Source organism: Myotis myotis, unplaced genomic scaffold, assembly GCF_014108235.1.
Source record: "Myotis myotis isolate mMyoMyo1 unplaced genomic scaffold, mMyoMyo1.p scaffold_m19_p_19, whole genome shotgun sequence".
In the NCBI taxonomy this organism is placed as follows: Eukaryota; Metazoa; Chordata; class Mammalia; order Chiroptera; family Vespertilionidae; genus Myotis; species Myotis myotis.
Window position 1 is genome coordinate 27,011,239 of NW_023416323.1, and position 234,463 is coordinate 27,245,701.

Below are 234,463 nucleotides of genomic sequence, written 5' to 3' on the forward strand. Positions count from 1 at the left end.
AAAGTTACAAAAAAGAATAAATAGTTTTGGTATAGCCTATATTAAAGATATCCAACACAACTTAATATTTCCTGAAAATAAATCTACCACACAGAACATCTGGAACTTGGGAGTTCTTCTGACTGAAAGTAAATATATTTAACTTCTGGAAATGCCATTTCAGAAGTGGGTTTCATGATGGTTCCATTAAGGGTGGATAACAAAGAGAAGACAAGAAGGTTCACAGATAAAGGACAATTTTTAAGAGACTATACTATTAAAGTGGTATATTCCCAAAACAACTTTCTCTTCTAGACAACATCACTATTCTATAACTCAGAGCTTCTGCTGTCTGGGTAGAAAGATGTTTTACGTCACCCATCACTATTATCTTGGGTGTTTCCTTCATTTTCACTTTCCCTTCACTTTTTTTTTCATTTCCCTATATAAAAATAAGGCAGCAACACACTATTGTTCCCATCTTTCTAACAGCACCTAAACTTTGTATGAACTACTATGTTCCCCACTTCACATCAAGACCTGAGTTCTAAAATTCTGCAGTAGCTGACCAGTAGTTTGACACAGGGAAGTCAAGTATTCCTGAAAATTTGGGGACCCAAATTCAGATTCTTGAGGGGTTGAACTTAGTCACTGAAGTGGTATGGAATCCCCCAAGAGTGTATGTACCCCCCGATACATAATGACCAACCATTTGTGGACAGGACCCTACTTATGTATATTTCAACCCTATCTTTAACATTATTGCTCATGAAACAAATTAAAAATGGTTCCACTCTGCTTTCTTTTTAATTGTGAAAGTATTCTAGAAATCATTCAAAGCATAGTCCTCATTGGGTAAAATCAAGCAGTGTCAAAATTTTGTAGGAATAAATAGAAATTCATTTTCCTAAGTAAATCTTCTAATGGAAAAGGCAACAGAACAGAAATATGGAAGGAACTGCATTTTGCTAGGGTTACATGGAATGTGCCAAAAATATAGTAAACCAGGTTTTCTGTGAGCTTAGGATTTTTAAATTCTTTCTTATATTAGTAATTAAACCCAGTATTCTCAAACCATGTGACGTGGATAAGCAGTTTTCAGTACTCTGTTAAACACTAAAGAGGTGAACTCTCCACTCACCTGCAACATTTTAGAAAACCATCCCTAAGCTAGAGTAAGAGAAGGAACCTAACACCTGAGCTCCACCCATCCTCTGTTCCGGGTCATCTGCTGTAACTCACGGTTACTTGGATGTGAGCAGCATCAGCCTTGGCCCTACACACTGGAGGCTGACTGCCACTCCATCAGGTGTTATGAAAGAGGCCAATCCCCAAGTGCCCCTCTTGTGACCTGCTGGGAAACTCCTAGCAGGTGTCACATTCGTCAATAGCTTTTCTCTTTTTTTGTGATTTGGGGGAAGTAGTCTTAGTCTTCACTTCTTTCCCACCTTCATCCCCACAAGCTTCTCAGGAGTTTTCACAGTCTGACATCCAACAATTAAATCAATTTCCCAGGACCCTGCCTAGTACCCTCATGCAAGGCTCCAACACCTGATGCTCATTCTACCTATGGAGAAGAAGGTGCTGGGCTGCCTCTAAGAAGATTGGCTCGAGTGCAGATTCGAAAATAAAAAGTTCACAGTCAATGAAAAGTGCTCTCGTTACATTACATACATAAATTATCTGTTTGATTGGTTCTACATTTCCAATAAACATCATTTTGATAGGCTGTATTCTCGTAGAGAAGAATGAAAAGTCATGTGACTAGTCACATCCCATCCCATCAGTTAGGTTGAGATATAAGGTGATTCCTCTGTCATAGAGATCCATCAGCAGCAATCAGTAAAGGGAATCATCTTCAGTTATTTTCCTCCACAGAAATAGTCCCTTTCCTACCCAGGCAGGCAAATTCTCAAAATTATCCTAGGAGAGAAAGGGTTAATGGCAGGTGGCAGGACTGATACAGAGCAACATCTGCTTTCTTCCCAGTAGCTCTGGGAATCCCAGTGCAGGTTAAATGTGAAACTTAACACTGATGGTGTTTACTAGCTTATCCAGAGAAGACCCTGATAGCTCTCACCATTTTTGGCTCCAAATTCTACCCCCCTCATCTATGGTTTAGAAATGCAGAGGCAAAATGCCTCTGGAAGGGCCCCCGACCCCGACCCCACACAGCCTTCCCTAACACTGAGCTGCTGGGGAGGATTACAGTGCTGTGTCAAACTCCTCAGGGAGCTCGGTCCGATCCTCTTCAATCAGCTCAGGCTCGGGCCTGCTTTCCTGGTGTTGCTTCATTTGCTCCTTCACTTCTTCTTCCAGGTCACGAGGCACAACAAACTGATCCTCTGGCTCCAGCTGAGTGGGGGCAGCAAAATAGCCCGTTTTCTTCTTGGGTGCTTCTGTGGCCACTTCAATGAGGTTCAGGCTGTCTTCCAGGGGTACAATCGAGCCATTGGAGAGTTTCTTCCCATAGAGACAGGAGGTGGAGGGAGACTTCTGTAGCTCCATCTTGTCCTTGCTCATTGGTAGAAGTATGCCACTGTTCACACTGTTCTGTCTTCGGATCCCAAAAAACAATCCTCTCCCATGCTCCTCAGGACGTGGGGCCGGAGAATTCTTTGGGAGCGTGGGCGAGTTCTCCCTCCCCCGACAGCAGTGGATATCCACTTCCACCTCTACTTTGCTGCCATTGGTTATGACCCCTTCAACGGGCTGGTCGTCGTCACTGTCCAGGCCATTGTCAGACTGGTTACTCGAGAAAGTCGCACATGAAGGCTGGCGCTGAAACACCGCAGAGGTGGGGGTGGGATGGAGGCTGCAGCGCCTCTCTGGCCGTGGGAGCAAGCTGGCATCCAGGCCAGCAGTGTTATGTTCATCAGAAGCAGTGGATCCCACCTCACTGCTCACCTCTGACGTGGACATCTCACTGCTGAACTCAGAGGCGATCCCACTGCTGGAGGAAGGAGTGGTTGGCTTGAGAGGGTCCTTGATGGTGGTGGTCGGAGCAAATCCCACAGGACCTGGGAGGCTGAGCCCATTCATCTCACAAGTGCAGCCTTCCTCCCCAATGTTCAAATAAACCACTATTGCCCCCACATTGTCCTGACAACCGTAGCTCTGGGCTAATGTGCACAGCTTCTTGGCAGCTGCTAATGGGTCTTGTACGTGACGCACTGCACTGACAGCTTCTGTATATGACAAGTGTTCCCACAATGCTTTGTTTCCCAGAATCAGCAACTCGTCCTGAATGGTAAGTGTAGTGGAAGAGATGTAGGGCTTGGGGAGGATCCAAGGGTAGAGGTATGTACAGCCCAGCATCCGGGTGCAGCAGGTTACCCCATTCACTTTGTTATCCTAGAGGCAGCAGAATGCAAATTTTGAAAAACAAGCAACAATGACATACAATTCATATCTTTCTATCTCACAATGCTTAGGGCTCTACAAAAAACAAACAAACAAATACAGAACTGACATCTATTATGGTTTTTCCTAAGATCTGTGTAATTTTAAATGGCCTTACAAAAATAAATGTATAAAATTCTAAAAGAACAAAATATCAGATGGTTATACTGAATAGTTCAGAGGACTAAAGATAAAACCAATTAAAATGTGAAGTGGCTAAAAGGCACCTCAATCTCAAAAGGTATTTGCTTTAACATGAAGTAAAGGCCTCAGCATGTCCTTAAATAGAAAGACACCTGTTAGAAAAACAAGGATCAGAGCTATCATTAATTCTCCATCACTAGTATTCTCACAGAGGCCAGAACTCAGATGGGTCACTAAAAATGATTTCTCATTCAAAGGCACAGTTAGGAATGAAAAGATTCAGGAAGATATTAAATGACTAAGGCAATCTTTGTGGCTAAAGCATTAAGTAATCTCCAAAATTATTTAGCCTAGAAAAGGAAAGTCTGCAATCTGTAGTAAATTTACCTACTCTGTAAGGATTTTAACAAAAAATGAGTAACAGATCAAGTCACAACTGGTATAATTCCAAACTTAAAGGAAAAGGAAAAACCTTAGTTACAGATGGGAACGTTCATCTGCCAGATACTTGATACTTATTTCTTTTCATGATAAAACCAAGCAAAACCTCTAAAGCCATCAATATATTTACTTCATAGTTGCAGTCATTATCTGGATGAAAATCCTGGCTCTCTATTTACCAGAACTTATCACAAACACTAAATTTTATTTTCCTCAACTGTAAAATGGAAATAAAAGCCATTCTTTCATGGGTGTTATTATGAAGATTAAACAAAATAATGAAAGCACAGTGCTTAGCAAATAAGCAAACAATAAATATCTGTGGTTAAAATAACATTTATAAAAATATTTCCTACTTGTCTAGCACCTCTTCCCCCCCAAATCGAAACAACATTACTAAATTCTGTAAAAATAGACTAATCAAACAAAACATTCTTTTATCTTTCATTTTTGTTTTGACTGAAAGACCTTCCTAAGACTATAATGCCTCAGAGTTCCAGAATCTTCATGATATCAACCACATTGTGATATACTTTTTTTGGTTTTGTGCTTCCTTGGATAAAATCTAACATGGATAGTCCTGACAGAATTCTGACAGAACAAACAGCCCAGAAATGGACCCACAAATACACCCCACTGATCTTTGACAAAGGAGCAAAGGCAACTCCATGGAGAAAGGGCAGTCTATTCAACGAATGCTGCTGGAACAACTGGACATTCACATGCAAAAAAGAAAGAAAAATAACCTAGACATGGAGCTTACACCTTTCCAAAAATTAATTCAAAACCGATCAGACTTACTGAACTTCCAAAACTTCCAAAAGATAAGACAGAAAGAAATCTAGGTGACCTTAGGTTTGGCAATGAGATTTTAGATACAACACCAAAACATGAACCATGAAAGAAAAATAAGTAGGACTTCATTAAAATTAAAAACTTCTCTGCAAAAGACATTGATTAAAAGAATGAGAAGACAAGCCACAGACTGGGAGAAAGTATTTGCAAAACACACATCTGATAAGGACTTGTATCCAAAATTCACACAGAGTTCTTAAAGTTCAGCCATAAAGAAACAAACAATTCAATTAAAAATGGGCAAAAGATCCGAATAGAATTCTGCTTTGCAGTAAACAATGCTCACATGAACTGCTAAGGTCTCTTTGAAAGCAGAAATGTTATGCTAATTTCTAAAACAAGAAAAACTGCAAAATTGTGGAGATACTGATGCTTCATTATTTAAAAAAGAAAATATAACCAAAGCATATGAGCCAAATACAATTGTATTATGAACAGAAAAAAATATTTTGAAACTTTGCATTTCAGACTAGGATGTCAAACTATAGGAGTGTTTCTCTTCTGTTTGGAAATTAACCAAAGGGAACATTTACCTTCATTTTACATGCTAGCTATACATCTACAGCAGTGATTTTCAACAGGTGTGCTGACACAATTTTTAAATCATGCAATGCTTTACTATTTAGTCAGGGGCACTGACCTCTTTTCCCTTAGATTATCAAATTAAAAAATGACAACACAACAATAGGTGGCTGGTGTGAATGAATCAAAATTATACCGTTCTTTGTCAGATCAGCAAAAAGAAAACTTTTTGGTGTGCTGCAGAATTTTAGTAATCAGTTTATGTATGCCATGAAATGAAAAAGACTGAAAATCACTGATCTAAAGCATCGAATTCAGATTTTTCCTTCTAATTAATTTGACTTTTCTTTTTGCTAGTCATTAGCTGGTCATTAGCTTTTCTTCTAGTACTATTATCTGAGCTGGTCATTAGCTTTTCTTCTAGTACTATTATCTGAGTTGGATACAGTTTACAAGGCTTGATAGAAGGAAAGTGGGCCTCCACTGCCATTATGCAAACAGCATTCACTGGATTTGGGGAGTAGAGGTGACTGATGGAGAGCGAGACTCACCTCTGTTATGATGGCTTTTTGGTCCTTCACTCTTTGGGCCTCGTCTGCATCCTGTTCCAGGCTGAAGACTTTAGAGAGGGGAACTGGTTTCCCACCTCGACACAAGACTGCTTGGCACGTGCCCACGTTGGCCACCGTCAAGCTAAAACTACTTGTTGACTCGGCAGTGTCAGGACGGATGTAACAAAGAAGAGCAGAGGAGCCCAGCTTCTGACCAGCCATCCCTAATTTCCTGTTTAGAAAGAACATGAAGACCTGGTAGCTAGAGTAAGAAGAAAATGGCAGTCCTTCATGGCCACCATTTCCTTGTTTTCCTGCCAGGTGGCTGGACCAGCCCCACCCTCATCCACCTGAAGGCAGTCTCTGGCTATACTAGGAGGTGATAATGGTGAGCAGAGTTCTGCCTTCCACTCTTAACTCACTGAGAAAAGGAATTTTACACAACGGTGAGCTCAAAGGAGAGAGTAAGGTGGTCGTTCTCTGCTCCTTCTACTTGTGTCTAATCATTGACCACAATGGTGTAACCCAGTGGTTTCAACTTTAGAGCATCAAAATCACTTAGAGGGTTTGTGAAAACACAGATTACAGGGCTCACCCCCAGACTGTCTGATTCAGTAGATAAGGGGCAGCCCAACAGTTTGCATTTCTAAAAAGTTTCCAGTGATGTTGAAGCTCCCGAGGCTGTTGTCCTGGAACAACACATTGAGAACCACACATTTAGGTTTTAAGTTCCTTGAAGGAAGGATCATAATTTCCCCTGTATTTCTCCCATGCACATGGCATCCATCCCCCAGCATGTGGTACACAATGCTAAGCATAGAGCAGGTGCTATAAAAAAGACCTGGTTCTAAATTTGGCTTTTTCATTTACTGGCTATAGATCCTCAGCAAGTTATTTCTCTGAGAAATTTTTTTAATAAAATACCCACTTCTTTGGCTTGTTTTGAAAATTAAAGATATGGTATAAGAAATGCTTGGTACAGTACCCTGCTCTCAGGAGGTACTTCATAAGCAGAGTTCTCTCTCCCAAACCCTTTTTTTGCCAAGTTAAATTCCTTTCCCAGCCTATTTGCTTTGTATTATAATGAGAGAGAAAACTAGCTTGGACTCCAGGCTGCTCCATTTCAACACTGATTATCTCTATAACTATATATATAAAAGCCCAGCAACCGTTATGGCAAAATAACCAGAACGACCAGTTGCTATGATGTGCACTGACCACCAGGAGGCAGATGCTCAATCCAGGAGCTACACCCTGGTGGTCAGTGCGCTCCCACAGTGGGAGTGCTGCTCAGCCAGAAGCCGAGCTCATGGCTGGCGAGCGCAGCGGCAGTGGTGGGAGCCTCTCCTGCCTCTGTGGCAGCACTAAGGAGCAGCGAGCCAAGCAGTAAGGAGCGGCAAGCCAAGAGGTAAGGAGTGAGCAGGCGGGCAGTTAGGAGTGAGCAGGTGGGCAGTTAGGAGCGAGGTGTCCTGGGTTGTGAGAGGGCACAGGCCCAGCTGAGGTAATCCCCCCACCCCCTGTGCACGAATTTCGTGCATCGGGCCTCTAGTACAAGATAACAACCTCTCAGTTGTCAGTATCCTTTTTGCAGCCCACCTTATGGGTAAAATGCTCCATTAGCTACTAAGAGATTTTCAATGGTTTAGCTATATAGGGTTTTTACCGTTAAGTGGCTTAGAAGATTAGTTGATAAATCCCAATAAGTATTCTAAACACATGAATTGATCAGTGCTTAACGTTCTGTAGGTCATCGACTCTTTGGAGAATCTTATGAAAGCTTACCACGCTCCTTCCCCCAAATGCATACACACACAACCTTTCCCACATCAATTCTGGGCTTTCCAGATCTTTCCAAATCTTGGGTTCAACAGAGAAAACACAGATGGTTCCACAGGCTCTTTAAAGCACCAAAATCCCCCACATTCCACGCTGATATAGAGAGAAGGGCTAGGGCAGAAGGAGCAAGATCTCATCTTGATCCTGTGCCTGTAATTTAGACTCTGGCCTTCTGGCTTAGATTTTCCAAAAGTAGAACTGAGTTAGGGATTATTCAACCCACCTGCTTACCTGTGAGATACCAAGAAGGTGTGAGCCATGGAAACGGTGTCACTGGATGACTGCTGGACCTCCTCCAGAAGCACGTCCGCCATCGTGCACTGCAGGAGGCGGGGAAGCTCTTCATTCCGGTCCCCATCAAACATGCCGTATACCGCTCCCACGCCCTCCACAAAGGTATCCACAGCTAGCGAAGATACACACAGCCTATCACAGAAAGACAAGAAAGACAAACATCAAAGAAAGTTATTGGTAAAAGGATTATTCTCTGAGGAGCCTTCTTTAAAAAACTAAGTGTTAATTGAGGGTGGAGAAGAACAGGAGTAAATCCTAACCTACAAATGAAAAGTGCTACATAATTAGGCAGCATTTGAAAGAGTTGCTGACGTAACAGGGGAATTCAGCCACATTCAGAAGCTGTACATATTTTAACTTTGCAATGCTGTCAAAGCTGGAAAGATGAAATGTTTTCTCTTAGTAGTTATCAAAGACTAGTATTGTTAACACCCTTCAGCCAGAGGCCCCCAGGAGCACAACTGTGGTTGAATGAGTTGAGTGTTATATGCCCCGAGCAAGGCAGAATGCACATCATGGAACTCTGGGGAGTGTAGGTAAGACCTAGCATAGGATTTGGTCTTTGATTGGGTCACTTTGGAGAAGGTCTAATGAAGGGGTGATCATACTAGATTGGGGGCTGCGAGAAAGCGGGGCCATTCTATGGTTGGGTATCTCCATCAATCTTATCTATAGGAAAAGATTAGCATAAGGATAAAGCTGTAATTGGTACAGAAAATGGTAGTCGCCCATTTTATAGTAGGGATGAGAGAATTTGGTATTTTGGGGCCTGCACATTCATCTTGTTTTTGTCCTACTGGATCATGGTTTCAAAGGGATCTTATCTGATGTCGACATTCTGTGATTTGTTTACACCCAACAAGAGAATATGGCCTGGCATTTACCATCAGATCAGTTCCCAGATGTCAGAGGCTACCTTTCTTCTTTCTCAGTCTCCATGGCCAAGATACTCACTTGTTCCTCTGCCCTGCCATCTCAGCCAGTCCATGGCTCCAGAAAGTTGATGTAACTGTAGGATCCGTGGTTGGCAAAGGTTTCTGATCAATTTTCAGGGTTGTGATATGGCTGTGGGAAGTGGAGGAAGGAAAGATTAAACCGTAAATGCTTCTGTATTTTACAAAAACTATCCTAACAATAATATGTATTTTTATAAAATAGTCCGTTGACAGACTAAGATTCATCTCCAGAGAGACTGAAAGTAGTATGCTGACCCACTGGCCAAGGTGGAGAAAGGAAAAAGTAGGAGGAAGAAATAGGGGCCAAATATTGTTACAATTGATGCTGTCTCTATGAAAACTAGGCACAACAAAGACTTCAACATTTCAGCCAACTGTCCACTTATTTTAAGTATTTTAATACAATTAACTCTTGGTACAATGAATGAGCTTGCACTGTCTCTTACATGTTGTGATGTAATGTGATCTGTGCCACCTCAACCATCTATGCCTGCCATGTAAAGATAGTCAGTATGTGGCTGAGCCTGGATGCCGAGTCCTAATATAAATGGGTGAGAACATTTCTGTGGATGGACAGAACACCCACCCATAACTGAATCAAAGTTGGGGCCCAAGGGGTTTTATGCTTCATCCATTCTACTCCTTCAAATAATCAAGACCTTGAGAAGCCCCCACATGGCTGGTGGGACTAAGAGCACATGGGGGTTCGTTTTCACAAGTTTTCTTACCTAAATGTGTCCAGCGTCTTGTGTTCCAGAACCAGGTTTGTATTTCCAGTCAGGTCAAGGTCCTGTAAGGTAGCAGGCAGGGCCTCTGGGATCAGGATTTCTGTCAAGTCATTGCAACTTAGGTCTACAAACTGAGAAGGAAGTGGAAAAAATCAAAAGAAAATACATCATAGGTAGTTAATTCTTAACTCTCTAACAGCCAATCTACTATTATATCCTCCAAGGGAACTTAATTTCTCCCCAAGAACCCACTGAATACACTGTGATCCCTAATTGCCTCGTCCTTCTTCCTTACGAGGTCAACCTCATTCACACTCCTGCCACTTCCCCCCGAGGGACAGCATTCCAGCACATGACAGTACCTGGATCTGAGGCAACTGCAGTATTTCTGGGAAAATGCTGATGTTGTTGGAGTGTGCGACAAGGGTGTGCAGCCTTTTGCAGTTCGCTATGGTCGTGGGAATGGTTTTAAGCTTGTTGCCACTTAGGTTCAGTTCCTCCAATTGTTCCAATTTATTTAGTTTGCTGAAAAAGAAATAACAAAATACCACACTGCACCCAAAAGGAGCTGCCAAGCAAGTGTTAGAGTAGCCGAAGCACAGAGGCAACTGGCCCACTGCCCGATGCCAGGCCATATGAAATGATCAGAGACACCAGGAAGGGAAGGGCTCCCCAAGGTAACTGCGCCTGCTACACTTCAGTCTGGTCTGCCTCTCAGTGTGTTTGCAGGAGCTGAAGCATCTCTGGCTTCTCTGACAGCTGTTGGATCTTGTGGCATGAACGGCTTCCTATTATGTGACTTACAGGGAGAGGCTGAATCAGCATCGGCCTAGTGTTGGTAGATTAGTTGCTTCGCCACTAACTAGTTGCAGAATACTGCATAAGTTAATGTCGGTTTATATCAATATCCTCAGCTAAAAAAGAAGCTGTACTAAATCATCACTAAGAGTCTTTTCAGTTTTAAATATCTACCGTTACCTATACATAACACAATCCATCTTCACTAAACATTGTATTGAGTGGTTATTACACATACAGTGCTATGCTAAGAATGTTAATGCAATGCGATTCACTGTTCCGCTGGATTGAGCAAAGCTTTCTCCACAATAAGCAAAATATCTTAAGATGGCCTAACACCTTTATCTAGAATTCTAGATTATTACAAGTTGCTCTAATATAACATACCATAATTTCTATTGCTAGGAAAGCCATAAATATTTTTTTAATAATTAAGCTCAGTAAAATAAAACTGCTTTTTAATTACAATAGTAATCTATATTCACTGAAAAAAATTGGAAAAAGGGACACGGAAAACAGAGTGGAAAAAAAATCATACTACCAGAGAATTCTGATGACGTTTTGGTGGAGGGTATTCTCGTCCTTTGTCATGCATGAAACTATATTTTAAATTAAAAAACAATGCTACGTTATATTTCATAACTTGCTGTTTTGTTGTTGTTGTTTTTACTTTACTTAATATGTTTTAAACATGTTCCATGTCCAAATCTCATGCTATTCTCTCACACTACTCCCTGCTTGGATCTATTACTACTTTCTGACTTGTAGACAGAAACACAGTGAGTGCCCCTCTCTCAATCAGTCTCTTACGGAGCCCAGAGCTGTGCTAGCCTTTGAAAATAGTGCAAAAGAAACAGAAAATTTGGATTATGCCTGTGCAATTATAACATTGTTTAAGAGATGACCTGACAGTGGATATATTATTCAGTATAGAACATACATGTTCTTTAATGTACTGCTCCTAAATTCCATTCAGTTTTACTATCTATACCAGAGTACTCTAATTTTATATGATCTGTTCCTGTTCTTGTCTTTACTTCTAACTTCTTATTTTCGTATTTTTAATGTTTTACATTTAATATTAGCCTGCTTTTGACCCCTCCCACAATATGAATGTCACCAAATTAGATGGAATTCATGAGTTTCAGAGTATTCATCTGGTATCTCCCAACAGCTTCAAAAACTAATATAACTTGTCAGTGGTCTGTCATTTCCACTTTATATGACTGTGTGTGGGGCCAACTGAATTAATCTCATCAGATTTCAAGGGATCACATTCTGAAATTAAGATTCTGCTTTCACTTTAAAAGCCACAGTTTAAATATATTTGTATTGATTTCAGAGAAGGGAGAGGGAGAAAGAAAAAGAAATATCAATGATGAGAGAGAATCACTGATTGGCTGCCTCCTGCATACTCCCCACTGAGGATTGAACCCACAACCTGGGCATGTGCCTATCCACTGAGCCAAACCAGCCAGGGCTAAAAGCCACTGTTTAAATTCTTTTAGGAAGCAATCGTGTTTATCCTGCTTGTCTTTTATGAGCTCTAAATATCTTCTTTCATAAATATTTAAAAAAATTATAATCCCTATCAGTTTTTCTGAGTTTATTATATTTCTAAGAACATTTATAAAATAAAATTAGAGTCAAAATAGTTTTATTGTTTTCATTCAAATAATACCAAACATCATTTCCCTATTGTTTCTTTTAAAACATGAGTTTTAGCCGAAACCAGTTTGGCTCAGTGGATAGAGCGTCGGCCTGCGGACTGAAAGGTCCCAGGTTCGATTCCGGTCAAGGGCATGTACCTGGGTTGCGGGCACATTCCCAGTGGGAGATGTGCAGGAGGCAGCTGATCGATGTTTCTCTCTCATCGATGTTTCTAACTTTCTATCTCTCTCCCTTCCTCTCTGTGAAAAATCAATAAAATATATTTTAAAAAATAAATAAATAAATAAAACATGAGTTTTAATATTACCTTCATGGTATAGATGTGCTTTTCAGGTATCATATTTTATCAAATGTACTTTGAAAGATATTTATTTTTCTACTGACACTGTTTAAAACTTTGATCACATTAAATGTCTCGCTTATGTCTTCGTATAGGTGAAGCCTAGATATTATTCATCTCTTCCTCCTGGAAGGCCAACACCCCCAGGCTCTGTGCAGTGCAATGAGCTAATACATGTATCTTTAACATCCTGCATTTATTATGCTGCATTGCAATTGCCTATATACTCATCTATTCCCCCAATTTGACTGTAAGTAACTTGAGGACAGAGGCTGTAACTTAATCGGCACTGCTTCCCCAGTGCTTACACAGCACTTGACATAGAGTAGGCATTCAATATAGACAGCTGACTGAACAAAATGGGCTTGAACGGTGCTCGTCCACTTATACACTGATTTTTTTCAATAAATACACTTGGCCCTTTATGCCCACAGGTTTCCACCCATGGATTCAACCAACTGTGGATGGGATACAGCATTTTCACATTCCCAACCACGGTCTCCCAGCTGCAGATCAAACATATTGTTTTGCATTCACAGTTAGTGGAATCCACATATGCAAAAGGCCAACTGTAGAGTGAAAAGTTACATGTGGATTATCGATTGTATGGGGGTTGGCTCCCCCTAGCACCCAGCTTGTTCAAGGATCCACTGTATATAATGAATAAATTAATGGACTCAACAGTACTTTTATGAAGCAGTGCTGAATGAAAAAAAAACACACACAATTGTCTCCGGAATTTCTTTAATTTATTTCATAAGCCTGTACTTTTCTAGGCTGAAAATTCTCAGACCATTCATTATCAGCTAACTACAACTAAGAATTTAACACATTTTAACCACAACTTCTCTGGTTATTGATACGTAACAACTAGGTACAAACACTTTCCCATTCAACTAGTGGAATCGTAAGTCACTCCACATAAAGCAAGAGTACCTAGTGAGATAGCGGCAATGTGGTCTAACAAATGCAGAATGCGTGTTATTTGTCTGAAATGGCCAAGGTGTGCATTTGTTTACCTTGCGGGAAAAGTTTGTAGCTGGTTGTTTGCAAGATGCAAGATTCGCAGGTGTGGGTGCCCGACCAGGACAGGCACACACTGATCTGTCAGGAGGTTGTTGGTCAGATAGAGCAGCTGCAGGGCACTCAGGCTCTCCTCCCCTGCAGAAGCAGATGGCAAGGACTCCAGACTATTTGCGGATGCATTCAAGTACCTGAGGCTGACAGAGCACACACACACCGTTTCCTGCATGGTTATTTATTGCCTTAGGTAGAAAACATCATGCCATCTCAGTAGGGAACACTGCCATTACATGCTCCAAAACTCATGACAAATGAAACTTCCTCCAGGTAGTTTTCTCTAATTGATTCTAACAACCAAATTTCCTTTTACTCAACTCATGCAAGCCAGACAGACAGGAAATCATTCAGGCTTGGTAGTAGTCCCGGGCTTCTGTAGTGGCCTGAAGTCTACCTTAGCTTCATTTTTTACTGTCTTTATGTCCCCCCGAAAGAGTGCTGTTGAGTATCATGTTCACAAATATTCAAACTGTGAAGACACCCTTCAGAAAAATTTTTTGTCAGATTTCAACATCATCATATTTATTTAGCCAAGCCCCTTATAATCTCCTAATAATGGGCACAGCGCTGTTTCCAACTGTTTGCTATTACAGACATTATAATGAGCACCTTTGTATCCTTATCCAATTATTTATTTATACTACATTCCCAGAAGCAAAATTGGTTGGGGTCAAAAGATAGATATATCTTTAAATTTTTCATATATATTGCCAAACTGAGCTCCAGAAAGGGCAACCAATTATACTTACAATATGTATTATATATACAAACACTGTTTTTTTCTTTTTATATACAAACATTTTTTAGAATTTCCAAAGATTTTATTTTTTGGAAAGTCCAACCAAGTGTATTGAGTGAGATATATAAGCTGCCACACAAAGAACAAGCCAGACACTTGTAGGCTAAATGCTTTTTGTATGTTTCCTGTAGCCGGCAATTTTCAACCTTTGCATCTCATGGCACATATAAACTACTGAAATTCTGTGCACACCAAAAAAGATATTATATTTCTTGCTGATCTGACAAAAAAAGGTATAATTTTGATTCACTCACATCAGAGGGCTTGTGTTGGCTGTTGTCATTATTTTATGTGACAATCTAAGAGAAAAGCGATCAGTGCCCCTGACTAAACAGTCAGGTATCACATGTTTTAAAAATTCTTGCAGCACACCAGTTGAAAATCACTGCTATAGCCTATGTTAAATTACTAGTGCTTATCTCTATTTTCTCCATTTCTAAACTGAAGATAATATTGTCTTCTCCATATTGCAGAAGGCTATAATTAAAAACGAATCTTCATTGAATGGTGGGTGACATACACATTAGATATACCTGATTATGGATGTTAAAGTAAAAAAACATTATTTATTGCTAATTTACAATGAGAAAGCAAGTAACACCTTCTGAAACAGTGTTACCTTTAAATGCACAGTTTCAAAGTAGGTAGTAAAAGAGTGATGCAAATAAGAATAAAACTCAATGATAGCTTGGTAAAGCTAGAAGCAAAATTAACTTTAGTGGTATGTCCTTTTCTCCTAATGAAAAAGCTAAAAATGCCAAGAAAGAGGCATAAGAGCACTGCAATTTCTCTTTAAAGGTCATAATTGTATTTGTTTTCTGAGATGAAAGCCACCTGTTTGAAACTGTTTACACCACCAAAACTTCTTACGTATTTGATGGTTATTTCAGTCCTAGAGTCGAAGATTACCACTTCATAAAAAAGTGTCATATTTTATTTCATAGAAAGTACAAATGACTCCACCCATAGCTGGACTATGAGGTAAACTATAAATCTAGTTCCAAAGGTCACCCCAATGACAAGCAGTGCAGTACTTACTTTAAGGCCTTGGAGAAGAGGGTGTCCGGCAGCCTGGTGAGCAGGTTATGCTGGATGTCCAATACCTCCAGAGGGATGTGCTCCATGAGCACTGGGAGGTTCTGCACGTGATTGTGTCCCACCATCAGTTTCCTAAGACTCAAGCTGCTAAGAATTCTGGAAGTGGGCGGGGAGGGGGGGACAGTACAAAGAAACAAAAAACTTACTTAAGTCTTTCTTTCTGAGTCTGCCCTTGGCTGTTTAATTAAATGAGTAAAATGAATAGAAACATACTCTTCGAGACAGTATAATCCCTGACAAGTGCCTGAGCCAAGAAAGCAGCCATGGCCATATGTTTACCCACCTCCACCAGGAAGTCCTTACGGTCATCCTGGAAAAGGTGAGTTAATGAAAGCAACCAGCATAGAACAGATCTAAACAAAAAATTTCTAAAATAAATCGATTTATTCTAGAATTGAGTGAATCTATTAATATAGGTAACTATAATAAATAACAAAATTCATTATAACAAAGCCACTATTCTGTGCTTAAAATGTGCTAGGCCAGTGATGGCGAACCTATGACACGCATACTCATTTTTTTGGTTGATTTTTCTTTGTTAATGGCATTTAAATATATAAAATAAATATCAAAAATATAAATCTTTGTTTTACTATGGTTGCAAATATCAAAAAAGTTCTATATGTGACACGGCACCAGAGTTAAGTTAGGGTTTTTCAAAATGCTGACACGCCAAGCTCAAAAGGTTTGCCATCACTGTGCTAGGCCACTTAAATATGAGGTTCAGAAGAAATAGTGACTGATTTGCCAAATATCTCACATTGAACGTAGTCAATGGCATAGTAGTATTTGAACTAAGGCCTGATTCCCAAGGTTGTATTCATACCTACTATGCTACGAAAGCCTCTAGTTTAATTTAAAACACTCCACTAGATGATAACATTTTATACCTTCTATAAACGGTGTATTCAATGCTTGTAAATATACCACTTACCCCCTCTCCCAAGCACCTCTCTCTTCCCCCCCTCCCCACATGCAGAAGTCCCACCATCTTGTATCTTATAATTATTAAAGTTCTGAATTTCTACAACATTTTATTTATACAGTGCAGTGATGAAAAGTGAAGGCAAGAATGACAACATTCAGCACTTGCCGGCGTGGCTCAGTGCTTGGAGCGTCAGCCTGCATACCGAAGGTCTCGGACTTGGTTCCTGGTGTGACCGGGGGCACATACCTGGGTTGCTGGTTCGGGGCACGTGTGGGAGGCAACCAATGAAGTGTCTCTTTCACATTGGTATTTCTCTCTCCCTGCCCCTCCACTCTCTCTAAAAATCAATGGAAAAAATATCCTCACTCCTCGGGTAAAGATTTAATAAAAAAGAAATGACAACATTGCAATGTCAGCACTCACGACTTCCTAGGTAAGTGTGACCTTGGGCAAGTTACCGAGCCACTCCAAGCCTGAGTTTCCTCATCTGTAAGGTGAGGATAACAGCACCTATATAATAACGCTGTCAAAGGACTATGTAAAAGTAAAGTTCTCAGAACTTTGCCCAGCTCACAATAACTCATCTAATAAAAAGTATCTATTCTAAGTATCATATCACCAACCTACGCCTGCAACCTGTTACGTTTTATCAGTTATCTGTGCACAAGTCCCCTCAACTACCTGCTTATTACTAAGTTGCTTACAGGCCAGCCTATGCATTAGCTGTTACTATATCCCTCACAGCACTTCACACTGCCCTGCACTCAGCAGGTACTGAATAATTATTGAACAAATAAATGAAAGTACCTATACAAAGTAACCCAATCTAGGAGAATAATTAAATACATGCATACACACACAGATATCATTATATACATACATAATATATATTAACACACACATACCTCATAGGAACCTCTGTCAGAAGATTATAGCTCACATCTAATACTTCTATCTTCTTTGCTTCACAGGCCCAGTCAGGGACACATTCCAGCTGGTTTCTATCAAAAATGAATCAACACAAGCCATCATTTACGATGATGAGTGGAACTCATTTCATTAGTCTGTAATATATCTATTAATTGGCCCATGAGCCCCTTGAGGGCAGGAGCACTATACCTAAGCATTCTTGGTCCACCACTGGAATGCACGAGGTGCTCAATGAATGTCGCTGATAGAGAGGTGGACAGAGATAAGCACTCAAACATGTATACTCCTGGATCGATTATACTGCATGCTCAAAGAAGATACAAAGGCTCTCAACAGCAGGAAAGCATACATATGATGGGATGACTGAAGGAGAGATGTGGAAAGACTTAATGGAAGAAGTGGCATTTTAAACAAACCTTTGAAGATGGCTACAGGTAATAACTGGGGAAGAAGAATAGCAAATTCTGGGGAAAATGAACAAAATGAATAAAAGTGAGGAAGAAGGGGCACAAGATAACTAGTGGGGGGCTTCAAAACATTTAAAATGTGAAAGCAAATATTTGGTAGAGCACTGAGCAGACACCTAGTAAAAATACTTTTATTTTCAGATATTACTCAGTCTCTCTTGGCCTCAATGTACCTACTGATCAGTCGATTGAGACGACGAGGCAGAATGAAGTGAGGGCTGTAAGAGAAATGAAGATACAGCTACGATGGCTGAGTGAAAGAAGCACTTTGTCTGGAATGGATCAAGGCGAGCTCCCCAAGAAATAGGACATCTGGGTTAGAATTTGAAGAATGTGGGACAATGACCTGAAGAGAGGAGGACATTCTAAGAAAGAGGGGACAACATGAGTGAGAACACAAAGGCAAGGAAAGAAATGGCATGGAACATGTGGGAATTATAACAAGCAGTTTGGGGAAACGGAGCAGAGAGTGGTAAGAAACAGGCTGGAGAAAACGAAATCATGTCCAGAAGACTGTGACTTTACCCTGCAGGTATAGGGGGATCACTGAAGAATTAGTAAGTAAGTACAATGTCAGTTTTGTAATTTAAAAAGTTCACTCTGTGGCTACACTGAGGTCTGGTTGAGATGATTATATTAGTAAAAGGAAGACTATTCAGGAAGCTGTTACAGAATTCCAGACAAGAGATGATATAGGCCTAAGTGAGTGGTGATACATGTGGAAGGGAGGGAGGGACTTCAGAAGTATTTAGATTTCTTGTGCCTCAAAACTGCCAAATTATCCACGTATGTCTTTTAAATATTGGGAATCAAACAAGCACCACCTTTATGAAGCACACTCACCTGGAAAGTTCTAAAGATGTGAGAAGACTGGGTACTGGATAGACATTCACTGCTGTCAGCCCTAATTGAAAAACAAAAGGGTGTCAGTAACGTTGTCTAAAGAAGAAAGTAACTGAAAGTAAATAAGGAAAAAGTGACAGCGTCAGAAAGAAAACAGGCCACCTACTGACATGAACTAAAGACAAAAGCCACTGGGTAACGCACATGAATGGCGTGGTCCCAGTCTGAAGACCAAATACAACGAATGAAGGATCGTGTGTACTGCACTGGACTCACGCCAGACAAGGCAGTTGTTAACAGTATCTACTTAATTTTTTAAAAATTGATAATTGGATTTTCACTGGCAATATTTTAACTTTCAACTACAGTACAACATAGATACAGAAAAGGGCAACAATCTTACGCGCACAGATCGCTACATTTTTACACACAGAACACACCAGTGTAGCCAGTGCCCACTTAGAAAGCGGACCATTACCAGCTCCCAGGAGCTTCCTCTCATTCGCCTTCCAGTCTCCGCCCCTCGCTGCCCTTGCTCCCTATACCACAGGCTACTTTTGCTTATTTACATAAATTACACATACAGTCTGTAAAGTTTCTGATCTGGCTTCGTTCACTCCTTATTGCACTTGTGGGATCTGTTCACATTACTGCATGTGGGTGTAGTTCATTCATTCTCCCGGCAATACGAAACTGTTTATATGACTGTACCACAATTTGTTTATTCATTTTAGGGTTACAACACTGAAGTCTTTTCGAGTTGGGGTGACTACAAATAGTGCTTCTATGAATATTTTTTCCATATCTTTTGTGGACTAATATAAGCATTTATGTTGAGTACTAGAGGCCCGATGCACAAAAATTTGTGCACTTGGAGGGGGGTCCCTCAGCCCGGCCTGTGCCCTCTTGTAGTCTGGGATCCCTCGGGGGATGACCACCTGCTGGCTTAGGCCCGCTCCCTGGGGTGATTGGGCCCAAGCTGGCAGTCAGACATCCCTCTGGCAGGACAAGAGCCCTCGCGGGATGTCCACTCACCAGCAGGGAGCAGACCTAAGCTGCAGTCGGACAGCCTTAGTGCTGCTGAGGAGGCGGGAGAGGCTCCCACCACCACCGCTGTGCTGGCAGCCATCAGCCTGGCTTGTGGCTGAGCAGAGCTCCCCCTGTGGGAGCGCACTGACCACCAGGGGACAACTCCTGCATTGAGCATCTGCCCCCTCGTGGTCAGTGTGTGTCATAGTAACCAGTCATTCCCAGTCGTTCTGCTGTTAGGGCCAATTTGCATATTACCCTTTTTTATATTGGATAGAAGCCTGGTGCATGGGTGGGGGCCAGCTGGTTTGCCCTGAAGGGTGTCCCGGATCAGGGTGGGGGTCCCGCTGGGGTGCCTGGCCAGCCTGGGTGAAGGGCTGATAGGTGTTTGCAGACTGGTCATACCCCCTTCAAGGTGGGGGTCCCCACTGGGGTACCTAGCCAGCCTGGGTTAGGGGCTGATGACTGTTTGCAGCTGGTCACACCCCCTTCAGGGTGGGGGTCTCCACTGGGGTGCCTGGCCCGTCTGGGTGAGGGGCTGAGGGCCGTTTTCAGGTTGGCCAAGCCCCCCAGCGAAGAAAGCTCCCAGCCTCTACATTTTTTCTTTTATTCTGGGATTTATTTACCTTCTATAATTGAAACTTTGTAGCCTTGAGTGAAGCTCAGAGCCAGCCAGGGCAGGCAGGAAGCTTGGCTTCCCCCATCGCCAGGGGCAACCCAAGCCTCCTGCTCGCTCCAGCTCCGTGGCCACGGCCGGCTGAAAGCAGGTATCTGGGGTTTATTATCTTCTATAACTGAAACTTTGTTGGCTTGAGTGGAGCTCAGAGCCAGCCACAGCAGGCAGGAAGCTTGGCTTCCTCCATCACTAGGGCAACCAAGCCTCCTGCTTGCTCCAGCTCCGTGGCTGCCGGCCGCCATCTTGGTTGGGTTAATTTGCATATAGTCGCTCTGATTGGCTGGTGGGTGTTGCTTAAGGCATAGTGAAGGTACAGTCAATTTGCATGTTTGTCTTTTATTAGTGTAGATAAGCTTAGGAGAGAACTGTTGATTATAGGGGGTGCATATACTGAACAGTTTTCCGGGGTGGTTGTACCAGTTTACACTCCCAACAACTGACACTGGTATTTTCAGTCTCTCATTCTAGTCCCTATGGTATGTGTGCAGTGGTATCACTCTGGTATGTGTGCAGGGGTCAGTTTGCATATCCCCAATGACCTGTGAAGTTGACTGCCTTTTCCTATAGTAGCTGATCATTGGATAACTTCTTTTGCGAAGCTGAGTCCTTTACTATTGAGGCGTCAAAACTGCAAGTGTTGATATGAATTCTTCCAGCTTGCTGAATTTAAGGATTCTGTAAACTGAATAGCTAAGTTCGATAAGGCCCCATTTAGTACAGTACTGTGACAGAACCTTGGTTACTAAGAAGGACTGCATCTATGTCAATAAGGTCTTTTCCAAAGGAGCCAGTTATTCAGATCTTTAGATACATTAAGAATAGAAAATGGTCCTGATAATATTTCCATGACAAAAGACCTACTATCCTCTCACAATATCTATAAACAGCACAACACTCATCAGCAGTGACACTATTCTGACCTAATCACAGCTATAATTTGAAGTTTCTGTAACATGGTTAAAGGCATCAAAAGAATTCCTTAACTATTTTTTATCCTAATAACGCATTTTAGAGATACAGAAAAGACAACAAAATAATGAACACTCTCTTCTACGTATCATGTAGCTTTTAACAAATTTTGACATTCTGCCTAATATGCTCCACTTTTTAAATTAAGAATTGAAACACTGCACATACCAGGTAAACATCATCCTGAATATGATTTTTATCATTCCCATGGATTCTTTCATAGTGTTATGGCATACTTATAGCTAAGAAAAAAACATTTTTATGTGTTTTAAAATTTGATAACTATCCTAGTACATATAATTATGCACTTCCTTTTTTTACACAAAAGTGCTTCTGAGATTTATCCATATTAACACACAAAGCTTTAGTACCTTGATTTCCATTGCTGTGCAATATTCTATCATACAAATATGTCATGGCTTAGTTTCCCTATTAATAGTCATATTTTTAATTTTTTTCACTATAACAAATACAATGCTATGATAAGCATTCTTGTACACATCTCCTTCTACACATTAGTGTCTCTGGGAGATATTCCAAGCAGGGCCCTGTGTGTCTTCACCTTCTCCAACACCGCACACTGCTCTCCAAGGGGGTTTTATCAACCACACTCAGACTAGCAGTGTATAAGGCACTGCCTCTCCCTATCTTCAATAGCACTTAGCATTATTTTTTTTTATTTGATGAGTATAAAATGGTATTATTTAAATTTTAATCCCTCTGACACTTAGTGAAACTGAACATTTTTTCCTTTCCTTCTTGAAACACAGAAAAAGTAACTATAACCTCTTTGGTAAAGATGAACTCTCCATTAAAAAATGACCTCAACAAATAACAGGCCTTTTACATTGGAAAATATTCCTGGAGCAAATCACTATCAAAACGAGGGGTTTCTCTTTCTAGAACTGAGGCAGCAGCACAAGGTTTTAGATTAGAAGTTGGCAAAGGGTTAAATATTTAGTAAATATTTGGCACTTAGTGAAGCTCAAAGCATCTTGTAATGTCTTTTGTATGCATATTTCAACCACTTCAGTTTTGAAAGCAAACTGAAAAGACAAGGCTAGGTCTCAATAAACCTCAAATTCTATTTTACAGAGAGCGTGAGGACCACCAGAGATGCCATTGTTCTTAGAAAGCTCTGATGAGAGCTGTAAGAGAAGAAAAAGGAAGCTGGGCAGAGAACTCACTGTTGGAATTGGCGTAGAGAGTCCGCAGGGAGAAGCCACTGAGTGTCAGCTCCCTCAGCTGGTTCCGCTCACAATGCAGCTGCTCCAAGCTACAGAAGGAGCTAAGATCTAAGTCAGTCAGTTGGTTGTCCCGCAAATCCATGTGGGTGATGTATTTATTTCCCTCCAGATTTTCAATTACCACGGTTTTCAAATGGTTCATCCTTAATATTCAAAAATAAGGAAATCATTAGAAATAAAATCTACCAAATATGCTTATCAAAAGAAAAATAGGAGAGGTATGATGTCTTTCTCTCTTTCTAAACAACTTAAGAATTTCACTACTTGCCTCATTTTGCAAGGTACTAAGTTAAGCTTCTGTCACATGATTAAAGGCAGTCAAAAGAGAAGTCCTTCTGATTCTAGAACTGAGGCAGCACGAGGTTTTAGATTAGAAACTGGCAAAGGACTAAATATTTAGTAAATATCTGAAGTTCAAAGTATCTTGCAGATAGCTGTACCTTAAGTTCTTTATTTTAAATCAGATAATCCAGACTGGCAAATACATAACAAGTTAAATAAGGAGAAAGGAAAAAAGAACCATGATCCCACAAAGTTAGTTAACTTCCACCCAGATATCTAATAAAGTGAGGTAGGGACGAAGGGATAGAACCAAGGACCAGAAGACGGACATAACTTCTGGGTTAGTGAGCAGCAAAGCAGGAAAGGAGGCCACAGAAAAAGCCAGAGGAAGCAGCCCACACTGCCTCCCTCCCCTTGCTCTGCCTGTTCTCTCTAGTGCTAAGATTCACATTACATTAATTAATGGGGAGGAAAATAATTGGCATCTACATGGAATAGTTCAAGGGAAAATTATAGAAAATGGCTTCTTGGTTCTCTTATATACAAGTATATTACTTAAGGCACGCAGGCCTGTTTTCATTTTCTTGTAGTCCAATACATTTTTCTATTACTATATCTTTAGAAGGATAGCAAAGGCTTAGTGTAAATGACAGAACATCTCGTGTGTGTCTTTTACAGCTTCCCTTAGGAAAATATAACTAAAAAATAGAATTCTTAAAAAATAATTAGTAGTAAAACCTTTTAACATTTTAATTATAATAAATGGATATCAAGAAGAAACCCAATGATTCAACAGAAAAATGGTCAAGTTTATAGAAAAACACAAACTGCCAATCAATAAGCATTAAGAAGATGCTCAACCTCAATCATAAAAATTGATGAACACAAAGAAATACTATTCCTATCTACTGCACTGACAATAAGGAGAAAGACTGCTAAAATCCAACATTGACAAGGATGGGAGGAAATAGGAATTCTCATAAAATGTTGCTGGGAGGTGAGTTAAATAACCTTTGTCAAAGGCAATTTGTCAACGTCTTACCATGTGGAACATCTATATACCTCATTAATAATCTCTATTGATTGAAAGGTGAAGCTTTGTTACATCTTTGAAACCACAGCTTTAAAAGCCTGATGTTTTAAAAAAGCCTTTATAAAGAGAAAGCCTAAAGATCCACGAGAGGTCCATCTAAAGGAGATATGGTAACAAGTGACCTTACCTCAAGTCTACGTGCTTGATATGGCTCATCCTGCTCAGCACCCCTAGGTTTAGGACTTCCAGTCGATTTCCTGCCATAACCACTTTGTCTAACACGGTGAGTCTCTCATACACCTCGGGAATGTGACTGAAGTTGTTGAAGGAAATTCCAAGGGAGGAAAGCTGTTGCAGATTTCCCAATTCTTCAGGCAAAGTAGTCAGAAAGTTGCCATCAAGACAGAGAGTTTGAAGACTATAGGAAGAAAACAAAACAAGTCTACTTTATGAAATGTTTTAACTGGAATGGACAGAACTAGAATTATGGATTCTAATTTATGTCACTAATTTTTATGAATCCAATAAATGATAAAATGTCCTAAGTATCTATAGAAACTTAGTAAGATGGCTTAAACATAGTTGACATTGATGGTCCCTCCAACATCAAAAATAGCCAGAGCCTCTGCTATTGAAATGAGGGACACTAGTCACTGCTGTAGGCAAGTAACTGCTGCTGACAGAATGCTCATAATTACAGGACTTATTTCACTGGGAGAGCACATGGTACTACTTTCAGTCCAAATGCCAGACCAGTAACTTATTCTGCCAGGGATACGAAGAAACTAGTGACAAGTCATGATACTTACTTTAGGAGATTGCCAATCTGACTTGGCAGGTCGTGAAATCCATTACAGGAAAGATTTAGCTCAGTCAGTGTAGAAATCTCACATAACAATACAGGAAACAACCCAAGTTTGTTATGGGACAAGTTCAGGCCCTTCAGATGAGAAAATCTAAAAAGCAAAAGCACAAATTATTTACATATATACTACTGAATGAGAAAGCAATCTATTTAAATGCTCATCATAGAATTTGTTCCACAAATATTCACTGAGCTCTCACTATGTGCCACATTTGGCACAGCACAGATGCTAAAATGACCAATGCTCAGTCCAGGCTACAAGGGAACCAGTTCTAGTGTGATGGGAGGTCTCTCTTTTCCTTAAAAAGGCAAAAAATCTTGAAGACAAGCTTATGTTGGTATAATTAAGTCACACTGATATACTTGAAATCTTTTCCTTTATTAAATTTCTACATGCAATACAACAAAGACCTAGCAACAATTAATCAACTCATAGACCAGTGATGGCGAACCTATGACACACATGTCAGAGGTGACATGCAAACTCATTTTTTTTTATTGATTTTTCTTTGTTAAATGGCATTTAAATATATAAAATAAGTATCAAGAGTGACCACCAAAGCCCCATTGAAGCAAGTCTTGCCCCAGAGGGGTGTCTCTAGCACAGAAGTTCTCCCACTGCAGACACAGCTGATTCTCACGGCCAATTGGCCTGGAGGTCAATCCCTCCCAGTATTACCTACAACAATCAAGGCTTAACTACAACAAGACTGTGCACAAAGCCCACAAGGGGGTGCACCAAGAGTGTTTACCTCAGGTAATTGGGGAGGCTGAGCCACTGGGCCCTATAGGACACCTAGCACAGAAAGCCACTCTATCAACACAGCAAAGCATAAAAAATGCGGAGACAAAGAAACAGGACACAAATGACAGAAATGGAGGAAAGCAAACTACTGGATATAGAGTTCAAAACCACACTTTTAAGGTTTTTCAAGAATTTTCTAGAAACCACCAATAAACTTAATGAGACCCTCAAGAAATCTAATGAGACCCTCGAGGTTCTGATAAAGGACCAACTAGAAATTAAGCATACACTGACTGAAATAAAGAATATTATACAGACCCCCAACAGCAGACTAGAGGACCGCAAGAATCAAGTCAAAGATTTGAAATATGAAGAAGCAAAAAACACCCAACTGGAAAAGCAAAATGAAAAAAAGAATCCAAAAATATGAAGAGAGTGTAAGAAGCCTCTGGGACAGCTTCAAGCATACCAACATCTGAAGTATAGGGGTACCAGAAGAAGAGAGAGAGAGCAAGATATTGAAAACCTATTTGAAGAAATAATGACAGAAAACTTCCCCTACCTGGTGAAAGAAATAGACTTACAAGTCCAGGAAGCGAAGAGAACCCCAAACAAAAGGAATCCAAAGAGGACCACACCAAGGCACATCATAATTAAAATGCCAAGAGCAAAAGACAAAGAGAGAATCTTAAAAGCAGCAAGAGAAAGAAACTCAGTTACTTACAAGGGAGTACCCATACGACTCTCAGCTGATTTCTCAACAGAAGCTATGCAGGCCAGAAGACAGTGGCAAGAAATATTCAAAGTGATGAATAGCAAGAACCTACAACCTAGATTACTTTATCCAGCAAAGCTATCATTCAGAATTGAAGGTCAGATAAAGAGCTTCACAGATAAGAAAAAGCTAAAGGAGTTCATCACCACTAAACCAGTATTATATGAAATGCTGAAAGGTATCCTTTAAGAAGAGGAAGAAGAAGAAAAAGGTAAAGATACAAACTATGAACAACAAGTACACATCTATCAACAAGTGAATCTTAAAAAATCAAGTGAATAAATAATCTGATGAACAGAATGAGCTGGTGAATATAACAGAAACAGGGGCATAGAAAGGGAGTGGACTGACTATTCTTGGGGGGGAAAGGGTGTGGGGGATATGGGAAGAGACTGAACAAAAATTGTGCACCTAAGGATGAGGACAGTGGGGGTTGGGGGGTGAGGGCGGAGGGTGGGGTGGGAAACGGGTGGAGGGGCGCTATGGGGGGGGAAAGAGGAACAACTGTAATAATCTGAACAATAAAGATTTAATTAAATAAATAAATAAATATCAAAAATGTAAGTCTTTGTTTTACTATGGCTGCAAATATCAAAAAATTTCTATATGTGACACGGCACCAGAGTCAAGTTAGGGTTTTTCAAAATGCTGACACGCCGAGCTCAAAAGGTTCGCCATCACTGTCATAGACACAGGAATAGCTAACATGTAGACCAAATCCCTTTATAAGCAACTTTTCTTCATATTGAAATTATATTGGTTCAAATGTCACTTGAAATGAATGGGCCACTTATATGAAGCTTAAGACATGTATATAATATGGAGTTTTACTGTAATATGATCTATAATATGACAACACAAAATAGTAATTACTAGTGATTCTATTTTGTTGGTACAAGTGAAAGTATCTCTACTGTCTTAGCCAGAGATAGTATTAATCTAAATTGGACCCGCAGAAGTCACTATGGTAATGAATGCTCCTTTGGAGTATTGTACTTCACTATACACTGGTGCAAGATGGTAAGGCTGAGGCGGTGTTCTCCACGGTGAAGCTCTGTATCACCTGCTTCCAGATTTGAATCCTTGTACCTCACACTAATACTCCTCTTCCAAATTTTCAACTCTTGATTTCTGTTTTTGTTTTGTTAATCCTCACCCGAGGATATTTTCTCCATTGATTTTTTTAGAGAGAATGAAAGGAAGGGGGAAAGACAGAGAGAGATAAACATCAATGTGAGAGAGACTCATCAGCTGGTTGCCTCTCACATGTGCCCCATCTGGGGCTGGGATCAAGCCTGCAATCGAGGTATGTGCCCTTGACCGGAATTGAACCCCCGACTCTTCAGTCCATGGGCTGATGCTCTAACCACTGAGAAAAACAGGCCAGGGCTCAACTCTTGATTTCTAATTATACTGACATTGAATACTGATTGTGGCCTTGGTGCCTTAACTTCTGATTTCCTAATCCAACCCTCAAACTAGATTTACAGTATTTTCACAGCAACTCAGAAGGTAATGTTAAAAAAAACACTTCCTTAAAATTATAGCTTGTTTTTATTTTTTAAATACCAATATTATTAAAACAATGATCTCATTACTAATCATAGGCTTAAAGTTGAAAAACTTTGTAAAATGTGAGATAAAAATCATACAGCTTTCTGTAATTTATTCTAGAAATATCAGTTACTAAGGAAGTACATAAAATGTCACTTCAATGTGTACTATTTTTTTAATCACCATGTAATTTGACTGCTTTAATTTCCAATTTCTCCCCTCCCCATAAGAAGCCCAGATAATTACTTATACCATATATTTATTCACTGCCATCCATTTTCAAAGGGAAGAGGGAGGTGACATGAGTGCAGACTGGGAATAGGAAATATATTTTAACAAAGGAAATGGAAAATATATGGGTCATACCTTAGTCCCTTAGGAATGAAATAGTTCACTATTAGAAGAGGGAAGTTTCATAGCTAGTAAAAGGTTAGAGTTGGCAGTAGCACATTCAAAGGAAAAATAAAAGCCCTAACCTGGGAGTGGAATTCTTTCAATTAGGCCTATTCCCTTTAAGTCACTTATGTTTGATACTTTTGATTCGAAAACTTCCATAAACTGAATCTCTCAATTTACCCTGGCTACATCACTATCAGTAAATTCAGAAGATAATCTAGATCAATGACAGTTCAATGTTGCCTCCGTAACAGAAATTTTGCATCTATTTTCTGTTTTATAGAGGGGGAAGGAAAATGGGAAAACTGTATAAAAAATTTTACTTCCTCTTCAAAAATGGAAAATACGTAGATGATGATAAGCATACTCACGCCTAAGTAAAACCACTAAAGTACTGATTATGATTCATTTTTTAAAAAATATATTTTATTGATTTTTTTTACAGAGAGGAAGGGAGAGGGATAGTTAGGAACATCGATGAGAGAGTAACATCGATTCAGCTGCCTCCTGCAACACTCCCTACTAGGGATGTGCCCGCAACCTAGGTACATGCCCTTGACCAGAATCGAGCCTGGGACCCTCAGTCCGCAGGCCAACACTCTATCCACTGAGCCAAACCGATTAGGGCTATGATTCATTTTTAATGTTAGTCCGAAAACCTATTCTCCACATACTTGTAAAGAGTGTCAAGGCCCCCTGGCCTTTCTAGTTGCATGAAGTTATGTCGCAAGTTGAGGTAGGTGATATCTTGACTGTAGAAGAGATGCTCAGGAACCTCCTCGAGGCTGTAACATGAGAGGTCGACAGTACTGATTCGCTGGGACACCACCTGAATAAGGTCAAAGAGAAGAGCATCTGAGCTAGTACTGCATGCTCTCGCCCAGCACAGCATGGAACGGCATTTACACAAAAAGGCCCGGGTTAAAAAGAGGAGAAGAAAAAAAGGCAATGAGACCTAATTATTCATTTATAAAAACCAGCTAATATTTACTTTTCCTAAAACCATAAGCTGTTAGGAATACACAAAGGCATGCTGTAAAATGTCTATAAGCAAAAGATTAAGAAATATAAATCATAAAGATGGAAAAGTAACATTTCATGCAAGAAGTAAAGTTAAGATGATTCAAACTAACCACGAAACTTTGGGAGGCAGTGAGATATTGAAAGACATGGCCTTCTGTAGCCACATGAACTGTGCTACTCACTAGTACAGTTTCTACATCTGCACAAGTGAAGATAAAATTAAATAATCAAGCACACAGCACACTGCTTAGCATTCAAAAGATGCTCAAAAAATATTAACTTCTCAGGGCAAAAGAATGCAATAGCTACTAAAAATTGAAACTAGATTTATACCGAGCAGATTTTATTACACAATATAAGTACAGAAAATCCAATAAGACAAAAATGAGGTTTATATTTCTACAATAGTATGCTAGTAAAACATGGGTTCTAAAAAATGGGTCTAAAAAAAAACCAAAACAAACAAAATACCACTGGAGAAGTCATTCATGTTTTGATGACAGGTCATTATATTGACACAACCCTTTATGCAATTACTTAGTTCCACAAAGAAAAATGTGTTAAAATTCTGCAAACAGGAGGACTTAGAAATTGCAATACAACTTTAGAGCACTTGTCATTACGGGCTAAAAAAGTAGAAATTACGCTGAAAAGCTAATTATCCTCAGCATACAGGAATAATGGTTTGTGGCAGGATCACAGGTCATGTCCCATCTTAAGTTCAAATCTGAAGTGGTTCATCAAAGCTGTGCTAAATGGAAACAGACCAAGGAAACTAGGCTACCAGTTAGGGAATAATTCCATCCATCACCAACTACTACGGTCCACGGAAAATCATTTGAATCTCATTCCTTCAAGGCCTTACCCTCCACACAGAAGTGGCATAAAAGGTAAATGCACCTTAAAATACTTCTGAAAGCATTTTGTACTATCCAAATATAAATAAGTTAAAGACCTGTCAATAATTCCTTTATTTCATTCATTATATACTCAAAAAAAAGGCCTAGAATAAAATGTGTACTAGTAAGAATTATAATTCACTCTCTTGGAATTAAGTTTAGTTTCAAAATACATTTCTATTGGGCTTCTACATTCTTATCGCCACATCATGCCATTTGACAGCTTATCACCTTGGATGCTTGCCGTTGCCATCTCTGGTACTCAGCCAAAGTCTCAAAGCTGACATGATAGGTCTGAGCCTGGGCTCCAGCTGAGCTGAATGCAAGGGAGTACTGCCTTCGCTTCACTTCTTCTACCTGAAGAAGAGTAGGAAAGAAAACCAGAATCCATTTTTTAAAAATCCTAGTCAAAAAGCAAAGGACAATAACAAGATAATAACTCAATTTTTTAAAAGATGGCAAAGGATCTGAATAGACATTTCTCGAAAAACTATGGTCAATAAACACACGAAATGATGTCAATTTCATTAGTTATTAAATACAAATCAAAACCACGAGATACCACATCACATCCACTAGGATGGCTATAAAATTAAAAAAAACAAACAGGTAATAAATGTTGGGTAACAAGTACAGAAGGTTGTGGAGACACTGGAACCATCATACACAGCTGGTGAGAATATAAAATGGTTCAGCTACCTTGGGAAACAATGTGGTAGTCCTCAAAAGATTAAACACAGAGTAAATATATAACCCAGCAATGCCACTTCTAAGTATAGACCCAAGAGAACTGAAAACATACATCCATACAAAAACTTATAAATTATAGCAGTATTATTCATAAAAGTGGGAACAACCTAAATGTCCAATAGGTGAAAGTACAAAAATGTGGTATAGCCGTAGTGAAATATTATTCAGCAATAAACAGGAATAAAATATTGATATATACTACAACATGTATAAACCTTGAAAACATTATGCTAAGTAAAAGAAACCAGTCATAAAGAACCATACATTGTATGATTCCATTTATCTGAAGTGTCCAGAATCAGCATATCTGTAGAGACAGAAAGGAGATTAGACGAGATCGGGCGCGTTCAGGGTGGTGTGGCCGTAGACCAGAAAGGAGATTAGTAGGTGACTAGGGCTGGGAAAATTATGGCTAAGGAGGGTCGGTTTCCTTTTCAAAGTCATGAAAATATTCTAAAATTGATTGTGATAATGGTTGTATGACTCTTCAAGTACATTAAAAGACATTAAATTGTACACTTTAATTTTTTTTAATGTGTTGAGAGAGAGAGAGAGACATCAATTTGTTGTTCCACTTATGCTTTTATTGGTTGATTCATATATATATATATATATATATACACACACACATATTTATTATAATTGATGTTTACTCTTTTTAGATATTTTTATTGATTTCAGAGAGGAAGGGAGAGGGAGAGATAGAAACATCAATGATAATAGAGAATCATTGATCGGCTGCCTCCTGCACCCCCACCCCCACTGGGGACTGAGCCCACAACCCAGGCATGTGCCCTTGACCAGAATCGAACCCGGGATCCTTCAGTCCGCAGGCTGATACTCTATCCACTGAGCCAAACCAGCTAAGGCTATATTTTTTTGTATTGATTTCAGAGAGGAAGGGAGAGGGAGAGATATCAAACATCAATTATGAGAATCATCAATTGGCTGCTTCCTGCATGCCCCGTACTAAGGATCGAGCCCACAATCCGGGCATGTGCCCTGACTGGGAAATGAACTGTGACCTCCTGAGTCATGGGTTGATGCTCAATCACTGAACCACACCAGCCAAGTGATGGGTTGATTCTTGTATGTGCCCTTACAGCAGAGGTTCTCAACCTGTGGGTCGCGACCCCTTTGGCGGTCAAACGACCCTTTCACAGGGGTCACCTAAGACCATCCTGCATATCAGATATTTACATTACGATTCATAACAGTAGCAACACTACAGTTATGAAGTAACAATGAAAATAATTTTTTTTTAAAGTTCACTATAAATTTTAATCCACGATATAAATGTAACCTAAAGACACACTGAACATCTTGTATTAGAAAATGACACATAATGATCAAGTTCGGTTTTGTAAGTCCTTCTGTGGCACAGACTTCCCTCGCGCCCAGCTCTGTAGCTGCTGAACCACACCGTCCGTCATGACACACTGTGCAGAGACGACAAGTGAAGTCTGTTCAAATGATGGTCACAGGTGTACTGTTTACTAATCCAAAACACACAGTCCACTTACTCATGAATGAATTCCCTGATGTAGAATGAATTATATGTCTCCCTGCTTATCATGAAATAGTGGATTCTTCTTCCAGTCTAACCAGGGAACTAACAATTACCTAGTACAGGAGGAAACTTCCATTTTACTTATCTCAACATAGTTACTTCTTGGGTCTGGCGCCACCAATGCAGAAAAAAAGCACTTTTTCTGGAGGCAAGAGCAAGTGATCAGCACTGACATGAAATTTGGCAAATCTGGTGGTTGTCAGCACTGCTTTAGGAATTCTGAGGTGTTCAGGTGAATGAAACTATAGTTACAAGTACAAGAAAGGGAGTTATTAATGTCCTCTTTTCAGAAGACTGACAAGTTCTTAAGGTTTCTTGATATTCTGTAGAATAGCAAGAACATCTAAGCTTTCTTCAAATGTTTTAAGGTTGAAAATTACAGTTACATTATTCAGATTTTAGCCTCATTAAATGACACTTCAAATGTATTTAAGTAACTGAGAAAAGGCTGTCAAATTTGGGTTAGGGCTTATACATGTTTAAAATACAATTTTCAGAACATGCCTTAGACAACATCATGTAAAATTCATTTTTACATCTTTCTTGATAATGCCTGGCAGCCCACGCCTCACTTTCCAGGGGGCTCACAGAGAGAAATATGTGAGTAGCGAAAATAGAAGTTTTCCTGGGCAAAGATGGGGCTGCCTCTTCCCCTTTTCAAACTCATCAGGCTCTCATGTGCCCAAAATGTTAAAGACCACACCCACCCACCCACAGCCTCGTCCCAGAGGGACACAGCCTCCAGCGCTCTCACGCCTCTGGAGACGCAGGGGATGGAGAATGTGAACGTTCCCTTCTCGCCAGGAGACAGTCACTACCTCTGTATGTATGACACGCAGGCTCACTTCATGAGCATGAAGATAAAATAAACGGCTAGGTTTTCATCTTCTATGACAGTGGTCGGCACACTGGTTGTGTCACAACATGAGGAACTGTATTTAAAGGGCCAGAAGGTTGAGAACCACTGCCTTACAGGGATCAAACCCGCAACCTTGGTGTTTCAGGACAACGCTCTAACCAGCTTAGCTACCAGGCCAGGACTTAAATAGTACACTTTAAATGGATGAATTGTATGGTTTGTTAATTGTATCTCAATAAAACTAGTTATGAAAAGCAAAAGAATACTTATTTAACAAGTATGTTGAAAGAGAACTCAGTGCATAATCATGAGTAAATTTATTTATGATTCTTTAAATCACAAAATAGTCTTAATTTGATAATTAAATATTTGTTGAATAAATACATTGTTATTCTGGATGTTGGAGACACAACAGGGGGAAAATAGCAAAGCCCCTCCGTGCTCTCAATGGAGTTTATATTTGAAAGGGGACAAACACTCTAACACCAAAACTGTGACATGCTATATAATGAGTAATATGAAGAAAAATAGAGCAGGGTAAGGGCTTGGAGGGGAACAGGGTGGGTGGTCCGAATAATGAGTAGGAAGTCAAGGAAGGACTCACTGAGGAAGTAACATGTGAACAATGACCCTAAGGGGGGCAAGGAGCAAGGCAAGGACACCTGAGGGAGAAGCAGCAACAGCAAGTACAAGTCCCTGTGATGCAAGAATTTTGCTGATTCAGGACAAGAATCTCCAGAACAGGCCTACATGGTAAGAGGCAAAGTTTCCATTCAAATGTTAGACTGCTCCAACCCTTTCCCCTAACACTTGAGCACAGTGGAGGTAGCTGCCTGCCTGCAAGGGGTGCCCTGGCCTGCTTTGTGGACTCACCTCTTCCCTTACTCACTAGGTGCCGGGCTAGATGCCATTTCTGACTCCCTCCAGGGCTGAAGTGGAAGGGGAGGAAGGACAGAGAAACTAAGCCCAAAGGTTCTGACTAGGCGAGCAGCATAACCTCACTCCACACTCTGGGCCCAGCAGACTTTAAAGGGAATTTAAAAGCCAATTTCAATGGGTCCTTCAGAGGGTTCTTTGGATTATCCCCACCAACCCCAACCCAACCAACGATGGCTTCTCCCAGGTCCCTTGACCTGGCTAATGAATGTTATTCCAGCAACTAACCACTCCCTCCTCATACCCAAAGGAATCTGATGGTCCATTTACAGCCTGTCCTCTGGTAAAGCCTGTTTGCCCCTTCAGGTGGCCCTACTGGACATGTTCTAAGAGAATCCACCCACTCAACCAATGACTCTCGCTTTCTCTCTCAATCCATCTGAGTCACAAACTGACCAACGCAAGGAGTACACAAAATCCTAACGCATGAGCTATCACCAAAGCAGTCAGATAGCCTATCTCTTATCCTCAGGACTTCCTGGTCAGAAGTCAGGACACCGGTCCATTATGCCCCCTTTACTGCAGGAGACCTCCATCAAGCTCTCTCGCATCCTGCTGAAACCTCTTTCACCAAGCTTGAGGAAAGAGGCAAACTCCGTTCCCATCTGGGATGGCAGTGGGGATTCACAGCATAACAGCTATCTTCAAAGAAAAATTTCCAAGTCCAAAAGTCCAACCTAAAAAGCTTTGATGAGGATGAAATCTTTTTATAGTAACTATATTTACATCTTTGTCTGACATCTAGCTTTGGTATATCATAGCTACTAAATCTTAGTGAGTTGGCTGGAAATTTCCGAGTGCTACTCATAAATCACTAGGTTTCTGGTGCCAAGTAAACACTGAATCAAGTGGCAGAAACATAAAATAGTTTCAGCAAAAAAGAACCATATTAAAAAGATCAATAAAATTAAATAATATTTATAACTTTCTATTGTGATGCTCACAGCATGAACATTTTTCTTAGCAATAGAACATTGCAGTTGAATGAGTCTGTGTCAAAATAAAGAATCTTATTGAAATGAATAACAGATACTGATTGTTTTACAATAATTTTCCCTTTTAAATATTCATTATGGGATGTTGACACAGAAAAATATAATCATACAATGTCTAATACTGAAAAAAGTTTGTAAATCTCCCACTAGAAGTTAATTTGTCAGCCCTGGCCTGTGTGTCTTGAGTAGTTAGAGAACAGCCCATGCATGGAAGGGTTGTGGGTTCAATTCCTGGTAAAGGGCACGTGCCTGGGTTGCAGGTTTGATACCAGGCCCATCGGGGCGCATGCAGGAGGCAACTAATCAATGTGTCTCTCTCACACTGATGTTTCTCTCTCCCTCTCTCCCCACCCCCCCCACTCTCTTTTTTCTTTTTCTATTTTTTAAAATGCATTTTTCTTTTTTTTTTAATTAAATCTTTATTGTTCAGATTATTACATTTGTTCCTCTTTTTCCCCCCATAACTCCCCTCCTCCCAGTTCCCTCCCCACCCTCCGCCTTCACTCCCCACCCACTTTCCTCATCCATAGGTGCACGATTTTTGTCCAGTCTCTTCCCGCATCTCCCACACCTCTTTCCCCCGCAAGAATAGTCAGTCCATTCCCTTTCTATGTCCCTGATTCTATTATAATCACCAGTTCATTCTGTTCATCAGATTATTTATTCACTTGATTTTTTAAGATTCACTTGTTGATAGATGCATATTTGTTGTTCATAATTTGTATCTTTACCTTTTTCTTCTTCTTCCTCTTCTTAAAGGATACCTTTCAGCATTTCATATAATCCTGGTTTGGTGGTGATGAACTCCTTTAGCTTTTCCTTATCTGTGAAGCTCTTTATCTGACCTTCAATTCTGAATGATAGCTTTGCTGGATAAAGTAATCTTGGTTGTAGGTTCTTGGTATTCATCACTTTGAATATTTCTTGCCACTCCCTTCTGGCCTGCAAAGTTTCTGTTGAGAAATCAGCTGACAGTCGTATGGGTATTCCCTTGTAGGTAACTGAGTTTCTTTCTCTTGCTGCTTTTAAGATTCTCTCTTTGTCTTTTGCTCTTGGCATTTTAATTATGATGTGTCTTGGTGTGGTCCTCTTTGGATTCCTTTTGTTTGGGGTTCTCCGCGCTTCTTGGACCTGTAAGTCCATTTCTTTCACCAGGTGGGGGAAGTTTTCTGTCATGATTTCTTCAAATAGGTTTTCAATATCTTGCTCGCTCTCATCTTCTGGCACCCCTATAATTCTGATGTTGGTACGCTTGAAGCTGTCCCAGAGGCTCCTTACACTATCCTCGCATTTTTGGATTCTTTTTTCATTCCGCCCCTCCGGTTGGGTGTTTTTTGCTTCCTCGCATTTCAAATCATTGACTTGATTCTTGCGCTCCTCTGGTCTGCTATCGGGAGTCTGTATAATATTCGTTATTTCAGTCCGTGTATGCTTAATTTCTAGTTGGTTCCCCATCATAACATCGAGGGTCTCATTAGTTTTCTTGTAGATCTCATTAAGTTTATCAGCGGCTTCTAAACAGTTCTTGAGAGACCTTAAAAGTGTGGTTCTGAACTCTATATCTTCCATTGCCAATTTTGTCCTGTTTCTTTGTCTCCGCATTTTGTTATGCTTTCTTGGTGCACCCCCTAGTGGTCTTTGTGCGCAGTCTTGTAGTTAAGCCTTGATTGTTGTAGCTAATACCAGGGAGGGTTTGACCTCCAGGCCAAGTGGCTGTGAGAATCAGCTGTCTTTAAAATGCATTTTTATTGATTTCAGAGAGGAAGGGAGAGAGAGATAGAAACATCAATAATGAGAGAGAATCACTGATCGGCTGCCTCCTGCACACCTCCAACTAGGGATTGAGCCCGCAACCTGGGCATGTGCCCTTGACTGGAATTGAACCTGGGACCCTTTAGTCCGCACGCCAACACTCTATCCACTGAGCCAAACCAGCTAGGGCTCTCACTTTCTTTACAAAAAGGCAATGGGAAAAATTCCTTAAGTGAGGATTTACACACACAAGAAAAGTTAACTTGTCAACTTCTCTGGGTAATTGTTAATTTTTGTATTATATATGTTCGGACTACATTGTAAAATGTGCAACCTCAGAATTATTAAATATTCATGGTGAAATATTGCTCTCATCAATTTGTAGTGAACCTCTTTTTCCCTGTAATGCTTCTGCATTAGTCTTTTTTGGGAGGTAAGTTTTATTGAGGCACAATTTACATAAAATTTGTAGATTTTCTTTTTTAATTCACTGGTTCTAAGTGAACAATTTGGTAGGTTCTTATAAATGAATATAGTTGTATAACCCCATCACCCCCCAAATTTCCCTTGTGCCCTTTGGCAGTCAATCCCCTTCCCTCCATAACCTGATAACCAGTCATTTGTTTCCTTTCATTATAGTTTTCTTGTCTTTTTTAAATTATACAAATGGAATCATACAGTAAAAAGAATTTTTTATACCTGGCCTCTTTCACTTAGATTAATGCTTTTGAGATTCATCCTTGTTCTTATATGTATCAGTTCGTTCCTTTTTATTGCTTAGCAGTATTCCACCGTATGGATATACAAGATGTTCATTCACTAGTCAATGAATATTAGGGGCGGCTTGTAGTTTCAGGGAATTATTCACTTAAAGTCGTTATAAAGATATATGTTCATTTCCCAATACCTAGAAGAGCTGGCGGATCATCTAATAAGCATGTGTTTAACTTTCTAAGAAACAAATAAACAAAAAAAAGGTTTCCAAAGTGACTGCATTCCAACCAATGATGTATGTGTTTCAGTTGCTCCCCATCTTTGATAACGAGGTATTCATCAGTCTTTTTATTTTAGTCATTCTAGTGTAGTATCTAACTGTGATTTTAATCAGCATTTCTCTAATAACTAATGATGATGAGAATCTTTTCATGTGTTTATCTGCCATCAGTATATCCTCTTTTGTAAAGGGTCTGTTCAAATCTTTAGCTCTGTTTTTTACTAAGTTACTTGTCTATCACTGTGTTGTTAAAGTTCTTTATATATTCTGGATACAAGTCCTTTGTTGTATATAGATATTCGTGTAAATGTTTTGTATGTTACTATAACTATAGCAATTTTATTTTGGTTGCTATTTGATTAGTGCAATTTTTACATCACTTCATGTTCAACCTTCTAAGTTTTAGGTGTCTCTTCTGAATAGCAAGTAGTAAGATTTAAATAATAATCTGATATTTGCAATTATTGTGATTACTGATATATTTGGATTTATTTCTATTACAACTTGTGATAACTTACCATGCAATTTATTTTGCTTTTTTCCAACTCTTCTCCTGTCTTCTTTTAGCATTACAGGTATTTTATATTCTCTTTCTCCCCTCTACTTTTAGTAGTTATCCTTAAAATTTTTAAATGCATACTTAATTTTTCGAATAACGATGAAAGCTACTTGGTGTTTCTATTCTCTTATCCCAAGACTGCATCACACTTTATTATGGAACGTACCACCACATCCTGAATATTTTTCAGGGTAGTTTGTACTCTAGTAGTTTAATTTCATAATTAAAATATGTAAGTTTTTTTTTAAATGTATTTCTTTATTGATTTCAGAGAGGAAAAGAGAAGGAGAGAGAGATAGAAACATCAATGATGAGAGAGAATCATTGATCGTTGCCTCCTGCACACCCCCTACTGGGGATCGAGCCCACAACCCAGGCATGTGCCCTTGGCCAGAATTGAACCTGGGACCCTTCAGTCCGCAGGCTGATGCTCTATCCACTGAGCCAAGCCGGCTAGGGCAAAATATATAAGTTTTTTAAAAATTTCATAATAAATATGTTTACCACATTTTATCAATTTCTGCATTTATCATTTCTTATATAAAATATCTTCCCTCTGAATTTACTTTCCTTTGTTGTTCTATTTTTTCTTTTACTTTCTTTTCTTTAGGAGGGGGTTGTTTTTTAGAGGTACATCCTTCATTAGTTCTTTCGGTGAGAATGTCAGTCTTTGTCCTAAAATGTCCTATTTTGCCTTGACTCTCCTAAGATAACTCAGCTGGCTATAAAACACAGGTTGACATTTATTTTCTTTCAGCAATTGTGTAGTCTTCTAGCACATACTTTGATGAAAAGAAGACTATTGTTGGCCTGTCAATTCTTTGTAGGTAATCTTTTTCTCTCTGGAAGCTTTTATTATTTGCTCTTTGTCCTTCATGTTCTGCAATGTGTCTAGATGTAGATTTATTTTTATTTATCCTACTTGGTACACTATATATTTTTTATCTGAACACTCAAGTTTGTCTTTACTTCCAGAAAAATTTCAACCATTATTTCAACCATTATTGCTTTCCATTCTCCTCTACTCTCTTCTCTAGAACTCCTATTAATGTATACCAGCACCTCCTTTAAGGGCTCTTTTGTATTTTTTTTTTAAAATATATTTTATTGATTTCTTATAGAGAGGAAGGGAGACAGAGAGCCAGAAACACCAATGAGAGAGAAACATCGACCAGCCGCCTCCTGCACACCCCCTGGGGATGTGCCCGCAACCCAGGCACACGCCCCCAACCGGAACCGAACCCGGGACCCCTCAGTCCGCAGGCCGACGCTCCATCCACTGAACCAAACCGGCTTCGGCTCTTTTGTATTTTTATATGTGAAATTCTTCAGCACATCAATTAATTTATTAAGCTGTCAAACAGTGGCTTAAATACAGAGTCAGTCCATAACTGGTACAGCAGCTCCACAATGCCACCAGAGACCCAAATGCTTTCTACTTTCCAAATGATCACACTCCGCATATGCTTGCCATTCTCCATCACCATATGACTGCTCCACCTCCAACACTGGGCGACTGTGTTGGGAAGACAAAGTAGGGTAAAGAGTCAAGCCATTCATGCCTGCCCCATTTTGAAGGGTTTTCCCAAAAGTCCCACCTGGAAACTTTTTTAAACTTTTGTTTATACTTGCAAGGGAGGTTGGGAGGTTTTTTTATCTTGGTATACTGCTACCCTAAACAAAATTCTGTTCTATTATGAGGAAAGAGAAAGAATGGGCAAGAATTACTTGAATGTAAGTTTCTTTTTTTTTTCTTTCTTGCTCTGTCTCACGTTTCTTCCCCACCAATCCCCAACCTTGCCCTCACTCATTTTCTCCCTTTGGAGAAATTTTACTTACTTTCTTCATTCATTCCTTCAGCCCCCCCAAGGCCAGAACCAGGTCTCATACTGGTGGTGCTGGGTTCCTGCCCCATGGTTGATATGGGAATTACATACATTCATTCATTAAGCCAGTTGGAGCTTGATCATTTCCTGCTCACAAGCCATATAATTGGGTCCTCTCACTTCTTTGGGACCATAGATAGAAATCAGCCTTGGTTCCAGTGACTGGTTAACAGTTTTGGTTTTTTGGTTTTGGTGTGTTTTTTCCAGCTTTCTTTCAGGAACAAAGACTACTACTCATCTCCTGGCTTTAAGCAATAAGACGGTGCCAAGTCCCTCATCATGAGCAGAGCACTTTTAGACCCAAATACTTACAACAGCTGAACTCCTGGGTGGCCGCAACCTTTGAGACCCAGAGCCCAGAAGGTCCTCAGTTTCAGACCTACTCACCACTTACATTTTTATTCTATATTCTTAAGCCCAGCTATATCTTTTTTATATATTTATCTTTATATTATGCATATTTTATCTACACTGCTGTATAGACATGCAGATTGGATGTTTCAAAGCATGAATTTACAGCCATTTTGTCTGGAGGCTCTCTTAAATTCAGATTGCCTTTGATGGGAAATTCTCTAGTACAGATGCAAAAAATGACGTCTCCATGGCTGCTGGCTGGAGACTTTTGACGCCCCGCAGTCTGAATTTTAGTCTAACAAGGGAGAGAGGAGAAACTAGAAAGAATCTATATTGGTGATGGATAATGGCAGCTACTTCTAGTCTCCAAAAGCAGCTTCTAGTGTTAGAATCTTCTGTCTGCTCTTGGTGTTACCAGTGACTACCAATGGAGACATGAGTATCTTCCAAAGGACTCCACAGCAGAACTTGGGGCATGGATACCATTTGGCTCTCCCATAAAGTCTGTAATGTAAACAAAGCTGCTTGATGCTTAAATTAGCCTGAGTCAGTTTTTTCATTTAAACCTAAGAACTCTTAAAGACCAGTTTTGTGATGTAAGCATTAACAATGCTCATATTGTTTTCTTTTAAAAGATGTGAAAAAGCTATAAAAAGCATATGATTTTTTAAAATTAAGATGATCAAATGAAGAATAATTCATCTTTGTGAGTCTTACCTTTCCCCCAACAAGAGGCAAAATGTGCATCTTTCCAGTTTGACAGTCCTTCACTGAGGAAACGATGAGGCAGGTGCCACAGAGAACAACTAGGCGTTCAGCCCACTTATGCAGCTGAGTCTTCCCCTTGCGTACATTATAGATGCCAGAGAGAAGGATTCGATCCAGTTGATCCATCTGGCATGGTTTCTCTGAAAAAAAAGAAAAAGAAAAAAAACAACAACAGTACTTAGAAGCCACACTTTAAGTAGAAGAAAAACACTAAAAGGAAAAAAGGAAGTATTATGTGTCAACATACAGCAACCTGGTTTAGAGATGTAAGCAACCAAGCAATATAAGTATTACAAAATAAGATCTTAGCCCTGACTGGTTTGGCTCAGTGGACAGAGCGTCGGCCTGCGGACTGAAGGGTCCCAGGTTTGATTCCGGTCAAGGGCATGTACCTTGGCTGTGGGCACATCCCCAGTAGGGGGTGTGCAGGAGGCAGCTGATCGATGTTTCTCTTTCACCGATGTTTCTAACTCTCTATCCCTCTCCCTTCCTCTCTGTAAAAAAATCAATAAAATATATATTTTTTAAAAATCTTAGTACTAAAATGTCATCTATCACTGAAGTTATATAATGGGAGTATATGAATTTTGGTTTAGAGAGCATACATAAGGGAGGCAACTGATCATTGTTTCTTTCTCATTGATGTTTCTCTCTCTCCCCTACTTCCTCACTCTCTAAAAATCAGTAAAAACATATCTGCAGGTGAGGATTAAAGAAAAAAATTAAAAAGCACTGAATTGTGTACTTTTAAAGGGTGAATTTTACGATATGTGAGCTATCCTATATAATAAAAGGCTAATATGCAAATCGGCCAAATGGTGAAATGACTGGTCGCTATGACATGCACTGACCACAAGGGGGCAGACGCTCAATGCAGGAGCTGCCCCCTAGTGCTCAGTGTGTTCCCACAGGGGAAGCATCGCTCAGCCAGAAGCTGGGCTCATGGCTGGTGAGCGCAGCGGGGGTGGCGGGAGCTCTCCCACCTCCACAGCAGTCGGACATCCCCCAAGGGCTTCCGGACTGCAAGAGGGCACAGGCCTGGCTGAGGGACCGGGACCCCCGCCCCCCATCGCCCAGTACACAAATTTCATGCACCGGGGCTCTAGCATCTCAATAAAGTTCTTTGATTTTTTTACCTCATTATTTTCCCCAAACCTGACATTGCTTTTATATTCCCCAACTTGGTTAACAGCATCATTTATTACAAAGTTCTACTAAATATAAAAATGGGACTTCATTATAGTTTATCATGCTTCTAAATTGCTTACCAATCTCTTTTAAAGTTTACATGAAACAGATGTTGCAATTGATGCATAACTTTTTGTCTCTTTTTTTTCTTGGTTTTATTTCTCTATATATTTTCTTACAGAGGAAACTTCTAAATCTATCTACCACCACTCTCAGAAGGGAACATTAAATTCTGGTGGGGTTTTTTTTTTCTCATTGAATTCAATATGTTTGAATTAATTAAATTCAATCAATTTGAATATTTTAGAAATAAAACCTTTAATACTTTTTTATTTTTCAGTTACAGTTGACATTCAACCTTATTTCATATTAGCATCAGGTGTACAGCATAGCGGTTAGATATATATATAATTTACAAAGTGATCCCTCCAACAAACATGCTATTTTATTATTAATTTTGGAGACTTTGTAAACATCCAGAGTGCCTCAAGTCTCTAACCTTCTGAAAGTGATAAAAATAAAAAAATTAAAAAAACACAAAATGAGGAGGTTCAAATAAGAATTTAGAATATCTGATAGTTCTAATTTTTTTTTTTTTGATAGTTCTAATTTTAAAAACTAGTTTCCCAGTCTCAAAAGCCAAAATTCTAAGTGGAAAATAAGGAATAATTTTAATACCCTTATATACCTATACTTTCAAATGTTCTAGAGAAAATGGATTGCTTTTATAATTTAAAAAACATTTCCAAAAAGAGAATTAAGGGCAACCCTGTAGCAATGAGTATCTCCACTGCCTATAGCATAACATCTAAATATCATTTTTCATTAAAATGAACCCTAAGTCCTTAAAAAATGTTCTATTCCTACTCTGAGTCAGACAATGAAAAGAATAGCTTAGGACATTTTGTTGTGTAAGAACTTAATGGAAAATCCAGAATGCTACCAAAGACTTTTGGAGTCATGTTGGAAGGACATAGGAGCCAACTGAAAAGAGCTCCCACTAGCAGAGATGGGACAAGCTGAGCCTAAAGGGAATGGCTGTAATGCGTTGAAATAAATATATACAAGCCCAGGAGATCATAATGATACTCAAAACAAACAAAGAATAAAAAATGAAGTCATCCAGATAGACTATGAATATAAACTGAAAGGCAAAACAATAAATTTTTAGTGTTAAATTGCACTATTATGCAAATGAAGTACTTCCTGGTTCTGATAACATGGAGAAAGCACACTCCCCTGTCTCCCGCACTGAATGCACCTATAAATCCTGGACAGAAAACACATGCAGCAGCTGGATGAGGACCCCGAAAACTAAATAGTAGTGGTAGGTTAGGGAAGAAGAACAGAATTTGAAATACCACATAACCGGTGGTGAGCTTACACTTTTTCTTCCTCTGACATCCTCCAGCCAGGACTCAAGAAAAGCCCAAAACCCAGAAGTGGGCATTGGTGTAGACAGAGAGCTCTCGGAGAAGCCCTCAGCTCTACCTTGAGGAGTGAGAAAAAGGTCTAACACTCAGAGAAAGTGGGGGAAATTCCTCATTTTTTTTCTTGTTATGCCCCCTTTTGTTCATTTTCTCAAGTCTCATCGCCCTGAATGGCTGCAATGGTGGGGGACCCGGGCACCTACAAAACTCTCAGGGGGCCCTAACCGGTTTGGCTCAGTGGATAGAGCGTCAGCCTGCGGACTGAAGGGTCCCAGGTTCGATTCTGGTAAAGGGCATGTACCTGGGTTGCGGGCACATCCCCAGTAGGGGGTGTGCGGGAGGCAGCTGATAGATGTTTCTCTTTCACCGATGTTTCTAACTCTCTATCCCTCTCCCTTCCTCTCTGTAAAAAAAAACAGTAAAATATATTTTAAAATAAACAACTCTCAGGGGGGTGAAACCTATTGCACTGTCTGTCTCCTGCTGCTGAGCCCTGGAGTGTGGATGCAATTGTGGGAAGTACCCAACAGAGCGGATTAAAGCACCAGGACATCTCGAACAGAAAGGAGCTCTGGAAAACAGATCCTATGTAGTTGTCAATAAAGTGGGCTCACCCTTGATGTACCTAAGAGTCAATGTGATCCTAAACAGCATGCCAAAAACTGAAAAGTGAACTAAGGGACAGAATCAGAGGGAGAGAAGAAAGTACAATGCTTGAAAATTATTTGAAGAAAAAAAAATTATCTCAAGAAATAATAGATGAGCCCTGGCTGGTGCGGCTCAATTGGTTAAACATAGCCCCGTGCACCAAAAGGTTGCTGGTTTGATTCCCAGTCAGACACATGCCCAGGTTTTGGGCTAGATCCCCAGTAGGAAGCACACAGGAGGCAGCCAATCAATGATTCTCTCTCATCATTAATGTTTCTCTCTTCCTTTCCCTTCCTCGCTCTTTAAAAGCAATAAAAAAATAATAATAGGTGAGAACTTCACAAGTGAAAGACATAACTTATAGATTCAAGTTCAGTGAGCCCTAGCCAGGTTAGCTCAGTGTATAGGCCCGCAGACTGAAGGATCCTGGGTTAGAGTCCAGTCAATGACACATCCCTCAGTTGCAGGTTCCCCAGCCCTGGTCAGGGTGCATGCAGGAGACAACCAATTGCCAATTGATGTGTCTCTTTCACATCGATGTTTCTCTCTCTGTCTCTTCCTTTTCTTTCCTCTCTCTCTATAAAAATCAATGAAAAAATATCCTTGGGTGAGGATTAATAAAACAATTTAAAGAAGTTCAATGAACCCCAAATAGGATAAACCCAAAGGAATTCAAGCCCAGACGCTTAATAATCAAACTGTAGAAAATTAAAAACAAAAAAAAAAAATTTGAAAGAAGCTAGAGAAAAGCTGAAGCACTACTGAACAATTCAATGGCTGCATGAAGGTAGAGTGTGCAGGAGCTCTCTGTATTATCTTTCCAGCTGCTCTGAAAATCTAAAGCTAGCTCAAAATAAAAAGATAAAGACAAGTAAATAAATATTGGCTGATATGTTGGGTGTAAAAATGAAATATTTGCTTACATTTAAAGAATAAAACAGGAAACCTCAAAACAAATTTCAAATTTGCAATAGGCTCCCCATACAACACAAAAAAATTCTGCTCTTCGAAGTATTTCAGCAAAAAACTCTGAGAAGCAGTGATGGCTAAACAGTTCCACCATCTAGTTTCATAATCCCAAACCAGTCTTCATATATCCTTAGGTCTTAGTTTCTCAAGTTTAAGACAAAGGAGTTGGATTAGATGATCCCTAGTCCTTCCCAGTTCTCACATTTTATGGATTTCTCATACTTCTCTAAACTATTTCTCCAACAACTAAATGGTGGAGTATCTTAGAAGTTAAAAGATTGAAATCTGGAACCAGGCAGATTTACGTACTTCCTAATAACTATGCTATTTGACTGGGGCAAGTTATAACCTCTCTGGAATAATAACATCTACTTATAGGGGTGTGAGGATTATATGAAAGGCACATTAGAAAGTGCTCAGCACATACAAGGGTATAAAACGAATATCGGTTATTATAATGAAAGTTCTGCCTTAAGCCAACTTCTTTCCTAATAAGTATTTTTTCAAGATATCTGAACTTCCACAACTTTAACATCCCCATGTACCTGACTCCCAGATCTGTATTTCTTCAGCTCTAGTTCCACATTTCTAACTTTCTGGCAGACATCTTCAACTGGATACTTACTACACTTAAAAGGAAACACGGACCAAAACCTCTGAAAATCGGAGAAACCAAGATGGCGGCATAGGTAAACACCGGAAATTGCTGCCTTGCACAACCACTTCAAAAATACAACTAAAAGACAAAACGGACATCATCCAGAACCACAGGAAGGCTGGCTGAGTGGAAATTCTACAACTAGAAGGATAGAGAAAAGCATAATGAGACTCAGAGGAGGTGGGGAAGTAAAGTGCCGAGGTACGGAGGCACACATGGAAAGGGCTGGGAACAGAGGATGCGGTTGTCTTTTTCAATCGGGAGGGAGTCTCAAGCTCCTGACTGCTCTGAACTCCAGTTCTGGGCAAGTCTCTGGGGACCCAGACTCATACGGGAAGAAACTGGACTGTCTGGCATCAGTAGGAATTTGAGGGCGGCTTTCTCTCAGAGGTGCTTGCAGCGATTACCGTGGGACACTGAGACATGGGACCTCTTAGGATAGGACTGAGGATCTTCCATAGCTGTTTACTCCGCCCTGTTGATTCCCTGAGACCCCGCGCCACCCAAGCTGTGTGCAGAGGCTTTTGCATATGAAAGGCCTGGACCTTTGCAATCTGAAAATTACCTAACAAACTGCAGCTTGGTCAGAGAGACCCAGAACTTCCAAAAGAAGACTCAAGGTTTCACAGCAGCTTGCACTGCTTCACAGCTGGGCCTCATCTAGGCACCTCCAAATCCCAAACAAAGAAGAGGAATCTGCAGATCTCTCCATAGCTCGTTCTGGGTAGCCTCAGGCAGAGGCTAAATTAGCACCTCCTTAGAGATCCAAGAGCCAGTGTATCCAGTGGTCAGATTGGGACATCCAGATTACAACTCCTCAGATCCATAAGGGGCACAATCAGGGGGAAGACTCAGTGAGCACCAAAGCCCCACTGAAGCAAATCTTGCCCCAGAAGGGTGTCTCCAGCACAGAAGTTCCCCCACTGTAGACACAGCTGATTCTCACAGCCAATTGGCCTGGAGGTAAATTCCTCCCAGTGATATCTACAACAATCAAGGCTTAACTACAACAAGACTGTGCACAAAGCCCACAAGGGGGTGCACCAAGAGTGTTTACCTCAGGTAATTGGGGAGGCTGAGCCACTGGGCCCTATAGGACACCTAGCACAGAAAGCCACTCTATCAACACAGCAAAGCATAAAAAGTGCAGAGATAATGAAACAGGTCACAAATGACAGAAATGGAGGAAAGCAAACTACTGGATATAGAGTTCAAAACCACACTTTTAAGGTTTTTCAAGAATTTTCTAGAAACCACCGATAAACTTAATGAGACCCTCAAGAAATCTAATGAGACCCTCGAGGTTGTGATAAAGGACCAACTAGAAATTAAGCATACACTGACTGAAATAAAGAATATTATACAGACCCCCAACAGCAGACTAGAGGACTGCAAGAATCAAGTCAAAGATTTGAAATACGAAGAAGCAAAAAACACCCAACCGGAAAAGCAAAATGAAAAAAAGAATCCAAAAATATGAAGAGAGTATAAGGAGCCTCTGGGACAGCTTCAAGCGTACCAACATCAGAATTATCGGGGTGCCAGAAGATGAGAGAGAGCAAGATACTTAAAACCTATTTGAAGAAATAATGCCAGAAAACTTCCCCTACCTGGTGAAAGAAATAGACTTACAAGTCCAGGAAGCGAAGAGAACCCCAAGCAAAAGGAATCCAAAGAGGACCACACCAAGGCACATCATAATTAAAATGCCAAGAGCAAAAGACAAAGAGAGAATCTTAAAAGCAGCAAGAGAAAGAAACTCAGTTACTTACAAGGGAGTACCCATACGACTCTCAGCTGATTTCTCAACAGAAACTATGCAGGCCAGAAGGGAGTGGCAAGAAATATTCAAAGTGATGAATAGCAAGAACCTACAACCTAGATTACTTTATCCAGCAAAGCTATCATTCAGAATTGAAGGTCAGATAAAGAGCTTCACAGATAAGAAAAAGCTAAAGGAGTTCATCACCACTAAACCAGTATTATATGAAATGCTGAAAGGTATCCTTTAAGAAGAGGAAGAAGAAGAAAAAGGTAAAGATACAAACTATGAACAACAAGTACACATCTATCAACAAGTGAATCTTAAAAAATCAAGTGAATAAATAATCTGATGAACAGAATGAGCTGGTGAATATAACAGAAACAGGGGCATAGAAAGGGAGTGGACTGACTATTCTCAGGGGGGAAGGGGGTGTGGGGGGTGCGGGAAGAGACTGAACAAAAATCGTACACCTATGGATGAGGACAGTGGGGGGGGGCAAATGGGTGGAGGGGAGCTCTGGCGGGGCAAAGAGGAACAACTGGAATAATCTGAATAATAAAGATTTAATTTTTTTTTTTTATTGCTTAAAGTATTACAAAGAGTATTACATATGTCTCCTTTTTTTCCCCCCGCCCTTGACAATCCCCTGGCCTCCCCTACCCCCCAGTGTCTTATGTCCATTGGTTATGCTTATATGCATGCATACAAGTCCTTTGGTTGATCTCTTACCCACCCCCCTCCTGCCCTTCCACCCTCCCCGGCCTTCCTGCTGTAGTTTGACAATCTGTTCGAGGCAGCTCTGCCTCTATAACAGATTTAATTTAAAAAAAAAAAAAAGAAAGAAAGAAATTGGGTGTCACCACAACATGAAGAACTGTATTAAAGGGTCGCGGCATTAAGAAGGTTGAGAACCACTGCTCAAGAGGCAGCTTCATCTCTGATGTTCTCTTCCCCAACTCCCTTTTTCAAACAACCATCAATTCTTACTGATTATTCCTTCAAAAAGTCTCGTATGTGAACGATTTCTTCCCATTACCCAGTTCAGACCCCTATTAGTGCACATCTGAATTATTATCACACTGCAGCCTGATTCATCTTTCTCTGGCTCACTTGGATCCCATCACTTCCTGCTACTTTCTGCCAAATGAAGGCAACATTCTGATATTGCTCTTAAAGCCCAAAATAATCTGGACTCAAATTATCTGTGATTCACAGAACATACCTTGAGATGTCTAGTCTCTCATCCCATGTCCTCCTTTTCCTTTCTGCTTACAGAAATTCTGTCAATTTTTTAAAGAACCAACCTAAATTCTACTTCTTCATAAACACTTCTCTGATTCTAGAGATCTTCCTCACTTTTCAGAGAATAATGATAGGGAACTTGTCTATCAACTATCAAAATATATCGTAAGGGCATATTAAGAACAGTTTTGGTATTAACATAAGACAAATAGATCAACGTTAACTGGATAGAGTCCAAATATAAACCCTGCCTGTATGGGAATCCATCTAAATATATATAAGCCTAAGCAACTGATCAACCGTTTGACCATTCGACCAGTAGCTGTGACACGCACTGACAACCAAAGGGCAGATGCTCAACGCACAGGCATGGAAACATGGAACAGACTGATAAATCTCAGAGGGAAGCGGGAAGGATGGGAAAGTCTTAAGATCTTATAAGCATACTAGAGACCCAGTACACAGATTCATGCACCAGTCGGGTCCCTTGGCCTGGCTTGTGAAAATCAGCTGAAACCGGCAGTCCAACATCCCCCAAGGGGTCCCAGATTGCAAGAGAAAGCAGGCCAGGCTGAGGAACCCCACCAGTGCACGAATCGTGCACTGGGCCTCAAGTTTAATAATAATAATAAGGTGATATTTCAAATCAGTAGGAAAAGGGTGACCTATTCTATAAATGTTAGGACAACTGGCAATCTATTCATAGAGAAAAAAGGAAATTTAAATCCCTACTCATATTTAACACTTTAAAAGTACTGGAAAAAATATAGAATATGTTTATGACCTATTATAGAATAGGGAAGAGATATAAATGCATAAAGGAAAAGACTGATTAAAATTTCCATACAATAAAAAACAGTAAACAAAATTAAAAGACAAGTTATAGGCTGGGGGAAAAGTTTGCCTCAGACATGGTATCCAAAGGATGCATATTCAGAATATATACACAAGTCCTTTAGATCAACATAAAAAATGACAACAGAAATTTGCACAGAAGTATCAAAGGAGAAGAAATGCAAAGATCCAATGAAAATATAAAACAACATTCAACTATGCCAGTAACCAGGGAAAATAAAAATTGAAAAAACACTGAGACCATTTTTTATTAGGTTAGTAAAAAATTTAAATGCTAATAATATTAAAAAGAGATATTGTGGGCAAAGGTGTAATTTGACATACTGATGGCATATAGGTTTGTTCTGCTGTACTAACAATTACTGTGTGTTTTTTTGTTTGTTTTTGGTTTTTGTGTGTGTGTGTGTGTTTATCAATTAATTGTAGGCGCCACTGCACTCGGACCAGCCAACAATTAATGTTTTAAATGCAACTATCTTATGACCCAATAATTTCATGTTCCTTGAAGAAACAAGGTGCACAAAAAGGCAATTGTGCTACAAAAAAAGCAATGTTACTACAATGATGTAATAGTAAAAAACTGGAAACAATGTAAACGTCCATCACTAAGGAAATGGTTATAATACATACAATATTCAATACTATGAAACTTAAAGAAATGAATATAGAAGACAGCTAAGGAAAAATCTCTAAAACATATTGTTGCCTGCATCACTAAGACCAATACCAAATGATAATATTTATGTAAATAAAATATATTTCTAAGAATACACATTCATAGGAATAAAATTTAAAAAATTCTGAACAGGTATATACCAAATTGGTAGTAGTGATTATCTATTAAGCAGTGAATGGGCTTGGGAGGTGATTATAAGAAATTAAAACACTATTTATAATAATAAAAGTGTAATATGCTAATTAGACCAGATGACCATCTGGGACCACACTATGACACCCACTGGCGCCAGGCCAGCCAAAGCAAGTGCGATGCAACTGGTCGGGGGCTCGGCCATCGCCCCATCACCAGGCCTCTACTGAGATAATAAATATTTATTATCATTTTAAGTCACTAAGCTTTGAGGCAATTTGCTACATAGCCAATTACACTTTATCTATAGATATATGTTTACCTTTTGTAAATACATATATTGCCTTTTAACAAATAATGTGTTTTTAAAACCTCTTGCCCAAACATAATTTACTCATTCAAATTATATTAAAGCATGGTTTCATCAAGATTCTGACAAAGGTAAAAAATAATTATTAAGTCAGCAAAACACGTTTTGTTTAAAAGAGCAAAAATAAAAAGGAAATATATTTTTGGCTAATTCTTCTAAGTCTTCCGTTAACCACCACCCCTTGTTGATGTCGTTTAACTACATTAGTTCATTGGCTTAAAAACAGATTTTAATGAAATACTTTTTTAAAAAATATATTTTATTGATTTTTTACAGAGAGAAGGGAGAGAGATAGAGAGTTAGAAACATCGATGAGAGAGAAACATCGATCAGCTGCCTCCTGCACATCCCCCACTGGGGAAGTGCCCGCAACCCAGGTACATGCCCTCGACCGGAATCGAACCTGGGACCCCCAAGTCCACAGGCCGACGCTCTATCCACTGAGCCAAACCGGTTTCGGCTGAAATACTTTTTAAAAGCTGAAGACAGACAGAGGCATAAATGATCCACTGAAAAGCAGTTAGCATAGTCACAAAGCCACTGATAAGTTCTTACCACCATAAAAGCGAAGCATGCAGCCGAGGTCGGGATTTGCTGCCTCCTCCTGTACGCGCACAGGGTCGTCATAGCCCAGCCTGGATAAGTAATCATAAACTATCTGAAGAGGTCGTTCGGTGGGTTCCAGTCTCCTGCTTGCACAATTCAAAAGAAAAATATTTAGTAACTAATAAAAATGCTTCATCTCATTTTTTAAATCTTTTATTATGTTTTAGATGTTCAGTTCTATATCAAGATCTTCTTTAATATCATATAATCTAAGTAAGCGGTACTGAAAGTTTTTGGTCCCATTATCCCTCTGTGGTCTTTGAGGACCCCAAAGAGCTTTTGTTTACATAGGGGTTGATATCTACTGAATTAAAAACTAAAATTAAGAATTTCCAAACTTTTGTTTATTCGTTTCCTGATTTTTTGTTTATTCTTTTTTTTTTTTAATGCTACCATGCAACAAAACTTTTATTAACATTTTGAACAGATTCAGTTATTACTGAACTGGTAATTTCTAAACTTAAATTGGGGCAAATGGCTAGAATGCAGAGTAGTGCCATCACTGGCACTATGAATGCAAAACTGAAGAATTAGCAGCCACCCCATTTATTCATTTTTAAGCAACAATAATAAACCAATGATGTTAACATAAATAATATTCTTTGAAAAATATCTTTTCCAAAATGAATCAACTCTGGAGAAAAGAATAGCACTGTTTCACATTTTTGTAAATTGCTAATTAAATAGAAAGCAGCTAGATTCTCAGATCTGCTTCTAAAGTCAATCTGCTATGGTAACATGCTATTTACCCTCTCTAGAACTCTTCTGTACATGCATGAGAGACTGAAAGTAAAAAAAGAAAATCAATGTCTTATTATTATTATGAAATAGTTTTGACCTCACAGATCTCTTCAAAGAGTCTCAGGGACCCCTACAAGGTCCATTAAGAACCTCTGGTCCAAACTTAAAGGCGGCAAATTTACGAGATATAAAAGATTATACATGGTCATATCTGATTTCACATAAGCTACACACACAATTAGAGCTGCAGACTTTGGATTGCCTACTATTTTCCAGGAACTTTGTATTTCCATTGGCTTCATAGTCACTTCTTCCAAAAAAATTAGGAATAAAATGGCCCAATAAGTCCCCAGAAATCATTATACTGCATGATCCTGACTGAAAGCTAAAATAAAATCAGAATGTCGAGTAACCATTCGTGGCTCCTGGTGACACAGCATATTTTAAATCACATAGACTTAAAATACTTAAAAATATTTAAAAAACAAAATTATCAATATGTATTTTTATGGCCAGGGCTACAACAGTAATAAAAACAAACAACTCTTTTACAATTCTTTTATAAGAAAACAAAAAGTCAGAAATACAGTGGCTAAGAGTATAGGCTCCAAAAGTCAGTTCTGCCACTTAACTACATGCCCTTAGACAAGCTGTTTAATCTCATTGTCTTAAATTCTTCATCAGTCTAATGGAAATAACAACAGTACCTAACTCATGCAGTTGTTTTTAAATTTATTTACTTACAACAAGATATTACACAGTATGTAAAGTACAGTACTTAGAAAAATATCTTGTATGTAGTAGTGTTCAATAGCATATCAACAATTAATATTTAAAAAATCTTTGGACTGGAACCAAATTTTACTTAGAATAAAAACAGAATATTCCCCACCTGAAAGAAACAAAAAACAGGTGTAGGAAAGTCTATGTATACTCAAACGGTTTTGAAGAACCTTAGTCTTTATGTCTTAAAAGGATTCTGTTTAGAAAACTTAAGAATTGTATTAATTAGAAGCAACACAATACACCTCCCCAATCATGGCAAAAATATATGAAGGACAACTGTTTTGTGGTTAAAGAACTAGGAAATACTGTTGCCAGTAAGATTTAAGTAACAACATGAATGCTACAAAGCTGAAGGTGAAGAAATGCATCAAAATGACAACTGAGGAAGGAGCCCAGCCACAGGGGCGCAGTGGCTGAGCATTGACCTTTGACCCAGGAGGTCACTGTTCCGTTCTCTGTCAGGGCACATGCCCAGGTTGTGGGCTCAATTTCTAGCAGGGAGTGTGCAGGAGGCAGCCAATCAATGATTCTCTCTCATCATTGATGTTTCTATCTCTCTCTCCTTCTCTTCCCCTCTGAAATCAATAAAAACATACTTTTTAGAAAATGATAATTGAGTAGTGGAAATCATACTGATGAGCACAAGAAAATAAACTAAACTAAGGCTAAAATAAATAAGATAAAATAAAACAATCACCTGGCCCCTCTGACTGCTCAGTTCAGACTTTTATTTTCTATAAACTCGGAACTACTACATGGAGAATGACCAAAGAATTAAAAGCCTACGAAGACCAATAAATGTTGAATTTAATCGAAACAAAAAATAATCTTTTCAGGATAAACACATCAATTACAATTAATCTCTAGTCAGATGAAATAAAAATTCACCAAGGGCTATGACAGTAGTAGGCATTTTCTCCACACAGTGGTAGAATTCTTCTAAGAAAGATGCATTTTAAGAGGGACTTCTAATAAACTGTCTCCTGGAAAAGTCAATTAGCCATGTAATATGAAAACCGACTGAAGGATTAACTTGAAGACAAAGAATCCAAGGGCGTAAAGAGCTATCTATATCTTCCAGTGTCAAAAGGAATTAGATTTACTCTGTATTGCTCCAAAGAATGGAACTAGGAAGAATGAGAAGTTGTTGCACAGGTAAACGAGTTAAAAATGAGGAAGAATATTGGAGCTGTCCATAATGAAACAGACTGCCTCTCAAAATAGCTCACAGAGCTAGGAAGCCATCTGTCACCAATATTTTAAAAGACTCCTTAAGAATCACATTGGGCCAGCTCATCTTTAAGGTCTTTTAGAACTCAAGCGTCTATTCCATTCCCAGGATATCTTCCTAATATAACCCTGCTATTATTTTTGGATACAGAGTTTCATGTACTTAAATATCAAAATTCCATATAATGATCACATATTCAGGACCAAGAAATAATACTTTCAGGTTAAATCTCACTAGCTCAATTTTTCAACTTCTCTCTAGAAAATCCAAGGGAAATGGAAACATCCTAATTCTAATATTCAAATGATCAAATTTCCTTTCCTAAAAAGGCTCTGTAGATTGATGTATTATAGAACTATACATCTGAAACCTATAATTTTATTAACCAATGTCACCCAATAAATTCAGTAAAAAATAAAATTTAAAAAAAGGCTCTGTTGATTTTGAAACCTCTCTATATTATAATTTCCACCTAAAGAAAGTATTTTCTTTGGTGGGAGAAAAAAAAATCAAAAGGATCTCCACATCTGCTCTTACTAATTTAGCATAAATGAGTAAACAAGAAATATTTCAAGAACAGCAAAAACAAGTAAAATGAGGGACTAATTCCATTTACTTATTAAACTCATCTGCTTAAAAGAGTAGAGAGTAAGGGGGAGGGAAATGCTGTAATATGCTTACAGATCAATTTTGTGTTTCAAAGTTCCAAAAGTTTAACAGGCTGGTAATCAGCTATTGTTAAAACTCTCACATATCAAAGGAAAATTATACACGGTACTGTTAAACAGGTGTAGGAGAGAGTAATGTTGGCAATGAAAGGATCACAACACTCAGCATTTGAAATATTCTAACTTGCTTTAAAGAAAGACAGTAAGACTACTGAAATAGTCTTAGTTTGCTTCTAAGGTTTCTAGGAGCTACCATGTCCTTGTGAATCTGAATATATATGCATATGGTTATTTCTCAACCAATACAGTAATGCTATCAACACTGGTTTATAGTTCTTAACTAATAGTAGCCAACAGTTATTTTAAATAGTAGTATCCACAATTAAGAGAGGAATAAATTTCATTCCAACTAACATTTCACAAGAATTTTTAGTTAAGACCCTAGCCCAGTGGTCGGCCCCTTGAGTGTGGCTCTTCCACAAAATACCACGTGCGGACATGCACGTACAGTGCAATTGAAACTTCGTGGCCACACTCAAGGGGCCAAAGAGCCACATGTGGCTTGCGAGCCGCAGTTTGCTGACCACTGACCTAGCCAGTTTGGCTCAGTGATTGGAATGTTAGCCTGAGGTGTGAAGGGTCTCGGGTTTCATTCTGGTTAAGGGCACATACCTCGGTTGCAGGCTTGATCCCTGACCCCAACCAGGCCGAGTGTGGGAAGGCAACCAATCAATGTGTCTCTCTAGCACAGTGATAGCGAACCTTTTTGGGCTCAGCGTGTCAGCATTTTGAAAAACCCTAACTTAACTCTGGTGCCGTGTCACATATAGAAATTTTTTGATATTTGCAACCATAGTAAAACAAAGACTTATATTTTTGATATTTATTTTATACATTTAAATGCCATTTAACAAAGAAAAATCAACCAAAAAAATGAGTTCGCGTGTCACCTCTGACACGCGTGTCATAGGTTCGCCATCACTGCTCTAGCATAAGTGTTTCTCTCTCTTTCTCTCCTACCCTTCCCCTCTCTCTAAGAAATCAATGGGAAAAATAACCTCAGGTGAGGGTTAACAAGAACAAAAAACTGTTATTAATAATAGTGAGAGGCAAAAGTTCATATTATTGAAATCCAAGAAAGGGAATAATACAGTATATCAATGACCCTAACAAAACAGTGCAGTGCTCTCAACATCAAATTCAGACTAAAACTCAATCCCTGGCCACCTATAAAGTAAAATCTGCAAATGTTAAGATCAGCAATATAGATTAATAAGACAAACAGCAACAATAAGGATACTTCAATGTCTACTCCATGACTGACAATAGGCTAGAAGTGTTTTACATTTTACAAGGCTATGCCTATTTTGCAAAAAAGAAAAATGTGGCTGAGAGAGTCACATAATTACTACATAATGGTATCAAGGCTTCCACCTGTGCTGGTTTCATTACAAAACCTACCTTCTTTTAGGCAAACCACATTATTTTACATAGTTAAAATAATTTACACAGAAGAGAATGCAAAGCACTTCATATGTTAACTTATACCAAAGAACCTAAAAACTTGTTTTAAATTACTGTGTTCCATTAAGTCTAATACACTATTATTTGAAAAATACGCTGTTTTTGTCCTGGCTTGTATAGTTCAGTGGGTTGGAGGATCGTCCCATATACCAAAAGGTTTTGGGTTTGATTTCCAGTCAGGGCACATACTTAGGTCACAGGTTCAATACCCGGTCGGGGCATATAGGAAAGGCAACCAATTGATGTTCTCTCTTACATTGATGTTTTTATCTTTTTTTCTCTCTCCCTAAAATCAGTAAGTATATCCTCGGGTGAGGATTATATATATGCTATTTTTTATGCATCACTGTTGTACAATAAAGAATCTTAGTAGTGTTTGTCCCTGGTACCTGGGAGGTAGATTCTAAATCCTTGGAATTTCCTGAGTAATGGGAGTGTTTTATTCATGAGCCCCTTGCATCACCCCTGAGTTTACGCTAAGAGATATGATGACTCAGGACAGGGGCTGGTCACCAGAAAGAGGATTTGGTTGGAACTAGGAGCCAGCCTGTCTTGGGGGAGGAGTGAGGGCTGGAAGGTGAGTTCCAAGTACATGATCATTCAAGTTTACCCAATAAAAACTGTATCAAAGTTCCATGGAGATTCCTGGTGAGTGAACACATTAATGTCCTAGGGATGGTGACATGGGAGTTGGGAAATAAGTTCTACCTTCAGGGCGCTTATGTGTCTGTCTCTTCATTTGGCTGGATGGGTCCTGATTTGTATCCTTTCTACTAAAACTGTAATTGTAAGTGTATGCTGTCTTGCGTTCTGAGTCGTTCTAGTGAATTACTGAACTTGAAGGGACCAAGGTAACCTCCTAACTTGTATCCAGTAGGTCAGAAATGTGGCCAGCATGTGCAGTAAGGGCAATCTTTTTGGGGACTATGCCCTTTAACTTATGAAGTCTTTGAAAACTCTGGTAGTTAGTGTCAGAATTGTATTGTAGTAAACTAGATGGTACTGTAATAATCATTAATAAAATAAAAACGCTGCCAATTAAATTATGACCCACCAACAACTCTAAAACATAAGCTGATTTCATAAGTATTAAAATATAAAAACAAAAAGAATTTAAATAAAAACAAATTAATGTATAACACATTCTTTTGTTGTTGTTGTTAATCCTCACCCCAGGATATGTTTACTACGGACATTTTAGAGAGTGGAAGGGAGCAACGGGATGAGAAAAAGAGAGAGGGTGGGGGTGGGGGGAGAGAAACATCAATGTCAGGGAGACACATCCATTTGTTGCTTCCAACACATACCCTGACCAGGGCCAGGGATCGAACCTACAACTGAAATATGTGCTCTTGACTGGGAATCAAACCCGAGACCCTCCGATACCCCGGCTGATGCTCTAACCACTGACCAATGCTGGTTAGAACTATAAGACATTCCTTGAAAGTTTTAAAACAGTATAGAAATATGAAGCACAAAACAAAAATAATCTTTTTCCTTCTTCAGTGATAATTCATTCAGAACCTACTCTTTTTTTTTTTTTTAATCCTCACCAGAGAATATTTTCCCATTGATTTTTAGAGAGTGGAAGGGAGAGGAAAAGATAGAAATATCAATGTGAGAGAAACACATCCATTGGTTGCCTCCTGCACGCACCCCGACCAGGGCCCCGGCCGGGAGAAGCCTGTAACCGAGGTACATGCCCTTGATCTGAATCGAATCCAGGACCCTTGGTCCACAGTCTGATGCTCTATCTGCTGAGCCAAACCAGCTAGGGCAGTATATATTCTTGATATAGTAGGCAGTTAGACATAAGCAGATTAAGAAGGATAGGTCAGGTACTGAAGGTCACCAGGAAGGAAAGCCCCAAATGCCTAGTAACTGGGAAAACAAGTATTGTTGATGGGACCTCTCCCCCAGGTGACCTTTCCTCCCTAGCAAATCGCTGGTCATGCAGTTTAAACCTCTGACCTTTCATATCACTGGTCATGCATTTGGGACTCTCCCTTAACCTTTCCTCCCCAGCACATTGCTCATCATTTGGTAGACTCCCTGAGAGGAGGAACAAGTGGCCGGAGAATAGTCTCATATGATTCCCATACAAGCCCTTACACCACTACTCCCTTAAGCCCTCAGGACAATGAGGCTCTGACCTGCAACAAATAATCCGAGAAACAAAGCCTTGGGACTGTTTGTGGTAGGCAGCTAGACAGATGTGAGAAGAGTAAGGAAGATGGGCCAGGTACGGAAAGCCCTGGGTGCCTAACAACTGGGAAAACAAGCTCTAGCTGGTTTGGCTCAGTGGATAGAGCATCAGCCTGCAGACTGAAGGGTCAGGGCACATGCCTGGGTTGTAGGCTCGATTCCCAGTGCGGGCGTGCAGGAGGCAGCCGATCAATGATTCTCTCATCATTGGTATTTCTCTCTCTCTCCTCCTTCCTCTCTGAAATCAATAAAAATAAAAATTAAAAATAAAAAACTGGGAAACCAAGAACTGGCCCCCCAGGGTGACCTTTCCTTCCCTAGCATCTCCCTGGTCATGCAGTTAGGACCCTCCCCTGACCTTTCCTCCCCTGGCATGTTGCTAGTCATGCTGGTTAGCCCCCTTAGAGGGGGCTGGAGAATAGCCCTTAAGCATTAAGCCCCCAGGACTTACTAGGTTCTGACCTGCATCAAATACATGTAAGCCTCAGTTGTGTTTTAGCTCCAGGCCCAGAAAAGCACCAAAATCAAACAAGCAATACCATGACTGACATCATGACCAATATATACATAATCAGAGGCCCGTTGCACGAAGTGATTCGTGCAATAGGCCTTCCCTTCCCCTGGCTGCCAGCACCGGTTTTCCTCCAGCACCCGGGACCCAGGCCTTTGCTCCAGACGAAGCCTTCAGTCTTCACTCCACCACTTCGCCCCTGCGTATGCAAATTAACCACCATCTTTGTTGGGTTAATTTGCATACTCTCCTGATTGGCTAGTGAGTGTAGCACGGAGGGATGGTTAATTTACATGTTTGTCTATTATTAGGTAAGCCTAGAGGCCCAGTGCACGAAATTCATGCACTGGGGTGTGGGGGTGGGGTGGAGCGGTCCCTCAGCCTGGCCTGCGCTCTCTTGTAGTCTGGGAGCCCTTGGAGAATGTCCAACTGCCATGGAGGCGGGAGAGGCTCCCTCCACCTCCCTCACCAGCCGTGAGCCCAGCTTCTGGCTGAGTGGCGCTCCCCCTGTGGGAGTGCACTGACCACCAGGGGGCAGCTCCTGCATTGAGCATCTGCCCTCTGGTGGTCAGTGTGCATCATAGCGACTGGTTGTTCTGCTGTCGAGCCAAAACCGGTTCTCAGACATCCCTCGAGGGGTCCTGGATTGTGAGAGGGGACAGGGCAGGCTGAGGGACCCCACCAGTGCACGATCAGGGTCCGGGAGGGATGGGAGGTTGGCCAGCCGGGGAGGGACTGTAGGAGAGCTCCTGGTGGTCAGTGCACGTCATAGTGAGGGGTTGAGCAGCCTTAGCATATCATTAGCATATTATGCTTTGATTGGCTGAACAACTGACCAGACGACTGGACACTTAGCATATTAGGCTTTTATTATATAGGATACCAGAAGCCAGATACATGAAATTCGTGCATGGTTGCAGTCCCTAGGCCTTGCCGGCAATTGAAGCGCAAGCTTATGCTGTGGAAGGGCAGGTCTCAGCTGACCTCTGGGCCCTGGGCAGCACCTGGGCCCCCAGGCTCCTGCGCACCCCCCTCTGCCTGAGTCAAGGCGCCCGAGTCCACACGTGGGGATGTGGTAAGCATGGTCGGATGCCAAGGGCCAGGGCACAGCATGGACCTCTGGGCTGCCCAGCAGCGCCAAATGAAAGCCAGGCAGGCAGCGTGTTCTCTCCCAGCCGGCCGGGCTCGCAAACTGGCTCCCGAGCAAACCAATGGGGAGCCCAATCAGCTCACCAGTGAGAGACTACGCGGGTGCGGGGTGGGCTCCTCATAGGCGCCCAGTACCTGAGCACGGGGCTTCCCCAGCACACGAGCCCTGGTGTCCTGGGGGAGGGTAGCAGGGGAAGTGAGAGCAAGCTCGGGAAACATCCTGCATTCTCACCACACCTCCGTCCCCATCACCCCTGCCCCTGGGTAGCCGGTAAGAGGTCGCAGCCCCCCGCCCAGGCGCCACATCACTGACACCCGCCATGTTCTGTGCCGCCCTCTGGTGGTCAGCGCACGTCATAGCAAGCGGTCAAAATCCTGGTCTCCCAGTCGAACTCCCGATCGACCAACCACCCGAGGGGGCAATTCACATATTAGGCTTTTATTGTACAGGATAGTAAACAAAATTTCAGTGACTTGTAAGAGGTCACCCAGCAAGTCACTGACATAAAAGGAAATAGAACTCAGGATCCCAAATTCCTAGGGCATTGTTTTCTGATACACATATTATTGTTTCTTAGGTTATCTTCAAAGGTAGTCTATCAAATACAGAAATCTTCGTCATTTTGATGACTAAGAATTAAAGCAAATATATCATCGTGAGCCAAAGGGCATTCCATTTTATCACATATGATCTTGTTACAACTTCCTAGACAGAAGGCAATGATTACACTAAGCTCCACTCGTGAGTCATTTTTCACTGAGGCAGTTCAATAAAAAAGACTGACCAACTATTACCATGTAAAAAGCAATGGACTGCGAGACAAGACACTGTGTTCCAACACAGCACCAGCACCAGGAAACTGCAGGAACGTGCTTACAGCCTGCCTCTCCGGGACTCTGTTTCACATCATAAAACGAAAGGACATGGTCTCAGTGATTACCCCTTGGGAAAATCACTGGCCTTCTGGTCAAGGCAAGTCTTTGTTGTATAAGACAGTCCCACACATTGAGGACATGAAGGCTCTTTGGCCCTTGTCCCCCAAATGCTGGTAACTCTCCCCAGTAGTTGTGACAACCAAAAAACCCTACCCCCATACATATTTCAAAATGTTAGAAAGGGTGGAGGGTGGAAGGGCTATTAGGTTAGGATAGACTTCCTTTCCCTAGAAAATGATGTCTCTCGGGCTCTCTCTTCAAGTGCTAAAATTCTACAAATTAGTAATCCTTCAATTTTACTCAGGTGACAAGTCCATGACTAAAAATGAGTACCAAAAGAAGGAAGTCATGGTTGATTTGGAAAACATATGATGCAACTTTAGTCCCAGTAATCTCATTTCTAGGACCAAGCCCAGGAAAATCAACAATGTAAACATTTATGGGCAAAGGTTTAGTTATCACAACACTAGTTCTAAGAGTCGAATAATTTGAAACAACCCAAATAGGTAACATTTATTGAGCACCTATTTGATGCCAGGCATCATTCTAAGTACTTTACTTCCTTGCTCCTCTAAGTGTAGCACATCACTAAAGAGCCTAATACAAAATTTCTGGCCCCACCCCAGACCTACTGAATCAGAATCTGTATGTTAGCAAGCTCCCCAGGTGACACTGGAGTTTAAGAAATACTACTCGCCCTAGCCAGTTTGGCTCAGTGGATAGAGCGTCGGCCTGTGGACTGAAGGGTCCCAGGTTCGATTCCAGTCAAAGGCATGTACCTGGGTTGCGGGCACATCCCCGGTGGGTTGCAGGAGGCAGCTGATCCATGTTTCTCTCTCATCGATGTTTCTAACTCTCTATTCCTCTCTGTGAAAAATCAATAAAATGTATTTTAAAAAGAAAAAAAAAAACACTACTTGATAAGTATTAATTCATTTAATCTTCATAACATGTATAATTTATCCTTAAGACAACTCTATAATGTAAATAATATCATTCTTCCTTTTACAGATTAGTAAACTAAGGCACAGAGCATTATGTAACTTACATAGTAACTCTCAGAGCCAGGATCTAAACCCATGCACTCTCATTCCAAAATCCAAGCTCAACCATTATTGCATATTATTTCTCAATTTTAAAACAGTATCTTCATAAAATGGAATATTCTGTAGCAATTAAAACTGCTTGGCCAGAAACTGCATTTGGTTAGAGCACTGTTCCAAAATGCCAAGGTTGTGGGTTCTATCCCCAGTCAAGGCACATATAAGAATCAACCAATGAAAGCATAAATAAGTAGAACAAAAAAAATCAATGTTTCTCTCTGTCTCTCTCTCCCTTCCTCTCTAAAATCAATAAATAAATTTTAAAATTTTTAAAACAACAAAAAACTGGTATCTAAGGAATTTTTAATGACACAAGAAAATTAATTGAAGCAGTAAATAAAATTAAATATATGGTATGGCCCTAAATATGTAATTTTTTAAAAAAAAATTTAATTGATTTCAAAGAGGAAGGGGAAGAAAGAAACATCAATGATGAAAGAGAATCATTGATTGGCTGCCTCCTGCACACTCCCCACAACCTGGAATCTAACCGTGACCTCCTGGTTTATAGGTTGATGCCAACCACTGAATTACACTGGCCAGGCTCAAATACAGTATGTAATTTTTAAAAGTTATACACACCCTCACTTTCAAAAAAATCTGGGGAAAAAATGTTACCATGGGTAGGCAATATATGGGATCTGGTGTCAGAATGCCAGAGTTCAAATTCCAGCTCTACCACTTATATATAGCCCAGTGATCTTAGGTGACCTTTCTAAACCTCATTTTCCTCATCTATAAAATGTGAATTTAAAAAATATATATATATATATAATATTTTTATTGATTTTTTACAGAGAGGAAGGGAGAGGGATAGTTAGAAACATCAATGAAAGAGAAACATCGATCAGTTGCCTCCTGCACACCCTCTATGGGGATGTGCCCACAACCGAGGTACATGCCCTTGACCAGAATCGAACCTGGGACTCTCCACTGAGAGAGATTTACCTCTCTCGCTCTATCCACTGAGCCAAAATGTGTATTATATTTACCTCACGAGACTGTTGTAAGGATTAAATGACATTATCTACAATCATTAACCATTAAAAATTATTTCTCTTTACACTTTTTCATTTTTTCTAAAATTTCTACAATGAATACCTATTACACTTCAGGAAGCAACAAAAAATGGTCCATTATGAAGAAAGTACCTTTTCCTCTAATTAGATAATGTAAGACTGAACTCAAGCAATTAACCGTTGAATAAGGCAGTTAAAAGTGATCTTTACTTTTTTTATATATTTTTATTGATTTTTTACAGAGAGGAAGGGAGAGGGATAGAAAGTTAGAAACATCGATGAGAGAGAAACATCCATCAGCTGCCTCCTGCACACCCCCTACTGGGGATGTGCCCACAACCAAGGTACATGCCCTTGACTGGAATCGAACCCGGGACCCTTCGGTTGCTCTATCCACTGAGCCAAACCAGTCAAGGCTAAAAGTGATCTTTAAATAAGTATGATTAAATAGTGAAACTGAGTAAGGGACACCATGCCAGTTTCTCCCTGGGAGGGCCTCTACTCAGAACAAAGTCCACCATCAATCTTGAATGATTTAGGCCAGGGGTCCTCAAACTACGGCCCACGGGCCACATGCAAATACAAATATTGTATTTGTTCCCGTTTTGTTTTTTTACTTCAAAATAAGATATGTGCAGTGTGCATAGGAATTTGTTCATAGTTTTTTTTAAACTATAGTCCGGCTCTCCAATGGTCTGAGGGACAGTGAACTGGCCCCCTGTTTAAAAAGTTTGAGGACCCCTGATTTAGGCCATTCCAACTGCCTGCAGTACCTCCCTGACCTTGAACAGGTTGCCTGACCTCTCATAAAGCCTCAATTTTCCTCATTTGAAAGGAATGATATATTACCTCCCTTGGAGTTGTGAGGATTTAATGAAAAAATGTGTAAAGTAAACACACTGACAGCAAAAGAAAGCACTTAATGTCAGCTAAAATCTATCATCATCATCATTCTTTGGCTGAATGAGACATCTTGAGCTTCTACTTCAGCAATGAAAATACATTCATTTTTTTCAAACCACAGTTCAATAGTGTTTTCATTATTTTCCAATCAATTATATCTTCAATAATTATAAAATTATCAAGGCCACAAGGCTAAAAAGGGGCAAACTCTCCACTGTAAGTAGTTTAGATTCACAAAAGTAAATTACATCACATTTGGATTCCTCTTTTTCCTACTTTTTTCTTTTCTTTATTGATTAAGATATTACATATGTGTCCTTATCCCTCATTGTCCCCTCACCCCCACCCCCGCTCATGCCCTCACCCCGCTGTTGTCTGTATCCATTGGTTAGGCTTATATGCACGAATACAAGTCCTTTGGTTGATCTCTCCCCCTTACCCTCACCCTTTCCTGCCTTCCCTCTGAGGTTTATAATGAACAACATAAACTGATGAACAAAAACAAATCCAGAGATAGAGAAGCATCCATCAGACCGTCACATTTGGATTCTTAATTAACTAGTAAGCCAATTCAAGTGGGGTTTCCTCTACATTGTTAATATCTTTGTATGCATACACACTAGTATACAAAAGAGTAAGTCTTACGTTTAAATATACCAACTCCATCAACCACTACCAGCAATATGTAGGTCAAGGCTTTCCACCTGATAAAATTAGATCAGAATCAGTATTAAGATTTAGAAGAGCCTAAGGATCACCCTGTCTGATCCTGTCATTTTACGAATGGATTTAGGAAATGTAGTTAACTGGTGAACAAGGAAAACATTCAGATGCTAATCTTTTTCAGGAATTAGTCCAAATCCTAAAAGGAACACATACTAAACCTGTTTAGATTTTTAAAAATGACATCAATTTTTAGCTCAGTTAAAGGTGTTACTATCATTACCACATTTAAGGTGTAAGTGGAAGCTTCCTTTCTCACTTTCAAGCTGAATCCACAGTTTTTAATTATTTTAAGATATTTATTTATTACAGAGAAGGGGAGGAGAAAATCATGGGTCAGGCTGACAGGCCAGTGAGCCAGGACAAGTGGAACAGGGAAACTGAGACAGAGAGCTGAACAAACTGGCAGAGCAATTTACAGCAGATACAGACGGTCACCTCCCTAGAAATAACATCTAGGACTCAGCTGTATGTCAGCTCCAGACCCACAAAAGCAGCAAAACCAGATGGATGGCACTAGGACCAGCTGCAATGATAATGATCCCCTGCCCTGACACTGACCAATCAGTGGAGACCCCACCCTGAAGGAGCACTCCTAGGAAATGGATGCATGCTCTACTGAGACCCTCCCCTCCTGAGACCTCCCCTAAGACTCCCTCCTGCAGGAGAGGTAAAGACGGAGGACCCAGGGCGCTCTCTCCCGCTGGGGAGCAGCACCTGACACCCCCTCTCCCTTCTCCTTCCCCCACAGGCATGTACCTCCTAAACTCCAAAGGACCCAACAAGCCTTGCAATCAGGGGAGCGATGGGCAGGGGCAGCTCCTTGCAGGCTGGTCCCCTGAACCTGTCCCCAGGGCCCTCTTTTCTCTGACTACCCAGAGAGCTAAGGCAGCGCAGCCCAGGCGCCCCTGTGGCTTCTGCTGTGCTAAGCCCTTTACTGTCCCCAGCTCTAGTAAATGTTCCCTCACAGTTACCTGGAATTGTATTGTGAAATTTTTCCTGCATGAAGTCAAGAAGCCACACACTACCAACTGACCCTAGGCAGACCCACCAAGGGCCAGTTCCCCTTTCCGGTAACAAGATACAAAGAGCCATTTGACATCTAATCCAAAGAATAGTAATTTGTTAAATAAATAAATAGAATCAAAGATTGCATATGCACAGTATAAGACTATTAGGAGAAAAAAAAAGACTATTATGAGAATACTTTTCTTCTTCATATAAAGATTTTTAAAGAAAACATAAATAGCCAGTCTGGTGTAGCTCAGTGGTTGAGCATCAATCTATGAACCAGGAGGTTACGGTTAGATTGCTGGTCAGGGCACATGCCCAGGTTGTAGGCTAGATCCCCAGTGTAGGTCGTGCAGCAGGCAGCCAACCAATGATTCTCTCTCATTATTGATGTTTCTATCGCTCTCTCCCTCTCCCTTCCTCTCTGAAATCAATAAAAATGTATTTTTTAAAAAAACAACATAAATGGCTTAAAAACCTATGAAAATATGCTCACCTTCACTCATTAAAATAAATAAAAATTAAAGCAACAGAATAACAAAATTCCCATAAAATTTGCAAGAATTTAAGTCATTAGGGTTGAAAAAAGATTTTTCCTTGGAATGTTGACTTTATGATTATCTAATTTAAAAACTGCTGACAATCATTTCTATTCACAGCAAGGATGTGTTCATACATGACTATGAGTCTACATTTATATAAAAATAAGAGGGAGATAGATATATTTTTACGTTATTCATCAACATATAACTTGTATAAGGAGGAATGTGACTATCCATATCAAAATTATAAGTGCACATATCCTTTGATCCAGCAATTCAACTTCCAGGAACTTATCCTACAGCTGACTCCCACATAGGAGAAATATTATAGGTACAAGGATATTCACTGCAGCTCTGATTGTAGAAGTAAAAAAATAGTAACAATCTGAATGCCCATTAATAGGAGATTGGCTATAATCATTTTATGGTAAACTCATAAAATGATAGACTCATAAACTTATGGTAGACCATGCAGCCATTAAATAAATGAAAACTATATAAATACTAATATGGAAAGATCTCTAAATAATATTAAATCAACAACATGTTATGTAAAGCACCATTAGTTTTAAAATGTATATGTAAACAGCAACATATTCATGCATGAGCATATATACTATTCACTCTATTTCCTTTTATGTATTTCAATTTCATTCTATTTACATGTATTTTTTTTACATTTTTATTTATTGACTAGAGGCCCGGTGCACAAATATTTGTGCACTCGGGGGGATGGGGGTCCCTCAGCCCAGCCTGTGCCCTCTCACAGTCTGGGACCCCCTCGAGAGATAACGACCTGCTGGCTTAGGCCTGCTCCTGGGTGGCAGAGGGCAGGCCCAATCCTTAGGTGCAGCCCCTGGTCCGGCTCAGAGCAGGGCTGATTGGGGAGTTGGGGCGCTGCCCCCTGTCATGCACAGAGCAGGGTCCATGGGGAGGTTGCTGCGCCACTCCGTCACGCACAGAGTAGGGCCAATCAGGGGGTTGGGGCACTGCCCCCTGTCACTCCCAGAGCAGGGCCCATCAGGGGGGTTGGGGCTCTGTACCCTGTCACACACAGAACAGTGCCAATCAGGGGGTTGGGGCTCTGTACCCTGTCACGCACAGAGCAGGGCCAATCAGGGGGTTGGGGCACAGCCCCCTGTCATGCACAGAGCAGGGCCCATCAGGGGGTTGGGGCACCGCCCTCTATCACCCACAGAGAAGGGCCGATCAGGGGGTTGGGGTGCAGCCACTCTCACACTCAGGGCAGGGCCGATGGGGAGGTTATGGCTCTACCCTGTCACACACAGAGCAGGGCCCGCGGGGGGGGGGGGGGGGGGTTGGGGCGCCGCACCCTGTCATACACAGAGTGGCAGGGCAATCAGGGGTTGGGGAGCTCCCCCCTATCAGGCACAGAGCAGGGCTGATCAGGGGGTTGGGGCGCCTTCCCCTGTCACGTACAGAGCAGGGTGGATAGGGAGGTTGTGGCCCCGCCCCCTGTCACACACAGAGCCGCAGAGCGATCAGGGGGTTTGGGTGCTGCCCCCTGTCACACTGACCCAGGTGTTAGGAGGCCTCGCGGCTCCACTGATCCCGGTGCTGGGAGGCATATTACCCTTTTACTATGTAGGGTAGAGGCCTGGTGCACGGGTGGGTGCGGCTGGTTTGCCCTGAAGGGTGTCCTGGATCAGGGTGGGGGTCCCCACTGGGGTGCCTGGCCAGCCTGGGTGAGGGGATGATGGCTGTTTGCAGCTGGTCACACATCCTTCAGGGTGGGGGTCCCCACTGGGGTGCCTGGCCAGTCTGGGTGAGGGGCTGAGGGCTGTTTTCAGGCTGGGGGTGACTGAAGCTCCCAACCACTCCTTTTTTTCTTTTTTTTTTGTTTTTTATTCTGGGCCAGCTTTAGCTTTTAGGCTTGGCTCCAGCTCTTAGGCCTCCGCTGCTGAAAGTAGGTATCTGGCCTTTGCTTACAATGTAGCGATCCTGCTGGCTGAAGCCTGTCGGACTAAAACAGGTTTCTGGGGTTTTGTTTAGCTTCTATATTTGTTACATAGTTGCTTAGAGTTGCAGCTCGGAGGCCTGCAGCGGCAGGCAGGGAACATTGGAGTCCTCCGTCACTGAAGCAAGCAAGCCTCATGTTAGTTTCAAGCTGCCTGGCTGCCGGCCGCCATCTTGGCTGGCAGTTAATTTGCATATTGCCCTGATTAGCCAATGGGAAGGGTAGCGGTCGTATGCCAATTACCATGTTTCTCTTTTATTAGATAGGATTTGAGAGAGAAACTGATTTTGTTTCACTTACTTATGCATCCATTGGTTGATTCTTATTGCATGTGCCCTGACCAGGGATCAAATCCGCAACCTTGGCTTGTTAGGATGATACTCTAACCAACTGAGATACTGGGCCAGGGCTAAAAAAACTCTTAAAATATTTATTTTAAATTTAGATGTCTGACTTATTGTTTAATCCAAATGAGGTAACTTCAAATTTTCCTTCACTGACAGTTTTTAAATTTAAGAATGATAACATCAGCATTCCAAGGAAAAACCTCTTTCAAGCCTAGTGACAGCATAATCAACATCAGTTCCAGCACAATTAAAGTCCTAAAGCGCACTTCAAGCAGAAACGTGGACTGCTTACACTGCAGTAGAATCAGTGGTAAGACTCAGACCTTACCTGACCAGGTCTCCATGCAGCTGTAAATAAAGACTTTCCCTTCCCTCTCCAGCACATATTTCTGATGCTGGAGTCTCTACTGTGCAAAGGACAAGATGTAAGTCAGAGGATGAGGAGGAGGCGGAGGAGGAGGAGGCAGAGGAGGTGGCGGTTGTAGTGGCAGTGGTCGTGTCTGCTCCATAAAGGTAAACACAGCCTCTCTTCACATCTTCTCTCAGCCAGTCTCTTTCTCGAGAACCAAACCTACTTCTCCTATTCAAACAATTTCTGCTCCCATTGTGTTTCATATTTCTCTAAAATAAGAAAAAAAAATCATGAGAAAAAACATCAGCTAAAATGAGTTAGACATGTTCAGTTCTCACCCCACTTTCCACTCTATAGTCACCAATACTCTACTCCAGTGGTCGGCAAACTCATTAGTCAACAGCCAAATATCAACAGTATGACGATTGAAATTTCTTTTGAGAGCCAAATTGTTTAAACTTAAACTACATAGGTAGGTACATTGTTATTAACTTAATTAGGCTACTCCTAAGCTGGCCTTTGCTAAAAATATCCTCAATCTGATTGAGGTACGTTCGCTGAGGTCGACTCCTTCCAACTCTCCCATCCATACTCGTCTTGTATACTTGTTTCAGATAGACGAGTGTGGATGGGAGAGTTGGAAGGGGTCGACCTCAGCGAACGCACCTCAAAACAATGTACCTCCCCCACTCTGCGTATCCCACCGCCCGCCTGCGCCGTCTCCCATTGCCCAACCAACCGACACCTCCCACTTCTAACGCCACTTCTTCAAAATAGACTTGCCCAGGCCAAAAACCAACTTCTGCGCATGGGCCATGAAGTTTCAATCGCACGGTATGTGCACACCCACACGTGGTATTTTGTGGAAGAGCCACACTCAAGGAGCCAAGGAGCCGCATGTGGCTCGCAAGCCGCGGTTTGCCGACCACTGCTCTACTCAATCAAATATTATCTCCTCTCACCTCACACAGCCTTCAGCATCTGCCATGCTCATTCTTAACCTGGCAAACTTAGTTTTCTTTTTTTAATATTTATTTAAAGCTATTGTTATTTATTTTTTTTATTTGATTTTTAGACAGAGGAAGGGAGAAAGGGAGGGAGGGGAAAACACCAGTTGCCTCCCGCACTCGCCCGGACCAGAAATTGAACCCACAACCTGGGTATGTGTCCTGACTGGGAATTGAACCTGCCACCATTTGGTGTATGGGATGACACTCCAACCAAGGAGCCACACTGGCCAGGGCCAACCTTAGCTTTCTTTATTGTTATAGCTGTTCATGTCTGTCCATCAACTTTTCTAACTCTTCTTTTTCTTATGTTTCCAGAAAAATGTCAAGAATAAAACATCTGCGTACCTACTACCCAACTTTCACAAATTTTTAATATTTTGTCTTATTTAGTTCCAGGCATTATTCTAAAGAATCTATAATAAAAATGTAATATGCTAATTAGACCAGACGTCCTTCCAGACGAAGCCAGGGCTGCAGCCCCAGGATCAAGGCAGCCATGGCTGTGAGGGAGGGATGGAGGCAGCCGCCGCAGCTGGGAAAGCCTACTCTTGCACGAATTTTGTGCACCGGGCCTCGTGTGTGTGTGTGTGTGTGTGTGTGTGTGTGTGTGTGTACACACACACACAATATATATATATTCTTACGTATACAGCTGAAGCCACCTGGTACCCTATCCCAGTGATGGCGAACCTTTTGAGCTCGGCATGTCAGCATTTTGAAAAACCCTAACTTAACTCTGGTGCCGTGTCACATATAGAAATTTTTTGATATTTGCAACCATAGTAAAACAAAGACTTATGGGAGAACCAAGATGGCGACATAGGTTAACACCGGAGTTTGCTGCCTTGAACAACTACTTCAAAAGTGAAACTAAAAAACGGAACGGACATCACCCAGAACCACAGGAACGCTGGCTGAGTGGAAGTCCTACAACTAGGAGGAAAGAGAAACGCATACGGACACTCAGAGGAGGCGCAGTGCTGAAGTCAAATTCTGAGGTGCGGAGTGTGCGGAGCGGGCTGGCGGCGGAGGGCGCGGTTGGCGTTTTCAATCGGGAGGGAGTCGCAGACTCTGAGCTCCAGATACAGGCGAGTCTTCAGGGACCCAGACTCAAACGGGAGAAGCGAGACTGTCTGGCTTCGGTCAGAGCGAGTGCAGCTTTCTCTCCGAGGTTTGCAGCGGGTGCTGGGACTCGGAGAGGCAGAGCCCCTGGGGACAGGACTGAGAGCCGCCATAACTGCTCTCTCCGGCCCACCCTGTTGATCCTGTGCGACCCGCCCCGCCCAAGCCCTGCACAGAGGCATTTGCCGGATAGCCTCAGGCAAACGCCAGATTAGCACCTCCCTAGAAGACAGAAGTTCTCTCACTGCAGACACAGCTGATTCTCATAGCCACTTGGCCTGGAGGTCAAACCCTCCCTGGTATTAGCTACAACAATCAAGGTTTAACTATAAGACTGCACACAAAGACCACTAGGGGGTGCACCAAGAAAGCATAACAAAATGCGGAGACAAAGAAACAGGACAAAATTGTCAATGGAAGATACAGAGTTCAGAACCACACTTTTAAGGTCTCTCAAGAACTGTTTAGAAGCCGCCGATAAACTTAATGAGATCTACAAGAAAACTAATGAGACCCTCGATCTTATATTGGGGAACCAACTAGAAATTAAGCATACACGGACTGAAATAACGAATATTATACAGACTCCCGACAGCAGACCAGAGGAGCGCAAGAATCAAGTCAATGATTTGAAATGCGAGGAAGCAAAAAACACCCAACCGGAAAAGCAAAATGAAAAAAGAATCCAAAAATGCAAGGATAGTGTAAGGAGCCTCTGGGACAGCTTCAAGCGTACCAACATCAGAATTATAGGGGTGCCAGAAGATGAGAGAGAGCAAGATATTGAAAACCTATTTGAAGAAATAATGACAGAAAACTTCCCCCACCTGGTGAAAGAAATGGACTTACAGGTCCAAGAAGCACGGAGAATCCCAAACAAAAGGAATCCAAAGAGGACCACACCAAGACACATCATAATTAAAATGCCAAGAGCAAAAGATAAAGAGAGAATCTTAAAAGCAGCAAGAGAAAGAAACTCAGTTACCTACAAGGGAATACCCATACGACTGTCAGCTGATTTCTCAACAAAAACTTTGCAGGCCAGAAGGGAGTGGCAAGAAATATTCAAAGTGATGAACACCAAGAACCTACAACCAAGATTACTTTATCCAGCAAAGCTATCATTCAGAATTGAAGGTCAGATAAAGAGCTTCACAGATAAGGAAAAGCTAAAGGAGTTCATCACCACAAAACCAGGATTATATGAAATGCTGAAAGGTATCCTTTAAGAAGAGGAAGAGGAAGAAAAAGGTAAAGATACAAATTATGAACAACAAATATGCATCTATCAACAAGTGAATCTAAGAATCAAGTGAATAAATAATCTGATGAACAGAAAAAAAAACACAAAAAACAAAGACTTATATTTTTGATATTTATTTTATATATTTAAATGCCATTTAACAAAGAAAAATCAACCAAAAAAATGAGTTCACGTGTCACCTCTGACACACGTCATAGGTTCGCCATCACTGCCCTATCCCAATCCCATGCTCCTCTCTCTCTCTCCCAGAAACATTCTACTCTGTATTTGGTATTTATCATTGCGTTCATTGTCACAGATGTTTGCCATATATGTATATCCTATAAACTATATATCGTTCATTTTACATAATTTAAAACTTTAAATCCTAGCTTGCTTATGTTTTGCCCTGAAATATTTTTATTAGGTTCAATGTTGGTTTATATGTATCCATGCTAATACACCCAGCTCATTCATTTGAATAATATACCATTTTTTAATACACTGCAATTTATCCATTCTCTTGCTAATGGCATTTAGTTTGTTTCTAATTTTTCACTGTTGGAAACAAATGCTGTAATAAACATTTTTTCAAACTGCAAGTTTCTCTAGGGTCCTAACCCTCTGTCTTATATCCCAAATAATCAAGTACAGAATCAACAAAATACTTCAAAAGTATTCTTTCCTTTCTCATGTTACAAAAAAAACTACTGTTGCGTTAATTCAGGCATGTGAAATTCATACACATTGTGGAGCTACTGTTATCTCAAGGCAAAAACAATTGCTACAGCAATATAACAGGATTCTAAAGACCAACATTTACTGCTCTATTTTTATGATCGCCCTTTCTGTTCCCTTTAAAAGAAATTTCCACTAACTACACTGACATACCTCTCCAGTGTCAAGCCTTTCATTCTGCTTCAGGAATATTCAACAACCTGTAACTCCCCAAACACACCAACTAATCCACAATTTTATGACTTGTCTGAAATGTTTGCTTCATCTTGTCCACCTGATTAGCCATTCATTAAAATTCTATGCAAATGTCACCCTCTCTACATTCTTTTGAAACCTTCCATGTCTCCCATCTCCATTCTTCTTCTCCCAGGTAGGATTTCCTAGTAGAAGGAAATAATGACTACTCTCTACTCGGCAGAACTTCACCTGGAACATACTTCCATTTCTATGGAGATTACAATGGGTTTTAGTATTTATTTGATATTTCTTCTTTTCTTTTACACTGATAATCTATTAATAGTGCCTTAACACCTGAGTGGCACAGAAATGCATGCAAAACTCAGCTGACATCACAGAAATTTATTTGCAGTTTGCACATTAGCCCAATCAGCTCTGGCAAGAAGTTAAACAAACATGGAAGGAAACATCTCCATTTTTACAGAGAAACTTATAATCTTTTCTTTCTATCAGCCAAAAAGTAAATAAAATACTTTTACTACTATTCCTCACTGGAAAACAGCAATACCTACAAATAAAGCAAAATTTATTTTATTTTAGAGAGAGGAAGGGAGAGGAGAGAGGTGAGAGAAACATCAATAGGTTGCCTCCACCTCCCGTAAGCACATGGACTGGGGATAGAACCCGCAACCTAGGTATGTGCCCTGACTGGGAATCGAATGCACCACCTTTTGGCATACAGGAAGATGCTCCAACCAAATGAGCCACACTGGCCAGGACAAAACAAATATTATTTTTGTGATTACTGAGATTAATATTTTAGGATAACTGTAGCGCCTAAAATTCAATTTCTAAAGACGGTGGATAAAGAGGAATGAAAAGTTAGAAGGTATTCCCATGTGGGAAGAAAATAAAACGAGAGTGAGAATGGCTTCATTGTTTAAGTTTAGGAAAACACAGGGAAATCGGTTATTTTGCATAACTTAGAGATTTAAGTATAGCTATTCAAAACCATAAAGATTATTACTGATTCTAACTTTAGATAAGTAGGATAAACCTCTGCAACAAGTGGAAACTAGATCTCTCTTCTCATCAAGAGCATTTTCTGAAAGCTGAATATCTCAGAATTGATATCTCAAGTATTTATTTTATAGACACAGGGGCCATCATATTTGAACCACTAAATAATGTTAACCACTGAATAATTCACAGGTTAATTTGAAATGTTCTTTATTTTTTAATCTTTGGGAAAGATCAACTGGTCCATCTGAAAACAGTATTCTATATGGTACATTTATACAAAGAAGTTCTGCACTCAGTGGAAATTTTGCTCATTGCTATTAAGAGAGAGCAAATAGACACTATTTCACACAAGCAACAAAAGGCTTATTTTAAAAGAAATTTTTTTAAGCCCAATGATAGCCCACCAACCTTCTGTCTTAGGAAAGTCAAGAAAGACCCCAGGCAGTATTATTATATTAGTTCACCCATGATTTTTCTTCTGTGAGGATTTTTTATGTGTATATATATTTCTTTTAAGACTATAAATTCCTTAAGGAACTTTACTTTTTTTTTAATATATATTTTATTGATTTTTTACAGAAAGGAAGGGAGATAGTTAGAAACATCGACGAGAGAGAAACATCGATCAGCTGCCTCCTGCACATCTCCCACCGGGGATGTGCCCGCAACCCAGGCACACGCCCCCGACCAGAATCGAACCTGGGACCCGCCAGTCCACAGGCCGACGCTCCATCCACTGAGCCAAACCGGCCTTGGCAAGGAACTTTACTTTTAAGAGGATTTTTAAAAAATGGATTTCAGAGAGGAAGGAAGAGATAGTAACATTAATGATAAGAGAAAATCACTGATCGGCTGCCACTTGCCCACCCCATACTAGGGATTGAGCCCACAACCCGGGCATGTGCCCTTAACTGGAACCGAACCTGGGACTCTTCAGTCCGCAGGAAGATGCTCTATCCACTGAGCCAAACCGGCTAGGGCTTTAAGAGGATATTTTAAATTAATTCCTTATTTTATTATTATTACTAGAGGCCCAGTGCACAAAAATGTATGCACTTGGGTCCCTCAGACGGGCCTGTGCCCTCTCGCAGTATGGGACCCCTTGGGGGATGACCACCTGCTAGCTTAGGCCCGCTCCCCAGGGGATCAGGCCTAAGCTGGCAGTCAGACATCCCTCTGGCAGCCCAGGAGCCCTCGGGGAATGTCCACTTGCCAGCAGGGAGCAGGCCTAAGCTGCAGTGGGACATCCTTAGTGCTGCTGAGGAGGCGGGAGAGGCTCCCACGACCACCACTGTACTGGCAGCCATCAGCCTGGCTTGTGACTGAGCAGAGCTCCCCCTGTGGGAGCGCACTGACCACCAGAGGGCAGCTCCTGCATTGAGCATCTGCCCCCTGGTGGTCAGTGTGTGTCATAGTGACCAGTCATTTCCAGTCGTTGTGCTGTAAGGGTCAATTTGCATATTACCCTTTTATTATATAGGATAGAGGCCTGGTGCATGGGTGGTGGCCAGCTGGTTTGCCCTGAAGGGTGTCCCAGATCAGGGTGGGGGGTCCCCAGTGGGGTGCCTGGCCAGCCTGGGTGAGGGGCTGAGGGCCATTTTCAGGCTGGCCACACCCTTCGAGGGGGGGAGGGGGGTCCTGCTGAGGTGCCTGGCCAGTCTGAGTGAGGGGCTGATGGCTGTTTGCAGGCTGGCCACAACCCCCAGCCACCCAAGCTCCCAGTGGAGGCTGGCTGGAAGCAGGTATCTGGGATTTATTTATCTTCTATAATTGAAACTTTGTTGCCTTGAGCCAAGGCCACAGCCGGCCAGGGCAGGCGGGAAGCTTGGCTTCCTCCACTGCCGGGGCAACCAAGCCTCCTGCTTGCTCCAGCTCCGTGGCTGGTGGCCGCCATCTTGGTTGGGTTAATTTGCATATAGCCACTCTGACTGGCTGGTGGGTGTGGCTTGGGGTGTAGCAGAGGTGAGGTCAATTTGCATGTTTCTCTTTTATTAGATTAAATTATTATTTTTAATTTCAGAGAGGAATAGAGAGGGAGAGATAGAAACTTCAATGACAGAAAAACATCATCATCGACAGCTGCCTCCTGCACATCCCCCACCAGAGATTGAGTCCAAAACCATGGCATGTGCCCTGACTGGGAATTGAACTGATGACCTCTTGTTTCCTAGGTTGATGCTAAACCATTGAGCCACACAGGGCCAGCAGGTACTTTACACTATTGAAATATGTGTGTTATTGGTCAAAGAATCTACCTCCTGGCTATATGATAATTCCACTCAACGAAGACAAACTGCTGAGTTAGAACTTTAATAGATATTAATGGGCATTTAAAAGACCTAGATACTAAGAAAGCACAGGCCTTCTAGCACCAATCTAGATCACAGGTGGGGAACGTCCAGCCTGCGGGCCATATAAGGCCCAAAAAATCATTTGGTCTGGCCCTGCCAAGGCATGAGGGGTGAGTTAATTAAATGTTTAATATAGCAGGCTAATTTTTAAGTTGACAATTTTGTATGGCCTTCAAATGATGTTATAAACATCCAAATGGTCTTTCGCAGAAAAAAGGTTCCCCACCCATGGCCTAAAGCATCAGGTAACTGCTGGAAAGGCCAGTACTGTCCTCTGAGATGCTTTCAGCTTTTACAATCACTACTCCACTGGAATTGCTAGACTGAGAACACTTTATTTCCTCCCTCCCTCACTCTTATATAAGAACTGTTGACAAACTTATCTATAAAAGAACACAACTATAATCACCTCTCACATCAAAAAAAATGTATAAAAAGCACATTTAAGATTTAAAGATATTTCTAGAAAGCAAAGTCTTTAGAGTAGGCCATGAATTAAGCACTCACTTCAGTACTTAATTCAAAACACTATTATTCAAAACACTAATCTCATCATAGTCACTGGCTAGATTAGTTATAACTTCATATCTTCTACAGAGTAAAAAAAAAAAAAAAAAAAAAAAAAATCCCCAAACTGGAGGAAACATCTAGAAAAATGTACGCTTCAAAGGTACTCCCAATAACCTTAAGAGTGTTAAAAATATTACGCTAGGTTGTGGGTTCAATCCCCAGTCAGGGCACATACAAGATTCAACCAGTGAATGCATAAATAAGTGAAACAACAAATCGATGTTTCTCTCTCCCCTCTCTCTCTTCTAAAAAAGAATCAATAAAATTCAAAATAATAATATCATACTATATCTCAACTACAACTATAAAGGGGTACATCCTAAATAGCAGTTTGCTAAATAAATCGGGGGCAGATTGTGAATCAAATTTTCCAAAACTCGATACAAATGGACCTAGATCTAATCTGGCTAAAGGACACCAGCTTAGTTATATTAGACTTTTTATGAAGACGTGTATTTTCTGACAATTATGTTCATAATTTGGTGTTAAGTATAAAATAGTTACAAAAAAGGCTGTCTTTTCTAAAGGGGCTTCAGAGAATAATATGTTGCAGAGTATGACTTTCCTCCCAATTCAGCAAGTCTTCTACTTACATATTCTTTTCCAGTTTCCCTTGGCACACACTTCAACCACTCAGCTATTTAAGGGAACTTCTGTATGTAGAATGCATAGCTCCTATTTTCCATAGTCAATCCCATTTATTGGCAAGGATTATTTAAAGCATTAACCATATGCAATAAGCCAAGAGATTCAAGGGCCTTGGACACTGTCAGCCAGCCACACCACCAGCTGAGCACTGGAATCAAGATCAATTTCTGGAATCTTTCTAAAGGTCCCCAGAGTGGAACTCCAGGGAACCAGTGGTGGGTTGAACCACTTCCGGGCAGTGTAGGAAGGTAGGACCCTGCAATAAAGAGGATCATTTCTCAATTCCTTCTCTCATAACTCTCTCCCCACACACACACACAAAAAAGATTTTATATATATATACTAAAGTTGTTTACCTTCTAGACCAGAGGGCATTACCTATCTCTCAGGCCTGCCATTTCCTGATAAATTCAGCTGGCTTTTTTGTTGTTCATTCAGTTTACATTTTTGTGACCTTATGGTTTTAAATAAATATCCAAAAGCATTTGGGTAATTATATTTGCAGCTTATGGTTAAGTAAGTTACAGCAAATATGTACAAGGTTTATGCAGAAGTGGAGATCACCTATGAAAAGTTATTTCTTTAAATCCCTGGATTACGACTGGAAGGTAGTAGCAAGAACACTTCAGTATTTTAGAGTCCTGTTTTATGTGGTTTCATGGATTCACGAGGTGTTTCAAATCTATATTTTTTTCAGTGTTCCCATCTTTGTGACGTCCTGCTAATAATCTTAATGACAACTATATTGTGCTCACCCTCATTCCCAATGAACAACTATTAATGTGTTTTTTAACATCATAGATTTTCATTGTTTTTGCAAAGTATTTTTGATTTTGAAACCCATCTAATCTTCTAAAAAAAAAAAATTATTCTCTCTCTTCCTTCTCCCTGGAAAGTTTTAAATCCTGCCGACTCCTCTTCTAGAACTCCAGAAGGAATTCCATTCCCTCTCCAGAAAACACCCCGTTTACCTATTTGACCTACAGGAAAAAAAAAAAAAAAAATTCTGCCCAAGTATTCCGAGGGCTGGTAGAAAACGCCATCCAGCTAAGTCTCCCACAACCACGCCTCTTCACCATCTTCACGGTCCCCTCCCCATCCCGCATTCCTGGTGCGTCTGAACTTCTTGTCATCACCTTCCAGGCTCCACGGCCCCCACTTGCCGGCATCTGCTCTCATTTCCTCCTCCTCCCCCCCAAGTCCTGCCCGCAGCCCCGAACGCTGCCTGTTGCATAACGGCTCCCCCATTAGCGTCTCCCCGGAGCGGAGCGTCAGGCCGGCTCCGCGAGCAGGGATGCCCCTTTCCGTCCAGCCCCTCCTCCTCCTCCTGCAACACGCCCAGCGACTCCCAGAGACGGGGCTCCTCCGGGGATTCTCTCGCCGGGCGGGGCGGGACGAGCTGCCGGGCGGGCGCCCCGCGTCGGCGCGGGAAGCGGGTCTGAACTTCGGTAGGAAAGCCCGCGGGCAGAGTCGGCCCGCTCCCCCCTACCGCGCCCCGCGGCGCACCCCGCAGCGCTGGGCCAATCGCCGCCGCCATCCTCCCGCTGGGGTGATGTCTTCAGGTGTCCGGGAGCACCCTGCGTACTTCCAGCCCGGCCCCCGGTGCGGCGCCCGGCCGCGGGAGACAGGGCGGGCCCCCGGGCCCCGGAGGAGCCGGCTGGCGGCAGCGGCCCGGAGGACGCTGGACCCCAGGCGTGGGCCTGCGAAGCGGGTGGCTCGCGGCCAGGGATGGGCAGCGGAGGGGACGCAGGCGGCCTCGGCCTCGGCGGGGCCAGGCGCGGAGGCCCCGGGCGGGAGCCGCGGCCCCCCGAGCGGGGCTGCGGGGCGGCCGAGCAGCCCAGCGGACTGACTGACGCGGGGCGGGGGTCGCCGGCCGCCTCGGCCGACGCTCGAGGCAAGGGCGGCCGCTCCCCGCCTTCGCCCCTTCTCCAACCCGCGTGTCCGCCCGCCCGCCTCACCTTCAGGACCCGAATCCCGCCCGGCCGGCGGCTCGCGGGCGCTTCGGGCGGCTCCGGGGGCTCGAGCGGGCCCGCGGGCCCCGGCTCCACCTCCCCCATCGGCGGCAGAGGCTGCACAGGGACGCCCGGCCGGCGCGACGGCGCGCGGAGCCTCGGGGGCGCGCGCGAGCGGCCCGAGGCCCCGCCCCCGCGCCCGCAGCCCCGCCCCGGCCCCGCCCCCCGCAGCCCTTCGGACCTGCGTAGCTGCGGGCGAGTTGCGTCCGGGGCGCCGCGAGCCGCCTGCAGGCGGGTTGGATGTGCGGAGCCCGCGGGCGGAGCCGGGCGCCACCGCAGGGCTGGGCCTCGGCGGCCGGCAGCCTCGGAGGACCGGCGCCGGGAGAGTGATTGGCTGCTGTCCCCGCCTCCCGAGTGCCGGCTGGACAAAGGGCAGGTGTCAGTGGTGACAGGACGCTGCTCTCCACAGAGGTGGCTCTTGGAACTTGTGTCCTCTCTTTCCAATTGAACGAATTGTTGAGAAGACTCACCTCGGCGAGGACCTTTCTTTTCCTTATCGGAGATGCTCGCGACATTCAACACATTCGATCCAACCCTGTGTCCAAAATATTAACTCACCTCCCAGTCACATTGTAATTCCCTTTCTCCTTATGTAGTAACATCAGAATTCGGTTCTCAGTCTCAAGCTGTCATATATCTGGGAGCCACTTAATTGTTGGCAAAGATGGTTCAGAAAATCTTTAAAAGTTTATTTTCTTCTTGTTCCCGCATTTGGTGGTAGTTTTGTGGCCGGCCAGTGGGCCAAATTTGGAATCAGAAAGCTTGATTCCAAGTCTCCACTCTACCTCCTATTAGGCGTATACCCTTGTGCAAGTTACTTGATCTCAGACTTTCGTTATGAAGCAGTGAAACAGAAATACCTGCCTAGCAGTTATTATGAAGATTTTGTGAATGATGCAGCCATGCTTATTAGCACATAGTAAGGGTTCATAGTAGCCATTATAAATGTGAATTTCCAAATTTAAGATTCACTCCGTTCCTTGGAGTATTCTTGTTAATTATTCCAAATTTTCCTAGGAAACCGAGACTTCTGGGTTTTTAGGTATTCCCCTTACAAAGGTATTGATGAATCTCCAAGCAACTTGCAAAAAAATAATTTCTTGAGCTTCGAATAATCAGTAAAGATGGTATCACCTATTATTCATTGCTTCAGCTTGCTTAGTCCAGACCAACTATGCTTTAATTGCAGGCTTAGAACAAAAGAGTCTGTGACCTACAATAGTACTGTGATAGGTATGCACTTGGAGATACTTTAAATTCCCAAAATTTGACTCTTGCAAAGATTCTGACGTGTACAGATTGTTTCTTCTGTAAATTTAGTCACTACATGAGTTACCTTGTATATACAAAAACTCAGTCTCCAGTCATCTTCATTTCTTTGTCTCATAATGAAAAACTCTTTGTCTCTGTGTCTTGGTGTAAGGTGAATAAAGCTCTTAGGTTGTCTACCTCTGGGGTTTTCCTGCTACTTTGAAAATTAGTTTGAAGAAAGCTACTCAAAGTAGTTGGATTTCTATTTCAGTGCTTACTGGGTAACTTCTAGCAAGAACACTCGGTAGTAAGAATAGGCACCAATATGGAGACAAAAATGGACCTGACCAAGGACAAACAAGCAGTAGAAAGAATAAAAATGTGGCTCAGGATCAATATGTCTAAAAGCTGTTTCTTGGTGTATTATGCATTACCTTTTCCAGATCTCATGAGCAGGCCACCTACCGGAAGGGGAAGGAAATCTTAAGGACCAGCATTTGCATTCAGGCTGGGCAAGATCAGGGGTAGATGATTGTTGTTTTTTTAATTAATGGGATGACAATGGGCTAAAGCATCAATTCAAAATACAAGCATATGCCTAAGTTATATATTTAGTACTTTTTTTAACAATAGTAGTACTTCTGTCAAAAGGGGGGGGGGATTAAAGCTACCAGCCCAGATACTGCATGGGGATAATTTATGATGCAGCTCCCTTTAAAGGTCTCCATGATTTAAGATCCAGTTCAGTAAGTAGCGACAACCAGTTGATTCTGTCTTCAAATCATATACTGCCATTAATGTTTTATACTGTTTCAAAGGTCACATATACATGTTCTCCCCAGTTCAAGGCCGTGTGCATTATGTATGCCAAGGGTTATGGAACTACAATTCCTGGAAATGGTCAACAGCTAAGACTAACCCTAAGAATAAATTCCTCTGGGATTTTTTGGTGCAAAAATCCATCTGCCCTCACTGCGGGTTCATTGTTACAAAAATCACTGGATCAAACCAAGGGACAGAAGTCATTAGACTCTTTCCTCTCTGTATCCTATCCTTCCTATAAGCAGCTGTGCATACCTCTCTCTCCACCTGGGGACACACCTACAACACTTTAATCTCAGGGGCTTTTCCTAATCCTCACTACCAAATGGAAAGAATATCTAAAGGGGAAAGTTCATATCTATCAGATTTTCATAGAAGAACCATAAGCCAATTACATTGGCTTATTCATAGGTTGTCCCCACTCTTTCAATGATTACAAAGTCACCTTTAGGCCTAAAACCCTTGTTATTCTATCACAGGTTGAGCAGACTTAGATATTCCTTTTTCTTTTTTTAGAGAGAGAAACATCAATTTGTTGTTCCACTTATTTGTGCATTCATTGGTTGATTCTTGTATATGCCCTGACGGGGATCAAACCCACAACCATGGCATTATTAAGACGACGCTCTAAGCAACTGAGCAACCTGGCCAGGGCTAGATATTCCTTACTTTAGTTCCAAATAAACAAGCAGACAGTATTTACCTGGCTTTAAGGTTTGAAGAAATTTCTTCCTTGAGCATTTTTATACTTTTGGAACATGGGAAAATTGAACTAGGGGAGAAAATAGCATGGAAAACCCTTGAAAGTGGTAAAAATTAATGTGGTCTTTCTAGACTGAAGTTCAAACTGGAACACAACTCATTACATTTTTGTTTTTTTCTTTTTCAACTCATTATATTTTTAAGTAAATATCTAGAATCTATTATTTGCTAAACTTTTCTATTGTAGCTTTTATATTTTCATTTAATTACATGTAGATGAAGTTGTTAACAAAATCTAATATTGGGAACAAAGATGTTAAGCCACATAGTAAAGATTATAGAAATGTCCCTTATCAAACAGTGCCAAAGGGCACTTCTGCATAAACTAGATAATTGACAAGGACTACATCTTTCTCCTCAATCAGAGGACTGTTAGGAATCATCTGAGTAATAGAAAAGCTAAAGCTTTGAATCCAACCACTCTCACTTTTATGGAAAAGTGTGTATAAAATAGATCAGGAAGTAAAATTCATTTTGGCTAGTTAAGCCTTCCTCTTCCCAGTCACAGGTATACTTGAACAATTCACAAATTGTAACCAAAGCCCTATGACTACCCCTCATATATATTTCACCTTAATATGATTTCTTTGCTTTGTGTGAGAATTCTCCTTTGTATAGAAGATAAGCATGGATGTAATCATCTAGTTAAAATTTCCAATTACACTTTTCACTGTCTACAACTAGAAGTATGTTTTGTTTTGTTTTAATTGTTCAAATTCCTCTCTCGGTGAGATTTATGTATAAAAGGAACATCAACAGGTCAACAAGTTTAGCTCAAAGTTCTGGAATAGGAATTCATCCAAGGCTTCTCTAATCTACTTGTAAGAAGCGAGAAAGCAAATTTTAAATCATTGAGTATTGACTTTTTTATTATTAGTCACTGTTCATAATTTGTTTCAACCAAAAGACAATACACACAGCAGAATTCTAATGCATCCCATGTAAATGTTTACATCCATTTTATTCCTCACTCGCCTCTAAGGCTTATCATTTAATTTTAAATTTTTTTTACATCTCAAAAATATGTCTGCAATAATTAGAACTTCATTAGCTGTCCCACTTGGAAACAGCCTTTAATATTTTTACAGTAAAGAAGATGTGATGGGGCTTAATGAAAATGTAACTTACAATATTTTGAAAGAAAAGGGACTTTACAGGGACACAGTGGGAGTTCACAGAGGAAAGAGTTCAGAAGCTCTTTCCCATGAGGCCCCCAAATAGAAAACAAAAACAAAACACACAAAGCGCAACAGCAGGTTCCAAAAACAAAAACAAATAAACTCCAATGCTCCATCCCGAAGCCAGAACCGGCCTCGTGGAAGTTCATGAAGCAACTGTATAAGCTGCTTCAGCATTTTCTTCTGTTTAAATGTTCCCGGTCCAAGAACCCGTAGGTGGGACCCACTCACTGCTATTGCTTGAAAAAGTTATTCGCTTCCAGTTCTACAAGCAGCCCCACCCTCCTGAGCCAAAGCTGGTCAGAGTGTTTTAAACGTCAACACGTTCTGAGCAGTCTTCCCTTCAGTGATCCTTCCCGCTCCCCAGCGCATGAGAACATGTACCACCTCTCCACCATCCAGTTTTTGAATATCCACTTTTTACTCTCCAGCTCTCAGTTTAGGACAATGTGGATAAAATACATTCACTAGAAAACAATATATACACATTCAACCGCTTTCCCTTAGTTCTCATGGCCCCGAAATTTTCCAATGCAGAAGATAATGATGTTGAATCTCAAAAACAGTATCCCCTAACTGCCAACTTCTAGAAGAACATAAAAATAGAAGGTATGTTATATAGATAGAAATACTCAAACCGTTAGTGCTGGACAGTTTTCAAAGTCTATTTTTTTTATATGAAGGGGACAAACAAGAGGTATGGACATCTTTAACCTAGCAAGAGGAAAGAATCCCTTCCCAAGTGTTACACTGAGGAATGTTTCTTTAAATGAGAAAGACCTTAAAATGAATAGATGGTCACCATACACAGCGTAAAACATTCCATGACTGTCCAAGTCACCTCAAGATAACAGCACCGGAGCATTATGGGAGAAGTTTCTCGGGCAGAGCACCCTCCCTACTGTTTTTTAAGATAACTTAGATGAGTTCTCCCTTAGTATTACTGGGGAGGCGGGGGAGGGTTGGGAGGGGTTAGGACACAAACTACTCTAGAAGAGGAAAATATGAGGTAAAAGTGCATGTGAAATTGTCCAAGTAAGTGTGTGTAGGCTCACTGCTATCACCCTGAAGTTATTAAAACAGCCACGGAAATCACTCTTTCCTCACAATGGCTCTAAAGTTGTAAATCTATCCAAATTTGCTCCCCCTTGAATGGTTATACTAGGGAAAGAAATTACTGAAATGTTTAAGTATTCATAGCAATTAAGAGATTTCTCCTTTGAGCAGCAAGGCCAAGTGAGGGAGAACTAGTTCCGATCCTAGAAACTAAGGCACGCTGAAGCTTTCAAAGATCCGATCATTTGAAACAGTCTTCACAACCATCAGTATCCTAGGCAGTCATCTGACCTCTAGTCCTTCAGTCCGGTGCTCGGTTCGCTCTCTGAAATCACTTCATATGCTACACAGCACCCTCTGTGTTAAGGCCATGATTTTCATTCCTCCTAGACAAAGCTATGGATGATCATACAACGCTCTACCTTAAAACTGTGATCACCCAAGGAGATGCTGTTACAAGAGCAGACCCTTTCCAGCTCCTTAGCTAGCACTGCCTTAGAACATGGTCTTCAGCAGAGTTCTGAAATTCAACTCCATTCAACCAAAGAAGCTTGAGCTGGTTAACGATAAACATGACAGAGAAAATAAAGCCTCTACCACAAAGAGGAATGTTAGACAAATTCTAGTCAAGAAATCCACCAACTTTGTGTTAATCCTATCGTGTTTCACAGCATTAAGTGTCCATCCAATGAAATCAGTCTGCAAAGAAACCTTTAAAGGCTATTTTTCATTGCACAGGCAGAGCAGTTGTCTAAAATACATACTAGTCCACACTTACTTTACTGAAAACTACGCACAATATCCTGTTCTTGACTCAGTCAACCATTTACCCAGGGGAGTTAAGTTTTAGCAAATCTTGCTCTTATATATTAGTAAAACCTCCAAGTTTCCCCTTTGGAGCCTTTATTTCAACTCCAGTTTGTCAAATATAAGATATACTCTAGCATCTGATACAGAGCTAGATTTGACAAGACACTGAAGATCTGAAGTAAAGGCTTGGTGAAATGGAGGGGAAATGGACATTTGTACCCAGGATTAAGACCGATGCCAAGGTAGTCATTATACTGTACTCAATACAGTAATGATTACCAACATTTTAAGAGCAAGGTGGGCCTGACTTTTCCTTTCTTCTTTAGTATATCAGACATGGCACCTGTGCACCTGAACGTACACAGTACATTCAACATGGGCCACAGGAGAATCACCCTACCTTATTCCCACAACTGAGTGTTAAGGTTTGAAATCGCAAGGGTCCTTTCTAAAAAGCATTCGGCACTCTTCCTAGTTTTTAAAAAGCTCCAGATCTCAAGTCTTTGATGCAGATGTTCATGAGACTGGCCTCTCTCAAGAGACCAACTTTTCAGACTCAGGAAAGGATATCCCTACCCTATGGTGTCCATTCCTCTGACATAGGGGACAAGGAAGCTACAAGGCTTCATTCCAACACCATAAAGTACAATATAGGAAAGATTTCTTTAACCGTGTGGTCTTTATTTCAGTGCCAGTGTTACAGATACAACACAAATGTTCCAGTTAGAAGAAGGAATTCAAACGGAATGCCAAGGTCCAAGCCAGGCTCAGGAAATAAAAAGGGACGTTTGGAGTAATGGAGGATGACTCCAATATGCTCTAGGATGAGTCTGATACTCAACTCTTCCTATGGGCAAAGGTGCTTTTGGTAGAGAGTCTAATCTTTAAAAGTGGTAAACTCCTCTTTCCACCCATTTACCATAGTTCATCAGGCAAGTTATAGGCTTAAGAGAAATTTAAAATTTGTGGTGGGAATAGGGGCATTAATAACTACTTATATATAATATCTTTTAGAAGTTGTCCACCTTGCACTTTAAGGGGAATCAATTTTGAAAATCATGGAGAGTATTCATCACTACAGCTCAAGAAGGGAGAAAGAAAGGGGAGCTGGAAGAGCCTTGGAAGTTTCTATTACAAATAGAGCACCATATCCTTCATGCCAAATCTCAACAAAAGCTCTTTTTAACTGCATCTGTCCAGTGTTTACAAATAACCTTTCAAAGTCTGACCAGTTCTTGGTAACAAGCATACATACATGTGTGTGTCTGTGTGAATACAGCAAAGCACAGAAAAGGCTACCAGGAGCCTATTGCCTTTCAAACATTGGGGGAACCAGTAGAAAAGGCAGGTCTCCCTAATGTCCATGGTGACATTTCCATTCTGAATGCCGGATGTAAAAAGCGCCTGATGATGGTGACCAGCTAGTGAGGAATAAATCCCCACCTTGCCGTCCACAGAGAAACACAGTAGAAAGAAGGGGCAACTCTGCTGCAGAGACAGTGTGAGTGTTTTCTTGCCATGGATTCCAGTCCTCTCCTCCAGACCAGCTGCTTTTTCCTCAGGGGCCCAGGGAATGTTGATTCTGGCTGTTAATGTGGGAGGGGTAGAGAAGTGCAGAAAAAGGGAAGAGGAGGAAGAGTGCAAACTAGCCTCCAGAAGCAGCCGGCCTCAACGGTGGAGGAGAGGAGATTAGTCTTTAACAATGCCTCAAGGTCAGCAATTACTTTAGGAAAATCCTCCTCAACAGTTCTCTTCAGCTCCTCGTGCCCATGGTACAGTTGGGGGGAACTTGCCAGCAATCACAACCTCCTTCCCAGAGTTCCTTTGATTGAGTGGGGTAAGAATGAGAATGGTGCCGGACCCTCATTGCCAGGACTGAGGGGGAAAGTTATTCACTTCTGCTAGATCTTGCATTGCTGAGCCCTTGTGATTATATGTGAGCTTGATCCGCATTCGTAGCTGTTGCTATAAGAAAAGAGAATCACAAATTATGCAATGAAATGAAATCTCTAGAATCTTTCCAGTCCATAAATACACTTTTTTTAAAAATGTATATTTTATTGTTTTATAGAGAGGAAGAAAGATAGTTAGAAACATCGATCAACTGCTTCCTGCACACACACACACACACACCCCGACTGGGGATGTGTCTGCAACCAAGGTACATGCCCTTGACCGGAATCAAACCTGAGACCCTTTAGTCTGTAGGCTGACGCTCTATCCACTGAGCCAAACCGGTTAGGGCCACAAATACACTTTCAATCTTAGAGAAAACAAAATTATTTTAAAGCAAAGTTGTCTCTTAAAAATGACACACAGGCACCCAGATGGTGTGGTTCAGTTGGTTGAACATTATCTCATGCAACAGGAGGATCACAGGTTCAATTCCCAGTCAGGGCACATGCCTGGATTGCAGGCTCAATCCCCAGAAGGGGGTGTGCAGGAGGCAGCTAATGGATATTTCTCATCACTGATGTCTGTCTGCTTCTCTCTCTCTCTCCCTCTCCCCCTTCTTCTCTCTCCAAAATCAATAAAAATATATTTTTAAAAAATTAAAAATTACATACTATAGGCAAAGAGCAGCAGCAAAAACCACCTAGTACTCTAGCTATCAGCCACAGAAGCAACCTCATGCAGTCAGGAGTCTCCAGAACACATCGCTGGCTTTGATCCTAGAACTGCGGTAACAGGACAGAACCACGCAAGAGCATTTTCACGGTAACATTTGCTGAGTGCTTTTCAAAAAGATTCAACTCTTATATGTAAGTTTCTAGAAAAACGATGCAAACATATACTCATCTTATGCTCTACATTCAGACATACTATAAAACCTATAGTAAATGTGAACATAAACTTGTTTCATTCCCAAGGCATAAAGAAGGGGGAAAAAACAGAAAGAGTTAACTTATAGGTAACAGCAGTAGTTTTAAGAGAACTCTATTATAAGTACTTTTCACTTTATGTGGCAGGTTTCAAATATTAGTGCATTAAGAAAATTTTTATTCTATGTATCAGATTGTCAAAGGAATTTCTAATTGTGCTACAGGTAGATACTCAAAATACAGTGACTAGCAGAGAAAAGACAAGTGTTACAAGAGGATGAAATCATACTGGTATTTATGAGGCACTACCAGAAATCTTTCAAAGGAAGGAATTCCCTGAATCATTTCTAAAAACTGAAAACTAGTCAATTGATTAGTATTAAGTGGAGGCAATCTACTTCTTTGAAAAGATATAATAAAAGTATTGCTTTATTTTAGTTTCAGAAGCTATTTTTCCATTTGGCTGCTTAATTAAAATGTCTCCACTTTTGCTATGTATCCTTAACAATTACATGACATATGGATTTTTGGTTCAACAAATGCTCTTACCCCCGACTGCAACTTGTGTAAAGGTTAGAATATCTAAGCTCCCCCACTCCTGCAAAAACTAGACCTTTAAACCTCTAAATAGAGAATTTTTTTAAAGCTGCATTTTATAAGATGCCACTAAATCATCTAATGTGTCTAGGCTCTGTTTATTATCTTCGAAAGAACAAGGTTAGATGAGACATTTTCACAGATTTCTTATGACTGTGAGTCAAAAAACTCCAGAGAAACAAAGCAGAATTTTATTTCAAGAAATATGCTTACACCTTTCTCAGATATTGTCTTCAAATGTGCTACTCACCTTCTGTGGGTTCAGAACTTTAATGACTTGTGTGATGGTCCCCGTATTAAATGCTGGGACAACGCTGCTGCTAGGAGACAGAAGCTGCAGCTGGAATGTCTGGGGAGAACAAAGGGCATCTTCAGAAAGAATAATACACTTAATATGATGTCAGAGAAGGCAACAAATAAAAAAGTCAGTGCTAGCTGGTTTGGCTTAACTGATAGAGAAATGGCCTTTGGACTGAAGGGTCCTGGGTCCAATTCCGGTCAAGGGCACTTGCCCAGGTTTTGGGCTTGATCCCCATAGGGCAGTGGTTCTCAACCTTCTGGCCCTTTAAAGACAGTTCCTCATGTTGTGACCCAACCATAAAATTATTTTCGTTGCTACTTCATAACTGTAATGTTGCTACTGTTATGAATTGTAATGTAAATATCTGATATGCAGGATGGTCTTAGGCGACCCCTGTGAAAGGGTCGTTCAACCACCAAAGGGGTCACGACCCACAGGTTGAGAACCGCTGCCACAGGGGATGTGCAGGAAGCAGCCGATCAATGATTCTCTCTCATCACTAACGTTTCTATCTTTCTCTCCCTCTCCCTTCCTCTGTGAAACCAATAAAAATGTATTTTTTTAAAAAGTCAGACACCCAGATGATGGTTCAAGTAACAGATTTACTTATTACTACTTTCTACTTGTTTTCCAGAAATCCATAATTCAGAGTATGTGGGTAGACTATCACTTCCTGGTATTTATAAAATTCCAGGAAGTCTTTGATCATGAAAACTAGCAATGAGCCATTCTTCCTTCCCTTTCTGGCAGAAAGAACCTTATCCTACTAGTTTTCAAAAGGTGACCAATTCTTGGTCTGGCAACCTCACTTAACAGTAACTGATCAACTATTCAGGTTAAAAACAGGTGTCTGTGGCTAAAAAAGAAGCTAAAAAGAAATGAAAAGAAAAGCTTTCTAAAAATAACAAACCAGCATACCAGTCACTAACTACAGGCTGGGACGCGGAGACTTGAACTTTTGCTTTCTAAAGCAAAATTGGACTGTGTCAAGGCTTACTCCTATATGACAGAGGTGAAGGAAAGGCTGGCAGAGCCAGTTTGTTAATGGGTCGCTCCATTGGACACACAAGGTCCTAACAGAAAAATCACATGCAGAACTAGTCCATAGAGCAAAAGACCTGGAAAACCAAAGCCATCATCTGTTGCATGCTGATGTGTTTTGTTTGTTTACAGGTAACAAAGGTGGAAGTGCTATGAGCAACACAAGTAAACCATAGAATTTAAAAATATCTTTCCTGAAAGTTCAGTCTTCTAAAATATTAAGGAGGGAGTAGAGAGAGGGAAAGAGAAGGAGAGAAAAAGAGAGAAGTGAGAGAGAGAAGGGATGAGGAAAGAGAAAAAGGGGAGGAGGGAGAGAAGGAAGTCTATTCAGTCTTCTCTGAAGCCAAAAATTTTAAGAGTAGAGATTTAATCTCAATACACAGGTTTATTATTTTGTGTCATATTCATAATTCTATTGTCAAGATAAATTATGTAAGCTAAAATATCATTCACTTATTTATATTTATTTAATATAAGATGCCATCAATAATAATTCACACCATTATTTTATATACCACTGAGGGGAAAAAAACATACTGCCAATTAAACTATGCCAAGGTATCAATTTTAAAATGTACCTCAATTTCAGAGATAATAAAAAGTAAAAATTAGTCATAGAATCTATGTATTATGCATGACATTTTGAAATTCAAGATATATCACTGTTATGCAAACAGGCATAGTTTATTTATTTATTTACAATATATTTTATTGATTTTTACAGAGAGGAAGAGAGAGGGATAGAGAGTTAGAAACATCGATGAGAGAGAAACATCAATCAGCTGACTCCTGCACACCCCCTACTGGGGATCAAGCCCGCAACCAAGGTACATGCCCTTGACCAGAATTGAACCTAGGACCCTTCAGTCCCCAGGCCAACACTCTATCTACTGGGCCAAACGGGTGAGGGCCCAAGTGAGTTTTTAAAAAATAAGCCAGTCAATCTTTATTCAAAAGAAAAAGGCAAAGAAGACATTGTAGTACCTTTGGTACCGCAGCCTGGAAAACAAAGTCCGTCATGTCCAGCTCTGTGCTGTTAGAGGCCTGTATCGTTATCACCGTGACACTGGGGTTGGTGTTTGACCGTTCAAAGGTGAATTCTATCTTCAAGCCATTCTTACTGTATGCTGTGATGGAGGGGATGCCTGGGAAAGTACAGGAAGCTTAGCCTAATTGTAGTCAGCCTATACTTATAAAATTATTATTTTGCTTTCTTCAATAACTTTAATAACATCAGTAATTGTACCTGTAGTGATGTCATTGAAGAGAGGCTGTGATGAAAGCCCATCCAACAAGAAGGGGGGCTGGGATATCTGAGGGGCTGAGGCAGGGGCAGGAGCAGAAGTTGGAGCACCTACAGGAAACAGTCCAATGTTAAGTCAATATTACCCAGCATGACAAAACTCACCAAGAAAATATAGGAGAAAAATATTTTGACCTCAGGTTAAGAGAAAGATTCCTTAAATAAGATGAATAATGCATAAACCATAAGTGGAAAGAACTTAAAATTCAAACACTTTAAAATGAGCAATGTCTGTTCATTAGAAAATACTATAAAAAAATAGACCACATGCAAAAGAAAATGCTGCTACAAGACAACAAATGGATGAGTATCCAGAACTATAAATATCTTCCTACAAGTCAGTAAGAAAAAAATAACCCAATTTAAAAGTGATAAGAGATAGGAACTAGCTATTCCCAGAAGAAGGAATCTGAATGAAAAGGACATCTTATGAAAAAAGACGCTTAGTAATTAGGGAAATGGAATTTAAAGCCACACTGAGATACTACTTCACATCTAGTTCAGTGGTGAAAATTTCAATGTGATAATACCAGATACCAGCAAGAACGTGTAGCAAGGGGGACTTCTAACCTGACACAACCAAACTAGAGACAATTTAGCAACAATAGAGCTGAACATGAGCATATACCTAAAGTTCCTCAACCTCAAAATTCATAACATTTGGAGCTAGATGATTCTTTGTTGTGGGAGGCTGCCTTGTGCATTGCAGCATGTTTATCAGCACCCCTGGCTTCTACTCATTAAATGACAGTAACATTCTGCAGTTGTGACAACTGAAAACATCTGCTAAGCCCTGGTGGGCAAAATCTCCCCGTTGAGAACCAGGGCCTTTTTCACAAATTCTTACATATGTACACAGGAAAAATTGTATAAAAGTGTGCATAGCAAGGTAGTTTCTAACAGGGAAATGCTGGATACAACCAAATATCCATCATCAAGATAATGGGCAAGTAAACTGTGGTACATTGATCAAAGTAAACACTACACATACACAACAGTAATACTGTTAATGCACTAGAAGTACAGTTGAACCTTGAATAATGTGGAAGTTAGGAACACTGCCATTCCACGCAGTCGAAAATCTATGTATAACTACAGTCAGATCTCCACGTGAGGATTCCCAACGAAGGAGTTGACCTTTGGACAACTCGAGTTTGAACTGTGAGGATCAACTGCACGCGTCAATTGAAAATAATCCACTTATAAGTGGGCCAATGCAGTTCAAACCCACGTTGTTCAAGGGTTAATTGTACATTTAACATGAATTATTCATAGATTATTCTCACAGATACAATGTTCAGCAAAAAAGCAAGGTGCAAAAGAACACTCAGTTGGATATCATTTCTATAAAGGTAAAAATTGGCAAAACAATATTACACACTATTATAAAGAAATATACAGAAATGGTAAACACCAAAGCTAAACACTGCTTCAGGACAGACAACAGTTACCTCTGGGACTAAGAGGGAAGGAATTGAGGTGGAGGTACAAAGGGAATGTCAACTTCCATAATAATATTTTATTTTACAAGCTAAGTAGATCAAGGCATTTACTGAATTTTATAGATGTTAAATATTGCATAATAAAAATTTAACATACACACACCCTGGGAAGGTTAGTATGAAGGAGGGGGGTGGGAGGGGATTACCAGATTACCATTTTTATTTGATATTTCCCAATAAGAACAAGAAGGATCATACAACTGAGGGTAAATGATAGAATAATGGCCATGAACTGAGAGAAATCAGAATTCTAAGAAGAGGTATAAGAAAATTCTGCAAAATAAAGAGAATGCATTTTATATTTAAACAGATTTCAAATTACTTATAAAATTAACTGAAAATATACCAATAAAAAAACTAAAAAATAAAGGAAGGGTGAAATATCCTTTTAAAAAATACCCAACTACACTAAGAGAAAAAACAACAAGCATGCTAAAAATTAGCAAGGAAGGTAGAAAAACAGATGACTAAGCAAAGCACAAGAAGTTAAAAACAAATATGACACTGCAGAACGTGCAGTCAAGCAGATTGCCTATGAAGTATACAAAGAAATATTCATATAGTTCTAAGAGTTTATATAAATCTAAACTACTAATTTTCCCACAATTACCATTTTCAAAACAATTTCAGAAATGTGTTCCCATGGAAAATCAGAGGCTACCAAAATATATAGATAACATATGGGTCCCTAGGTCCCTTAGATTTTGGCTTTTTTCTCTTCCAAGGGTACAATAGGTAGTACCTTTTGTACTACCTATTAGGGAAACCACAGAAACTTACTGTACCAATTCCTCTAAGAGCACACACTAAATTTATTTACAGATTTCCACTGATTTATATTACTGTGCTTTAGGATACAACTAATGATGGCTTAAGAATCTGTAACTCAAAAATGGGAAAATGTGTTTAAAACTCGAGACTTTTTGACACGTTATCATTTTGCTTTTTCATGTAACACTGGGAAAACAAGAAAGTAAGAACAAAAACAAAACATTAAGACTTCATGATAAATGAGTTAAGGACTCAAAAGGAATGTGGAAAAATAAAATTCATGTATAATGCAAAAATGTTGATATATATATGAAACATGCCCTGTGAATGAAAAACTTGAAATTAACAAAATATTAGGGCCAATCTTTAATCTGCTAGGGCTTGTAAAAAATGATAGCACACAATACTTACGATTTTATAGTGAAACTGGTAGCAATATACATGGAGGTTAAGGTAAATAATATTTATCATGCACCTACCATGAGTCATACATGCACTAACAAAGTCACCATTCCTCATAAATACTGAGGTTAAGTATTTGTCATCTTTATTTTAAACAGATTCAGAAAGGCTAAGAAACTTAGTCAAAGAAAGTAATCCAAAATAAGGACAAATTTTTGTAACTATGTTGTTGAAGCATTAGTTATAAGAAAAATCTGAAACAACAGTAAGGAATTGAATAAATAATGGTACAAAGTTCTAGATGAAATATTAGACAACCATTTAAAATTGTAAGTGTAATTGTAAAGACTACGTACTATTATGGAAATGCTAATATGTTAACAAATAAACTATACCGCTTACACACTATGTTTAAACTATGAAATTGTTTTTACTTTTCCATATTCCAGTATAGATTTGGCTTTTGAGGACCTCAAAAGTACATAAGAAGTAACAGTTTAAAATTTTGTTTAAGAGCCCAGCCAGTGTGGCTCAGTGGTTGAATGTCAACCCATGAATGTAAAGGTAATGGATTCGATTCCTGGTCAGGACACATGCCCAAGTTTCAGGCTCCAGTCCCTGTAGGGGACATGCTCTCTATCCCACTCCCTTCCTCTCTCTCTAAAAAAATCAATAAAAACATTTAAAAAATAATAAAAATAAAAAAATTTAAGACACATATATAAGCTCCGGGAGGCTGTTGTATTAGAAAAAAATAACTTAGCCTGTAATAGGCAGTCTACAGGATCATCCAACATCCTTATTCTATGGCCAGTTTCTACTTGAGGTTAAAGTATAACTCTCCATTATACTTTTAAAGAGGTTATGTAAGCCAAAAACTATATACTACAGTGATACTCTCAGACTTAGGGATTCATAACATTACTGAACACATCAACTACAAAAGTCTACTACTAAAACAAAAATAAGAGCCCTAACCGGTTTGGCTCAGTGGATAGCGTCGGCCTGCGGACTAAAGGGTCCCAGGTTTGATTCCGGTCAAGGGCATGTACCTTGGTTGCGGGCACATCCCCAGTAGGGGGTGTGCAGGAGGCAGCTGATTGATGTTTCTCTCTCATCGATGTTTCTAACTCTCTATCCTTCTCCCTTCTTGTCTGTAAAAAATCAATAAAATATATTTTTTTTAAAAATAAGAAAAAAATTCCCAAATGAAAGTTGTATTTGAATAATATTAGTATAATTATTAGTGATTGCCTCTTTCCATTGCTTTAATAATAGGAAAGAAGGGAGCTCTTTTTTTTTTTTAAATATATTTTATTGATTTTTTTTTTTTTTAAATATATTTTATTGATTTTTTACAGAGAGGAAGGGAGATAGAGAGTTAGAAACATCGATGAGAGAGAGACATCGATCAGCTGCCTCCTGCACATCTCCCACTGGGGATGTGCCCGTAACCCAGGTACATGCCCTTGACCGGAATCGAACCTGGGACCTTTCAGTCCGCAAGCCGACGCTCTATCCACTGAGCCAAACCGGTTACGGCAGAAGGGAGCTCTTAAAAACTAACCATGAGTAGAAAGAAACCTAGAGAAAGTGATGCCTTTGGACACTAATTAAAAGCAAAGGTGACTTGGGATTTTTTTTTTTCCAGCCTGAAAGTTTTAAAATACAAGTAATTCTCACCAAATTAAAAAGAAAAAGGACTTTAAGGAATCCCTAGTCTCTAGAGTGTTAGCATGGCACCTTATATCCCAGATGTTGTGAAGATTCTAGTCTTGCTTCTGACTTAACTTCGCCCATCTTCAACTGATTGATGTGCTAGAAAGTCCATGTTCAGCGTAGTTTTTCCCCAAACCCTTATCCCTATCTCAGCATTAAATAATTCCACTCAGGCCTCACCTGTAAGGTTGATGTCTCCCAGCAAATCAAGAAGCTCGCCACCAGCAGAAGCTGGTTTGCTTGTAGGTACAGTTGGAATGACAGGTGTTATGTCATTTCCTCCCAACAAATCCAATAAATCATTGGCCTAAACAAGAAAATAATATCTCAATTTATTAATCATTTGCCTAGTCTACTTCTAATGCAAAGCTCTTTCAACACTTAAAAATGAAAGAATCATCAGTCAATCTAGGAACACTGAAGGGAATCAGCTAAGAGATTACAAGGAACTATTGATCATCAGTGTCCCCAGATAAGCCGGTAAAAAGCTACCTGGCTGGTAGGCTGTGGCCCAGAGGGTGGTGGTTTGGTCTCTAGCGGAGCTGGTTCTGTCTCTCCATTTGTCTGCACAATCTCCGTAGGACCATTTGTGGTCACTTTTTCCATGACAGGCATTCTCTCAAGCAGGGCAGACCTGAAAAAAATATCTGAAGTGGTTAAATTCCAGGCAGTTAATCTAGATTCCCTACCCAAAACAATCACTGTAACTACATTGGGGCCAAACATGAAAAGCCATCTCCCCTCCCCACGCAACACATACATTAAAATAGAAGGTGGATTATAACAATACATGACCTAAATTCCTGGCTGGATTGAGGGCAGGCAAGAAACCTTGAATGGACAAACTATCCACCTAAAACCCAAGAAGTTGAGATTTCACAGTGGTAGAGAAATTGGAATGAAATCAAGGTAAATCAGTAGATATTAACAGGTTCCAATTAAAATACTGTATAACAGAAGGGGGCGGTGACACCAAAATGTTCATAGTAATATCAGATGAGATTCTTTAGAGAAAAATACAGCTCTCACTTCTTAAACCAAAAAAAAATGGAAAATGAAGCTAAATTTCTGTATCAAAAGAAAGGGGAGACAAGGAATGAAAGACCAGTTAACTTCTTTCTTTAGAGATTAGGCAGAATAGGAAATGAACAAAACAGAAGCAGTCAAGCAATTAGAACTGAACAGGGTAGTGAAGTCCAGTTAGTAAGACATGAGGGATGAGTCTCCTTTATGGATTATGACAAATAGTTTGGGATGCTAAGAGGCACATGCATTGCTTAGTTTCTTTTACTTACCTCATATGGTCATATTTCTTAAAAAGTGCATTATATTCTACTGCCCTCTGCTGGAGTTCCACATCAATGCTGCTTCCATAGATGGAAACCACTTTCTTTATTCGGCTTTGGGATAAAATGACAAATGAATTCAAATACCCAAAAGAAAGTTCATAGACAAACAGAAAGAATAATGTTTAAACCAGAGTTTTCTGGTTAAAATTTTGAAATACCTTTTCTTAATTTACATAATCTTTCAAAAACAAAACATCTTTCCTTCATCTTCATTCATCCAACATATACACAACATATACTGAAGTGAAAACCGTCACAATCCAAGTTCCTCAGAAGAACTCATAAAGAACCACACTGGCTTCCTTACTTATCCAGTGACTGGGCGTTCCACAGAATCAACAACAAAAGCAAGAAAAGTGACCCCTACACCCAAAAAGTCTCAAAAGAAAGTCTCTCACACAATCTCTTGGATCAACAAAGGCCCAGAATTTGAATTCCTTTTGGGTGGGGATGGGGTGAAGAGGTTATAGTTTTTCAGAAATAGCCTAGAATGTCTCATCCCATCTGTCTGATACCCTTTTGTAACCTGCCTTTTAGGGGGAAGGAAAGCCTTTGTTTACAGCTGTGCTAACACTGAGGCCACAGCTAGCACCTTGTTTTGTATTCTGGGCTAAAACTCATTAAAAACAGTGCTACTCTTAAAAAACAAAAAACATATACATATATACCTCAACACCACCATCATCTCTCTCCCTCTCCCTTCCTCTCTGAAATCAATAAAAATATTTTTTTAAAAACTAAAAAACAAAATAGTAAACAGAATTTAAAGACTTGAACACCACAACCCTATGATTTTCTTACTATCCATACATCTCAAAATATTGTAAAACAGAACCTTTATATGGGGAAATAACTTCTCAATTTGATATCAAGTCACAGTTAAAAATGAAAATGGACATTAGAAATCTGATTTTAAAAACATCACAAGCTCAAAATAATCTACGATGGGGTGTGCAAAGTATAGATGAAATAAGGATTAACCACAAAATGATGATTGTTATTGTGGTGTAATAGGTATATGCAATTCATTTTATTATTCTCTCTACTTTTGCCTTTGGTTGAAATTTTCCATAATAAAATGTTTTTCAAGATTTCAAACAATCTGTTCATCCTATTTTTCTCCATACTCACTTTACAGTACAGGTGAATCGAGTAGAAAGCTTCATAATGGCAGTGAGGGCATAACCTCGTGTCACAGAGACGGACATATTAGAGATTAAGACACTTTCTAAAATATCCAACACTTCATCTTCTGTTACCTGAAGAGAAGAGAAAAAGAAAGACAATGTACAATGAAATGTAAAAGTAAATATCTAAATTTGATATCAAGTCACAGGATGCCACCAGAAAGACAATCCTACCATCACTACCAAAGCTTATAACACAATCTGTTCTTTGGCAGGATAACTGTCCAAACTGATCCATCAACCAGAAGCAGGTGAAAGGTATGTTTTAAAAAAAAAAAAAGTGGAAAATACCCATTGGGGGCTGAGAAGCATATTTAGCTGCAAGAGGCCGAAGTAGAGGAAGGGAAAAAAGTTACATAAGAGTTCAAGTACTATTGCCATAACTACTCCTAAAAGCCAGTCCTTTAATGAGCAAATGGAAATATGGCTATAGGTCTCATTTCTTCTTGTTTAAATCAACCAGAGAGTAAGAGAAACAATATAATTCCCTCTGACAAAGTGGGGAGTGGATCCCAAGGTGGTTTTTAAAGTCTCAAAATGGCTCAATAAGTTCCACTTCAAAAACTGACAGGTTTCCCAATATAATTCCGGTATTATTTCTTTAAAAGGTTTTGCCGAAACCGGTTTGGCTCAGTGGATAGAGCGTCGGCCTGCGGACTGAGAGGTACCAGGTTCGATTCCGGTCAAGGGCATGTACTTGGGTTGCGGGCATATCCCCAGTAGGAGATGTGCAGGAGGCAGCTGATCGATGATTCTCTCTCATCGATGTTTCTGGCTCTCTATCTCTCTCCCTTCCTCTCTGTAAAAAATCAATAAAATATATTAAAAAAAAAAAAGGTTTTTAAGAAATCAACCACAACTCCTCACTAAACACGGCCCACTTATGACCGAAATCACTCCTTCCCCCATCTTTGACCAAGAGGAATAAGGGTTACCTGAATAGGCTCTTCCTCTTCACATTGGCCAGATATGAGAAGATCTCCATATTCACCTATACACCATGCAGCTACTTGTACCAAAGGTTGCTGTCAAAACAAAGTCACTGTTTGTCAAAGATTTTAATCCTGACAAAGAGTAATGCAAATCATAGGTCATCTCATCATAAACGTCAAAACTGAGATACATCTAAGTGTTAGTAATAAGCACATACAAGAAAAATAAAGTGTAATTTCCTCCCAAAGCAGAAAAAGAAAAGGCAAATGAAGTACTTACTTGAGAATAATCACCAAGAATTGCTTTGTATAAGCGCTGGACAGTATAGGCATGCATCTCCACACTATTGGTTATTAACTGGATCAAGTTGGGGACTGCATCATCACGAACATAACTTCCTGCCTAAAAGGAAATGCAGACAGTTACCCCTAGAAACACACAATGATGATAAACGTCAGCTATTATTATCGCTGTTAAAAGGAGACTACTAAAAAAAACAAACCCTTCAAAGATAAAGTTGATTCCAATTCTCGGGTTCATAAGCAGCTCAAACTTCAAAGTCTTACTTATTTAAATGAATATTCCAATTTTTTTAATTTTATAAAAAAATAAAATCTCCTCTTTGTCCAAAGTAAAAGAAAAATATAAAGACTTAAAAATTTCAAGAAGTTACTAGCTACATAAAGAATAGGTAAATTTTACATAGTAGCCTTCATTGTTATAATTCAGTTCCTTTTTGATACTGGTACTTTAGCCTCTGAGCCTATATCAAATATAGTAAAAAATAAATCCATGAAGAATTTTTTAAAAAATTTCAAGAAGACCTTTTCTACACAAAGCAGGTAAGGTACAGGGGTGGACAAAAATAGGTAAATTATCAGCCATAATTACCTAAAAGATAAATCATAAGCAAGGATACAAAATAATAATAATAATAATAAGACAAATAATAAAAATAAATAATGAATAAATAATATAAGAATAAACTCTCTGTTTTGTGTGCTCAGAACTGTAAACCTACGTTTGCCCACCCCATTTGGTATTTCAAAATTTAAGAAATACATTCACTGGGAACTGAGTTACAACAAACTCTCCCATCCCACAACTCCCCGAAAAATGTTAAAATTATATGGACTAGCTAAAGTAGTCATGTTATATTGGAGGATGGCAAGAGAAGTGTACATGAATAGCTCAAATGGGGCATATTAAAAGTAACTTTTATAAAACTTGAGTTTATTTAAAACCTTGCACTGTTCTTTTAAGACTAGAATTTATAAATATTACAGAACTAACCATTAGTCCCAGGAGTAGGAATTATTCTGTATTTTATTATCCACCCTTTTTTATTACTTGGAGTTTTTAATAGTATCTCTGGAAGTCTGAGGTACTGTTTGAATCTATGGAACAAAGTAAAGCTATTTAACCTATGAGGAACTAAATCTTGGCCTTGTCCAGGCATTATGACAGCCAGGCTCACAAGACATAAAACTGTGCCTAATATCAAGCGATCTTCATCAATCTCCAATTACTGGACAGAAGAGCGGATATGATTTACAACACTGAGCCAAGCCAAACCATATGTTGTTGGAAAGCACAAAAGAAAAGGGGAAAAAAATTCTCAGGTGATTGAGATACCCCACTTTTATTTTAAGAAATACAAAAACTACCCTAATCGGTTTGGCTCAGTGGATAGAGCATCGGCCTGCGGACTGAAGGGTCCCAGGTTCGATTCTGGTCAAGGGCATGTACCTTGGTTGTGGGCACATCCCAGTAGGTGGTGTGCAGGAGGCAGCTGATCGATGTTTCTCTCTCATCGATGTTTCTAACGCTCTCTCCCTCTCCCTTCCTCTCTGTAAAAAATCAATAAAATATATTTTAAAAAAAAAGAAATACAAAAACAGAAGGAGAAGTTTGGGAAAATGGTGAAAAAGAAAAGGTGAGAAGTTAAAAAGCAGAAAATTTGTGGTATAACTTAAATATTTGCATTCTTATGGAAGAAAACAGAGTGTTTGAAATAAAAGGATGCATCAACAGGATATAATTGACACTTATAGACTAATTCATCCAACAACAGCAGAATACAATTTCTCAAGTTCACCTGCAACCTTCACCAAGACAGAATACATTGTGAGCCATAAAAAATACCTTAAATTTAAAAGGATAGAAATCATATAAAATTACACTAGAAAGCAGTAACACAAAGATAGCTGAGAAATCTCCAAATAGTTTGAGATTAAACAATATGGTACTAAATAACACATGGGTCAAAGAAAACATCGGAAAAATTAAAAACACCAGTTATCTCTCATGAACATAGATGAAAATATCCTTTAAAGATATTAGCAAATCAAATACCATAATGTATAGAAAGAATTATATACCATAATCAGTGGGATTTATGGTTCAACAACCATAAACTGATTATAATAATCCCACACATCAACAAGCTAAAGAAAAATCATATGATCATAATAAGAGAATATAGGTCAATAGGAAAAATGAAAAGTAGGAGCATTTTTTAAAATGGTTTTGAGTTCTGATAAACATTTTTCTTAAACTAATCAAATTTGTGAATGTTTACCTTCATGGTATCTACCTCTGGTAACATAATTACACACAGATAGTTATATTTCCTTTATATGCCACTACACTTTCATTTTTACTCTGACATCTCTAATCCCTATTAATTGAACAATAGAAAATCTCCAAAATTCTGGACAACAAAGAAAAAATACCTTATAAAACTGTAATCTTAAATCCAGAACAAATGTAGTCATTCAAAACCTTCCAATGGCTTCCTAACACATTCACAATAAAACCCAAACTCCTGTGAGGCCCTAAATAATCTCACCCTGTGTTAATGTCACCAATCTCTGCCTTCACTTACCTTCTTGCTCTTCAAGCAGGCCAAGCTTATTGCTACCTAATGTCTTTGCAACCCCTGCTGTTCTCTCAGATTAGTATAGTCCTTTCCCAAATCTTTGCATGGCTAATTTCACTAAGTTCTCTACTCAAACATTAGCTCCTCTGAGTGACCTGCCCTGAATACTCCACCTAAAATACTTGGCCCATTGCCCCATATTCCATCCTCCTCGGCCTTCATCGTAGTCCGTCATGCTATTTTAGTGTTTCTTGTAGCATTTTCCCTTGCCTGACAGTATAGTACATATTTCCCCATGAATTTCCTATCTCCCCCACTAGAACGTAAGCTTCATGAGCATAAGGGCTTTCTCTGCCTTAATCAGCACATTCAGCAGTTAGTATATGTTGACTTAAAAAAGCTACTTACCGTTGTCAGAACACGCATAATTGTGTCTATATGCCACCGTTTGGAAGGTGCATACCTAAAAAAATAATGGCACCAGGTGAAGAAATTGGAACCTGTAAATTATACTGTGCTCAGTGACTTTCAAAGATCCTGCCTATTATCATAAGTGATTATATTTAGGGACATTTCACCTTCAAATCTAGCAGCAATATCCATTTCCCAGGGTGATGAAATGGCACACTGTCAAACTCAGATGGTCTACATAGTATTGCAATAGGAGTTGCTGAGCTAAGAAAAGAGACTGTCTGAGAAAAAGTCAGATCAAGAGAGGATAGAGAAGAAAGAAAAGGGACTATCCCCAGACCCAGACAACACCAGGATTAGGAACTTGGTCCCTTAAATTCACAGTGGAAAGTATAGAAATAACCATACAACCAAAATCTTTAGGTACCTCTTCCTAAAAGTTTTACACTCAACCACAATTTAGATGCTGAAACATCTATATCCTCATAAAGAGGGCATCATGGATGAGAGGTTAAAGAACAGATTATAGGAGGATTATAAATCCCAGGTTTTATAAAAGAGGGATTTTTGGAGGGGGGAGGGGTCTTAGTATACTTAAATGCTGGCTATCATGGCCTCCTCAAAGCTAATTTCTAATTGGGAGCTTGAAATAAATGTTACATGTTTTAAACATGTTTACAACATTCTCATCTTTTAAAAATGCTTTTTAAAATTCCAAGTATCTTTTACTAATAAAGGTAAAAATCAAATCTTACTTTTCTGCAGCAAGAAAGATTCCAGATGCACAGTCTGCTTTAAATTCTGGCTCACAGGAATCCAGAAAATAAAGTAACTCCTTCATCATGCCTCGGATATTATTCCCATTTACCAGGGCAAAACTCAATTCCATTGCACGCCTTGCAGGGGAGAAATTACAAAACAAAACAAAAAAGAAACCAGTTATAGTTACTGTGGGAATGAAACAAAGACCCAGGGGTTTTCTCTCCGAACACCAAGCACTGGCGGATGTGCTCATGTTCTTGCATGACCCTGTGATCCAATCTTTGCACACAAGATAACAAAAGTTATCAAAGTTAGTTTTTCTATTTTGAATCTTCGTCCAACACTTTCTTCAACACTAAGAGAGACACAACTGATCAAAAATGTAGTTTGGGTTCAATATTCTATTCTATGAAGCTGAAATTTAGAATACTTAAAAGGCTCAAAAAGAGTCAACAAAATTATTACCCAAAGATATCTCTCTGCATTTATTCCTTAAAAATGTAATATATAAAGTCATCATACTCTTTTATTACACTCACTTCTGTCCAAAGATGATGTAACACAGTTATATCAAGGTATGTGGGAAATTTTCATAAACACAAACCTTGAGGGTATTACACTAAGGGCAGTAAGTCAGACCGAGAAAGATAAATACTGCAGGATATCGCTTAAATGTGGAAGCAAAAAACACACAGAAATAGAGACTAGAACAGTATTTACCAGGGCCAAGGGGGTGGGGAGTAGAAGAGATGTTGGTCAGAGGGTACAACTTCCAGTTATAAGATGATTAAGTTCTAGGGATCTAATTGTACAGCAGAGTGGTTAAAGTTAGTAACACTGTATTATATACCTGAAATCTGCTAAGAGAATAGATCTTAAATGTTCTTACCACACACAAAATATACAGTAATTATGTAATACTAGAGGCCCAGTGCACAGATATTGGCACCAGTGGGGTCTCTTGGCTTGGCCTGCAGAAATCAGGCCAAAACCGGCTCTCCGATATCCCGAGGGGTCCTGGATTTCGAGAGGGTGCAGGCCAGGCTGAGGGACCCCACCGGTGCACAATCAGGGCCATGAAGGGACCAGGGGAGGGCTCCAGGGCATGTCTGGCCCATCTCGCCCAGTCCCCATCGGCCAGACCTCAGCAGCAAGCTAACCTACTGGTTGGAGCATCTGCTCCCTGGTGGTCAGTGAGCATCAGAGCAACTGGTGGAATGGTTGAACGAATGAATGGTCGGATACTTAGCATACTAGGCTTTTATTATATAGGATGATGCACTGTGTTAGCTAATGCTATGATGATAACTGTTTTGCAATATATGACTGTGTTAAATCAATGCACTGCGCACCTTAAATTTACAGAATGTTTTATGTCAATTATATCTCAATAAAGCTGAGGGGAAAAACTGAGAGAGAGAATGAGGGCCATGAAAAGGAAAAAAGGGCATGTGCTATGAGGGCAAATAAAAGTTTTTATAACTGCCTATCAAATTTGCTAACCAAGGCAAAATGGAAATGTTTAACATAAAAGTTATAAGGTTACTATATACACCTTTTCATATTTGGTCAATAACATCAAACATGGTATATAGATTGACTTTCAAAAATATTCATTTACTAAGTAGAAAGTACTGTCATCTTAACTAATTTATAAGCAATAAAAAAATCAATCCTTATAGAAATACAGTAACATATAATTCTCATATAATGCTTAGATACTTTATTTATATTAATCCAGTTAATCCTGCATAATCCTAGAAAATGGGTTCTATTGTATGGGCATTTTACATATGGGACAACTGAAGCACTAAAAGGTTAAGTAACTAGACCACATCTATTACGGGCAGAGGCAAGATTCAAAATAAGGCAGTCTGGTAAACAAGAAGATACAGATTTTACTTTTGAAATGCACAGGCCAGTAACAAGCTAGAGAAAAACAAAACAAAATAGGAGTCAGAAGGCCTGATTTCTATTCCCAGGTCTGCCTCTGTATAAGCAGTACAGTTTAGAGTAAGTCATTTGATTCCTTTGGGGACTGTATTTTCACTAATCTGTTAATTGAGAATAGAAGTAATTGCCTTGTCTCACTGGCTTGCTCAGAGAACTGAGAGGGCGTTCATAGATTGTTTACTTTGCAAGGCACTATGTGAAAGTTGTTATAGCTGAGTCAAGATCTTATCTTTAAATTGTCCAAGCATTTAGTACGTGTTCTCCACAAACAAAAGGAACTCAATAGCAATAAATGATTGTTAAAAAAAAAAAAATGTTTGTTATGTGAATGGTTTCAGAGATCATCTCAAATCTAATTTGTCCTGGATTTGAACATACAACCACAACTAAGCTAGGTTTTACAAACATCTATAATCCTTATAAGAGGAGAACCAGTAGAGCTACTCCATGGAGAAAAAAATGTAAGCCGTTAGAAAGTGCTATCTACCTGCTTCCGAACATCATTCCTAGATGCACTGTTCTAAAAAACACAGCTGCCTCTAGTATCTTGGGGCGTAAGTACTGTGAGAAAAAGTGTGCTGTCAGCAATTTGAGTTTCAGCATCGTGATAAAACACTTAGCCGATGGATCACTCTGTATTTTCATCCTCCAACACACCAAAGCACAGTACTTCTGTTAAGTAACCTTTTGTCAAGCTTATCTCTTTATTGGTTTTATTTATCAGAGAAACAAGGACAACTTCATTGTGCACTGAAGTCTTCCTTTTTGGCCTCCTTCATTGACCTAACCCCTTCTCCCTGCCAATCCTTTCTAAAAAAGGATTTACTCTGCAGAAAATTCATCTATGAAAATGAGGACAATACATAAAGGTCAACACTCTCACTTCCAAAACTATTACAAAGTTAGCAGGTGGGGTGGAGGCAAAGAACTATCAATAATCTGTTACCGTTTTATTGAGACATCCAAATCTTTTAGACAGTCCACAATGGTGCTTCTGTGCCTCTGCACTGCATTATGATCTGTCTGCACAGTCTTCAACAAGGATGTCAGAGCTACATATCTGCATGAAACAAAGTTGCAGAAGAACAGAATTAAAATGTAAAATTCAGGGTGGTTTTTTTCTGCCTAAAATAATGACAAAAAATGTCTAAAGACTAAGGGAATGTACATATTTTAAACATTTAAAAGAAAGACAATAACTATAATGGTAACATTTTAAAGGCATAGAAGACACATTAAGGTAATGACAACCAGAAGAAGCTTTGGATTTAGAATATTTGCATTCATGGTCAAGTCTAAAAGTGATTGACTCAATTATTTCAAGTTCTTCCAAACAGTACAACAAAATAAGCATATAGTATGCCTTTTCGGGCCTTAACCCCAAAATGCAAAAGGAAATTATTTCAATTTTACCATTTGTATTTACTCTGCTTTTGAGACTCGTACCAAATTTTGAGTATAACATCCTAGTATTAAAAATTATTCTGGAAGGAGGAGATAATTCAGGATACCACAATAATTATTTCCACATTTTTTTTCAAGCTTAACATGGTAAGAAAAATTTTTTTCTCCTGATTAAAAGAGGGAAAAAGGCAAACTACAAATAAAAGATAGTACTAATAAATTCATCTACTTTAAGTCGTCAGCCTGGCCAGTGTGGCTCAGTTGGTTGGGTGTTATCCTGTGTACCAAAAGACTGCTGGCTCAATCCCCAGTCATGGCACATGCTCAGGTTGCATCCCCGGAAGGGGGCATGCAGGAGGCAGCTGACCAATGTTTCACTCTCACATTGATGTTTTTCTCTCTCTCCCTCTCCTTTCCTCTCTCTAAAAATCAATTTAAAAATCTTAAAAACAAAACAAAACAAAAAAACACACCACACAAACTAAATGGAATGGCCAAACACATTCCATATTAGGTCAGTAAACTACAGACTACCTGCAAATATCCAGCCCTCTGCTGTCTGGTTTTGTAAATAAATTTTTATCAGAACAGCAACATTCATCATTTATATGATCTATGACTGTTTTCATGCCAACAGGCAGAGCTGGGTAATTGCCACAGAGACCAAAGGCCCACAGAGCCTAAAAGATTGACCATTTGGTCCTTCACAGAAAAAGGTCATGACTCCTGATTTATAGTATAAAGAGATATGTAAAAATTAAACCAGAGGCAAATCCTCAAATTCTTTACAAAACAGTAGTTTTAAGACTAGACTAAAACAGAAATCCCGAGTTTCCTCAGCTGAAGTTCTAGATAAGTCACTTAATACATGTGTGATCTTGAGCAAAGTTACTCTTGAAAACAGACTTTATAATAACAAAATATAAGACATTTTTCAATTGCTTTACCTAATATTCTTGTCATTGTTCAATAAGAAACGACCCAGGATATTTATGGCTAGGACCTAAAGAAAGATAGCATAGGTTAAAAATCTAGAAAAATTAAAGATTTCTATTGTTTAAGGATCACTTCTGGCCTCTGTTGAGTGAAACTACTTATAGGCGGTAGTTGGTATTTTATGGCCTGGAAAGACCAGAAAGTTCAGAAGATAAATGATGGTGTTTGTTGCACAACAATGTGAATGTACTTAATGCCACTGAACTACAGACTTAAAAATTGTTAAAATGGTAAATTTTATGCTATATTCTAGCATTAATTTTTTTTAATGAAGATGATCTCTATACATGAATATGGACTAGTTTCAATATAACATTAAGTGAAAAAAGTAAAGTGCAGAACGATATACATAATATGCTACCATTTTGTTTGAAAGGTGGGAAGAGGAAAAGAACTAACCTAAGTTATTTTGGTTAATGTAATCTAAGAAGAACTATACACAAATATTGTATTATAGTAAGTTTATTTCTTATAAGACTATGGACAAGTTATTCTTATATTAATAAATGATTGAAAGAATGAATAAAATCATGAGGGAAAATTCTTCCTTACAGAAGAATTCTAATTATCTAATGAGGACAAAATGAGGGAAAACAGGAAAGTATCATTAGATTCACCACCCTAACAACTGCTGCAGACAAGATCTTCTGACGAATAAAATTGATAGGCAAAAGTCTGAGGAGAACAAGATATCTGCATAATCTTAAAGCATCTAACCCCAAAATATTACAAAGGGAAAAATTACAAAGGGAAAAATAACTTTATAGTGGAGAGACACAGCAGACACCACCTTAACCAATGATCAAGTTAATATCACCAGTAGCGAGACAAATAGAAATAGCATGTACCTCCTGATATGATATTAAGAAAGGCACATCACTTCTATGATAGTCTTGCCAAAAAAACATAACCTCAATCTGATTACGATAAAGTATCAGAGAGAGCCAAATTGGAGGATGTTCTAAAAAGTAACTGATCAGCCCAGCCAGCGTAGCTCAGTAGTTGAGCATTGACCTATGAACCAGGAGGTCAGGGTTCGATTCCCAGTCAGGGCACAAGCCTGGGTTGCAGGCTCGATCCCCAGTGGGGGGCATGCAAGAGGCAGCTGATCAATGATTCTCTCTTATCACTGATGTTTCTACCTCTCTCTCCCTGTCCCTTCCTCCCTGAAATCAATAAAAATATATTTTAAAAATAAAAATAAAAAGTGATCAGTGCTCTTCAAAGTGTCAAAGTCATGAAAGAAAAGGAGAGATAGAGGAACTGTCACAGATTGGCGGAGACTAAGGAGCTGTGACAATGAAATGCAAAGTGGAATCATAGATTAGCTCCTGGAACAGGAAAAGGATATTAGTAAGAAAATTGGTGAAATCTAAATAAAGTCTATAATTTAGTTAATGGCATGGTACCGATATTAATTTCTTAGTTTTGATAACTACATATAGTTATGCAAGATGTTACAGTACAGAAAGCTAAGTGAAGGGTGTACAGAAACTCAACTGTTTCTGTAAGACTAAATTATTTCAAGTAAAAAGATTTTAAAAGTGGGGAAGAGAAGAAATACACATATACAAACACATTTAAATAAAAACATCTCTAAAAAAATACATTATAAAATGGTAACAGTACTTCCCACTAGAATTTAGAGTCAACACGTGAAAGCTACAGGCAGATGTTTTCTTCCCTACATATCTTCTGTAATGTTTGAATTGTTTTACTTTATGTGTTTATTTCTATATAAAAGCAAATATTTAAGACATTCTTTCCAATAGTTAATTTTCAAATGGAATTCATTTCCAAAGTGCTAAATCCAAATCAATTATTCTAAATGAAATGTTTAGGGAGAAGAAAATATTTTAAAAGACTTACTCGCAGTCCACTCTCTGACTTAATATCCATGATAGTCAAAACCGTTTCATAAAGAATAGCATTTCCTACATTTTTACTAGTCTCTGTATTAGTGGCAACCTGGAAAGACACAGAGGGCAGTACACAATGATAAAACAATGCTTCCAAAAAATATCCAGAAGTAACAAGAGACATTTTGTGATTGATTATAGTCACCAATGAGGAAACACAAATAAAAACTGCTCCCTATAAACACAATCATTCCACTCCCTGCTATACTAAGATGAACATTTAATATAAATATAATGCAAGTTTGGTCTACTCACCTGTGCTAATATATCATTCATAGCTTCACTTGAGTCATCATCATTTCGTCCTAAAATTCTTAATAACCGTAAAATTCGTACCTAATGTGCAAAATATGAGAAATGTCAACTAATTATGTCTGGAACAAAGGAACTTTTTGCTTGGTATGAAATTCAAGTATCTTAAATTAAGTCTAAGATCTCCTTAGAAATGGTCAAAATTCAAAGAGATGAATTTTAAACATTATCTCTAGAGACATGACATGTGTTTCTGTGTCTTAATGAAGTTATTAGACAACCACACTGTGCCACTCCACAGCTAAAGGCTGCCACCACCTGCAGAGCTGCATTACAGGCTTACCACGGAGACACTGAGGTTCAGTTCCAGACCACAGCAATAAAGTGAGTATTGCAATAAAGTGAGTGGTAGCCTTTTTGCTGGTGGAGGGTCCTATTTTTCAATTTGTAAAAAATAAAATGCCACATCTGCAAAGTGCAATAAAGCAAAGCACAATAAAACAAGTATGCCTGTATACTGATAAGTCTCTATGTAGTACATAATTTTGATTATTACAACTATAATTTCATTCTATTAATCTAATAAAATACAGACTTGTGTAACTATTCATTTATTAACTATCAAATTTCTTCCTGACACAAACTTAAAAGGGAGGAAATGCTCTATTCAAAACTATTAAACTCAAACCATATATTCAAAGCTTTCTTTCAAGCTCACCTGCAAAAAGGGGTCACTGATACCAGAAACATCATGTTCTGGTGAATATCCGGACATGATGAGGTTCTTTAGAATACGAACTAATTGGGGCACAAGCTGCAGGGAAGAAAGATGCATCAAAAAACAGTGAACATCAAAGACTTTCTCATGAATAGGCAGGTAATTTGGCTTAGAAAAAGGGTACAAGGGTCTGAGTCCAAGCAAATTCTATTGATACAATATACTAGTATATTGTTAGTGTTGGTTAAATACAACTTAGGAGGCTCTAGCCAGTTTGGCTCAGTGGATAGACCGTCGGCCTGCGGACTGAAGGGTCCCAGGTTCGATTCCAGTCAAGGGCACATGCCGGGGTTGCGGGCTCAGTCCCCAGTAGGAGGCGTGCAGGAGGCAGCCAATCAATGATTCTCTCTCATCATTGATGCTTCTATCCCTCTCCCTTCCTCTCTGAAATCAATAAAATTTTATATATATATATATATACATATATATGTATATGTGTGTGTGTGTGTGTGTGTATTATATCTTAGGAGTATTTTTACCAAGAACAATTTAAATTCAGATAAAATTAGACTTTTTAACTCCAGAGTTATATATGCAAAGATACTACAATAACAGCCAGTCAGAAAGCCTATGGGAACTAAGTAAAACAGATGCCTATGAAGCATATTGCATTTCTGCTTCTATAGATTGACATACTTAGGTGTGGCACAAACATGCTCAGTTTTTATCCGTTCACAACATTTGGATATAGTGCTCGCTTCACATATACAAACATCTGAATATAAAATGGTATCATATCCCAAATACTGGTGACCTTATTAAAATTATAGTTTTAAAAGATACTACCTCAAATTGAGAAAAAAAAAAATTTCTCTTCTTGAGATAGGACTAGTTATGTCTTTTTCCAACCAACAACAGAGAATACAAAAGCCTCCAATATTGACCAAGTGTTCAACATTGACCACACAAAAAATTGTATCTTTTACCTTAAGATGATGCCAAAACCATGAATAATTTCCTTTCCCTATTCTCAATTCATATGACACCATTTTCAGTAAAATTTAATTTCAGCACCTAATTGTACAGACTGATCTGTCACCTGTTTTCTTGTCTAATCTTACTAAGGAAAACTCTACATTCCTTATGGTCAAAATTCCCTTCTTGTCCTTCCTATACTTTGTTCATTTAGTCATAACACAAGAAGAGGCAATTTTATTACCAAGCTGAACTTAAATATGCTTTAGATGTTATTATTCATTTCGTTCTGTTGATCAATCATTTAATGTTAAAACCCTAATCCAAAATGTTTGCCACAATAAGAACTTTTCCAGTCTCCAACTAAAAACTCAATTTAGCTACACAAACAACTCTAAATACCTAAAAATTAACAAGTGTCCACAGTGAACTGAATCACCTTTCTTTCTGAGGCAATCAGAACAGCCCCAACTTTGCTACATATAATTATTTTTTCTCATTGTGTTTGGACTCTGTCTCCTCCCTACTCCCCAACTCTAAAAGGGAATCAAGATCACAACAAAAGTCAAGAATGCCCAAGGTATACACTCAAAACATTTTCACAATCCTAAGACCACTTCTAAATATAAGAGAGCTGTGTACATTTAAATAAGTTTGGCCATAACACTTTAGAATTAAGTGATTCATAAAGGTACCCACACAAAAATCTAATTTGGATGACTTCAAAATTAAAACAAATCTAAGCCACGGAGAGAAGCCACATTAAATCTGTCAACTGTGGGCAGATTTATATTAGAGGTAAAAGTAATTTTATACAGTTTTAAAATTAACGTAATAAATTCAGGATTATCTAGTTAACAAGCTCTGTACAAAAAGTCTCGCCTTGCATACTTTCCAATGGCCTACTTTTTTGTACTACATGTAACCCTAATTATTTTTTAATCTGGTTTAAATCTTGAAGAAGCCCTTTCTCCTTGTTTTATTCACTGCCAAAAGGCCAGTACACCACATCAGATCACCCTGGGACAAAAGCACAAATGCCTAAATGTTCAGCATAGTAATTCTTGGAACCCAGCTTTATTATTCAGACAAAAACACAAGTTGCTAAAACTGATGACAGGACAAACAAAAAGTAAGATGACAAAGGGAAAGGCTGCAGCCATGAAAATCAGTTGATGCCCACCTGCTCCACCTCAAAAATCCTTTTTATATTCCAACACTTCTAGAAAAGATAAGTGCAGGTAAGGGGGAAATAAAAGCTCTAAGTCTGAAGTGAAAGCTCAGAAGTACACATGAAGCTTTTTAAAGTCTGAGGTTACCCACATATGGTTCTAAAATATCTACTTCAAAAAGAAGTAGTGTTTGTGTCAAGGCTCCAAACTGATCTGGAATTGCCATCACAAAAACTACTGGGAAACTGCTCAAGGTTTCTCAAGCAAAGATAAAGGCAGAGAAGGAGGCTTACAATGCAGGAAAGGCTACAACTGAAATCCAAGGCTGACTTTGGAATCGAGTTTAAGTGACAAGACAAAAAACTGGACTAGGGAGTTAGCCAAAAATGCTAGAACAAATAACTCACAGTGTTAAGCATAGCTTCAGCATTAGTATATTTTTAACAGCCACATATGTGGATGGATACACAAAAGCTACTAAGAACCTAATGCCAGCATGCACCATCTAAAAGAGGGTTAATTCTTACCTTTTCATTCTAACATACAGCAGGATTCCAAACAGACAACAGGAACAAAACATACAAAGCAAGCATTAGGGACAGATACGGGTCTCATACTATTTTACAATAATTTAATCAAGACATAAACATCTAAGGGGATGAAAAAGCAAAAAAAAAAAAAAAAACTGCTATTAGAACCTCATCAGATCTAAAGTACAAAGTAAGCCCCACTTATGGAGTGGTCAGTGCCTTAATAAAAAAAAAAAGTAAATGCATGTAACTCAAAGAACAGTCTTTCTCCGAGTCCTCCTTACTACTGCCTTCTAAAAGTAAGTGGAGAAAACAAAAATTTCCACTTTAGAATGCTGTAAGAAAAGGAGGAAAAGAGAGAATTAACAAAGCTAGAGACTTCCATCACCGAAGTCAACAACCTAAAATGAACAGTGGGGGACCCTGTATTCGGTAAAAGTTAATGTCAGTCTGCAGTTTTCACCTTTAAAAAAAAAAAAATGAAATCACCTGCCTAAAAGTAATAAATAAACCACACAAACACATTCCTGTTTATAATCTGACCGCAGGTTACATTTTCTGACTGTAATGTGAAAACAGCAGATAAAGCACATGAGAAATTGGTGTGTCTGCCGACAATGAGTGAAGAATTCTATTATAAAAGGTAAAAAACACTGTACTATTGCCCAGTTCTTATATGCCTAAACCTGGCTTCCAGCCCTAAACACAGTGGGGCTGGTTAAGTCCTTTATCCAGCTCCATAGCTTCCTTTCAAGAAGAAAGATGTAAGTGAGAACATCATGTACTTTTCAGGAAAGTCTTTTTCAGAAAAGACATAAGCATATCGAATGGCACCTACCTTTCTGAAATGTGCAAGCATGTCTGGGCTTCGCTCACACATTTCTGTGAGGAGGACTACAGACGTGTGAAGGACACCTGAAAGAAAAGAGCAAATGAAAACTAAAAATGAGGCTGTATTTATCAGTCAACTTTGTAGAACAGGACTTTGAGATCTGACGGTCACTTTCAAAAGGATAGTTGCTACTTTTATTTTCTAATCTTCCAAAGAATCTAAGCATTAAGGTGAATACAAAGGAGGTATTTAATAGATGCTTAATAGTTAAGTCAGTCAAATTATAATATTTTAAACAATTATCTGACCAAAATAATTGCTTTCTAAAATATGACAACCAGTCCTGCCCTAACTGGTTTGGCTCAGTGGATAGAGCGTTGGCCTGCGGACTGAAGGGTCCCAGGTTCGATTCCGGCCAAGGGCATGTGCGTTGGTTGCGGGCACATCCCCAGTGGGAGGTGTGCAGGAGGCAGCTGATCGATGTTTCTCTCTCAACAATGTTTCTGACTCTCTATCCCTCTCCCTTCCTCTCTGTGAAAAATCAATAAAATATTTAAAAAAATAAAAATAAAATAAAATATGACAACCAGTCCAGACAGCCAGCATGGCTCAGGGGTTGAGTGTCGACCTATGAACCAGAAGGTCACAGTTCAACTCCAGTCAGGGCACATGCCCAGGTTGCGGGCTCGATCCCCAGTGCGGGGCATGCAGGAGGCAGCTGATCAATGATTTTCTCTCATCATTGATGTTTCTCTCTCTCTCTCCCCCCCCTCTCTCCTTCCTCCATGAAATTAATAAAAATATATTTTAAAAATTAAATAAAAAAGACAACCAGTACATGTGTCTCTCCATCTGAGAATACACATAAAGACATGCTCACAGTCAATATAAGCTAGGTATCATCTGCTCCATACTTAATATGCTCTTAGCTGAGTTCTGACAGACAATTCAAGAAGCAAACATCTTAATGAGAAGTTAAATTTCCAGATAAAATAAATCAGAACTTCAAGGTACAGTCATTGTGGATGACAAAATGAACTTGCTAGGTCCAGAATGAGTGAAAAGAATCACACAATAGTTTCCACTAATAATAAGTGCCCTAAACATTCATTTGTTCAACAAATATTTTTTGAGCCTTCTAGTTTTAGGATTGAATTAATCAAATTAAATACACCCTACCATTTTTTTCTCTTTGCATTCAGGACACATGCATTTTCTTTACTCAAAACTTGCTTCACTGACTTCCAAATAACAATAAAATGTTTGGGAAAGAATAGTTACATATTAATTCCTCTTAACTTTTATATAAACATATCTGAGTACGCATTACAAATTCCTGTTACAAGCATCCTAAAAGAATTTTCACAAATCTTATACTCTTACCACAAAGCAATAAAGAAATAGTTTTTTTCTCTAATATAAAATAGCCAGGAAATCAAAGAATTTTACACATGAAAATTGAGGGTAGGATCATTTGTATATTACAACGAATATTAGTAACTTAATACAGTACTTTTAGTATAATAAAAGAGTACCAGAAATGAAAAACAAATTTACTATGAAGAAATTAATCTCTAATTGTAAAACTAGGAAATGAGAGTGGAAGAGAGATTGTGCTGATCAGCCCTTCCTGGAAAAGTGTCCAGCACAGCAGAAAGGCAACTCCACTGCACTGAGACAGAAGGCCAACACTGCCCAAAGCTTTTCTCTCTCCCCTTCTCCAGCAGTACTTTACCAAATGCACCCAAATCACATTACCATGGTTCTTTTCATTCAGTAAGTTTTTTGTTGCTGGTAAAAACATCTCCATAAGTTCAGGAACCTTCCTGATGACATGAACAGCACACAGTGCTGCCTATAAAAAAAATTAAAAAGACAAAAGATTTATTTCAATTAAGACAGGGCAACCAATCTTATAAAGAACAACGACAAAAAAACCCTTATCAACTAGTTCACCTACTAGAAAAATAAAGAAGAAAAAAGGTATCAGATTTATTAACAGGTTAGGGCTTTCTAATTTATATGTACTATTGCATCAATGAGAACTTCTAGCTTACCTGTCCCTCTATTCATATATTGCAAAATAAGTAGATAAAAACTTTCTAAACTAGACCATGGTTAACATGAATTTACCAAGCAAGTTAAACGTAACTTATGTGGACTTTCAAAGTAAAAAATAAAGTCTTCCGTCTATGATAATCATTCCTGAGTAAGATGAACGAACAAGGATTTTATAAAAACATCATGCAACTGAAAGATATCTACTGCAGAGTCTTGAAATCTGCTGTTACTTCTCATAATACCTATATCTTCCTCAAGTCACTCTCTCCTGACTGACATCAAGAAAATCATTTGAAAGATATTTAGCTAATCTCTCCTGCAGAAAAGATGGTCATAGCTTGCTCACTGGAAAGAAAGGTACTTTCAGAGACTGATTTTGGTTACCCTATAAAGTTAAACTAACCATATTTGTTGAAGTAGAATACTATATAAGTTTAGATATAGTAACAAGAACAGGTTTTAACTAATTTTTCCCATGAGAAAAAAGATTTCCACCCCTAATTTGCAGGAATGTACTATTTAAGGAAATAATGTACTTTCTGAACAAGAGCAGGCCACACATTCTTTAAGAGAAAGGACTGGATTTAGTTTGCAGCCATCGTTTATAGTGTATGATCCTGGAAAACAGTTTAGGCCTTTCAACACTTCTGCCTCACACCATTAATACAGAAAGGCACAGTAGTGTGTCTTCACTTCTTGGAGTTCTACATTTTATAACCTTTATTTATGAAGGTTTTAGGGTTCGAACACAAAAAGTAACAATAAAATGTTTACATCAACAAATAAAAGCAGAGAGCATTGTTATCCATTACTACTCCATTTAGACATACCAATTTTAGAAAGTGTGATCTTTATCATTCTCTAATAATTATCTAGGTCCTAATGGAAGTGCACTTCCACAGATTGAAAGGCACTAGGACAAAGGCATGGGCACTAATTATTAGGATGGAAGTGAATTTATAAATATTGATTCATTATCACTTTAATACTGTTTAGAATCAGGTAATTTGGGAAGCAAATATGCCATCTAGGATATCCAGTTACGGTTGGTTTATAAATCATTTCCCTGAAAAAGAGGAATTAAAAGAATTAAAGTGTTCACAATCACTTATCAACTGGAGAGTTAATTAGTAACAAAAAAAACCCAATCCAAAATCAATATAAAAATAGATTTTGATTTATAAACACCTGATTCATATATAATCATTTAAAATACATCTATTGCACAGAGAAAGACATGTTACATATTAACATCAGAGGTTTTAAAATGAATAATCTGCTTTCTCATCTCCATAATACTCCCCAACATTAACACAGACATTTGGTTTTATTAACAGTTACCTTTTTTCTTAAGTAAGAGTTGGAGGTTTTCAGGAGTTTCTCTACCTCTCCTGCAAGATCTCTGCACATTTCTGAGGAGCCCATACAGCCGAGGGTACAAAGTGCTAGCCCCTGTACATACTGCGTGCTATGATTAAGATCACTGCAAACGAAAGAAAAAGGTAGAAATGAACGTGTTGTGTCTGGTGCTCCCCATGAAGAAACTTCACAGACTAGCCCTGGCCAATGTGGCTCAATGATTAGAACGTCGGCCCTCATACCAAAGAGTCTCGGGTTCCAGTCCCGGTCAAGGGCACATATCTGGGTTGCAGGTTCACTCCCTGCCCCCTTTGGGGTGTATGCGGGAGGCAACCAATCAATGTGTGATGTCTCTCTCACATCAATGTTTCTCTCTCTCTTCCTCCCTCCCTCCCTTCTACACTCTCTGAAAAAGCAATGGAAAAAATATCCTCAGGTGGGAAGTAACAACAAAAAGAAGCTTCACAAGCTAAAGAGGTAGCTCTGAATAATTCATAATTTCTCCAATAAGGAAAATGATTAATAGGGTTATATCTTGGGAAAAATATTTATTCTAACTTTATTACAAATTACCAATACTGCAACCCTAGTCGGTTTGGCTCAGTGGATGAGCACTGACCTGCGGACCAAAGAGTCCTGGGTGCGATTCTGGTCTGTACCTTGGTTGCTCAGATTACTCTCCAGCCCAGGTCCTGGTCAGGGCTCTTGCAGGAGGCAACCAATCAATGTGTTTCTCTCACATAGATTTTTCTCTCTGTCTTTCCCTCTCTCTTCCACTCTCCCTAAAAATCAATGTAAAAATATCCTCAGGTGAGGATTAACAACAACAACAACAACAAAAAATTACCAACACTGAAAACTGACTGATAGTCCCTCCTACAAGCTTACAACTTGATGTTTCCAAATACCAAAGCAACAAAAATTAGACATTATCTCTTGGATATTAAAGGCAACCCACTTTAGAAAACTCAGCAACCCACTGACAATAAAAACTGGTAATGATAGAAATATGAAGCACAACTGTATCTTTGAAAGATGTTTTAATATGCTCTACAACTAACAAAAATAGTTCAATATATATATATATTAACCAAAACCTTTCCTCCCCAAAAGAGTCAGAAAACACAGGTAAGCCTACCACTTACGAGCAACAACTGATGGTATTTGTTACCAATAACCGAGTTTGGAAAATTTGTATTACCACTATGAAGTTGACTTGTCTATCTACCAGTACCTTAACTAGGTGAACCAACTTTTTTCCAAATGCCTTGGGCATGATTAAAAATACCAAACTTTATTGATAGGTTTCAGATTTTACATTGTAACTAACCCTTAAGAAACTACCACTTGTGTAGTTTTGGTATAGTATAAAAGACTATCCATAGTTATTTGCAAGATTATTAAAGTCATCTTCCTTTTTCTAACTACATTATCTGTAAAAGGCTGAATCTTCATATACTTCAATTAAAACATAGCACAAGAGCCCTTGGCTCAGCGGATAAAGCATCGGCCCGCCGACTGAAGGATCGCAGGTTCAATTCCAGTCAAGGGCACATACCTGGGTTGCAGGTTTGATCCCCAGCCCCAACTGGGGCACATGCAGGGGGCAACCAATCGATGTGTTTCTACCATTGATGTTTCTCTCTGTCTCTCCCCTTCCCTTCCACTCTCTAAAAAAACACACACACACAAAAAAAAAAAAAAACATGGAAAAAATATTCTCGGGTGAGAATTAACGAAAACAAAAAACATATAAGAAATTGAAAACAGGAGAATCTATTAGGCCAGATACTACAGAGATTTTTAAAAACGTAAAATAATGCCATTCTTCTCAGTGAATTGTTTTTGTTATGAAAAATATTTGTTTTTTATTTTAAAATATTGTTTATTTTAACACATAATGGGTTCATAACTGGTCATTTTAAATAAACTAATAAATGGTTTCAGTCTTTACTGAAGAACAAAGGAAGGAAAAGAAGGCCAAACTGTTCTTTCCACCAATTTGAATACTTTAAGTTAAAATTACTGGTGAAATGAAGCTTACTAACCATGGCTTTACCATTTAAGCTTCCAGTTGCTAAGAATATTTAGTTGACTTTTCATTCTTTTTACAATAATTAATTTGCATAATGCAAGTTCTTAAAATATATCCAATTTTTAAGGATTTAATGTCTTAGGAGTTTTCTAGGCCAATGAACAATGGGGTAAACATCCATTAAGAAACATAAAAACTGCTGGTACACTATGATGTCCTATAATACAAAGAGGGGGAAAAGGCACACAAAAGCAAACAGAAAAATCCCATTCATTATCATGTTAAAAAATAAACAAATGACCGAAGTCCTTCAAGAGAGCTTAGACTGAAAGTGCCATATCAATTTCCAACTATTAGTAACTCTCTCCTAAATTCGCTTGGTTTGGCTGGGTCTCATTATAATTAAACACAAAGATTTCTTGTTTGCCTATGTGCCTCATTCTTCAATTTTTACCAAGCTATACTTGAGTTTGGTATTAACTCTCTAATATGAACTTGCTGCAAGGCAGAACTGCCAAATTATCAGCATGTGATTGAAGGCTTGGGTAATAAGGGCAACAGAGCATGAAAGAACAAAAATTTGCTGTCCAGAGTAAATGTATAAAAGAGTCATGCTGAATATCTAGAATGTAACCTCCATGACACCAAGAATCTGTTCCATTTTTTAAATTCTCCATCCCCATAGCTTACAGCAGCTCCTGTCATGCAACAGGTATGCAATAAATACTGGTTGAATAAACGAATCAACTTAGTATTTTCATTATTAATATTTATTTCAAGACCAAAAAACTAGATTCTCCCAAAATTAAGTTCACAGACTCAATATATTTACATGATAAATGCAATATTTACAACCAAATCATAATTCTTAGTTTGGAATTTTTCATTGTCCATTGGGAAATTGTTTTTTAATACATTTTTATTGATTTCAGAGAGGAAGGGAGAGAGAGAGAGATATGGAGAGAGAGAAACATCAGTGATGAGAAAGAATCATTGATCAGTGGCTTCTTGCATGCACCACACTGGGGATTGAGCCCACAACCCAGGCATGTGCCCTGACTGGGAATCGAACCGTGACCTCATAGGTCGGCGCTTAACCACTGAGCTACGCCAGCCAGGTGTCCATTGGGAAATTTTAAAGTAGAACATTATTTTTCACAGAAAATTATGAGCTCAGTCTCTATAAATTTGATCACCTATATCCCCCCAATTCTATTTTATGTCAAATACACAAATACTGCAAATGAAATAGAAATCTAAAAAAGGAGATTAAACAAATGAAAACAATCCAAAAAGTACCTTTAACCAATAGGCCATCAGAACTTCTATGCCTTTCTAACACAACTTTGTTATAAGAGAAATGCTGGAAAGAACTGCTTGGGTCCTCTAATTTCTCCATAATGGCAAGCATTCCTCAGTTTGTAAGTTAAACAAACATGACTGGACTAGTAGATCAGTAAAGCACCCATTAAAAAAAAAATGACTTATACACAAATATTCATAGGGCTACATATAATCCCACACAATGGATATCTTGAATTAGATCACAGACAAGATTTCTCTTTTTATTTTTAAGTAGTGTTTATTCAGAATATACACTGGTAATTCTTTAATAAATTTAACATTTCATTATTCATGTTATTCAAAGTCCTGGAACTATAACATAAAGCTCAGATCAGGCCCTGTTGTCTTTCCGACAACCTGGACTCCAGTGATGATGGCTGTCCTGCATTCCAACTGTATCCTTTCTAATTACACTCCTTCCTGGTGAACACCGAGAACGCCCCCCCTTCCTGTAGTCTTGACTTCTGGCAGGAGGGAAAACCCTGAACAGTGACCCTGTCCCCACAGCCGTGGCCAGAGCCTAGAGCCTGCACCATGGGGGTCCTCACTGACCAGCCCAGCTCCTTTTGGGCGCTCTCCCAGGGCACTGGTGTGTCAGGACTCCTGGTACCTGACTGGCTGCTGGTTCTGTTAGTCCCTGTGTCTCTAGCCTGGGTACAGGCCTGTGCTTCCTGCCCTACTTTGTGTACCAGGTGTTCACAGCCCCTTATCCTGGGAGCCTATGGATCTATTTGGTCTTCCCCTTTCCCTGCCCCACTAGTCAGTGGGGACTGGGGGAAGGGCTTGTACTGTGAATCAAGTGTACACATTCACACTTCATGAATTCCTTGGCATCAATCATGTATTTCACCTCTGCACTTTTTGTATTTCAATAAAAATGGAGATGGAAACTGCCCATCTGACTATTAAAAAAAAAAAAAAAAAAGAAAGCTCAGATTTACCAATGCCTTTTCTAGTCTATGAAGGCCCAAATGTTATTTCATTGCTAAATTGTGTTCTTATGCCTGAAGATATATAGCAATACCTTTATTTAATTAAATTATCCCCTACAGAAGTTTTAAGCCTCTTTAGAGGCTTAAATTATCCTCTACAGAAGTGCTAAGTCTCTTTACATATAAGCTACAGAACCAAAAGCAATTGAAATATATTCTAGAAAGTAAATATAAAACCAGTAAATAGAAGATTTACTGATATCATATTATAGGAAAGACCTAAAATCACAAAGTAGTTCTTAGAAGGAAAGGTTAAGACTTACTTCTTACTCATGAACACAGATGACAGTGTGGTGATTTTGGGGAAAGAGAGTGGGGGAGGAAGAGAATATAGGGGGGATAAATGGTGATGAAAAAAAAAAAGAAAAAAAATCCTACATAATAAAAGCCCAGCAACCGAATGGCAGAACGACCAGTCTCTACGAAGCACACTGACCACCGGGGGGCAGATGCTCAGTGTAGGAGCTGCCCCCTGGTGGTCAGTGTGCTCCCACAAGTAGGAGCGCCACTTGGCTGACCAGGATGAGCGACTGCTCCTGCAGCGGGCTGATCCCTGCAAGCTATGCCCCCAACCAATGCACAAATCCGTGCACCGGGCATCTAGTATATATATATATAAAGAGACAATGAAACATGACAAAGCAAAGTAAGATTTAATACCAAATAAATTAATTACATGACTTTAAAAAAAAAAACTTGGGGGGGAAAAAAGAAGACATATGTAATACTCTTTGTAATACTTTAAGCAATAAAACAAAAAAAAACAAAAAAAACTTACTTTTTGATACAGTTGGTCATGAGAAGATGGACATCTTGTCTTTCATCTAATAACAGCATTGCCCCTAAGTAGCCAATGCGTTTGTCTGTGAATTTTTGAGAGGCAATAAGCTTGAGGCACTCCAACTGCAAATAAAAAAAGAAAGAAATTAAGAAATTGCTGCCACAATCAGGAAATGTTTTTAACCCAGATTAAAGTAAATAGATATAACTTGTATCATCAAACCATTAAATGACAAAGATGTAGGATCTTTCGGTAGCTTGACAGTAATCAAGTCTTGAAACAGATCATCTTGTCAAAGTTCTATGATATTTGCCATCCAAATAATCTGTGAAGCTTAGCTTAGTTCTACAGATTCATACAAAAGTATTATAAGATATTAACACATTGCGGACCAATTTTATTGCTAGCTTTACCCAGTGGCCAGATAAGTTTCTATTGAACAACTACAAAAAATGTTTTACATAAATGTTAAAGGCACGCTTTAAAATTAAATACCCATTGCATTTTGAAGTTATTTATTACATGTTCTTACAAGCTAATATCTTTTTAAAGTATGATATTTTGTAAAACACTGTGTAATGTGAAGCAAGAATTCTCATGACCCATCCACAATGTGTTAACAAACCTAACTCCTAATTTAATCCCCAGGTTACTAAACGAGTACTTAACTCATTTAAAGTCTGGTTCCTATTTTGAATATCAAAAAACTCAAAAACTGGAAATACATCAAAGTGCCAAAAATTGCTGCCCTGCACATCAGGAATGTACAACTGCAGAAGAGACAGACAATAACTAAATTTAATATAATGTTGAAAGTGCTACAGCCCTAGCCTGTTTGGCTTAGTGGATAGAACATCAGCCTGTGGACTGAAGGGTCCCGGGTTCAATTCCTGTCAAGGGCACATGCCCAGGTTGCAGGCTCAATCCCCAGTGAGGGACATGCAGGAGGCAATCAATCGATATACTCTCTCGTCATTGATGTTTCTATCTCTCCCTCTCTCTTCCTCTCTGAAGTCAATAAAAATATTTTTTTTTAAAAAAAAGAAAGTGCTACATTTAGAGCTTAAACCAATACTATGGGAGAAGTAAGGGTTTAAGAATCAAATATAGAGAAGGAAAAAAAAACAGAGGAAAACTCAGTAGTGGAATTAACCTAAAATTTTTATATGCTTTTTTTCTTTATATAATTGTTAGAAATACTCAGAGCTTAAGAGTCTTTGTAGTTAAACAGTTTGTCTCTCCTTAGTTTCTCTCTCTTTTTTTTAAAATACGTTTTATTGATTTTACAGAGAAGAAGGGAGAGGGATAGAGAGTGAGAAACATCTATCAGCTGCCTCCTGCACGCCCCCTGCTGGGGATGTGCCCGCAACCAAGGTACATGCCCTTGACCGGAATCGAACCTGTCACCCTTCAGTCCACAGGTCAACGCTCTATCCACTGAGCCAAACCGGTTAGGGCATCTCCTTAGTTTCTCTTGAATGTCACAATCACTATGCTGTATTTTACCATTTCATCTTGACTAACATGGAAAAGGTCAAACATACCGTCTAGAGGAGTGATTTTCAAAGGCTGTACACAGTTAAGACTCTCCAAGAGTTTTTCCAACTATGCTCCCATTTACAATCACCACATTCCCAAAGGAAGGGGCTCAAATGCAGACCCATGTACACAGGAATCTAAGATCTTGTGAGACTACTTCCTGCCTGAATTTGCCTATAAGTTCAAAGGTAAAACTGAGAAAAGAGTTTACAAATAAAATTGTCTCAAGCTGTTTAAAAATTGTTCTCTTAATGTACCTGCATTAAAAAACACCTAAAGACAGCAGAAACTATCATGAGCAAGTCAAAGAAGGGGGGAACCATCAGGATCCAAGACGAAAACTAAAATGTCTTCTGAGATTGACAAAAATTAGGTAATAACCATTTCCTTGCCGTAACTGGTTTGGCTCAGTGGATAGCATCGGCCTGCGGACTGAAGGGTCCCAGGTTCAATTCCGGTCAAGGGCATGTACCTTGTGCGGGCACATCCCCAGTAGGGGTTGTGCATGAGGCAGCTGATCGATGTTTCTCTCTCATCGATGTTTCTAACTATCTATCCCTCTCCTTTCCTCTCTGTAAAATATCAATAAAACATATTTTAAAAATAAATAATCATTTCCTTTCTCCTATACATTCAAGTTAAATTTTTAAAAAATTTCTGAAATAGATGAAAAGTCATTTTTACAATGTCAGCAGAAAAATTACTGAAGTGAATGAGAAAAATCAAAAGCTAAAACATTATTAGAAAAATCTTACTCTTTCAAACTGAAGGTCTTTAAATCTTCCCATTTAGTAAGTCTGAATAAATATTTTAGAAGTGAAAGGAAATGTCCTTAGAATCAGGTATCACTGAAATTTTTATCATCTTTACTGAATCATGCTTCTGGCAAAAAACAGGCATTACACAAATAAATTATCCAAAAATATCTTATTAAGATAAACTAATGAGAAGGGCATTAACATTCCTTTGTATTTTTTAGGACCAAGTTTTAAGTTAGTCACATTAAAAGTCATCAGTGACTGGTGAGTAGAATTTGTTACTTTTGTGATATTTATTTAAAACTTACCTAAAAACTAAACAGCAAAAAGATAAACTAAAATTTAAAGGAATACTAAATTAATTCTTTTTAATGTTCCCAGTGGTACAATGATTTTGCTTTAAGAATAAGAATTTGCTTTTTAGCCGAAACCAGTTTGGCTCAGTGGATAGAGCGTCGGCCTGCGACTGAAAGGTCTCAGGTTCGATTCTGGTCAAGGGCATGTACCTGGGTTGCGGGCATATCCCCAGTAGGAGATGTGCAGGAGGCAGCTGATCGATGTTTCTCTCTCATCGATGTTTCTAACTCTCTATCTCTCTCCCTCCCTCTCTGTAAAAAAATCAATAAAATATATTTTTTTTAAAAAAGAATTTGTTTTTTAAAGGTGACAATTTTTAGGGGAAACAAAAGATTATACAGCTGGAAATGGCACTTGAAATACATCCTCTCATGAAAGATTAATCCTGATTACACTTTACACTTAGGCGGAGGTAGCCAGCAATAGTGCTGAGAATGTACCATGTTTTATCAGGAATGCTATCAAAGTTTTCATATGTTGAAAAAGAAAAAGTTTGGAGGGTGGTGCAATGGAATGTGAAAGGAAGGATATCCACTTTGGGGCCACAATCACTAAAACACAACTCAACATTCTGTGTGAGCTACACAAGAAAAATAGTAACCAGGTAAATGTATCCACTCCTTAGGTAACAATCTCAAATTCATCCAGTACTATTACTCCTCACTGAAGGCTCCTTGAAATCCCAGGTGAAACACTGCTAAACCACAAATCTAGCAAATGCTTTAAGACCCCAGTAAACAGCCCAGCTTTTATATTCACACCAGAAAACTTTTGCTTTTAAACCTGTGAGCAAAGTCAAAAGACAAATAACAAACTTTGAAAAAATATTAATTCACAGTCATGAAATCCTATGTAACAAAATCCTACAAATTAATTTTTTTTAAAAGACCAATAACTCAAAATAAAAATGGACCAAAAATATGAACAATTCAAAGAAAACAAAAATAATTCAAACATAAAATGGAGTTCAATCTTTTCATAAAACAAATGCAAACCCAACTAGGGTTTTACTAAAAGAAAAAAAAAATCATTGACTTGTACACTTAATAAAAGTGATTATATGATATACAAAAATGCCTTAGTGGGCCCTAGCCAGTTTGGCTTAGTGGATAGAGCATCAGTCTGCAGACTGGAAGGTCCCAGTTCAATTCTACCCAAGGGCACATACCTGAGTTATGAGCTACATCCTCAGTAGGGGGTGTGCAGGAGGCAGCCGATCAATGATTCTCTCTTATCATTGACGTTTCTATCTCTCTCCCTCTTCCTTCCTCTCTGAAATCAATAAAGAAATATATATATATATATATATACACATACATACATATATATATATATACACACACATATGTTTTAAAATGCCTTAGTGGGCTGGCTAGCATAGCTCAGTGATTGAGCATCAACCTATGAACCAAGAAGTCACAGTATGATTCCCGGTCAGGCCATATGTGTAGGTTGTGCACTCAATCCCCAGTGTGGGGCATGCAGGAGGCAGCTAATCAATGATTCTCTCTCATCATTTATGTTTCTCTCTCTCCCCCTCTCCCTTCCTCTCTGAAATCAATTAAAAAAAAATATTTTAAATGCCTTAGTGAAATTATTACAAAAAAAGAAATGCAAATTAAATCCATACTGAGATACTTTTAACCTACTGTATTAACAACGATAAAAAATTGTCACAATAGTGCAAGGGCATTAATGACAAGAGTATAAACTGACCCAAACTATAATAAAAAGATCTGGCCTATCTAAACACACATACCCTTTGACGCAACAACTGCACTTTTAGAAACTTATACTACAATTCATTCACACATGTGTAAAATAATGGATATTATTCAACTGTAGTATCTACACTAATAAAAGAGAAACATGGTAATTGGCGTACGACCGCTACCCTTTTCATTGGCTAATCAGCGAGATATGCAAATTAACTGTCAGCCAAGATGGCGGCCGGCAGCCAGGCAGCTTGAAACTAACATGAGGCTTGCTTGCCTCAGTGAAGGAGGATCGTTGGAGGAAACCAATGTTCCCCGCCTGCGGCTGCAGGCCTCTGAGTGGGCAGTTTAAGAAACATTGTAGCCCTAACCTGTTTGGCTCAGTGGATAGAGCGTCGGCCTGCGGACTGAAGGGTCCCAGGATCGATTCCGGTCAAGGGCATGTACCTTGGTTGCAGGCACATCCCCAGCAGGGGGCGTGCAGGAGGCAGCTGATCGATGTTTCTGACTCTCTATTCCTCTCCCTTCCCTCTCCCTTCTTCTCTGTAAAATAATCAATAAAATATATTTTTTAAAAAATAAGCTTATAAAGAAACTTGGGTAAATAGTGACTCAGGACATTCCTTATAAAAAAAAAAAAAAAAAAAAAAAAAACAAACATTGTAACAAATACCGCAGGACTTCAGCCAGCAGATTCGCAACATTGTAAGCAAAGGCCAGAAACCTACTTTCAGCCGGAGGCCTAAGAGCTAGAGTCAAGCCTCAAGGTAAAGCTGGCCCAGAATAAAAAAAAAAAAAGAAAAAAAGGAGCGGTCGGGAACTTCAGTCACTCCCAGCCTGAAAACAGCCCTCAGCCCCTCACCCAGACTGGCCAGGTACCCCAGTGGGGACCCCCACCCTGATCCAGGACACCCTTCAGGGCAAACCAGCCGGCACCCACCCATGCACCAGGCCTCTACCCTATATAGTAAAAGGGTAATATGCCTCCCGGCACCGGGATCAGCATGACAGGGGGCAGCGCCCAAACCCCCTGATCGCCCTGCGGCTCTGTGTGTGACAGGGGGCGGGGCCCCAACCCCGAGCAGCCCTGCTCTGTGCCTGATAGGGGGGAGCTCCCCAACCCCCCCCCCCCCCCACGGGCCCTGCTCTGTGTGTGATGGGGTAGAGCCATAACCTCCCCATCGGCCCTGCCCTGAGTGTGAGAGTGGCGGCGCCCCAACCACCTGATCGGCCCTGCTCTGTGCGTGACGGGGTGGCGCCGCAAACTCCCCATCGACCCTGTCTTGAATGTGACAGGGGACGGTGCCCCAACCCCCCAATTGGCCCTACCCTGAGCGTGACTGAGGGTGGCATCACAACCTCCCAATCTGCCCTGCTCTGTGCATGACGGGGTGGCGCCCCAACTCCCCAGTCAGCCCTGCTCTGAGCCCGACCAGGGGCTGCACCTAGGGATTGGGCCTGCCCTCTGCCACCCGGGAGCAGGCCTAAGCCAGCAGGGCATTATCTCCCAAGGGGTCCCAGACTGCAAGAGGGCACAGGCCCGGCTGAGGGACCCCCCTCGCCCCCAAGTGCACAAATTTTTGTGCACCGGGCCTCTAGTTATTTTAAACAGTAAAATCTACACTAATAAAAGAGAAAAATGGTAATTGGCGTATGGCGCTACCCTTTTCATTGGCTAATCAGGGCTATATGCAAATTAACTGCCAACTAAGATGGCAGTTAACTGCCAACAAAGATGGCGGCTAATTTGCATATGTAGGCACAATGCAGGGAGGCAAAAGGGAAAGCAGGAAGAAGCCCCCTGCCACTGACAGTGATCGGAAACCCAGGGGGGAGCTAAGAGGTGGGGGGCAGGGCAAAGGCGGCCCTGGGGCCGCCTTTGCCCTGCCCCCCAGCCATGATCGGAGAATCAGGCGCCTTTGCCGCCCTGGCCAGTGATAGCAGGAAGTAGGGGTGGAGCCAGCGATGGGAGCTGGGCACAGTCGAAGCTGGCAGTCCCGGGAGCTAGGGGTCCCTTGCCTGGGCCTAAAGCGGAGCCCACGATCGCGGGGCCGCTGCAGCTGCGGGTCCCCACTGCCCAAGTCGGACACCTCAGCCAGAGGCGTTAGGCCTGGGCAGGGGCGGAGCCTGCAACCGCGGGGAGCTGGGGGTCCCCTGCCCAGGCCTGACACCTCTGCCGGAGGCCTCAGGCCTGGTCAAGGGGCCGATCCGGTGATTGGTGATCGGAGGGTGATGAGGGTCAACTCCTCTGGCCGAGGCATCAGGCCTGGGCAGGGGGCGGAGCCGGGGATTGGGGGGATATGATGGTCCCCTTGCCCAGGCCTGAAGCCTGGGTCAGAGGCGTCAGGCTTGGACGGGAGGTGGAGCAAGCGATCAGAGGGAGATGGGGGTCCCCTGCCCAGGCATGATTCCTGGGCCAGAGGCCTCAGGCCTGGGCGGGGGTCAGAGCCAGTGATCGGGGGAAGATGGGGGTCCCCTGTCCAAGCCTGACACCTCTGGCGGAGGCGTCAGGCCTGGGCAAGGGGCCGATCAGGCGATCAGAGGGTGATGGGGGTCTACGCCTCTGGCCGAGGCACCAGGCCTGATCAAGGGGCAGAGCCAGCAATCAGAGGGTTCTGGAGGTCCCCTGCCCAGGCCTGACGCCTGGGCCAGAGGCATCAAGACTGGGCTGGGGTTAGAACCAGTGATGGGGGGAAATGAGGGTCGATCCTGCGATTGGAGGGTGATGGGGGTCAACGCCTGAGGGCTCCCAGTATGTGAGAGGGGGCAGGCTGGGCTGAGGGACACTCCCCACCACACACACCCAGTGCACGAATTTCGTGCACCAGGCCCCTAGTTAGAAATAAATGTCCATTAATAAGGCATCCATTTAACAAATTATGACTCATACATATAATGAAATACTAAGCTGGATATACTATCACAGGCATGTCAAAAAACAACTGGAAAAAGGAAATGAGGAAGCTTCTTATATGGTGACTAGAGGCCTGGTGCATGAAATTCGTGCGGGGGGGGGGGCTGGGGGGAGAAGTGGGGGAAGTCCCTCAGCGAGAGGGCACAGGCCAGGACCCCTCGGGGGATGTCTGACTGCTGGTTTATAGGCCTAAACCAGCAGTCGGACATCCCTCTCGCAATCCAGGACACTGCATGCACCAGTGACCATACTTTTCATACAGGTGAAAGGCATCTTGCTGTTGTGTGTGCAGCTACATTTTTTTGCCCTGATTATAAAAAGTAGTACATAACATGATCCTTCTGAGGCAGTAGTAACATTTCCCCCATCTTATGGGTGGGAAAACTGAAGCAGAGAGAAGTTAAGTAATTGGCTTTGCCACACAGTTATAACTGTCAGAATCAAGGCTGACCACAAAATGTGCAAGCCAGAGTCCATGCATGTCATTGCCGCATCATCCTGTTTTTTCAGTGTTAGAGTAGCCTTGCCAGGTTTTAATTTTTAAATCTAAGCGACTGTTCCCAATATATAGGGTAGGGTCCCTAGGCCTAGCCCGCAATCAGGGCCATCTGTGGGGCAACCAGCGGGCGGGGCAATCGGGGGGCCCCCACTGGCACCTGCCTTGGCTGGGGGTCTGGCACTGCCCACTGACCAGGCCTGCTCCCTGATCACCTCCGCCGGTCGCCTCCCTCTGCGGGGGGCGGTGCAGATGCTCAATGCAGGAGCTGCCCCCGGTGGTCAGTGCACATCATAGTGACCAGTCATTCCGCTGTTCGGTCAATTTGTATATTAGGGTTTTATTATATAGGATGTGGGCTAATCTTCATGACAGATTAATAAAACAGTGCAAACAGTGTGTGACAATATTTATTTTAAACGGGAGGGGGCGAGAACATATATATCCATTTTATACATCCCTGAAGATGTATAAAATATCTCTGGAAGGGGAGCCAAGAAATAAATGCCAACAAATGCCTATAAAGAGGGAAACTGGCCTTAGCTGGTGTTCCTAGATGGTTAGGGCATCGGCTTTGTCAAGGGCATATACTTGGCTTGCAGGTTCCATCCTCGGCCCGGTGGGGGGAGGGGGGAGGAGTGCATTCGGGAGGCAGCTTCTCTCTCTCTCTCTCTCTCTCTCTCCCTCCCTCCCTCCCACTCTATCTAAAAATCAATGGAAAAAATATCCTCAGGTGAGGCTTAACAAAAAAAAAAAAAAAAGAGGGAAACTAAGTGATTAGAAGAGAGTAGAAAGCAGTTTTCATCATCAGTGAACTATCATTATCTATTCCAAAGAGATAAATAAAATTGGACTGGGAGGGAAAAAATTGAAACTGCAGGATAAAGTGAACTTATATCTAACTTACGGTTAGAAAAATTCATATTATAATTTCAAAGGGAAAAATAAAACAACTTAGGGAAATCATGTGTACCCCTTCCAAATTTGAACAACATATATTTCAAAAAATAACAAAAAGGCATTTGTGTCTTGGAATCTTTTTGAAAAAGACTTTGAAAGTTTAAGACCAGAATCTTATAAAAATACAACTCAGTAAATGGAAACAATCAGTTTTTTTAAGATAACTTATGTTCATAATGAACAATTGTGCTATCCTATTATACTTGTGATACTCTAACAGCTTAAGAAGGATGTTCATTCCTTATCTCTAATCCCCAGGATGGCTATGCTTTTCTTGTTGACGTTTGTTTTGTATTCTTCTCCTACTATCAATTTCTCCCTGTCAACAACACTCTAATACACTTGCTTTTCCACAGCAACCTTCTCCCTCTACCCCACCTTTCATCCCAAAGGGCTGACTGTAATAATTCTTTGCTACTCACTGATTTTTTTAATATTTACTTTTCAATTGTTTTGGAACGCTGTGGTTTTGCTTTAATTTAGTAAACTCCTGTTGTGCATACACCAGTATGTTCAACATTGTCACTGATACTCAGAAGGGCACAAGACGAATAGTTGGATATGTATCATAAAATATGACATAATATACTATGACAGTTATGCACAAGTTACTGTGAAAATGATTGGGGAAGGGCACCCAATTCAGGTTAAAAACAGTAAGAAAACATCAGAGAAAGATTCCTTTCTCTGTATTTAATACATAGTGGAATAGAAAAGAAACTAATCTAAGTTAAGGGCTGTGCCGCCCTAATCCTATTTCTAGCTAAATTATTTCAACAAGCCTCAGGTTTCCTCATCACTAAGATAAGGAAGCCACACTGTGGAAAACAGCCCTAACATTCTCCACTCCTTGCCTAATTCTCTCCAGCTGATCCTCCAAGTGGCCTCAAATTTTTTCCCCCAGAAGCATTCCAGGCAGCCTTAGCAACAAACCGAAAAAACTGAAGTTATCAGCCCCCTTTGTAACAAATACAGTGCCTTAAGAAGTGGTTCCCAAAACTGATTGATCAAAATTACCTGGGAGAGTTTTGAAATGTAAGTCACCCCCAGGATAATCTGGTGTAGATTTGAGGTAGAGTCTGACAATTTAATGTTTACCAAGTTATTCTATATGACTCAATGTTCCAATTTTCTTTGAATGTCAAAGCAATTTTTAAAAAGAGAACTTACAAAAAAAAAAAGAGAGAGAGAACTTTACCAGGTTTCTGGCCTTGTTCCATTTTTCTTAAGAAAGTACAAACATTGACTTTTACCAACATTTAATCTGTTTACCCTTAAGAAAAAAGCTAAACCCATTTTGTTAGCTTCTAGGACAATTTCCCACAAGGTCAATGCACATATACATTTGCTTTTCAATGTAACACTTGGGGGTTTTATGATGTGAACAATCATCTTGATGAAAAGATGCAATTAAAATACTATACACATTAATGGATCTGCAACTAATAGGTCTTTTTTAAAGTTACCTTTATTTCATTTTAATACTCAGAAATAACTTTCTAATTCACACACACACACACACACACACACACCCTTTTGAAGAACAAGCTATAACCTGGCAACATAAACTCTATATAGACTAAGAACCTGTTTTTTCACCCTTATGACAGAAGAAAAGAAAAAACAAAACAAAAAACAAATTCAAATCACATAACACTCATTGACCCACCAACAACCTTTACCAAATCTTTATGCCCTATTTATTTAATTTAAAATATTTTAATATTACAAATTTAATTGAAACCCTCAATCCCATTTCTCTTCTCTCCACACCAGAACTAATCAAAACTCAAAAGTTTTGTTCATCTTTGCCATGCTGCATGTCCTTACTATACATGTACAGTAAAGACAATTGTTTTTTAATATTTTAAACTTTATGTAACTATCAGATCATATTCTTGTTGCTTTCACTCAACAGCTTTGAGTATTACATCCAGACAAGAAGCTCCAATTCACTCATATTAGTATTCACTGTTCCACTTACGAATACACCACAACTTAACATATTCTTTTTGTGGATATATAGATTGTTCCCAATGTATCCCTATAAGAAACAATGCTGCAAGGAATCCTCCTATCTAATAGTAGAGAAACATGGTAATTAACCGTAACTTCATTACCCTTCCCATTGGCTAATCAGCGAGATATGCAAATTAACTACCAACCAAGATGGCGGCCGGCAGACATGCAGCTGAAGTGAACATGAGGCTTGCTTGCTCCAGTGACGGAGGAAGCCAAGGTTCCCCGCCTGCCGCAGCCCAGCTCTGAGCTCCAGATGCAACAATGTTGCAATTATAGAAGCTAAACAAACCCAGAAACCTGCTTTCAGCCATCAGCGGGCTCAGAGCTTAGAGCACCAGTGATGGCAACAGAGTTTCAATTATAGAAGCGAAACAAACCCAATACCTGCTTTCAGCCAGCCACAGCCTCAGAGCTGGAGCCGGTTCTCAGCTCCAGTGACAGCTATAGAAGGTAAATAAAACCCAGAATAAAAAAAGAGAAAAAAAAAAGAGGCTGGGAGCTTCAGTCACCCGCCAGCCTGAAAACGGCCCTCAGCCCCTCACCCAGACTGGCCAGGCACCCCAGTAGAGACCCCCACCCTGAAGGGGGTGTGACCAGCTGCAAACAGCCATCAGCCCATCATCCAGGCTGGCCAGGAACCCAAGTGGGACCCCCACCCTGATCCAGATCACCCTTCAGGGCAAACCAGCCAGCCCCCACCCATGCACCAGGCCTCTATCCTATATAGTAAAAGGGTTATATGCAAACTGACCCTAACAGCAGAAAAACTGGGAATGACTGGTTACTATGGCACACACTGACCACCAGGGGGCAGACGCTCAATGCAGGAGCTACCCTCTGGTGGTCAGTTGCTTCTCACAGCAGGGAGCTCTGCTCAGTCACAAGCCAGGCTGATGGCTGCCAGTACAGCAGTGGTGGTGGGAGCCTCTCCTGCCTCCTCAGCAGCACTAAGGATGTCCGACTGCAGCTTAGGTCTGCTCCCTGCTGGCAACTGGGCATCCCCCAAGGGCTTCCGGGCTGCCAGAGGGATGTCCGATTGCCAGCTTAGGCCCAATCCCCCCGGGGAGCAGGCCTAAGCCAACAAGTGGTCACCCCCGAGGGGTCCCAGACTGCGAGAGGGCACAGGCCGGGCTGAAGGACCTCCTACCCCCGAGTGCACAAATTTTTGTGCACCGGGCCTCTAGTCCTATCTAATAATAGACAAACATGGTATTGACCGTACCTTCGCTACACCTCCCATTGGCTAATCAGCACGATATGCAAATTAACCATCAATAAAGATGGTGGCTAATTTGCATACTGCAGGCAGGGCGGGACAGCGCCATCCCGCCTGCCCCGCTGCCATCTGGGCCTGCTATTTGCGACCCGGGGCGGTGGGGTGGGACAGCGCCATCCCGCCTGCCCTGCCACCATCCGGGCCTGCTATCTGCGACCCAGGGCAGCAGGCGTCCATGTGCGACCCGACCCGGGGTGGCCGGGCGGGGCAGCAGCGATCGGCCGGCCTGCCCAGGCGTCCCGTGTGCGACCCGACCCAGGGCAGCGCCCCAACCCCTGGATCGGCCCTGCCGTGTGCTCAACCCAGGGTGGCTCCCCAACCCCCAGATCAGCTCTGCTGTGTGCGCGACCCGGGGAGGTGGGGCAGGCACCAAGGGATCGGGCCTGCCATCTGCTACCTGGGGAGCGGGCCTAAGCCAGCAGGTGGTTATCTCCCGAGGGGTCCCCGACTGTAAGAGGGCACAAGTGGGACTGAGGGACACCCCCTCACCTCCACCAGTGCACAAATTTTTGTGTACCAAGCCTCTAGTACTCTTATAAATGTCTCTTTAAAACAGACAAGGAGGCATGATCAGACTCAAGTTTTTCAGTTTTTGTTTTGACTTAGCAAATACACTTCATAAGTGGTGGTATGAACTTTCATCAGAAGGCATATAATTATTTCTGGTGGTTGTCTCTCTTTTGAGACAGTAGCAACAGTGATATCATCAGGGATTACAAAATGGCAGTATAATTCTTTCATTCTTTCTTCATTTATCAGCTAGACTAGTCCTTTAAGAAGCAACTTCTCTACATATACCATTGGTTTACCAATAGCTCCTTCAGGAGGAATACTGGTAAGGAAAAGCAGGATCAATGTTTGTTTCTTTCCTTTTATTTATCAGTTTTCAAAAATAATGAGTGGATTTCCTACTATCTTCCAAAGATGACCTATTAAATTTTTTTCAAAATGTATCCTTTTTTAAAATATATATTTTTATTGCTTTCTTAGAGGAAGGGAGAGGAGGTAGAGATAGAAACATCAATGATGAGAGAGAATCTTTGACTGGCTGCCTCCTGCACGCCCCACACTGGGGATAGAGCCCCGCGGCACAGGCATGTGCTGCGACCAGAAATCAAACCATAACCTCTTGGTTCATAGGCATGGCTAATTATCTGTTAATTATTATGAACTCACTGATATAAACTTACTTGGTTTCAATAGCAATCATTATTCCTAATACTAAAATTTTCGCATTTTGGGGCATGACAGCCTCTTCTGGTGGCTACTGAATACTTCTAACATAATCTCTGTAGTCTTTCTTGCTTTATGGCATAGTAATATGGTTCAAGCTTATTTTGTACATTTCCTGCCCCAGGTTTGGGATCAGCCATCTTTCCAATGGCATTAGCCTTTTTAGAGTAAAATGGTATTATTTCGAGACTAAAATCTGGGCTTAAGTGTGCTCAAGACAAGAATGCCTATTATTGCTGCTTCTTTTCAATATTGTACCACATGTACATACAGTAAGAACATAAGAAAAAATAAAATGTTTAAAGATGAAAAAGGAAGGGAACTGCCATTGTTATGTTGTTAAGTAGATGAAAATCAACCCTAACTTTTGGCTCAGTGGACAGAGCATCAGCCTGCGGACTGAAGGGTCACAGGTTTGATTCCAGTCAAGGGCATATACCTCGTTTTCAGGTTCGCAGGAGGCAACCAATGGATAATGGATGTGTCTCTCTCATAAATGTATTTCTCTATCTCTCCCCCTCCCTTCCACTCTTGCTAAAAATCAATGGAAAAATATCCTCAGGAAAGGATTAATGAAACAAACAGAAAAATCAATTCTACTTCTATATACCTACATCAATAATTAATGTTTAAGGATGCTATCTGCAATAGAAGAGTTCCAAGGAACCTATGAATAAATTTCACCATAGAGGTGTATGAAGAACTTTAGAGAACCTAAGGCTGTGGAGTGCTATGGTATATTGACAGAAGGGAAGACTACTGTAGACAGGCAATTGGGTATAGCAGGCCAGGTATGAACTGGGAAATAACAGAGAATGCATGCCCAGCATGGAGAAGAAGGTCACCAGCCTACTACTGCCATGTGCAAATATGGATCCAGCATTGTCAAATCCTCTGATTTTCTAAGAGAAACTAGAAATCCAGATTTCTATGGGAAGTTCCTTTATTTTTATACTAGAGGCCCGGTGCATGAAATTCGTGCACAGGTAGGGTCCCTAAGCCTGGCTGGCGATCAGGGCTTTTCTGTGGGGCGACCGGCAGGGTGATTGGGGCCCCTGTTCACACCCACCTTGGCTGCCCTGGCGCCGCCCGCTCATAGGCCCTGCTCCCCGCTGCCGCCAGTTGGGGCCTGCAGGCTGAGGGCAGCTCCTGCATTGAGCGTCTGCCCCCTGGGGGGTCAGTGCGTGTCCTAGCAACCCACCATTCTGCTGGTTGTTCCACCCTTCAGTCTATTTGCATTTTAGGCTTTTATTATACAGAATATTGGCAGAAAATTCAAAACAATTTTAAGTATTTTGCAAAACAAACAAAATACATTTATGAAAGAATATGGCCCCTGAGCCACTGTTTTTACTCCTGAAATCTACCAACTTCCTTACTCAACTTTATTTCTGGGTTGTGTTTAAGCCAGCATGAAAGGTTACAAACCCTATAAGAAATCTATCACTGCTTTTATTGTAAAAATGTTGAGAATACTGTCTCTCACATTTCTAAGAGACTACTGAACAAAAGACACACGTAAGAAAATCTCTACTAGAATTCAGTGCTTTTTCAAAAAATTTTGCTGTCCTTGAGGAAATGGTAAACTGAATAATATTTGACTCTTTATGTATAAAACATACATATTTAACACTTTTTTACTTAATCTTCATAATAACCATACAATGTAGTTTTTAGGATTGTTCCCATTTTACAGATGAGGCAACTGACACAGGAAAGGTTAAGGATCTTGCTAAAAATAACACAGTAAAGTAATAAAGCCAGAACTCACATCCAGGCAGTCTGGTTCCTGCAGCTGAGCTCTTAAATTCTGGTAAATCACACATAACTGAATGATTTTGTTTCTTGCCTTAGCTGACTTGCCAACAGCAACTACACTGGCCTTGTGCTCTGCATTCTTCCTTCTCCCAACTCTTACTTTCTACTACTCTTTTTCTACTTTAAATAGATGCTGGTAACATATGCCATCTCAAATCCTTTGTATAGCAAGGCAGAACTAAAATAATTCAATAAATAACTCATTAATAAACTTGATGCAAATAGCTATTTATAGATTTAAATTAAACCAAAGACTGAATAGGTTTTAAAGTTATACAAGGTTGAATTCTAATCCCCTCCCTAATATTTACTAGCTCTGTGAATTTAAACAAGTCATGTAAACTGAATTTCACTTTCCCTCACCTATAATATGAAGATATTACCTACTTCATAGATTTTGTTGTAAATTTTAAATAAGACTTTTTAAAATGTGGCTACTAGGAATTTTTAAATTACATGTTGGGTCATATTTTATTTCTATTGGACAGCATCATTCTAAATACTGCAGTAAAAAGTAAAAAGAAACAGGTAAATTAGTGTTAATCATATTTTATTTAACCCAATATAGCTAAAATATTTCAACATATAATCAACATAAAAATGATTTCAACATAAAATCAACATAAAAATTATTAAGATATTTTACATCTTTTGTATTAAGGCTTCAATTACAGTATGCATTTTACACTAATAGTATACCTCAATTTGTACACTACATATCTATCAAAAATGTTTGAGCCATATTTCATAAAATTTACAATTGATGAAGTAAGGTTCACATGCCCAAGTTGTCTACAACATATTTTAAACCTTTCCAATAACTGCATCAAGTACCCTCCCCCCAAAATTTATTTTCCTTTAACGTTTGCCTCAGTTGAACTAGCCACATTTCAAAACACCAATGGCTACACAGCTAGTGGCTATCGTAATAATGAACAGCAGGTTCATTATGAAGTTCTAACAAATAAAATGCAGTTAAAAAGTGACTCATGTTACACATAATTAAATGAAAATGACACTGTGATTCATACATGCAAGTGAGAGACTCCAGATAGGAACCTTTTTATGGGTACTTTATAAAGGAAATTCCTGTGGGTGGGGTACCGAATTACTGATATGCAAAAGGCCATAATTTATTCAAATAAAGGAAACAGAATAAGGGATTTAAAATTATGATTTGTATTCCCACTCAGAAAAATCTTTATTTTTTGTACCAAAATTTAGTACAATTACCCTTGAACATCATTAACTCTACCTAAGAAGTAAATGTTTTATCAAACAATTAAGTTCCAAAACACCCAAAATGCCACCTAAAGAGCATATACCATGTTACTAGTATAGAAGTAAATTCTAGAAATATATATAGAGAGAGCTCTTTTACAAAATAAAATATCATCTACGTCTTAAATCTATCCTATGATTTTAAGAGTCTATCTTCCAAGAACTCCCTTGGGAGTATGTAAATCTACTGTATCCAAGATGTTAACAGTGGTTATCACTGAGTGGAGGACTTTTATAGTACAGCATATCAGATTTCTGTAAATCTAACCTAATGTGTCTACTTAAAATAAACTACAAAGAATATATGAACATGTTTGCTTTATATTAACTGTCATATGGATAACTACCGAATCAATTTTTGATGTGGTAAAAGCATGTAACATTTTTGTTCATAGAAGAACACTGTTCCTTCTGCCTGTCTAATATCTGGTCCTCCTTTCCTCTGCTATTAACACCTCAATTTTCCTTTAGTGAAGTAATGCTCTTCCACTCTCAATCATGTATTTCTAGAGAGGCTGATCTCATTCCATGCCCCAAGATGAGCATAAAACTAACCCAAGTCACTCTAATAAGATTCAATCCCATTACTATTTTTTGTTTTAACTCAGGATTGGGGGAAACTGCTCCTATTGAAGTTATAAAGCTGAATAGGAGATACTAGTAAACTGATGGTTGCGTTTCCTAATACATTACACATATCAAAACAATAATAGTTATCTTTGAATAATGGAAATATGGAAAGTATTTTTCTCCTTCTAGTTAGTGTTGCACATTCTCTTTTAATTTTGCATTCTTTTCCTTAAAAAGACTACGTAGCGTCCTAGCCGGTTTGTCTCAATGGATAGAGTGTCAGCCTGCGAACTAAAAGGTCCCAGGTTCGATTCTGATCAAGGGCACATGCCTGGGTTGTAGGCTCGATCCCCAGTGGGGGACTTGTAGGAGGCAGCCGGTCCATGATTCTCTCTCATCATGGATGTTTCTCTCTCTCTCTCCCTCTTCCTTCCTCTCTGAAATCAATAAAAATAAAAAAAATTAAAAGAAGACATTCTAAGATGCTTTAAAAAAAAAAAAAGACTACATAGCATAAAATAAAATCCTTAAATTAAGTGAAATAAAATTTAATAGCACTGCCCTGGCCAGTGTGATTCAATGGTTAGAACGTCAGCCCGCACACTGGAGGGTCACAGGTTCGATTCCCAGCCAAGGTCACATACCTCATTTGCAGGTTCCCCAGTCCCAGTAGGGGCCCGTTCAGGAAGTAACCAATCAATGAGTCTCTCTCACATCAATGTTTCTCTCTCTCTGACTTTTTCTCGCCCCCTTATCTACTTCCACTCTCTCAAAAAAAAAAAATCAATGGAAAAATATCCTCAGGTGAGAATTAACAAAACAAAAATTTAATAGCACTAATAAGAATTCCAAAGCAACCCACTGTATCCTTCTCTGGAAAGAAGACAGCAGTTATAATGAAGAATATCATGCTCAAAGCTGAGACTGGCTATATCAATATGCATTTGTGTGTGAGAGAGGCTCAGGAGGCAGACCTGCATAGTGGTTATAGCAATCAAAGAAAGCATGAGGTAATTAGGACAAAATCTTTAATGCCATTATTTGGTAACCACCTAATTTCTTTTACTTAAAAACATCTGTCATGGGAGTTCCTTTTCATAATATGGTTCAGAGAGAAAATAATTAAGGACACATTTAGCAAATTTTTCTTAAATATTCATCATAGTTCAGGCCCTCTCACAGAACAATCACAATCTACTGGTTAATCCTGGTCAATTTTTAGGAAGCTAGCTGATACCATCAAAACATATTCTAACCCACATTAGAATATGAGAGATTCCCAATGGAAAGGACAACCGATGGCAGTATCACACCGTTCTAGGTCTGCAGTTTTCTCTCTCAATTCCACCCTCAGTTCCACAGTGATCATACTAGAGACTTCCAAAAGTGTCCTATCCTCCCTGGTAGGAAAAGACTGAGTCTCTGAGTTACTGTCATTCAAACAAGAGCACCCTTGCTAGGTGTGATCTCAGCCCAGCCTACCTGTCCAAAGTGAGCAGGATAGCCCAGCATGTGCATATATAGTAATTTTGCCACATTCCGACACCGGTATGTATTGTCTTCTTCTCTAAAAGATGACCGGATTGCAGCACATTCTTTCTGGATCATTTCTCGTTCTTCAGCTTGGGTCCGTGCTGTCCGGATGGTCCGGATCAGCTCCCGCAATCTGATGGGGGCTGGCATCCTCTGGATATGAAAAGACATTAAAGATGTTCACATATTTTTACTACTAAAACCATTCACACAACTTTCCAAATAAATTTCTGATTTTTAAGAATTCAAGTCTCGGCTCTCCCTCCCCGGAGCAAGCCGAACTTTTCCCTTTCTCTTCCCCCTCTCTGCCCCAGACACATTACATTAGCTTCCTCACTTCCAAGCTCCAAGGGCCCTTCCTTTACCTCTATCACTTGTTTCCTAAGCCCATTTCTTCTAGGAATTACTTCTTCTACCTCTATGATTTACCAAATAAATGTTCTCTTACAAAAAAATAAAAATAAATTTAAAAATTCAAGCCTTGCTAGTCCAGTGATACAAAGCAACTATTATATACAAACCCCTCAACTCAGTTAATTCCTGGAAAAAATACAAACTGAAGATGTTAAAGACATAGGATACACTAATATGTAAAGTCCATCACTAATATCAAAATATCTTAGGAACTCAACCCAAATCTTTACTCAATCATTAAAGTAATAAAGAACAGTTTATGACCTAATCTTAGAGAAGACAGATATTTTCTGCTCAGTTGTTGTTAAACTCAACATAGTTCAACAAAGTATCAGATGAGTACTGAATAAAATCATAATCAAAGCACAACTCAACAAAATAAGACATTTTGTTAACTTGAAAAGACCAATTGTCAAGTTAAATCACCTTTCCAAGAAATGGTAATCTTCTCAGAACACTTGGATACTCCTTGAAAATGTGTTGAGAGCCCTAACCGGTTTGGCTCAGTGGATAGAGCGTCGGCCTGCGGACTGAAAGGTCCCAGTTCGATTCCGGTCAAGGGCATGTACCTTGGTTGCGGGCACATCCCAAGCAGGAGGTGTTTAGGAGGCAGCTGATAGATGTTTCTCTCTATCCCTCTCCCTTCCTCTCTGTAAAAAAATCAATAAAATATATTTTTTAAAAAAAGAAGAAAATGTGTTGAGAAGAAAAATAATAAAACAATCTCAGAAGACTATTAGTGTCATATTCTCATGAGTATTTTTTAAAGTAAAAAATTTGAGAAAGAATCTATAATAGCCAAAACAATCATTTGAAAAAAAGAAGTTGGAAAACTTAACTACGCTACCTAATTTCAAGAAATACTACATAGCTACAGCAATCAGGACACTGTGTAACTAAATTTAAAGATAGAATTAGAGCCTAGCCAGAGTGGCTCCGTGATTGAGTGTCGACCTATGAACCAGAAGGTCATGGTTTCAATTCCCAGTCAGGGCATATGCTCGGTTACGGGCTCAATCCTCAGTAGGGGTCATGCAGCAGACAGCCAATCAATGATTCTCTCTCATTGATGTTTCTACCTCTCTTTCCCTCTCCCTTCTTCTCTGAAATCAATAAAAATATTTTAAAAGTAAAAAATAGAGACTAATGAAGCAAAACAGAAAGTCTGGGAATAAACCCACACAAGTATGCTAAATGGTTTTCAACAAAGGGGCCCCAAGGTTATTCATTAGGAGAAAGGTAGTCTTTGAACAAATGGTGCTAGCACAGATGGATATCTATATGGAGGGAGGGGGAATTAACCCTGGACCCTAATCTCACATAATACAAAAAAATTAATTTAGGACTTCCAGTCAGATGGGTGTAGATAAATGCTGTACTTAATTCCTCCCAGGAGCACTTCAAAATTACAACCAAACTACAAAACCACCATCATTGAAAACTGTCCGAAGTGCACATGAAGAGAAGTCCTATCACTAAGGATATACAGAAGAAGCTGCACTGAGACTGATAGGAGGGGCACAGGTACAGATTAGTTTGGTCCCACCCCTACATATGGCCGTTACAAATTGGGAGAGTTGTCTCTGCTTCAGAAATCCTCCCTGAGGGGTGAGGTGTCCCAACCTCATGTTAGGCTCCCCAGCCCAGGCATCCAGTGCTGGGAAGAGAAGTTCTCATAACTTCTGGCTGTGAAAACCAGCAGAGATTACGGCTGACTAAAACAGAGGGCTGCTGGAATCCCAAGTGTTCCTGTTAGAGCCAACACTCTCACATGCTGACAAACTCACTCACTCTCTCAACAGGAGCTCGAACAGTCTGGCTTCAGGGCAAGGGATGGAGGGACAGCTTTCTCCTAGACAGAAATGTTGGCAGAAGCCATTGTTCCTTTGATGAGCCCTCCCCCTGCAGGCACAGGCTGGCACCATATCCCAGTTTCCTTCAAAGTAGCTAACACTCTTTTGCCTGCCCTGGTGATTCCCTGAGACCTGACCAACCCAACTGGAAGGCCCACCTAGCCCTTTTCCAGTGGCTTTTCCATACAAATAGCCTGTCTTGGCTCATGCTATGGGCTTTCCTAAAATCTCTCAAAGGTTCACAATCCCCAAACAAGCAGCATCCTGCCTCAGTTCACAGCTTAGCCTCTCCCAGGCACCTCCAAGCCCAGGACAAGTGGCAACCATCTACAGATCGCTTTGTAGCTCATACCAGGTGGCAATGGGCAGGATAAGGCAGTAGCTGACCTTGGCCTGCACCTCCCAAGAGGCCCCAGAACCAACGTCCCTGGTGGCCAGCTTCAGACAATACCAGAGCAATTCCCAAGGACCCCACAAATGACACACTCAAAAGGCAGGCTCAGCAAGCATCAGAGCAGCTAAAGCAAATCCTGCTACCTAGGATCAGGCCCCACACAATAGTTCCTCCACTGCAGTCACAGCTAATCCTTACAACCAATCAGCCTGAGAGTCAATCCCTTCATATAGCCATCAAGGTTCAACTACAACAGGAGGGCACACACAACCTACAAAAGGGATACAACTGGAGCATCCAGTTCAAGTGACTAAGGAGACTGCACCCTGGGCCCCACAGGGCACCTACTACATAAGGCCACTCTACCAGACCAGGAGAGGTAACAGCTCTGCTTATTACATAGAAACAAGCACAGGGAAGCAGCCCAAATGGGGAGACAAAGAAACATACCCCAAATTAAAAACAAAACAAACGGCCCTAACCAATTTGGCTCAGTGGATAGAGCGTCGGCCTGCAGACTGAAGGGTCCCAGGTTCAATTCCAGTCAAGGGCCTGTACCTTGGTTGCGGGCACATCCCCAGTGGGGAGTGTGCAGGAGGCAGCTGATCGATGTTTCTCTCTCATCGATGTTTCTAACTCTCTATCCCTCTCCCTTCCACTCTGTAAAAAATCAATAAAATATATTTTAAAAAATAAAAATAAAAACAAAACAAACAAACAAAATCCAGGAGAAATCTCCAGGAAAAGAATTAAGTGAAATGGAGGCAAGCAACCTACCTGATACCAAGTTCAAAACAATAGTCATAAGGATGCTCAAGGAACTAAGAGAGAACTTCAACAGCGTAAAAAATATATAGAAATCATAAAAAGAATCAGTGAGAAAGGAAGACTACAATTTAACTGAAATGAAGAATACATTAGAGAGAATCAACAGTATATTAGATGAAGCAGAGGGCTGAATAAGTGATTTAGAATATAAGGTAGCAGAAAACACCCAATCAGAACAACAAAAAGAAAAAATAATCCAAGGGGGCTTGAGGGGGGGTGGGGGGGGATGAGGACAGCGTAAGGAGGCTCTGCTCTGGTACAACTTCAAGCGTATCAACATTCCCATCATGGAGTGCCAGGAGAAGAGAAAGAGCAAGAAATTGAAAACCTATTTGAAAAAATAATGATGGAAAACTTCCCTAACCTAGTGAAGGAAACAGACATACAAGTCCAGGAAGCTCAGAGTCCCAAACAAGATAAACCCAAAGAGGTCCACACCAAGACACATCAGAATTAAAATGCTAAAGATTAAAGACAAAAAGAGAATCTTACCCATTTGTACACCATAAGCATCTATAGATGCAAACGGCGGATCTTTTTCACTTAAATTCAAAATATTGTGGCAGTTAACTGGTTAAAAGCAGAAAGAGAAAAACAGTTACCTACCAGGGAGCTTCAGGAAACTTTCAGCTGATTTCTAAACAAAAATGTTGTTGCAGGCCAGAAGGGATTGGCATGAAATATTCAAAGGACCTATACACAAGATTACTCTCACAGCAAAGTATACAGCGGTCGCCAACCGATGGTGGTCCACAGACCACTGGTGGTCTGTGAGGTCCGAAAGGTTGGTGACCGCTGGTTTAAGCAACCTTTGGAGCAGCAGTCACCAACCGGTGGTCCATGAAGTCTGAAAGGTTGGCGACTGCTGATTTAGAATAAAAGGACAGATAAAGAACTTCCCAGACAAGAAAAAGCTAGTAGTCCATCACCACCAAACCAGTATTATAAGAAATGTCACAGGGTTTAAGGAGAAAGAAAAAAAAGATTAAATATATGAGTGAAAAAATGGTAATAACTACATATCTATTAATAGTTACCTTAAATGTAAATGGGCTAAATGCTTCAATCAAAAGATATGCAGTGGCTGAATGGATAACAAAGCAAGACCCTTACATATGCTGTCTACAAGAAACTCACAAGATAGAAAGACACACCAACTAAAAGTAAAGGAATGGAAAAAGATATTTCATAAAGATGTAAAAAAAAAAAAGGCTGGGATAGCAATATTTATACCAGACAAAATAGACTTTAAAACAAAGGCTATAACAAGAGACAAAGAAGGACCCAGCAATTCTACTTCTGGGTGTTTATCTGAAGAAACCCAAAACACTAATTCAAAAAATCATCTGTATCCATATGTTCATTGCAACTTTAATTATAATAGCCAAGATATGGAAGTGAGACAGGCCGTAAGGCAGGACAAGTGGAATAAGGAAACTGAGACAGATAGCTGAACAAACTGGCAGAGCAATTTACAGCAAATACAGAAGGTCACCTTCCTAGAAATAACATCTAGGCCTCAATTGTATTTCAGCTTCAGACCCAGAAAAGCAGCAGGACCAGTTGTAATGACTAACAACCCCTGCTCTAACAGACCAATTAATTCCCCACGAGGCTTGCAACCAGGGGAGCAATGTGCAGGGGCAGCTCATCCCAAGCTAATTCCCTGAACCTGTCCCCAAGGCCCCCTTTTCTCTGACTTCCCAGAGAGCCAAGGCAGCCCAGCCTAGGCTCTCCTGTTGCTTCTTCTAAGCCCTTTCTTGTTTTACTGAAGCCAGTTTTAATAAATGTTCCCTCATTGTCACGTGGACTTGTGTTGTAAAATTTTTCCTACACAAAGTCAAGAACCCACACACTACTGGCTAGCCCTAGGTAGACCCACTCTGGGCCAGGTCCCCTTTCCAGTAACAGAAGCAACCTAAGTGTCCATCAATGAATGAATGGATAAAGAAGTGGTGTATATATACAATGGAATATGACTCAGCCATAATAAAAAAGAATAAAATCTTGCCATCTACAACAACATGAGTGAACATAGAGGGTAATTTGCTGAATGAGATAAGTCACAAAGAGAAAGACAAATGCCATATATAATTCCCTTATATGTAGAATCTAAAAAAACAAAAAATAAACAAGCAGAACAGAAACAGACTCACAGATACAGAGAACATTTTGACAGTAGCCAGATTGGGGGTTGGGCAGGGGGAGGCTGGATGAAAAAGGCAAAAGGATTAAGACAAATTGGTAGTTATAGAATACTCATGGGGATATAAAGTACACCATAGGGAATATAGTCAATAATATTGTAATAACTATGTAGGGTGTCAGATGGGTACTAGATCTATTGGGAGTGACCACTTCGTAAGTTATACAAGTGTCTAATCACTATGTTGTACACCTGAAACTAATATAATACTTGTATGTCAACTGTAAACTAAAAAATACAATTTTTTTAGTAAGAAAATAGGATACAAAAAAATTTTGAGTTTTTTTATGGTTTAAATATATTTTTTATTGCTTTCAGAGAGGAAGAGAGATAGAAACATCAATGATGAGAGAAAATCATTGATTGGCTACCTCCTACACACCCATTACTGGGGATGAAGCCCGCAACCCGGGCATGGGCCATAGACTAGAATTGAACCAGGGACCTTTCAGTCCACAGACTGACTCTCTATCCACTGAGCTAAACCAACTAGGGCTACGTTGTTGTTTTTTTAATCCTCACACAAGGATATCTTTTTGTGGGTTTTTAGAGAGAGAAGAAGAGATAAATATCAATCAGCTGCCTCCTGTACATGCCCTAAGTAGGGATTGAACTCACAACCTGGGTATGTGTCCTAACAGAGAATGGAAGGCATGACCTTTCGGTGCATGGGACAACGCTCCACCCAACTGAGCCATACCGGCCATAGCGGGATAATAAAATTTTTTTAATTAATTCAAAATGGGTTACAGCCCTAAAGATCAGCAAGGATTTCTATCCCAAATATAAAAGAAACTCTCAAAACACAAATTTTTTTAATGGACAAAAGACTAAAACAGACACTTCACCAAAGGGGCATAAGAATGATAAGTAAGCATATTTGAAAAGGTGCACTACTAATGTGGAGAAATGTACATTAAACCATAATAAGATACCTCTGCACACCTATTAGGATGGCAAAAATAACAAGCACTGGGGAGGACAGAGCAACTGGAACTCTCATATATTGCTAGTGGGGATGAAAAATGGTTCTGCTACTCTGGAACACAATTTGGCAATTTCTTATGAATTTAAAACATATGCTTACCATATTACCTAGTAATCTCACACTTAGGAATTTATCCTAGAAAACTTGTTCACAAAAATCCTATTCATGAATGTGTAAAGCACCTCTGTTCATAATTGCCAAAAAATGGGGAGAAAAGGTAGTAAATAAAATGGAACAAAATATTTCTACACACAAGCACAGCTCTAAGGCATTATGCCCAGTGAAAGAAAATGTCTCAAAAAGTTACATATTGCCCTAGCCAGTTTGGCTCAGTGGATAGAGCGTCGGCCTGCGCACTGAGGGGTCCCAGGTTCGATTCCAGTCAAGGGCACATGCCCGGGTTGTGGGCTCAGTCCCCGATGGGGGACTTGCAGGAGGCAGCCAATCCACGATTCTCTCTCATCATGGATGTTTCTATCTCTCCCTCTTCCTTCCTCTCTGAAATCAATAAAAATATTTTTTTTAAAAAGTTACATATTGAATAATTCCACTTATATTTTTTCAAAAAGACAAAATTATAGTGATGGAGAAAAGATTAAATGGTTGCCAGTAGTTAAAGTTGGGGGTATTAAAAAGGGACAGCATGATATGTAAGAAAGTCCATTCTGAAAATTCCAGCCATTTCAAATCCTGCAGAAGAGAGCAAGAAATTTTTGTCTATATTTTGGCCAAAGCACTGAAAGGAAGAAGGCACACTACAGAAACTATGCATTGGAAGATGCAGCGATTAACGTAAAACAATTACAAGCAAAAGGAAAAACTACTAGGGTATAGAATCAGGCCTAGTAAGTTTGCCTTTCCTCCTGTTCCTTCACAAAGTCTTCTTACATTAATAAAACCTGGAGATCGTCCTAGCCAGTTTGGCTCAGTGGATAAAGCGTCAGCCTGTGGACTGAAAGGTCCCAGATTCGATTTTGGTCAAGGGCACATACCTTGGTTGCAGGCACAACCCCAGTAGGAGGTGTGCAGGAGGCAGCTGATCGATGTGTCTCTCTTATCGATGTTTCTAACTCTCTATCCCTCTCCCTTCCTCTCTGTAAAAAATCAATTAAAAATAAAAAACCCTGGAAATTATGGTTTTATATATATACACTCTAGTGCATGAACTCATGCACAGGTGGGTTCGGCTGGCCCACCTGCCCCACCCCCAATCGGCCCCTTGGTTGAATGCCTGAACTCACAGTGGAGGGCATAATTTGCACATTAGCCTTTTATTATATAGGATATTTTGAAAATATATTTCTTTACTGATTTCATAGAGGAATGGAGAGGGAGAGAAAGAGAGAAACATCAATGATAAGAGAGAACCACTGATCGGCTGCTCTCCACTGGGGATTAAGACTGCAACCCGGGCATGTGCCCTTGGCCAGACTCAAACCCAGGACCCTGCAGTCCGCAGGCTGATGCTCTATCCATTGAGTCAAACCAGCCAGGGCTGGTTTTATATTTTGAATATAGAGTGTGTGTTTTTAAAATCCTCACTCAAGGACGTACTTACTGACTTTAGAGCAGCGGTTCTCAATCTGTGAGTCACGACCCCTTTGGCAGTCGAATGACCCTTTCACAGGGGTTGCCTAAGACCATCCTGCATATCAGATATTTACATTACGATTCATAACAATAGCAACATTACAGTTATGAAGTAGCAACAAAAATAATTTTATGGTTGAGTCACAACATGAGGGACTGTATTTAAAGGGCCAGAAGGTTGAGAACCACTGCTTTAGAGAGAGGGGAAGAGAGAGAAAAAGAAACATCAATGTGAGAGAGAAACATCAATCAGTTGCGTTCTCATAGTTGGGATGAACCACAACCTAGGTATGTGCCCTGATCAGGAATGGAACCCACAACCTTTCTGTATACAGGACGATGCTTTAACCAAGCCATTCTGGCCAAGGCTTGAATGAAGATTTTTGAATGGTAGGTCAAAGTTCTTATCTTTCCAATACATCATCTTAGTATCATGATGTATTCCTCAGACAGTTTCTATAAATCATGGAAATCTCATTAAAGAAAAGAACATACTTAAAATAAATATTAGAGCCAAAACAATAAAAGAAAGATCCTAATAATCAACTATCCTTGTCATCCAAGCAACTCAGGGAAAACCATCTGACTTCTCTAAGCCATCAACTAAAAAATAAGGGCATAGAATTACCTTTAAAAAGCCATTCGAACAAATATTTGATGAACACCTTACATATCACCCTACTTTTAGTTTGTTAATTTTAAAAGTATCATTCTCTATAAATCAAGTGTAGTCTCCCTCACAGATGAATACTGTCAAGCAGATCTCTACAAGGAATCAACAAAATGAACTTTAATAAGGAATAAATGTATCATATACTTTACTTAAGGGAAATGCAGTTTAAGGCAGAATTCAAGGTTTTCTGAATTTTAGAAAGTGTATACACTATATGTCATAACTGGTCCACCATGTCTGGGGCAGCAGTTTCATTATCAAACAATCATTCTACAACACATATGAATATTCACAGCAAAAGAGAGAAATAAATATTAACAGCCTTATGTCTGGTCACATCTGAATTCAACACCAAGAGAATTATAAAGAACTCTTGGTTTTCAGAGTTTTTTGGATTTCAGAACTGAAATAAAGGATTGTGAACCTTTATCCTTATTCAATGACCCTTATTATTGTTTAAAATTATGACCCTGGAGTAAAATTACCTGGATTTGAATTCCAGCTCTATCACTTATTAACTGTGTCCTTGAGTAAATGGCTTAACCTCTCAGAACTTCCATTTTCTCATCTGAGAATACATGTGAAATTCTTAGCACAGTGCCTGGTACATAATAAGCACTAAACAAATGTTGGCCATAATGTTGGCTATATAAACTACCCTTATATAAATTAATCTTGCACAAAAACAAGTTGCAGAAAGATATACAGCAACATTTATAAAGCTTTTTAAAACATGTAAAAGAACCTATTCTTTAGAAATATAAAAATGCAGCAAGAGAATACGAATATGGATGTGAAAGATAAAGATCAAATCCAACACAGTGGCACCTCTGGGAGGGAGGGGAATATGATCAGGGACAAAGTGATACAGAAGAGCCCTAACGGCTTGGCTCAGCGGTTGAGCGTTGACCTATGAACCAGGAGGTCATGGTTCAATTCCTGGTCAGGGCACATGCCCCGGTTGTGGGCTTGATTACCAGTGGGGGCCGTACAGGAGGCAACCAATCAATGATTCTCTCTCATCCTATATAATAAAAAGCTAATATGCAAATTGTCCCCTAGGGATTTCGACCAACCAGGTTTTTGACCACTCGCTATGATGTGCACTGACCACCAGGGGGCGGCGCGGAATGAAGGAAGGCCCCGGCCAGCAGCCAGCAGCCGGGGTAAGGAAGGCCCCAATCAGTCCTGATCACCAGCCAGGCCTAGGGAACCTACCCATGCACAATTTTGTGCATCGGCCCTGTAGTCATTGATATTTCTCTCCCTTCCTCTCTGAAAACAATAAAAATATATTTAAAAAAAGAAAAGGAAAAGAAGTGATATAGAAGATGCTTCAGCTATACTGGAGATATTTTATTTCTTAGACTAGGTTGCAGTTAAGTGAATGTTTACTATTATTCTTAACATGTTTTATCTCTGATATATTTCATATTAAAAATTTAATTCAAACACATCTAATTTATGTAGACCATATAATCTAAAAAACATAATCTACTTGCTTTTGTTACAATGTTGAAGATTTCCTTATTTTTTGAAAGTTTTTACTTGCTTTTAAAAAATACTCAAAAACCACAAGATTCCTTGAAATACAACAGCTTAAACACCTGTTATAAATAACAATAACGTTTATCTTCTTAAAGAAAATAAGGTATGAATGGAATGTAATGCCTCAGCTTTACAGAACATAGCTGAGAATCCAAATCATTTTTATAATCTTGTGCAACCAGTACATAAAGAGACATACGAAACATCAACACACTAAAACATCTACTTGACAAAGGTTCTCAAGGTCCTTGTTCAGCCTGTTCCAGACCAGAATAAATTAGAAAGCTGAAGGGGAAAGAGAGAAGGGTGGGGGGCCAGGAGATAAAAGCTGTTTTAGAAAAGGACACTGATGATAGTTTAAAATGTAACCTAACAGCAACAGAAGAAACTAAAACAGCAAAACAAAAAACAAACAAATAAATAAAACCTATATATAGCAGAAATAAGCATTCAAATAGCATAATAGCAAGATTAATAAATTCTAGAGCTATACTATACAACATTGTGCCTAGTTAACAATACTATACTGTAAAATAGAAAATTCGTTATGAGGCTAGATTTCAGGTTGTTTTCTTACAATTAAAAAAATAAACGTTTGTGCCCTTACATTATAAATTTCTATCCTATAAAAAATTTTAAATAAGCCCTAGCCAGTGTGACTTTGTGGTTAGAGCATCAGCCCACTCACCAAATGGCTCAATTCCTGGTCAAGGTCTCTTGCTTGGGTTGCGGGTTTGATCCCCACACTGGTCACTTTGGTTGCCCTGATTGGGACCTGTGCAGGAGGCAACCAATCGATGTTTCTCTTTCTTCCCTTCCACTGTCTCTAAATAAATCAATGTGGCTCAGTGGTTGAGGGTCGACCTATGTAACCAGGAGATCTCCATTTGATTCGTGGGTTGTGGCCTCAATTCCCAGTAGGGGGAGTGCAGGAGGCAGCCTATCGATGATTCTCTCTCATCACTGATGTCTCTCTCTCTCTCTCTTTCTCTCTGAAACAATCCTATATAATTAAACCCTAATATGCAAATCGACCAAACGGCAGAACAACCAGTAGCTACAACACGCACTGACCACCAGGGGGAAGACGCTCAACGTAGGAGCTGCCCCCTGGTGGTCAGTGTTCTCCCACAGGAGGAGCACTGCTCAGGCAGAAGCCCGGATCCCACCCCCGCTGCAGATGGGCGGTAAGGAGCAAGGGGTCCCGACTGTGAGAGGAATGTCTGACTGCCGGCTTAATCCCCACGGGGAGAGGGCCTAAGCTGGCAGGCCAACATCCCTCAAGGGGTCCTGGATTGCAAGAGGGTGCAAGCCGGGCTGAGGGACCCGCCCCTACCCTGTGCACAATTTTTGTGCACCGGGTCTCTAGTAAAAACATATTTAAGCACTAGCAGGTTTGGCTCAGTGGATAGAGTGTCGGCCCACAGACCGAAGGGTCCCAGGTTTGATTCTGACCAAGGCACATACTTTGGTTGCAGGCTCCTCCCTGGCCGGGACCCTGGTCAGGGCTCATGCAGGAGGCAACCAATTGGTGTTGTTTCTCTCACATCAATGTTTCCCTCTCTCTTCTACCTCCCTAAAAACCAAATGGGAAAATACCCTCAGGTGAGGATTAACAAAAACATAATAATAATTAAAAAAAATTTTAAAAGATGACAACTTTATCTGTGGAATAACCCATTTCTAAAAATTTTATAGTTTAGATACTGTCTGCTCATATTAACTGAACTACCTGATCCATCAAAAACTGAGAAAGATATGTTAAGTCTAACATTATGACTGTGTTTCTATTAATCTCTCCTTTTATATCTAAACATTTATATTTAGTAATTCAATAATTTTTTTCAATGCCTAACTGTCCATACGTTTTATATTCACACTAGAAGTCCGTTGCACGAAGATTCGCGCAACAGGCCTTCCTTCCCCTGGCTGCTGGCACCAGTTTTCCTCCAGCACCTGGGACCCAGGCCTTTAGTCCGGCCACAGCGGAGAAGCCAAGCCTCGAGGCTAGGCTTCTTGCCTCCGGCTGCAGTGAGGCTTCGAGGCTAGGATTTTCCGCTGTGGTCGCAGGGGAGAAACCAAGCTTCTTCAATCTTCACTCTTCACTCTGGCTGGAGTCTTCAGTCTTCGCTCCGCACCTGCATATGCAAATTAACCACCATCTTTGTTGGGTTGATTTGCATAATCACCCTGATTGGCTGGTGGGCATAGTGGAGTGACACCAATTTGCATGTTTCTCTTTTATTAGTGTAGATGGCTTGTACACTGCATCAAATTAAAATGTCCCTCTCGCCCTAACCGGTTTGGCTCAGCGGATAGAGCGTCAGCCTGCAGACTGAAAGGTCCCAGGTTCAATTCCAGTCGAGAGCATGTACCTTGGTTGCAAGCACATCCCCAGTAGGAGGTGTGCAGGAGGCGGCTGATCAATGTTTCTCTCTCATCAATGTTTCTGACTATCCCTCTAACTTCCTCTCTGTAAAAAAATCAATAAAATATATTTTTAAAAATGTCTCTCTTTAGGACAAGGATGAACAGAGAACACAGAAAAATTAAAAGTCTGACTTATTAAGGTATAGGGATTATAGATGACTAGAGGCCTGGTACATGAAATTCATGCACTGGGGGGGGGGGGGGCGCGAGGGAGGTCCCTCAGCCCGGCCTGCACCCTCTTGCAGTCTAGAACCCCTCGCTCCTTACCACCTGCCTGCAGCAGAGACAGGAGAGGTTCCCACCACTGCAGCTGCGCTCACCAGCTGTGAGCTGTGAGCCGTGAGCTGGCTTCTGGCTGAGTGGCGCTCCCCCTGTGGGAATGCACGACCACCAGGAGGCAGCTTCTGCAGTGAGCGTCTGCCCCTGGTGGTCAGTGCGCATCATAGCGACCGGTCATTCCGCCAGTCTTTCCGCCGTCTGGTCGCTTTGCATATTGGGGTTTTATTATATAGGACTGTATTTCTATTTTATTAGTGATTATTTGGCAGATAATGGTGACAATACAGAGGAACTTTTTGAAAAATTTCTATGCAAAACAGTTCAACAAAATGAGGTGTTGGAGCTTTAACTAAATTAGATTACCCAAAGAATAATCAAAATGATAAATGATTACAGGAAATAAAATTTTAAACAGAAGAGACAAAAACAATCACCAAGTCTTCAGCTGTGAGAAAGGCATCAGAACTCAACCCTGGTCAGTTAAAATTCTTCCTACTTCTGAGCTCACTCTACTGGGCTGTGTGAGCGACTGACAGCCAAAAGTCAAGAACATATTAAGAATATTGATCAAGAACATATAACCAAAAAAAAATTGGCTCCTGCTGCTATGTGGTCCTTCTTTCCCTAAACCTAAAGTGATTTGAGCTCTAAATCTAAAGAGAATTCTAAATTAAAAGCAAATTTTCAAGATTAAAATTACCTCCTTTTCTACCCAACACAAAAACTATACTTGAATTCTTTCTTACTAAACTGTAAGAATTAAGAAATTAGATTTCAATTAATTTTGCCAATGTTACTGTATAACATCTAGTCACAGATTTATAAGTATGGCTGAGAATGCTGAAGGGACCTAAGTTAACACTAAGCAAAATGCTCCAAAAAAAGGTTCCATGCTTTCTTTCTCACATTCTCCATACAGACTATTATTTTTATATTATGCTCCATATAGAAGCCCTATTTCAGATATTTATTCCATACATACACACACACACACTTTAACGGCTGATAGCTCAATTTTGAAAATGAAATGTACTTTAATAAACACTGCCTTTATAATTATTCAAAGTATGTATATACATTTTGGAGAAATATATATACATACATATGTGTGTGTGTGTGTGTGTATTCCTTTAATGCATTTACAACTCGCAAAATCTATGACCAAATTAATAAGAACACTTAATAGTTAGGAAAGCTATTAAGCTTACACCAATTAATCAATAGTGTTATGCTTTAATCAGACTTTTACTTTCTAATATTATCTTTTAGGTACCAACTGTCATTAATTAACTTAGCAAGTTTTTTTCACTGTCTTTGTGTTTTTCTTTCTGGGCGTGGGAGAGTAGTAGTACATACAGATCTATTTTCCCTGTATGAAGAAATGTATTTATAGAAGGGAAATGTTCTACAGAATGAAGAAATGGGGAGACTGGAGTTAGTACATCACTAATGAATGAGAGATTAAATCTGGAGATAAGTATTTTGGTCGCTGAGAGGCAAACTCCATGTGGGACAGGGATAGTTCTTTCATCAGGTTTTAACTACGGCCTGAAGGATGAAACACTCAAGACCACCCAACTTTATACGCTTTGGTCTCAGGCTCACAACGTAACTTTCTGAGTATTAACAGCCTTCTCAAGCACGTACTTGCCTCCCAAGTACCTCCCTACAAGGAACAGGGTGCCCTGGAAAGCTGATACAGGTAATTCAGTAGAAATGCCTAGCCCCTTGTGAATCACAACACTGTCATTCTAACTTACACATCAGTGAGTTTGCTTAGGCTGAATCATCCCTAAGTGAAATACTGAAATTTCTGGATCTTCAAGGCTAAGGAGTAGGCTGTGAAATGTTCCACCACATTGAGATACCACCACACTGTCTAGGCAACCAGCTGGCATCCCTCTAAAACATCGGTTCTCAACCTGTGGGTCGCGACCCCTTTGGGGGTCAAACAACCCTTTCACAGGGGTCACCTAAGACCATCGGAAAACATACATAATTACATATTGTTTTTGTGATTAATCACTATGCTTTAATTATGTTCAATTTGTAACAATGAAATTGGGGGTCAGCACAACATGAGGAACTGTATTATAGGGTCACGGCATTAGGAAGGTTGAGAACCACTGCTCTAAAAGGTCTTAAGCTCTATTCTCCCTAAAATACCACAGTAATTAATATGCTTAATTATCCATTCACCAAACCTGAGATTTTATTTATTTATTTTTAATATGTTTTATTGATTTTTTTACAGAGAGGAAGGGAGAGGGATAGAGAGCTAGAAACATTAATGAGAGAGAAACATCAATCAGCTGCCTCCTGCAAACCCCCTACTGGGGATGTGCCAGCAACCAAGGTACATGCCCTTGACTGGAATCGAACCTGGGATCCTTCAGTCTGCAGGCCGATGCTATCCACTGAGCCAAACCAGTCAGGGCCAAACCTGAGATTTTAAAAGTAGGTGTATGTAAATGCAAATACACCTAGTGAACAATTCAATTGCATTAAGCTGCATGAAAAGCAGTAAAGGCCAAGCAGTCTATATCATAAAAGGCTGTGGTCTTGATGCCTTAAAGCGTTACAACCAAACGAGCAGCAGCTCTCACGGTTGGTGGGGCGCGAGCTACTAGCAGCAGAGAGCTATGAGCAGCTGAGGGCATCACATTTATCTGCCTATTTTTCTACAGGATGGCATTAAAAAGTTTATTAATAAGTGATTTAATACTAAGATAAATTTTCCCTTGCATATTCTTCATGAATCCAAGTTCTGTTAATTCAGGATACCAAGAAAGGGCTAGGGAAGGCAGGGGGAGGTTATAGGAAATTAAAGAACCTTTTTTAACCCACGTTTCTGACATTAGTTAGGAAGGGGGAAAGTCCCTTGACAACAGTGTCAAAAACTATAAAATATCTAGGAATAAATTTAGCATTAAAGGTATAGGAACTAGGTGAAGAAAACTATTAAATCAATGAAACCTTTACTGAGGGACCTAAAGCTAAAACCAGACATGAACAAATGGGAATTCATCAAAATAAAGAAAAATTATCATCATTAAAAAATGTCACACCTCCCAAAATTAATATGAATATACTGTAATCCAAACAGTGGACCTTTTGAGGTTTTCTGAACTCAACAAAATTATTTTCAGTCAACATAGATATAAGGATAAATGTTTAAGAATAGTCATCCACAGCCTCTGCCTTGGTTGCATAAAATGTCTATGTACTCAAGCAATAAAATTGTTTTAACTAGGAAAAAAAATAATTGAGAAATTTTAAAAGTACAGTGATGGGAGCTTTTCTTAATAGAGTGTAACTTTCTATAAATTTGATACATTCAAAATAGTAAAATAATACCACAGGTAGAGAAAAACAGAACATCCAGAAATAAAATAAATATATATGGGAACTTGATATATGATATCGTGGTATTTAGTTCATTGAGGAAAGAATGGTTTACTTAGCCCGGCCGGTGTGGCTCAGTGGTTGAGCGTTATCCCCTGACACCAAGAGGCTGCCAGTTGGCTTCCCGGGCAGGGCAAATACGCAGGGTTGCCAGTTCCATCCCCAGTACGAGGAGTGCAGGAGGCAGCCGATCAATGGTTCTCTCTCATCAATGTTTCTCTCTCTCTCTTTCTCTCTCTCCCCCTCCCTTCCTCTTTCTCTAAAGTCAACAAAACATTTTTAAAAAAAAATTAACGGGTTTTTTTAAAGAATGGTTTATTTAGGCCTGACACAGTTGGCTCTCTATACAAAGAAAAACCCTAAGACCCCCCACACACTCTTCATACCGTATAAAGTTAATTCCAGATGAATAAATACATGTGTCATAGAACAAAGAATTTATATACGATAAGGTGTTCCTACAAGATAAGGAGAAAAACTTAAAAATGAACCAAGAACATAAATAGACAATTCTCAATAAAGGAAATCCGAATTTTAAAAAAAAATCAAAAAAAGCTAGCTCTTGTCCTAGCTGGTTTGGCTTGGTGGATAAAGCATCGGCCTGTGGACCGAAGGGTCCCAGGTTCGATTCCAATCAAAGGCACATACCTCGGCTATAGGCTCAGTCCCCAGCCCTGGTCAGGGTGCACGTGGGAGGCAACCAATCAATATGTCTCTCTCACATCGATGTTTCTCTCTCGCTGTCTCTCCCCCTCCCTTCTTTCTCTCTAAAAATCACTGGGAAAATATCCTCAGGTGGGGATTAACAACAACCAAAAAAGCTAGCTCTTGCCCTGGCTGGTGTGCTCATTGGTTAGAGCATTGGCCTTAGCACAGAAGGGTCGGGTTGAAGGTCGAGGATTGGATTCCTGGTCAAGGGCACATACCTGGGTAGCAGGCTGGATCCCCAGCCCTGCTGGCCTTGTGTGTGCAGGAGGCAACCAATCAATGTGCATCTCCTTCAACTCAATGTTTCTCTCCCGCAGCCCCTCCCCACTCTAAAAATATCAATGGGAAAATAGTCTCAACTGAGGATTAAGGGGGGGAAAAAAAGCTAGCTCCAGTAACAGTCAGGGAAATTAAATTTAAAATAAAACTGAGAAACCATTTATCACATAGCAGTCCAGTAAAAATTAAATAATTACATCTAACGATGTGACAATATGGAAAACCCACTGCCTGTAGGGGTGGAAATTATGACATCCTATTTAGAAAGTAATCTGACAATAACATGTAAAATATAATTCCTTTAGCCCAGAAATCCCATCTTGGAGATCCTATTTGCAGAAATAAAAGCATCAGCAAATAAGGTAATACAGTATGTACAAGGATATTCACTGTAACACTGTGGTAGCAAAATCTAAAAAAGAACCTGAATGTCCACATAAAAATAGCTGAATAAATTATATATAGTACATCTATACTGTGAGATATAACAGCAGTGTTTAAAAGAACAAAATAGAATTATATTTACTGACCATGATGTGTTAAGAAAAGCCTAGTACAGAGTAATATAAAAACAAAGAAGCACTACATATGTACACTTATGTAAGTATCTACAGTAACTGACCAAAGCATGGAGAGAAATAATGAGGTATACCTATAAACTGGTAAAATGGCTAGGAAGTAATAATAAAGGGGTTGAGGGAAATGAATAGCTTTCTTTTTTAAAAAATATTTTTACTGATTTCAGAGAGGAAGGTAGTGGGAGAGAGAGATAGAAACATCAATGATGAGAGAGAATCATTGATTGGCTGCTTCCTGCATGCTCCCCACTGGAGACTCAGCCTGCAATCTGGGCATGTGCCCTTGACCAGAATCGAACCCAGGACCCTTTAGACCGCAGGCCAACACTCTACCCACTGAGCCAAACCAGCTAGGATGGAAATTAATAGCTTTCTTAAAAGTATGTCTTTAGCCCAGCCAACTTGGCTCAGTGGTTGAGCATCAACCTATGAACCGGGAGGTCACGGTTCGATTCCCAGTCAGGGCAAATGCCCAGCTTGTGGGGTCAATTCCCAGTGTGGCCAAAAACATATTAAAAAAAGTTTGCCCTGGCTGGTTTGGTTCAGTGGATAGAGCATCGGCCTGCGGACTGAAGGGCTCCAGGTTCGATTCCGGTCAAGGGCACGTGCCTTGGTTGCGGGCACATACCCAGTGGGGAGCGTGCAGGAGGCAGCTGATCGACGTTTCTCTCTCATCGATGTTTCTAGCTCTCTGTCCCTCTCCCTTCCTCTCTGTAAAAAATCAATAAAATATATTTAAAAAAAAAAAAAAAGCTAGATCTTGCAGGAGGCAGCCAATCAAGGATTCTCTCATCACTGATTTTGTTTTCTCTCTCTCCCCCTTCTTCTCTGAAATCAATAAAAATATTTTTAAAGTGTGTCTTTAAAATTTTTTTTCACTAATTACAATGGATACCTATTATTTTGTAAGTTAAGATGATAGATGAAAAACCAAAAAACCCTCAGCACTATAAAAGTAGATTATTCAAACACTAAGGGAGCGTCAGTAACAAATCAATGAACTATCAACATATTTCCATTTCAGGGTGGGGGGAAAGTCTGAAGTTCTCAATTCACTATTAGTTTCCTTAGCATAATAAATTACATAATAGACATTCAAAAGAAAAAAAGGTGGCAGGAAGAGAAGATTTCTTTGCTGTCTGCTGGAAGCTTTAGCATAAGAAAAAGTCTGAGTCTGAGTAAATCAAAAAAAGTAAAGGATAATATTTCAGAATTAAATAATTTTTCAAAGACGTGAAGATAAAGTTTTGTATGTATTTTCTACACCTGAAAATCAACTGCAATGACATCAACTCTATCAGTCACAAGTAAATGACCTGCAGTAGATTCGCATAATTAACTCAGCACCCTGACAGCTTTTGGCTCTAGCACCGACCAATTACCATATGGCGGAGCACCTGAACAATTTTTTTCATATTATTTTCATTCATATAATCTATTCCACAGAGTAGCTACTGAGTATCAGGCACTGTGCTATGTACTAGGGATACTACAAATTAGATGGTTCTTATCTTCTGAAGATATAGGGAAAGTAGACAATAAGTACTAAAAAAGGCCTGTACCTCTTTGCCTAGGGGTATAGAGAGAAGGAAGAACAGGTTCACTGGTGGAGGGAGAGATTCCAGGTATAGGAAGAACAGGTATAAGGAGAATGAAAGAACATGGAGTATTCAAGGAACAGTAAAAACTTCGGTATATGTAAATAAAAATAATACCACTAGATGCTAATAAAATCAGGTTGTAAGCTACTTCCTCATTCTACTTTCTAAAATAATCATCATTTATTAAGCTTTCATCATGGAAAGTTTCTAAAAAAAATACAGAGGCCAAGCATTAACTGGAAGAGATAGACATTTATAAAACACCACATACATTGGGTACTATCAGAAAAAAAGGTTCTTTCCTCTTACAATACTTTCCTTCAATGATCATACAAAAAAGCCTAATATCAGCAAAGATTCAATTACTCTACACAATGTGCCTAATTATTTTCAGTTAGTTTCAGCATTTATCCAAACCAGTATTTTGACCATATTTTTAAAGTATCATGTTTTCAAATTTTTCATAAAGTGAGAAAGGAACCAAATCTTTTGTGCAGACTTCTAAAAAGAAATAAAAAATTATCTTCCCTTCCTTTTCTTCAGCTTAAAACTGAACAATTTCCCAATAGTGAGGTTTAGTAAATAGTTTCACTAAATTGAGCTGTAAAGACACTAATGGAACTTCTTTTACTTCGAGGTGTACAACTGTGTGGTCATTTACAAGTTAGATCTTATAACCAAATACTGTACATCTATTCTATGGCAGTCTTTATTTTAACCCAAAGGCTTGTGAAAAGGGATGTGCAAAAATTTTACAGTTCCAAAGATTTAAGTTCATGTCTTTCTCATATTTACTCTTCCCAAGAATCCATAACATTAACCTCAAAGCCAGATAAGCTGAAAAGCCAAGGATGGTTGGTACAATGAAAATATAGTCAGCTACAACAAGCAAGCTGGAGTGAGCAAAGCAACTTTATATCAGGTTACACAGTGACTGTCACTCTGTAACAACAGAGAAAGGGGGGTAAAAACTACTTGCCTTTAAGATGTCTTTAAATATTCATAAAGTACAAAAGTCACAAATATCTTCTCCACCTTTTAAAAAACGAATTTCTTTCCTTCTAAGTCTATTTTTCACTGACATAACTTATTAATAATCCTCTCATTCCAGTGGTTTAAGTGGGCAAAAAAAAACACCAAAAAAAAACACACAAACACACACACAAAACTTCTAAGTACCTTGTGATAAAAAAGCATTTCTCGTTTCAATCACATTATCCTAAACCTTGCACTTTTACACAAATGTTAGTTGATGCTGACTCAAGTTTGGCAAGTATGTTTATTTATTTATTTACTTACTTACTTCAGGGCCCTTCAAACATGGATATGACTGTTCTAGTAACCAGAATTCATACCAAATTTAGTGTGTTGTGCTACTCCTTCAGTGAAGAAAAAATCTTACACTACAAATATTTTAAAGACAGAAATGACTGCCTTTACAAAAAAATAATATTTTCTATGCAAAAAGGCAAATGAAAATATTCTGCTGTTTGACAAAGATGATTTTCAAATCCTATAAGCCAAGAAATATAAGAGCTTAGATAAATCCACATATTCTCCTAATTTTAAAATTGCTTACTACTTTAAATATTAACCTGAATGAAAGAAACTGAATAAACTTAACAAAGGGATGAAAGAAAGCAAATAAAGATTGAATCACAAACACCAAAAACAGCTAAACAAGTTGTTGGAGTTTGAAGAAAAGTTATTGTTGTAGATTTTCTGACACTAAACCCAATAATAATTAAAAATTTTTGATATCAATTAAGTCCCTCTGTATACACAAAACTTTTAAATCCTCATCAAATAGGAATTAAGCCTTTCAAAAATCTGTTTTGGTAAGTAGTTTCCCAATTCAATTTTTTAATTAAAAATAATCTTTTGAGCCCTAGCCAATTTTCTCAGTGGATAGAGCACAAGTACTGAAGGATCCGATCAGTTCTTAAAATTAGGAGAACATGTAGATTTATCTATGCTCTTATATTCAATCCTAGGCAAAGGTATATCCTTGGTTTCAGGCTCAATCCCCCCCCTGATTAGCAGGAGAGGGGGCATGTGGGAGGCAACCAATTGTTTCTCTCTGAGTCTTCCCCCTCCCTTCAGATCTCTCTAAAAAAATCAATGGGAAAATATCCTCAGGTAAGAATTAACAAAAAAAACAAACCTTTTGAAAAACACTTGTTCAACTTTTTCAATTGGTATAAAAAGTTTTCATAAATCACAAAAACCCGGGTTTTTGTTTCAGTACACTATTGATTTCATTCAAGACTACTTTAAAAAATAAACAGAAGGTCACCAAAGGTTTTGCTGGCTATTTTTATACTTTATAGTTTCACTCTCAAATCTAGAGCTTGCTGTCAATGAAACAGACCAAAGAACTGCTCCTAAAAGAAAATGAATTAAGGTTTCCTGAACAATAATTTAAAGTATAAACCCGACACGGTTAGACAAAGCAGACATTCAAGTCTGTCTGTTCTGATCAATCAACAGTGCACTAAACACCATTTTGCTTATAATTTGTAAGACAAAAAGATACTTTCTCCAATTGAGTGCAAAACATTTAAATAACAGTACAGTGTGCCACAAAATGAACTGAGTTAAATAACACCTATCTAATAGCTCTTCCAATACCTTGTTTTAAACCTATAACTCAGAGATGAAACATTTCAGTAGCAACTACAAGGACATATTCAGTAAATGAGTGAGTATTCCACAATGTTTGGTATTTGACAGTTGCTTTAAATCAGAGGTGGGGAACCTTTTTTCTGCCAAGGGCCATTTGGATATTTATAACATCTTTCGCTTTAATTTAATTAATTTAATATAAATTTATATTGCTATGAAAAAAGCTCCTCGTTTTATTGCATTTCAAGCCCTGCCTGCGGTTGCCTTGGCAAGGACAGACCAAATGAAGGGCCAGAAGTTCCCCACCCCTGCTTCAAACCAAAAATAAATAAATAAATAACTCCATAGCTTCAGAGTAAATACACAAATAGTAACTAAGATTTTTTTTTAAAGTCTCCTTAAAACAATAAGAACACTGACTATTTACAATGAAAACATTCAGTCTTCTACTGAGACATCATATGACCAGTACAGGAATGTACTACCTGATAACCTGACGATAAGAAAAATGCATTTGTACATGAATTGGAAGAATTAAAAGATTTGCCCCAGTTCAAGTTATACATTTTAGTTTCAGCAGTCACTGGACTGTAATTTCAAATAAATTATTTCTCTTTTGAAAATGTAAAAACTCAGGCTAAGATGACATAGAGGTGATTCAATTACACATACTAACTTGAAATGTGGGAAACCATCAGAGAATTACTGTGAAATGCTTTTTATTCAAGCATGCTATACTGCAAACCTACTTCAGCGTAGAATAAAAGTGGTGATGCCCGGCCGGTGAGGCTCAACAGCTGAGCGTCCACCCAGGAACCAGGAGGTCGCGGGTTTGATTCCTGGTCGGGGCAGGAGCCCTGACCCCCAGTGGGGATGCGTGCAGGATTCAGCCACCGATGTTTCTACCACCCCGTCCCTCTCCCTTCCTCTCTCTCTCTCTCTCTCTCTCTCAAAATAAATAAAAACATTTTTTAAAGTGGTGAGATTACGGGCACCTGGAGAATCTATATTTTTAAACTGAAGGTTAACGTGTATATATATAATAGTCTGGCAAATATTACCGGGAGCCAAGGACGTGAATATTTAAAATCCAACTATTCCCAGGAAAACCCAAGTATATTTTAGAACCGGTCAGCAAAGATCATTACAGGGCAAAGCACCTGAAAGTGAAGATCACTAAGAAATCTTCATTCACTCCTCCCTCAGTTCTCTGAACTAATCCCTACAGCAGCCAAAAAAAAAAAAAGTTACATTCCTTTCTACCTTTATCAGATTAAGATTCTTCTTCACAGGCATATCTTCACGCCCAAGGACATATAACACCAAGGAAAATACATTAAGTGTCCATAGGCACCAAAAAGCTAAACGTTCGGCACAAGAAGGGATTCCACACATGAGAAAACACCTGACAGCCTCCTCCCTACCTATCCCCCCCCCCCACACACACACACACAAAAAAAAAAAAGCTATTTAATCAGCTTTATAAACATTTACTGCACAAGTACACTCCGAGCGAGCGCTTCGACGGATCTCCTACCTACACCAAAGCCGAACAGGGAAACAGAATCAACCGCCCCGACGCTTTCAGGCGGTCGGGAAGATCGGGAGAATTATTAGAAACGGACGTCCGCAGGATCGGGAGAGAGAGAGGGGTAAGCAGTACACTGGAAGGTGAGTTTACACACGCACGCACGCACGCACAACGGAAAATTAGGAAAGAAGTTGGTCGCAAGATTAGGAGGAGGCGAGGCCGACGTCCGCTTCTGAGAAGACTCCTGGCACTGCAGGTGCAGACAGCAATTAACTTGGCATGTGGAGATGCCGAAGAGTTCTACGGAAGACCTGACTCGGGTGCAAGATACAAAAATGTGGATACGTGGCTCCCCGAATGAACCCTCAAAGAAGGGTCGCAGCCCGAACCAGTCAATGGGTCCAAGGAGGCGGGCACCGGCCGGGCAACTCCACCGCGCGGAACGCAGTCGTGCGCACAGCCTCCCGGTCCGGGGCCTCGGGGTCCGCAAGCAAGAAGTCGGAGCAGCCCCTGGGGCTCCGGGCCCCCTCCTGGCCCAGCCTCTCTGTCCTCGCTTCTCACCCCCTACAGCCTGGGACCGGAGCCCTGGGAAGCTTCCGGCCGAGCGCTCCCGGCAGGCGTGAGGCAAAAGCAGCAAAATGCTCTTAGCGCTGTGAGTGACACTCACCGGCCCGAAACCTCGAATGAAACCAGCAGCTCCGGGGGCGGCGGCAGCAGTGGCAGCAGGAACCGAACATCCAAAATGGCGGCTCCCTCGGCCACACCACCGCTACGGCGGGCGGAGGGATCCTTAGGAGGAAGAGAGTGTTTCACTAAGTTCGCACCCTACCGCAAAACCCTCGGTCCCTATCTTCCTCTCCCTGTCGACTCCGCGTCCTCTGACGGCAACTTCTCGGGTCCCCCCTCTCCTCTTCTCCAAGAAAACTCGGACCCTGCCGAGGACTATTTGCCAAGGAGGAGGTGACTGCTCCTGGCAGAGCGACGCAGAGCGTAGCAAGGGTCGGGGCTGTCACTGATGACGCGAGACGCTGCTGCCGAGTCACGGCTGCGAAGAGTCTGAGCGAGAAAGATCCGGCTGACCCTGGAGCCGACGGACATTGGTTCCGCTTGGGTGGGGCGGGGCGGGGCCACCAGGAAGCGACCCGGCCACCTGAAGGGGGCGGGGCTAGCAAGGTAGCCTGGGAAGTGGGAGAAGCGGAGCAGGTGGCGCCCCGGAGCGCTGAGCCGGGCTGAGCCGGTCCTAATGCACGAGATCCCCAAACTCTTTCCTCTCACCTTTGAAACCTTTCTCTTGAGGTTCAAGTCAGGAACGTGCTCCAAGGGGTCTTGGATTCTGTGGTTTTATGGTATCCTTGCAACATTTTATTTTTAAAAATCAGAGGGTGACAGAGGAATGGCTTCCAAGCCCAGTTATCATCGCAACCTGCATGGGACGAGTTGTTTAAACTCTTAGGGCCTCAATTTCCTCGTATATAAAAAGAGCTAAAATCCTTGCAGAATGGGCTTTCGGACTGACTTCATGAACTAATGACCTGAGCCAAAGGCAATCTAACTAACCAGACGGTTTACTGGCTTGATAAATAATTACTAACACCTGATAACAAATATTTTCCGTGTGAACGGCAAGACAACCATGATGTCTTGGCCCATTTAAAGGAAAGGTGACCTACCTAAACGAAAATCCTTCAGGTGTATTGGCAATGAAGTACCCGCCAAAGCAAATAAAGTACAGTACCTGGTTAGATGCCAGCGAGAACGACATAAGCGCCAATCTGGGGTTTAGGACCTGTCATAGCCAGGAGTGTGCGCCTCTTTCCTTAGCCGCGCTCATTCAGGAATGGCAAAAGGTTTTACAGAAATTGAACTGAGTACAATTTTGTTCTTGCACTTGCTGGGGCATGCCAAGTGGCTGGGGGCGGGGGGGGGGGAGGCCAAGGACATAATAATAGTAATTATTTTTTATTATTAAATATTGATATCACACACTGCTTATAAAAGCGTTTTCATATGTATAATATAACTTGACCTCCCAACAATCTGAGTCAGACTAGATGAGCATATATAACTTAGTTTTACAAACAAGACTGAGGCTCAGAGAAACTGACACGCTGACTCTCCCTCTCCCTCCCCCGTCCCCCGTGGGGTTCTGTATACCGTGCCACCTTGCAAGTTAGAAAAGGGTACCTGCTCCCGCTGCTGGGGTTGGGTGTCATCCTGTGGACCAAAAGGTTGCTGGTTCGATTTCTAGTCAGGGCACATACCCAGGTAGGGGGCGTGCAGGAGGCTGCCGATCCATGTTTCTCTCTATCTCTCCCTCTCCTCTCCTCTCTAAAAATCAATTTTTAAAAAAATCTTTTCTTTTTAAAGCTACACACCCACCCACACCCACAGGCAGGGTAGAATCCACCAAGGGCAATGGTTTGGGGAGCAGAATGCTTATGGAATTCAGTCGCCTCATACCCACTCCATGCACTAATATACAGTGCAACTCTGGATCACAAAGCTAGTAAATATGTACAGTTGTACAGCTGACCGTCGGTACCCTTCGGTTCCTCACAGGAGGATTCAACCAACCACGGCTGGAAAATAGGTGGGAATAAAAATGTTACGTTGTTGCTGATGTGTACTCTGTAGTCAGGACTACAATGGTTGACTCTGTAACTAAATATGTACAACTTTTTGTCATTATTCCCTAAACAATCCATCATGACAGCTGGTTATATAGCATTTACATGGTATTAGGTATTATAAGTAATCTAGAGATGATTTAAACCATAAGGAAGGATATGCATAGATTATAGGCAATTACTATGCTATTTTATATAAGGGATTTTAGCATCCTTGGATTTTGGTATCCATGGGGGCCCTGGGACCAATCCCCCACAGATACTGAGGGCTGACTGGTATTAGTGTAAAATTAGAAGACAATAATTATGTCTTGACGTGGTTTCCTCTGAGGTATAGCTATGCATGAACACATGCTAAAATACTACAGTTTGAGACTCCCATAAAAGTAAGGAGTTTGCAGGTTGCAAAGCAGTTAAAGTATTCCATTTGCAAGGTCACAAAAATTTGCTTAGAAGTCAAATTTAAATGTTTACCATTGGGAACCACCAAAGAACAGTTAAACCATCTTATTAAGAAAGAGGAAGGAGCTTTTTTCTACCATTCCAAATGGAAGATAATTAAAGAGAAAGGGCAGACATTATAAAATGTAAACCTCTTCATGTATCTTCATGTATTTTTTAACATATTTATCTTTATAATTACCAAATTCCTCCTTTAATGCAGCTGAAACTGAAAGCAATTGACCAAATATATAGCATAGTCATCATTATCCTAGGATCTTTAGTTTCTGAGGTTAGCAGTTGAAATTTTGGAAGATTTACTCCCCACCCACTCAAACATAATTCCTAATTTCAGGTAAATTTCAAATAAATTACAGCACATCAATGAAATGGAATACTATGCAGCCAATAAAAATGAAGCTATAGCCCTAACTGGTTTGGCTCAGTGGATAGAGCATCGGCCGGCAGACTGAAGTGTCCCAGGTTCGATTCCAGTCAAGGGCATGTACCTTGGTTGCGGGCACATCCCCAGTGGGGAGTGTGCAGGAGGCAGCTGATCGATGTTTCTCTCTCATCGATGTTTCTAACTCTCTATCCCTCTCCCCTCCTCTCTGTAAAAAATCAATAAAATATATTTTTTTAAAAAATGAAGCTATAGCTCTAACTTTATCATGAACTGACAGATACAGATTTTTTAAAACATATTACAAAATGGAATAAATGAGCTTGTAAAAAAGTGCCTACTACTGTATATACATAGGAAGAATAAAACTAAAATATAAAAATGGTCATCTTTGGAGAATAGGATTTAGAGGATTTTTACTTTATTATGTTTTGTTGTTGCAAAGAGCATACTGTGTTTTTATTTTTTAAAATAAGACTTTTTACATTTTGGGGGGAAAGTCCTTGTAAGATAATGCAGTTTTACAGGTCTAAATGCTTAAGGAGATTTTTGTTTTTTAAACAGCAACAGCCTAAAAAAAAAACAAAAAAAATTTTTAAACAAACAAACAAAAATAAATAAGAAACAACAGCCTGAAAGAATGAAACAAATTTCCAGGAAGAGATCATGGTTAGGAGAAAAAAAATCAGTATTTTTTATGGTTTTGTTTATTATTGATAACCTGCGCATTACCATTTAACAAATAATAACAAGCAACAAAAACAAAACTTTAGTTTTTGGCCAAGAGTCAGACCACTTGAATGCCAATCCTGGCTGAGCGTAACTCACTTTGTGCCCTGAGTAAGGTGCCTACCATCTCTGGGCTTATTTCCGCAGCTGGCCAATATTTATTTATGACTAGTCCTATAGCATAGTGATTAAAAGTGTTGGTTTCTGGTGTAGATTTTTAGGGTTTAAAACTCTGCTCTTCTTCTCTTTATTGTGTGACTTACAGCAAGTTACTTAACATATCTGAGCCCTTCTGAACCTCTGTGTACCCACCTGTAAATGGAGTTAATAGTAGCATTGGCATCTTAAGGCTGTTGTGATCATTAAATGAGCTGATACACTTGAATTACTTAGAAGGGCTCAATAAATACTCGCTCTCTTTAGGATAAATATTATCATCCCCAGTTTAGACATGAGAAAACAGAAGCTCAGAGAAATGAAATGACTTGTCACACCTACATGCAGCAGAGACCAGACTCCAGTCTAGACCTTTCAACTTTGAATATACCTTTTGGCCTATCTAGTAATCATTCAGCAAACATGCTACCTTGACTCTTTCCACTACACCACATGCTCTGTGGGTACAGAGTCTATAATGGACATTTCAAAAGAGACTGTCCCTACTCTCCAGATAATGATGATCTCATTGAAGAAAACTAGATTTTTTTAAAATCCTCAAATACAAAACAAAGTCAATGATATTATTACTCAGTAGATAAATCCTAGTTCCAAAAAAAAAAAAAAAAAGCAGAAAGGTGAGAGATCAATGACTAGGAGCCAGAGCAGTGGAAAAGGACTTTTGAGAGACATGACATGCAGTTGGAATAGGCGGTACTGGAGGGGGGAGGGGGGACCCTTAAATGGCTGAGTATCATCACGGAAGCCATTTGACCTTTACAGCTGATGAGGAAAGCCCTCCCTGCAGAAATATGGTCTTTCACAGGGAACTCCTCCTATTCTCCATGTGCCAGAAACCTCAGCCAAGAAAGGAGAGTGAAGAGGCGACACAACCCTGTAGGAAATACAGGGGCATAAGTCCAAGAGGCAGTTCCACTGGCCTGTTTTGTTATGGTCTGAATCGCCTGAAGCTCTAAATAAGCCTGAAAGTCAGAGAGAAATGAGTCGCTCTGTTGTGTATGTAATGCTCTTGCAAATGGGATTTTTACAGTTATTTTTAGCATGGTGCCTAATCGCAATTTATCCTGGCCTGAGAAAAGGGTTGAGGAATTAATCCTTCAGTTATGACAAAAGCCAGAAGTGAAGTAAAAAATTAAAATGCCGCCCTGGCCGGTTTTGCTCAGTGGATAGAGCGTCGGCCTGCAGACTGAAGAGTTCCAGGTTCGATTCCAGTCAAGGGCATGTACCTTGGTTGCTGGCACATCCCCAGGAGGGGGTGTGCAGAAGGCAGCTGATCGATGTTTCTCTCTTATCGATGTTTCAAACTCTCTATCCCTCTCCTTTCCTCTCTAAAAAAAATCAATAAAATACAAAAAAAAATTCTAAAAATTAAAATGCCATACACTCTTTGACCTCCTACCAAGAAAGAACATTAGGAGATCTACTACATGTTCCTTCAGAGTAAAGGCCAAAACCCAGAGGATATCAGGCTCAACCAGTCACTTTCTTTGCTTCAAAGATATTTTAAAAGAGGCAGCCCAAAGTGCCACCTGAGATGTTTTGCATGATATGCATGTTATATTTGCATGTGGAGTAGTTAGACTTTGTTTGTAAACGAGGCTGTAAATGAGTCTGTATGATCCTGAAAGGGTCATAAATTGCTTTTGTTCTCCTCTTTAAAAATTTTTATTGATTGATTTTAAAGATAAAGAGAGGAAGGAAGAGAGAGAAACATTAATTTGTTGTTCCACTTATTTACACATTCATTGGTTCATTCTTGTATATGCTCTGACCAGGGATTGAACCCTTAACCTTGGGGTATCAGGGAAAACGCTCTAACCAACTGAGCTACCCGGCCAGGGCCAGTTTTGTTTTCCTTTAGGTGCAGAGCCCCATCCTTGTTTCTTTAAAATAGTCAGTCCAGCAAGTTGCTTTAAAATTAGCCTGGGAAGTCCAAAAAGTGTCAGGACAGGTTACTAACTGGGGCAGCCAATTCCTGGTACCCAGTTCAGACAACAACAAACTGCTTCTCCATCAAGCCCCTCACCTGTGCCAGGGGATGATCTATATGATTCCAACCGGTGCCAGGGTGAGGCGTTCACTCCTAGGCGTTTACTAGGAGAGGCAGCCAGCTTGCGGTGCAGGTCAGTCCCTGGCCTTGGATTTCAAAGATCCTTCCAAGCCGGTCAGGGCTGACCCAGTACTCTTTGAATAAACTTGTTTTTTATCAGAGAGGAAAATCCTAGAATGAAACATTCAAGACAAAACTGATTTTTTAAAAGAGAGAATATGTATTCAGGTATCGCTCCTTTCGCATGCAAAAGGGGCAATGTAAACTCTCCTGGGCATATAACCTAGGATCCTGAAATGAAGATTCTGCATCACCAATAATCGCATTTAAAAATTAATTTATCTTTTTTCTTCTTTTTCTTTTGAGATTTGGTGATTGTTCTTATGTATTTGCTCCTCTTAGAAAAGTCTCATTTTTTTATTGGAATCGGACTTAGAGGTAGAAGCTCTCAGAGAGGACTCGGAGCAAATCTTTTCTTTGGCCTCCTTCATTCTCTTCAGCCTTTCTGCGGTCTCTTCCTTCTTTTTCTTAGGATGTTGTTTCTGCAGAGCAACACGCTGACATTTGTGTTGCAGGACACTGGGAGTCACAAGACACTGAATCTTGGGTGCTTTGATCTGAGGTTTCTTTCCTCCTCCTCCTCCTTCTTCTTCTTCTTCAATATGTTTTTTAATTGATTTTTTTAGAAAGAGAAGAAAGGGAGAGGGAAAGAGAGAAACATCCATGAAAGAGAACCATCGATTGGCTGCCTCCTGCACGCCCTCCACTGAGGATCGAGCCCACAACCCAGGAATGTGCTCTGACCAGAATGGAACCCTCCACCTCTCAGTGCATGGGTCGATGTTCCACCAACTGAGCCACACTGGCCCGGGCCTTACCCTCTTTGTTTAGGGGCTGTCTCTCAACATATAGGCGGACATCATCTTCTTTAGAGATTGAAAAGTTTCCGGATTCTTATGGTATCGCTCATGAGATACCATAAGATCAGGAACATCTTTCTCCCCTTTTTAAAACAATGACCAAGTTGAGAACACTTGAGTTTGGCATCTGCAACGTAGCCCTGAACAGATCTGCACTTTCTCTCTCCAGTCCTCCTGGGTCTGTAACAGGAACACCCCTTAGCAGCAGACAGACACAGCCGTGGGTCAAGACACCCTGCTTCCTGGGGAAACCTGGTTTGTCATTCCCACCACTGCTTTGAATCACATAACCCTTTCATTTTTCACCCAGAGCATCAGCAGCAACTTCTTTCTTTTTATTTTAATTTTTAAATATTTTTTACTGATTTCAGAGAGGAAGAGAGAGGGAGAGAGAGGGAGAGAGAGAGACAGAAACATCAATAATGAGAGAGAATCATGGATCGGCTGCCTCCTGCACACCCCACACTGGGGATTGAGCCCACCACCCAGGCATGTGCCCTGACCCAGAATTGAACTGTGACCTCCTGGTTCATAGGTCAACACTCAACCATCAAGCCACTCCAGCCGGGCAGCAGCAACCTCTGTGGCCATACGCTTCTCATAAAAGGTACGAAGTTTGCATTCACCGTCCACTTCCATGAGTTTCTGGCCACCAGTGGCTGGAAAGAGAGAGATGTTCAGCTTCTTCCTGAAGCAGCCAACCTTGGCATTTTTCTAAGAACCTAAAACTGCTCTAGCCGAAACCGGTTTGGCTCGGTGGATAGAGCGTCGGCCTGCGGACTGAAAGGTCCCAGATTCGATTCCGGTCAAGGGCATGTACCTGGGTTGTGGGCACATCCCCAGTGGGAGATGTGCAGGAGGCAACTGATCGATGTTTCTCTCTCATCGATGTTTCTAACTCTCTATCTCTCTCCCTTCCTCTCTGTAAAAAATCAATAAAATATTTAAAAAAAAAAAAACTGCTCTAAAAAACAGTCTCTTGCAGAAACCTGTTTGGCTCAGTGGATGGAGCATCGGCCTGCGGACTGAAGGGTCCCAGGTTTGATTCCGGTCAAGGGCATGTACCTGGGTTGTGGGCACATCCCCAGTAGGGAGTGTGCAGGAGGCAGCTGAATTGATGTTTCTCTCTCATTGATGTTTCTAACTCTCTGTCTCTCTCCCCTCCTCTCTGTGGAAAATCAATAAAATATATTATAAATAAATAAATAACAGTCTCTTGAAAAGAAAAACAAATGAACAAAAAATACCAGTTACACAAGAAACAAACAAAAATATAATTAATTTTGCCATCTTGTTTTCTCAGCTTCTCCTTTACCCAGTCTCATAGAATCATTAATATATAGTCCAATAGAACTTAGCAGGGAATAAAAACTAGAAAGAAAATTAATGTTTATTGAGAACCAACTGAGTGCTTAAAAGCTTTACATACGTTATTTCTTTTAATCTTCATTATTTCCCCCATTTCATAGATGAGGAAAAGAAAGCTTACAGCTAGTAAGTGTCAGATTCAAAATTTTAACCGAGGCATACAGGATTTCACTGATTTCCAGAAAACCCTTTTCTAATTCACTCTTAGTGTTTGCACATTCCTTAGGATACTCATTTAAAAAAAAAAAAAAAAAAGACACGCATTCCTCTAGTTCTTTAGCTCTCTCATGCACATCTGACAAGAGAAGGTATCATTTACCAAAAGTCTTGTTTATAGCTAGTAAGTACAGGGATGAGATTTAAATACACACCCTTCTGCCTCCCTGGGAAAAACAATAATTACGTGAGAAATAAGAATCTCAGAGAAAATGAAAGTTTATTGGCTATAATTAATAAAATTCTGTAGGTCAGGAATCTTCATCTAAGAATTACAGAATTTTAAGGAACGGAATTACAAAATCTTAGAATTCCATAGAATTTTGGAATTTTAAGAAACAGGAATAATTATATGATTATATGTATATGCACACAGAGACATATACACACATTATTACAGACAGAGAACCATAGAATTTAAGGAACAGAAGAAATTGTAAATGAGAAAACTTCAGACCCACACATCGGTGGCCCTATTAAAATTTGTGCCCAACGGTTCTAATTCCCAGGCAAGCACTCAATCCAGGATTAAGGAATTATGTGGTTTTCTTCAGCATTTCAAGTCTCCGGTCAAGATCCTCAAAGTCAATTTCCTCAGAGTCATAAGGGTCAATGGAAAGACTTGCTTGAGGTTTTACATCAGGCAAATCAGGCAGCATAAAGTTATCAAAACCAATCTCGGTTCTTGATGCTGGCTTTGGGGAAGTTTGAGGGTTGAATCCCGGACCTGTTCATTTCAAAAAATGTAATTAAAAGTCACAACAATATGTCCCCCAGAATGAAATCCCAGCCTCAAAGACAGTAGGCTATTAATGTTTTTGAAAAAACAGCATATAATAGGCTGGAAAACTAGACAATTCTCCCAACATGGAAATGGTGGTAATGGTTATACTGTGTTGGCAATCTTCTTCAAAAGCAATTGGATTTTTTTTTTTAAAGGCACAATTTTTCAAAACATGTGACAAGATGATCTAGTACAGTAGCGGTTTTAAAACTTTATCTGTATTAAAGATCTGTTTGAGATCCATATCCACTTTGAAAATTGTTAACTATTATCAGGGAACATTCTGTACTCCGGGTAAATCACTAATAAACTTCTCTCACCAATGGAGGAATGACAGTCTTATAACAACTGAAATAGCTTCCATGACTATCAAGCAATTCCAACTACTACCAGGATTCCTTATACTTACCAGGAACCAGTATAGGATGCAAATCATTCTTAAAGGAGTCATTCTGAAAGAAAAGAAAGATCACTGGGAAGCAACTGGTTTGAGTTCCAAACACATATTTTGTTCATAGTAAGCCTTCAATAACTATTCCTTAAAATTAACTTGAGTGAACTTTATCACAATCACGCTGCCTTCTTGTGTGAGGCAAAGTGTACGGATGCCTTCTGGAAATCAGCCTTAGGAGTGACTATGGTTTTTGCTCCTTCTGTCACCTGTGGCCTCATACAAGAACGGGGAAGTCTTTTATCTTCCAGTCTAGAAATGCTGCTTGTGAAGAATGATTCAGTTTAATAAAATCAGAGGATTCTTTCTCCAACAAATAAATAGCACCAAAAAAAAAAGTAGAGGTGGGGAAAAGGAAGTATTAGAGATTAAAGAATTAAAGAGACATATCAACTGAACATAATGTGTGGATGTTTTTAGGTCTTGATTTCAACAAAATAACTGTAAAAATGCATTTTTGAGGCAATCGGAGAAATTTAAGATGGGTTGAGTATTATATGATATTAAGGAATTGTTTTTCAATGTGTTAGCTTTCATAATGACATTGTTTTATATTATAAAAACAAAGGGTTCATGTTAGAAATATATATTGAAGTATTTACAGGTAAAATTATGTAATGCCTAGTATTTGCTTTAAATTCCTTCTCTCTTAGGAAGAAATAGGTAGATGAAATGAGAGCAGCGGAATGTTGATAACTGTGGAAAATGAGTGATGAGTACGCAAAAGTTCAGTATATTGTTCTCTCTAATTATGAATATGTTTAAATTTTCCATAAAGTTTTCTTCTTCCTTTTTTTTTTTTTTTTTTTTTTTTGCTTAAAGTATTACAAAGGGTATTACATATGTCTCCTTTTTTCCCCCCGCTCTTGACAATCCCCTGGCCAGAAATGTTATTCTTAAAAATACAGCTAAAGAGGACAGAGCTGCCCTAGCCGGTTTGGCTCACTGGATAGAGCGTTGGCCTGGGGACAAAGAGTCCCAGGTTTGATTCCGGGCAAGGGCATGGACCTTGGTTGCAGACACATCCCCAGTAGGAGGTGTGCGGGAAGTAGCTGGTCCATGCTTCTCTCTCATCGATGTGTCTAGCTCTCTATCCCTCTCCCTTCCTCTCTGTAAAAAAGCAATAAAATATATTTTTTAAAAAAGAGAACAGAGCTGCGTTTAATTTGTAATAAGATTTCAATACATGCACTTATTATTTTAGGCTAATTTTCCCAACCCCCCAACTTTTGTGATACTGTCTTATTACCACACAGCGCCAAAAGTCAAATAAACACATTAGTACAATATTTAGAATCATTATTAGCAGTATCTGGCAGTTACACTGTCCTGGGATAGAATGAACCACCTCAGTACCTTCTGAGGCTGATACATTTCTACCACCACAATTACTTTAGCAAACCTGGTTGCCTTCATTTCTGCAACATCATGCAGAGTTAGTGATTCTCCTTTTTATTCTTAAATCAGAGGACTTGTGCCCTGGGTGGTGTTGCCAAGTGGTTAGGCCCACAAACCGAAGGGTTGCAGGTTCGATCCCCAGTTGAGGCTTGTGTGAGAGGCAACCAATCCATGTGTCTCTCTCACGTGGATGTTTCTCTCTCTTTCTCTCTCTCTCTCCCCTCCCCCCTCCCTCCCTCCCTCCCTCCCTCCCACTCTTTCTAAAACTAAAAGGAAAAAATATTCTTGGGTGAGATTTAACACACACACACACACACACACACAACCAGAGGACTTGCACTCCAAAAGTAGAAGCTGAACAATACACAAGGTGTTAATTCAGACAAATAATTTCAACAAGGAGTTTATGCCTAAAATATAAAATCTCAAAAACAGCTCCATGGGGCCAGATATGAATAATTAAACACTTTCTTTTTACTTCACCCTGAAGGAACAAAGAGGGACGAAAATTAATGCCTGTGGCTCTTTACTTTTTAGGTATTTGACTTCTCTAAATTTGTATAAACACCCAGTTATGAGATTTTTATCCTATTTTCATGAGAGTAAACTGTTTTCACTACATATAAATTGAATACATCTGAAATTCGAGTCTAAATCACTGTACATGAAAGACTCACATTTGTCGAGCTCGTACAAATGTTCTTTGCAGTCTATACTGTGCTATTGTCCAGAGGTTGATGAAAGGCTGTATGTGGCCCTATTTTCTCATGAATTTCAGCACAAAAGCACATTAAATATAAGCTAAATAATTGCCTTAAAAAAAACTCACAAAGATCATTTTACCACTCAAAAGGCCCATTTAGAAATATACGCTAGCAGTACTGACAGTCTCATTTCAGATTCAACTTCCTTAGCCGTACTGACCTGTCTTCCAGGAGGAAGGGACGAGAAACAAGGGACCGGGGACCGCACAGGTAAAGGCTCTGGCGCAGATATCGGTGATGCCCAAACTGGATCACCAGGTCCTGCTACAGTTCCCCCTCCGCCGTCAAGGGTGCCTTTCTTGTCCTCCTCGGTAAATCCAACACTAACCAGGTCTGCCGGGGCTTCCGCCTGAAGCAAGGGGGCGAGAATGATATCGGATCCTCGATTTATTACACATTCGTTTATTGCATCCCTACTACAGGCTAAACTCCTTGGAAAAGACTGGGGAAGAAACAGTGAGCAAAGAGACATGGCTCCTGCCCTCAGGAAACAGAATCTAGTGTAAGGCAGGGACAGTGAACAGCAACCTTGGGCTTTCTGGCAGACACGCTTCTCCTTTCCCTCTGTTTCAATGACTGTGTTCGGAGTACCTATGAGGTCAGACACTGTGGTCCACCAGTGATGCAGAGCTAAGCATAAACATGCATCCTGATGTCTACGAGAAAGTGCAGCAAATCTTATCAGGGGTAAACTCTTATCAACCAGGCACAGTTCTGGGGATGCCACGATGAACGCAGCAGACGAACGTCCCTGCCCTCCTGGAGCTGATGATATTCCAGTGGGAGAGACAGATAATAAACAAGATCACTAAGTGTGTTAGATAAAGACAGGAGTGATAGAGAAAAAATATAAAGCAGGGGAGAGGGAAGAGGTGGACATTTTAGAGAAGGTAGCTAATAAGGGCCTCACACTGAGAGTGGGTGTGGGCAGCCTCTTCAGTCCTAGGAAAGCCATTGTTTATTATTCTAAGTGAAAGAAAAAGCCACTGGGTGGGGAAGGGGGGGGGGAGGATTTAAAAAGCAGAGGCGTGACATCATCTGACTTGGGTACTAACCAGATCTCTGAAGGCTGTATTGAACATCCATTAATGAGGAAGAGGAGTAGAGAAACAGGAAAATCAGTTAAGAGCCTCTTGCAATCATCCAGGCAGGGAATAGGTTAGTGCAGGTTAGCCCAGGATACTGTCAGTGGAGATGGTGAGAAGGGGCAGGATGCTGCCTATATTTAGAAGGTAGAATAACCAGGACTTGCCGAAGATTGGTTGGGGGCTAGCAGTGGAGAGAAAGAGGGGAGTCAAGAGATATCGAGATTTTTTTGCCCTAGCCTAGAATCCCCATGCACTGTAGAATGAATGGGTTCTTGGAAGGGGTAAGTCTTACCCGGTAAGAACACATGTTAAGTTTGAGATGCCTCTGAAATATTCAAGTAAAGGTATTTATATCAAGAAAGTGGGTGGATATATGGGGATGGAGTTCATACCAGCCTAGAGGCCTTAGCTAGTGATATACCAGTATGACTAGAAGTCCTCACCGTTAAGATGGTATTGAAAACCAGGATGTTAGATAAAATCACCCAGAGAGTAGGGGAGAGAGAGAAGAGGTCCAAGGCTGAGCCCTCGGGCACATCTCTACTACCATTTCATGTAGCGTTTACTTCTTCACAGTCCCTTTTGGTATTATCTATATTTTTAAAATGTGTCATTTTTAAAAAAAAAAAAAACAACAACAACCACATAACTCTTTGAAAGAGAAAAAAAAATGGGTAAAAGAGTCCCTGTCAGGAAACCCTCAGGAGCAAAGCATCAGAAAAGACAAGCGTGCCCTTTAACCACACCCCAACATGATGCATGCTGCTCATCCGTTGGAAGGCAGCACGGTGGGAACACAGAGGCCGGAACAGACTTCCCTTGTGGCTTCATGCCTGCACTAAGCACACGTTTAGTACTTGAGGACAAGGTTATCCTTTACAACAGGGGTCCTCAAACTTTTTAAACAGGGGCCAGTTCACTGTCCCTCAGACCGTTGGAGGGCCGGACTATAATTTTAAAAAAAAACTATGAACAAATTCCTATGCACACTGCACATATCTTATTTTGAAGTAAAGAAACAAAACGGGAACAAATACAATATTTGTATTTGCATGTGGCCCACGGGCTGTAGTTTGAGGACCCCTGCTTTATAAAGTTACCACAGACAATTTTATCAATGGCTAAAATAAGTCACTTCCCATATGAGGTGATTTGAGAGGCATTAGGGAGAAATCCCTCTGGCCTTAAAACAGTCCATGACCACCTTGTGGAAGCTTAAGCCACTTTCTGTGATAAGAATGATGATGATAAAAAGCAAAATTTGATTACATCTGTGATGGTCGAGGCATTGCATTTAAATCCCTTGTATGTATTAGCGCATTTGATCATCTCGACAAGCTTATGAGATTTGTTAATAACTATTAACTATTATTACCTCTCTTCTATTGTTAACAACTTAGAAGGGTCATCTGACGGTTACCAGAAGTCAAACTCTGTTAGGAAAAGTATGTGGGCGGAGAAAAGGTAAAAATTTCACCTGATTTACAATCCTGACAGCTACCCCGAGAGCCACATTCATAAGTAGAAAAAAAAAATCTTCCAGTGCACAATAAAAACCTCAGCTTTAAATCAATCCTCCCTTCTTGAAAGTACTCACCATGATGGTTGCCTTGGATTTATATGGCACATTATAGTTCTTAGCAATTTCTATCAGATACTGTTCCACTAAAACCTGGGGTAGGCTGTTCACATTTAATTTACACATTAGCTGCAAAATAAAGAACATAACAAGAGTTGATCACACACACACACACACACACACGCACACGCACACGCACACGCACCTACAAAATAAGAAACAAAAAAAGTTTAGGTGATTTTTCACCTCTGCATCATTGCTCTTCATCTTTCTGGTCACTGTTATTTAAGATGTATGATTTTAAAAAGAAATATAACTTAGCACCCTGGCCGAAGTGGCTCAATTGGCTAGAGCATCTTCCCATGCAAAGAAGAGTCTAGGGTTTGATTCCCGGTCAGGGCATGTACCCAGGTTGTGGGTTCAATCCCCTGTCGGAGCGCATATGGGAAGCAACTGGTAGATGTTTCTCTCTCACATCAATGTCAGTGTTTCTGTCTCACATCTCTCTCCCTCTCCCTTCCTCCTTCTCTATAATCATTGAAAACCATATCCTCGGGTGAGGATTTTTTTAAAAAAAGATATATAATTTAGCAACAACAAGGAGGGGCCCTCCTTATAAGACAGCCCTTTCCTGGGGTGAAGGAACCTCAAACCAAGTAGAATAAGAGAAAAAAAATAGACATAAAAATATTGTGAATCAAGAATTCTGATTTTATGACAAGTATTTGAATTATGTCAGAGGTAATATTCACCATACACAACAACCAGTACAGCAAGATACTAAGGAATCAGAATGGATATCCTGAGTGATGAGAATGTCCAACAGCCTGAAACAACTACTTCAGCCAGGTGCCTGTGTCCAGCTGAATGTCAGTCCTGAATTATGTAAGATGTTCAAAATTTGAAACTTCGAAGTTTCAATAACTTCTTTTGTATTATTAGGCCAGTTGCATTTAGGAAAATGAATGTTTTCTTAATAAAGATTCAGCCCAGGTGGTATAGCTCAGTGGTTGAGCATCGACCTATGAACTAGGAAGTCATGGGTTCAATTCCTGGTCAGGGCACATGCCCAGATTTCAGGGCTCCATCCCCCCTAGGGAGCATGCAGGAGGCAGCCGATCAATGATACTCTCATCATTGATGTTTCTATCTCTCTCCTCCCGTCTCTGAAGTCAATAAAAATATATTTTAAAAAATAAAGAATCATCTCAGTTTTATTGACTCTAGTTTTTGTTTTGTTTTTCATCCTCACCTGAGGAGGGAGGATATTTTTTCCATTAATTTTTAGAGAGAGTGGAAGGAAAGGGGAAGGAGGGAAGAGAGCGAGAAACATTGAAGTGAGAGAGACACATCGATTATTTGCCTGCCTCACGCTCCCTGGGGATTGAATATGCAACTGAGGTACGTGCCCTTAACTGGGAATTGAACCCGAGATACTTCGGTATGCAGGTCGACACTCCAACCACTGAGTCAAACTGGCCAGGGCTACTCTAATTTTTCTTAATTGAGGTAACATTGGTTACTAACATTATATAAGTTTCAGGTGTAGAACATTATAAATCAACTAGAAGCCCGGTGCACGAAATTTGTGCGGGGGGGGGGGGTGAGGAGGGGGTCCCTCAGCCCGGCCTGCACCCTTTCCAATCTGGAACCCCTCGGGGTATGTCCAACTGCCAGTTTAGGCCCCAGAGATCAGGCCTAAACGGGCAGATGGACATCCCTCTCCCAATCTGGGACTGCTGGCTCCTAACCCCTCTGCCTGCCTGCCTGATCGCTCCTAACCCCTCTGCCTGCCTGCCTGCCAGCCTGATCTCCCCTAACTGCCTCTGCCTGCCAGCCTGATCGCCCCTACCTTGCCCCCCTGCTGGCCTGATTGCCCTCTAACCACTTCTGCCTCGGCCCCCAGCCTAAGCCGCAGTCTGGCCTCCCTCTGCTGGAGGCGACCTGGCTAATCAGGGGAAGGCGCCACCCCCATTACCTCACTGCTGCTGCCACTGGTGGCCACCATGGCTGCCTGAGCCTCAGGCCAGCCCTAGGCAGCGGCAGCCACCATTCGCAGCTTGCCTGAGCCTCAGGCAGCCGCTGAGGCTTTGTCTGGAAGGACGCCCACCCTAATTAGCAATCACCCTTTTATTAGTATGGATATCTGTATACATTATAGGGTGCTGACCACCAAAAATCTAGTTCCTATCTATTACCATATATTTGACCGCATTTAAAAGATCTGAGTCCCGTCCCCCCAAAAAAAATCCGAGTTCCCTAATCCAAGATCTTTATCCAAGTTCCTCTGCCTCCAATGCAAAAAATACTTCTACACATCTTTCACTCTACACAAAATTATGTGTTCTGAGTTTGCTCAGCTTTTCCCAGATTTCTTGGTCTAGAAAAATGTGCCTCTGGAAGTGGTACTACCCGAGAGCTGACAGTTCCAATCTCAGTGGTTCGACACAGCTGACCATACTCCTGGCTGTACTTTGCACACAGCTGATCAGATACCTGCAGCAAACCATCACCAAGAAAGAAAGAAAGGCAAAATGCGTCAAGTTATGGCAGATTTGCTTCAGATAAAGAACAACCAAAAGAGCAAAAACAACTTTCATGTTACCTCCCTGGAATGATGTTCTTTTAGCATCAAACAGCAATAGCAAAATAAGCACTTTGCGTCCTAACCGGTTTGGATAGAGCATCAGCCTGCGGACCAAAGGGTCCCAAGTTCGATTTCGGTTAAGGGTGCAGGAGGCAACCAATCGATGTATTTCTGTCACATAATATTTCTCTCTGTCTTTCCCTCTCTCTGAAAATCAATGAAAAAAATACCCTCAGGTGAGGATTTAAAAAAATAACAAAGGCAAATAAGCACTTTGTTTTGTTTTTAAGTATCTGATAAACCTCTAATTCTAAACACCGTATAAATTATGACACCCTTTCCCCCATAAAAGAAACTTAATCTCAAGTTTTATTTTTTTAGGCAAGGTTTTCCCCCCTACATTGTCATTAAAAACAGTATTTATTTTTCACTTGAAGACTAACAGAAGAAAATACTTTTGGATGGGGTTATTCTTTAAGAGAAGATAGGATTCCCCAAGTCTAAATGAGTAACATTAGTGATACTCTCACTTACAATCACGGCACATGTAGTTAAAACTCATCAAACTTACTATTTTCAGCTCAGGCACCTCTGACTGGAGTCGAGGAGCTGCCCAGATTAGTGTAGACACAGATTCAGCCAGACCAGAATCCAGTTCCCTAAGCAAAGCACAAAATCATGAAACTCGGGGCTTTCTGCATCCCTCTTTCACTGCTCCAAAGGTAGTCCATGGACAAAGTTCAAAATATAATGTTATAATAAAATTTTTAAACTGAAATTAGAATATGGACTTCTATGTACATATATGTATGTAAAAGTATATAACACACATACTTGTGTTTATACACACATACATACATATAAGTATACATATATAAACTGAAAGGAAATATACCAAAATCAAATCCTCATTCCAGATTTGGTGATCATGGATTCTTTTTGGCTGTATTTTCCAACTTTTCTACTACAAGTTTATATTATATTTTTACAGCCTCGGGGGGTGGGGGGGAAGGACATCTATTCGGTTTATTTTTAAATGGCTCTTTGGACTGACATGTGCTTTTCAAGCAAAGACAAAGTCCCAAAAAGTTAGAGCCATAGGGGACAGGGAGGCCTTATCACTCCTTTGAGCCTGAGAAACAATGCCAGTTCAGTAGGTCTCACTTTGTGGCCTGGATCAAGCCAAACCGGGCCAGCAGCAGGTTACAATACAGCTCCAGGATCTCCATGGCCTCCACGAGGTAGTCTTCCCGTATAATGTGCTCCACTCGGATCCGAGCTCGCTCATCTTTCCCAGCAGCCAGATGGTCAGCGACCTCCTTCCTTGCTTTCTGGGCCTGCTCGGCTGCAGCATAAAGCACACACTTAGAAAAATGAATGTGGAGAGAGAGAGAGAGAGAGAGAGAGAGAAATGGATTTGAGAGAGAAACATCAATCGGTTGCCTCCCGTGTGCACCCTGACTGGGTGGGGATCAAACCCACAATCTGGCCCTAACCGGTTTGGCTCAGTGGATAGAGTGTCGGCCTGCGGACTGAAGGGTCCCGGGTTCGATTCCAGTCAAGGGCATGTACCTTGGTTGTGGGCACATCCCCAGTAGGGGGTGTGCAGGAGGCAGCTAATCAATGTTTCTCTCTCATCGATGTTTCTAACTCTCTATCCCTCTCCCTTCCTCTCTGTAAAAAAACAAAACAAAAAAAAACAACAAAAAAAAACAAAACAAAAAAAAAAAAAAAAAAAAAGAAAAATGAATGTGTTTCAGATAAATGCTAAGCTGCTGTTACACCCACCCTAATATCAACAAACATTTATTGTGTGTCCAGGTTATAGTTTGTGTTACAAATAGAACCCTGGAAGGTCAAAATTATTATCTCCTTTTAAAAAAAGCTCAGTGGTTGAGCTTTCATGGTTGGATTCCTGGTCAGGGCACATGCCCGGGTTGCGGGCTCGATCCCCGGTGGGAGGCGTGCCAGGAAACAGCCGATCAATGATTCTCTCTCATCATTGATGTTTCTATCTCTCTCTCCTTCTCCCTTCCTCTCTGGAAATCAATAAAAATATTTTTTAAAAAGAAATCAACTTAGATAGACAAGGCTAATTTGCTTTATTTATCTCAAATCACTCAGGTACTTCTTGTTTAAATTTCTTCATTTGTAAGAAGAATATAAAACTTATCTGGATAATAATATGTATCACTGGATTATCAGGATCAAATAAAAGAATATGTGAGCATGCATTTTAAAATTCACAAGTTCTGTGGATGTCACCAATGTCATCTTCATTGTTCATGGTAACAAAAGGAGAACCACTGGATTTGGCTAAATTTCATTTATTTGGGATACTTTCCTTAGGCCCCTATTACCTAAATAATGCCCAAACACCTGCTGCCAAGATTTGGCTAAGTAATGCCTAAAAATCAATTTGAAAGTTTGAGTAGCTACTGCCTCTCTACCAATAAATTATACAGGGTGCTCTAAAAAATGTATATACACTTTGACAGCTGATAGCTCAATTTTGAAATGAAATGTATTTTAATAAACACCGTCCTTATACTTATTCAATACATTTTTTGGGACACCCTAGATTTGTGGGGGCACTCAGAAAACTGCATTTATATGCAATACTTATTTCACCGGAATCCGCCTCATAATCAGAGATCATCAGTTTTTCTATTTATCGAGGGGTTAACCACTCATGTGACCCACTGGAATGAGGAGAGAGCAAAAGGCAACAGAAAATAGTAGTAAGTTGGACTTAAAGTAGAAGACTTTTTTTTAAAAAAGATGATAACACGTATTGCATGAGTGTAATGCTACTTGAGCTATCACCTGATAGAAGAAAATGCATGGGTGGTGGTGTGTGGGGTGATATTTGAAAAAGGATAAGGAATCCTTTCCAGAAAAATGTGCCTTGGAGTTCAAATTTCATAGCTACTGCACATTTGAAAAAGTTTGACTAGATAAAGTTCTCTGCCTTGGTGGAGAGAAGTCCAGTAATCGGGATATTGTTTTACATTTTAAACCTTTGGAAACATATTTTAAAAATTAAACTTTTTTTCCAGAGGCATGGATGCATAGAACAGACTGACAGATCTCAGAGGGGAGGGGAGGGAAGAGATTAACCAAAGAACATACATGCATAGCCCATGGACACAGGCAATATTGTGGTGAAGACCTGGGGAGGGGGGAGGGACTGGGTAAAGGGGAAAAAGGGGGAGGGAGGGAGACATCTGTAATACTGTCAACAATAAATTTTAAAAATGTAAACTTTTCATTTTGAGATCATTGTAGAGTCACTTGAAGTTTGTAAGAAGTAATACGGAGAGACCCCGGGTACACGTGACTGAGTTTTCCCCAGTGATAACATCTTGCAAAACCAAGACAGCGATATTGATACAGTCAAGATACAGAGCTGACACTGGAAATTTTTAAATGATTTGATCACTGTAATAATCATTCCCACATTCACCCCAGTCAGAAACATTATTTTAATTCCAAAGTTGGTGTTTCCCTTTCTCCTAAGCTACAAGGGCCCTTCCTTTGCCTCTGTAACATGTTTCCTGAGTCCATTTCTTCTACACTTCTACAGCTCACTTCTACCTCTGTGACTTTCTAAATAAACTTTCTCTTACAGTTTGAAAACAAATAAATTCCAAAGTCGGATAGTAAGGTCTAGGAGGTATATCAGCCGGCACACTGGAGTTGAGGGGAGATTGCACAGTGATCGGAGAGGCAGCTGGCTGCTGGCCTGCCTGGAGTATTACTCACTTTTCTTTCTTTCCAGGAGTTTTAGGCGATTGACAACCAGTTGCAAGTTGACCCGAAGGCGATCAGCTTTGAAGACAGAGCCGAACATGATTTCACCACAAGGCACAGCAACTCTGAGCAAGTTTCCCAGAGAAAGAGAGAGTTTATCAGTGTCATGGGAGCTCCAGTTTCTCAACATCCACTTTATTCATTCAACAAGCCCCATGGAATGAATTCCTGACTGCTCGGTAATGGCCTGGCTACACTTGCTTCTCCGTGGACCCATTCCACACACATGACTCTTGCCATTCAAATAGGGGTTACGTTTCCTCCAATTTATTCCAGTCGTCAATGTTTTTGCTGAAACTTTTGAGAGTTCTGCAGGAAGTTTCTGACAAACATGAAAGTCTTTGGCAAGTGTCTAAGGAAGCAGACAACAAAGTGTGATTCCCCTCCCCATAGGACATATTACTCACTTATGGAGAAATTGTAACTTCTCCTTCTAAATAAAATATTAATGAATTTGAAAGGGAAATCCCCATAGGAAGAGATCACATAGCATTAAAAGCACATGGGAATGAGGACATAGAATTGTTCAGAGAAGTAGATAAAACACAAGCTTAAACATTGCACGTTTCCATATTTGGACATCTAATGCCAGGCACCAACATGTTCCTAGGGAAAGCTAAAATCCGCTCAGTATCTCAATAATTTCAATACATGCTTCAGGCTAGTTGTTGTTTTCTGCCACTGGCATGCAAAGTGGAAGCTCCTTCCCTAACATGACACCTGTACATGCTGAAGCATACAAGCAGGAAGATGCGACAGTATGGAAAATGCCACCTCCTTCCCTTGTTATGACAACACATGGTTTCCCAAGTTACAAGTACTTCTCTCTGGTTTGACCCCTTAACGTCAAAAAACAAAACACAAAACACCAAAAATAAAACCAAACTGGGATAATGGTCTGAGCTTTCCATGCCTGTGGTACAGGTCTAGAAAAACCACAAAGAGGAAACAGGCAACACGGAGAGCTGGTTTGAAACTCCTGCCTGCTCAGGGAGAAGAACCAGCCTGGCAGGGTTTTGTCGTTATTTTCGTACCAACAGGGTAGCTTAGCCTCTCCCATCACACAAATTCAATCTGCACACATCGCAGGAATTCAATGTGAATCTAGGGGAAGCGAAGAGGTGGAAAAAACATCGCAGTTTAATTCTCCAGTCCCCAGATATCCCAAATACCTTTAAAAATCTCCTTTCAGTTCATCAGTTCTTTAAACTCTGTGGGGGAAGAAAAAAAAAACTTGGTGAAATAAAACGAAAAAGACTCTCAGATGAGATTGAGAACGGATAGCAAACAGGTTAACTAGGTAAGAGTACAAATGAGGAAATGGGAGCAAAGGAACTAGCAAGGAAGTTCTCCCGGTGTGGGATATCTTTGCGAAATTTCATTCAACATGAGCCAGTTACAGTGTTTAAGACACCAGGTTTACTTAATAGAAATAACTTACATAAAGAATTATCCAGATATCAGAGAATAATACAGATTTTTAGAGAGATAAGGTAACTTTTGGTTATTTGGTTATTTCAGTTGTCTTAAGTCTAAAAACTATGTTAGTTTACTTATCACTACTATTCCTGTTAAACGGACACTATGGAGCTTCCTACCATCAATATGTACGACCAAAGAAATCAGGATTGCTTGGAGTAAAGAATTCTAAAACAGGATACAGCAGAGAGATGACCCACCCTTTTGCGACTGCAGCACCAAACCAGGAAATCACCTGTGTTTCACCAATCAGAACATCCTGTTTTTTTAACCAGACATGCCTTTGCACCACGTAATTGTAATTAATGGCTGGTAGTCAAAAACATTTTTTTTGCTTGCGTCTACCCGTGTCTGCTCTTTCAACTTGTCTGAAAAACAGACCTCGGAGTGTGTATCTTGATCTGGGAAAAATGAGTTACCCTTGAATACACCTGGATGGTTCAAGGAGGTCTGTTTTATAATCTTAATGCCAGTTTAGTGAGCTAAGCAATGAACCTAGAAACCAGAATGCCAGCTAGTGCTAAAACGGAATCACTGAGTGACCACAGGACTTCCTTCTTGGCCAAACTGAGGGAGATGACTATCATGAATAATATTAATATTCATGAAGCAAAGCCCTCTGATTTAGATGGCTACACATCAGTAGCTTCACTATGTTTTACCCATGGGTGCAAGGTGTGTGTGTGTGTGTGTATGTGTGTGTGTGTGTTTGTGTGTGCAGTTCAATAATTTTGATGATTCTTTGTCCCCATCAAGGTGAGAAAATATTGAAATTGAGATCTAAGGATTCCCTTGAAAGAATCTTAAAGGTCATACACTTATTTGTATTTATTTTTATTTTAACTTATTTTAATATTTGTAAGGTAATATTTTCATTAAAAATCCAAAGAATAACATAAGTTCCTTTTGTTCCTTTCGGCCACCATCCAATTCCACTTTCCTCTCCCAAAATAACCAGCTTAGCTAGTTGTTACACATCCTTCCACTCCTTTTCTATACAGATACCTATGCAACTATAATGTTAAGTCTTTTAACATTAAATACATAATATTGCACTGTACATGTTTGCCTATTTTTTTAACTTAAAATTTTTAGAGCTCTTCTATTTACATTTTACTCCCACCCCTTCATTTAATTTAAGCTTCTCATTTTGCAGAAGTGCAAACCCAAGTCAAGTAGTAAAATGACTTTCCTAAGGCCAGATAGCTACACAGTAGGGGCCAGGGCACAGTCAGTACTTTTTAAATCAGCCAAAAAGCAATGATTATTTATTGAACAAAGTTTGCAGAAACTGCAGGGTGAAAAATCAACTCAGAATCCAATGTCTCTCCAACAGGTAAACGTATTTTTTTCTCAGTTTAGTTTGTTGTTGTCTGTATGCAGAAGCACTTTTTTTCCCCATAGATATATTGTAATTGAAGCACAAATTCAAATGGTGTCCATTTTATTTTAGTTAAGTTAATCAGAAGTTCATGTTACTATGAAGTTGACTAGTAGTTAATTGGCAATTGAAGGATGACCTAACATTGCATCACATAGTCAAGCCCTCTTCCATTAAACTAAGCTGCTCCCCATTGTACTAAACCCCTTCCTCTCATTTCTCACAAATCTCCCACTGCTTGTTTCACTTTCCCCCTAGATCCCCTCAGAGAGGTTTCTGAATTCTTTTTTTCTTAATATAATTTTATTGATTTCAGAGAGGAAGGGAAAGGGAGAGAGAAATAGAAATATCAATGATGAGAGAGAATCATTGATGGTGCCACCTCCTGCACGCTCCCTACTGGGGATCGAGCCTGCAACCCTGACATGTGCCCTTGACCAGAAAGGAACCCAGGACCCTTCAGTCCGCAGGCCCAGGACCCTTCAGTCCGCAGGCCCAGGCTGAGGCTCTATCTATCCACTAGGGCCCTTTCTAAATATATTTTATTGATTTTTTTACAGAGAGGAAAGGAGAGGGATAGAGAGCCAGAAACATCGATGAGAGAGAAACATCGATCAGCTGCTTCTTGCACATCTCCTACTAGGGATGTGCCCACAACCCAGGTACATGCCCCTGACCGGAATCGAACCCGGGACCTTTCAGTCCACAGGCCGACGCTCTATCCACTGAGCCAAACCAGTTTCGGCCCTTTCTGAATTCTTAAAGAGCTCCCATCTCCACCCTGGGTCTCCAGGGGGATGTCTTTATTCTCCTGGGCCTGGTGGCCTCTGGGGTTTCAGAAATCAGGCCCAGGCGCTGGTTTGGCTCAGTGGGTCCTGGGTTCGATTCTGGCCAAGGGCACAAGCAGGGGTTGCAGGCTCCATCCCCAGTGGGGGGCGTGCAGGAGGCAGCCGATCAATGATTGTCTCTCATCATTGATGTTTCTCTCTCTCTCCTTCTCCCTTCCTCTCTCTCCTTCTCCCTTCCTCTCTGAAATCAATAAAAATATATTTAAAGAAAGGAGAAAGAAAAGAAAGAAAGGAAGGAAGGAAGGAAGGAAGGCAGGAAGGAAGGAAGGAAGGAAGGAAGGAAGGAAGGAAGGAAGGAAGGAAGGAAGAAGGAAAGGAAGGAAGAAAGGAAGGAAGGAAGGAAGGAAGGAAGGAAGGAAGGAAGGAAGGAAGAAAGAAAGGAAAGAAAGAAAGAAAGAAAGAAAGAAAGAAAGAAAGAAAGAAAGAAAGAGAGAAAGAAGACAGAAAGAAAGAAAGAAAGAAAGAAAGAAAGAAAGAAAGAAAGAAAGAAAGAAAGAAAGAAAGAAAGAAAGAAAATCAGGCCCAGAAAGCCCGGGATCGCCAATGGCCACACCCCAGGGTTCAGCTCAGGAACCCCTAGAATTTCCTGGAGTAGCAAGACTGCGGGGTCATTGTGGGGTCAAGCTGCGGGCCCGACCCAGCCCCATTCACGTGACCCCGCCCCCTGGGGAAGATTTCATTTTCCCATCGGAGCGGGTGTGGAGGTGACAGGCAGATGGCCAGCCCCCTCCCGTCTGGGGTAGTGGGGGATGTGGGAGGGGGGGCGGACTCCGGAGCGTCACTTTCGGGCCCAGCTGTGACGCCATCTCCGCGCGCCTGGGGCGGGACGCGCTTACGTCATCTCCGGGCGCCCGACGGGGGGGCGCTGGGTGTGGGGCGGCTCCGGGGCCGGGGATGGCGGCGGCCGCGGTGGCGGCGGCTCCGGCACGAGCGGGTGGAGCCCGGAGAGCGCCGTGAGATGGGCCGGTGAGTGTCGCCAGGAGCGAGGGCCCCGCGCCGGCCCCGCGGAGGCCAGCGGGCCTGGGCTCGGGGCTCCGGAGGAAGCGGCCCCCGGAGCCCGCCGCTCCGTCGAACCGCGGACCGCGGCGGCGAAAGAGGCCGCGCTCGGACCCCCGCGCACTCCCCGCGGACGCTGCCCGGGGGGGCGGCCTCGGGCCACGGCGACCCCGCGGCTGTGACCCCTCTGGCCGGGGTGTCTCGGGTCCTCGGGGCAGGAAGGGGCCCCCAACAAGGAAGCATCACCTGCGGGCCTCGCCCCTGCCCCTCTGCTTGAAGGGACGACGCCCCCCCCCCCAACGCCGAATTCCCCATCCCGGCCCCCACCCTTTTTGGAGCAAGGGTTGGGGGGTCCCAGGAAGCCATGCCCCCTAGGATTTTCCAAGCCCCTCTCCTCCAGGCGGGCGCACCCCTCGCCCTCCGCGAAGGCTGGTCCCTGGCAGGGTTCAGCCTCTTGGTTCCTGGGTTCTGCTGGCAGCGTTGGCACCCTCTCCGGAGCAGCCCCCCTTCCCCGTTAGCGGGGTGGCAGGCTGCGTCTTCCCCTTGGGAAACCTTCAGGGAGCCCCTCCAGAGGCCGAGGTTTCCGATTCCGAAATGGGTTTGGCGTGGCGGGCACCCGGTACCCAGGCTGGGCCCTTTGTTGTCATTCCCGCAGACCCTTTGCCTCTTGCAGCCCTTTCAGGAGCTTGTGCTTGGCTCACCCCGCAGTGACCTGGAGGCAGGTTATTTTCTTGAGTGTTTTAGTTGCAGGGAGCCAGGCTCATGCCTAGGGTTGAAGGTGTGACCCCAGTTTTTTGTTGGGCATGAAGGAGAAAGCTGACGGCTTTTCCTTTACTTCCAGCCCAGCAAAGGAGGGATGCACAACTTGTGCCCCTGGTGTGATTCGTGTTTGTGGGACTAAGAATTTGTCTTTCCACCTTGGTGTCTCCTCTCATCACCTTCATATATATATGTATATGTATATGTATATGTATATGTATATGTATATGTATATGTATATGTATATGTATATGTATATGTATATGTCCCACTGGGCCAATCTTAAGAGAGAAATGTTGCCTTCAGTTTGGTTCTGTAGGACTTGGGCAGGATAATGGGTAGTTTCTGAGCCCTGGTCAGTACTGCTTTCTGTGTTTCCAGGGATGCAGGCTCTGTGCTTCAGCACTTGATGTTTCAGGCATGTGTAGATTCAGATATTGACAGTTTGGCAGGAATTTGTGTTCCCACGGTTAGCTGCATGAGGAGCAAGGCAATGTTTTTCATTTTTGTCCTTCCTGATTCAGCACTTGTACAGAGTTGTCACTCAGGAAATTTTACATGCACACAGGAGACCTTTTTTTTTTTTTTTTTTTAATCCTGAAAATCTGTTAATAAGGCTTCCCCTTGAGTAACTCCCCCTTGACCTCTTTTTCTGCCCCAGAAACATAAATAATTGTTCTTTTCTCTCTAGTGCCGCTTTTCTCATTTAAATAACCTCCACAACCGTGTTTTCATCAGCTCGGAATAAAAGTGAAATCTGTGAAGTTGATTTTTCCCGCTTCCCGTTGTTCACTTGGGAACAGTGTTGAGTCTTCCACTTGTATTTGTGCATGTACCTGAGATTGGGATTGGAAGTAAATTTAACCTTTGGGGAAGGGGTGCAGGTAGAGAATGAAGGATCTAATGTTAAGGCAAACAATGAGATTTGACATGGGAAGTTTTTTCCAGGGATGTCTTCCTACAGATACATGTGCTGTTGCCTCTAGAGAAGATTCATGGAGTTTAATGTCTTTGTGGCTTTTGAATTACTTTTCTTGATGCTCCTGGCAGGGGTCAGAGGTGAGGCTCCTGCTTACTTTATCCCTATGTCTGTTTTCTAGGCTCCCTCACCAGCGGGGCGAACACTGCTTCTTACTACAGCTGCTCAGAAGCACCATTGGAAGCTCAGGTATTACAGGAGCTTTGGATACCTTTTTGCAAAAAAAAAAAAAAAAATCTGGGATTCAACAGTTGAAAACAGAACAGACTGTAATATAGAAATCTCTTTTCAGATCTAAAGCACTGGAGCCTGATTGGAAGAAATAGGTGACAAAGTTCATATGCATTGAAGTGTTCAGACCAAAAAGATACTTTATGACAATGGACAAAAGCATGTATGAAAGGTGACAACAAGAGAAAGGGGAGAAAGAACTTTCTTACCAGTCATACAGACCTAAGATAGTGACAAACAGGCATATTTGGAGAAATGGAATCAGAATTTTAGGAAGCGGTGCCTAGAGCAGACCTTCAGTGGAAAAGGAGCCATTGACAAAGAAAACACAAAAAGAAAAAGGAAAGGGAATGAATGAAGAAGGCAAATTGCAGGTGGTCAATGAGAAGAAAAGAAGTCTTGCCAGACTAGGGAACACGAAGTCTATGTGAGGTCAGACGAGTTTTGTTGCTCTTTGGGGAGGAGGAAAAACAAATAAATGGTAGAACACTGTTACAGTCACTCTCCCCACAGAGTCCAAGTTTGAATGTGGTTATTTCCTGGAACAAAGAAGATACTAATGTTCATAATAGGTTTAGGGAGCAAGGTTTAAAAAAAGAAAGACACAAGCAGACCTGAGTACTTATTTACCCCTGGGTTCTTGAGATGGTGGTGATATGAGGCAAAGAGAATGAGAGTTTAATCAGGCCTGAGGTGGTGGACTGGGGATAGGTGAGATCATAATCCAGATGAGGCTGGCAAAAGGAAGTGAGGATGAGGTCATATGTTCAGGAAAGAAGATAGCACAGTAGTCTTTGGTGGCAAAAGGAGAAACTTAGGAGGAAAGAGCCAGCAGCAAAGACCATGTGTTCAGTTCCCTCTTAGGGAAGAATGCTGAGAACAGTCAAGGTCCCCATCAGAGGCACAACTCATCATGAAGCTGTTGGTCTCTGGGTTTGTTGAATGCTTGTCCTTGTAGCTCTGTGGTTTTATGACTGTTTCTTTCATGTCCTAGGCTGAATGAGTAAGGAGGGTAGCATCCTTGTCTGGCCCTCTCTCATACCTCCTTTTTTCCAATAGTCCTCTTTGTTACATCTTCCTGTGTGGGCACAGTTTCTGCTGTTTCCTTTGATTTGGTTCACTCCTAGGTTACTTTTCTTTGCCTCTGATTTGTTCCCTAGCAGATGTGGGCGCCCCAGCCAGCAGCAGAGAGGGTTCAGGGGAGCCACAGAGAAGCCCCTTCTGATGCCCCAAGGAGCAAGCCGACCCCTTCCAGGCTCCAGGAACATCACAAAGCAATATGAAACCTGTTCATGAAAGGAGTCAGGAATGCCTTCCACCAAAGAAACGAGACCTCCCCGTGACCAGCGAGGATATGGGGAGAACTACCAGCTGCTCAACTAACCACACACCCTCCAGTGATGCCTCTGAGTGGTCCCGAGGGGTTGTGGTGGCAGGGCAGAGCCAGGCAGGAGCCAGAGTCAGCCTGGGGGGTGATGGAGCTGAGGCCATCACTGGCCTGACGGTGGACCAGTATGGCATGCTGTATAAGGTGGCTGTGCCACCTGCCACCTTCTCCCCAACTGGCCTCCCATCTGTGGTGAACATGAGCCCTTTGCCCCCCACATTTAATGTAGCGTCTTCACTGATTCAACACCCAGGAATCCCCTATCCCCCAATCCACTATGCTCAGCTCCCATCCACCTCTCTGCAGTTTATTGGGTCTCCTTATAGCCTTCCCTATGCTGTGCCACCTAACTTCCTACCAAGTCCCCTCCTTTCCCCTTCTGCCAACCTTGCCACTTCCCACCTTCCACACTTCGTGCCATATGCCTCGCTCCTGGCAGAAGGAACCACTCCTCCCCCCCAGGCTTCATCCCCGGCTCACTCATTCAACAAAACCCCCTCTGCCACCTCCCCACCTGGGCAGGTGCCACATCACTCCAGTACTCAGCCACTGGACCTCGCTCCAGGCCGGATGCCCATTTATTATCAGATGTCCAGGCTACCTGCTGGGTACACCTTGCATGAAGCCCTTCCAACTGGTGCCAGCCCAGCTCTTACCCCTCAGGAGGGCCAGTCTGCTCTGGAAGCAGCCCCTGCCAATGGACAGAGACAGCGAGAGAGAAATTTAGTAAGACGGGAAAGCGAAGCCCTCGACTCCCCCAACAACAAGGGCGACGGCCAGGGACCGGTGCCAGTGGCAGAATGTGTGGTGGATGGACAGTTGTTTTCAGGTTCTCAGACTGCACGGGTAGAGGTGGCGGTGCCAGCACACCGAGGGACCCCGGACACCGACCTCGAGGTCCAGCGGGTGGTTGGCGCTCTAGCTTCTCAGGACTATCGTGTGGTGGCAGCTCAGAGGAAGGATGAGCCTAGCCCCCTCAACCTGTCCCATCATACCCCTGACCATCAGGGTGAGGGGCGAGGGCCAGCCAGGAACCCAGCAGAGATGGCCGAGAAAAACCAGGCCCGGGGGTTCTGCCCTCAGTCCCATCAGGAACCGGTGAAACATAGACCTTTACCCAAAGCAATGGTTGTAGCCAATGGCAACCTGGTGCCCACTGGAACTGATGCAGGCCTGCTGCCCATGGGCTCGGAGATCCTGATGGCATCAAGTTTGGACACGCAGGCCAGAGCCATCTTCACAGACAAGGAGCCAACACCACCCCCCATTACCTCTTCCCATTTGCCCTCCCATTTCATGAAAGGCGCCATCATCCAGCTGGCTACAGGGGAGCTGAAGCGGGTGGAGGACCTCCAGACCCAGGATTTTGTGCGCAGTGCCGAAGTGAGCGGGGGGCTGAAGATTGACTCTAGCACAGTCGTGGACATTCAGGAGAGCCAGTGGCCTGGATTTGTCATGCTGCATTTCGTGGTTGGTGAGCAGCAGAGCAAAGTGAGCATCGAAGTGCCCCCCGAGCACCCTTTTTTTGTCTATGGTCAGGGTTGGTCCTCTTGCAGCCCTGGGCGGACTGCACAGCTCTTCTCTCTGCCCTGCCATCGGCTACAGGTGGGAGATGTCTGCATCTCTATCAGTTTACAGAGCTTGAACAGTAATTCAGTTTCTCAGGCCAGCTGTGCTCCCCCAGGCCAGCTGGGTACCCCCCGAGAAAGGCCTGAGAGGACAGTCTTGGGACCCAGAGAGCAATGTGACAGTGAGGGGAAGAGCCAGCCATCGGGCGAGGGCTCCCGAATGGTAGAGCCCCCGCAGCCAGAGCCTGGTGCTCAGGCCTGCTGGCCAGCTCCGAGCTTCCAAAGATACAGCATGCAAGGGGAGGAGGCACGGGCTGCGATGCTCCGTCCCTCTTTCATTCCACAGGAGGTAAAGCTGTCCATCGAAGGGCGTTCCAATGCAGGAAAATGAACCTCTCTCCCTGACCAGACTGGGGCTCTACCCCAGAGCTGGGCCTCACCGTGAGCAGGCAGAGGATTTGCACATGTCGAGCAGGGAATGGCTCTCTTGGCAGTGAGATTGGGGGCGGGAGGTGAGGGGAGTGGAGGCATGAAGGCAGCCTCCCAAGGCAGGGTCTGTTGCTCATTACCCTGTGGCATCCTTTAGGACAGCCCCAGAGGATGCTGTGATGGGGAGCAGCAGGCCTGGGCCAAGGAAGTAAGGGGGTGCATGCAGAATAAGAAACATTCCAAATATCAGGGCCTCCCTGTTCTTTCCTCCCCATTCCTAGCTCCTGAAAGGGGAAAGTCAGGTTTGGGGAGCAGGTGGCAGAGGGAGGGAACAAAGAAAGAGCCAAAAATGATGATCCACAGCTTATAGTAGCAGTTCAACTGTCTGAAGTTTTTTTTTCCTTTTTTGTGGTGGGAGGGCAGGAGGCCCCATGGTTGGAATAAGGGGGTTCCCACCCAGAACTCTTCTTTTGAGAGCTGTGCACTTTAAAGGGTAATTTTGTTACACAGATGTCTATGGCTGGTTTGTGGGGGAGGAGCACTCATCTGCGGGACTCTGGTTGATCCTGCTTCAGCCCTTTTCCATTTCTCTTCACCATTCCTTCCACAAGCGTCTAGCACCAGGAGAGAGAGAAGCCCCTCAAGGTTCAGAGTGAAGTAATGCTTTGGCGGGGACCCAGTCAGGGGACTTTGGGAGAAAGACCTTATGGCCAGACTGACCGGGCTCTAGGCAGGTTTTTTGGAAATGTAGCTGACCTAACAAAGCTCCTCTTACCCAGCATGCCAGACCTGCTACAAAATTGTACTGAATCTAGTTGGTAATGGTAACTTCTGAAAGAACCAGTGGACCCTTTTCCCCAGGCCCTGCACCCCTCCTCTGTCTGTGTTGTGCCTAAGTGCCTGCGTGGCTCCCACTCTTCTGCTGCCCTAACCCCTCTGCATGGTTTCTTGACCTGGGCCTAATTTGTAGCTGCACTGCCTTTCCCCTTCTGCAAAACTGGTTTTGTTTACTTTGACCAAGACCTCTAGTTTTTGGTGTGTAGGGGTCTCTTTGGTTTCCCCTTCAATTATATTCTCTGTTTTTAAAAACTCAGAAAGAATCATGTCCCCTCTGCAGCAGAACAGCTTGGTGGAGAAACGAGAAGAGAACTGTGCCCTGGGTCAGGGCAAATACACCTGGCAGGGCAGTTTTTACACAGCTCCTCCCATTTTAATTCCACTTCCTCTCCTTGCTGTCCCCTTTTACAGCCAGCTCTAAGGTTCTGGGATAGTCTCGATAACGTTCAATACCTGAAGTCACCTAGATTTCATTTTGTGGTGGGGTATTCCTCTGCAAAGAGTATTTTCAATCTTAGTTGCATCTGCCTTTCTGTGTCTTAAGCCCACATTTTTTTTACAATTTTTAGCAGCAGCTCAGGCTGTGGGATTCTACTGGGTATTGAGAATTAGGCTCCCCCACCAGCTTTCAGGTGAGTGGGTGGGTTTTTTGTTTGTATTTCAGGGGTCTTTAGACTCTTGAAGCAACTCAGGGTATTGTCCACCTAGCTCTCTGGTGAGGCTTCTCCCAGGGTACGATCCTGGCATTTCCTTTAGAAATGTCTTTGGATGGGTCAAGGCCTGGCCTGTCATCAGGAGTCTCAAACCTCTGAGGTCTGATCTCTGCTCTGTCAAAGGCTTTAGGCAAGTCTTGTGACCTCTCACTCTTTCACTTCCTCCCCAGCTGCCAAATGGGGATAAATAATCTTACCTACCTCCTGGGGGGAGGGGGAGTCCTGAGAATGGAGTCATTCTTAGTGTTCAGGTGCTAAAGGTTGTTCTCCTGGGGGAACAAAGTGGCTGAAACTGGCTTGTTTTTTACAAGCCCTACACTCCACTCTTTTATTCCTTGAGAGCAGTTACCTGGTCAGTCGCCTTTTGGAGGCTCATCCAAAGGAAGCTGCTGACCTGACCGCAAGTACTTAAGTCTCTGGTTCACTCAGAACCAAACACCAACCTTGTCTGGTGAACACTCAACCTTGTACTCATTTGGGTTCATGCCCGTTCCCTTCTCTGTTCCCCCATTCTCTCTGAATGCTGCTTTCTTTGGTTTATTTCCTACCGTGGGGGCCTCTGGGGCTGAGTCTTGAGGAATCTTCTCAGAGGATGGCCTTGGAGAAGGTCTTCTCTCTGGCTGTTCCAGGAGCAACTCATCCCTAGGGATTATTGTTTGCACGGGTTTCTCAGAAACATCCTTCCATAGGAAGGCTCATCAACTGAATATAGTGACGTGCACATGGTAGACACTCAAGAAATGTCCATCAGGGACACCAACTGAGCTTCCTTCTCATGGGAGGAAATCTATATCTAACCAGACACCTGCCAAGTAGTTTAAATCAAATAACGCTCCTCTACCCAGCCCGGTAACTTCCACTTAATCCTGAAAAGAGAAAACCTTGTGCACCTTGACAAGTTGGGCGCTGCCCTTTCTGCTGCTGTTCCTCTTCTGTCTCTTGCTGGGAAAGCAATGCCAGCAACTCCCCTGATACTGTGCCGTGAGCATGTAATTAATATATATTAATACTTGATTTTGCCGAGCTGCAGAGGTGTCTTGTAAAATACGGTCTCCCAGAAGAAGCAGCTCTGTGCTGTAATTCTTGGTCAGAGCTGTGGCATTCCCTTCGCCTTTTCTCTCTGGTTCAGTCTTCCAGGCACGAGGAGTAAGAGTAACTTATAGCGTGTCCATTCTTCCTTATAGGAATTTCACAAGTTTGCAAGAGATCTAAGTGGTTTTGAGAGAGTGAGCATTTTAGTGGGAAGCTGTCAGCTTTTGGGGGAATAGGCAATTGAAGAAGGCCAGAGCCAGTCCCTTGTCAGGGGTAGGACATTCTCAGAGCTTAGGGATAGAAAGGAGGACTGCTAACTTTGACACAAAGTGGAAATGACTATACCACTTTGAAAGTAGGGGAACCAGGTCAACGATGGGTATTGCCATCACCATTCCTATCAAGATTAGTGTACATGGCAGTGGGGAGGGGGCTATGTGGGGAAGCAGAGCCTGAGAGTTCAGAGCTGAGCACTCGTATCTATGCGGAGGGGCCCCAGTGGATCTGGACTGACCCTTCTACACTCTTGGTCCCAGTTAATCATTATGCCAAGGGCTTTGGTCTGTGCTGCTTTGCCACTGCTGCTGTCTGCTCATTGTCCTGCCTGCTGCCCTTTATAGCTCTGTCCTTCCGTGTCTCTGGCCATACACATGAAATCCAGGCATCCTTTTAATTCTCACCTGTGCAAGTGTTACTTTATAGCAAAGTCTCGGTGACTAGGAATAGTATGACTTGCTGCTGGCGGGCTGGTGAATTCAAAGGGATGTGGCTTTAGTGCTTATCAGGAGCCCTTTGGCTCCAAATATCTGAGTGTCTTGAGGGAGAAACAAGCAGGTCCTACAAGTGGGTGTTTTCTGTGTATTAATTTCTCTCCTTTGTGGTATCTTCTATCCTATTTTTAAAAATGAATGATGGGGAACCAGGTTAGGACCTGTGCCAGCATCCCAGGGAGGTTCACCTGGCTCCAAGTTCATCTGGTCTGGGGTTGGGAAAGGGTTTGAAGTTTGAACTAGCCCTGCTCAGTGAGGTTTAGTTTTATTTTTACTCATAGGAGATGCACAGGTTGGTGGTATGATTGAAACTTGCAACAGGCAGGCATATTGAAGAGTTGAGTGATCACACTGGAGGTGAGGGTGGACATGGATTCACTGGGAAAGGGCCTGGGTCCATTGGAGTAAAGATAACCTGATTAATTGGCCATGGGGGATTAGGTCACAGTCTTAAAAGCGAAGTAAATAGGGCAGAGGCCAAGTTTTAGGGAGGCTTCTTGGCCTCCTAGGGCTAAGTTTACTAAACCACATTGAAGCTACAATACTTTCCAGATGGGAAAAAGTGTACACTACAGTTGAAGAGCTGAACTGTGCTAAGTTGGATGTTGACCAGGAACCTATTAGCCCTTTGCTGGGAAGCCTTCGCCCTCCAAGCTTCCCTGGAGTAAGAAAGGCCTTCCACATTATGCAATAATAAAATAAGCACCTGGGTCTCTGCAGCTGTCAGTGGCTCTTTCAACTCTAGGATCATTCTTTGGACCAGAAGCCTGGTCTGGGCCTAAGATAACACTGGCCCCCAAGATGCTAGCGTTGACTGCACTCTCTCCTTACCTGCAGACTATGCACAGTGCCTGGGGCGGAAGGAAGAGAGGTGGTGTGGTTTGCCCTGCTGAACCTCCCCAGCAGGAACAGTAGTAATAAATGCACTTTTCACACTAAAGTTTCTTTAATAGTTCTGTTAAGCCTAGATTCTCCCTCTGTAGGTTGCAAATTCAAAAGTCTGTGTGGTCCCAAAGCCATTCTAACTGCAAATGCTCAGCAGTGAAGGTGGCCTCAAATTGGGTTCCTGTCTGCAGTGTGTGTGGCAGCAGCCCATGTGCCTTTACCTATTGTCAAACTTGCAAGCATTTATTTCTGTCATGGGGACTGAGGTTCATCAGAGAGAGAGAGCACGAGTGTGAGCTGATGACACAGTGGTTTTACACCCACTCCCTGGACAGGGAGTTTGCACGTAGTTGTGAGCTGAGTGGTTAGTGCATTGCTGGTATTGCTGAAGGCAGAGTTCATCCCTCATTTGTTTGATACTCACATTTGAGAGAATCTTGTGTTGGGGGGGAAACCGACTGTTCTTGTGGCAAACTTGAAGTATTAAAAATAAGGCTGTCCCCTACAACCTTCCTAGTCAAATACAGGATCCCTGTAGCCAAAATTATATGTTCCAGCTGCAGAGAGCAAACTGCTCTCAGCTTGCACAGCACCTTAGGGGAGGGAAGAATATATGAATATGGAATGGGGTGGAGAAAGGATGGGAATGTCATTCAATTGGCTTTAGGGTCCCAAGGAATAGAGAAGGTCGGCACTGGGGAGGTCTGGGTGGATCTGATTGGTGTAGGAGTTCCCTGTAGATAAATTACTGACCCCCAACTACCATCCCCAGTATGTAATGGCTGAATTAATATGTAATCAACCGCATTGTATCTAAAGCCTTAGAACTAGTCAGGTGCTCCCCCCACCCATACCATTTCTTACCCTCTAATCCTACCTGATCTTTAACAAAGCATTAATAATTCTAAGGATAATCTCTATTTTGTTGTGCTTTTTTGTAACTGTTTTAAATAAATCAATTTGTACTGTATATTTGTACTTTTGTGAGATCCTTTTTGCTGTTTTACCATTTTAAGTCTCTGTACTTGGCTACACACAGATTGTATTTTTATTGTTAATGCTCTTCTTATGGATACCTGCATTTAACTTGTGGACTATGTAAACACAATATATATCAATATCTATATATCTATATATCTATCTATATAAACTACTAGCTTTTCCTTTTGGTGTTTGCGCCTTTTTCCTATCCTAGCATTAGATGATGGCCATTGGGTGGGGGGATAGAAACCCTTCGTGGGAGAGCTTGTAATAGACAGCAAATGGTGCCCATTTTCATGCGGTGGACTCTGGGCAGATTATGTGAGCTGGTGCTGAAGCATTTTGTTGCTGTGTATGTCAGAGACCCAGAAGTCTACTTATAGACTTAGATACTACCACAGTCGGTCAAAAGGACCTGTAAAAGTCTCTCCTCAGGAATACTGCCAGAAATTGCTGGAATAAGCCAGTTGCAATGATAGTTACTGCTTCTTAGAAAGCTTGCCACTGGTAGAGGTGAAACACTGGGATACAAGATAGTGACTCAGATACACTTATTGAGTACTTACTATGTGCCACAAACTATCCTAAGTGCATTATATATTAATAATCATTTATTGCTAGTATTGTTATTTCCAATTTATGGGTGGGGAAACCAAGAAAGAGGTCAAGTAACTTACCTGAAGTTACACAGCTATTAAATAGCAGTGCAGAATTTTAAATCCAGGCATCTAACTCTTGAGTCTATTATAGTTCTGAAAATTAAATGAGATAATCCATGTAAAATGCTCAGAATAATCTTTGACATAGTGAATACACAACCATTTTGAAGGATCCCAAGTAGGCCTTCAATAAGGAGCTCTGAGAAAAAGGCATTTGGTTCAATTACTTTCTTTTAAATGTCCAGTACATCATAATAAGCTTATTGAAATTCTTGTACTTTTCAGAACAGAAATATTTCAACCTGCCTGGAAAGACTTAACCCTAGTTCGGTGGTTGGGGGTGTTGGGTCAGTTAACATGATTAAATAGCCTTGAACCTATGGAGGTCAGAGAAGCGTCCAAGTTTCCTTGTGATGATATTGGAAGAGGTCCACATTCCTGGCATAGTTATTTTTCTGGCTACAAGTTAACTAGGGCACTTCCTTCTGGACCTCAAGATCTATAATTATCTAAACTGTACACAACCTTTGTTGCAGGCTAAGGAAAGTTCTGTGCTTGTTCCGTACCATCACAGAAGCTTTTTAGAAATGACCTCAGCTCTTGTCTCCTCCACGGTTTGGCAACCATACCAACTGCCAGAGTAGTCATTTTGCTCTAGCCCTGACCCACTATTGACTTGAATTCTCATATCACCTTAATTCTGCATTATCCTACAATGGCTCTGGGAAATGATTAAAATGATGAATTACCTCTTCTCTCAAACATGAGTTTCTTGGTGCTATGGACCTTAATATTGCAGCTATTTATATTAACATATTCCTAAGTGCAGCTGTCTGCTCTCTGGGATGGGGTTTTAAAAGTTTGACAAACTGCCCTAGCCAGCTTGGCTCAGTGGATAGAGCATCAGCCTGTGGACTGAAGGGTCCCAGGTTCGATTCCGGCCAAGGGCACATGCCTGGGTTGCGGGCTCGATCCCCAGTAGGGGGTGTGCAGGAGGCAGCCGATCAATGATTCTCTCTCATCATTGATGTTTCTATCTCTCTCTCTCCTTCTCCCTTCCTCTCTGAAATCAATAAAGAAATATATTAAAAAAATAAAATAAAAGTTTGACAAACTGGCTCAGTTGGTTGGGTGTCATCCGTGCACCGAGAGGTCACCAGTTCCATTCCCAGTCGGCATATGCCTGAATTGCAGGCTTGATGATTCCCCAGCAGTGGGCATGCAGGAGACAGCTGATCAATATCTCTCTCTCTCTCTCTCTCTCTCTCTCTCTCTCTCTCTCTCTCTCTCTCTCTCTCTCTCTCTCTCTCCCTCCCTAAAAATAAATAAAAAGATATTGAGGAAAAAAGTTTGACAAACTGAATTCTGCTGGGAAAAATAGCCAGCACCTAGTCTAAATACCATATTCTCTTTAGAAAATGCCAGTTATGCCCCCTACTAGTGGGTGCCACAGAGTTTTGCCACGACAGCCACCTCCTACACACACACTCCATGCCCTGTCCACCGTGGGCCTGGGGCCTGAGGCCATTGCTGCATACCGAACCCAATTTGCTCTATGTGTGTAAATTCACAGAGAAGCATGAATGGATAACAATAGAAAATTATATTGGAACAGTGGGATTAGCAATTTTGCACAGAAAGTTTTGGAGATGTTTACTATAGTCTGCCTGAAATTGGGACAAAATTGAACAAGTTGCTTTGGAAAGTGTGAAAGCTGCTAGTGAACTCTATTCTCCTCTATAAGGAGAAATAACTGAAATTGATGAAGCTCTTGCAGAAAGTCCAGGACCTGTCAACAGATCTTGTTATGAAGATGATTGGCTGATCAAGATGACACTCAGTAACACTTCAGAACTACATGAACTATGAAGAAGCATATGAGAAATATACAAAATCTACTGAGGAGTGAAAATGGAACCCTCTGAATAAAGAACTATGAAACCACTTTTTAAAAAATGAAAATGCCAGTTATGAAGAAAGGCATCTACTACCAAGTTTGGAAAAGGTAAGTTAGGTTTTAATAGTCCTTCAGACTGTTAATTACCTTCTTTAGGGTTGTGGGACTGGACCCTCACAAAGTCAGCATCCGTTCTTCAATGTCATAGTTATGTCTCATCAACTTGTAACGGCCCAAATACCCAGGGATCTTTGCTTGGAGAGCCTAAGTTGAGGCGTACCCTCCCTCAGAAAAGAACCACTGCCAGAAGTCTGCCTGAAAACTTCCACCCAGGTCTCTCCCAGATCACTTCATTTGCTAGAATGAAACTGAGAGAAGAGCAGGAAATGACCAATAAAGATAAAATTAATTTATTTGCCCTTACAACTCCATGGGCCACCTGGGGCCCCACAGTCCTACAGCATGCCCTGCAGCAGTGGGCTGGGGAGCCCAGTTCTGTGGAGTGCCTGCTCCCTTGTCCAGCCTTGAGTTGGTTTCCTGCTGACCCCATCATCCTGCTCCGACATGCAAGGAGTGCACAGGTCCATCTGCAACAAACCAGGGCCTGCCTCTGGCAGTAAGGACAGGGCCCTGTGGGTGGCTGCAGCACTGGTCCCTGTGGGCTTGGGTGGGCGGGTGAGCAGGAGGGCAGGCAGGAAGGTGTTTGTGGTTCAGTGCAGAGAGCTGCTATTCTGCTCCTCAAAGGCCATCTTGCCCAGGAGCTGGCTGTCCAACTCTACCCCACTCACAGGTAGCTGGAAGAAGTTCATTTCGGCTGCTAAAGCTGCCATGGCAGAAGGGTCCTGGCCAAACTGAGCTCGCAACATCATGTCCATCTTCTCCAGCCTCCTCTTGAGCCGCTTGGCCTCCCGCTCCCGAATGAGCCGGGCCTGCCGCTTCTCCGGGGTTTCATTGGCCCGCTTGAGCCTCATGGCCTCCCGATCCCGCTGCAGCCGGCGTGCCCGCTGCTCATCTGTCTCCTGCATGCGCTGCAGGCGCTTGGCCTCGCGGTCCCTCATGCGCCTTACCTCCCGCTCCTCGGGGGTCTCATTGTCCCGCCGGCTCTTCTTGGCTGTGCGCTCTCGTTCCAGCCGCTGCAACCTTACTTCCAAAGGCTCGTTCTGTCGACGGAGGGCCCACTTGCGTACGCTGGGGGTCTGGGCTTCCAGTAGCTTACGGTAGGCAGCACAGTTGTTGCACACAAGCAGAATTCCAGCGGGGTAAACTGGAGGACTAAAGGCAATGTCCTTCCCCTCGGCACTGGAGGGGCCCTCACTGTGGGCTGGGGGTAGGGATTCCATATTAAGTACTTCAGGAAGTTTCTCACTGGGAAGCAAAAATTTTGGATGTTTAGTGTCACCTTCTAACAAGGCTCTGGTATTCAATTCTGACTTATTCTTGTCCTATAACACCAGTTGCTCCAATTTCACCACTAGGGGTCAGTTTGACTTCCTCTCCACCCCTGCTCTCCTTTGGGCTAGGCCCTAGGGCAGGGGTGGGCAAACTTTTTGACTCGAGGGCCACAATGGGTTCTTAAACTGGACCGGAGGGCCGGAACAAAAGCATGGATGGAGTGTTTGTGTGAACTAATATAAATTCAAAGTAAACATCATTACATAAAAAGGTACGGTCTTTTATTTCAATAGTTTTACTCATTTCAAACAGGCCGATCCGGCCCGCGGGCAGTAGTTTGCCCACGGCTGTCCTAGGGTGTGCACCAAGTTTTAAAGCCCACCTGGAGTTAGAGACTGAACCAAAGGCCACAGCAAGTCACTAAAAATCAGACAAACCCTTAAAACGAGCCCTTTCTGTTCAAGCCAGAATGGTGGTGTTTGGTAGACGCTGTGCAGAGCAGTCCTGTGGTGGGAGGCAGTCCTTGAGGTAGAGGCTGCCTTCAGGGCAGGTACAGTCCACTGGCTCAAGCGCCTGCCTGGCCAGTTCTGCATTGCTTGCTAGCAAATGGGACTAGGACACAATTCACACTGTTCCAGGCGGCCTGGGATACAGTAGAGACATGTCCCCACATCAGGGTCCTTTCAGCACCCTGTAACTGTTCTCCATACTTTATCATGAATATTCTTAGACTTCCCCACATCTCTTTCTAGATGAAAATACTACACTGACAGGGAAAAGAAATAGGGATTCATTTCCCTTTGGCGATAGCTAATGGAAGGGGCATATTTACTGGTCTCATTACTTGTATTTCCGAAGAGTTTAAGGATCAATTAGTTGCCTTTTCATTACTGATCTCTAGCCTTTCCTTTGACTTGGGAAAGCAGCATCCACACCCAGTAATCTGTTCCCAACACAAGGGGCTAGGTGCCCAGCTAACCTGTTAAACGTGGCGTGGCTGGTGAAACGGGCTCCACACACAGCACAGTTAGACCGCTGGTCCTCCGAGTGGATGAGGAGGTGGCGACCCAATGACCCTGGGGAGCTAAGGGCCCGGCCACAGACAGGACACATATAGCTCTTGGCACTCACAACTGCTGCAGTGTGCTGCAAAACAAGCCTCATCGGTCACCTCACGCCACCTCCAAGACAATCTACACCCATTTAGAAACTACTTTGGGGGAAACGTCCCCTTTCTTTAGTCTCAGAATAAGGGACTTGCAACTATTTTCCCTCTTTAGCACCTGAAAAATTAAAACTTTCTTGTGTTAATGGGCTTTCAGAAGGGCCAGGCCATTCAGACCACTGCTTCCATTTCATTAGTTTGAATTCTACTACTTATTGAATTGCAATTGCCTACTTATTGAATACAGTTCAATAAGTAGGCAATTAATTAAGATTGTTGATTACATTCTGGGATGTGTGGCTGAACTAAGGAACAATGGGCTCCAGAGCTGTCTTCCAAGTCTGAGAGAATTCATGATTGGGGTAATTTCTCTCTGAATGCTTGCCTCACATTGTGCAGGTCCAAGTCCAAGTGAAGGGATCAATGAAGGCCAGACCAGAAGCTAACTGGGAAGACTGGTACTCGAAAGGTACAAGTGCCCTGCCTTTCCTTTAATCTTTTAAAGACAGACAGTCTTTTGAAGAAATGTGTCTCCTCATAAACTATCTGTCTTTACACTATAACCCAGGCTGCCATGTGTGCTGAAGCCTTTTCAATACGGCTCACAAGGCACAGGTGCTCTGCGAGTGGATCAGGGGGAAAAGAACACAAAAGTCTGTCTTGCCCGGCCGGAGTGGCTCCGTTGGCTGAGCATGGTCCTGTGCACTGAAGGGTTGCTGGTTCAATTCCTGGTCAGGGCACATGCCTGGTCTGGGCATTTGATCTCTGGTCAGGGAGCGTACAGAAGGCAACTGATTGATGTTTCTCTCTCTCTTCCTCTCCCTTCTTCTCTCTAAGCATATTCTCAGGTGAGGATTAAAAAAAAAGTTTGTCTTATTCTCATCTCCTTACTTACACTAACTTTCTCCAGTATTTCAGAAACATTTATGTTAACTCATCTTTTCTTTAAAACAGAGCCCTCATTATTAATAGGTGTTAGTTTTTATTTCACTGTTTAAAATATGCATTAAGTAATTTTTTAAAATGGAACTTCATTTTCATAGTATGTCTGCCTGGGAACCCCAGGACATATTTACCCAGCATATTCCACTTATTCTCCAAAATGTTCTGAGGACTGGAGTGAGTCTGAATGAGAACAACAACCCAAGGTTCCTTTGGGAGCTGGAGACAAAGGCTAAACAAGCTGCTGGCCCTCGAGTTCCAGAGCACGCAGCTCCCCACGCCATACCTGGTACACGTGAGCAATCAGCTGCTCCCGACTCCCACAGTCTAGTTGGCAGAGGGGACACTGGCAGAGTCCAAGTAAGGGGTCGGTATTCAAATTCTCTGTGACCTGCAATTCAATAAGCAGACAATTCATTAAGACTGCTGACCAGTCTCTTCCCTGCCCTTACTTCTTTTACAGGGTATCCTGTTATAAAAAATAAACCTGATATCATGTATTATTCTCAGGTTTCCCTATGGACCAAAGGAAAAACTACTAGGGAGATGGGAGTTAAACTTGCACTTATCTTTATTTTCTCCAGGGTTTCCTGCCATGAGGGCATAGGCCTGCCCCAGAGAGAGCTTAGCTATTGTTTTCCCCAAGGTAAACTGTAGAGAAAGGATTAGCTTTCCTCTTGCCATGCTTCTTGCAGCAATCTTCAGGAAACAATTTAGTGAGGTAACACTTTGACTTAAATTTGCAAATATAGTCAAGAGCACACCTCAGGAAGTCAGTAGTTTTGTAAAGGTGGATATTCTGTCTGGAAAGAGAGCTGTACATGGTGGAGTGATATGTCGGTGGAAAAGGAAAGCAGGTGTGATAAGAATTGTGTCTGAGGTTTGGATAACTGGCGCTGTGAAGGAAGAGGGGCTTCATATGAAGGCCCAGAAGACTGTTAGAGGCAAGACTGTTATATATGGACGAGAGGCATCAGGCCAAACAGAAGAGTAAGGGAACTCCCAAACTCAGGAGCCATTGTCACTTGCCTCATGCTCTACCACTTCGTTCCCACCAACAGGCTGCTCTGCATTTTCTAACTCTTTTTCCACTTTGACCACCCCTCCATCTTCCTCAGATGTGTGGGAAGAGACTTCATCTTGTGTGGTCTCCTCTTCATCACCCTCACTGTCACCTGGAACACACAAACTTGTCACTTGTTCTGATTTTTGCAATGAATACATCTTGAGTTGCTTTCCACCCTAGAGTTTGCAGTTATAATGAAAAACATTTTTAGATCTTCCATAATATAGTTTGTATCAGTGCTTAGTTGGGTACAAATCATGTTAAGTGGAAACCAGTTATAGCTGTTGTTTATAATGCCATATACACACTAAAGAGAAAATCTGAGGCAAAACTGCACTGGGAAATGCTTATTGGGCCTTACACAATATCATAAAAATAGTTACTTCTTACACGTTTCCCAAATATCTCATACTTCAAATCACACCTCCTTCATACCTCACACCATGCTCATTCCCACAACATACCACCTCTGATTTACCAACACTTCACACCGATTTTATTACCTTACTTTTCTGCATAACCCCCCATCCCTCGCACAATTTCTCCATGGTGTCACATATACTACTCTATTCTGAGTCCCGCTAATCTGTCCTCTCCCAACAAGCCCCAAGGCACACTTAAATAAACACCAACAAGTTTTTCTTTCCTCTAATCAATAAAGGAGGCAGTAGTAAATTAGGTTAAAATGATGTCACTTTATGGGGCATAGGGAACAGGCTGTTCATACAGTGGAAGATTAGTGCAGCAAACAACCTCAGGCAGTTTGTAGTGGTATTTGACTGTGTCCTTATTACTCTGCTAGTAACTCAGCATGCTAGGCTAAATAAATCCATTGTTTCATTGGTTCTTTGGATGATCTGGTGGATGCATTAAGTAGAGGTTACTCTTTACTTTAGAATGAAATATAATTTATTGTGACTAAAGTAAGAATTCAATGTTTTAGTTTAGAGAGCAGGATGTGGCTGTGGGGAGGTCAAGGTTTGTGGGAGCTGAATTTCTGCCCTATTATTTATAAAATAGGGAGAATTTTTTTTTGGAAAAAGAAACCCACAATTACAAAGGGAGTTCTTTCTGAAAGAAAAAAAAGTGCTAGTACTTTGAAGATCACAAGTGGAAGCCAAGTCTAGGGAAGCTACCATACTCCAGCCCCAACCTCACCTGGCTCCTGGACCCCTGGTCTGATTGCAAGCAAGAGAGAAATACAGAGTAGAGAGTTTCACCAGTCTCTCTGCATGGGCAGTGAGATTCAGCTTTCCCAGCTAACAGTTCTATTGTCTTCTCTCTTCTATCCCTTGCACATCTTCAAAATCCACCAGTATCTGGGCAAAACTGGTCCTATTCTCTTTCTTCTTAAGAAAATCCAACCAAGCCCTGACCAGTTTTGCTCAGTGGCTAGAGCATTGGCCTGTGGACTGAAGAGTCCCAGGTTCGATTACAGTCAAGGGCATGTACCTTGGTTGCAGGCACATCCCCAGTAGGGGGTGTGTAGGAGGCAGCTGATGGATGTTTCTCTCTCATGGATGTTTCTAACTCTCTATCCCTCTCCCTTCCTCTCTGTGAAAAATCAATAAAATATATATATAAAAAAAAGAAAATCCAACCAACTCATCTGTTAGTTATGTGTGTCTCTGTTAGAAACTCCACTTGGTTGGTATACTGGATCTGGCCTTATTCCCGAGCCCAAAGCTTTAGTTTGAATTCATCTCAATAATGAAGGATTGGCACAGATTAAATCATACCATTCTTTCTCAACAGCTTATCTGGAATACTGGTAAGCTTAGTCTAAGATAACATTGCATCAAACACATTTTTGTAATTTATCAAAAATCCAAATATATCTCTCTACTAGAAAGATTAAAAAAAAAAAAAGTATGCTATCCAGAGGGATGCTGCATCTTTTCCAGGATGGAAACCTATTAGACTTTTATAGATGTTGCCATTCCTGCCTATTACTCAAACGGATGGCTCCCACAGGTTTTCTATAAGTATTTGGGTTTATTTTTCTCTACCTGAGCAATTAATTGCTAAATATTTTTTTTTAATTAACAGTTTGGATGGAAACTGTAGTTCTTTTTTTTTTTTTTTAAATATATTTTATTGATTTTTTACAGAGAGGAAGGGAGAGAGTTAGAAACATCGATGAGAGAGAAACATCGATCAGCTGCCTCCTGCACATCTCCCACTGGGGATGTGCCCGCAACCCAGGTACATGCCCTTGACCGGAATCGAACCCGGGACCCCCCAGTCCGCAGGCCGACGCTCCATCCACTGAGCCAAACCGGTTTCAGCGAAACTGTAGTTCTTAGAAGGTTGCAGAACTCTCTCCCTCTTTGTTCTTCCCCAACCCCAAATGGGGAGAAAAATCTGAAATCCCTCTCTGAATTAACACTAATAATAACCAGTATGGATGTAATTAGTAAAGTGTGGAAATCATCATAGAAAATAACACATCTCAAAGTGTATGTGTTCAGGCAGGTCATGGAACAGGCGATCCACAAGACTCAACTAGATACCAGCCACTGTCTTTTCCATCTTTTAACCACAGGGATCTACTTAGGCCTTGGTGTGGGAAGGGAGGCCTTGACATTAGCATTTTATATGATGCATATTCTCATTAATTCGCAATATCTCTTGTATAACATTAACACGAGGCCCTCAAGCAAAAATTTCCACTAATGCCACTCTTACATTTTATTAATTATGAACAAATAGATCCAAAAGGAGACAGGGATTTTTTTCTCTTCACTTGACCTAACCCAGGGGCTGCTTGGGCACTAATTATTCCTATGCCCTGTCTCTCACAATCATCAAAACCTATCTGTTATGGTACTGTGCCAAGTACTGCAGTCCATGAGTTAAAAAAACAAACCAACTATCATGCCAAACCTGTTCTCGCTCTCTGGATAAGAATATGCCCACAGACCTTAGAACACCTTTGGGAACACTGAGGATCCACAAATCTCCTTCTTCATGTCTTCCTCCCAACCCCATGCACAATCCCCAGAGCACACACACTCTGATAATTCTTCTCCCATTGCCCTGAGTCATTACCAGAAGGTGCAGAACTCACTGCTACTGGAGTCCTGATCTCTTAGTTGTTGGATAGCTTGTCGTTGACCGTCAAGGTCTCCAGGAAAATCAGTTTTCATCATCGCCTGGCGGGCTTGCTCTTCTAGCCCAGCAAATACTTGATCCCCTGGTGGTCACAAGGAAAAATAGTCAGGCCACCAGCTGGGCAGCACATCCCCAGGCAAGCAAGTTGGAAAGTCAGACCATTCAAAGGTAGAAGACAGGCAGGTACCCTGTGGTGGAGTCATCCATTTCCAAGTCAGCTTGTTGCCTACAACTGTTTCTGGGCTCAGCTACTCCTCCTGGTAAGCAAGATGCTCTAGAAAGCATCATATGCTTCCCTTAAATTGTCCTAATCTTTACTCCTTTTTAAAAAGTGATCAATTGCTACTTTATAAATTTAGCTTTAGAATCTCAATCCCATTTACAACCTTCCATCAGGATTGGGGAGACAGAGGCAGGAAGAGATAAAGGAATAGGATAAAGATATAGCAACAAATATGGGCACAATCTGTGAATTTTAAGGTATTAGCATTATGCCATGAGTTAATGTCTATCTCTGACTATAAACCAGTGCTTCCAATAATCCATCTAGATAATAGTATATTATCCCGTCTTTCATTCACTCTCCTTAAGACATGCTCTGGAAGTTCTTCCTTGACTTCCTTTCTAATGCCTATCAGAATTATCCATAAGCAAATCAACAATGAGGTGAATAATAAATTAAAACAGTGGTTCTCCTCCCTCTCTCCCTTCCCGGAGGACATAACAAAAACATTTTTGCCGCCCGGGAGCGGAAACCTAAATGAGGCAGTACTCACAGATCGGATCGTCTCATCTTTTCTCTTTCTCTCTCTCTCTCTCTCGTTGAAATTATTGGGGAGACACCGGTTCATAAAACCATACAGGTTTTAAAATAAAATAATGAATAAATCAGATATGAAAAAGACAAACAAAAAAACCCAAACAAACAGTGGTTCTCAACCTTCTGGCCCTTTAAATACAGTTCCTCATGTTGTGACCCAACCATAAAATTATTTTCGTTGCTACTTCATAACTGTAATGTTGCTACTGTTATGAATTGTAATGTAACTATCTGATATGCAGGATGGTCTTAGGCGACCCCTGTGAAAGGGTCGTTTGACCGCCAAAGGGGTTGTGACCCACAGGTTGAGAACTGCTGGATTAAAAGAACATTCTTCTGCTGAAGAACACACTTCCTGAAACATGCCATCTAATTTGCAACAAATATTTCATCTGGTGTCGTTGGTCTTTTGTTTGTTTGTTTGTTTGTATGGAATATCCAAAAGCCCTAGACCTGTCCTTGATTATACATTTACTTCTGATGAACTCTGCCTGGGATCTGTGTGGTCACTAAAGAGTTAACATTTAAGTGTTCTTTTATTTCCAAGAGGCCAGGCATAAGGAGAAAAGAGAATTGGGTTTCTCGAGGTTTCCATTATCTCAGTCAGAGTGGAAACTACAGTCCCCATTCTCCAGCTACCAAGAGAGAATAATAAAAGCCCTAGTGAAATGCTTGACAATAGACCAATAGCGCTTTCTTACTGAGGAGAGAAAGGGGAGTAAATAGGCTCAAGTTCCAAAGCAGGAGACAATGATGTAGGAAAATGAACAGGTTAGTTGATCTGCACTACTAGTCCTCAGGCAATGAAAGAATGGATGTGAAGTAGACTTCATGGGATTACTTAGGCATTCATTCAGCAAATATTCATTGAGAGTTTACTATATGCTAAGTGCTGAACACCAATAATAGCTCCAGATTCTATGTTAAATGCTTTATAGTTGTTACCTTACCTTAATTCTCTGCTAAGTTCTATGTGGTAGGTATAACTACCCACATTTTACTTAGGAGAAAACGAAGGTCTGTGGTGGAAATAAGTATTCAAACCTAGGTCTGCCCAATTTTACTCTCCATGTTGTTTGTTTTTCTTAAAATATATTTTATTGATTTTTTACAGAGAGGAAGGGAGAGGGATAGAGAGGTAGAAACATCGATCAGCTGCTTCCTGGGCACATCCCCAGTCCTGCACACCTCCTACTGGGGATGTGCCCGCAACTAAGGTACATGCCCTTGACCGGAATTGAACCTGGGACCTTTCAATCTGCAGGCCGATGCTCTATCCACTGAGCCAAACCGGTTAGGCCTACTCTCCATTGTTTTTAAACTGCTTTCTAGTAGTGATGTAAGCAGAAGGCTAGGCGCTTTATCAGAGTGGTTTTGCTGAAAACAAATGCTGTCTCTGAGAAGAATGGCTCCAATCCTAGTGGTACTGTTACTTCATATCATGAGAAACTGATAAATAGTACTCAAATATCAAAATAATGTTGTCAGGGCCGGTATATGACAACAGGAACCATCATTTTGATGGTTCTGATATGGTATTACCAGGCCTGGGTCAGAGTAACTAATATTATGGGTACTCTGACTGATACTGTGAATGGGAGTAGAGGTGGTTAGAGTTCAAATGTACTGCAACTACACAGCCCTTAAGTAAAGGAAAAATAAGCTGACACATGTATATAAATTACTGCTAGGGAAAGCAAAAATTGAATTCTGTGTTATAGTGTCTTCTCTTCTTCCTTTGCAGAAGTAAATATTTAATTTCTCCACGTTGGTCCACTGTAATCACAAGACCATGGCCAATTGGAATAGTTACTGAATTCTTCTGGGTAGATGCATGTTTTCGGACCTGGTGGCTATGGGCAGATATGGCACTATGGAACAAGTTATATACCAGCATATAATTAATTGTCAAGGGACAGATCATTCTCGTCAGTGATACTGCTCATCTCTAAAGAAACCTAGCCAGAAACTCGTTCTCTCCCTTCCTCTCTAACTAAAATCAGCTAGGTTTATAGCATATTTAGAAAATATACCTCACCCTCCTTTCTATTAGGAAATCACCATTGGATTAGTAAAAGGGCATCTAAAAGTATATGTACCTTTCAATAGCAGCTAGTATTTCAGTTTGGTCTCCAACTGGAGCTTAAAATTTATTTTTGTCTATTGATGTTTAAATATTTAGGCCTTCACAGAACCGAGAATGGTCTATTCCATATAACTTCCCTAGCTAGCACTTTTTGCTCGCCTAGGCAATCTTCCCTAGGACAGGTGGAATAAACTAACTGTCATTCCTTTTTGGCAGTTTGGAGAGAAAAGCTGTGCTCTTACATTTTATTCTGTTCCTGGCTTGAGAAAAAAGGCTAAGGTAAACTTTATTCCTATTTTAAACATCTACTAAAGCAAACTATATAAAAACAATAAAAAAGGACATGATTTTGGTAGACCTCATAGGGAAAGATGTGTGGATAATCTTCCAGTAGTCACTATTTATTTAATCCCTAAAGTCTGGCTGTCCAGAATTATCCTTTCACAAGAAAATAGTGATACTTGCTAAAAGTATGTCATAATTAAGTATAATGTGATTCATAGATACTAGTGATTAAGAAGTGTTATACAATTGCCTGCTTGTATAATGTAGAATCATTTCCTTCTATCTTGAAACTGTTGGAGTAGGTTAAAAATAATCCTGTAATCTCTAGATATTAATGTAGAGCAACGATCTTATTTAATATGGGTATTTATTTGTCTATTAATAGTTGAGAACAAGTCATCTATGCTCCCACAGTAAAAAGCAAAGTGCCACTTCTCCTGTTTTTAGTATAAAATCAAGATACTATTTAAGCCCTAGCCGGTTTGGCTCAGTGGGATAGAGTGTCGGTCTTTGGACTGAAGGGTCCCAGGTTCGATTCTGGTCAAGGGCACATGCCCGAATTGTGGGCTCAATCCCCAGTGAGGGGCATGCAGGAGGTAGCCAATCAATGATTCTCTCTCTTTCATTGATATTTCTATCTCCCTCTCCCTTCCTCTCTGAAATAAAATAGACAGATAGATACTATTTAATTTGGTTAAGATTTTTCAAACCAGATAAAATCAAGGCCATACAAGCAAGTTTGTGAAACAGATGAGAAGCTTGAGATGAAAGTTATTAGAAAGGCAAAGATTTTACAATTCTCTTTCTTGAGTCCTTGGTGCAGTTACATGCATGGATGGGCAAAAGTATGCTTACAGTTGTTTGTATGGAAAATAATAGAATAATTAATAAATAATAATATAAGAATAAACTGCCCCTGGTCAGGTAGCTCACTTGGTTGGAGCACTGTCCTGGTATGCCAAGGTTGCAGGTTCAGTAAGGGCACATACAAGAGTGAAACAATGAATGCATAAACAAGGAACGACAAATTGATGTTCCTCTCTCGTTCTCTCCCTTCCTCTCTAACTAAAATCAATTAAAAAAAAAAAAAAAAGAAGAAACTGTGTTTTGCATACTCATGCTTTAAACCTACTTTTGTCCACCCAGTAAATGTAGTTTCTGGCTGACTGAAATTAAGGATAGCAGCTGAAACATATCCTAACAGAGCAGATGTCAAACTCAGAAAAGAAGAGCTAGTATTGGGAGTGAGGAGCTTAGGATCCCATTTCTAGCTGACAGTCTCTGTAATCCAAGGTGCGATCACATGCTAAGAACATAACCATTTACTTCGCAGGGACACTGAATGAAAATAAAACAAGTTGCACTTTCTAGAAGAGAAGGGACTACAAAGGCATTTTTCCTACTTCTCTGTAAAAGCTGAAAAGCTTTTAATTAAAGTTGAAAGCTTTGCAATCTGAAAACAAAAACTCTTCAGAAAAAGTTTTTCTTTTCTTAGTGGTTTGTTTGGTATAAACACACCAAATGCGAGTATGCAAGGCACTCTAGTATTTTTAACCTCTCTAGAAACAGTTGACAAAAAGTTATACTCAGAAGGGGTGAGATGAGGAAGGAGGGAGGAAGGTCTAACAGATTTCAGCCCTTCAGCAGTTTCTCTGTGACTAACAATTCTGGGCTTTTATTCCAAAAGCTCTCATCAAGTCTATTAATGAGCTGGGTAAAACCCAAGAGTCTGCCTGAATATTTCTGAGATACAGAGCCAGTCCGGAGGAAAGCCAAGTAAATGTCAGAACAGCCTGCCCATTGCCTCTGAAGGGAATCGGATAAATGCTGCCAGCCTACAGCAGTGGGATTCTTAATAGATTCTTTTAGGTGGGCTTTGAGCTTCATGCCACACAATCTACTTCTTTCCAGAAGGCAGAGCTAATGGAGCTCAGCCATCACTCTGCCAGAGTGCTGACTGGCTTTGATACTGAAGCAGAGCTTCGGCAGCTTTCCTGCCTCCCGGACCTTGGGTCCATCCCATTTACTTTAAATAGACGAGCAGCATTAAATTCAATACATTTGATTGGTTCCATTTCACTGAAAGGGGACAGAAGACTCGAGTGGTCAGAAGACTGAAATTACCAATTTCTATTTGCCATTATTGTCATGAGAAGATGACTTTTCAAAACAGGTAGGATCAGCTTCAGTCCCCAAACAGTAAATAACCAGAAGGTCCCTTGGAGACCAGCCAATCCCACTGTCTTCTTCTTTGGTCAAGCTTAGTCCATCACCTGAGAAGCCCTCACCGAAAATAGCCCCTCCCTTGAGTCTGCTTTTTAGTGGCAGCTGAACATTTCTGTTCACAGCTCTCTTCATGGCACCACCAGAGAGTCTGCAAAGTCCCAACCACTCCACCACAATATAATGTTGCCTTGCTTTGGACACTGCGTTTCTGCAGCTGTAGACGTGTGATAGTCTCTCCTTGTCCATGACCTGATTGTCCATCTGTTTTCCAACTCTAACACCAGCTCGTCCTGGTTTGACTGGCTATGGTGGGAGGAGATGCAGCTGATGGGTATATGCCACGTGGACACGGGCATAGGCCACACAAGCCTTTACTGGCTCCCCTTGGCCTTACCACAATCATCCTATCATCCACCTCATCTTTCCTCAAATCTAACCAGGCTCTTTGGACAGGAGGTTTGTATAGGTAAACGCCCAACTCCTATGACTGCCTTATTTGTGAACCCATCATCTCTATTAAGAGTACCTTTCCTGCCCTGTCTTCTTGGGGTCACCTCTGTACCTTTTATTATTATTTATTAATTATTCTATTATTTCCCATACAAACAACTGTAAGCATACTTTTGCCCATCCATGCATGTAACTGCACCAAGGACTCAAGAAAGAGAATTGTAAAATCTTTGCCTTTCTAATAACTTTCATCTCAAGCTTCTCATTTGTTTCACAAACTTGCTTGTATGGCCTTGATTTTATCTGGTTTGAAAAATCTTAACCAAATTAAATAGTATCTATCTGTCTATCTATTTTATTTCAGAGAGGAAGGGAGAGGGAGATAGAAATATCAATGAAAGAGAGAGAATCATTGATTGGCTACCTCCTGCATGCCCCTCACTGGGGATTGAGCCCACAATTCGGGCATGTGCCCTTGACCAGAATCGAACCTGGGACCCTTCAGTCCAAAGACCGACACTCTATCCCACTGAGCCAAACCGGCTAGGGCTCAAATAATAATATAGGAATAAACTGCCCCTGGTCAGTTAGCCCCCTTGGTTGGAGCACTGTCCTGATATGCCAAGGTTGCAGGTTCAGTAAGGGCACATAAAGAGTGAAACAATGAATGCATAAACAAGGAACGACAAATTGATGTTCCTCTCTCGTTCTCTCCCTTCCTCTCTAACTAAAATCAATTAAAAAAAAAAAAAAGAAGAAGAAACTGTGTTTTGCATACTCATGCTTTAAATTTTTTTTTTTAATATATTTTAGTGATTTTTTACAGAGAGGAAGGGAGAGAGATAGAGCTAGAAACATCGATGGGAGAGAAACATCGATCAGCCACCTCCTGCACATCTCCCACTGGGGATGTGCCCACAACCCAGGTACATGCCCTTGACCGGAACCGAACCTGGGACCTTTCAGTCCGCAGGCCGACGCTCTATCCACTGAGCCAAACCGGTTTCGGCCATACTCATGCTTTAAACCTACTTTTGTCCACCCAGTAAATGTAGTTTCTGCTACCCTAATCTCATTATCTATAATATGTTGAAGTCCCCTTAATTCCTCTGCTTCTACTGTTTTCTCTCCTACTCTTGAAATTATCCAATAAGAGAAGGAAAGTACACAGTGCCTGGCATACAGTATCTTTTTAATAAATTTTGGTCCTCTTAACTCCTTGTCTATTCTATCTTCTCAAATGGATTTTTTTTCTTTAAAAAAATATTTCAGCCCTAACCAGTTTGGCTCAGTGGATAGAGCGTCGGCCTGCGGACTGAAAGGTCCCAGGTTCGATTCCGGTCAAGAGCATGTACCTTGGTTTCGGGTATATCCCTAGTAGGGGGTGTGCAGGAGGCAGCTGATCGATGCTTCTCTCTCATCGATGTTTCTAACTCTCTATCCCTCTCCCTTCCTCTCTGTAAAAAATCAATAAAATATATAAAAAAATATTTCATATATTATAACACTGAATTCTCTTCAAATGTTGCTGTACTTTATTTAGTCAATCCTCCATAATACAGAGCTATTTTTCTCTTTTATAAACATTTAGGTGAGAATACTTATCTCCCCAGATTATAGGAAACTGTCTAATTATCTCAGACCTACATAGATATATTATTATCAATTTGATAAGGTATTTTAAAGTATTTGAACAGTCTCTATGAGCAGTGCTAGAAGTTGAGAGGGATAGCAGGAAATATATATGCTCTCTAGAAGTTTACAATCCAATTACTGACATAAAACATACACTCAAAACTATTGAGAAATAATGCAAGGCAATAGTGCATACCTGGTCTTCCTGTTACCAGTCTCTCCCTCATATGATCCATCCCAAAACACTGCATTATAAATGTCACTCCACTCTCTCTACTTAAAATCCTTCAGTAGCTCCTTATTGTCTATGGAATGAAGTTTGAACCTGGCCTGGCCTTTAGGACTCTACAATGTAACTCGTGGCTGGCATGCAGCTTGCCAGCCACGAGTTTGACATGCTTGATGTAGAGTTAAACATCTCCAACCTCATGTCCTATGACTTCTGGACAAAGGAAACTTCTGCTTCATTCGAAGTCTCCTTGTCCCCTGATCATATCACATGTACTTCCTCTTACATCTTTGCTCACATTGTTTTCCCTCTCCAATTTTACCTCTCCCTTCCTCTTTTTAAAAAGTTCACTTTGCCCTAGCTGTTTGGGCTCAGTGGATAGAGTGTCGGCCTGTGGACTGAAGGGTCCTGGATTCGATTCCGATCAAAGGCACATGCCCAGGTTGCAGACTCGATCACCAGTAGGGAGGCATGCAGGAGGCAGCTAATCAATGATTCTCTCTCATCATTGATGTTTCTATCGCTCTCTCCCTCTCCCTTTCTCTCTGAAATCAATAAGAATCAATCAATAAATAATCTACCTTCTAAGACCCAGTTCAACTTCATGGGCAGCAGTTCTCAACCTGTGGGTCACAACCCCTTTGGGGGTCGAATGACCCTTTCACAGGGGTCGCCTAAGACCATCGGAAAACACATATATAATTACATATTGTTTTTGGGATTAATCACTATGCTTTAATTATGTTCAATTTGTAACAAAGACATTGGGGGTCACCACAAGATGAGGAACTGTATTAAAGGGTCGCGGCATTAGGAAGGTTGAGAACCACTGGTCTAGGGCCTCTTCCTTCAAGCATTCCCTTGCTCCTTCAGTCTACAAAGCTCTCTCCCTCCTCTTAACTTCTCTAGTACACAGTTTGTATAGCATTCCTATTTGGCACTTAGCATATACTATCAAATAATGGCTACATTATAGTTTTATATATCCTTTTATTGTTTTACAGCCTGGGCATCTAGCACAAGGCTTTTCGCAGAGTAGATATCCTATAAATGTTCATTAATATGAATACTAAGGATGAATCAAACACACCTACTCCCAACACAGTTCCCTAACACCTTCTCCAACAAACAGACACACTTTAAATCTATCATGTTCAACACCTTTAACCCTTTTTTTCTTCACAAATTAGTCTAAGCCTCTAACCTAAATTCAGATTACTCTTCCATTCCCACCCAGATTCCAGAAGACAAAGCCCAACACTCACAGTGAACTTTATTTGGATTTGTCTGTTTCCGACGGGACATGTTTCCCTGATCCAAGAGCTCTGGCCTTTCCCAGTTTCACAACTGGATATGTCACTACCTCCTTGCAGGGTGCTGACCTACAATGAAAAGGATATTGTTAGCACATGTCATTTTGCCTAGATATCATACAAAGTAACACATAAAAAGATTTTTAAAAATAGTTCTTAAGTATATCAAACTCACCAGTTATAAATAACTGAATTAAAGAAATTAATAAATCTCTGGCACATCAAGTTCCCACGAAGTTTAAGAAGGGACTCCTTTAAAGGATTTAGAAATTCCACTCTAAAACTACCTATGGAATCCAGACTACTATTACGCAATCGTGATCGGGATAAAAAAGGAAGCAAATAACACGGGCAATCAGCGTTAGTAGTGCCGTGGGCTCAAAGGAATAACCAACCCCCCGTGAACTGTAAAAGGAAGCAACGAAAGCTAAACAGGGTGGCAGCTCACATGCCCACTGGAAGTCCAGCCCTGCAGTCCTCCCCAACGGGAGCCTCCAGGTGTTACCTCCCCTGAAGGTGACAAAGGCATCATATCCCTGAGACAAGAAAACCTCTCGAAACAACACAGGAAACAGAGCCAGTGTTTAGCGATGCAGGCACAGCGCTGGGCACTGTGGATGACAGGGCACTGCAGCAAAAATCCGACTTCCAGTGCTGAAGATGGGCTCTCGCCAGAAGAGCCAGATGCCATGCACACTGCTGAGTACTAATTCAGCACCCCAATGGGGAACATCAACCTGGCCCTGCTCGCATGCTCTGGAGCGGGGGTCAAAGTTAGTAACTTTAGTGCCTCCTCTCAGGCCAGCCTCTACGTAGCAGAGATCAGTGGGAGAAACGACAAGAAAAGCTCCTCAAGTGAGCATGCTGCAGAGACATGCACCCGTTTCCCTGAAACAGGAGGGAACAGACATGTAAGCCCGGAGGTTCCTGGTTAGTTCTAAGACTTCCCCAGCAGTAAGTGTTGTTAGAGAGTCTGAAGTGAATTAGTGTTGGAAGCTGTGAAATCTTCTTTGAAAGATAAAGTGAAGAAACAGACTGATTAAAAAGAACTAGATTCCTTTTCCTGCCAAAGACAAGAATATGGATCTGGTCACCCTTTAAGTTTTCTCTCAGTTCCTGCCTTCTCAAAGTATATGCACAGTGAATGAGCAAAGATAAAATGGTAGCTTTTGCCTTAAGAGGCATTATGAGAGCCTACTCCTAGCTATACTCTGCACTCCAGAACTCCTCTATGTAGCTAGAAAGGGCCTCAGACCTGTAATCAGATCCTGCCTCCCCTTACCAAAAGAAGAAAGAAACCGCAAATGGCAAAGACAGGCCTCCACAGGAAGTGGCAAAGGAAGCAGCTTTCAGGCAGTCTTCTATCATATCTGCATATCAAACACAGTTCTTTTTCAGACCTTTAATTAAAAACCAAAAACAAACAAACAAAAACAAAACTCCAAATATACATAAAAGTCAATTTTAACTATTTAGAGCCGCGGTCGCCAACCTTTCGGACCTCACAGACCGCCAGTTTGCGACCACTGATTTAGAGGGCAGTGTGCTGAGGGCTAATGCTAATGGTATATGTTTTCCATTCTAAGTTTTGTGTAGATCATTTCTTTCTAATCCAGTAGTTATTTTATTCATGAAGGCAGTGAATGAATTTTACACTTTGGGTAATATGCACTTTTCCTGTTAAGTCTATGGAATCGGAAAGCAGAAAGCTGAATGAAATGCAGGTTGTCTCTCGTTTTTTGTTCTAACATTTGCAGAGCGACACCTACTCTATTGTAGAAGGAAAATATGAAATCTTAATGAATCTTTAAATTTTCCCTCCATCAAGATCAGAAATTGAAACTGTGAGATAAAGGCAATATTAAAGATCCTTCTGAAGGAAGACCAAATAACTTGAGCCAGGCTCTATTCCGATCATCTTGGTGAGGCAATAGTTCAATACTAAAGCTACAAGTCGGCCACAGATGAGCATCTGCTGAGCATCTGCGTAGATACATTGGCAATGTCCACTACATCTCATAATCCTCCTAGTGGCCAAATGGGGAACTGACCAGATGGTACCCAAAGGAACTTCACACCTGAGGGATTCTCAGGGAAAATTAAGCAAATGCTCTCCCTCCCTCAAAAAAAAAGAAAGCCTGTAGAGCAGCGGACTCTTGCAAATAAATAAATAAATAGATGGCACTGAGAGTGCATTCTTAACCACACAAGATCTCAGGGTTTTGTAGGCATTAAACGGTAATAAAATCCATAGACACGCTGGCCCTAAAGGTCACTCATTCAATTTTACTTTTAACACACTGCCTCAGTCCCCAAGCCCGAATCTGAAACCAACACACACACACACACAAAATGTAAACGGAGAACTGCCTGAACATCACCATCTCCAAGAAAACCGGGATAGGAAGAAAGGTAAACTGGTGAGATTCAAATCTACAAGGGATCCTATGTAAAAAAGGAAGGCAGCTTTGTCTGTCTGTAGAACGAGGTTCAAAGTCCTTGGGAGGGGAGTGTAGGGGGAGGGGGGGCGCAACGTCTCCCCTGAACACTGTCCCTGCTCTCCCACAAGTGTTAGGTTGCAGCTTCCAGGACGCACCACGGACTTGAGCAGAGAAAAAAAAACAAAAACGGGTGAAAGCCAAGCTTTAAGAAAAGAGGGGTGCACTCCCACCTCCAGCTCTGGTGCGGTTCCCACGGAGGAAAGTACACTCGTCTGAATCTCAGCGACCTGTATCTGCCAAAAAGGAGAGCACGAGAAAGCCGATCGCGTCGCCGCCTCACTTGGGTTCGGTGCGGGGCGTGTGCGCCATCCGCCGAGAGGGTCCCCCTGGCTTCTTGCAGTTCGGGCCGGGCGGACTCCCGGCAACCAGCCGCCGAAAGCCCGCAGACAGCACCGTCTTCTCCGCCGGCTAAATTTAGACGCCTTCCCGGGAGACGGCGACGCGGACCGATCCCCGGGTCTGCCCTCCCTCCCACGCCCATCCTCCCTCCCCCTGCGCCTCCCGCCTGTCAGACGCCGGGGCCGTCCCGGCTGCTCCCGGCCGAGCCCGACCCGGGCCCACGCGGGGCGGGCGGCTGCACCGGCGTCCCTCCCGCGCCAAAGGGGCGGAAGGAGGAGTGACCGCAGGGGAGCTGGCCGGGACCCGCCGCGTCCCGGGAAACCTGGGCAGGGGGCTGGGTCGGAGCCTGGGCTGCCCCCGCCCCCCAGGCCGGAGCGAGCCCCCGCTTCCCTCCCCAGACGCGGACAGACAAAAGACCGACGGCCGGTGACCCGCATCCTCAGCCCGGCCCCGGAGGGAAGGAGTCGGGGGTCTCTTTACCCGGCGCCTCGGCGCTGCGCAGCGCTCCGGGTCCCTGGGCCCCGCCTCCGGACAGACGGACCGCCGGACAATGGGCCCCGGGCTGCAGCTCGGGCTGGCCAGGCCGGGCTCTCCGGGACCGGGCCCCGGCAGGCGGAGGGCAGCTGCGGGCCAAGCCGAGGGCGGTGAGCCGAGGGGCGGCGCTGCAGACGGACAAAGCCAACGGCAGACAGACGGACGGAGGGGGAAAAGATGGCGACGCGGGCGGCGGGAGCGCGCTGCTCGCGCACCGCAGCGAGCGAGGCGCGTGCACGAGCCTCCCTCGCCCTCCCTCCCCCGCCCGCCTGGTCCCCTCTCCCCGCTCCAGGCGCGCGCCCGGGATGTGGGCGGGGCTTGGGGAGCGAGGGTCCCGGGAGGCGGGACTTGAGGGAGCATCCAATCCCAGGCGTCCGCGAGGGGCCTCGCCTCCAGCCCCGCGCCCCAGGGACTGCCCAGGCTCCCACCTTCCCAGGTCGCTCTCCAGCCCGATCAGCTCCTCTGCTGCCCAACCCCTCCCGGACCTGTAAACTCCACCCTGACTGTCAGCCCTGAACCTGGTTTCCTATCTCACCTTCAAGTTCAGCCACAAAACCCACATCCCTAACCACGGCTCCACCGCAGGCTCCCCCTGTCCTCAGCTCAACCTTAGTCACCCCGCAACCGAAACCCTCTTCCCTTCCGTTCCCCACACTTCAGGGTTTCTTCGGTTCCCAAGGGTCTTGGTGGGAGGGGCTGGGTCCAGCTGTCAAGACCTCGGAGAACAATCTTTAGTTGTTGGTTTTTTTTTAAGACATTTAAGTCTCCAACATGGTTCTCAAATAACAACAGTAGCTGTATAGCTAGGGGCATAGGATTAATTTGGAGCAGGGTAGCTTGTGGTATGGCACTGTTGCCACTTAAGGGACATTTGGGACAATTGAGAGTGGTTACTCACTTCCTGATAAAACACCTCCTTCCCCTGTCATCGTCCCTTTCTAGTTCCTCACGACTTTCCTTTCCTTCTTATTCTTGTAGATCTCCTGAGCCTGCCTCTGACATAGCTTACTTGGAGAAGTAGGGGATGCGGTGGGAAGAAAATGGGATCTGGTGTTAGAAGATCAGCTTTGAGTCCCACCCAGCTCTGTCACTGATGAGCCTGGTGACTTTGGGCAAGCCACTTTCCTATTCTGAACGTCTATTCCCTGAGATGTAAAATGGGTAATAATGTAATAACTCCTGATCTCTATTCTCATAGATTGTTGTGATGATTAAGTAAAGGAAACATATGAACTGTATATTCTGCAAATATTTTTTATGGTTACTGATCCCACGAAGACAGAGCTAATGAGGATGCTGACCCTTGATTGTAAGCAACAAGTCCTGGTATTTACATAAAGCGCTCTTGCAAAATGTCCTTCTCATCAATTTCCAATGAGATGATATCATTGTCTGCATCTTGTGATTAATGTGAGAGATGGCTGTGTTAAAGGATCTTGGTCCTTTACAATTCATTCATTCATTCTTCATTGTAGGTAGGAATTATTATTCTTTCACTTTGGTTAAGGAAACATTTCAGTTTCATTTAAATTTTAATTCCTAGGAAGCAAAAAAATGGAATATTCTCATCCAGCCAGCAAGTTCTTAAACAGTTTAATATAAGAATACAAGTTGGAATAAAACATTGGCTTTTATATTTAACAGTAATTCTTGGTGAGTTCAGACCGAGGGATACAAATATGGCTTTATTATGTACCTTTAAACTTGACATAGTTGATATTTTCTTTTTTAAATATATTTTTATTGATTTCAGAAAGGAAGGGAGAGAGGGAGAAAGGGAGAGAGAAACATTAATGCTGAGAGAATAATTGATTGGCTGCCTCCTGCCCCCCTCCCCTCACCACCAGAAACTGAGCCTGCAACCTGGGCACTTGTCCTGACCAGGAATCTAACCACAATCTACTAGTTCATAGGTCGGTGCTCAATCACTGAGCCACGCCCGGCCAGGCAGTTGATACTTTCAACATGAAAGTAGCTAGCAGGTAAATCATTACGAGAAAGCCTCCAGTGAAATGTCTTGGCTTCATCATTAAGTTATTATGTAAAGCTGGGCAGCTTGTTCCATCTCCTTGAGTTGCAAATAAAATGGGATCATAATAATGCTACTTTAATAACCTTCCTGTGCTCTAGAAATGCCTCAGGTGTTGTGATTCAGGGTTATAATGAAATAAGGGAAATTATTTAAAAAAAGAAATTAGTTTATTTTTCCTTTACTCTCCTCTAAACTTGTTTTGTACCTAAAGACTTTCATTAATCATGGATTTTTTTCAGCTTCATTTTTTTAAATTTTACTTTCCCAATCTACTCAGATAGTTATGCTATTATTTTGCCACTTTATATTAATTTTCCCTTTAAATATTTTCCTCATCTGTTTTATATTTATTGGCTTCTACAATAACCTTATGTTACAATAGTATTGGTAGGATAGCTTAAAGGACTTCATTAAAAATGTATTAAATATGATATAATTCATATACCATGGAATTTATGCTTTTTAAAAATATTTTTTTATTGATTTCAGAGAGGGGGAGAGAGAGAGAGAGAGAGAGAGAGAGAGAGAGAGAGAGAGAATATGAATGACAAAGAATCATTGATCGGCTGCCTCCTGCACACCCCCACACTGGAGATTGAGCCCACAACCTGGGCATGTGCCCTGACCAGGAACCTCCTGGTTCATAGGTTGATACTCAACCACTGAAACACACCAGCCGGGTGTAAAAGTGTGTAGAATTCAGTGGGTTTTAGTATATTCACAAGGTTGTGCAACATTACCAGTATCTAATTTTAAAATGTTTTCATCACCCCAAAAAGGAACTCCATAGACATTAACAGTTACTCTCCAATTCTTCCTCCCTCCCCCACCTCCAACCCCTGGCATCCATTAATGAAGTTTCTGTCTCTATGGATTTGTCTATTCTGGACATTTCACATAAATGGAATCATCCAATATGGGGCCTTTTGAGTCTGGTTCTTTTCACTTAGCATAATGTTTTTGAGTATCATCCATGTTATAGTATGTGTCAGTATCTCATCCCTTTCTATGGCCAAATAATAGCATTCCATTGTATGGATATACAGTACCACATTTTACTTCCATTCATCAGTTGATGGATACTTGTGTTGTTCCTACTTTTTGACTATTCTGAATAATATTGTTGTGAACATTTGTATATAATTTTATGTGAACATATGTTTTTAATTTTCTCGGGAGTGGAATTTTTTAATCATACGGTAACTCTATGTTTGACTTTTTAAGGAATTGCCAAACTGTTTTCCAGAGTGCCTGCATCATTTTATATACCTACCAACAATATACGAGAGGTCCAATTTCTCCATATCCTGGGCTACACTTGTTATTGTTTGTCTTTTTCATTATATCTCACTTAGTTTTGATTTGCATCTCCCTGGTAACTAACGATGTTGAACATCTCATGTGCTTTGACCATTTGGAGAAATGTCTATACAAATTCTATGCCCATTTTAAAATTGGGTTGTCTTTTTATTGTTGTTTTATAACAGTTGTTGTTTTTAATATTCTGGATATTAGACCCTTATAGGATGTGTTTGCAAAAATGTTCTTCTATTCTGTAGGCTGCCTTTTTTCTTTCTTGAGAGTGTCCTTGGGAGCACCAAAGTCTTTTATTTATATGAAATTCAATTGATATATTTTTTGGTTGCTTGTGATTTAGGTGTCATTTCTAAGAAATAGTCATGAAGATTTACATCAATGTTTCTTCTCAGATCCATTTTGAATTAACTTTGTATAAGTGTGAGGAAATACGGTACAACTTAATTCTTGTATGCGGATATATAGTTTTACCAGCACGATTTGTTGAACAGCCTACTCACGCCGCCCCCCGCCCCCCCCCCCCCCCCATTGAATTGTCTTGTTATCCTTGTCGAAATATCAATTGACCACAAATGTATGGGATTTATTTTTGGACTTTCAATTTTATTCCATTTACCTATATGTCTGTCGTGCCAATATCATAGTCTTGTTTGTTTATATGCTTGTTTTTGGACAGAAGAAGCTGTCTTTAATTGGGTGGCACAAGGTTTTTTTGTCATACAGTCTTGATAAGAACCTCATATTTTAAGGAGATAAACTTTTTTTGATTTTTTTCCCTTTATTGATTAAGATATTACAAAAGTGTCCTTATCCCCCCAATGTCCCCTCATCCCCCCAATCCTGCCCTCACCCTCACCCCCTGTTGTCCACATCCATCGCTTATGCTTATATGCATGCATACAAGTCCTTTGGTTGATTTCTCCCCCTCACCCCCACCCTCCCCTACCTTCCCTCTGAGTTTTGAGCATCTGATCGATGCTTCTCTGTCTCTACATCTGTTTTTGTTCATCTGTTTATGTTGTTCGTTATAATCCACAAATGAGTGAGAGCATGTGATATTTATCTTTCTCTGACTGGCTTATTTCACTTAGCATAATGCTCTCCAGCTCCACCCATGCTGTTGCAAATGGTAGGAGTTCCTTCCTTTTTACAGCAGCATAGTATTCCATTGTGTAGATGTGTCAAAGTTTTCTAATCCATTCATCTGCTGATGGGCACTTAGGCTGATTCCAGATCTTAGCTATTGTAAATTGTGCTGCTATGAAGATTGGGATGCCTATATCCTTTCTGATTGGTGTTTCTGGTTTCTTGGGATATATTCCTAGAAGTGGGATCACAGGGTCAAATGGGAGTTCCATTTTTAGTTTTTTGAGGAAACTCCATACTGTTCTCCACAGTGGCTGCACCAGTTTGCATTCCCACCAGCTGTGCACCAGTGTTCCTTTCTCTCTGCATCCTCCCCAGCATTTGTCATTTGTTGATGATAGCCATTCTGACAGGTGTGAGATGGTATCTCATTGTTGTTTTGATTTGCATCTCTCAGATGATTAGTGACTTTGAGTATGTTTTCATATGTCTTTTGGCTTTCTGAATGTCCTCTTTCAAAAAATGTCTATTTAGGTCCATTGCCCATTTTTTGATTGGGTTGTTTATCTTCCTTTTGTTAAGTTGTATGAGTTCCCTGTAAATGCTGGAGATTAAACCTTTATCAGAGATATCATTGGCAAATATGTTCTCCCATGCAGTGGGTTTTCTTGTTGTTTTGTTGATGATTTCTTTTGCTATGCAGAAGCTTTTTATTTTGATATAGTCCCATTTGTTTATTTTCCCTTTAGTTTCCATTAGGAGATAAACTTTTGAGTTTATATTTAAAATTTAGAATTTTGTTTTCATTCCTTTGAATTCATTTAAGGAAAAATCAAGTTTTCTAAGATGAAAAAAATGTGACATTAGCCGAAACTGGTTTGGCTCAGTGGATAGAGCGTCAGCCTGCAGACTGAAAGGTCCCAGGTTCGATTCCGGTTAAGGGTATGTACCTGGGTTGCGGGCACATCCCCAGTGGGAGATGTGCAGGAGGTGGCTGATCAATGTTTCTCTTTCATCAATGTTTCTGACTCTCTATCTCTCTCCCTTCCTCTCTGTGAAAAATCAATAAAATATATTTTTTAAAAAATGTGACTTTAAAACCCATATATGTGAACCCAAATCAGAATAACTGATTTAGCCCTAGCCGGTTTGACTCAGTGGATAGAGCATTGGCCTGCAGACTGAAGGGTTCCTGGTTCGATTCAGGTCAAGGGCACATGCCCAGGTTGCAGGCTCAGTCCCCAGTGTGGGGAGAGCAGGAGGCTGCCAATCAATGAATTTTATCTCATCATTGATGTTTCTATCTCTCTCTCCCACTCCCTTCCTCTCTGAAATCAATAAAAATATATTTAAAAAAGAATAACTAATTTAATGTGTTTTTCTTTTCATTCGTTGAGACACTCAATATATACAAATTGGAGGGAAACCAGGAGGCAAATTATTATGGAAATATGGATGTCAATCAAGTCTCAAGATCTGGGTTTAAGATTAGATCCTGGAATTTATACTATTGGCCTTGGACTGGTGACTTTACAGCTCTCAGCTCCACTTCCCTCCTCAAATAACTAAAATTTATTTCTGATCTACATCTGCTTCATAGGGATGTGTAAGCCTCAAATTAAGGTCATGTGTTTGTAAGTACCCTGTAAACTTCAATATGCCAGATATAGTTAATATTTGTATATGGCCCTCATTAGTAATGTTATCTGAAGAATCATTCCATAGATACTCTAAAAAATGCTCTTGATTTTTTATTTATTTTTTTATTTTTTTTAGGTCTTAGGAAGATAGATGTCCAGAGCGGTTCCTATTACGTTTTATATTCTTTAGCCTAAAAGCTCTCTGAGACTGTCCCCTTTTCTAAATGTTAGTACTTAAAAAAAAAAAAAAAGGCAAATTACTCTTTGCCCATCATCTTTCCCTTCTCTCTTACACAATGTGTAATACTTTCTTCTGTTGCAGGAGTCAGCAAATGCTTTCTGTAAAGTGCCAGACAGTAAATATTTTAGACTTTGTGGGCAACATAGGGTTTTGTCACATATCCCGTCCCAGCCTCCCTTTTCTTTTGCAACCCTTTAACATGTAAAAACCATTCTTAGTTGGAGGGGCTGTACAAAAACAGGCCTGACTGATTTTGTCTGCAGACCTGTTATGGACTCTTATTTTTCTGGGTTCAAGCAGGTTTTAGTTAGTTTCAGCCACTAGTGATAATAATTTTCACAAAAAAGTGTCACTGGTTAGTTAAACAAAGAAATGTGTGTTAAAAAAAAAAAAAGAAAAGAAATGTTGTGTGTTACTTTTTATCCTAAAGCAAAACAGGATTTTCAAGTGAAACAGTGTGAGTCAGTTTTTTGGGGTTTTTTTTGGCATATGTTTAGCATCGGAATAAAACTGGTCTGTTCAGCTAGGAACAGAGATACTGTTTTGAATTCACATTGATGTACTACAGAATCTAAATAATTAGAAAGAGCAGGACACAGGTGATGATTGCTGAATCCAAGCCACTGCTGGCAGGAAGAAATTTTTCTAAATGAATCATGTCATTTCTAGCAAGATAGGGCTCAAAGACACTTTTCGCTCATCTTTACTTTCATTGTTTGAACAAAGTGGCAGTAATGCCAAGGACTACAAAAGTTATCTAAACACAGTGTGCTACTGAGGGCATGGAAAAATAGGAACTCTCATACATTGGTGGTAGTGGTGTAAACTGATACTTCCTCTTTGAAGGGTGACTTGGCATTATCTGTTAACATTAAAAATATACCTACCCTTTGACCCAGTACTTCTGCTTCTGGGAATTTACTCAATAAGTACCATCCATGCAGGCAAATATCTAGTCATGGCAGCATTGCTTTTAGAGGCAAAAATATTGGAAATAACCTAAATGCCACCAATACAGCAATATGTACGTTTGGAATAATATATATTCCAAAAAAGTAATAATGGCATGGAGAGTGTGACATAGGTCTCTCATTTTATTGTACCCTAAATTAGTAAAAACACTAAACATATTTATACTTTCAAAAACCAAAATGAAGGTATTGAATTCAGTCCCTTTTATTCTCCTTTTAAATTAAATGAGGAATAGAATCAGAGTATAGTTATTGTTGGGACAATGGCTTAGTCTAGTAGTTTCTGGGAGAAAACTATCATGTCCCATGTTGATATATAACAGCCTAGTATACGTACACATACATGTAAACACACATGTACACACACTTTGTTTTCTTAAGTATTTGGAAGTAAGTTGCAGATACCATGACCCGTCCCTTCCACATAGTCCACCATGCATCTCAACTACATCATAACCATTACAACAATTGTCTCAAAAAAATACCTTTTAGTTAGTTTGAATCCATAGTTAACAGGATCCATACACATTACATTTGGTCGCTGTGTCTCTACGTCTCTAAATTCGAGCAGTTCGCCCTTTTATTTTTTTTTAATGCCATTATCTTACTGCAGACGGCTTCATTTATATATGCACGCATTTATTGCAAACCCCCCTCCCCCCCCCCCCCACACACATTTAAAAGGAACCAAACACCATGAATTTTCAGTGTCTGGAACCTGGTTTGGTTTAGAAATACTTTTAGTGTTATCAAGGCAATGCTTTCTAAATTCACGGAAACCGCACATGGTAACGCATCGTGTCATCGCTGTCACATGACCGCATCGCAATGTAGCGAACCCCAACCTCGGGGTCGGTAGAGGCCGCCTCTACAGCAGGGGGCAGGGGTGCCTCGTCCCCGAAGCCTGGAGTCCAGCAAGCCCCTTGCAACGCGAAGCCGAAAGAGAAGTTTTCAAGCTGAAAACAAAGGAAAACTAAATGAAAAAAGTGTCCTCTGAATCCAGAGATAAGGCAGATTCCCCGAGAATGTGGTGCTAGGGAAACAGACCACCGAAATGACACAGACGGTCGAGGTTCTGGTTGAAAGAGCGTTCAGATCTGGTTTAAAAGCGGGACCGGGGCAGCCGCGCGTAACCGGAGAGGTGGGTGGTGGGCGCCCCGGGAGGGGGAGGGCGAAGGGTCCAAACCGGCTCGGTTATTCCACTCGAAGAAAGAGCCGCCCTCAGCCCTGGCTGGTGTGGCTCAGCGGACAGAGTGTTGCCCTGCGAACTGGGTGGTCCCAGGTTCGATTCCGGTCCAAGGGCACATGCCCGGGTGGTGTGCTCGATCCCCAGTGGGGGACTTGTCGGAGGCAGCCGATCCATGATTCTCTCTCATCGTGGACGTTTAAAAAGAAAGAACCGCCCTCAGAGTGAGAGGAGTGGAGCGAGTGAAGGGAGTAAACATCAGGGAGTCACGTCGGTGGGTGAAAGGCGGGACTGAACCGGTTTTTCCAGGGAGCGGAACCATCCGGAACACGGTGCCGGCCG

General features: G+C 41.0%; 5 protein-coding genes, 1 long non-coding RNA gene, 2 other non-coding genes and 1 pseudogene across 40 annotated transcripts; 1 reads left to right on the plus strand and 8 right to left on the minus strand.

Annotated features, from left to right (window-relative positions):
- Positions 1-762: 762 nt before the first annotated feature.
- On the minus strand, positions 763-80,841 carry PHLPP2 (PH domain and leucine rich repeat protein phosphatase 2). 5 transcript variants are annotated; one of them, XM_036345762.1, is made up of 20 exons: positions 80,687-80,781; positions 78,674-78,984; positions 69,823-70,115; positions 52,067-52,200; positions 41,528-41,718; positions 30,387-30,512; positions 28,908-29,062; positions 24,708-24,854; positions 24,086-24,316; positions 22,524-22,726; positions 18,663-18,723; positions 17,328-17,423; positions 15,435-15,590; positions 13,537-13,737; positions 10,071-10,233; positions 9,709-9,839; positions 8,979-9,089; positions 7,962-8,156; positions 5,895-6,126; positions 763-3,333 (listed from the first exon to the last, which is right to left on the minus strand). In XM_036345762.1, the coding sequence occupies exons 3-20, from the start codon at positions 70,107-70,109 to the stop codon at positions 2,185-2,187; spliced, it is 3,969 nt and encodes a 1,322-aa protein (XP_036201655.1). In that variant the 5' UTR covers positions 70,110-70,115; positions 78,674-78,984; positions 80,687-80,781; the 3' UTR covers positions 763-2,184. The 5 variants fall into 5 exon arrangements, with proteins under 5 accessions (XP_036201655.1, XP_036201654.1, XP_036201656.1 ...); XM_036345761.1 differs by lacking the exon at positions 78,674-78,984 and having other exon boundaries at positions 80,687-80,841; XM_036345763.1 differs by lacking the exons at positions 13,537-13,737; positions 78,674-78,984 and having other exon boundaries at positions 80,687-80,841.
- A 3,575-nt stretch (positions 80,842-84,416) lies between these two features.
- On the minus strand, positions 84,417-168,168 carry AP1G1 (adaptor related protein complex 1 subunit gamma 1). Of its 6 annotated transcripts, XM_036346642.1 has the most exons (25): positions 168,061-168,168; positions 166,993-167,114; positions 142,345-142,548; positions 123,921-124,045; positions 118,754-118,895; positions 117,110-117,206; positions 115,358-115,434; positions 114,517-114,525; positions 111,843-111,938; positions 111,128-111,208; positions 110,823-110,921; positions 108,905-108,960; positions 107,500-107,613; positions 104,594-104,734; positions 103,836-103,890; positions 100,826-100,948; positions 100,549-100,638; positions 99,558-99,685; positions 98,373-98,477; positions 97,570-97,711; positions 97,258-97,384; positions 92,627-92,734; positions 92,365-92,525; positions 90,289-90,387; positions 84,417-88,584 (listed from the first exon to the last, which is right to left on the minus strand). In XM_036346642.1, the coding sequence occupies exons 3-25, from the start codon at positions 142,543-142,545 to the stop codon at positions 88,483-88,485; spliced, it is 2,478 nt and encodes an 825-aa protein (XP_036202535.1). In that variant the 5' UTR covers positions 142,546-142,548; positions 166,993-167,114; positions 168,061-168,168; the 3' UTR covers positions 84,417-88,482. The 6 variants fall into 6 exon arrangements, with proteins under 6 accessions (XP_036202535.1, XP_036202533.1, XP_036202532.1 ...); XM_036346640.1 differs by lacking the exon at positions 166,993-167,114 and having other exon boundaries at positions 84,417-88,578; positions 168,061-168,165; XM_036346639.1 differs by lacking the exon at positions 166,993-167,114 and having other exon boundaries at positions 168,061-168,165.
- On the minus strand, positions 107,126-107,211 carry LOC118674880. Its single transcript, XR_004973733.1, has one exon. It is a non-coding gene; the product is annotated as a small nucleolar RNA SNORD71 (small nucleolar RNA).
- Positions 168,169-173,070: 4,902 nt separating the features above from the next.
- On the minus strand, positions 173,071-175,122 carry LOC118674765 (annotated as a pseudogene).
- A 335-nt stretch (positions 175,123-175,457) lies between these two features.
- On the minus strand, positions 175,458-189,427 carry LOC118674649 (IST1 homolog). Of its 9 annotated transcripts, none has more exons than XM_036346685.1 (11): positions 189,319-189,427; positions 188,893-188,931; positions 187,673-187,785; positions 185,072-185,252; positions 184,479-184,566; positions 183,733-183,816; positions 181,339-181,449; positions 178,814-179,002; positions 177,500-177,601; positions 176,450-176,492; positions 175,458-175,983 (listed from the first exon to the last, which is right to left on the minus strand). In XM_036346685.1, the coding sequence occupies exons 3-11, from the start codon at positions 187,758-187,760 to the stop codon at positions 175,793-175,795; spliced, it is 1,077 nt and encodes a 358-aa protein (XP_036202578.1). In that variant the 5' UTR covers positions 187,761-187,785; positions 188,893-188,931; positions 189,319-189,427; the 3' UTR covers positions 175,458-175,792. The 9 variants fall into 9 exon arrangements, with proteins under 9 accessions (XP_036202578.1, XP_036202584.1, XP_036202579.1 ...); XM_036346691.1 differs by having other exon boundaries at positions 185,072-185,271; XM_036346686.1 differs by having other exon boundaries at positions 189,400-189,419.
- Positions 177,814-177,942, minus strand: LOC118674919. The gene has a single exon (XR_004973760.1). It is a non-coding gene; the product is annotated as a small nucleolar RNA SNORA66 (small nucleolar RNA).
- Positions 189,428-192,260: 2,833 nt separating the features above from the next.
- On the plus strand, positions 192,261-203,177 carry ATXN1L (ataxin 1 like). 7 transcript variants are annotated; one of them, XM_036346667.1, is made up of 4 exons: positions 192,261-192,394; positions 194,284-194,351; positions 194,455-194,825; positions 195,554-203,177. In XM_036346667.1, the coding sequence occupies exon 4, from the start codon at positions 195,673-195,675 to the stop codon at positions 197,737-197,739; it is 2,067 nt and encodes a 688-aa protein (XP_036202560.1). In that variant the 5' UTR covers positions 192,261-192,394; positions 194,284-194,351; positions 194,455-194,825; positions 195,554-195,672; the 3' UTR covers positions 197,740-203,177. The 7 variants fall into 7 exon arrangements, with proteins under 7 accessions (XP_036202560.1, XP_036202559.1, XP_036202562.1 ...); XM_036346666.1 differs by having other exon boundaries at positions 195,557-203,177; XM_036346669.1 differs by having other exon boundaries at positions 194,455-194,565.
- Positions 203,178-205,941: 2,764 nt separating this feature from the next.
- ZNF821 (zinc finger protein 821) lies at positions 205,942-225,893 on the minus strand. 10 transcript variants are annotated; one of them, XM_036346676.1, is made up of 9 exons: positions 225,595-225,892; positions 224,946-225,008; positions 223,557-223,644; positions 222,227-222,343; positions 213,187-213,312; positions 210,080-210,225; positions 209,337-209,441; positions 207,923-208,089; positions 205,942-206,916 (listed from the first exon to the last, which is right to left on the minus strand). In XM_036346676.1, the coding sequence occupies exons 4-9, from the start codon at positions 222,264-222,266 to the stop codon at positions 206,262-206,264; spliced, it is 1,239 nt and encodes a 412-aa protein (XP_036202569.1). In that variant the 5' UTR covers positions 222,267-222,343; positions 223,557-223,644; positions 224,946-225,008; positions 225,595-225,892; the 3' UTR covers positions 205,942-206,261. The 10 variants fall into 10 exon arrangements, with proteins under 10 accessions (XP_036202569.1, XP_036202568.1, XP_036202570.1 ...); XM_036346675.1 differs by lacking the exon at positions 223,557-223,644; XM_036346677.1 differs by lacking the exons at positions 223,557-223,644; positions 224,946-225,008.
- A 6,556-nt stretch (positions 225,894-232,449) lies between these two features.
- On the minus strand, positions 232,450-234,130 carry LOC118674553. The gene is made up of 2 exons (XR_004973663.1): positions 233,983-234,130; positions 232,450-233,891 (listed from the first exon to the last, which is right to left on the minus strand). It is a non-coding gene; the product is annotated as an uncharacterized LOC118674553 (long non-coding RNA).
- Between the last annotated feature and the right edge of the window lie 333 nt (positions 234,131-234,463).

Coding starts and splice junctions, on each gene's coding strand:
- PHLPP2 (XM_036345761.1), bottom strand. CDS start 80,785: ATGGGGGAGGTGGAGCCGGGGCCCGCGGGCCCGCTCGAGCCCCCGGAG. Junction 13,738..15,434: donor CTCTTCTCCAAGGCCTTAAA/GTAAGTACTGCA, acceptor GTGCTCTGTCAG/CCTCAGGTACTTGAATGCAT. Junction 10,234..13,536: donor CTACAAACTTTTCCCGCAAG/GTAAACAAATGC, acceptor TTTCTTTTTCAG/CAAACTAAATAAATTGGAAC.
- AP1G1 (XM_036346639.1), bottom strand. CDS start 168,087: ATGTCGTTCTCGCTGGCATCTAACCAG. Junction 118,896..123,920: donor ATGACCAACTGTATCAAAAA/GTAAGTTTTTTT, acceptor TTTCGTTTGCAG/TGATCTTAATCATAGCACGC. Junction 115,435..117,109: donor ACTGAATGAAAAGAACCATG/GTAATGTGATTT, acceptor CTTTTCTTTCAG/GTGTCCTTCACACGTCTGTA.
- LOC118674649 (XM_036346685.1), bottom strand. CDS start 187,760: ATGTTCGGCTCTGTCTTCAAAGCTGATCGCCTTCGGGTCAACTTGCAA. Junction 184,567..185,071: donor GGCTTGATCCAGGCCACAAA/GTGAGACCTACT, acceptor TGCTTTGCTTAG/GGAACTGGATTCTGGTCTGG. Junction 176,493..177,499: donor GGGATGTGTCTGCAACCAAG/GTCCATGCCCTT, acceptor CTTTTCTTTCAG/AATGACTCCTTTAAGAATGA.
- ATXN1L (XM_036346667.1), top strand. CDS start 195,673: ATGAAACCTGTTCATGAAAGGAGTCAGGAATGCCTTCCACCAAAGAAA.
- ZNF821 (XM_036346677.1), bottom strand. CDS start 222,266: ATGTCCCGTCGGAAACAGACAAATCCAAATAAAGTTCACT. Junction 210,226..213,186: donor AGATCAGGACTCCAGTAGCA/GTGAGTTCTGCA, acceptor TGTGTGTTCCAG/GTGACAGTGAGGGTGATGAA. Junction 208,090..209,336: donor TGATTGCTCACGTGTACCAG/GTATGGCGTGGG, acceptor CTTGTTTTGCAG/CACACTGCAGCAGTTGTGAG.